Source organism: Nomascus leucogenys, chromosome 12, assembly GCF_006542625.1.
Source record: "Nomascus leucogenys isolate Asia chromosome 12, Asia_NLE_v1, whole genome shotgun sequence".
Lineage (NCBI taxonomy): Eukaryota > Metazoa > Chordata > Mammalia > Primates > Hylobatidae > Nomascus > Nomascus leucogenys.
Genome location: NC_044392.1, coordinates 45,635,221 through 45,903,639, shown reverse-complemented (window position 1 = coordinate 45,903,639; position 268,419 = coordinate 45,635,221). Strand labels below are relative to the sequence as shown.

Sequence of the window (268,419 nt, the reverse complement as noted above, 5' to 3'; positions counted from 1 at the left end):
TAGGGACTGGGTAAAATAAGGCTGAGACCTACTGGGCTGCATTTCCAGTTGGTTTAGGCATTCTAAGTCACACGATGAGATAGGAGATTGGCTCAAGATACAGGCCATAAAGACCTTGCTGATAAAACAGATTGCAGTAAAGAAACTGGCCAAAACCTACCAAAACCAAGACGGCAACTAGAGTGACCTCTGGTGGTCTTCAACGCTATACTCCTACCACATGCTGTGTCGACATCAGGAAGTTACTCTATGTGGTCTACAAAGCAGAGGCATGAATAATCCACCTCTTGTTTAGCTTATAATCAATAAATAACTGCCCGGGCCCGGTGGTTCACACTTGTAATCCCAGCACTTTCAGAGGTTGAGGTGGCTGGATCACCTGAGGTCAGGAGTTCGAGACCAGGCTGGCCAACCTGGAGAAACCCCCTCTCTACTAAAAATACAAAAATTAGCTGGGCGTGGTGGCAGGCACCTGTAATCCAAGAGAATCGCTTGAACCCAGGAAGCGGAGGTTGCAGCCTCCAAGGGGTTTGGCCATGTTGACCAGGCTGGTCTCAGATTCCTGACCTCAGGTGATCCGCCCAGCTCGGCCTCCCAAAGTGCTGGAATTACAGGTGTTGTAGCAGGACGAGTCGCAGACGAGACTCCTCAGACACCAGATTAAAGAAGGAAGAGGTTTTTTATTCGGCGGGGAGCGTCGGCAGACTCGCGTCTTAAGAGCCGAGCTCCCCGAAAAAGAAATTCCTAGCCCATTTAAGGGCTTAAAACTCTAAGGGGTCTTCGTGAATCATAATAGATCAAGTAAGCGTGAGGAACGTGACTGGGGGCTACATACATCAGCTAACAGAACAAAAAGTTTTACAGTGCTTTCTCATACAATGTCTGGAATTTACAGATAACACCAGTAGTTTTGGTCAGGGGTTAATATTATTATTATTTTAACCACGAGGGCCAGGTGGTGGCGCCAAGGTCGTCTAGCTGTTTATCTTACTTCTGTTTCTTTCCAACTTTTTGCTTTCTCCGTTTTCTCCTGTCTTATAAACTAGGGAAAAGGGGAGGTTGGGGAGAAATTGGGAAGGACAATAGGAGAAGTGGTGGTCTCATACCATAGTGTGAGACTCATCTTTTTTTTCTGTTTTTTTTGAGACGGAGTCTTGCTCTGTCTCCCCAGGTAGACTGCAGCCAGCTAGAGTGCAGTGGTGCGCTGGATCTCAGCTCACTGCAACCTCTGCCTTCCGGGTTCAAGCGATTCTCCTGCCTCAGCCTCCCGAGTAGTTGGGATTACAGGCGCCCGCCACGGCGCCTGGCTTTTTTTTTTTTTTTTTGAGACGGAGTCTTACTCTGTTGTCCAGGCTGGAGTGCAGTGGTGCGATCTCGGCTCCCTACAACCTCTGCCCTTGGCCTCCTGGGTTCGGGTTGAAGCGATTCTCCTGCCTCAGCCCTCCTGAGTAGCTGGGATTACAGGCGCGCGCCACCACTTCCGACTAATTTTTTTTTTTTTTTTGTATTTTTAGTAGAGACGGGGGTTTCACCACATTGGTCAGGCTGGTCTCGAACTTGTGACCTCATGATCCACCCGCCTCAGCCTCCCAAAGTGCTGGGATTACAGGCGTGAGCCACCGTGCCCGGCCCAAGGCTCATCTTTCTTAAGCCCTTAAAGCACTTTACACACATTACCTCATGGTATTACCACCCTCATTCAACAGAGGAGGAAAGCTAGTTTCAACCAAGTTCACTGAGGATCAGAGATGTTAAATGATTTGCTTGAAGTTAGAGAACTAATAAGTGAGAAAGCTAGTCCTACTGCGTTTTACTAACATGCAAATCAGCTGCCCAGGAAGATAATGAAAACTGAAGTTGAGTAAGAGAGGCAGCCAAAGCCACAGCGGGGACGTTCCCAGCCTGGCTCGCTTCCGGCACTGATGCCTCCAGCCGCGACCTCTAGACTTCAGCCCTTCCATTGGTCGTCCGTCACAGTGCCACAGTGCGCCATGCTCACGCGAGGGCCAGCAGCCAATCAGCGCGGCTCATCTCCGCCCAGCCAGGACACGCAGGATCGCGTTATCTGTCCCTTCCGTGGGCACGTTGGGAGTTGTAGTTTAATTATACATTGCCGCGCTTAGTGTGGGGAGAGCGGGAACTACTCGACCCAGAGAGCTTACCGCGGAGCGGATTCTGCTTTCAGGAGTACCCGCCAACAAGCGGGACGGAGCAGGAATCCCCATCTGGGAACAGGTGAGAGAGGATGTGTGCTGGGCCTTGGAGGAAGGGGGCCGAGACCGGGCCTTACTTCTGTTAACGATACTGTGAGGCATCGGAAGGCCAGCCTGTTGTGTCCGTTTTGAAGGTCGGTAGGCTAGACTGGCTGGCCTTCTGGGGGTGCGGAGACTTCCAAACTCTGCCCTTGTGCTTTCCTGGAACCCCCAATATGCCTGGACCGCGGTTTACTCATTTGCTGCGAGCGCTTCTCTCCCGTCCAGAGTTGCTCCGAGCCTATCTGCTCAGTCCTAGCGATTCCTGTGGGGCTTGGGACGCGCGGTTCCAGCACCCTGGACCATGTGGACGCAGCACCCATGGGTTTTCGCCCCAATGCTTCTCCCCTCCTTGGGGCATAACTCAGACCCTGGGCACCCCTCTCCACTGCCCAGGGGAGACCTGGGTTCCAAATTTGGCTCTGCCTCTACTATCTTCCTACCTCTTAGAGCCTCAGTTTGGCTTGCGTAAATTGGATGACTTAAGGGTCCTTTCAGCGCCTAATCCTGGGGTACTTTACTCTGTACCACCTCCTTACCCAGGCTTGTGCACGCCATCTTGAAGGCACTGAGTTCTAGCCTGTTTATTGTAAGTGGCAATTAGTTGGGTCTCAGTCACCCAGCCATACTTTTTGTTCCCTGCATATCCTTCCTGTAATTGTCCCCAAGCACATTCCACAAGAGGGAGGGGCACTCTGGGCTAAGGCTGGGGTGGGAGTTATCTGGGGAGCTGCCACCATGCCTCTGCCTTTGGTGCTTGCCCCTGCAGGGAGTGCTTGGTGCCCCCTCCCTATGCCACTCCCAGGATGCCCCTGTCCCGCTGGTTGAGATCTGTGGGGGTCTTCCTGCTGCCAGCCCCCTACTGGGCACCCCGGGAGAGGTGGCTGGGTTCCCTACGGCGGCCCTCCCTGGTGCACGGGTACCCAGTCCTGGCCTGGCACAGTGCCCGCTGCTGGTGCCAAGCGTGGACAGAGGAACCTCGGTGAGTGTGGTTGGGGTGAGGGGCCTTGGGGAGGGGAGCAGCTGATCAGGTTTCTGACTTGTTTTTCTTCTACTCAGAGCCCTTTGCTCCTCCCTCAGAATGAACGGAGACCAGAAATCAGATGTTTATGCCCAAGAAAAGCAGGATTTCGTTCAGCACTTCTCCCAGATCGTTAGGGTGCTGACTGAGGATGAGATGGGGCACCCAGAGACAGGAGATGCTATTGCCCGGCTCAAGGAGGTGAGGGATTCATGACTTGGGGGAGTAAGCCTTTGGTTCGGTTGCTCTGTATATGTGTGGGATTCACCTGTGGCTTATGGGGGACTTTTGACAGATGTGAGAGAAAGCTTTTTTTTTTTTTTTTGAGACAGAGCCTTGCTCTGTCGCCTGGGCTGGAGTGCAATGGTGCAATCTCGGCTCGCTACAACCTCCACCTCCTGGGTTCAAGTGATTCTCCTGCCTCAGCCTTCTGAGTAGCTGGGATTACAGGCGTGCGCCACCATGCCCAGCAAACTTTTGTATTTTTAGTAGAGACGGGGTTTCACTGTGTTGACCAGGCTGGTCTTGAACTCCTGACCTCAGGTGATCCACCCACCTCGGCCTCCCAAAATGCTGGGATTACAGGTGTGAGCCACCACGCCTGGCCGAGAAAGCTTTTACCTGAGGGACTCGAGTCCGCTCTGGAGAGGTTGGGGCCTGGGCAAGTATACTTACTCAGTCCATCAACCTGACTTTTGGCTCTGATGGAAGGTGGGTCATCCAAAATGCTTTGCTTGGGGGTGGAGGCCTTGAACCTCTTAGATTTTGTGTCCTGAAATCAGAAGCTGTTACCTTGGCAGAGACCCGGGAGGAAGGCAGTCTGATATTGTCCTATCTCCCTGGGGCCTGAGTGAAGTTATTGTATCATTAGAAACCCCTATTCTAGAGCATGAACTATTGTTGTGATACTTGCCAATTTTTTTCCTGTTGATTCTGGAGTATCTATTAAAATCCTTTTTATAAATGCTGTCTATCTCATATATCTCAGGGGAACGAAGGGAAAGGGGGGCTTTGCCTATACTGGAATGGGGATTAAAAGAGAGTCTTGGCCCGGCATGGTGGCTCACGCCTGTAATCCCAGGACTTTGGGAGGCTGAGGTGGGGGGGATCATGAGGTCAGGAGTTCGAGACCAGCCTGGTCAACATGGTGAAACCCTTGTCTCTACTAAAAATACAAAAATTAGCTGGGCGTGGTGGCACGCACGTGTAGTCCCAGCTACTCAGGAGGCTGAGGCAGGAGAATCACTTGAACCTGGGAGGCGGAGGTTGCAGTGAGCCGCGATTGTGCCACTGCACTCCAGCCTCAGTGACATAGCGAGATGAAGTCTTCCCTGTTAGTTAGGTCTGATTGAGAGCCGGGCAGCAGAAGGCAAAGTGAGATGCAAGAGGAGACACCACTGGAGGAGTGGGAGATGGATCCCACAGCTTGGGTCCCCTGTAAGCTGTCTTCTGGCTGACTTTGGAGAAGCTTTGTCTTAGTGTAGTGAAGGAGGCTTTTCATTTGCAGGAGGGTTGAACTCTGGGTAGGCAGAGGTGGTTGGAAAAGTAGGGATGGGTTGTGAAGGGGAAGTCTAGGAGAGGTGGGGATGGGGAAGGAAACTGTGGAGGGACCTGAACAAGTCAGTCATCCCTATAGCATGTACTGAGTTTTCCGTGGGTTCAAGCCCTGTTCTGGGCTTGGGAGCAGCATTTAATCTGCACTATGGAGGTTTTAAATTTATTGGGAGGCCAAGGCGGGTGGATGACTTGGGGTCAGTAGTTTGAAACCAGCCTAGCCAACATGGTGAAACTCTGTCTCTACTGAAAATAAAAAATTAGATGGGCATGGTGGTGGGCACCTGTAATCCCAGCTACTCGAGAGGCTGAGGCAGGAGAATTGCATGAACCTGGGAGACAGAGGTTGCAGTGAGCCAAGATTGTGCCACTGCACTCCAGCCTGGGTAACAGAGTGAGACTTCATCTCAAATAAATAAATAAATAAATAAAAACAAAAAATAAATTTACTAGGGTAGACCATGCAGAAAGAATGTGCCTGGGCACTGGGACCTCTTCTAGCTTTGCTCCAGAAATTTGGGGAAGGAGTAAAGACAGTAGCAATTCCAGAGGCTCCTTGAAGAGGAGTTGGGGTTGGGGAGGATGAAGTTAGGTGGTGGTTGGAAATGGGAGAGAGCAAGGAGAAAACTCACAGTAGCTGCTGTATGGACCCTGATACCCTGTCCCTCTTCCCTTGCCCTCTAGGTCCTGGAGTACAATGCCATTGGAGGCAAGTATCACCGGGGTTTGGCGGTGGTAGTAGCATTCCGGGAGCTGGTGGAGCCAAGGAAACAGGATGCTGATAGTCTCCAGCGGGCCTGGACTGTGGGCTGGTGTGTGGAACTGGTGAGAGGAGTAGGGGAAGGGAGAAGAAGTTTCCTACAATGGTGGTGACTTGGGTGGGAAGGGGAGGGATGGGCCTGAAACTTATTTCTGGGTTGTGTTTGTGTTTCTTTGTCTCTAGTGTGCTACGGCCAAATTTAGAGTGAATCACTCCAAGGGTTAACTAATGTGGGGAGCCTCTTTTGGCATTAGGTACGAAGATGGCTGTAGATAGTGTAGACAGTGTGGACTGGGGCCTCGAGACTGGACAGAGAGGTGTCAGCTCTTTCCTCTGAGCAAAGAAAGGATGGCTATAAAAGTGACAGAGGAGGCCGGACGTGGTGGCTCACGCCTGCAATCCCAGCACTTTGGGAGGCCGAGCGGGGCGGATCACCTGAGTTCCGGAGTTCGAGACCAGCCTGACCAACATGGAGAAACCCCATCTCTACTCTAATACAAAATTAGCTGGATGTGGTGGCGCATGCCTGTAATCCCAGCTACTTGGGAGGCTGAGGCAGGAGAATCGCTTGAACCTGGGAGGCAGAGGTTGCAGTGAGCTGAGATTGCACCGTTGCACTCCAGCCTGGGCAACAATAGCAAAACTCCATCTCAAAAAAAAAAAAGTGACAGAGGTCTTCCAAAGGCTATTCGGAAGCAGAGATTGAAAACTGGCAGCTCACTGATAGTTTTTTGAAAATGTTTTACAATTAAGTCTCCTAAATTTAACAAAGAGATTTCACACTAAAACCTAGATTTCTAGCACGGCTTAGGAAATTGTAAGATTTGGGTCCATGTTCCTGCAAAGCAACAATTGGCTGAAGCTGAGTGGATGCAACTTCTCCAAGATGGCATGTGTTCTCCTGTGTGCTTTCTCTGGTTTGCTCCAATCCCTGCATCCCCTCCTCTTCTATACCAGTTCATCTTGGTCTTGAAGGTGTCTAGTTTGCTGGCATGGCCTAAAGCTTTCATTAGTGCCAGGGGGACTGGGTTCTGGGAGGGGTGCCATGCCCGAGGAGGATGGCAGTGAGCCCAAAAGGGAAGAGCATTCAGAACTTGGTGAGTGACGATGATGCTGAGTTCCTGGCCTGAGAGGAGCAGCTGGCTCAAGGGAAGACGTGCTGAGCACAGTCAGCCTGGGTACGTTCTTGGTATGGGTGGAGCAGGTGGATCTGCCTGTCCTGTGGGCGGTGGAAATTCTAGTCTGGAACTTGTCAGGGAGATGGGTCTAGAGAACAGAGATTTGCTTCCAAGGAGGTAATAGGCCCATGGCATCCAGGGAGAGGGCCCTGGATGACAGGCATGCCGAGGGGCTGAGGGGTTCAAAATATGGAGATGACAGGCAAGGAGGGAAGGGAAGGAGGATGAGGGCAGAGCAGAGGAGCAAAGCTATGGGGGCCAAGGGAAGCAAGACCTCGAGGGGCCAGTGGTTGACTGGTAGAATCAGTTCGTTTTTTTTTTTTTTTTTTTTTTTTGAGACGGAGTCTCTCTCTGTTGCCCAGGCTGGAATGCAGTGGCACCATCTCGGCTCACTGCAACCTCCGCCTCCCAGGTTTAAGCAATTCTCCTGCCTCAGTCTCCTAAGTAGCTGAGATTATAGGCACATGCCACCATCCCTGGCTAATTTGTATTTTTAGTAGAGATGGAGTTTCACCATATTGGTCAGGCTGGTCTGGAACTCCTGACCTCATGATCCATCTGCCTCGCCCTCCTAAAGTGCTGGGATTACAGGCGTTACAGGTGTGAGCCACTGCACCTGGCCTAGAATCAGTTCTTAACCCTGGCAGCACCCTAGATTCACCTGTAAATTTTTAAAAATTTTTTAATTTTTTTTTTTTTTTTTTTTGATACAGGGTCTTACTCTGTTACCCAGGCTGGAGTGCAGTGGCATGATCTTGGCTCACTGCAATCTCTGCCTCTGGAGCAGAAGCCACCTTCCCACCACCTCAGCCTCCCAAGTAGCTGAGACTATAGGAGCGAGCCTCTACTTGGCTTTTTTATTTTTAGAGACTAGGTTTCGCCATGTTGCTGAGGCTGGTCTTGAACTTGTGGCATCAAGTGATCTGCCCATCTTGGTCTCCTAAAGTGTTGGGATTACAGGTGTGAGCCACTGGGCCTAGTCTAAATTTTTTTTTTAGAGACAAAGCCTCAAAATTCTGTTGCCCAGGCTAGAGTGTAGTGGTGCAATCATGGCGTACCGTAGCCTCGACCTCCTGGGCTCAAGCCATCCTTCCACCTCAGCCTCCCAAGTAGCTGAGACTACAGGTGCCTGCCACCATGCCCGTCTTTTTAAATAGTTTTTTTTGTAGAGATGGAGTGTCACTATGTTGCCCAGGCTGGTCTTGAACTCCTGGGCTCAAGTGATCTGCCTGCCTCGGCCTCCCAGAGTACTGGGATAACAGGTGTGAGCCACTGTGCCTGGCCTGAATTTTTTTTTTTTTTTTTAAATTTCCCTAATAAATAGAAAGTGCTGGTGGGGTTAAGAATCAGAGCTGGGAGGCAGAGCAAATTTCGGGAGGCCATGGAATTAATTATCTTGGAGACCATCATGGTTGAGTGGTGGTGGCTGAAACGAGATTGTCCTTGCAGTCACCCTTGGGAGAGGCAGTGAATGAGTGGCTTCAGGGAAACCATGCTACTCCAAATAAACAGAGTCAATTAAACATGTGCCTTCGATGTGGAAAGCCCAGGACCTCCACACTACTCTTCTGAGGTTAGGTCAGAGGTAAAGATGCAGATGGATGCCTCCTTCCCTGAGGACCCTGCCTATAACAGTAGCAGTGATTGCAATGGTCCTTTCCCCACGGCCCATGCTGGGCTCTGGCAGGTGGTGTTGCATGCTTCCTTTGCAATGTGGATCCACTGCAGCACACAGGATTAGCATGGGATAAAGTCTTAAAAACCATGTCTTCTAGGCCAAGTGTAGTGGCTCATGCCTGTAATCCCAGCACTTTGGGAGGCTGAGGCAGGTGGATCACCTGAGGTCGGGAGTTCGAGACCAGCCTGACCAACATGGAGAAACCCCATCTCTACTAAAAATACAATATTAGGCCGGGCGCAGTGGCTCACGCCTGTAATCCCAGCACTTTGGGAGGCTGAGGCGGGCGGATCATGAAGTCAGGAGATCGAGACCATCCTGGCTAACATGGTGAAACCCCGTCTCTACTAAGAATACAAAAAAAATTAGCCGGGCATGGTGGCGGGCACCTGTAGTCCCAGCTATTTGGGAGGCTGAGGTAGGAGAATGGCGTGAACCTGGGAGGCAGAGTTTGCAGTGAGCTGAAATTGTGCCACTGCACTCCAGCCTGGGCAACAAGAGCGAGACTCTGTCTCAAAAAAAAACAAAAACAAATAAAAAAACAAAATTAGCCAGGTGTGGTGGCACATGCCTGTAATCCCAGCTACTCGGGAGGCTGAGGCAGGAAAATCACTTGAACCCAGGAGGCGGAGGTTGCAGTGAGCCAAGATCGCGCCATTGCACTCCAGCCTGGGCAACAGGAGCGAAACTCCACCTCAAAAAAAAAAACAAAAACCACAAACCATGTCTTCTGCTCCAGCCTGGGTGACAGAGTAAGATCCTGTCTCAAAAGAAAATAATAATAAAAAATAAAACCTGGGTATAGGGCCGGGTGCATTGGCTCACACTTATAATCCCAGCACTTTGGGAGGCCAAGACGGATGGATCACCTGAGGTCAGGAGTTCGAGACCAGCCTGATCAACATGGTGAAACCCCATCTCTACTAAAAACACAAAAATTAGCCAGGTGATGGCACGTGCCTGTAATCCCAGCTACTTGGGAGGCTGAGGCAGGAGAATCACGTGAACCTGGGAGGCGGAGGTTGCAGTGAGCTGAGATTGCACCATTGCACTCCAGCCTGGACAACGAGAGCAAAACTCCATCTCAAAAACAAAAACCTGGGTATATATCTAGAAGTGGAAAAACAAAAAAAGGAAATAAGTTATGAAAATAACCATGTCTTGAGCTGGGTGCGCTGGTGTGTGCCTATAGCCCTAGATTCTCAAGAGGTTGAGACAGGAGGATCACTTGAGCCCAGGAGTTCAAGTCCAAGTTGGGCAACATGGCAAGACCCTTGTCTCTTTAAAAAAAACAACTCAAACCATGTCTTGAGAAGCTATTTAATGGCCAGACATGATGGCTCACGCCTGTAATCCCAGCACTCTGGGAGGCTGAGGCAGGCGGATCACTTGAGGTCAGGAGTTCAAGACCAGCCTGGCCAACATGGCAAAACCCTGTCTCTACTGAATGAAAATACAAAAATTAGCTGGGCTAGCAGTTGGTGGTGGCAGGTGCCTGTAGTCCCAGCTACTTGGGAGGCTGAGGCAGGAGAATCGCTTGAACTTGGAGGTGGAAGTTGCAGTGAGCCCACATGGCGCCACTGCACTTGGCGTGACAGAGTGAGACTCTATCTCAAAAAAAAAAAAAAAAAAAAAAAAAGAGAAGGAAAGCTATTTAAGGAACCAAAACATGTAGTTTGACTGACTGCAAGAAGTATCACAGGGAATGTTAGAGTGTTTTATTCTTTAATTTCTTTGTCAGAGTGCATTGGTGCAATCATAGCTCACTGCCATCCAAATTCATGGGCTCAAGTGATCCTCCTGCCTCAGCCTCCTGAGTAGCTGGGACCAGGTTCACGCAACTGCGCCCAACCAATTTTTTTTATTAGACAAGTGTTTAGGAAACTCTCCCTCCAGGCCTAGTGCTGTGCTAGGCTCTGCAAATGCTAAGAGGGAGAAGTTACTGTCCCTGCTTCCAAGGAGTTCATGGTCTAGTGGGAAACCTGACACGTTCAGGTACCTTCAGATGGGCACTCAGAAGAGTAAGCCCTTAGTTAATGTTTAAAAATGTTTAAAGATGTCTGAGACTCATAGGTCAAAGTGAGATTTCAGTTCCACCTGATTAGACCTGCACTGCTAAGGAGCTCCTTTAGGTAAGGCTGTGTTCCTAGTCACTGGGGTGTTCAAACACGGTGCTGGGGGCAATGTGGGAATAGCCTTCTTTTATTTAGGAAGTAATGTAAAGTCAACTGCATGAATAGATCTTACTTTAAGCATTCATTGAGGTTTTTGGCAAGAATAGAGTACGGTATATGAAGGTGTTTCCTAATCTCCCTGATACCAGGCATAATCTAGGGCTCATTAGAGATGTCAAAGATCTGTTCTAGTTTCTTACCTAAAACAAGAGTGTTTTAGTTCCGTTTTATAGGCGGGGAGTCTGAGCCAAACAGGTTATGTCACTTTCCAAGTCTCCATAGCACAGAAGTCTTCTGTCTCCCCATCCTGACTTTCCCAGCTCATAGGGACTGTCAAAGGCAACAGCTCTGGCCGGCTGTGATGCCTCATGCCTGTAATCCCAGTACTTTGGGAGGCTGAGGCAGGAGGATTATTTGAACCCAGGGGTTCAAAACCAGCCTGAGCAACATAGTGGGACCCTGTCTCTACAAAAAATAAATTAAGAAAAAAATAGCCAGGCATGGGGTATGTGCCTATGGTCTCAGGTACTCAGGAAGCTGAAGTGGGAGGATCACTTGAGCCTGGGAGGTAGAGGCTACAGTGAGCCGCGATTGCACCACTGCACTGGATAACAGTGAGACTCTGTCCCCCACCAAAAAAAAGCAAAGCTATATACAGATATAAAGTAGCAGCTCTGTTGCTGATAGAAGGAACAATAATGAGGAGCCCTGCAGGTCTTATTCCACTCTTTCCAGCTGCAAGCTTTCTTCCTGGTGGCAGATGACATCATGGATTCATCCCTCACCCGCCGGGGACAGATCTGCTGGTATCAGAAGGTAATGTGGGCAGGAAAATAGCAGTGGGTATGGGGACAGGCCACAGGGAGGTGGTTATATATGGCCTGATAGAGGTGTTGGTGTGATGGTTCTTAGTATGAACCGAGACTAGAGATTGATTGCTTGTTTTTCTCTCTGTCATGACAGCCGGGTGTGGGTTTGGATGCCATCAATGATGCTAACCTCCTGGAAGCATGTGTCTACCGCCTGCTGAAGCTCTATTGCCGGGAACAGCCCTATTACCTGAACCTGATCGAGCTCTTCCTGCAGGTGTGCTGCAGACAGGGCCCGATGCCCAGAGGGTGCCCATGGTAGCCTTGGCCTCTATAGGACATGCTCATCTAGCTGGTTTCAGGGTACAGGATTGCAGGGTGCCTGGAAGGGAAAGAAAGCGAGGAAGGGTGTTGGGAAGCGGGGTTGTGGTCGTGGCAAGAAAGGGCTTCTCTGTCCCTGTGTAATTGGAAGAAAGGTTGATAAAGGACTGTGTGTATGAATATGGGCCTTGAGTTTTGGGGCTTTCTCCCCTTCTGTTGCTTTTCTGATTCTGCCCAGTTGTCAGCTGGTATGGGATGTTGGGCTTGGGATACCAGGGTTTTGCATATCTGGAGAAAGCCTGGCTCATGGACCATCTTTGTCTTGCTTAGAGTTCCTATCAGACTGAGATTGGGCAGACCCTGGACCTCATCACAGCCCCCCAGGGCAATGTGGATCTTGTCAGATTCACTGAAAAGAGGTGAGGGGAGGTGAGGGACCATGCAAACCATGTCTGGACAGCGAGGGAGGGCTCAGGATGCGCACTGCCCTCCTGAGGAGTTTCTCTTCTCCCCCTACTCAGGTACAAATCTATTGTCAAGTACAAGACAGCTTTCTACTCCTTCTATCTTCCTATAGCTGCAGCCATGTACATGGTGAGTGAGCCTCCTCACCCCTCTCCGCTCTGCTGATGGGGGCTTTTGGACAGGAAGGCATAGAGCAGAAAATGTGAACACTGCTACCCCTGGTGAAAGGCTGTGTGACCTTGAGCAAGTCGGTCTCGCTCAGTCTCTTTCCTCAGCTGGGGATAAAATTCCTACTTCACAGGACTGTAAAGATTAAGCAAGGCAAGGGATATGAAAGTGCTTAGCATATAATAGGGGAACAATATATCCTGCATCTGAGTATGAATAGGAGTGTGGAGGAGATCATCCAGGTTGAGAGGGAGAAGAGTGGATTAAAGGCAGTCACTGGGATTAACTGTGTACCCTGACCTTGCTTCTCTACATTTCCTTTTCATCTTGAAAGAAGTTGGAGGTGGCAAAAATATTAGGAAGATGGATCAGAATGACTCGGGGACTGACATTTGTGAGGGAAGAGACAGGCTGTGCACCTCTAGAATGGATTCATCTCTTTTATGACTCCCAGGAAGGCCTAGCCAAAAATAAGTGAGATTGAGGTTGGACCATCAGTCAGCACTGTCTAGGTCAGGGAAGCCAAGATGTCTGAAGAGAGAGGAGAGATTTGGGGCTGCAGTAGGGCAAGACCCCATGGGAGGAAGCAGCCAGGAAGATGCCAGCCCCTCTGGGGTTTGGCTTATTAACCCCCCTTGCCCTGTAGGCAGGAATTGATGGTGAGAAGGAACACACCAATGCCAAGAAGATCCTGCTGGAGATGGGAGAGTTCTTCCAGATTCAGGTAGGAAGGCAGGAGGCAGTAGCAGAGAACAGGCACCAGCTTCACTCCTCTGCCTAGGAACCTCATCCTTCCTCCTTTGCTGCCCTCCCCCTCCCTGCCCAGGATGATTACCTTGACCTCTTTGGGGACCCCAGTGTGACCGGCAAAATTGGCACTGACATCCAGGACAACAAATGCAGCTGGCTGGTGGTTCAGTGTCTGCAACGGGCCACTCCAGAACAGTACCAGATCCTGAAGGTGCCTGAGAGAGGGTGGTGGGTCCCTGAGTTGGTGGAAGAGATAGAGCAGTGGTTCTCAACTGGAGGCAGTTTTCCTCCCGAGGGGACATTTGGCAATGTCAGCAGGCATTTTTTGCTATTGTCATTACAACTCTGTGTGTGTGCGTGTGGTACAGACATCTAGTTGGCAGGAGCCAAAGATGTTGCCAAACATGTAGCTCACAGAACAGCTCCCCCAGACAGGATTATCTGGTCCCAAATTTCAATAGTGCCAAGGTTGAGAAACCCTGGAGTAGAGGACGCCTGGTCTGAGGCAGTATGTGGGGAATATTTGGGATAGGGAAGGGAAGCTTGGGATCTTAGCTCCCTAGAGACACTTGAAAATTGGAGGGAGGAAAGGAGTGGGTGGCTTTGGAGATGTTCTGGAATATGAGAATGAGGGGAGTGGAGGGGTCCTGGAGGCTCTGGGGAAGGCCAAGCCCGTTTTCCTGTCTTCCAACCCCTTCCAGGAAAATTACGGGCAAAAGGAGGCTGAGAAAGTGGCCCGGGTGAAGGCGCTATATGAGGAGCTGGATCTGCCGGCTGTGTTCTTGCAATATGAGGAAGACAGTTACAGCCACATTATGGCTCTCATTGAACAGTACGCAGCACCCCTGCCCCCAGCCATCTTTCTGGGGCTTGCGCGCAAAATCTACAAGCGGAAAAAGTGACTTAGAGACTGCAAGGGCGGGGAGAGGAGGCTCTCAATAAATAATCGTGTAACCTTCTTGTGGTTCTGTACTTGCTCGGGCCAGCCAGAGTCTAGCTCTTTCCAGAATGTGCGGGGTGGGGTGCTGGGAGGACTCGCTGCACGGAAGCAGGACCCAGGGGCCAAAAGCTTAGGATATATCAAACCCGCTAGGTGGGTGACAAAAGACGCTAAACCCGCTGGGGGCGGGTCTGAGCTACGCCACGCCCATGCGCGAAGGGGTGCAGCTGCGCAGCGCAGGGTGGGTTGTGCTAGTGCCCCTCCCCTCCCGCTCTGTGCCCCGCCGGGCGGGGACCGTGGGAGCCGCGGACAAGCCCCAGGCCGGAGCGGTTCCAGGAGGACCCTGGTGAGGAGGGCTCGGCCCATGGGTGTAGACCGATGGACCAGGGCACGAGGGGCGGGGCAGGACAGGGGAGCAGGAGAAATGAATAGAGAAAGGGTGCGGTGGTGGCTGAACGATGGAGACGAATGCGGAGAGAATGGACATACCGCTGTTCCAAGGGCCGAGGGCGCAGGCTGGAGCCCGGCCGAGGCAGCCGGCAGATGCAGAGTTGACAAGCTGACGGCTGCTCCATCCTTTTCCTCTCCAGCCCCCACCCCTTTCCTGCATTCACCAGGCAAACTCTGCGTATTGCCCCACCCCCATCCTCCACCTCCTTTCAGGGCATCTGGGTGGGTCTCCCTGGGTCCCTTCCTCTGGGAGTAAGGGGTAGGCTGAAGGGCAGGGCCAGATTGCGGCAGCAGGGCCCTGGAGGTCCATTCTGGGCCCGGACCTCTTCCAGGCCCCCGCCCCCCTTCGGAGATCCAGAGCGCAGCCGCGTTCTCTGACCCTCCCGGCTCCATTCCCGGGGGGTTACATTCGACTCCACCTGCAAACACTGCAGTGGAAACTAATGGTCAGTCGATTGCGATTTGCATCTCATTGAAATATCTTCCAAAGCAGCCAGAGCCTTCAGGCCTGCTGCTGCCGTCAAGTCACCTCGGTGTCCTTCCCCGCAGCTCTTGTCCTCACTGGCTGGGCTTCACCACCCCTGTCTTCTAGGTCTGCACCTGTGGTTGCCAGGTAGGTGGATGTGAGAGATCCTACCCTTCTGGTTCTCTAGAAGCCATCCCATCGCCGCTAGCACCATGCTGTCCCCTCAGAGAGCTTTACTCTGCAACCTCAACCACATCCACCTCCAGCATGTCTCCCTGGGCCTGCACTTGTCCCGCCGTCCTGAGCTACAGGAGGGGCCTTTGAGCACACCCCCTCCTCCAGGAGACACTGGGGGCAAGGAGAGCAGGGGCCCCTGCAGTGGCACTCTGGTGGACGCCAATTCCAACAGCCCAGCTGTGCCCTGCCGGTGCTGCCAGGAGCACGCTCCGGGCCTAGAAAACCGGCAGGACCCGTCACAGGAGGAAGAGGGGGCTGCCTCTCCCTCAGACCCAGGCTGCTCTTCCTCGCTCAGCTCCTGCTCAGATCTTAGCCCCGATGAGTCCCCTGTCTCAGTCTACTTGCGGGACCTCCCTGGTGATGAGGATGCCCACCCTCAGCCCAGTATCATCCCCCTGGAGCAGGGCTCCCCACTGGCTTCAGCAGGCCCTGGCACCTGCTCACCGGACAGCTTCTGCTGCTCTCCTGATTCCTGCTCCGGAGCTTCTTCTTCACCCGATCCTGGCCTGGACTCGAACTGCAACGCCCTGACCACCTACCAGGACGTCCCTTCCCCAGGCTTGGAGGAAGAGGACGAGAGCGCGGAGCAGGATCTCCCTATCTCTGAGCTCTTAGAGGCGGATGATGGGAAAATCGAGGCTGGGAAAACGGAGCCCAGTTGGAAGATTAACCCAATTTGGAAAATTGACACGGAGAAAACTAAAGCTGAATGGAAAACCACTGAAAACAATAACACTGGTTGGAAAAACAACGGGAATGTTAACTCTAGCTGGAAAAGTGAACCTGAAAAATTCGACTCTGGTTGGAAAACCAACACAGGAATAACTGATTCTGGCTCGAAAACAGATGCAGGGAAAATTGATGGAGGATGGAGAAGTGACGTCAGCGAGGAGCCGGTGCCCCACCGGACAATCACGTCTTTCCACGAGCTGGCCCAGAAGCGCAAGCGGGGCCCAGGGCTGCCCCTCGTCCCGCAGGCCAAGAAAGATCGCAGTGACTGGCTCATAGTCTTCTCGCCCGACACCGAGCTGCCCCCCTCGGGGTCGCTGGGCGGCTCCTCGGCACCTCCTCGGGAAGTCACCACCTTCAAGGAACTCCGGTCCCGAAGCCGGGCCCCAGCCCCGCCAGTCCCGCCTCGAGACCCCCCAGTTGGCTGGGCTTTGGTCCCGCCCCGGCCCCCACCACCGCCTGTCCCTCCCCGAAGGAAGAAGAATCGACCTGGACTGCAGCCCATAGCGGAGGGGCAGTCCGAGGAGGGCCGGGCTGTCAGCCCAGCGGCTGGCGAGGAGGCCCCAGCCGCGAAGGAGCCGGGCGCGCAGGCCGGCCTGGAGGGTAAGAGGTCGCAAGAAGCGGGAGGAGGGCTGGGCTTCGGCCGCTCACGCCTCCTAGGCTTCCAACCCGGCCCCCTGTCTTCCCTCCATTCTGTGTCACCCATCCTCCCTGCCCCTTCTACCAGGGAGCGCTCCGGGAAAGGGAAACTGGGTGGGTCATTGGGTTACGGGACTAACTCTTTGCTCCCTCTTCTTCCCGCCCCTCCTTGCCTGGCTGCCCATCCCGCTGCCCTCCTTCCCTCTGCGCCTGGCCCCGCCAATCCTGCCTGCAGCCGGTCCCCTCCTGCTCCCTCGGCCCCTGGTTTTCCGGTTCTCGGCCGACGGGCGCCCCCTGTTGGAGGGTGGGGGCGCAGGCGCAGCTGGGTCTCTGCTCCTGGCTCCTCTGGCCGGGTGGCCAGGCGCCGGGCTGCGGCTGCTGGGGGCGCGGAGCCCCCCAGAGGAGCAGCTGCTGCCCGTCCGCCTGTCCCCAGTGGGAGCCTATTCGCCTCCGACTCGGGGAGCCTTGCCCTGCCTGGCCAGCCCCGAGCTGGCACTGCTGCTGTCCCCGCTCTTTCCCAGAAGTAGCACCTTCCCCGCCGCGGCTCCCCCACCCCGCCAGGTACCCGCCCCCCCGCTGCCACCGCAACCTCGTCCGCCGAAGGCCCCTCGCTGGACCAGGAGCCCATCGCCTCCGCCCAGGCTACGTAAGACGGACCCGGGCTAGCCCCGCGGGCCACGCCTCAGGCGGGCCGCCCCGCCCACTCTCGCCCGGCCCCGTTTTCGCTTTTTTTCCGGGGTTGCCCAGCTTAGTCCCGCCCTTCAGTTTAAGCCGACTCCAAGCAGGTTTGTCGGTCTTGGGGAGTCTGGCCCCGTTCCTAGTGCTGGAGGGGGGAAGTTGTTGCCTTTCCTGCACCGTGGGTCGGCCCCCTCTCCCTCCAGACCCGCCTGGGCATAGTGGACGCGGGCTTACCCAGCCTCCATGCCAAATCTAGGGGGTCTCAGCAAGTCTGTTGTTAGGGACTTTGGGTCATACCCTCCATGGAATTCCTTGGCCTATGCAGCTCGGGCCTGCTCACCGACCTTGCTCGGGAGGGGTGGAGGGTGAAGCTCCCGGGAGCTCATTGGCCCTAGAGGTTCTGGCCACGCCCTCTCCGCGAGTCCAGTCCCCGTGGGATGAAGAGGGCACCCTCCGCCGAGACGCTGCTGCGGGACCCGGGTTTCCCCTTTCCGGCGCCTTCCAGCCTCCCAATCCTCGGGTCTCGCCTCCCTCCGTCTCCTCCCTTTCCCCTCTGTCTGTCTTTCCATTGGTCCATGCAGCCCACGTGCTCCCCGGGGCTCAGCAGGCAGGACTGGGCCCCGGGGCGGTGCGCAGGGCTGCACCTCCCTTCCCGCGCCCTGTCCTCTCCCGCCCTACAGGCCCTAGCAGGGCAGGCGGGAGGTGAGCGCGGCCATCTCGCTCCCGGAGTTCCGGGATCCTGGAGGTGGGGGCTGTGCCCTGAAGGAGGGCACAGGGAACCGGGATGGGGCCGGGGGACAGCGAGTGCTGGGAAGTGTGCGGGATTTCACTCCGGGGCTCGAGTCGAGCTACCCCGTGCTCCAGGCGGTCCTGCGCCTCCTCTCCCCAAGACCCTTCGGGGACAGAGCACTGCAGACCCGCCGGAGACAACTTGTGCGGGAGGCCGGAGTCCTCGGAATAACCCTTGGTAAGTGTCACCGCGCCCTTCTTCCTTTACGCCAGTCCGTAGTTCGTGGTCCTTCGCCGGTGTCCCCGGAGCCCAGCGGCTGTGGATGGCAGAAGCCCAGAGTGGGACTGGTCAGTTGCAGGAGCAGAAGAAAGGTAGGGCACCCTGACTCCGGACCCCGCGGTTCCGAATGAACTGCCCTTCGCCCCCGGCCCTGCTCTCAGGCCGTCTGAAGGCAGTCTCTCCACGCCCCTCGGGCAAGCCTGGGTAGGGGCGCGGCCTTCTAGCGTCTTCCCTTTCCCGCTCCTCCCAGGTCTCCTGATAGCCGTCAGCGCCTCCGTGGATAAAATCATCTCGCATTTCGGGGCCGCCCGGAACTTGGTGCAGAAGGTGAAGGTGGCTGGGGGGAGGCTGTTGGGATGAGGAGAGTAATGGAGCTCCGCGGAGGGTGCGGGAACGGTTGGCGGGAGGTGGCTGGAGGGATCTCTGGACCCATCGGCATCGCGCCACCTCCAGGCCCAGTTGGGTGATAGCCGGCTGAGCCCGGATGTGGGGCACCTGGTGCTGACCACCCTCTGCCCGGCCCTCCACGCCCTGGTGGCGGACGGGCTGAAGCCTTTCCGGAAGGACCTCATCACCGGGCAGCGCAGGAGCAGCCCCTGGAGCGTGGTGGAGGCGTCGGTGAAGCCAGGTTAGCCAGGAGGGCGTGGGACCCGGCAGTGCGCAGGGCAGGGCCGGGCTTGGCTGACTGCACCCCACGTTCTCAGGCTCCAGCACCCGCTCCCTTGGAACCCTGTATAGCCAGGTCAGCCGTCTAGCCCCGCTGAGCAGCAGCCGTAGCCGCTTCCATGCCTTTATCCTGGGCCTCCTCAAGTGAGTTGCCTTCTTCCCAGTGCCCTTCCCACGACCTGGGACTGCAGGAGCGTCATGGGTGGGACACAGTAGTAGTGCCTCACGTCCTCAGAGAAGGCCCCCCCTCTTCCAATCTCATCTCCCATCCTCCACCCAGAGAGGACTGGAGTCCTCCACCTCCCTGAACTTCCATTCCCTCTTTTCTCCCCTAGCACCAAGCAGTTGGAGCTGTGGTTTTCCAGTCTCCAGGAAGATGCAGGTCAGAGGTTCAGATGGTAGAGGATGGGGCTGATGGGCTGGGAGGATGGGAAGGAAAGAGTTCTCTCCTGCTGGTTCCTGCTGGTTCCCACTGGTGCCAGAATGCCATTAATCCAGATCTCCGATGTTATTACTCTTCTAATTAAAACTTTCTAAGGAGGCCCATCGCCCATAGGATGAAAGACCCAAAGCCTTGGCTGTCTGGCCTCTGCCCTCTTCCCCTGCCTTGGAGGCCAGGGCTTTCCCTGGTCTTGCCAACAGTCTTCCCGCCTGGCCCTTCCTGCTCCAGGGCCCTGCTTATGCTATTCCTCTACCTTCTGCCCCTCCTGCTTCCTCATGAACTGTCATTCATCCTTGGAGTCCTTCCCCAGTGAGGCCCTACCTCTACCCTCAGACTAGGTCAACCCCCACGCCCCGTTTTGTATGTGCTTCTATGGCTCTCCTGTCCTCCTCTGTAGCCTTTGCACTGTCACTCAGTTACTTGTCACCACTTGCTGTGTGTGTCTTCCTATTTGGGCTAGGTCCCATGCAGGCAGGGATGTCAGTTCTATAGCCCACCACATCCTTCCTCCTCTCTGCCCCAGTGCCCAGCAGAGTGAGGCCTGGGAGGATGTGTGCTGACCGGTGGGCTGCTCTGGGGGGTCTTCTGGGACTAGGTCCAGGGCAGGAGCTGATGTTGGCCTGCTCTTTTCCAGGCCTGCTCTCCCTCCTGTACCTGCCAACAGGATTCTTCTCCCTGGCCCGCGGTGGCTGTCCCTCCCTGTCCACAGAGCTGCTGCTCCTGCTGCAGCCATTGTCGGTGCTCACTTTCCACCTGGACCTGCTCTTTGAGCACCACCACCACCTGCCCCTGGGCCCGCCTCAGGCCCCTGCCCCTCCAGGCCCGCCTCCGGCTCTGCAGCAGACTATGCAAGCCATGCTGCACTTCGGGGGCCGGCTGGCCCAGAGCCTTCGGGGGACTTCCAAGGAAGCTGCTTCAGACCCCTCCGACTCTCCAAACCTTCCCACACCAGGGAGCTGGTGGGAGCAGTTGACCCAGGCCTCCCGGGTCTATGCCTCTGGGGGCACTGAGGGCTTTCCTCTTTCCCGATGGGCACCGGGGTGTCATGGGACTGCAGCTGAAGAAGGTGCACAAGAGAGACCCCTGCCCACAGATGGAATGGCACCAGGCAGGGGCCTCTGGTTGGGAAGACTATTTGGAGTGTCTGGGGGCCCCGCAGAAAATGAGAATGGAGCCCTAAAGTCCAGGTAATGGGGTACCTTGTCCTTTCTATGACCTTCTGACTCACTCTCAGATCTCCCAGTGGCCTCATTTGAAACTCTCTAATGATGATCCTTTAGGGCAGAGGTTGGTGGTCTGTTTTTCTACAGCCATGAGCTAAAAATGGTTACATTTTAATGGTTATATTAAGTGCCTACATAATGATCTCAATTTTCTCTCTTGGCCCTAGGTCCTAAAATATAGTTATCCCCAGGTACATATGGGGAATTAGTTCTAGGACCCTCACATACACTACAATCTGACATACTCAAATCCTACACTTGATGTATAGGAAAAGACAGCCCTCAGTACATGTGGGTATTACATCCTGAGAATACAGTATTTTTTTGTTTGGTTGAAAAAAACCTGCATATAGGTGAACTTGTACATTTCAAACCTGCTTTGTTCAAAGGTCAACTGTATTTACTATCTGGTCCTTTAGAAAAATGAAAAAAAGCCTGGGCAACATGGTGAAACCCTGTCTCTACAGAAAAATAAAAAAATTAGCTGGGCATGGTGGCACGCACGTGGTGGCAGTCCCAGCTACTCTAGGAGGCTGAGGTGGGAGGACTGCTTGAGCCTAGGAGGTCAAGGCTGCAGTGAGCTGTAATCACACTGCTGCATTCCAGCCTGGGTGACAGAGCGAGACCCTGTCTCCTCTCCAAACAAACAAATTGCCAACCCCTGCTCCAGGCCTCAACAACTGGTGGCTCTTTAATGGCTTGAGATACTACTCTCTAGTGGCCCTTTCGTTCTGAGCCTGTCTAGACCCTGCTGGGTCCATAGGTTCCTTGTGATTTGAGGTGTTGTGGACTTTTGTTGTCATCTCCTTCATCAGCCTAAAAGTACCTGTGTCCAATAATTAACACTCTGCCCTCAGCAGTGACTAACCCCTGACCTCTTTTGAACCACAATTAGGCCCCTTAGCCTCTCCCTCCCTCCAAACCCCAGGGTTCTTGGGTTTTCTGGAGGTGGGTTGAGCTGTGACCCTATGTCCCTTCTTTTAGGAGACCATCTAGCTGGCTGCCCCCGACAGTGAGTGTGTTGGCTCTTGTGAAGCGGGGGGCACCTCCCGAGACGCCTTCTCAGGAGCTTGAGGCCTCAGCACCCAGCATGGTGCAAACCCATAGGTAAGGAGGATTGGGGAGAATGCACTAGTGTGTAACCATATATGCTATCACAGCATGGATGGGAGGTAGTGTAAAAAACCCTGGGCTTTAAAATAAGACCATGCTTAGTGTGCATTGCAGCTTTTCTATTTATTATCGATGTGTCACTCATTTGAGCCTTGGATTTTTTTGTTTTTTTTGAGACAGAGTTGCTCTGTCACTCAGGCTGGAGTGCAGGGGCACAATCTCGGCTCACTGCAACCTTCCCCTCCTGGGTTCTCCTGTCTCAGCCTACCGAGTAGCTGGGACTACAGGTGCCCATCACCACGCCCGTTTAAGTTTTGGAATTTTTTTTTTTTTTTTTGAGATGGAGTCTAGCTCTGTCACCAAGCTGGAGTGCAGTGGCGTGATCTCCACTCACTGCAATCTCCGCCTCCTAGGTTCAAGCGATTCTCCTGCTAAGCCACCTGAGTAGCTGGGATTACAGGCACATGCCGCCACACCCAGCTAATTTTTGTATTTTTAGTAGAGACCGGGGTTTCACCATGTTGACCAGGATGGTCTTGATCTCTTGACCTCGTGATCCGCCCACCTTGGCCTCCCAAAGTGCTGGGATTATAGGCGTGAGCCACTGTGCCCAGCCAATTTTTGTATTTTTAGTAGAGATGAGGTTTCACCGTGTTTCCCAGGCTGGTCTAGAACTCCTGACCTCAGGTGATCCACTTGCCTCAGCCTCCCAAAGTATTGGGATTACAGGCGTGAGCCACCGCGCCTGGCCAGGATTCTTTCTATAAAAAGGATATGATGCAATACATTTTTTATGGTTATAGAGACTAAACATAATTTTTTTTTTTGAGACAGAGTCTCACTCTCGCCCAGGCTGGAGTGTAGTGGCATGATTTCGGCTCACTGCAACCTCGCCTCCTGGGCTCAAGTGATTCTCCTGCCTCAGCCTCCAGAGTAGCTGGGATTACAGGCACCTGCCACCATGCCTGGCTAATTTTTGTAATTTTAGTAGAGTCAGGGTTTTGGCACGTTGGCCAGGCTGGTTTTAAACTCCTGGCCTCAAGGAATCTGCCTACTTTGGCCTCCCAAAGTGCTGGGATTACAGGTGGGAGCCACCACACCTGGTCACTAAACTTTTTTTTTTTTTTTTTTTTTTTTTTTGAGACAGTGTCTCGCTCTGTCGCCCAGACTGGAATGCAATGGCATGATCTCGGCTCACTGCAACTGCCTCCCGGGTTCAAGCAATTCTCCTGCCTCAGCCTCCCGAGTAGCTGGGACTACAGGCACCCGCCACCACGCCCAGCTGATTTTTTATATTTTTCATAGAGATGGGGTTTCACCATGTTGGCCAGGATGATCTCGATCTCTTGACCTTGTGATCCGCCCGCCTCAGCCTCCCAAAGTGCTGGGATTACAGGCATGAGCCACCGCGCCTGGCCTAAACATTTTATAAAAGCATATGGCGGCTGGGCGCAGTGGATCACCTGAAGTCAGGAATTCAGACCAGCCTGGTCAACATGGTGAAACCCCATCTCTACTAAAAATACAAAAATTAGCCAGGTGTCGTGGTGGTGGGCACTTGTAGTCCCAGCTACTCAGGAAGCTGAGGCAGGAGAATCGTTTGAACCCGGGAGGTGGAGGATGTCGAGATCACACCACTGTACTCCAGCCTGGACAACAGAGACTGACTCTGTCTCAAGAAAAAAAAAAAAAAAGTAGATGGAGTAGTAGGAGATCCAAGCACCAAACAGGTTTTGGTGATGGATTGGATGTATGGAGTGAGATGCCCAGGTTTTTACCAGGAGCAAGTGTGGGTAGAAAGTGGTGCTGTTTACCACTATAGGCGACATGAGGAGGGACTGGTTTTGAGGGTGAGTCATTTCATTTGCCTATGTTGAATTTGAAGCACCATTGAGAAGTGCAAATAGTGTCAAATAAGCAGCTGGAGTGGGTTTGCCACTCAGGAGAAGGCTGGGGCCCTAGATAGAATCACCATGTTGATGAATGGTTCTCAAGTCTCTTCCAGAGCCCAGTCAATGTCCACTGAGCCAAACCAACAAGAGCACTCTAGAGGTGACGCCTGGGGACAGCTGGGCACCCCCACCTCACCTCATCCCAGTATCTTCCTCTGGCTCCCCTCAGGGCAGTGCGGGCTCTCTGTGATCACACTGCTGCAAGACCTGACCAGTTGAGCTTCCGGCGTGGGGAAGTGCTGCGTGTCATCACCACAGTGGATGAGGACTGGCTCCGCTGTGGGCGGGATGGCATGGAGGGTCTGGTGCCTGTGGGGTATACCTCCCTTGTTATGTAGCCCTGGGACCCTTTCCTGTGTATGTGTCTCCTTCCTGTCACCTGGGAATGGAATGGCCAGTGAGCACCATCCCAGAAGCATTTTCCCTCTGCAAAATGAATTTCTTCCCACATCTGTTTCTGCTAATATTTAAAATAAACTTTCCTTCTTCCCTCCTATACCCACCTGTAAGGTGAAATCTGCTCTTCTTCCAAATATATAAAAAGGGAATTGCCATCCAGGTAATCCCTTTCCTTTTTCCCATCTATATAAGGGAATGTCTTCCTTCCTATCTGCAAAATGGAAATCTAGACCTCCTTTATCCATAAGTGGACTGTGCCAGTACAATACATGCCTCAGCCCCCAAGCCTAGAAGGACCTCTAGTCTCCTTCCTGTGTGGAATCTTCCCCACTCTACCCCTCCCAAGTTGCCTGTATTGATAATGTACTCATGCTGTACTAGGTGCTGAAGCCTGGACACCCCTGGTGGGTGGGCCTGTGGTGATGGTTTGCATCCTTCCTCCTTTGTCCCAATAAAGTATGGGAGTTGAATGTGTGTCTTTCACTGTGGGTTTCAGGACATAGGCTATGGGGGAGGGGAAAAAGGACCTCCTATGGGAGGCATAAGGCAGATGTTTCTTCCCAGCCCAGGTTTAGTTCTTAATGCTCCCTGAAGAATAGAGAAGTAGTTCCTCATTGGTTCCTGAATCTCACAAGTGTTTCTCTAGTCTATGACTTTCTCTGTTTAGTTAGTTAGACTAATAGGATAGGAGCCTGCATAAATATGGGGGAGGAGAGAAGACTTAGCCCTTGAAATTATACTTCATATCTGAGGTGAAGGGAAGGATTAAAGATTTGCACTGGGCACAGTGGCTCAGACCTGTAATCCCAGCATTTTGGGAGGCTGAGGCAAGCAGATCACTTGAGCTCAGGAGTTTGAAACCAGCCCTGCCAACATGGCAAAACCCTGTCTCTACAAACAATACAAAAAATTAGCCAGGTGTGGTGACACATGCCTGTGGTCCCAACTAGTTGGAGGGCTGAGGCAGGAGGATCCTTTGAGCCCAGGAGGTTGAAGCTGCAGTGAGTGGAGATTGTGCCTCTGCATTCCAGCCTGGGTGACAAAGGGAGAACCTGTTTCAAAACAAAGAGTTGTAAGAAATGTCACCATTTTTTCTACTGGCCGGGCGCGGTGGCTCACACCTGTAATCCCAGCATTTTGGGAGGCCAAGGTGGGTGGATCACGAGGTCAGGAGATACAGACTGTCCTAACACATTGAAACTCCGTCTGTACTAAAAATACAAAAAATTTAGCGGGGCATGGTGGTGGGCACCTGTAGTTCCAGCTACTCAGGAGGCAGAGGCAGGAGAATGGCGTGAACCCAGGAGGCGGAGCTTGCAGTGAGCTGAGATTGCGCCACTGCACTCCAGCCCGGGCGACAGGGTGAGACTCTGTCTCAAAAAAAAAAAAAAAAAAAGAAATGTCAACATTTTTTCTACTTAGTATCTATCACTCTGTGATGATATAATTCCAAGTAACCCAGGCACTTGACAACAACAAAAAGTTCCAAGTAAAAGAGAGGCCAGGTATGGTGGCTCATGTCTGTAATCCCAGCACTTTGGGAGGCTGATGTGGGAGGATTGATTGCGGTCAGGAGTTTGGGACCAGCCTGGGCAGTACAGCAAGATAGTCTATTAAAAAAAAAAAAAGCTGGGAGTGGTGGCATGCAACTGTAGTCCCAGCTACTTTGAGAAGTTGAGGTGGGAGGATCACTTGAGCCTAGGAGTTCAAGACTGCAGTGAGTTTTGATTGCACCATAGCACTCCACTCCACTCTAGCCTGTGAGACAAAGAAAGGGCCTCTCGGCTGGGCGCGGTGGCTCACGCCTGTAATCCCAGCACTTTGGGAGGCCAAGGCGGGCGGATCACGAGGTCAGGAGATTGAGACCATCCTGGCTAACACGGTGAAACCCCGTCTCTACTAAAAATACAAAAAATTAGCTGGGTGAGGTGGCAGGCGCCTGTAGTTCCAGCTACGCGGGAGGCTGAGGCAGGAGAATGGCGTGAACCCCCGGGGGGCGGAGCCTGCAGTGAGCCGAGATCGCACCACTGCACTCCAGCCTGGGTGAAAGAGCAAGACTCCTTCTCAAAAAAAAAAAAAAAAAAAAAAAAAAAAAGGGCCTCTCGCAAAAAAAAAAAAAAAAAAAAAAGTGTATATCTCTCTCTATATATATATGTGTGTATATATCTATATCTATGTATCTATTTATCTATCATCTATCTATCTATCTATTATCTATCTATCTATATGATCTAGAATAGAACAATTGCAGTAGATACCAAAGGTTAAAAATTAAAAAAAAAGCAGCTGGGTGCAATGCCTCATGCCTGTAATCCCGGCACTTTGGGAGGCCGAGGTGGATGGATCACCTGAGGTCGGGAGTTTGAGACGAGCCTGACCAACATGGAGAAACCCCATCTCTATGAAAAATACAAAATTAGCCGGGCATGGTGGCACATGCCTGTAATCCCAGCTATTTGAGGGGCTGAGGCAGGAGAATTGCTTGAACCTGGGAGGCAGAGGTTGCCGTGAGCTGAGATCGTGCCATTGCACTTCAGCCTGGGCAATAAAGAGCAAAACTCCGTCTCAAAAAAAAAAAAAAAAAATTAAAGATAATCTCAAAAAAATGTAACAGTAACATATCATTTCTGCAGTCACGAAGAAACCATTATGTAACAGTAGGGCACTCTGATCTAGTCTTGAACCTCAAGTCCTTATAGGAGTAGAGATTGAACTGTTGGAGTAAGCTGTCTTGCTACTTCTGAGCAACTGTATTCTAGCTGAACTCCCAGCCTAAATGTTTAACTCATGTCTGGGACAAAGTTTTGGTAGGCCTTTCAGTTATCTGCAGGAATGGGTTTATCTTCCTTAATTAGTAGGGTCACTTTGTCTATTTATGACACTTTTCTATTTGTGGAGGAGTACACAGACTTTGGAGTTCTGGCTCCAACACTAGTTACTGGGTGACCTTTGGCAAGTTACTTAACCTTCCTGAGCTTCAGTTTTCACTCTTACAAAATGGGAATAACTTCAGAGGGCTATTATGAAGATTAACTATGTGATCTTGGGCAAGTTACTTAAATTGTCTTTTGCTTCAATTTCCTCATTTATAAAATTGGGATTTGGTACCTACCACAAAGGGCTTTTGTGAGGATTAATAAGCAAATATACGGAAACTGTTTATGATAGAAATGGTCTAACAGAGTGGCCTAAAAAAACGTGGCCTGAAGTTATATATTGCTGGCCTCAGTGGTTGTTACTGAGAATTAATGAGATGATGATGCATGTGTGTGCAAAGGATGGAGATGTAGAATAACATGGCATGGTTTTTTGTTTTTGTTTTTTTTGAGACAGAGTTTCACTCTTGTTGCCCAGGTTGGAGTGCAGTGGTGTAATCTCGGCTCACTGCAACCTCCGCCTCTCGGGTTGAAGCGATTCTCCTGCCTCAGCCTCCAGAGTAGCTGGGATTACAGGCATCCACCACCACGCCCAGCTAATTTTTTGTATTTTTATTAGAGACAGGGTTTCACCATGTTGGCCAGGCTGGTCTCGAACTCCTGACCTTAGGTGATCCGCCCGCATGCCATGTTTAAGAAATAGCTGGGGCTGGGTGCGGTGGCTCAGGCCTGTAATCCAAGCACTCTGGGAGATGGGCGGATCATTTGCGGTCAGGAGTTTGAGACCAGCCTGGCCAACATGGTGAAACCCCTGACTCTACTAAAATACAAAAAAAATTAGCCAGGCATGGTGGCGGGCGCCTATAATCCCAGCTACTTAGGAGGCTGAGGCAGGAGAATCCCTTGAACCCGGGAGGCGGAGTTGCAGTGAGCCGAGGTTGCACCAATGCACTCCTGCCTGGGTGACAGCGAGACTCCATCTCAAAAAAAAAAAGAAGAAAGAAACAGCTGGGCCAGGCATGGTGGCTCATGCCTGTAGTCCCAGAACTTTGGGAGGCTGAGGTGAGTGGATTACTTGAGCCCAAGAGTTTGAGACTAGCCTGGGCAACACAGGGAGATCCCTGTCTCTACAAAAAATAAAAACATTAGCCAGGCGTGGTGGTGTGCCCCTGTAGTCCTAGCAACTCAGGAGGCTGAGTTGGGAGGATTGCTTGAGCCCCGGAGGTTGAGGTTGCAGTGAGCTGTAATGCGCCACTGCACTCTGGTCTGGGCAACACAGTGAGGCCTTGTCTCGAAAAAAAAAAAAAAAAAAAAAAAAAACCCCAACAAAACAGCTGGACTAGGTTGGGTAACATGGTGAAACTCTGCACAAAAAGTACAAGAATCAGCCAGGCATGGTGGTGCATGCCTGTAGTTCCAGCTACTTGGGAAGCTGAGGCAGAAGGATCATTTGAGTCCGGGATGTGGAGGTTGCAGTGAGCCGAGATTGTGCCACTGCACTCCAGTTTGGGTAACAGGGAGACTCTGTCTCAAAAACAAAAAACAACAAAGCAACTGGACATTTGGTGTGTGTTATTATTGCGCTGATTGATTAGGCTGGGTCCAGACTAGAAAGATCCTAGTACTGAAGAAATGACTTTATCCAGTAGTCAATGGCAGTGAGTGTGCTCATGTGCAGCCTAGCATGTTTATGATGTTGTTTCAGAAAGATCCCCTTGGAAACAGGATGAAGTTGTTCTTGGAAGGTAAGTGGGGATAAGAAGGAGAAAAAAATAGCAAGCTCATCAGTCCACAGTTAGGAAAAGTTTTTTCCATTTAATACTAGACTTTCAAGGATTGAGATGCAAGCTTTGTATGCAATTACATCCAATGTTAAAATTGGTAATACATAATTTACAAAGATTAACATCAAAACAATCATCTATTTAGATATGCTTTTGTAAAAAGGAAATATATTAGCAGCATTTATATTTTCCGCAATCACACAGCCTACAGACATGCAGACTAACTCTGTATCTATTTGCAGTGATGTAGTGCTTTGCCCCGCATTTCAAACACCAAAACCCGCCTGGCAGCTGGGGGGTTCTTTTTATTTCGTTATTATAAAATAACTGAAAAATAAAAAAAGGCATTAATTTCTACACCAGTAAGAAAAAACAAGTTTTTGCACTTACCTAACATTTGATTGTCTAAAAAACATTTCAGTTTTTTTTTTAGTCTTTCAACAAAAGAAAGATAAAATGACAGAGCGTAGTGTCTTTTGCTTCTGTTCTCGCATTTTACAAAGTTTTTTTTTCTTTTTCATCTTTTTTAAAATTTTAGTGTTTAACACTATAAAGGAAACATTGAATTTTAATCTCTTTCTTGTCATTTTCTCGCTTTTGACTAAAAGGAGACCCCCAAAGTGCCCCTAGTCCCACCTCCCTCCCACCCACTCCCTGCAATGAAAAACAAAAGAAACCACTCAAACGGGCTTGGACATGCGATTTTTCCAGCTCCACATGTGAGTATCTTATACCCAGGTCTCTTAGTAATGTACAGTGCTTCTCTACAGTAAGAAAATACTCCAAACTATTTTCTTAATTCTCTTTTTTCTTTAATAAAATATTTATTTTGCTTTTTTTCTCTGCTCAAGGGGATCATTGGCATCCCCTATCTCTTTTGTTTTTTCCTCAAGAATGACACAGAAAGGGGAAAAAGAAAAAAATATTCAATGGAATGGAAGGTGGTCAATGTGTCTACCTAAACGAGTCAGAGCATCGTCACCGTAAGGGGAAATGTACAATTAGGACAGCATTGGTCCAATATTAGAAAAAAGTAATGGGGACATGTTTACTATTGTATTGCTTACCAATCACACAGCAGATGTGTGTGTGTATATATATATATATATATACACACACACACATTATATATACACACACATACATATATATATATACACACACACACAACTTGGCACATTTAAAAACCATCTTTTCTCTTAGAACATCTAAAACATATATGCATATGTATGTCTGAAAAGACAACAAAGCTTTTTAAATTTTATTTTTAAAGAGACAGTATAGTCTGTTAACTTCTGGTCAAGAGAGTAGGAAGGAAGGAGACACCCTGGATATACCTCCTGATGTCATTCAGGAGGGTGAAGGAAGATGGGACTGCGGTGAAGAGAAATACACTGTCTCTTTAAGAAAGGGACATTGAAAACTGTACAATTAAGAAAACAAGAGTAGTGTTTTCAATTGATAATCTATACTCACAGCAAATACTCTGATAGGTGAATACTGCTGAACAGTTTATGTAGTGACTTTTGTTGCGGGGGTGGGTTTAGAGTTCTTTTTATGTAGGTTTTTAAATGATTTTATTTTGAACTGAATCTCCATTTGCACAGCACAGCAGACACACAAGAACTACAGCGCATTAAAAACAGCATGTGTGCTGGCGGGGGCCTGGCTTTCTCACTAGAAAAAAATATGTTTGACAGGTTATGAAGGGTAAAACAAAAATAATTGCAAGAACTACCGTGCCCTTCTGACCCCATGGGGGCCTTCCCTATCCTATGATTCCATTTTGGGGAGTAGAGGTAGGGAGGGGGCAGCAGTTACAAGTGCTTTGAGCTGTCAACTCACATTTTACTTTGACCTGGTTGGGCAAGAAAGGAGAGACAAACTTCCCTAGTCAGGTATCTAGGAAGAAGCCTCAGCTACTGTTTCTGTTTAAGGTCTCTGGGGTAGCTCTTGGAGCCAATAGAGAATAGATGGGGTAGGAATAGGGATCCTGGTCCTATCCTTTTGGATTTTGAGTTATACCTGGGTATAGGAAGTAGCTTCTTAGCAATGCCTGTGGGATCTGAGGATGACAGAAAAACCTAAGCTGTGGAGTGGGGCAAATGCTATAAAGTACCAGTAGGTTCTGGTCATCAATGTGGTCCTCCCTCCTCTCTACATTATTAACCCTTAAGGTGAAGCAATGGAGAGGAAAATTAATTAACCTGAACCGTCTTGGACAGAACCCTTTCCTCTCCCTCTCCACTAGCTCCAAGGCTTATTAAGTACCTAATGTCAACAACATGGCCCCATTCCCCGTGCCCGGACGGACCCTTCCCACCCCTGTCTATACCCAGAGAGCAGGAGGCAGGACTGATTAGCTCCACTGGATCCCAGATGCTTGAAGTTCTCATTCTTTGAGGGTCACTTTCGAAAGCTGTTTTCTGGGATAAACAAAGTACGCCTTCGCAGTTTCCTGCCTGATCCTTCCTCCAGCAAGTAGGTCACATCAATGGCTGAAAACAGAACCAAGGAGGCTCATCAAAATACCAATCTCCTATTTTTTTTTTTTTTTGAGACGGAGTCTTGCTCTGTCGCCCAGGCTGGAGTGCAGTGGTGCAATCTCGGCTCACTGCAAGCTCCGCCTCCCGGGTTCACGCCATTCTCCTGCCTCAGCCTCTCTGAGTAGCTGGGACTACAGGCGCCCGCCACCACGCCCGGCTAATTATTTTTTTGTATTTTTAGTAGAGACGGGGTTTCATCATGGTCTCGATCTCCTGTCCTCGTGATCCACCCGCCTCGGCCTCCCAAAATGCTGGGATTACAAGCGTGAGCCACCGCGCCCGGCCACCAATCTCCTACTCTTTATTCCAGATTTGAGCTCTAAGGAGAGCACACGAACTCAATGATTCCTTTTCTGACCTATAAGCAGTTTAGACCATCCTCCAACCGTCCATGAAAAAGGTGGTTGTTTAGAGGAGATCATCTCACCTTCCAGTTTCACTCCCAAGATGTAACTAAAAGCAAGCCTATGAAAGAACTACACCATTTTCTTAGAATACTTTGGTGCTGAACCAGTAATTACAATTTTTTTCCATTCCCTCTCATTTTGCATTTATCTAAACCCTAGATATGAACCTGATTATTCTTACCATTTTTTCCAGGGATTTTTTCAAGGAGATTGAGCAAGATCTGGTTGAGTCGTTCCCGTTGGTTATGCCGTCGTTCCTCAGGGGTACAGGTTGATTGGGGTTCTTGACTACTTTCCTCTGTTTTTTTTTCACCCTCATTGACTTTAGCAGTGGCCCCCTCCCGTTCTGGCTCCTCCAGGCTGGGTATCTCATTGGCTGCTTGCTCTTGACTGGCTAGAACCTCTTCAATCAAGGGTAGAGCGTCATCCTCCTGGCCCAAGTCTTTTAGGGGTGGCTTTGAGCGCTCAGACTTCCAGGATGATCTGCCAAAGGATATCTGAATTTAGAGTAAGAATTGAGGAGGAAAAGGGGATGAAGGGTAGGAGGCCTCAGGATGGCTTGAGATCCTGGAGTCCAGCAGTTAGAGCCTTAGCTTGAGGTAAGAAACTTGACTCTCGTTTTCACTTTATATTATTTGAACAAAACACTGCCTTTACCTGAAATTTATTTATAAAATTCAACTTTTATTATTTCTCTTAGGAATATGCACAAATGGTATAGGAATCCATAAAATACACAAGGGCTAATAAAATTGCTTAGCTGGTTCTACATGATTGCTTCATGACTAGAGAAGTATGGTACAACCCTATGATGCCAGTAATCCAACTATAATAATAAATATTTAAATGGAGTTTTAAATTTTCCTGCTTCCCTTTTTCACATCAATAGTCTAATATTTTCTCCCTTATGGTAAGCTATTGGTGTAGGTAAAGCAGTTGTTATGCCCCCATTCAACAGATGACGAGACTGGAGAAAAAGCCTTCTGTCATCTTTCTTCAGGAATAATCCTCATGCACAAAATAAGCAAAAATAAAAACTATGAACCCATAGTTCATAGCTCAGTGAAAACTGTACTGGCTACATCTGTTCCTTGATAGAGGTACCAAGAGCTGATATACCTTGAGGTAATGGGGAAAGCTTACAGACATCTAAAAGAAACTTTTCTAGTCTGGAGTTCTGTTCCAAATCTCTGTCTCTACTCCTTGCACATCTCTCTGTTGCTCCAACTAAGGCTCCATAATGGGACCACATCTACTGAAATTTAGTTCTTCCATAGTGCTAGCACTACACTGGGCTACTCTGCAGAGAAGACCCAGTCCTAGAAGTGGAGCTGAGTGGGTAGTTGTTTGTTTTCTTGATCCATTCAAGCTCTTAGTCAATCCCTTAGGATCCTCATATCCCCCCATAGGACTTACCGTCCTCCATTCCTCTTGTAGTTGTCTGGGACGTAATGAGGCTGCAGAGAAGAAAAGGAAGAGGTAAGCATATTGCAGAAGCTGGGAGAGCTAACTCTCTTCTGGGGCCAGTCAGGATAAGGAACACAGTAGGGCAGTAGACAAGTTGGGTGACTTTGTTTTAAGATGAGAAATTTAGTACTTCTATGAATATGCAGGCCACAATGATTATCAGCATTTTGTGCTCCCAGGATGACAATGGGAGGGGTAAGTGCACAATTTTCTCTACCCCATTTCACCTTTTAAATACAGTCATATGTCGCTTGGGGACATATGGGGATATGTTCTGAGAAACATGTCATCAGGTGATTTGATTGTTATGTAAACATCATAAAGTGTCCTTACACAAACCTAGATAGTATAGCCTACTATACACCTCGGCTACTTAGTATAGCCTACTATACACCTCGGCTATTTAGTATAGCCTATTGCTCCTAGGCTACAAGCCTATATATACAGCACAGTACTGTACTGAATACTGTAGGCAGTTGTAATACAATGGTAAGTATTGTGTATCTAAACATAGAAAAGGTATTACATTGCAATATGTTACAACAGCTATGACATCATTAGATGATAGGAAGGAATTCTTCAGCTCCATTATAATCTTATGGGATCACCGTTGTATATGCAGTCCAATGTTGACTGAAACATGTTGCACATGACTGTAGTTAAGGCTGGGGTTTCAAAGCTAGTCAGTAAGCTATTGATTGAGCAAGCAAAACCAAATAAGTCTAGATGTGAGGAAAGACCTGGTGGTGGGCAGAGAATACAAAAGACGGTCTGGAAAATTAAAAAAAAAAAATAGGGAAAATAGGAATGTATTGCTTTGTTTTCTGGTTAGATTATTTTTCTTTCTTTTTTTTTTTTTTTTTTTTAGAGTCTTGCCCTATTGCCAGGCTGGAGTGCAGTGGTGCGATCTTGGCTCACTGCAATCTCTGCCTCTGGGTTCAAGCGATTCTTCTGCCTCAGCCTCCTGAGTAACTGGGATTACAAGTGCACGCCACCACGCCTGGCTAATTTTTGTATTTTTAGTAGAGATGGGGTTTCACCATGTCGGCCAGGCTGGTCTCAATCTCCTGACTTTGTGATTCACCCGCCTCGGCATCCCAAAGTTCTGGGATTACAGGTGAGAGCCACCGCGCCTGGCCCTGGTTAGATTATTTCTAAGGATTCCAGGGTGACAGCTATGAATTTTTACAGGCCCACTAAAAGAAGACTCAAAGATGGGAAGCTCAGCCAGGGTTTTATAAGAGCAAACAGATGAATGGATGATCAAAATCTTTACGGAATGATGAATGACAAAACATATAATTGGCAAATGGTTCTCAACAATTTGAAAGAAAAAATACCAGGAAAAAGCCTGAAAATGAAAATGTTAATAATGGTTATTTTCTGGATAGTGGAGTATATATATAACTTTTTTCCTCTTAATGCTTCTATACTTCATTTTTTTTTTTTTTTTTTTTGAGAGAGGGCTCTGTCACTCAGGCTGGAGTGCAGTGGCACAATCAGCTCACTGTAACCTCAAACTCCTGGGCTCAAGTGATCCTCCTGTCTCAGCCTCCCAAAGTGCTATGATTACACATGTGAGCCACCATGATGTTTATACAATAAACACCACCACCACAAATTTTGTTTTGTTGTTGTTTGGTTTTGAGACGGAGTCTCGCTCTGTCATCCAGGCTGGAGTGCAGTGGCGTGATCTTGGCTCACTGCAAGCTCCGGCTCCTGGGTTCACGCCATTCTCTTGCCTCAGCCTCCCGAGTAGCTGGGACTACAGGCACCCGCCACCACGCCTGGCTAATTTTTTGTATTTTTAGTAGAGAGGGGGTTTCACTGTGTTAGCCAGGATGGTCTTGATCTCCTGACCTCGTGATCCGCCCGCCTAGGCCTCCCAAAGTGCTGGGATTACAGGCGTGAGCCACCGTGCCTAGCTCACAAATTTTATATAATGATCGTGTCTTCCATTTTTAATGCAGGCATAAAAAGAAAAAGCACTGAATTATTTTCTGTGAAGGTTCTTCTTTTACAGGTGTGTTCTCAATGTGAGAGAGGAAAAAAAGGAGTTTTTCAGGGTTCTTGCTTCTTAAAATTATGGGTGTGAAAGACAAAACAAAACAAAAATCTACAGAATGGGGCTCGCCGGCAAAGGTTAAACAGACGAAAGAGAAAAGAGGAAAGGTATAACACTATATCAACAATTTTCTGAGATACAGTCTATGTGAGGAAATGTACTTATGCTGTTCAAATGTCCCAAATAGAGACAGAGATTTCCATAGTTTGGGATGGAATTTGGATGAAGAAGCAGAGAACTACACGAAGATTTTCACTCAGTGAATTTCATGCATGAACCAGATTGTCCTAACATGTAGTGTTAAGAAAGGAAGGAGACTCACCGAGAAATCTTTTTTGGGAGTGAGCTTCTTGGGGAAGTGATCAAAAGCATAGGGTTTGGTGCAGACAGGATAGCGGTTCCGGTGGATCTTGTAAAACAGGTGTGCTGACTTGTCAAGCCGATAATCACAGATGTACACATCTTGCTCCTTCACTCCTTTGGGTCTCCCTATGGGTCCAACCAGTGTTAAGGAATCCTATTTCCCCATTTATCCCCCTGAGCTGCCCAAAGACCCCATACACACCAATGGGAGAGCAGCTAGACCCTTAAAACCCTACATGGTAGCTATTTAGAGAGGCAGGACAACTAAGCATTTGGTAGTTGCCTGACAAAGAGTTCTCAGACACTAGTGTCAACAAAGGATAAAGTAAATATACAGCAGAATGGATGGGAATAAACCAGAAATGTAAACTGAGTGCTACAGGGATGTGTGAGGGAGTATTTTGAGGGAAAAACAGAGCAGGTTACGGGGAGTTACAAGAAAAGAACAGAGGTATAGATTTGAGGGAAACACATTTGTAAATGAATACTTTTTAACTGAGACAAGGAGGACTCATCAGTATCACACAGAACTGCAAGAAGTCTGTCAGTTTTGGAATGGAATACATACTCTTTTAGACTATTTTGCTATGATTCTGACAGAACAGTCTAGGCAACTGAACTCTGTTAATAAAGACAAATAACATATATTGAGCTTTTACTCTAAGCCATAAACTAGGCTGAGTGCTTTTGCAGATTATTTTATATAATCTTTTAAGAACTCTTTAAAATAGATAATCCTTATTTTCAATGGGAAACTGATACTTAGATTAAGTAAATTCCACAAGGGAACATAGATAAAATGTGGTAGAGCTGGAATTTGAAATTAGTACACAGTATTAACAAAATTAACTAAATTTAATAAAAAAGAATAAACTTTTATTGAGTACTAAGCACTAGGTAAAAGAAAGGAAAAAATATAGTAGAGCTCTCTGAAGTTTCATAGCTAGCCTTGGAGAATCTTTCATCATACACAGGCAACAAGAATGGGTGGGCAATGAACAGGAGACATGAGGTCATTGAGGTCATTTTTTTTTTTTTGAGGCAGGGTTTCATTCTGTTGCACAGGTTGGAGTGCAGTGGTGCGATCTTGGCTCACTGCAACCTCTGCCTCCCAGGCTCAGCAATCCTCCCAGTAGTTGGGACTACAGGCCTACACTGCCACGCCTGGCTACAGAGGCAGAGTTTTGCCACGTTGGCCAGGCTGGTCTCACACTACTGGGCTTAAGCAATCTGCCTGCCTTGGCCTCCCACACTGCTGGGATTACCGGCGTGAGCCACTGCACTTGGCCGAGGTCATTTTTTAACTAGCCCAGATCACTTACCTTTACAATACGTATAAAGGTCCAACACACAGCAGGTCCCCACTACAGCCTCCAAGGGAATGATCTCATAGAGTGGCACCCGAAATAGTTCATTATGATAGAACCGACGGGATGGAGAGTGGTGTGTTTCGTGGGGACGGAAATAATGATGACCAAAGGCAAACCGTTCCTCTCTAAAAAAAGGAAAAGTGAGAAGGGAGAGGTTTAGTTGATTAGCAAGATCCTAGTGAACATTCAGCTCCACTGGTACAGCACGGCTGGAAGAAAAGGACAGGACCTCAGCACATACTTTTCATTCTTCCAAAGCTTCTCAATGCGAAAGATGTCAAGTTTATCTCGGTTAATGTGAGATAACAGTCGATAGGACTGACGGACCGGGTGGCCATCAGGGGTGCGCCGACTATCCCTCATCAGATACACACAGTCACCTAGGAAGACCCAGAACACAGAAGAAACATAAAACAATTCTTGTATGAATTCTGTTAGGCATCTGTTTATCTGACTCAGGGTCTACACAGAACTCATAATCTGAAACAGTATAAACAGAGAGAGTTAAAAGCAGCAGCGTTAGGTGATGATAATCAATTCTAAGCTATGACAATAATATAAGGGAGGCATTCCATTTCTTGAGCTTCCTTTTTTTTTTTTGAAACGGAGTCTCGCTCTGTCGCCCAGGCTGGAGTGCAGTGGCGCAATCTCGGCTCACTGCAAGCTCTGCCTCCCGGGTTCACGCCATTCTCCTGCCTCAGCCTCTCCGAGTAGCTGGGACTACAGGTGCCCGCCACCACGCCCGGCTAATTTTTTGTATTTTTAGTAGAGACGGGGTTTCACCGTGGTCTCGATCTCCTGACCTCGTGATCTGCCCGCCTCGGCCTCCCAAAGTGCTGGGATTACAAGTGTGAGCCACCGCGCCCGGCCTCCATTTCTTGAGCTTCCTATGTGTTTCTCCCAGTCTTAAAATTAGCTTTATAACATGTCTGTCATTTCAAATTAGTATTATTTGGTGGAGAGGTGATGCATGTAAGCACAAGGACTACAGATATAAAAACTTATATTCTATTGCTATTCGAGGCCGTATGGAGACAATGACTATGATGGAGACAGCAGAGACTTCCTACTATTCAGAAAGGTCACCTCTGACAAGTAGGGTTAGCTCCTATATACATACCCTGACGAAGCAGCAAGTCATCTCGGAGCAAACAGATGAAGTAGACACAGCCAGGTTGGGCATAGTGGGGCCGAGGGATCATGGGAACCTCCTGACAGGAGTAGAAAGCCAATGTATAAGGGCTGGAATTACTGCATTCAACCTACTTATTTCTCAACCTAGAATTCTCAATCAATCAAAACTTACTGTTTAGTCATTTCGATACACCACAGGTACACAAAAAAGATGAAAGCAACTAGAGTTGTTAAACCTGGAAAAGCGAAGGTAGAGGACAAAACTGACAGGCTAAGTATCTCAATCTATGTTTTATGAAGCACTAATTGTGTAGTTGCTCTATGTAATCTAGGGGCCATATGAAAATGTGTGAAGGGAGACTAATTATTACAATGATTGCGGTATGCTACTGGTATTTAATGCCCAAGGTCCAAGAAAGCCAAACATTCTGAAATGCATCCCTCACAACAAGAACTATTCACCTAAACATGACAACAGCAACATTGTTAAGAAATACTGCCTAAATCTCTTCTTTTTTTAAAAATGACTTGCCCAAAATCACACATATAAAGATAGCAGAGCCAAGCATAGAACCCACTTAATGACTTTGGCAAGCCACTTACCCTCTCTCCTATGAAGTGAGCCTAACACTAACCTTTGCTGATTCTGAGTCCAGTGCTCTTTTCACTTAAACCACCGTCTAACATAAAGACGTTAAGGGTACCAAGTTCTGGATTTTGTAAGCTATTCCTTTCATGAACATCTGATGTGTTTATAAAAACCTCAGTTTTGTTTTTGTTTTTTTTTTTTTGAAACGGAGTCTCGCTCTGTTGGCAGGCTGGGGTGCAGTGGTGCGATCTCGGCCCACTGCAACTTCCGCCTCCAGATTCAAGTGAATTCTCCTGCCTCAGCCTCCCGAGTAGCTGGGACTACAGGCGCGCAACACCACACCCAGCTAATTTTTGTATTTTTAGTAGAGATGGGGTTTCACCATGTTAGCCAGGATGGTCTTTTTTTTTTTTTTTTGAGACTGAGTCTCACTCAGTCACCCAGGCTAGAGTGCAGTGGCGTGATCTTGGCTCACTGCAACCTCTGCCGCCCAGGTTCAAGTGATTCCCCTGCCTCAGACTCCCAAGTAGCTGGGATTACAGGCGCCTGCCACTGCACCCGGCTAATTTTTTTTGTAGTTTTTAGTAGAGACGGGGTTTCACCATATTGGCCAGGCTGGTCTTGAACTCCTAACCCCATGATCCACCTGCCTCGGCCTCTCAAAATGTTGGGATTGCAGCCGTGAGCCACTGCGCCCGGCCGAGGATGGTCTTTATCTCTTGACCTTGTGATCTGCCTGCCTCGGCCTCCCAAAGTGCTGGGATTATAGGCGTTAGCCACCACGCCCAGCTTTTTAAAAATTTTTTTTTTTTGAGACAGAGTCTTGCTCTGTTGCCCAGGCTAGAGTGCAGTGGTGCGATCTTGGCTCACTGCAGCCTCTGCCTCCTGGGTTCAAGTGATTCACCTGCCTCAGACTCCTGAGTGGCTGGGATTACAGGCACCTGCCACCATGCCTGGCTAAGTTTTGAATTTTTAGTAGAGACAGGGTTTCACCATCTTGGCCAGGCTGGTCTTGAACTCTTGACCTCATGATCCACCGCGCCTGGCTTGTTTTTTTTTCTTTTTAAGAGATGGAGGCTTGCTCTGTCGCCCAGGCTGGAGTGCACTGGTGTGATCTTGGCTCACTGCAACATTTGCCTCCCAGCTTCTAGCAATTCTCTTGCCTCAGCTGCCCAAGTCTGAGACTACAGGTGCACGCCTCCATGCCCAGCTAATTTTTTTTGTATTTTAGTAGAGATGGGGTTTCACTGTGTTGCCCAGGCTGGTCTCGAACTCCTGAGCTCAGCCAATCCATCCGCCTTAGCCTCCCAATGTGCTAGGATTACAGGCATGAGCGACCGTGCCTGGCCAAAAACCTTAGTTTTATATAGTGCCATTCCTTCCACAGATTTCTAAGTATTTTATTTTCCCTTTGATCATACTCCTGAAGTAGGGAAAAACAGAATTATGACCCTTAATGTAAAGTTTAAGAAACCAAGGCCCAGAGAGGCTGAACAACAACCTATTAAAGGAAATTCTGCAAAGCAGGAGCAGGACAGGTAAGATACCATGCGCTACGTCTCCTACTTATAGATCAGAGTTTTATCAGAGGTGCAGCTTACCCTGTCCACAGGCCTTGGGTCACACTGCTCACAAAGGTAGTGCTCCACATCTGAGTTCACTCCCATACAATCACAGTGCTGCCATACCTGTAGAAAAACATACAGTTTGAGGGGACATGGAGGCTATGACTTATTGAGAGTGTCCTGGGAGCCCAGAATAAAAAATTAGCAATAGGTCAGGGTAAAGTAAAAGAGGAACTAAGGCTAAGTGGGTCAATGAGAAATTAGAGATAAATGGTAAAATAGGAGGAAAACAGAAAAATGACTTTTCTAAGCAAAAGTATACCCATTGACTCATAATCTATAGATCTGGGCACATAAAATGGGGAGATGGACACAGAATAGGAAAACAAATGAATAGACCACTAAACTAAGTAATTTAAGTAATTGCTATGACTATTCTGAAAGGCTTTACAGCTACAAAATGTTTTTTTTTACTCCTGTCTAACTTTAGCCTCCCAACAATCCTATGTGTTACTTACAGCCACTTTACACATAAAGTTATGCGTTCACATATATTAGTGGGGACACTAGGGCTCAAATCCAGGCTTTGACTTCTTCATCAGGAGCCCTACATGTATTAACATATTTCACTCTATCAGAGGATTCAACTAATAGAGTATACTATCACTAATGATTCAAAAGGCAAAGCATTATATGAAATACTGTCATTTTCCTTGATCCAGATTATGTAAGAAGTGTACAGTGGAAAGTGGGCAGAAAGAAGGAAAGAGCCAGGCGTGGTGGCTCACGCCTGTAATCCCAACACTTTGGGAGGCCGAGGTGGGCAGATCACTTGAGCTCAGGAGTTCGAGACCAGCCTGGGCAACATGGTGAAACCCCATCTCTACAAAAGTACAAAAAATTAGCCGGGCATGGTGGCACACGTCTGTAATCCCAGCTATTCGAGAGGCTGAGGTGGGAGGATTGCTTGAGCCTGGGAGGCAGAGGTTGCAGTGAGCTGAGATCGTGCCACTGCACTCCAGTGTGGGCGACAGAGCAAGATCCTATCTTATAAACAAAACAAAACAAAAAAAACAAGAAGAGAGGAGAGAAGGAAAGAAAAAGAAGGGAAGGATAAAGTGAAAGAGAGAGATAAAAGGAGAAAGGCAATATGGTAAACACAGAAACCTAACAGAAACCAAGGCTAAGTTACAGTTCATAAACAGTCTTTCAAGCCAATCCAAAAGAGGCATGGGCTTCTTCTTTGAATATAGTCACCGTGTTCATCAGGACCAAGCTTCTGCTTCATTTCCTGACCCTCACCATGCACTTGTCACACTGGATCATGAGACCTTCATCCTTGTAGAGGCCACAGATACAGCGAATAACATCGTCGTCCTTCTCATGCCCATTCTCCTTTTCAGAGACTGAGGTCTCACTGCTGTCTGCCTCACTTGCTGTCTCTCCCACAATCTCATCAATCTGGGCTGATGCCTCATGCCGGGCATTGTAATAGGCCTTTCGTAGACGGCAAACATCTCTCCCAACTGGGGATTTACGCCCATAGTACTTCTGAAGAAAGCAAATAAAGAAATCATGTTTGGTCCTCTCGATTTGGCTTAACAATTTACCTGAAGAGGTAGCATGACTTTCTTTACCCTCCCATTTTGGTTAACAGATTTTCAATAGTATCGAATATATGGCCAGACAGTTGGTAACAACTTAAACTGAACTAAAATGAATTCAAGTTAGAATCTGCATGTTATTTTTCCATTTGCTCAATTGATCTGTCATTCAATTCCTGTCACGGGCCTTCTTGTCCACAAGATCAAATACACAGAGATCATGAAATATGAATTAATATCACAAGCATAATGTACTGTAGAAGTTCAACATACACCTTTGTCTTGCAGATATCTGTGACAGATCTACAGGTGTTGAATCTATGTGGAAGCTGGGTTTCAGTAGGAAGAATGTTACAATTCAAGATTGCTCTAATTCTTCTCCCGCTTGTCTATTTTTCTTTCTCATTTTGTCTTTCAACTTCTATTATTCCTTTATCTAGTAGGCTCTTTTGTCTTCCAAACACCTCTCCAAGGTATGTCAAAATTACTGAATAATTTCCTCTCTTCTATGCACCATACAACAGTCCATCCTGTCCTTTAAATCAGTTCAAGGCCACTTTCTCTCCAATGAGCTTCAGCTATTCCATAGTCTTATCACTGTGATACTCCTCAATTCCATCCTCAAGATATATTACTGGCCAGGCGCCGTGGCTCACACCTGTAATCCCAACACTCTGGGAGGCCAAGGCAGGCAGATCACCTGAGGTCAGGAGTTCAAGACCAGCCTGGCCAACATGGTGAAACCCTGTCTCTACTAAAAATACAAAATTAGCCAGGCGTGGTGGCAGGCGCCTGTAATCCCAGCTACTCAGGAGGCTGAGGCAGGAGAATTGCTTGAACCTGGGAGGTGGAGGTTGCAGTGAGCTGAGATCACGCTATTGCGCTCCAGCCTGGGTGACAGAGCAAGACTCTGTCTCATAAAAAAAATATATATCTACATCTATATCTATCTATATATATACACACACACACACACACATATATAAACATTTACCTACGCATATTTCTGTATATTTCACATGTACTTATTTTCTTGAGGAAAGAAACTACAGATATTAGTTAAATGTATTAAAATATCTATATAATGCAGTCATAAAGGTTTAATACTAAATTAGTTTTTTACAAAAATTATTTTTTTTTGGGGGGGAATGATTTAACCTTCCATTCTAGTCGTATCAATGTCTTCATAGATAGCCTTCTATAATATTTAGTATACTGTAACACATACCCCAAGGATACTCAAAAATGACTGGCTTTTCCAACCAGAAATATGGCTGATAGAGGAGGGTAAAAATCTTAAACTTCTAGACTAATTCTGTTCAGAACAAACTTGTGAAATCCGTTTGAAGTCAGTGAAAAATACCTCAGCATTCCGAAAGACTTTGAGCATGTCAGCATCAAAAGCTTCCACTGTCTTATAGTAACCAGTGAGGATCTGCTTCTCTATGGTGATAAGATCTAGGGGATCAGAGATCTTCTCATAATAATCAGCATTCCTGGAACACAAAGCCAGGGTGTCAATCTGGCACACTTAGCACTTTTTAAAAACTCAGATGATTCCCACAAATGTGAACCTACTTTTTCTTTGGGGGAAGGTTCAAAAGTGGAGCTGCCAGTGCTTGCCGGGAAGAATCTGCAAAAGAATGTGAGGTTTAGTAGAAAGATTCCACCATACAAGTGAGGCAAGCATCTCTTAACTGGAAGAGTAGAATCCCTCAAATTAAAAGTGAGAGAAAAATCCAAGCTTTCTTTTTTTTTTTTTTTTTAAGACAGAGTCTCACTCTTGTCGCCCAGGCTGGTGTGCAATGGCACGATCTCGGCTCACTGCAACCTCCACCTCCTGGGTTCAAGCAATTCTCCTGCCTCAGCCTCCCGAGTAGCTGGGACTACAGGCGTGTACCACCACGCCCAACTAATTTTTTTTTTTTTTTTTTTTTTGAGACAAGAGTTTTGCTCTGTCACCCAGGCTGGAGTGCAGTGGCGTCATCTTGGCTCACTGCAAGCTCCGCCTCCCGGGTTCATGCCATTCTCCTGCCTCAGCCTCCCGAGTAGCTGGGACTAGAGGCACCTGCCACCGCGCCCGGCTCATTTTTTGTATTTTTAGTAGAGACGAGGTTTCACTGTGTTAGCCAGGCTGGTCTCGATTTCCTGACCTCATGATCCACCTGCCTCAGCCTCCCAAAGTGCTGGGATTACAGGCGTGAGCCACCGCGCCTGGCCAATTTTTGTATTTTTAATAGAGACAGGGTTTCACCACGTTGGCCAGGATAGTCTTGAACTCCTGACCCTCAGGTGATCCACCTGCCTCGGCCTCCCAAAGTGCTGGGATTACAAGCGTGAGCCACCGCACCCGGCCCAAATGATAGTTCTAAGATTGTCTAGGATATGAAAGATATAGTTGTATCTGCTTGAAAGGTAGCACAATGTTAGCTGGGTAATGAGAAGAACTTCCTATGAAGAATGAGAGATGGGAACTTATTGAGGGTAATCTGCTTAGGGCAAATTACTACTCAACAAATCTTATAATAGCAAAACGAATATCTTATCCAAAAAGTGCTTCCTAGTTCTCATTAACTGCCCTTAATTAATAGTAGTTTGTTTGGCTGGGAATGGGCGAGGTGGCTCACACCTGTAATCCCAGCACTTTGAGAAGTCAAGGCGGGCAGATCATGAGGTCAAGAGATCAAGACCATCCTGGCTAACATGGGGAAACTCCGTCTCTACTAAAAATAAAAAAAATAGCTGGGCGTGGTGGCATGCACCTGTAGTCCCAGCTACTCGAGAGGCTGAGGCAGGAGAGTCACTTGAACCCGGGAGGCGGAGGTTGCAGTGAACAGAGATTGCACCATTGCACTCCAGCCTGGGTGACAGAACAGGACTCCGTCCTAAAAAAAAAAAAAGAAAAAGAAAGAAAAAGAAAAAAAAAGGCCGGGCGCGATGGCACACGCCTATAATCCCAGCACTTTGGGAGGCTGAGGTGGGCAGATCACGAGGTCAAGAGATTGAGACCATCCTGGCCAACATGGTGAAACCCTGTCTCTACTAAAAACACACACACACACACACACAAATATTAGCTGGTTGTGGTGGCACACGTCTGCAATCCCAGATACTTGGGAGGCTGAGGCAGGAGAACTGCTTGAACCTGGGAGGCACAGGTTGCAGTGAGCCAAGATTGTGCCACTGCACTCCAGCCTGGGCAACAGAATGAGACTCTGTCTCAAAAAAAAAAAAAAAATTTGTTTGGCGGGGCTCAGTGGCTCACGCCTGTAATCCCAGCACTTTGGGAGGCTGAGGTGGGCAGAGAACTTGAGGTCAGGAGTTCGAAAACGGCTTGGCTAACATGTTGAAACCCCATCTCACTACCAAAAAATACAAAATTTAGCTGGGCATGGTGGTGCACACTTGGAGTCCCAGCTACTCAGGAGGCTGAGGTGGGAGAATCATCTGAACCCATGAGGCGGAGGATGTGGTGAGTCAAGATTGCACCACTGAACTCCAACCTGGGCAACAGACTGAGACCCTGTCTAAAACAATAAAAACAAAGGCCGGGCATGGTGGCTCACGCCTGTAATCCCAGCACTTTGGGAGGCTGAGGCGGGTGGATCACAAGGTCAGGAGTTCAAGACCAGCCTGGCCAATATGGTGAAACCCTGTCTCTACTAAAAAATACAAAACTTAGCCAGGTGTGGTGGTGTGTGCCTGTAGTCCCAGCTACTCAGAAGGCTGAGGCAGGAGAATCGCTGGAACCCGGAAGTGGAGGCTGCAGTGAGCTGAGATCATACCACTGCACTCCAGCCCGGGTGACAGAGTGAGACTTTGTCTCAAAAAAAAAAAAAAAAGTAAAATAAAATAAATAAATAAATTACTGTTATTCTGTTGGGTATGGATCCAATTAAATTCCAGATATTGAATAATTTAGTACTGTACTGTGAATATTTTCTGTAATTGATTTTTCCTGTAAAAGTTACTCTGTATTATGAAAATGGAATTTATGGTGAGGGGCCACTTCTCATTTGCTACCATACTTAATTTCTGGCAATTTCACTAGAGAGTAAAAGAGCCTGTGTTTCATGCTCAGAATGCAGTGACATGGTAGATATACTTACTGCAGTTGCATGTTCGGTGAGATAAGCCTACTTGAGAATGCAAGACAGACATGGTGGCTCATGCCTACAATCCCAGAACTTTGAGAGGTCGAGACAGAAGGATTGCTTGAGGCCAGGAGTTCAAGACCAGCCTAGGCAACATAGTGAGACCTCCATCTCAAAAAGGACAGAATGCAGCAGAGAGTGTGATTTATTTTGGGAATGTAAATGGAATAGGTGCCTCAAAATTCAAAACTTTACATCTTACATCTTAGGGCAGTTTGGTCCCCATTTTCCTCTTTATATCCTTAGGTTAACAAAACTGCAAAAAGCCACTATAATATCAAAGATAATCAGGAGACAGAAACAGAAATGAAAAAGAAAAGAAATGCCCACGAGCAGTAGCTCATACCCGTAATCCCAGCACTTTGGGAGGCCTAGACAGAAGGATCACTTGAGCCCAGGAGTCTGAGACTAGCCTGCGCAATACAGTAAGACCCTATCTCTATTTATTAAAAAAAAAAAAAAAAAAAAAAGACAAAAAGAACAAATTTGAAGGTGGTTATAGTCACCTTTATAAGAGATGATACCATCACAAATTTCTTTGAAGATCTGGGCTAGGCGGGCTGCCCGAGCCACTTCAATATTTTCCTCTGCAGCTGCCAACCGTCTTGTTCGAACAGATCGAGCTGTCTGCAGGGCAGAGAACTGGGTCATGAAGACATCTGGAAGAATAAAGTGAAAATTAAGTTTTAGGAAAGAAGGAGCTCTACATGTCTTTCTCTTTCCCAATGGATTCCTGCCATTTGCTCTATTTTCCCCTGAAGTGATTAGGTAGATTAGTGGGCACAGAGTTCTTTCTACCTTCTGTAATGAAAAATCAGGAAACACCAGAATTTACTGGAGACAAAATGCTGCAAGAGGGATCTTAGCTTAGTGCTCAAATGCAGTACAGTATAGCAGTTGTAAGTCTGGGTTTCAAAATGAATCTATCAGCATCTGAATTCTGGTGTCACTGCTTATTAGCTGTGTGATTTTGGCAAGTTATTTAACCCATGTCTCAGCTTCTCAAACATAAAATGGTAATAATGGTAGTACTTCCCTCATAAGGAAATAATGCAGGTTAAATGAGATAATGCTTTTAATGTGTTTAGCTCAGTGCCTGACATGTAAGCACTCTGTAAATGATATCTGTTATTATTAGAAAAAGTAAATAGTTAGGATATAAGTTCAAAGAATTTATGCCAATCAAGTCATTGATAGGATGTAAGATTCTGGGCAAATTTTTAAATCTATCTAGTTAGCATTCAGCATATCCCTCACACATCACACAGAATTGCTTCTACCTTTTTAGGGGAAGAAGGAAAGGATAAAAAAAGAGCATGATCTTTTGAACACTATTTTCAGTTAGAAAGGATGCTTGGACATGCTAGTTCCTCTGCTTTCAGTCTCTTCTGGATAATAAATATCTGAACTCAGGAGTGCTGTTATATTATTAATGCATGAAGGTTACAAAAAGGAAATCTGATGGTTTGTGAGTACAGTGCTAATCTGAATGTGAGAAAAAAAGGTCTTCAAACTGATAATGACCCGTCCCCCACTGAATCTGAATGTCAGAAATGACCCGTCCTCAGCTGAATCTGAATGTGAGATAAAAAGGTCTTCAAACTGATAATGACCCGTCCACCCACTGATAATTACCCGTCCCCCACCCCAATTTCCCCAGTGGATTTGGTATCACTATTTACTCTGTCTGCAAGTTATTTTCAAGGTAGGAAGTAACAAAGAGGGCCCACTATCTATCTGATACCTAATGACTATTTCAGACCATAGGTCATGTTTGAAAGGCTGTAGAAGGAGGTTTCTTTCTATTCCCTAAAAAGAGGAAAGCTGAAGAACTGGGATGGATAGGTTATTACTGACTGATGCGTACATATTTGGATCATAACTTTTTTGGTCAATACTAAAAGGAGTTGTTAAATAGATTATCTGCTGGAAAGCAACTAAAATAAATTAATAGAAATGTTTCAGCCGAGTGTGGTGGCTTACGCCTGTAATCCCAGAACTTTGGGAGGCCGAGGCAGGCGAATCACCTGAGGTCAGGAGTTCCAGACCAGCCTGGCCAACATGGCAAAACCCCCTCTCTACTAAAAATACAAAAATTAGCCGGGCATGGTGGCGGGGGCCTGTAATCCCAGCTACTCAGGAGGCTGAGGCAGGATAATTGCTTGAACCCAGGAGGCAGAGGTTGCAGTGAGCCTAGATCGTGCCATTGCACTCCAGTCTGGGCAACAAGAGTGAAACTCTGTCTCAAAAAAAAGAAAGAAATGTTTCAAATGCCTTACCAGACTTGATATTCCCATCATCTCGGCAGATCCCATTCCAACGGGTATATAATGATGCTGAGTGAATATTATCACTGGTGTGCTTTACTTCCTCCTGTTTTTGACGAATCTTTTCCCAGTTTCGGACCAAGAATACATGATGCTTTAATACAAAGTTCCTGCAAGGAAGGAAAAAAAATCTTCCTTTATTCATTAATTAAATAAGCATGTATTACATGTCTACTCTATGGAAGCCACTGTTAGATGATATATACGTGAACTGAGCTGTTGTAAGGAGAATTATATGGGCAAAAGCATCACTCAGTTTTGTATCTTGAATTTTTTTACATTACATAAAACATGTAATATTTACATACATCTGGCAAACAATTAAAGGCTGCAAAAATGCTGGCAAGTGAAACAGCCTGACCAGAAGGCAGAGATTTATTTGTACAAATTCTAAATACAGTTGTCAAGATGAAGTAGGGTCTTAGGATCACCTATAACAAGGAGAACTGGACTGGCAAATAAAGGTAAAGACACGTAAGATGGATACGCACTGGGCAAACTATGTTAGGTGCAGTGCTGCCATATGGTTCCCTAAACTTACTACTTTTTTTTTGAGTCGAAGTCTCCCTCCGTTGCCTAGGCTGGAGTACAGTGGCGTGATCTCAGCTCACTGCAACCTCCACTTCCTGGGTTCAAGCGATTCTCTCAGCCTCCTGAGTAGCTGGGGTTACAGGCGCCTGCCACCATGCCCAGCTAATTTTTGTATTTTTAATAGAGACGGGGTTTCCCCATGTTGGCCAGGCTGGTCTTGAACTCCTGACATCAGGTGATCCACCTGCCTCGGCCTCCCAAAGTGCTGGGATTACAGTGGTGGCGTGAGCCACCGTGCCTGGCCCTGGTTCCCTAAACTTAAATGAGTTATGTGTATCTTGACTGATCCTATACAATTTTGATGATTCCATTATTCAATTTCCATAACAAGACATATGTAAATAGATGTGATCTTGGATAAATCTCAAGCTATGTGTCTCACTTCTCACTTAAATGGAGATTAGACTAATTTTCTAGTTCCTGCACATTGGAATCCCCTGGGAGACTTTATAAACTACTGATACCTGGGTTCCACCTCTGCAAATTCTGATTTAAGTGGTCTAGGGTGTGGCCTGGGCCTTGGGGGTTTTTCAAAGTTCCCCATGCTAATAGACAGCCAAAGTAGAGAACCACTGGACTGGTTTTTCCGAAATATAAAATTTCTACGACTTAAAGGGAAATAGGGAAATAGAATGAAAGGGGCTAAAATTACACAATGGTTATAAATAAGGATAAACTTTCAACAAATAGGACATACTCACTTGTTTGCTTGTGAAAGGGACAATTCTTATCTGAATACAGGGAACAGCAGAAATTACCACTAAAGATCCTTTCTATTGCTCTGTTAACATGTCAGCAGAGCAGGTGTTCTGTTTTTTGTTGTTGTTTTGTTTTTGTTTTTTGAGACGGAGTTTTGCTCTTATTGCCCAGGCTAGAGTGCAATGGTGCGATCTCGGTTCACCGCAACCTCCACCTTCTGGGTACAAGCAATTTTCCTGCCTCAGCCTCCTGAGTAGCTGAGATTACAGGCATGCACCACCATGCCTGGCTAATTTTGTATTTTTAGTAGAGATGGGGTTTCTCCATGTTGGTCAGGCTGGCCTCAAACTCCCAACCTCAGGTGATCCGCCCGCCTTGGCCTCCCAAAGTGGTGGGATTACAGGCGTGAGCCACTGCACCCTGCCAAAGCAGGTATTCTTAATTTTTTCTCTACCACAGACTCCTTTGACAGTCTGATGAAGCCTATGGAACCATTCTCTGAACAATTATTTTATTTTTTTTTTTGAGACGGAGTCTCGCTCTGTCACCCAGGCTGGAGTGCAGTGGCGCGATCTCGGCTCACTGCAAGCTCCGCCTCCCAGGTTCACACAATTCTCCTGCCTCAGTATCTCCGAGTAGCTGGGACTACAGGCGCCCACCACCACGTCCAGCTAATTTTTTGTGTTTTTAGTAGAGACGGGGTTTCACCGTAGTCTCGATCTCCTGACCTCGTGATCCGCCCGCCTCGGCCTCCCAAAGTGCTGGGATTACAGGCGTGAGCCACCGCGCCCGGCCTGAACAATTATTTTTAAGTTACTTCAAAAAATTTAAATTATTGGCAGGGCGTGGTGGCTCACGCCTGTAATCCCAGCACTTTGGGAGGCCAAGGCGGGTGGATCACAAGGTCAGGAGATTGAGACCATCCTGGCTAACATGGTGAAACCCCGTCTCTACTAAAAAATACAAAAAATTAGCCAGGTGTGGTGGCACGCGCCTGTAGTCCCAGCTACTCGGGAGGCTGAGGCAGGAGAATGGTGTGAACCCAGGAGGCGGAGCTTGCAGTGAGCTGAGATCGTGCCACTGCACTCCAGCGTGAGCAACAGAATGAGACTCCATCTCAAAAAAAAAAAAAAAAAAATTAAGTTATTTAAAAATTTTGGGCCAGGTATGGTGGCTCACCCCTGTAATTCTAGTACTTTGGGAGGCCGAGGCAGGTGGATCACCTGAAGTCAGGAGTTCGAGGCCAGCCTGGCCAATATGGTGAAACTCCATCTCTACTAAAAGTACAAAAATTAGCTGGGTGTGGTGGAGTGCACCTGTAATCTCAGCTACTCAGGAGGCTGAGGCAGGAGAATTGCTTGAACCCGGGAGTTGGAGGGTGCAGTGAGCCGAGATTGTGCCATTGCACTGCAGCCTGGGTGACAGAGTGAGACTCCATCTCAAAAAAAAAAAGCAAGGTCTTTCCATGTTGCCCAAGATGGTCTTGAATTCCTGGGCTCAAGTAATTTTCCTACCTCAGCCTCATGAGTAGATGGGTCTACAGGGATATGTGGAAATGTTATTTCATTTAGAAATTAGGGAACATAAGATGGTCTGGTGTGCTGGCTCATATCTGTAATCCCAATGCCTTGGGAGGTGGGGGCGGGAGGATAGCTTGAGCCCAGGAGTTTAGGACCAACCTGGGCAACATAGTGAGACCTTGTCTCTACAAAAAATTAAAAAAAAAAAAAAAAATTAGCCAGGTGTGGTGGCACGCGCCTGCAGCCCCAGCTACTTGGGAGGATGATGCAGGGGGATCACTTGAGCCCAGGAGTTGGAGGCTGCGGTAAACCATGATTGCAGTGAGCCAGGCCTCTGTATTCCAGCCTGGGTGACAGAGTAAGATCCCAGCTCTACAAAAAAAAAAAAAAAAAAGAAAGATTAAAAAAAAAAAAAAAAGGAAATTAGGTAAGATAAAAATGTATTTCCTTGGCCAGGTGTGGTGGCTCATGCCTGAAATCCCAGCACTTTGGGAGGCAGAGGTGGGTGGATCACAAGGTCAGGAGATTGAGACCATCCTGGCTAACAGAGTGAAATCCCATCTTTACTAAAAAAATACAAAAAAAAATTAGCCAGGCATGGTGGCGGCTGCCTGTAGTCCCAGCTACTCTGGAGCCTGAGGCAGGAGAATGGCGTGAACCTGGGAGGTGGAGCTTGCAGTGAGCTGAGATTGCTCCACTGCACTCCAGCCTGGGCAACACAGTGAGACTCCATCTCAAAAAAAAAAAAAAAAAAAAAAGATTGTATTTCCTCCATCCAAGTTCACAGATCCCCTGAACTCTTTGGCTTAAGACAAAAGAAAGTGGATCAACAATACAGAAGTTTCATCATTTTTTACACAGATAAGCAATCATATAACTTAAAAAGAACATGGATAAGGATATTTCCTTTTTACCTTTCACGATTGGACATTGGCTTCATCTGTAATTGGGGGGTCAATCTAGTTGGGGTGTTGATATTTTCACTGGGTTCCTCAGAGAGATGGCCTCTCTGAAAAAGAGATGGATCAGATTAGAGATTTAAAAAAATATCAGTCAGAAATAATCTCCAAGAATATTAAAACCACTCTTAAGATGCCACCCTCTGGTAATTCCCTTATTCCAGCAATTGCCTCTAAGCATCTCATGAACAGCTTTTGGGGAAAGTCATTAGATAATTATTCACCCTTTTCTTCAGCTTGTGCTTAGACTTTCTCTTCTCTTTTGACCGTCCAGATTTTTTGTGTGTGGCCATGGGCTGGCTGTTTTTGCTGCTGGTGAGTCCATTCACACGCTGACTCTTGCCTCCGATGATTCCTCGACATTTCTCAAAGCCACACTTACAAAGTTGCTTTGAAGGGAGAGAATAATTTTTTTATTTTTATTTTTTTGAGGCAGGGTCTTTCCTGTCACTCAGGCTGAAGTACAGTAGTATGATCATGGCTCACTGCAATCTCAACCTCCTGGGCTCAACTGATCCTCCTACCTCAGCCTCCCCAGTAGCTGACATTACAGGTGCGTGCCACTATGCCAGGCTAATTTTTGTATTTTGTGTAAAGACAGGGTTTCGCCACGTTGACCAGGCTGGTCTCGAACTCCAGGGCTCAAGCAACTCTCCCACCTTGGCCTCCCAAAGTGCTGGGATTACAGGTGTGAGCCACTGTGACCAGCTGAGAATAATTTTTTTTTTAGCTTGCCGTCTCATTTACTAGCTTAAAGAGGATTCCTGAGCCATTTGGACACACATTAAGTATAAATCAAGAAATTTGCATATAGGGGAAAACAGCTGATTGAGAGTATAAATAGAAATGGGTTTCCACTGGAATAGAAATGATGGATTAAATTTTAGGAAAACTTCTTCCCCAGAAAAGTTAACTGATTGTAGACCAAAAATGACAGGGCAATCTCTTTCTTCAAAGTAATTGGGCACTATGTTTCTCAGACAGGTGGAGTACAGAGTGAAAAACTGTCCTCTCCTATATACTTCCTTAAAAAAAAAATTTAAAAAGGCCAGGTGTGGTGGCTCATGCCTGTAATCCCAGAAGTTTGGGAGGCCAAGGTGGGCGGATCACAAGGTCAGGAGATCGAGACCATCCTGGCTAACATGGTGAAACCCCGTCTCTACTAAAGAAAATACAAAAAATTAGCTGGGCGTGGTGACAGGCACTTGGTCCCAGCTACTCGGTAGGCTGAGGCAGGAGAATTGCGTGAACCTGGGAGGCAGAGCTTGCAGCAAGCCGAGCTCATGCCACTGCACTCTAGCCTGGGCGACAGAGCGAGACTCTGCCTCAAAAAAAAATTAATTAAAAAAACAAACAAACATGAAATGCTTCAGTAATCTGTTTGTCATCCTTGCATAGGGGCCATGCTAATCTTCTCTGTATCATTCCAATTTTAGTATATATGCTGTCAAAGCAAGCACTTAATTAAAAAATTTGGCTGGGCCTGGTGGCTCAGGTCTGTAATCCCAGCACTATGGGAGGCTGAGATGGGAGGATCGCTTGAGTCCAGGAGTCTGTGACCAGCACTGACAAAAGAGAGAGACCCCATCTCTACAAAAAATTAAAAAAAAAAAAAAAAATTAGCGAGGCACAGTGGCACATGCCTGTGGTCCCAGCTACTCAGAAGGGAATGGTGGGAAGACTGCTTAAGCCCAGGAGATTAAGGCTACAGTAAGCCATGATCACATCACTGCATTCTAGTGTGGGCCACAGAACGAGATCCTGTCTTAATAACAAAAAATTTTAAACATTTTAGAGAAGGGGTCCCGTTCTGTGGCCCAGGTTAGCCTTGAACTCCTGGGCTCAAGTGATCCTCCTGCCTCAGCCTCTTTAGTATCTGGGACTGTAGGTAGGTATGCACTACTGTGCCCAGGCTCCCATGTACTTCTTTTCTTCCTTTTTTCTTTTTCTGAGTTGGAGTCTCGCTCTGTCACCCAGGATGGAGTGCATTGGTGCAATCTCTGCAACCTCCGCCTCCTGGGTTCAAGCGATTCTCCTGCCTCAGCCTCATGAGTAGCTGGGACTACAAGCATGCACCACCATGCCCAGCTGACTTTTGTATTTTTAGTAGAGACAGAGTTTCACCATATTGGTCAGGCTAATCTCAAACTCCCGACCTTGTGATTTGCCTGCCTTGGCTCCCAAAGTGCCGGCATTACAGGCACGAGCCACCACACCCAGCCTCTTTTTTTGTGTTTGAGACAGGGTCTTGCTCTGTTCCACAGGCTGCAGTGCATTGGCGTGGTCCTGGCTCACTGCAACCTCCACCTCCCAGACTCAAGCAATCTTCCCACCTCAGCCTCCCAAGTAGCTGGGACTACAGGCACATGCGATCACACTTGGCTAGTTTTTGTATTTTTTTGGTAGAGACAGAGTTTCACCATGTTACCCAGGCTGGTCTTGAACTCCTAGACTACAAGCAATCCGCTTGCCTCAGCCTCGCAAAGTGCTGGGATTACAGGAATAAGCCATTGCGCCTGACCTCCCATATACTTTTTTTTTTTGAGACAGAGTCAGTCTTGCTTTGTCGCCCAGGCTGGATGGAGTGCAATGGTGCAATCTTGGCTCAACGTAATGCAACCTCCGCCTCCAGGGTTGAAGAAATTCTCCTGCCTCAGCCTCCCCAGAAACTGGGATTACAGGTGCGCACCACCACGTCCAGCTAATCTTTGTATTTTTGACACTTAGGGTTTTGTCATGTTGGCCAGGCTGGTCTTGAAATTCTGAGCTCAAGTGATCTGCCCACATCTGCCTCACAAAGTGCTGGGATTAAAGGTGTGAACCACTGTGTCCAGCCTCCCACATACTTCTTAATGGCTCCAAGTCAATCATGTTTACTAAAAGCTCATGTTATTACAGCATTGTAAGGGATAAAGTTCAATCTCCCTCTAGGATGTATTATTCTTACCTGTTTTTCCACATTGAAGGAATGAAAGTTATAATCATAAGTGAGTTCAGTCCCAGCTGGCATGTCTTTAAGAGCATAGAGTCCAATCCGGTATACTCCATTAACAGACCTGAAAAGAGAGAAAACAGAGTTATAAAGGCTGGAATTTTTTTTTTTTTTTTTGAGACGGAGTCTCCCTCTGATGCCAAGGCTGGAGTGCAGTGGTGCGATCTCGGCTCACTGCAACCTCCGCTTCCCGGATTCAAGCGATTCTCCTGCTTCAGCCTCCTGAGTAGCTGGGACTACAGGTGTAAGCCATCACACCTGGCTAATTTTTGTATTTTTAGTAGAGATGGGGTTTCCCCATGTTGGCCAGGCTGGTCTTGAACTCCCGACCTCAGGTGATCTGCCCGCCTCGGCCTCCCAAGTGCTAGGATTACAGGCATGAGCCACCACGCCCAGCCTCCACTTTTAATCTCTTTTCTATCCTTGGCAGCCTGTATAATGCTGCCAGAGTAAGAATCCTAAATAATTTTTCTTGAAAACATGGTCTATTTTGTCAATTGGGCTTTAACTTTTCCTGCTTGGTATTCAAAGTCCTAAAATATGGCTTGCCTGTATTCCCAGCACTTTGGGAGACTGAGGTGGGAGGATCACCTGAGGCCAAGAGTTCAAGACCAGACCAGGCACGGTAGCTCACGCCTGTAATCCCAGCACTTTGGGAGTCCGAAGCAGGTGGATCACCTCAGGTCAGGAGTTTGAGACCAGCACAGCCAACATGGCAAAACCGTCTCTACTAAAAATATAAAAATTAGCCAGGCAAGGCCACACGCAGTGACTCACACCTGTAATCCCAGCATTTTGGGAGGCCAAGGAGGGCAGATCATGAGGTCAGGGGTTCAAGACCAGCTTGGCCAACATAGTGAAACTCCGTCTCTACTAAAAATACAAAAATTAAGGCCAGGTGCGGTGGCTCACACCTGTAATACCAGCACTTTGGGAGGCTAAGGCAGGCAGATCACAAAGTCAGGAGTTCGAGACCAGCCTGACCAATATGGTGAAACCCCATCTCTACTAAAAACACAAAAATTAGCCGGGCATGGTGGTATGCACCTGTAATCCCAGCTACTCAGGAGGTTGAGGCAGGAGAATAGCTTGAACCTGGGAGGCGGAGGTTGCAGTGAGTCAAGATCGCACCACTGCACTCCAGCCTGGGTGACAGAGTGAGACTCCATCTCAAAAAAAAAAAAAAAAAAAAAAAAAGAAAAAAAGAAAAAAATTAGCCAGGCATGGTGGCATGTGCCTATATTCCCAGCTACTTGGGAGGCTGAGGCAGGAGAATCGCTTGAACCCGGGAGGCTGAGGTTGCGGTGAGCCGAGATCCCGCCACTGCACTCTAGCCTGGGCAACAGTGCGAGACTCCAACTCAAAAAAACAAACAAACAAAAACTAGATGGGTGTGGTGGCGCATGTCTCCAATCCCAGCTACTTGGGAGGCTGAGGCAGGAGAATGACTTGAACCCCTGAGGCAGAGGTTGCAGTGAGCTGAGATCATGCCACTGCATTCCAGCCTGGGCAACACAGGGAAACTCCGTCTCAAAAATAAAAAATAAAAAGGGTTTAGTTCACTTATTAAATGAGTTAAAATTACTTTTTATGGCTTACCTATACAAATCTTTCAGTTCTACCAATCTCTTATCACATGAGTGCCTCTCTTGTTCTATTATATGTAAGGTAATGATCATTTAGTATTTTAGGTGTTTTTTTGTTTATTGTTTTTGAGATGTAGTCTCGCTCTGTCGCCAGGCTGGAGTGCAGTGGCGCAATCTCGGCTCACTGCAACCTCCAACTCCTGGGTTCAAGAGATTCTCCTACCTCAGCTTCCTGAGTAGCTGGGATATAGGCACGTGCCACCACGCCCAGCTACTTTTTCGTATTTTTAGTAGACACAGGGTTTCACCATGTTGGCCAGTACGGTCTCAATCTCCTGAGCTCGTGATCCGCCCGCCTTGGCCTCCCAAAGTGCTGGGATTACAGGCATGAGACACCGCGCTTGACTGTATTTTAGGTGTTCAGGAGTTTGTGACTCGCCTGGGCAACATAGTGAGACCTTATCTCAACATATTAAAAAAAAAAAGAATATAGTCATTATCATTATAGCTAACATTTACTGAGTGCTTTTTATAATATTTTATATTAACTTATTTCATCCTCCTAACAATTATATAAAAATATGTACTATTATTATTATAACCCTCATACTACAAATGAGGAAACTGAGGCACACAGAGACACTTGCCCAAAGTTACACAGCTGATAACTTGAGGAATCAAGTTTCAAACTGACACTGTGGCTTCAAAATCTTAACTACCATGCCATACTGATAACAAGTTATACCATTAATTCTCAAAACAATCCTATAGAAAAAACCCCAATCCTACAAGATAGGCATTATGATATCTATTTTATATAAGAAGTATATATGCCTCAGAGTTTGTTTAGTTATATAGCAATTAAGTGGCATTCAAACCCAGGGGATTAAAACCCAGGCTGTTTGACTCCTTAGCCTTTTTCTTCTTGTCTCCTTACCAATGTGGAACACATTAAGGGTTAGCTTAGATACTGCCCTATTACATGTAACCTTGCCTAAAATTTTTAGTTTTTAGTATTTTTCTTTCCTGAATTCAGAAAGCATTTTAAAAAAAAATTTTATTTTATTTATTTTTTGAAATGGAGTTTTGCTCTTGTTGCCCAGGCTGGAGTGTAATGGCGTGAACTCGGCTCACTGCAACCTACACCTCCTGGGTTCAAGCGATTCTCCTGCCTCAGCCTCCCAAGTAGCTGGGATTACAGGCACATGCCACCACGCCTGGCTAATTTTGTATTTTTAGTAGAGATGGGTTTTCTCCATGTTGGTCAGGCTGGTCTCGAACTCCTGACCTCTCGTGATCCACCTGCCTTGGCCTCCCAAAATGCTGGGATTATAGGCGTGAGCCACCGTGCCTCGCTAATTTTTTATTTTTAAATAGAATCTCACTCTTGTACAGGCTGGAGTACAGTGGCGCAATCTCAGCCCCCTGCAACCTCTGCCTCCCGGGCTGAAGCGATCCTCCCACCTCGCCACCATGACCAGCTAATTTTTGTATTTTTAGTAAAGACAGGGTTTAGCCATGTTGCACAGGCTGGTCTCAAACTCCTGAGCTCAGGTGATCCACTCTCCTCAGCCTCCCAAAGTGCTGCCATTACAGGCATGACCCACCGAGCCCAGCTGCAGAAAGCATTTTAAATGTGTACCAGGAGTTGGCAAACTCTGGTCCACAGGTCACTGCTCCCATCTTTGTAAATAAAGTTTTATAGGTGCAAAGCCAACAAGTTTGCTGATATATACTGTAAGTTTTCTATTTTTTGAGACAGAGTCTTGATCTGTCACCTACCCTCACGCCTGTAATCCCAGCACTTTGGGAGGTCTAGGCGGGCAGATCACTTGAGGCCAGGAGTTCGAGACCAGCCTGGACAACATGGCGAAACACTGTCTCTACTAAAAATATAAAAATTAGCCAGGTGTAGGGACGCACGCCTTTAGTTACAGCTACTCAGGAGGCTGAGGCACGAGAATCGCTTGAACCCAGGAGGCGGAAGTTGTGGTGAGCCAAAATGGTGCCACTGCACTCTAGCCTGGGTGACAGAGCAAGACTGTCTCAAAAAAACGAAAACAAAAAACCAAAAAAAGGTTATCTTCTTGCCGGGTGTGGTGGCTCATACCTGTAATCCCAGCACTTTGGGAGCCTGAGGAATAAGGATCGCTTGAGCCCAGGAGTTTGAGACCAGCCTGGGCAACATGGCAAAACTCCATCCCTATAAAAAAATACAAAAATTAGCCAGGCATGGTGGCATGCGCCTGTGGTCCCAGCTACTTGGGAAGCCCAGGTTGCAGTGAGTCAAGATCGTCCCACTGTACTTCAACCCTGGTGACAGAGTGAGACCCTGTCTCCAAAAAAAGGGGAGAAAAAGATATCTTCTAGGTGACATTCTTGCTGCACAAGTCTAGCATAAACACTCATTTCTGCTAGGGACACGCTTAGGATTAGAGTTGCTGGTTTACCGGATATGTTTAGCTTTGGTAGGTTGTGCCATTTTTTGAAAGTGGTTATACCAATTTACACTTCTACCAGCAAATCTAAGGTATTTATGCTGCTCTACCCTTGCCAATACTGTCAGTCTTTAATTTTTGACATTTTGGAGGGTATGTAGTGGTTTTCCAATTTAGTTTAATATTTCCCCTAATAACCGTATCTAACATATTAAGCGCTTTTGTATATTTATTGACCACTTTTATACTCTTTTAAAAAGTACCTATTCTTTTACCTATTTTAAAAACTGGCTTGTCAGGCCCGGCATGGTGGCTCATACTTGCAATCCTAACATTTTGGAAGGCTGAAGCGGGCTGATTTATTGAGCCCAGGAGTTCAAGACCAGCCTGGACAACATGGCACAACCCTGTCTCTACAAAAAATACAAAAAATTTAACCAGGCATGGTGGCGTGTGCCTGTAGTCTCAGCTACTCAGGAGGCTGAGTCAGGTGAATGGCTTGAACCTGGGAGGAGGAGGCTGCAGTGAGCCAAGATCATACCACTGTACTCCAGCTCTGTCTTAAAAAAAAAAAAAAAAAAAAAAAAAGGCTGCTCCGTGCTTATGGAGTAGCCATTCTTTTATTCCCTTACTTTCTTAATAAACTTGCTTTCACTTTATTCTATGTACTCACCTTGAATTCTTTCTTGGAGATCCAAGAACCCTCCCTTGGAGTCTGGATCAGAACCCCTTTCCGGCATCTTTCTGGCAACCACGAAGGGATGATACTTAGGAGACCCACAACCCAAAGGAAATAGACTGCAACACTGATTGGCTGACTTTTGAGTCAAGGAAAACTTTTGAGTTATTGACAGCTTTTTTTTTTTTTTTTTGAGATGGAGTTTTGCTCTTGTCGCTCAGGCTGGAGTGCAGTGGCACGATCTCAGGTCACTGCAACCTCCACCTCCTGGGTTAAAGCGATTCTTCTGCCTCTGCCTCCTGAGTAGCTGGGACTATAGGTGTATGCCACTATGCCTGGCTGATTTTTTTTTTTTTTTTGTATTTTTAGTAGAGATGGTGTTTCACCATTTTGGCCAGGCTAGTCTCGAACTCCTGACCTCAGGTGATCAACCTGCCTCAGCCTCCCAAAGTGCTGGGATTACAGGCATGAGCCACCATGCCCGGCATATTGACAGCTCTTAACAATTGAGTAAAACTCCTGCGAACAAAATTTGAAGGATGTTTGTTTCTCTCTACCTCATTTCTCCAAAATCTGGAAACAAGTTGATACAATTGGAGAAACTGGTTATTTTACCAAGGCTTTGATTGGAATGGAGTGTTCTATTAAGGAACCAAACTTGGCTTAGAGAGCCAATAAAAGTCCCTTGGGAAAACTGGCCTCATACCTTTTCTACACAGTCCCTGTATAGGGTTCCTGACCCGTAATATCAACTTTTGTCAGAACTATGAATGGCCCTCACCATACTGATGCTGACTGATCTCTTCTCTACCTTGGATACAAGAGACCCTAATAGGCAGGAATATCATCACCCCTATTCAACCTGAAGAAATTACTAAAGATGGATCTTCACCCCTGTTTACCCCTAAGGATTAAGGGTTCTCTTATAAAAGGGAGGGGGAAAATGTCAGAAGCGTTTAAACCAGAGCGACTCCATCTTGTATGGAGGTTGGGTAAAATTAGGCTGAGATCTGCTGGGTTGCATTCCCAGTAGGTTAGACATTCTTAGTTACAGGGTAAGATAGGAGGTTGGCACAAAACACAGGTCATAAAGACCTTGCTGACAAAACAGGCTGCAGTAAAGAAGCTGGCCAAAACCCATCAAAATCAAGATGGCAATGAGAGTGACGTCTGGGTGTCCTCACTACTACACTCCCATCAGTGCCATGGCAGTTTACAAACACTATGGCAACGTCAGAAAGTTACCCTATATGGTCTAAAAAGTGGAGGAACCCTTAGGTCTGCGAATTGTCCACCACTTTCCCAGAAAACTCATGTATAATCCAACCCGTGTTTAGCATATAATCTATAAAGAATCATAAAGATGGGCAACCAGCAGCCCTCGGGGCTGCTCTGTTTATGGAATAGCCTTTCTTTTCTTTTATTCCTTTACTTTCTTAATAAACTTCCTTTCACTTAAAAAAAAATTGTCAACACTCAACCCTTGAACATTGCATATTTTTCCATTAATTTAGGTCATCTTTATTTTTTCCCAACTTTTGACAGCTTCTAGTATAGAGGTCCTACAAACTTTCATAAGATTTATTCTTAGGGACTAGTCTTTTATGAAGCTATTGTAAATTGTATTGGTTTTTATTTATTTATTTATTTATTTTGACACAGAGTCTTGGTGTGTCACACAGGCTGGAGTGCAGTGGCACGATCTCGGCTCACTGCAACCTCTGCCTCCTGGGTTGAAGCAATTCTCCTGCCTCAGCCTCCAATAGCTGGGACTACGGGCGTGTGCCACCACAACCGGCTAATTTTTGTATTTTTAGTAGAGACAGGGTTTCTTTCAGTCATTATGTTGGCTAGGGTGGTCTCGAACTCCTGACCTCAGGCAATCTGTGCATCTCGGCCTCTGAAAGTACTGGGATTACAGGCGTGAGCCATTGCAACTAGCCTGTAATGGGTTTGGTTTTTTTTTTGAGATCAAGTCTTGCTCTGTCGCACAGGCTGGAGTGCACTGGTGCGATCTCAGTTCACTAGAACCTCCACCTCCCAGGTTCAAGTGATTCTCTTGTCTCAGCCTCCCAAGTAGATAGGACTACAGGCGCATGCCACCGCACCCGGCTAATTTTTGTATTTTTAGTAGAGACAGGGTTTCACCATGTTGGTCAGACTGGTCTCAAACTCCTGACCTCATGATCCGCTCGCCTTGGCCTCCCAAAGTGCTGGGATTATAGGCGTAAGCCACTGCACCTGGCCTTGTAATGGTTTTTAAATTTCACTTTTTACTTGGTTGTTGCTAATATATTAAAATGTACTCAATACATTAATTTTTATATACTGACCATCTTTCCATTAATCTTGCTAAATTCACTTATGTCTGCAGAAATTTCCCATGTGTATAATAATGTCATCTGCGAATAATGGTAGTTAAATTTTTGTCATTTCTAATCTTTATACTTTTTTCCTTTTCTTATTGTATTGGTTAGAATCTTCAAATGTAGATATGACAGTGGATATCCTTATTTATGTATAATGGTAGCTAAAGATTTTTTAAAAATGGATTTCCTTTAGCAGATTTGTTAGTTCCTTTCTATTCCTAGTTTGCTGAGTTTTAATTATGAATGAGCGTTGAATACTGTTTAATGCTTTTTCTGCTTCTATTGAGACAATATATGATTTTTAGTCTTTAGTCTGTTAATGTGATAAAATTACATTGGTTTACACTGATTTTTGAATGTTAAACCAAACAATCTTTTATTCCTGGAATAAACCCCACATAGTCATGATGTATTAAGCTTTTTATTTGTTAAATTTTATTTGTTGATATTTTATTTAGGATTTTTGTGTCTATGTTCATGGAAGACACTGGCCTATATTTTTTACTGGTTAGATTTTAGAAGAAGGTAATGCTAGTTTTATAGAAGCAAAGAGTTCATAAGTGGTACTGCCATTATTTCTTCTTCGTCGTCTTCATTTTTTAAAATAGACACAGGGTCTCTGTCACCCAGGCTGGAGTGCAGTTGCATGATCACAGAAAACTACAGCCTGGAACTTCTGGGCTCAGGCGATCCTCCCACCTCAGTCTCCCAAGTAGCACCATCACACCCAGCTAATATTTAAATTTTATCTTTAAACTTTTGTTGAGACAGGTCTCACCATCTTGCCCAGACTGGTCTTGAACTCCTGGGCTCAAGCAATCCTCCCACCTCTACCTCTCAAAGTGCTGGGATTGCAGGTGTGAGCCACCGCATCCAGCCTATTTGTTCTTTAAGTACGTGGAAGAATTATCAGTGAAGACATCTGGTTCTCCAGGTTCTTTTGTTAGATATTTTTAGTTATATTTTCAATTTTGGGGGTACATGTGCAGATTTTCTATTTCGTCTTATGTCAGTTTTGGAAAGGTATGTTTTTCTCTTTTTTTTTTTTTTTTTTTTTTGAGACTGAGTCTCACTCTGTCTCCCAGGCTGGAGTGCAGTGGCATAATCTTGGCTCACTGCAACCTCCGCCTTGCGGGTTCAAGCAATTCTCTGCTACAGCCTTCTGAGCAGCTGGGATTACAAGTGCCCACCACCACGCCTGGCTAATTTTTGTATTTTTGGTAGAGACGGGGTTTCACCATCTTGGCCAGGCTGGTCTTGAACTCCTGACCTTGTGATCCACCCACCTCGGCCTCCCAAAGTGCTGGGATTATAGGCGTGAGCCACTGTGCCCAGGTGGAATGTTTTTCAAATAATTTGTTCATTTCATCTAACTTTTCAAATATAAAGTTGTTCACAGTAATTGATAAACAAACTGGTAAATTCACACAAAGGAGTATTATTCCACATTAAAAAGCAACAAACCACTAATGCATTCAACATGGATGAACTGCAAAAACATGTTTTTAACACGAAAGAGGCCAGACACAAAAGAATACATTCACATGAAGTTCTGGAATAGGTAAAACTCATCTGTGGCAATGGAAATCGGATCAGTGCTTGCTTTGGGGGATTGGGAGACTGACTTAAAAGGTAACTTTCTGAAATGACAAAGTATGTCATATTTTCATAGGGGTGTTGGTTATATGGGTATATACATTTGAAAAAACTAATGGAAATGTACGCTTAAGATCTATGTATTTCTTACAAAAATTAGCCGGGCATGGTGGTGGGTGCCTGTAGTCCCAGCTACTCCGGAGGCTGAGGCAGGAGAATGGCGTGAACCCAGGAAGCGCAGCTTGCAGTGAGCTGAGATTGCGCCACTGCACTCCAGCCTGGGCGACAGAGCGAGACTCTGTCTCAAAAAAAAAAAAAAAAGAAAGAAAAAAAAATTTATGTATTTCTGGATGGGCGTGGTGGCTCACGCCTGTAATCCTAGCACTTTGGGAGGCCGAGGCGGGCGGATCACAAGGTCAGGAGATCGAGACCATCCTGGCTAACAAAGTGAAACCCCGTCTCTACTAAAAATACAAAAAAGAAATTAGCCGGGCGTGGTGGCAGGCACCTGTAGTCCCAGCTACTGGGGAGGCTGAGGCAGGAGAATGACATGAACCCAGGAGGCAGAGCTTGCAGTGAGCTGAGATCACGCCACTGCACTCCAGCCTGGGCAACAGAGCGAGACTCCATCTCAAAAAAAAAAAAAAACAAAAAAAAAACTATGTATTTCTCTGTATATGAATTACACTTTAATTTTTAAAAACTTAACAAAAAACCCCAAAGTTGTTCATACTATTCTCATATAATCTTTTTAAAATTATTTTTTGGTGTGATATTTTTCCTTCTCAATTAGATGCTAATCTATTTGAGGGGAAGGGACCTCCAGATTCACTTATTTTTATTTCTCTTTGTGAGAAATGCACCAGGTATTTAATAAGCATGCAGTAGAGTGGCTGAATGAACTGATATGAGATGATCCATGTAACACAGTGCCTAGCACATAGTAAGAACTCAATAAATATTAGGTATTATTATTATTTTTTTGAGACGGAGTCTTGCTCTGTCACCCAGATTGGAGTACACTGGTGTGACCTCAGCTCACTGCAACCTCGGCCTCCTGGGTTCAAGTAATTCTCCTGCCTCAGCCTCCCAAGTAGCTGGGATTATAGGTACACGCTACGATGACTGGCTAATTTTTGTATTTTTAGTAGAGATGGGTTTCACTATGTTGGTCAGGCTGGTCTCAAACTCTTGGCCTCCCAAAGTGCTGGCATTATAGGCGTGAGCCAACGCACCCGGCCTATTATCATTATTTTTTGTTTCTGATTTTTTCTTGCTATGTTGCCCAGACTGGCCTCAAACTCCTGGGCTCAAGTGATCCTCTCACCTCAACCTCTCAAATAGCTGGGACTACAGGCATGTACCACCACCCTGGCTATCATCATCATCATTATTATATTTTTCTAGGACATAGATTCTGAAACTACTTGCATGCCAAACAAAAAAACAAACAAAAAAACCAAAAAAGCAAAACAAACAAAAAAAACAAAACACAAATAAAAACAAAAATATCTGTCTTGGGGTGAGAAGTTAGGGTGAAATGAAGCAGCTTACTCTGCCCGTGGGATCTGGGGTAATGGGGGAACAGCCTGAGCTGCTTTGTATAAGCTGACTGACACTGGAAAGATCAATCCCTTGCTGCACTCAATGCCTATTCTGCTGGATTCTTGGCTTCACCTTCTTCTGCTTCCTTACCATTTCTGCATTTCGCAATTTGGGTCACAGCTGTGGTTGATGAATCGGGCCTCATTTCCCATGCGGTAACTGTCAATCACCATCCCACTATCCAGGTTCAGGCAGTAGTGGTCACTGTGATTATGATACTGCTCAATCATCCTGTTCCTAAAGCGAAGATAAATGATTGAAAGGCAATTAAAGAGTAGCTGAAAGTAAATTTCAAATCTTCCATTCTCCATTCTAATCTTATACCTTGGCATTTTATTAGAGTACCATCATTTACCACTGTACCTGAACTCCTGTTCGCTGACAACCTCCCCTAGGTATTCAATGATGAACTGCCCAGCTTTTAGGGGCTCTTTGGTTCTGATTCCCCAACCTTTTTCCTCAGCTCGAAATCGTTCTAGACATTGCACCCATTCATGCCTCTGTATCCTCTGGTTACAGCATTGCTCGCCACATGGGCAAGTGTTGGGGGAACACTCAGCAAAGATCATTCTAGAAAAAAAAGGAATAACTGTACATCAATTTACATGATACATACCTTGATGCATCCATTTTTAAATTTTACAAACACTTAAAAATGAATACATGAAATTCATTTTTATTTAATAAAAGTACCCAAATCACTAAGATTAAAATAATAAATGTCAAAAATTAATAATATTCAGAATTTCCAAGTCAGGTTGCAAATCCTGAATGCTTCTTGTAAATGATTAACTGTCCACTCAGCATCCTGGGTAAACATTACCATATTTATCTGTTCCAAGAATAAGGCTGGGCACGGTGGCTCATGCCTGTAATCCCAGCACTTTGGGAGGCTGAGGTGGGTGGATTACCTGAGGTCAAGAGTTCAAGACTAGCCTGGCCAACATGGTCAAACCCTGTCTCTACTAAAAATACATAAATTAGCTGGGTGTGGTGGTGTGCGCCTGTAACCCCAGCTACTTGGGAGGCTGAGGCAGGAGAGTCCCTTGAACCTGTGAGGTGGAGGTCGCATTGAGCAGAGATCGCACCACTGCACTCCAGCCTGGGCGACAGAGTAAGATTCCGTCTCAAAATAAATAAATAAATAAATAAATAACTGTGATCCAAAGAAGAACCAGTAATTTGATGATGATTTCACTGTACTCTTATTTTGAAGCACTCATGCCCATTTACTGATTTAAAAAAAAATTGTGGTAGAATATCTAATTTACTTTTTTTTTTTTTGAGATAGAATCTAGCTCTGTTGCCCAGGCTGGAGTATATTGGCACAATCTCGACTCACTGCAAACTCCGCTTCCCAGGTTCAAGCGATTCTCCTGCCTCAGCCTCCCGAGTAGCTGGGATTACAGATGTGTGTCACCACACCCGACTATTTTTTGTATTTTCAGTAGAGACACGGTTTTTACCATGTTGGCCAGGCTGGTCTCAAACTCCCGACCTCGGGTGATCTGCCTGCCTCGGCCTCCCAAAGTGCTAGGATTACAAGCTTGTGAATCACTGCACCCGGCCGCTAATTTACTCTTATTTTTTTTGAGACAGAGTCTTACTCCATTGCCCAGGCTGGAGTGCAGTGGCATGATCTCGGCTCACTGCAACCTCTGTCTTCTAGGTTCAAGCAATTCTACTGCCTTATCTGGGATTACAGGCGCATACCACCACGCCTGGGTAATTTTTGTATTTTTAGTACAGATGGGGTTTCACCATGTTGGCCAGGCTGGTTTTGAACTCCTGACCTCAAATGATCCACCCACCTCAGCCTCCCAAAATACTGGGATTACTGGCATGAGCCACTGCGCCCAGCCGGGTTTTTTTTTTTTTTTTTTTAATTTTTTTTTTAATTTTTTTGGGGCAAAGTCACACTCTGTCACCCAGGCTGGAGTGCATGGCACAATCTCAGCTCACTGCAACCTCTGCCTCCTGGATTCAAGGGATTCTCCTGCCTCAGCCTCCCAAGTAACTGGGATTACAGACATGAACCACTACGCCTGGCTAATTTTTGTATTTTTAGTAGAGATGAGGTTTTGCCATGTTGGCCAGGCTGGTCTCGAACTCCTGGCATCAAGTGATCCGCCCGCCTCAGCCTCTCAAAGTTCTGGGATTATAGGCGTGAGCCATCATGCCCGGCCTTTTTTTTTTTAATTAAAGAGGGGAAGTCTCCCTCTGTCACCCAGACTGGGGTGCAGTGGCCTGATCACAGCCTACTATAGCCTCGAACTCCTTGGCTCAAGGGATCCATCCTGCCTCGGCCTCCTGAGTAGGTGAGATTACAGGCATGAACTACCACACCCGGCCTTAATCATTTAAAGTACAGTTCAGTGACATTAGGTATATTTGCTGCTGTTGTATTACAGGAATTTTATATTACATTAATTGAAATGACATTTCCAGGCTATCTGACTAGCTGAACCCATAATAGTTAGTGAATTAACAAGGTAAAAATTCTAGACGGGTGCAGTGGCTCATGCCTGTAATCCCAGCACTTTAGGGGCAGAGGCGGGAGGATCATGTGAGGTCAGGAGTTCAAGACCAGCCTGACCAACGTGGCGAAACCCCATCTCTACTAAAAATACAAAAATTAGCTGGGCGTGGTGATGTGTGACTATAGTCCCAGCTACTCGGGAGGCTGAGACAGGAGAATTGCTTGAACTTGTCCGGCGGACGTTGCAGTGAGCTGAGATCGCGCCACTGTACTCCAGCCTGGGCAACAGAGTGAGGCTACGTCTCAAAAAAAAAAAAAAAGAAAACTGAACATAGAAGACAAAAGAAGTCACACACATCTTGTCACTGCTTTCTTTACTTTTTTTTGGAGACAGGGTCTCGCTCCGTCACCCAGGTTGAAGTACAGTGGCACAATAATGGCTTGCTGCAGCCTTGACCACCTGGGCTCAAGCAATTCTCCCACCTCAGCTTCCTGGGTAGTTGGGAACACAGGCGCGCACCACCGCATCTGGCTACTCAAAAAAAAAAAAAAATTATTTGTACAGGTGAGGTCTTGCTATGTTGCTTAGGCTGGTCTCGAATTCCTGGGGGTCATGGGATACTCCCTCATCGGCCTCCCAAAATGCTAGGGATTATAGCATTTTGTGAGCCAATGCACCTGGCTCTTTTAATGGGAGCTGTTTAGTTTTGGTGTATGGCTTGAAATCTCATCTAGGCTGTTAAGCATAATTTTTTGGTTTGTTTTTTGGATACAGGGTCTCATTCTGGTTGCCCAGGCTGGAGTGCAGTGGCATGATCTTGGCTCACTGCAGCCTCGACTTCCTGGGCTCAGGTGATTTTCTCACCTCAGCCTCCAGAATAGCTGGGACTATAGGCACACGCCACCATGCCCAGCTAATGTTTTGTATTTTTAGTAAAGATGGGTTTTTTCCATGTTGCCCAGGCTGGTCACAAACTCCTGGACTCAAGTGATCCGCCCACCCTGGCCTTCCAAAATGCTGGATTACAGGCGTAAGCCAACATGCCTGGCCTTAAGCATGACTAAAACAAGGAATGATCAAGAAAATAATCGTTGAAATATCATGTTATATTTATAATCATAATTTTAAAGGCCGGGCACGGTGGCTCATGCCTGTAATCCCAGCACTTTGGGGAGCAGAGGCGGGAGGATCACGTGAGGTCAGGACTTCGAGACCAGCCTGGCCAACACGGCAAAACCTTGTCTCTACTAAAAATACAAAAATTAGCCAGGCGTGGTGGCAACTGTAATCCCAGCTACTTGGGAGGCGGAGGTAGGAGAATCGCTTGAACCTGGGAGGCGGAGGCTGCAGTGAGCCGAGATGGTGCCACTGCACTCTAGCCTGGGTGAGAGAGCGAGACTCTCTGTCTCAAAAAAAAAGAAAAAAAAAAAGGAAAAAGTTTTGTAAAGAAAATATATAACACTTTATACCTTAAAGTACTTTCAGAGTGATCTGACTTATTCTAAACAAAAATACCACCACGATTCTAAAGGGCAGACGGCACACAGTGTCAAATCATATAAATAGGAGCAGAGAAAGTATCGACTGGATTATTCTTCAATTTAAGATAATCAGCTTCAGTTGTAAAGAAGACAGTGACAACATCAAATTCAACCACCTTTACTCTACTCTTCCTTTTGCTGACTTCTTTGGTACATGAATATTATTGAATACCCCTCTTGAAATGCCTTCCTTTTTTGGCTTTCCTCATTTTTTATGACACTGGATTTCCCACCTTGCCAATAACAATTCCTGTCTTTTCTGGTAGAAATCCTTTTTTCCTCTACCATATTCCTTTTCTCTAGAGAGCTCATTTATAATCATGGCTTCAAATGTAACCTCTAGTTCATAATATTCCACACCTATATTTTCTTTTTTTCTTTTTTTGACACAGGGTCTCACTCTGTCACCCAGCCTGGAGTACAGTGGCGTGATCACAGCTTACTGTAGCCTCGACCTCCAGGCTCAAGCAATCCTCCTACCTCAGCCTCCCAAGTAGCTGGGACTGCAGGTGTGCACCACTATGCCTGCTAACTTTTGTATTTTTTGTAGAGATGGGGTTTTGCCATGTTGCCCAGGCTGGTCTCAAACTCCTGACCTCAAGTGATCTGCCCATCTCAGCCTCCCAAAGTGTTGGCATTATAGACGTGAGCCACTGTGCTTGGCTGGCACCAAGTATTTTCATAATACCTAATAACACATACTATAAACTGCATATGGATTAAAGAAAACCCTGAAGTACAAATAAAAGAGTGCTCAGATAAGAGAGATTTAAATTTTAAAAGATTTCTTCCAGGGAACAATCATTCAGAGGTTACTGAAAATTTGTAGTTTCTAGAGTTCAAGGCACTGAAATATATTCCCCATTTGTTTTGACAACCAGAATAAATCCTTAAATTATATACAACCAAAACATGTTTCTATTTGTTGTGTCTGGAAACCAAACTAAATTTACCAAAATCTGAAATTAGATGCTGTAAACTACAATGTGAGGTCTTTGATTTAGTACAATTTGCCATTATCTTTAGCCAGATAATGCCCTTGAAAAACGAGAGTTGGGCTGGAAGCAGTGGCTCACACCTGTAATCCCAGCACTTTGGGAGGCCGAGGCAAGAGGATCACCCGAGGTCAGGAGTTTGAGACCAGCGTGGCCAACATGGCCAAACCCTGTCTCTACTAAAAATACAAAAATTATTAGCCGGGTATGGTGGCAGGTGCCTGTAATCCCAGCTACTCGGAAGGATGAAGGATGAGGCAGGAGAATCGCTTGAACCTGGGAGGTGGAGGCTGCAGTGAGCTGAGATTGTGCCATTGCACTCCAGCCTGGGCAACAAGAATGAAACTTCGTCTCAAAAGAAAAAAAAAAAAGAAAAAGAAAAACGAGAGAGTTGCACCCCAGCCAGCTACTAAACGTAGATCCAGGTTGTCCTCACATAGTGAGATTTAAGGGTCCAGGACCAGCCTGGGCTAAGTATCGAGATCCCGTCTCTATGTTAAAAATAAATAAATTAGCCAGGCGTGGTGACATGCGCCTTTAGTCTCAGCTACTCAGGAGGCTAACATGGGAGGATTGCTTGAGTCCGGGAGGTCGTTGTAGTGAGCTGTGATGGCGACACTGCACTCCAGCCTGGGCAACACAGTGATATCCTGTGTCATAAATAAAAATAATGAGCTTGTGGACCACACTGTTTAATAAAAGTGTGCATTTAAAATATTTGTGAGTAAAGAAAATCAGTATGCAAAACACTACGTGAAACTGTATGTACATAAAATGATAAGGTGTGAATTTACAGTGATGGAGGTAAGGTAGAATTTCCCAACTGGCATGATGAAGCAGGAAGAACTAAAACATTGATTCCCTTCAGACCACATAGACAGTTGACTAGAGATGAAGGAAGCTACTTTTGGCCATGAGAACTATCCAGAACAGGAAATACTGATGTAAAATTCACTGTAAAATTTCAAAATAAAAAATTCTTTTTTATTTTGCTGCAAATGTGCATTGTTACTAAAACAACAAATTCTATATCTACTCCTTTGTCTATTAGACATTTCCACTTTGAAATTTCAGTGCCATTTAAAATTATATAGTCTCTTGGCCAGGTGTGGTGGCTCATGCCTGTAGTCCCAGCTACTCGGGAGGCTGAGGTAGGAGAATCACTTGAACCCGGGAGGTAGAGGTTGCAGTGAGCTGAGATCGCGCCACCGCACTCCAGCCTGGCGACAGAGCTAGCCTGGCGACAGAGCGTGACTCTGGCTCAAAAAAAAAAAATTAAAAAAATACAAAAACTAGCCAGGTGGCCGGGCGCGGTGGCTTACGCTTGTAATCCCAGCACTTTGGGAGGCCGAGGCGGGCGGATCACGAGGTCAGGAGATCGAGACCACGGTGAAACCCTGTCTCTACTAAAAATACAAAAAATTAGCCGGGCGTGGTGGTGGGCGCCTGTAGTCCCAGCTACTCGGAGAGGCTGAGGCAGGAGAATGGCGTGAACCCGGGAGGCGGAGCTTGCAGTGAGCTGAGATCGCGCCACTGCACTCCAGCCTGGGCGACAGAGCAAGACTCTGTCTCAAAAAAAAAACCAAAAAAACCAAAAAAAACAAAGTAAAAGGATTTAAACCAATGAAGGCACACACAAGACTCTAAATCTCATTCATTTTCTGTTTCTGTACTCCGCCCACCCATATGGTTTATATATCTTTATGCGACTTCTTGAAGAAAAATCAAAGAGCCTATTTAACTGTACCCTCCAAAGGAAGTGTTGTATGTACACCTTAAAGCCTATGCTTTAGAGAAATCAAAGCATGACAGTACCTATTGAGGCAGTCATCAACACAGCCCTTCCTGGTGTCATCATCTGGCTTCTTACAGTTACAGGTGGTAGCTTCGTAACCAGAAAGCGGTTTAACATCAACGTAGACATCTTGAAAACAAAGCAAAGAATAGTTTGTGAACCTACAGGATAATTTTTCAAGTGCTAGGCTCAGAAGAACATTAATGTATAGAGGCAGAAAAAATAGCTCCTAAGTTACTCACTTGAACGAATTTTCTTATATAGTGGGACATCTGGCTTTTTGTATAGCTAGAAGAAAAGAAGAAAAATCTTGATATAGCATTTAACTTCAAATGCCAGACGGCAGCATCAATCACTAAAAATACAGGAAATTTTCTATATGCTCTGCTCATCTGGAAATATTTACAAGACATTTTGGGTTGGATACATTTGAGGGAAACTCTTGGTGTGATCTCTTTTTACTCTGAAATAAAAGGTGAGAGAATAAGATTCAACAGAATAAGCACTAAATAGTTTATAGAAGTGGAATTATGTGTTTCTTCAGCATGTTGTTGGATAGACTTAAATGAAAATCACACTGGAGACCAAAGCTATTCATGTGGACAAATTAAGATTCTATTTCCTTCTATCAAAAGAAAGGAAAACAACATGCATAGGGCTTATTTAGATGTCTGGGTGGGTACATGAAATTAAAAAGATGAGTACCCTGGCTTTTCAGGTTGAGAATTGTAGGAAAACATTTCAAATTTTAATTAAGGCAATTAATTTAGTGAATAAAGGAGAGAGGGCAGGCAGGCAAAATGGAGCTCTCACATTATAATCATTATAATCAAGAAGACATTAGAAAGAAAAAAAAAAAGAATGCATTAGAAGAGAGGCAATCTTCCAGCATTTTGCCATAAGGGACTGTACAAAACAAACAGCAACTTGCACAAAGCTAGACTGTTTATTAATATATTGGAATAATCCCACCATCATTTTCCAGTCAGTATGTTCAAAGCATTCTCTCCTTCATTGTTAAAAACTCTGAGACAAATACCTAACATATTAATACTCTCAGAATTCAAGAGAGGCCATTGGAGAAGACAATGCAGAGGGGAATGTCAATTTTGGCTTTCCAGAATAAACCTTTGGTGGCATTTTGGCAGAACTCAGGAAATCTATTCACCTCAATTGCATGACTATTTCTATTTCCCAATGGTTGTTCTCAATCTGGGACCTGGCGGCTATAAGCTAATACAAAAATCACTAAGGGAAACTTTTCAATTTGGGAAGCAAGAGAAAAAAAACGGCATCTTCCTATTTTTAGTTACCAATATATTTAAAGATCTTTTAAAAGTGTAAGAGTGTTAAACATTTCCCTGTTTCCTTTGATAGAAGAATCTCTTTTGCATGTGGAAAATAAATTTAAAACTGATAAGAAGGAGCCAACAAAAATAAAGTCTGAAATTTCTTAGTGCTGCTGGCAGTACATCTAAATTCTCCTGAGACCTGCATCAAATAGAATTCTTACAGAACAAAATCTTTGCTACCAAAATAAAAGTCCAGAACAACAACAGAAGGTTGCCTAGGAAGGCAGGAACTTACTGCTATTTTGCAGTAAGAGTAAAGGCAAATAGGTCACATTAAAGATGGATGCAAATTCATTTTTCTTAGTTCTAACCTTCCCAGGGACACTCCTGAAAACCTCCTAAGATGAAAACATAACAAGGAGAAAGAAAAACACTTGCATTTCCACCCCTCCCCCTTTACAAGCACTTAAGAATTAAACCTGGTAAAACAGGCTCTCTGTACCTGATTGTGTTTCCACTGCCAAAGGATATCATAAGGAAGCTGGAAGTCAATTCTCTTTTGTCTTAGATACTTTCCTGAAACAAAAAACACTATCAATTTCAATACCTATTCTGATATTTGCTTATACAAAGGGGTCAAACAGCTACAAGAACTAATATGTACTAACTAAAAAAATATTTAATTATTTAAGGATTTTTCCGTCACCAATTTTTATTTTTAGCTATTCTTTCCCACCATACTCCACATGATATATGCCAAAGATATATTTTAAGTATAATAGTCTACATAAAACAACAAATACAGCAAAACTACAACCAAAAACACACAGGTCATTATGAAGCTTATTAAGTATTTTATTATTATTAAAAATTATTAAGGGTAGAGCATCTGGCACCTGCTCTCCTTCATTATTACACATAATCTAAGGTTGATTACAAAAAGGAGAAATTCTTGTGTTTAAATAACTTGAGAAGTTTTCCAGGCAAATTTATGATCTTTTAACATTTTTTCCTATCTATTGAAATAGTATTTTTGTTTGATTTTTTGTTTTTGTCTTATATAAAATTATTCAGCCTTAAAAAGAATGAAATTTTTTTTTTTTGACTCTGATAAAGCTCTTTATTGAAGGCTTATTCATGTCATCTAGTAATTTAATCATCATTTCCAGAACCAAGAAAACATGTAATAATAAAAAATAAAACAAAAAGCTATCATAAATTTCCAAACTTGGAATATAAATGACTCTGATCCATTAGCCTTAATTTACAGGCCTATGAATTAAACTTCACAGGAGTCTCTCTCCTCTGGCAATGTCCTGTGAAATCCTGTCTCTCGGAGACTTTCTGGTTGGGGCCCAGTGCTTTAGTCCTGGCTGCACTTCCCGGAGTTCGTGTCCTCTTCAGATTTTTAATTTATACTTATTTATGATGCTTCTAGGTTAAGTCTCTGATTTCTGTAAGAAATCCAGTTTCCTCTGATAATTCACTGTATTGTGTCTTTTTTTTTTTTTTTTTTTATTATTATACTTTAGGGTTTTAGGGTACATGTGCACAATGTGCAGGTTTGTTACATATGTATCCATGTGCCATGTTGATTTCCTGCACCCATTAACTCGTCATTTAGCATTAGGTGTATCTCCTAATGCTGTCCCTCCCCCCTCCCCCCACCCCACAACAGTCCCCGGAGTGTGATGTTCCCCTTCCTGTGTCCATGAGTTCTCATTGTTCAATTCCCACCTATGAGTGAGAACATGCGGTGTTTGGTTTTTTGTCCTTGCGATAGTTTACTGAGAATGATGTTTTCCAGTTTCATCCACATCCCTACAAAGGACATGAACTCATCATTTTTTATGGCTGCATAGTATTCCATGGTGTATATGTGCCACATTTTCTTAATCCAGTCTATCGTTGTTGGACATTTGGGTTGGTTCCAACTCTTTGCTATTGTGAATAGTGCCGCAATAAACATATGTGTGCATGTGTCTTTATAGCAGCATGATTTATAGTCCTTTGGGTATACACCCAGTAATGAGATGGCTGGGTCAAATGGTATTTCTAGTTCTAGATCCCTGAGGAATCGCCACACTGACTTCCACAATGGTTGAACTAGTTTACAGTCCTACCAACAGTGTAAAAGTGTTCCTATTTCTCCACATCCTCTCCAGCACCTGTTGTTTCCTGACTTTTTAATGATGGCCATTCTAACTGGTGTGAGATGGTATCTCACTGTGGTTTTGATTTGCATTTCTCTGATGGCCAGTGATGATGAGCATTTTTTCATGTGTTTTTTGGCTGCATAAATGTCTTCTTTTGAGAAGTGTCTGTTCGTGTCCTTTGCCCACTTTTTGATGGGGTTGTTTGTTTTTTTCTTATAAATTTGTTTGAGTTCATTGTAGATTCTGGATATTAGCCCTCTGTCAGATGAGTAGGTTTACTTACAAGGGATGTGAAGGACCTCTTCAAGGAGAACTACAAACCACTGCTCAATGAAATAAAAGAGGATACAAACAAATGGAAGAACATTCCATGCTCATGGGTTGGAAGAATCAATATCGTGAAAATGGCCATACTGCCCAAGGTAATTTATAGATTCAATGCCATCCCCATCAAGCTACCAATGACTTTCTTCACAGAATTGGAAAAAACTACTTTAAAGTTCATATGGAACCAAAAAAGAGCCCGCATCGCCAAGTCAATCCTAAGCCAAAAGAACAAAGATGGAGGCATCACGCTACCTGACTTCAAACTATACTACAAGGCTACAGTAACCAAAACAGCATGGTACTGGTACCACAACAGAGACATAGATCAATGGAACAGAACAGAGTCCTCAGAAGTGATGCTGCATATCTACAACTATCTGATCTTTGACAAACCTGACAAAAACAAGAAATGGGGAAAGGATTCCCTATTTAATAAATGGTGCTGGGAAAACTGGCTAGCCATATGTAGAAAGCTGAAACTGGATCCCTTCCTTACACCTTATACAAAAATTAATTCAAGATGGATTAAAGACTTAAATGTTAGACCTAAAACCATTAAAATCCTACAAGAAAACCTAGGCAATACCATTCAGGACATAGGCGTGTGCAAGGACTTCATGTCTAAAACACCAAAAGCAATGGCAATAAAAGCCAAAATTGACAAATGGGATCTAATTAAACTAAAGAGCTTCTGCACAGCAAAAGAAACTACCATCAGAGTGAACAGGCAACCTACAGAATGGGAGAAAATTTTTTTTTTTTTTTTTTAGTAGAGACAGGGTTTCTCCATGTTGGTCAGGCTGGTCTTGAACTCCCGACCTAAGGTAGTCTGCCTGCCTCAGCCTCCCAAAGTGCTGGGATTACAGGCATGAGCCACTGCACCTGGCCAAAAGAATGAAATTCTTATACATATAGTCATGTGCCAATGTTTTAGTCAACAATGAACTGCATATATGATGGTGGACCCAGAAGGTAATAAGGGAGCTGAAAAATTCCTCCTAGCTGTCAGAACTTTGCAGTACAAAGTGTTAATCATCTGTTTGTGGTGATGCTGGTGTAAATAAACCTATAGCGCTACGAGTTGAATACAAGCATAGCAGACATAATTAGGTATAATACATAATACTTGATGTCTTTGTTACTGGTCTATATAATAAATATACTATACTTTTCATCATTATTTTAGAGTATACTCCTGTTTATTAAAAAACATCCTTGGCTGGGTGCGGTGGCTCACGCCTGTGATCTCAGCACTTTGGGAGGCCGAGGTGGGTAGATCACAAGGTCAAGTGTTGGAGACAAGGCTGGCCAACAAAGTGAAACCCCGTCTGTATTAAAAATACAAAAAATTAGCCGGGTGTGGTGGTGGGCGCCTGTAATCCCAGCTACTCAGGAGGCTGAGGCAGGAGAATTGCTTGAACCTGGGAGGCAGAGGTTGCAGTGAGCCAAGACTGCACCACTGCACTCCAGCCCAGACAATAGTGTGAGACTCCGTCTCAAAAAAACCAAAAATCAAACAAACAAAAAAACCACCCTTGGCTGGGCACAATGGTTCATGCCTGTAATCCCGACAACACTTTGGGAGGCTGAGGCAGGCGGATCACTTGAGGTCAGGAGTTCAAGACCAGCCTGGCCAACATGGTGAAACCCCAACTCTACTAAAAATACAAAAATTAGCTGGGTGTGGTGGCACACACCTGTAATCCCAGCTACTTGGGAGGCTGAAATAGGAGAATCGCTTGAACCTGGGAGGCGGAGGTGGAGTTGGAGGTTGCAGTGTGCCAAGATCACGTACTGCACTCCAGCCTAGGCAACAGAGTGAGACACGGTCTCAAAAAAAAAGGAAAACAAAACAAAACAAAACAAAACACAGCCTTGCCAGGAGTGCTGACCCACACCTGTAATCCCAGCACTTTGGGAGGCCAAGGTGGGTGGATCACTTGAGGTCAGAAGTTTGAGAACAGCCTGGCCAACATGGTGAAAGCCTGTCTCTGCTAAAAATACAAAAATTAGCTGGGCGTGGTGGTGCACACTTGTAGTCCCAGCTACTCAGGAGGCTGAGGCAGGAGAATCGTTTGAACTGGGAGGTGGAGGCTGCAGTGAGTCCAGATTGTGCCATTACACTTCAGCAGGCAACGACACAGACTCTGTCTCAAAAAACCAAACCAGGCTGGGTGTGGTGGCTCACGCCTGTAATCCCAGCACTTTGGGAGGCCGAGGTGGGCAGATCATGAGGTCAGGAGATCAAGACCATCCTGGCTAACATGGTGAAACCCTGTCTCTACTAAAAATACAAAAAATTAGCTGGGCATGGTGGCGGGCACCTGTAGTCCCAGCTACTTGGGAGGCTGAGGCAGGAGAACGGTGTGAACCCAGGAGACGGAGCTTGCGGTGAGCTGAGATCGTGCCACTGCACTCCAGCCTGGGCGACAGAGCAAGACTCTGTCACAAAAAAAAACAAAAAACAAACCCAAACCAAACCAAAAAACAGTCTCAGGCAGATCCTTCAGGAGATATTCCAGAAGACATTATTACCATATCAGATGACAGCTCCATGAGTGTTACTGTCCCTGAAGACCTTTCAGTAGAACAAGACATAGAGCAAGAAAACAGTGATATTGATGATCTTGCCCCTGAGTAGGCCTAGGCTAATGTGGGTTTGTGTCTTAGCTCTTTTTTTTTTTTTTTTTTTTTTTTGAGACAGTGTCTTACTCTGTCACCCAGGCTAGAGTACAATAGCAGGATCATGACTCACTGCTGCCTCAACCTCCCAGACTGAAGTGATCCTCTCAATTCTACCTCAAGTTGCTGGCACTACAGGCACATGCCACCGTGCCTGGCTGATTTTTTTTGTAGACAGGGTCTTGCTATGTTGCCCAGGCTGGTCTCAAACTCCTGGGCTCAAGTGAGCTGCCTGCCCTGGCCTCCCAAAGTGTTGGGATTACAGGTGTAAGCTGCCATGCCTGGCCCTCTTTTCGCTTTTACCTAAAAAAGTTTAAAAAGAAGAAAAAATCTTAAAAATAAAGCTTATAAAATAAGGACATGAAGAAAATATTTTCTTGTGCAGCTGTACAATGTGTTTATGTTTAAAGCTAAGTTATTATGAGTCAAAATGTTAAAAAATTAAAAGTTTATAAAGTAAAAAAGCTATAGAAAGCGAAGATTAACTTAGTATTGAGGAACAAAAAATAAAAATTTAATGTAGCCTAAGTGTGCAGTGTTTATAAAATCTACAGTAGTTTAACAGTGATGTCCTAGGCCTTCACATTCACTCTCCACTCAATCACTGACCCACTGAGAGGAACTTACAGTCCTGTAAGCTCCATTCAGGTAAGTGCCCCATAGTGGGCTGCCATTTTTTATCCTTTATATTGTATTTTTACTGTACCTTTTCTACATTTAGATATGTAAATACTTACCACTGTGTCACAACTGACTACTGTATTCAGTATACTAACATGATATACAGGTTTGTAGCTTAGGAGCAAGAGGCTATACCATACAGCCTGGTTAGTACATTCTATGTTTGCATAATTATAAGATTGCCTAATAATGCATTTCTCAGAATGTATCCCCATCATTAAGCAACACATGATGGTACTACAACATGAATGAACCTTAAAGACATTATGCTAAGTGAATTAAGGCAGACACAAAAGAACAGGTATTACACAATCCCACTTTCAAAGAAATAGACAGTGATTACCAGAGGCTGAGGGGAACAGAGAATGGGGAGTTACAGTTTAATGGGTACAGAGTTATAGTAGGGGATAATGAAAAAGTTCCGGGGATGGATAGCAGTCATGGTCGTACAACGATGTGAATGTACTTAATGACACTGAATTGTCCACTTAAAAATGATCAAAATGCAAACTGTGTTATGTATATTTTACTGGAAGTTAAAAAATATATCAAAAACCATAGTCTATTTTAAAAGAGTAAATTGGATGGTCTGTGAATTGTATCTTAATAAAGTTGCTAAAACAATACAGCAGTGTTAAAACTTTTTGCTTCAATGATTAAACATAACTTAGAAAAAACTCAAGAGAAGGAAAGTCTATTGTATATATCCATGTTTTTGTTTACTGTATTCTTCCTTCCTAATGTTCCAAAGTGTCTTTTTTTAAAATTGTTTCCTTTCTGTTCACAGAACTTCCTTTACTCATAGGGTACATCTGCTGGCAACAAACTCTCTTAGTTTTCATTAATCTAAGAATGCCTTCATTTCTTCTTAATTCCTGACAGGTATTTTCATTGGTTAGAAGATTCAGAGTTGATGATTCTTTGCTTTCAGGATGTGAAAAATGTTGTATCACTTCCATTTGGCCTCCATAGATTCAGATGAGAAATCTACTGTCATTTGAATTGTTTTATCCTTATAGGTAAGGGTAATTTCTCTGTTATTGTTTTAAAATTGGTGTGGTTTTTTTTTTTTTTTTTTCTGAGATTCGTTCTCCTGAGTAGTTGGGATGACAGGCATGTGCCAATCATGCCTGGCTAATTTTTTTTGTATTTTTTGTAGAGACAGGGTTTCACCATGTTGCCCAAGGTGGTCTCAAACTTCTGAGCTCAAGCAATCAGCCTCCCAAAGTATTTGGTATTACAGGAGCAACCTATCTCGCCCAGCCTAAAATTGTTTTGTTAGTGTTCTGAAATGTGATTATGTGTCTCGGCATATATTTGTTTGGGTTTATCCTGTTTGGAGTCTGCTAATCTTCTTGAATACAGAGATTTCTGTCTCCTGCCAAATTTGGTAAGTTTCCAGTTGTTATTTACGAAGGTGCTTTTCATCTATGCCCTTTTTTTTCCTCCTTCCATGACTCCGATAGCTTTTTTTGTCATATTCTCACAAGCTCCTCGGTCTTTTTTTTTAATTCTATTTTCTATGTTGTTGTATACACTGAGTAATATGTATTATTCTATCTTCTAGTGCATAGATTATTTCCTCTGTCCCATTCATTCTGCTGTTAAGTCCATCTCTGAATGTATTTTTTTTTTCTGGTTCAATTTCTCTCATAAAATCTCTGAACTTTTTATTTTAATTACTGAGTCAGTTATAAAAATTCTAATTTAAAAAAATTATTGGCCAGGTGCAGTGGCTCACGCCTGTAATCCCAGCACTTTGGGAGGTGAGGCGGGTGGATCACTTGAGGTCAGGAGTTCGACACCAGTCTGGCCAATGTGGTAAAACCCCATCTTTACTAAAAATACAAAAATTAGCCGGGTGTGGTGGCACATGCCTGTAATCCCAGCTACTCGGGAGGCTGAGGCAGGAGAAATCACTTGAACCTGGGAGGCGGAGGCTACAGTGGGCAGCGATTGTGCCACTGCACTCCAGACTGGGCAACAGAGCAAGACCCTGTCTCAAAAAATTAAAATAAGTAAATAAATAAAATAAAAAATGAAAAATTATCTTCTTCTTGATTTGTTTCAAGCATGTTCACAATTGCTCACTAAGGCATTTTTATCAAGACTGCTTTAAAAATCTGCCAGATAATTTTTTTTTTTTTTTTGCGTATTTTAAATTTTATTTTAAAACAAATATATGTACAAATATCAATTTTATAGATTTTAAATCTTCCTTGTTTTATTTCCTATTTACAGTTGACCTTGAACAACACAAGCTTGAATTGCACGGGTCCACTTAACACGTGCATTTTCTTCTGCCTCTGCCATCCCACAGACAATAACACTTCCCCCTCCACTTAACAAAAAGACCATGAGAATAAAGACCTCTATGATAATCCACTTCCATTTAATAAACAGTAAATATATTTTCTCTTCCTTATGATTTTCTTAGTAGCACTTTTTCCTAGTTTATTTTAAGAATACAATATGTAAGACATATAAACATATAAAATATGTGTTAGGAAGCTATGTTGTTGATAAGGCTTCTGATCAACAGTAAGCCATAAGGCTATTAGCAGTTAAATTTTGGGAGAATCAAAAATTACATACAAATTTTCAACTGTGTAGGGGGTCAGCACCCTAACCCCATGAATTGTTCAAAGGCCAACTGTATTTATAGTGAAGATACACACTTTTAACTATTAGCCTCTTTTTGAGACAGAGTCTCACTGCACTCCAGCCTGGGCGACGGAGTGAGACTCCGTCTGAAAAAAAAAAGGAAAAGGCCGGGTGCGGTGGCTCACGCCTGTGGTCCCGGCGCTGTGGCAGGCCGAGGCGGGCGGATCGCGAGGTCGGGAGGTCGAGACCATCCTGGCTAACATGGTGAAAGCACATCTCTACTGGGGGTACAGGAATTAGCTGGGTGTGGTGGTTGGCGCCTGTGGTCCCAGCTACTCGGGAGGCTGGGGCGGGAGAATGGCATGAACCCGGGAGGCGAAGCTTGCAGTGAGCTGAGGTTTTGCGCCGCTGCACTCCAGCCTGGGCAGCAGGGCGAGACTCTGTCTCAAAAAAAAAAAAAAAATTGCTTAAAACATAATTGGGCAAAGGCTATGGGCAGATTTAAAAGAAGATAGAAAAGGCTAATAGGGCCGGGCAGAGTGGCTCTCGCCTGTGGTCCTAGCACTTTGGGAGGCTGAGGTGGGTGGATCACCTGGGGTCGGGGGTTCGGGACCGGCTTTGCCAATATGGTGAAACCCCGCCTATACTGGGTAAACAGAGATTGGCCGGGTGTGGTGATGGGCGCCCGTGGTCCCAGCTACTCGGGGGGCTGGGGCGGGGGAGTCGCTTGAGCCCGGGAGGCGGAGGTTGCGGTGAGCCGGGATCGCGCCATTGCACTCCAGCCTGGGCGATAGGGTGAGACTCTGTCTCAAAAATCTGCCAGATAATTCTAACGTCTTGGTGTGGACATATATCATCTTCCCAAAGTGCTGGGATTTCAGGCATGAGCCACCATGCTTGGCAAATAACATGTGATTTTAAATTCAAAGCTAAACACTTTTTGTAGTAGTATAAGGTTCTAGATTACATGAAATTTGTATTTTAGCTGGCTTTTTCTGAAACTGCTCCAGCAGAAAAGGGATAAAGCTGCCTCATTACTGCCAGCTGTAAGTAAAAGTCCAAGTTGCCTACTAGGCCTCCACTGAAACCTGAGTTGGGGGATGGGGAAGCTCCCCATTACTGCTAGGGAATGGTCAGAATTCCAATTCCCCAAGGGGTCTCCACTGACATTGTGGTGGGGTGGTTATGTTACTGCTAGGTGTTGGTAAAAGTCTGACTCAGCTAGACCTCCTCTGACACCATGGCAGTGGAGGGAGAGACATATGATTGTTGGCCACATATATGTCTTTCGAGAAGTGTCTGTTCATGTCCCTTGCCCACTTTTTTTTTTTTTTGGAGATGGAGTCCCACTCTGTCACCCAGGCTGGAGTGCAGTGGTGTAATCTCAGCTCACTGCAACCTGTGCCTCCTGAGTTCAAGCGATTCTCCTGCCTCAGCCTCCTGAGTAGCTGCGATTATAGGAGCCCACCACCATGCCCAGCTAATTTTTTTGTATTTTAAGTAGAGACAGGGTTTCACCATGTTGGCCAATGATCTCGAACTCCTTACCTCAGGTGATCTGCCTGCCTTGGCCTCCCAAGTGCTGGGTTTACAGATGTGAGCCACTGCACCTGGCCAAGAGTCTTTAAAAAATTTTTATTGTTATTATCGTTGTTTTGAGATGGAGTCTTACTTTTTTGCCCAGGCTGGAGTGCCATGATCTCGGCTCACTGCAACCTCTGCCACCTGGAGTTCAAGCAATTCTGTCTCAGCCTCCTGAATAGCTGGGATTACAGGCACACGCCACCATGCCCAGCTAATTTTTTCTATTTTTTTTTTTAGTAGAGACGGGGTTTTACCATGTTGGCCAGGCTGGTCTCAAACTCCTGACCTCAAGTGATCTGCCTGCCTTGGTCTCCCAAAGTGCTGGGGTTACAGGCGTGAGCCACCGCTCCAGGCCTTGCCCACTTCTTAATAGTTTTTTTCTTGTATATTTAAGTTCTTTATAGATGCTGGATATTAGATCTTTGTCAGATGCAGTTTGCAAAATTTTTCTCCCATTCTATAGGTTGTTTACTCTGTTCATAGTTTATTTTGCTGTACAGAAGTTCTTTGATACTATTTGTCCATTTTTGCTTTTGTTACAATTGCTTTTGGCATGTCATGAAGTCTTTGCCTGTGCCTATGTCCTGAATGGTACTGCCTAGATTGTCTTTCAGGGTTTTTATAGTTTTGGGTTTTACATTTAAGTCTTTTTTTTTTTTTTTTTTTGAGACAGAGTTTTGCTGTGTTGCCCAGGCTGGAGTGCAGTGATCTCAGCTCAATGCAACCTCCACCACCAGGGTTCAAGTGATTCTCACGCCTCAGCCTCTCAAGTAGCTGGGATTACAGGCATGTGCCACCACACCCAGCTAATTTTTGCATTTTTATTAGAGATGGGGTTTTGCCATGTTGGCCAGGCTGGTCTCGAACTGCTGGCCTCAAGTGATCCACATGCCTCAGCCTCCCAAAGTGCTGGCGTGAGCCACCACGCCTGGCCTACATTGAAGTTTTTAATCTATCTTGAGTTTGTTTTTGTATATGCTGTAAGAAGGGGTCCAGTTTCAACCTTCTGCATATGGCTAACCAGTTATCCCAGCACCATTTACTGAATAGGGAATCCTTTCCCAATTGCTTGTTTTTGTCAGGTTTGTCAAAGATCACGTAGTTATAGGTGTGCAGTCTTATTTCTGGGTTCTCTATTCTGTTTCACTGGTCTATGTGTCTGCTCTTTTATCAGTACCATGCTGTTTTGATTACTGTAGCCCTGTAGTATAGTTTGAAGTCAGGTAGCATGATGCCTTCAGCTTTGTTCTTTTTTTGTGTGTAGGATTGCCTTGGCTATTTAGGCTGTTTTTTGGTTCCATATGAATGTTAAAATAGTTTTTTTCTAGCTCTATGAAGAATTTCAATGGTAGTTTAATGGGAATAGCATTGAATCTATAAATTGCTTTGGGCAGTATGGCCATTCAATGGTATTTATTCTTCCAATCCATAAGCATGGAATATTTTTCTATTTGTGTCTTTGCTGATTTCTTTGAGCAGTGGTTTGTAGTTCTCCTTATAGAGATCCTTCGCTTCCCTAGTTAGCTGTATTCCTAGGTATTTTATTCTTTTTGTGGCAATTGTGAATGAGAGTTCAATGATGATTTGGCTCTTGGTTTAACTGTTATTGGTGTATAGGAATGCTAGTGATTTTTGTACATTGATTTTGTATCCTGAGACTTTGCTAAAGTTGTTTATCAGCTTAAGGAGCTTTTGCTTAAGCAAACACTCCCCAGTGGGTGTTTGCTGGTGTAAGTTTGAGAGAGGTGTGAAAGTTGATTAGACAAAATGGAATCATTCATACCATATCCAACTAAAATGGAGTCAGGAGGCCATGGGGGAAGGCACTAAGGTCCCTGATCCAGGAATTGATTTTGCACTTCAACAGAAAATTCACAAAGATCTAACTATAACTAAGACTATGTCTTATATAGTAACTGCTGCCACTCACCAATGACGACTGTACCAGTGACCTTTTTCTTTTCTTTCTTTGTTTTTGAGACAGGATCTCACTCTGTCATTCAGGCTGGAGTGCACTGGTGCAGTCTCAGCTCATTGCAGCCTCAACTTCCCAGGCTCAGGTGATCCTCCTGCCTCAGGCTCCTAAGTAGCTGGACCACAGGTGCATGTCACCATACCTGGCTAAATTTTTCTTTTCTTTTTAAATTTTTGTATACACGGGTTTTCATTATGTTGTCCAGGCTGCTCTCAAATTCCTGAGCTCAAGCAATCCAACAGCCTCAGCCTCCCAAAGTGCTGGGATTATAGGCTTGAGCCACTGTGCCTGGCTAACCTTCTTCCAACCTTCCTCTTTTGCTCAACACAACCCCAGCCTTTCTCTTTGTTTTTCAGACACACTTAGGGACTACTCTGGTCTATGTGTCCTGAATTGCGATTCTTTTTTTTTTTTCTTTGAAAACAGGGACTTGATCCGTCACCCAGGCTGGAGTGCGCTGGTGCAATCATAGCTCACTGCAGCCTCAATCTCCTGGGCTCAAGTGATCCTCCTGCCTCAGCCTCCTGAGTAGGCATGTACCACCACACCTAACAAATGTTGTTATTGCTTTATAGAGAGAGGTTCTCACTACATTGCCTAAGTTGGTCTCAAACTCCTGGCCTCAAGCAATCGTCTCTCCTCGGCCTCCCAAAGTGCTGGGATTACAGGCATGAGCCACCATGCCTCGACTAATTCTTTTTTTTTTTTTTTTGAGACGGAGTCTCGCTCTGTCGCCCAGGCTGGAGTGCAGTGGCACAATCTCGGCTCACTGCAAGCTCCGCCTCCCGGGTTCACGCCATTCTCCTGCCTCAGCCTCTCCGTGTAGCTGGGACTACAGGCGCCCGCCACCACGCCCGGCTAATTTTTTGTATTTTTAGTAGAGACGGGGTTTCACCGTGGTCTCGATCTCCTGACCTCGTGATCCGCCCGCCTCGGCCTCCCAAAGTGCTGGGATTACAGGCGTGAGCCACCGCGCCCGGCCTTTTTTTTGAGACAGAGTCTTGCTCTGTCACCCAGGCTGGAGTGCAATGGTGTGATCCTGGCTCATTGCAACCTCCACCTCCTGAGTTCAAGTGATCCTCCTGTCTCAGCCTCCTGAGTAACTGGGATTACAGGCATCCACCATCACTCCTGGCTATTTGTTTTCTATTTTTAGTAGAGACCATGTTGGCCAGGCTGGTCTTGAACTTCTGACCTCAGGTGATCTGCCTGCCTCGGCCTCCCAAAGTGTTGGGATTACAGGTGTGAGCCACCCGCCAAGCCTAATTACTGTATATTACTCCCAAATAAACCCTTTACTTGGAGATATATATTTATATTATCTGAATATATGTTTATTTAAGGCTTTAAAAAAGAGGCTGGGCATGGTGGCTCATGCCTGTAATCCCAGCACCTTGGAAGGATGAGGTGGGTGGATCACTTGAGCTTAGGAGTCTGAGACCAGCCTGGCCAACATGGTGAAACCCCATCTCTACTAAAAATACAAAAATTAGCTGGGCATGGTGGCACATGCCTGCAGTCCCAGATACTCAGGAGGCTGAGGTGCAAGAATTGCTTGAACCTGGGAGGAGGAGAATGCAGAGAGCCAAGATCACGCCACTGCACTCCAGCCTGGGCAACAGAGCGAGACTCCATCTCAAAAGAAAACAAAAACAAAAACAAAACACACATCTGTGTGCAGGTTTTTCTTTTCAATAGATATGTTTTCAAATTATTTGAGAAAATACCAAGGAGCATGACTGCCACATCAAATGTTCAGAGTATATTAAGTTTTATAAGAATACAATTGATTTTTTAATACTGATGATTTTCCAGTAACCTTGCTGCTACTACTACCAGTAGCTTTTTTTTTTTTTTTTTGGTGTGGATCTCTTTGGATTTTTTTTTATATAAACAATCATGTCACCTATAAACAGAAACAGTTTCATTTCTTCCTTCCTGATCATTATGATGACTCTTACTCATTTTCTTGACTTAATACACTGCCTAGAACATCCATATAATGCTGAGTCAGAGTGGACAACTCTATCTTCTTTCCAATCTTAGGAGGAAACATTCAACATTTCACCATTAAGAATGATATTAGGCCGGGTGTGGTGGCTTACCAGTATCCAAAACAAAAAAAGTTGATCTCACTATAGGTCCTAGACTCATTAAGAGACTAATAAGGGAATGTTATAAATAATATTATGCCAATATCTTTAATAATTTAGATAAAATGGACAAATTCCTTTAGAAATACAACATATCAAAACTGAGTCAAGATGAACATCTGAATAGTCTAGATCTTTTAAATAAATTGAGTACCTTACAAAATTTCAGTTCTAAATGGCTTCCCTAGTGAAGTCTGGTATATATTTGAGAAAGAAGTAATACCAGTCTTCCAGAAAACAGAGGAGGAAAATAATTTTCCAACTCATTTAATGAGGCTAGTGTATGCCTAATACAAAACTTGACAAAGACTTTAAAAGAAAGAACAACTATAGAACAAAATTAATTCTAAAGACTTCTGCAGAAAGCTCTCAGAACTAAAAAGGAATTTCCTTATCTTATTAAAGACATCTGTAATGAATATCACTCTTTTTTTGTTCCCCTTTTTTTCTTTCTTTTTTTGAGATGGAGTCTCACTCTGTCACCCAGGCTGGAGTGCAATGGTGTGATCTTGGCTCACTGCAAGCTCCACCTCCCGGGTTCACACCATTCTCCTGCCTCAGCCTCCCAAGTAGCTGGGACTACAAGCACCCGCCACCACGCCCAGCTAATTTTTTTTTTTGTATTTTTAGTAGAGACAGGATTTCACCATGTTAGCCAGGATGGTTTTGATCTCCTGACCTCGTGATCCACCTGCCTCGGCTTCCCAAAGTGCTGGGATTATAGGCGTGAGCCACCGCACCTGGCCGTGTTCTTTTTTTGAGATGGAGTCTTGCTCTGTTGCCCAGGCTGGAGTACAGTGGCACAATCTCTGCTCACTGTAACCTCTGCTTCCTGGGTTCACGCGATTATCCTGACTCAGCCTCCTGAGTAGCTGGGAATATAAACGCATGCCACCACACCCGGCTAATTTTTGTATTTTTGGCAGAGATGGGGTTTTGCCATGTTGGCCAGGCTGGTCTCGAACTCCTGACCTCAGGTGATCCACCTGCCTCAGTCTCCCAAAGTACTGGCATTACAGGTGTGAACCATCACACCTGGCTGACAATTTATATTCATATACTTTCAAGTTCAACTGACACTTCTGCTATCTTCAATCTATTAGTAAACCTACATTTTGTGTTTTAAAATCAGACATATATGTTTTAGTTCTGGGACTTTCATTTGGCTATTCATTTTTAAATTTTTATGTTTCCATTTTTAAGATTTATCTGCTTATTCATTATAAGCATATTTTCCTTTACATCCTTGAACACAGTTATAATAATGACTTTAAAATCCTTGTCTGCTATTTTCAGCATCTGGATGACCTTGGAAATTGTCAGTGTTGAGAGCCTTCTCTCTTAATATGAGTTATATTTTCATGTTTATTAATGTCCAGTAATTTTGGATTAAATTATGGACATTATAAGCAATACATTGCAGAGATTCTCAATTGTCTTATTATCCTATGAAAATAACTGGTTTCGACCGGGCGCAGTGGCTCATGCCTGTAATCCCAGCACTTTGGGAGGGTGAGGTGGGCAAACTGCTTGAACTCAAGAGTTTGAGACTAGCCTGAGCAACATGGTGAAACCCCATCTTTATCAAAAATACAAAAAATTAGCCAAGTGTGGTGGTGCATGCCTGTGGTCCCAGCTACTTGGGAGGCTGAAGCGGGAGAATCACTTGAGCCTAGGAGGCAGAGGCTGCAGTGAGCCAAGATTGCACTACTGCACTTGAGCCTCGACAACACAATGAGACCCCATCTCAAAAAAATAGAAATAAAAATAAAAAATAAGAAAGAAATAAAAGAAAATAAGTTTTTCTTTGCATTAGAGCAAGCAGTTACTGTGGGTGAACCAAAATCTGTAACACTCTCTTCCATGGGGTAGGCAGCAGCTGAAATCCCTACTTAGTATCTTTAGTCTCAACTAACTTTACTGGATTCTGGCTGTATATACATAGTTTAGGGGTCAGTTACCTAGATATGTGGCTTGAGTTTATATGCAAAATTTGCAGTTTCCTCTATTAGCATTTTATCCCTCACTTTCCTGCTGCCATAGCTGTCCTGAAACATGGCCCTTAAATAATCAGTAAGATTCAAGGTTTCTAAGTGCTTACTTGTACTGCTAACTGGGATCTGGCCACAGACAAAGAGCTATACAAGTGGGAAATGCAACCAGTGTGCTTCTCTTCTTCTAATTATTGATTTTTCTTCAGTTTGTGCCTGCTTTTGGTTGTTCTCCAGTGACTTAGGATTACTATGTTTTAAATCTGTCCAGTTGATGCATTTTTTTTTCTTATTTATTTTACTTTTTTTGAGAGTCTTGCTCTGTTGCCCAGGCTGGAGTACAGTAGCAAAATCTCGGCTCTCTGCAACCTCTGCCTCCCAGGTTCAAGTGATTCTCGTGCCTCAGCCTCTTGAGGAGCTGGGACTACAGGCATGCACCATTATGTCCAGCTAATTTTTGTATTTTTAGTGCAGATGGGGTTTCACCATGTTGGCCAGGCTGGTCTTGAACTCCTGACCTCAGGTGATCCACCTGCCTCAGCCTCCCAAAGTGCTGGGATTACAGGTGGATAATTGTTATTCCTGGGAGGGTTAGCCTGATATAATCTACTCTTTCAATACCAAAAGTAAAATTCCTAGTCTTTTTTTTTTCTTTTCTTCTTTTTTTTTTGAGATAGAGTCTCACTCTTGTCACCCATGCCGGAGTGCAATGGGGTGATCTTGAACTATTGGATTCAAGAGATCCTCCCACCACAGCCTCCCAAAGTGCTGGGATTACAAGTGTGAGCCACCTCGCCCAGCCTAGTTCTTATTTTCAAAGCCTATTTATCATTAGCAGATTTTAAATTTGCTGAGAGCCTGCTTCCACTGCTATGATCTCATTAGAAATACAAAAGACTCTTTCAAAAGAGCTTTGGCACTAATACTAGAGAATAAGGAACTTACTCTTACCTTCGTTAAGTAAGCACACGTAAAGTTTATGTAGCTGAGAATTAAACCTTGTAACTTCATGTTGTAGTTAAATCTGTCTCCAGCCACCCAACACAGAATAATTCAAGCAAACTAATCTTTACTGAAGAACTTATTAAATGTCTGCTGATTAAAAAACTCTGCTGGTACTGAACTCTCTCAGGGAGAAAAGGAGATTAGTTAATCAGAATATAAACAAGAGTCTGGTCAAGAGAATCATAGTTGAAGAAAACACTACAAGACATAGGATCAACATCAAGTATAAAATTAAGGTGTTCCTGGTTTCATACTACGTGTTTAATGAACCCCTTTAAAGCAATTTTGTTTAAACAAACTGAATACATGAAGAAAACCTGACATCTACATTCAATATTTTATCCTTATTTCTTCTTTTCTTTTCTTCTTTGAGACAGAGTCTCACTCTGTCGTCCAGACTGGAGTGCAGTGGCGCAATCTCGGCTCACTGCACACTCCGCCTCCTGGGTTCACGCCATTCTCCTGCTTCAGCCTCCCGAGTAGCTGGGACTACAGGTGCCTGCCACCAAGCCCAGCTAATTTTTTGTATTTTTAGTAGAGATGGGGTTTCACTGTGTTAGCCAGGATAGTCTCGATCTCGTGACCTCGTGATCCGCCTGCCTAGGCCTCCCAAACTGCTGGGGTTACAGGCGTGAGCCACTGCACCCAGCCTTCTCCTTTTCTTTCATTTGTATGGCAAATATTTGATAAACTTCTATTATCTAGTATCTTCCCAGGTACTGGGAAATCCAGGGAGAGTAAGAAAGACAATGATCCTGTACTGCCAGAGATTTGGAGAGAAGTAGGATATATTTCAGGGATAGAAACACAACAGAACTTGAGATGAACTGGATAAGGGACAGAAAAAAATGGGAGGAACTTAGAATGACTGCAGTGGCAGGATCATGACTACACCATAGCCTCAACCTCCTAGGCTTGAGTGGTCCTCTCACCTCAGCCTCCAGAGTGGCTGGGACTACAGACCTCTGCCACCACGTCGGCTAATTTTCATATTTTTTGTAGAGACAGGGTGTCACCAAGTTGCCCAGGCCATCAACTCCTGGGCTCAAGCAATCCACCTGCTTCGGCCTCCCAAAGTGCTAGGATTATAGGCATGAGCCACCACCATGCCTGGCCCAGTGTTATTTATTAAGGCTCCAATGAACAAGATTTATGCCACTGTGACCCCCTGACTATCAAACAGTGTATAAAATTCTTCAGAGTAAGTTTAAGTAAAATGGTACAGAAAGAGCTTGATCCCACCGGAGAAACAGAAATAATAACAAGATTAAAAAGACATTTCCCTCAAACCCAGGAAATACTGTTTCTTCTCAGCAATATATTGTGTGGACTCAGTACTTACCAACATGAATGGGCGCTGGAAATAATCCATATTCATGCTCTCCTGGAGTATACTCCAGCTTCTCTTTCTTTAATTGGATCAATCGACTCTTTGGGCTGTGATAAAAAAAGAATGGGAAACAGTCAGAGTCAAAGAAATTTCCTCCTATGGTCAATTACAGATAACAGATCATCCTATGAGGAGAGGGTACCAAGTACATTGATAAATTTAAAAAAAAAAATCTTTACTTCTGAAATTGTCTTTAAGAAAGAGGCTCCTGGCTGGGCATGCGGGTTCACGCCTGTAATCCCAATACTTTTGGAAGCTGAGGTGGGAGGACTGCCTGAGCCCAGGAATTTGAGACTGGCCTGGGTAACAAGTGAGACCCTGTCTCTATTTAAAAAAAAAAAAGAAAGAATAGAAAGAGGCTCTTTTATTTTCTCCAACAGTTCTGGAGAAGGAACACAAATTTTAGATCCGATTATAATGACTGCCTTATATTTGGTTACTTTATATCAATACTGTGAAGCAGGTAAGAGGAAAGATGCTCGATAAGACTGAGTGACTTGCCTTGATTTTAATAGTTGGGAAGGAGATTTAAGCTTCAAAACCTCAGTTTCTTGCTCAACATCTACTCACTATATTATTCTCTTGCTTTTATTCCACCATGTCTCTCTAGGCTTGTGTCTTCTATTCACATTATTGGTTTGTTTCCTAAAGTTTAAAATGAGATCTCAAGAGATTTCATAAATATATAAAAGGGGGAAAAAAAGGAAGGAAAATGAGAAAAAAGGGCCTTAGAAGAGCCTCATTTAAGATATTATGACTATATTTTAGCTTAAAGTTCCAATTAATTCTTTTTTTTTTTTTCAGATGGAGTTTTGCTCTTGTCACCCAGGCTGGAGTGCAATGGCGTGATCTCGGCTCACTGCAACCTCCGCCTCCCAGGTTTAAGCCGTTCTCCTGCCTTAGCTTCCCAAGTAGCTGGGATTACAGGCACGCATCACCACGCCTGGCTAATTTTTGTATTTTTAGTAGAGATGGGGTTTCACCATGTTGGTCAGGCCGGTCTTGAACTCCTGACCTCAGGTGATGCATCCGCCTCGGCCAAAGTGCTGGGATTACAGGCATGAGCCACTGTGCCTGGCCTAAAGTTCCAGTAAATAAGGCAAAGCTGATATATTTCTTTCCTCTAACGAAATTATAACATACTGACTTTTGGCCGGGCACAGTGGCTCACGCTTGTAATCCCAGCACTTTGGGAGGCCGAGGTGGGTGGATTATGAAGTCAGGAGTCCGAGACCGGCTTGGCCAACACAGTGAAACCCCATCTCTACTAAAAATACAAAAATTAGCTGGGCATGGTGGTGGGTGCCTGTAATCCCAGCTACTTGGGAGGCTGAGGCAGGAGAATCGCTTGAACCCAGGAGGCGGAGGTTGCAGTGAACTGAGATCGTGCCACTGTACTCCAGCCTGGGAGACACAGCTAGACACCATCTCAAAAAAAAAAAAAAAAAAAAATGCTGGGTGTGGTAGTGCATGCCTTTGGTCCCAGCTACTTGAGAGGCTAAAGTGAAAGGATCACTTGAACCCGGGGTCGGGCAGAGGCTGCAGTAAGCCCAGATAGCACACTGCACTCCAGCCTGAGTGAGAGAGCCAGACCCTGTCAAATTAAGAAAAAAAAAAAAAAAAAAGGGCATGGTAACAAAAGGCAATGCACGATCATGGATTATATCCTGAATCAGTGTAAGAAAGATTGGTGACCGGACAGGGTGGCTCATGCCTGTAATCCTAGCACTTTGGGAGGCCAAGGCGGGTGGATCACCTGAGGTCAGGAGTTCAAGACCAGCCTGGCCAACATGGCAAAACCCCACCTCTACTAAAAATAAAAAAATTATCTGGGCGTGGTGGTGTGTGCTGGTAATCCCAGCTACTCAAGAGGCTGAGGCTGGAGAATCGCCTGACCCCAGGAAGCGGAGGTTGCAGTGAGCCGAGATTGTGCCATTGTACTACAGCCTAGGCAACAAGAGCGAAACTCTGTCTCAGAAAAAAAAAAAGAAGGAAAGATTGCCATCATAAAAGACATTATGAAGACAACCTTTATTTATTTATTTTTTTCTTGAGACAGAGTCTCACTCTGTTGCCCAGGCTGGAATGCAATGGCATGATCTTGGTTCACTGCAACTCTGCCTCCCAGGTTCAAGTAATTCTTGTGCCTCAGCCTCCCGAGTAGCTGGGATTACAGATGCCAACTACTGGGATTACACTATGCCTGGCTATTTTTTGTATTTTTAGTAGAGGCACAGTTTTATCCATTGGCCAGGCTGGTCTCGAATGCTTGACCTCAGGTGATTTGCCTCCTCAGCTCCCAAAGTGTTGGGATTACAGGCGTGAGCCATGGCACCTGGCCAGGTTATCTTAATAATTCATAAAACAGGTAATAAGCATGATGTGCTTTAGGAAAATATTAAATGATTTTTAATTTATTTACTCTCATAATAATTTATTATGATTAATATTTAAACAAGTATAAAATTATTTAGTATCAAATAACCAGAGGAAAAATAGGATCAAAATCATACTGACAGGGAAAGAAAAACTGTCTTGGATTTAAAACAATGTTCCAGTAAAAACAATATATTTATAAAGACTGTTATGATCTGAGTCTATTAATATAAATCTAGGAGGCCGGGCGCGGTGGCTCACGCTTGTAATCCCACCACTTTGGGAGGCCGAGGAGGGCGGATCACGAGGTCAGGAGATTGAGACCACGGTGAAACTCCGTCTCTACTAAAAATACAAAAAAATTAGCTGGGCGTGGTGGCGGGCGCCTGTAATCCCAGCTACTCGGAGAGGCTGAGGCAGGAGAATGGCGTGAACCCGGGAGGCGGAGCTTGCAGTGAGCCGAGATTGTGCCACTGCGCTCCAGCCTGGGCGACAGAGCGAGACTCCGTCTCGAAAAAAAAAAAAAAAATCTATCTATCTATCTATCTATCTATCTATCTATCTATCTATCTAGGACTATAACATAGATGTACTTAAACACAACATAGCTCACTCAAATGCAGATATATGTAAAAGCACTTTATAAACAGCAAAGGAGAATACAAACATAACTTAATAGATGTAATAAATGTTGCTCATAGAAACTGTTTTGGATAGAAATATAAAGTCATTTGTCATTTGATAGTGATACATTCTGACAAATGCTGTGTGAACATCGATAGTGATACATTCTGACAAATGCTGTGTGAACATCATAGAATATACTCACACAAACCTAGGTGGTATAGCTTATAGGTCCTAGGCTACAAACCTGTTTAGCATGTAACTGTACTGAATACTGCAGGCACTTGTAACACAATGGTAAGTATTCGTGTATCTAAACATTTCTAAACATAAGAAAGATAGAGTAAAAATACGGTTGTAAAAGATAAAAAATGGTACACTTTATAGTATAAAGTACTTACCATGAATGGACCTTGCAGGACTGGAAGTTGCTCTGGGTGAGTCAGTGAGTGTGTGGTGAATGAATGTGAAAGCCTAGGAAATTACTGTACATAGTACAAAAAAGCCAAAATACTAGGAAAGCCATGACATCACTAGGTGATAGTAATTTTTCTTTTTTCATTTTTTTGAGACAGGGTCTCATTCTGTCTCCTACGGTAGAGTGCAGTGGTGGGATCTCAGCTCACTGCAGCTGCAGCCTCAACCTCCCAGAGTCAAGTGAACCTCTTGCCTCAGCCTCCTTGCCCTCCAAGTAGCTGGAACTACAGGTACATGCTACCACGAAGGGATAGGACATTTTTATTTATTTATTTATTTATTTATTTTTGTAGACATGGTGTTTCACTATGTTGCCCAGGCTGGTCTTCAACTCCTGGGCTCAAGCAACTTGCCTGCCTTGGCCTCCCAAAGTGCTAGGATTACAGGTGTGAGCCACTGTGCCTAGCCTACAAACTTTTCAGGACAAAATTTGGCACTTAATCCATTTTGAAATGTCTATCTTGGGTAGATATGAAATTGATGAACCAAAATAATTTCCTCGTATTTGTTACCACATGAGAGGGCAGATGCATTTAAATCTTTTTAAGGAGATTTTAAGTCATAGATATTTTAGTAATTATATGTAGAAAATGCTGCTGGGTTCTACAAGGCATCCAAGTTGAACAAAGGGTGGCCCTGGCCATAAGAAGCTTACAATTTGGTGGGAAAACAAGTATGTATACAGATATCTAGATTATCTATCAGAATGTGATAAAACTTTGAGGCCGGGAGCAGTGGCTCATGTATGTAATCCAAGCACTTTGGGAAGTAGAGGCAGGCAGATTACCTGAGGTTGGGAGTTTGAGACCAGACTGGCTAACATAGCTAAACCTTATCTCTACTAAAAATACAAAAATTAGCCAGGCGTGGTGGCTACCTGTAATTCCAGCTACTTGGGAGGCTGAGGCATGAGAACTGCTTGAACACAGGAGACAGAGGTTGCAGTGAGAGATCGCACCACTGCACTCCAGTCTGGGTGATAAAGTGAGGCTGTCCCCACCCCAATCCCCACCCCCCCAAAAAAACAGAATGTGATAAAACTCATAGCACTACTTACTAGGAGGAGATACTAAGTTCTACAAAAGGAGAAAGAAAAGTAATTGTAATTAGGAAATAATTAAGAAAACTTATTTGAAAAGATAAATGGGATTTTGACAACGAAAGTGAAGTAGGGAAGGTAGTTCATACTACACAGAGCACACATCTAGGATAAACCCCAGGAGGAAAGTGTATGGAGGAAGTAAGGAAAATGATCAGATGTGGCTAAAGGAACAAGTATTTGAGGACCACGACTGGACAAATAACTAGAAAAACAGGTTACACAAGATAAGGGTGGGACTTAAATATTATGCAACGGTTCTGCAGGAAGTAACAAGATTTCAAAGAAATCTGGGTAGGGAATAATGACCCCAATGAGGACATATGCTGGGTGTGGTGGCTCACGTCTGTAATCCCAACAGTTTGGGAGGCTGAGGCGGGCAAATCACGAGGTCAGGAGATCGAGACCATCCTGGCTAACATGGTGAAACCCCGTCTCTACTAAAATTATAAAAAATTAGCCAGGCATGGTGGCGGGCGCCTGTAGTCCCAGCTACTTGGGAGGCTGAGGCAGGGGAATCGCTTGAATCCAGGAGACAGAGGTTGTAGTGAGCCGAGATTGCACCACTGCAATCCAGCCTGGGCGATAGAGCGAGACTGTCTCAAAAAAAAAAAAAAAAAAAAAAAAGAGGACATATTACTTCTAAACAGGAAGAGTCTTAGAGGAGTGATTTGTCCAAGGTCACAATATAGTGATTGTGGAGTAAGACATTAAATAATATTTTGAATGCCTACTTCATGTATGGAAAGCATTTTAACATTGATAACTGAGTAACAGGTACTATTTATCATTGCCATTTTAAAGCTGAGGACACTGAGGATCAAGGGTTGCCCAAATCAATAACTTGCCCAAATTCATATAACTAGCAACTGATGAAGCTAGGATCTGATAAATTCTATAACCACAAATGACTATTCTATTCTATATTCCACTGGCAGTTAAACTTTTTTGAAAATACTATTTTCTTTTTTTTTTTTTTTTTTTTTTTTTTTTTTTTTGAGACGGAGTCTTGCTCTGTCACCCAGGCTGGAGTGCAGTGGCGCAATCTCGGCTCACTGCAAGCTCCGCCTCCCGGGTTCACGCCATTCTCCCGCCTCAGCCTCTCTGAGTAGCTGGGACTACAGGCACCCGCCACCACGCCCGGCTAATTTTTTTTTTTGTATTTTTAGTAGAGACGGGGTTTCACCGTGGTCTCGATCTCCTGACCTCGTGATCCGCCCGCCTCGGCCTCCCAAAGTGCTGGGATTACAAGCGTGAGCCACCGTGCCCGGCCAAAAATACTATTTTCATAAATTACCTTCCTAAAGATGTTAACATTTCTCTCAAAACAATCTATCAACCAAAGTACAGTCTACTTTCTGGAACAGATTTATTTTGCTAATTTTACTTAGATAAACATAAATTTACATATTTCAGCATAATCAACTATTTACAGGGAGAGACGGTCCAGACCCATACAAAAGATAAATTAAGATCACGCCAGTGATGTGGTGGCTCATGCCTGTAATCCCAGCACTTTGGGAGGCTGAGTCAGGCAGATCACTTGAGGCAAGGAGTTCGAGACCAGCCTTGGCCAAGAAGGTGAAATCCCATCTTTACTAAAAATACAAAAATTAGCGGGGCATAGTGGTGTATGCCTCTAATCCTAGCTGCTCATGAGGCTGAGGCACGAGAATCGTTTGAACCAGGGAGGTGGAGGTTGCAGTGAGCTGAGATTGTGCCACTGCACGCCAGCCTGGGTGACAGAGTGAGACTCTCTGTCTTAAAAAAAAAAAAAAAAAGTGTTAGAAAAGATCGCCAGTGGCCGGGCATGGTGGCTCACACCTGTAATCCTAGCACTTTGGGAGGCCAAGGCAGGCGGATCACTTGAGGTCAGGAGTTCAAAACCAGCCTGGCCAACACGGTGAAACCCCGTCTCTACTAAAAATACAAAAAATTTGCCAGGCATGGGGTGGTGGGCACCTGTAATCCCAGCTACTCAAGAGGCTGAGGCAGGAGAATTGCCTGAACCTGGGAGGCGGAGATTGCAGCAAGCCAAAGTCGTGCCACTGCACTCCAGCCTGGGTGACACAGAGAGACTCCATCTCAAAAAAAAAAAAGACTGGTGGGGCGCGGTGGCTCATGCCTGTAATCCCAGCACATTGGGAGGCCAAGGTGAGTGGATCACCTGAGGTCAGGAGTTGGAGACCAACCTGGCCAACATGGTGATATCTTGTCTCTACTAAAAATACAAAAAATTAGCTGGGCATGGTGGCGGGCACCTGTAATCTCACCTACTTGGGAGGCTGAGGCAGAAGAATTGCCTGAACCCCAGAGGTGGAGGTTACAGAAAGCCAAGATCGTGCTATTGCACACCAGCCTGGGTGACACAGTGAGACTCTAAGAAAAAAAAAAGAAAAAAAAAAAGAGCATATTGGCTGCCGGGAACAGTGGCTCATGCCTGTAATCCCAGCACTTTGGGAGGCCAAGGTGGGTGGATCACCTGAGGTCAGGAGTTCGAGACCAGCCTGGCCAACATGGTGAAACCCCGCCTCTACTAAAAATACAAAAAATTAGCTGGGCATGGTTGCAGGCGCCTGTAATCTCAGCTACTTGGGAGGCTGAAGCAGGAGAATTGCTTGAACCCGGGAGGTGGAGGTTGCAGTGAGCCAAGGTCGCACCACTGTACTCCAGCCTGGGTGACAGAGCAAGACTCTGTCTAAAAAAAAAATCATACTAGCTGGGCACAGTGAGCTGAGATTGCACCACTGCCAGACTCCGTCTCAAAAATAAATAAATAAATAAATAAAAATAAAAAACACCAAACATCATACCAGGGTTAAAATACTTCTGAACATCATCTACAGACAACAGGAAAACAGACTCCCTTAATGTTCTTTCATAAACAATATGGCAACTTTTGCCCTGGGGATATGAATTTGAAGAAGGGGGAAGCATCATTTTTCATAATGCCACCTTTCCCTAACCTTGCTCCAATCCAGACCATTTTACTGCACAACTTAAAATCCTCAAGGAATACGGCACTTTTAGATAAAAAGGTAAAATTATATTTTCGGATTACTATATAAACTTTATGCTAAAAAGTACAGAATGTGGCCGGGCGCGGTGGCTCACGCTTGTAATCCCAGCACTTTGGGAGGCCGAGGCGGGTGGATCACGAGGTCAGGAGATCGAGACCACGGTGAAACCCCGTCTCTACTAAAAATACAAAAAAATTAGCCGGGCGTGGTGGCGGGCGCCTGTAGTCCCAGCTACTCGGAGAGGCTGAGGCAGGAGAATGGCGTGAACCCGGGAGGCGGAGCTTGCAGTGAGCCGAGATTGCGCCACTACACTCCAGCCTGGGCGACAGAGCGAGACTCCGTCTCAAAAAAAAAAAAAAAAAAGTACAGAATGTAAAAAATGAACATGTTATTCTAGAGCTAACCTTTTAAATAAAAAAAGGAATTAATCAAATGGTCCAGACAAGTTATCCATGTTTTACTGCTTTGTTTTGTTTTTAAAGACAGGGCCTTGTTCTGCCACCCAGGTTGTACAGTGGTGCAATCATAATTCAATGCAGCCTTGAACTCCTAAGGCTCAAGCAATCCCACTATCCCAGTCTCCTGAGTAACTAGGACTACAGGTCTGTGTGCCACTATGCCTGGATAATTATTTAAAAACTTTTTGTAGAGATGGGGTCCTCACCATGATGTCTAGGCTGGTCTCAAACTCCTGGCCTCAAGCAATCCTCCTGCCTTGGCCTCCTGAAGTGCTGGGATTACAAGTATGAGCCACCACACCCAGCCAAGTTATACTTTTTTTTTTTTTTTTTTTTAGCATAAAAAGACATTGAAGGCCGGGTATGGTTGCCTGTAATCCCAGCACTTTGGGAAGCTGAGGTGGGTGGATCACCTGAGGTCAGGAGTTAAAGACCAGCCTGGCCAACATGGTGAAACCCGTCTCTACTAAAAAAAAAATACACAAATTAGCGGTGTAGTGGCACACACCTGCAATTCCAGCTACTTGGGAGGCTGAGCCAGGAGAATCGCTTGAACCTAGGAGGCAGAGGTTACAGTGAGCCAAGATCATGCCATTGCACTCCAGTCTGGGTGACAAGAGCGAAACTCCGTCTCAAAAAAAAAAAAGAGCTGGTGGTGGTACAAATGCCTCTAATCCCAGCCTTTTGGAGGTTGCAGCTGAAGGATCATTGTGGAAGGATCCCAGGAGTTTCAGACCAGTCTAGGCAATGGAGTGAAACTCCTGTTTCAAAAAAAACCAAAAAACCCCACAAAAGATATTTCAGTACTGTAAAAGCTAAGTAAGGCAGCGAAAAGTACTAACAACTCTGAAGCCAATTATTGCCGGAATTCAAATGTTAACTATGCCATTGACTAACTGTTAAACCCTAGACAAATTACTTAAGTTTCTCTAATTCTCTAAGCCTTAGCTTCTTCGATAATATTAATAATACCCATTCTCTCACAAGGTTCTTGAATAAATTTATAAGATAACATATAAACTCATTAGCACAGTAACTGGCACATAATAGGTATGCAAGAAGTATTAACTTTCTTTCTACTTCTTCAGTGTCAGCCCAGACTAATATACCTGAAAAAATTCCAAATATATTAGGGAACTAGATGCAAAAATTGAATCCGAGCAATTACCAGAAGAAAACAAAAGTAAATTTCTTACTTGCTTAAAATTTGGGTGTGGGAGAGCTTTTCTAATGACTTGAAATACAGAAGCTTTTTTTGGAGGGCAGCAATCTAGTCTGCAGAAGCTGTATCCCCTCTTTTACTTCCTGCTACAGCCAATAAAGGCCGTTCCTACCATTTAAAAAAAAAAAAAATAGCCAGGTGTGGTGATGCCATGCCTGTAATCCCAGCTACTCGGGAGGCTGAGGCAGGAGAATCGCTTGAACCTGGAAGGCAGAGGTTGCAGTGAGCCAAGAATGCACCATTGCACTCCAGCCTGGGCAACAAGAACGAAACTCCGTCTCAAAAAAAAAAAAAAAAAAAAAAGGAAGCAACCTGGGCACAGTGGCTCACACCTACAATCCCAGCACTTCGGGAGGCCAAAGAGGGACTTGACTCAAGAGTTCAAGACCAGCCTGGGCAACATAGGGAGACCCTGTCTCTGAAAAAATAAAAAAATTAGTCCAGTATGGTGGCATGTACCTGTAGTCCCAGCTACTGGAGGAGGCTGAGGTAAGATGAATGCTTGAGTCTAGGAGGTGGAGACTGTAGTGAGCTGGTATTATGCCACCGTACTCTAGTCTGGATGAGAGGCAGACTCTGTCTTTAAAAAAGAAAAAAATCCAGAAGCAATTAAAAAAAAAGGCCAGATATAGTGGCTAACCCCTGTAATCCCAACACTTTGGGAGGACAAGGCAGGAGGATCACTTGAGGCCAGGGGCTCAAGACCAGCTTAGGCAACATGGCAAGACCTCATTGTCTCTACAAAAAATAAAAAAATTAGCTAGATGTGGTGATGATGTGAATGATCTTAAGCAAAGCCAAGACACAAATGATGGAATCCACTAAAAGACTCTTAGGACTAACACCTAGGTTGCAAGATACAAACTCAATACATGAAACACATCTGTCAGGGTAAACTGGTGGGAAAAAAAATCAATTGTATTTCTATACATAGCAATAAACAATCCAAAAATTTAATTTAAAATATCCAATTGGAGGGCTGGGTGTGGTGGCATGCCTGTCATGCCAGCACTTTGGGAGGCCAAGGCAGGTGGATCACGAGGTCAAGAGATCGAGACCATCCTGGCCAACATGGTGAAACTCTTTCTCTACTAAAAACACAAAAATTAGCTGAGTGTGGTGGTGCGTGTCTGTGGTCCCAGCTACTCGAGAGGCTGAGGCAGCAGAATCGCTTGAACCTGGGAAGCAGAGGTTGCAGTAAGCTGAGATCGCACCACTGCACGCCAGCCTGATGACAGAGTAAGACTCCGTCTAAAAAATAATAATAATAATAAAATAAAAATAAAAATAAAAAATCCAATTCCAATTACAACAATTACAATAGCACTAAATTAAAAAAAAAATTCTTGGGAACAAGATAAAAAAAAGAATAGTACTTGTACACTAAAAACTATAAAACACTGTTAAAAGTTTTGAGGCCAGGTGCAGTGACTCGTGCCTGTAATCCCAGCACTTTAGGAGGCTGAGGGGGACAGATCACTTGAGGTCAGGAGTTCGAGACCAGCCTGGCCAACATGGTGAAACCCTGTCTCTACTAAAAATACAAAAATTAGCCAGGTGTGTTGGCATGCGCCCATAGTCCCAGCTAATCAGGAGGCTGAGGCACGAGAATCACTTGAACCCAAGAGGCGGAAGTTGCAGTGAGCCGAGATGAAGCCACTGCACTCTAGCCTAGGCGACAGAGTGAGACTCAGTCTCATTAAAACAAACAGACAAACAAAACAACAACAACAAACACTATTAAAAGTTTTGGTTAACGATCAAAATAGGTCGGGCATGGTGGCTCATCCCTGTAATCCCAGCAATTTGGGAGGCCTAGGTGAGTGAATCACCTGAGGTCAGGAGTTAAAGACCAGCTTGACCAATATGATGAAACCCTGTCTCTACAAAACTACAAAAAATTAGCCAGGCATGGTGGTGTGGGCCTGTAGCCCCATCTGTTTGGGAGGTTGAGGCAGGAGAATCACCTGAACCTGGGAGGTGGAGGTTGCAGTGAGCCGAGATCAGGCCACTGCACTCCAGACTGGATGAGAGAGCGATTCTCTGTGTCAAAAAAAAAAAAAAAAAAAAAATCAAAATAAATGGAAAGACATCCCATATTCACAGATATGGTGATGACTAAATACTGTTAAGACAGTAAAACCTGGCCAGGTGCTGTAGCTCACATCTGTAATCCCAGCACTTTGGGAGGCCGAGGCGGGCGGATCACTTGAGGTCCGGAGTTCGAGACCAGCCTGGCCAACATGGCAAAACCCTGGATCTACTAAAAATACAAAAAGTAGATGGGCATGGTAGCACATGCCTGTAATCCAAACTACTAGGGAGGCTAAGGGAAGAGGATTGCTTAAACCCAGGGGGCGAAGGTTGCAGTGAGCTGAGATGGTGCCACTGCACTCCAGCCTGGGCGATAGAGTGAGACTCTGTCTCAAAAAAAAAAAAAAGACAACAAAACTTCCCAAATTGATCTATAGAGTCTGTGAAAATTCCAGCTGCATTTTTTGCAGAAATAGATAAGCTGATCCTAAAAATCACAGAGCAATGGCAAGGAACCCAGGAATAGCCAAAACAATCTTGAAAAAGAACAAAGTTGAAGGAATCACACTTTCTGATTTCAGGCTTTCTTACAAAACTCCAGTATTTGGCCAGGAGCAGTGGCTCACGCCTATAATCCTAGCACTTTGGGAAGCCAAGAGGGGAGGATTGCTTGAGGCCAAGAGTTCGAGACAGCCTGGGCAACATAATGAGGCCTTGTCTTTACAAAAAATTTAAAAAATAGCTGGGTGTGGTGGTGAATGCCTATAGTCCAGCTACTCGGGAGGCTGAGGAAGGAGGATGGTTTGAGCCTGGGAGATAAAGGCTGAAGTGAGCTGTGTTTGTGCCACTATACTGTAGGCTGGGCCTTAGAGTGCAACCCTGTTTCTAAAAAATAAATAAATAAAAAAGCTATAGTGGCCGGGCGCGGTGGCTCACGCTTGTAATCCCAGCACTTTGGGAGGCCGAGGCGGGCGGATCACGAGGTCAGGAGATCGAGACCACGGTGAAACCCCGTCTCTACTAAAAATACAAAAAATTAGCCGGGCGTAGTGGCGGGCGCCTGTAGTCCCAGCTACTCGGAGAGGCTGAGGCAGGAGAATGGCGTGAACCCGGGAGGCGGAGCTTGCAGTGAGCCGAGATCGCGCCACTGCACTCCAGCCTGGGCGACAGAGCGAGACTCCGTCTCAAAAAAAAAAAAAAAAAAAAAAGCTATAGTAATCAACACAGTGTTTGAACAGTAACAACATATTATTACTGGCATAACAGTAGTCACAGTCAATAAGCACAAAAGTCAAATAACAAATTGACAAAATATATCTACAATTTATATCACTGACAAAGGCAAATCTAATAGATAAAGAACTCTTAAAAATCGAGGATAGAATTTCCCGATACAAAACGGGGAAACGAACACGAAAATACAGTTAAAAGAAAAAGATAATTAAATGGCCTTCAAAGATATAAAAAGATGCTTGACAGTATTACTTACAAAAAAATGTGAATTGAACCAGCCTGGCCAACATGGTGAAACCCCATCTCTACTAAGAATACAAAAATTAGCCAGGCGTGGTGGCGCACACCTGTGGTCCCAGGTACTCGGGAGGCTAAGGCAGGAGAATTGCTTGAACCCAGGAGGCAGAGGTTGCAGTGAGCCAAGATTGTGCCACTGTACTCCAGCCCGGGAGACAGAGCAAGACTCTGTCTCAAAAAAAAAAGTAAACTGAAATTCCTCACCTATTAGATTAAGAAACATATAATCGTTTGACAACATAGGATGGGCTGTGGAAAAGTAAGACACACTCATAAATTTCTAGGACTACAAAAGGATACAATTCCCATGGAAGCAGAATTTAGCAATATTTACAATATTATATATACAATTACTATTTAACCCAGTAATTCAATTTCTAGGAACTTACCCTGAAGATATACCTCCAAAATATCAAACAATGTGTGGATAAGTTTATTCACTGGGTATTATCTATAGGAGCAAATATTAGAACAACCCTTCCTTACTAGACTGGCTAGATAGACTATGAAGTATCTATATAATCTAATATCATACAGCTATAAAAAATAAAAACGTGGATGTAAATAAATGTTCATAGAAGCATTACTTGTGATAGCCAAAAGCAGAAAAAACCCAAATGTTCATTAACTGATGAATGGATAAATAAAATGTGGTATATATATGCACAATGGAATATTATTTGGCAAAAAAGACAGGAATTATATATACTACAACATGCATGAAACCTGAAAACAATATGCTAAGTGAAAAAACTCAGTCACAAAAAAACACATATTGTATGATACTAAATATCCAGGACTGGTAAAAAAACAAAAATGTATTTATATTATATATATTCCACACATTAAATATCTAAATGGACAGTTGCCTAATGGTGGGGAAATTAGGGAGTGATTGCCTAGGGATGTGGGTTTCTTTCTGGAATAATAACAATGTTTTAAAACTGATTACTGTACACTTAATATCTCAATAAAGGCTTACGATTGCTCTCAGTCCAGAGTCTAAAAGAAGCAGACTTGGCCGGGCGCGGTGGCTCACGCCTGTAATCCCAGCACTTTGGGAGGCCGAGGTGGGTGGATCACGAGGTCAGGAGATCGAGACCATCCTGGCTAACACGGTGAAACCCCGTCTCTACTAAAGATACAAAAAATTAGCCGGGCGCGATGGCAGGCGCCTGTAGTCCCAGCTACGCGGGAGGCTGAGGCAGGAGAATGGCGTGAACCCCAGGGGGCGGAGCCTGCAGTGAGCCGAAATCGCGCCACTGCACTCCAGCCTGGGTGAAAGAACGAGACTCCGTCTCAAAAAAAAAAAAAAAAAAAAAGAAGCAGACTTTGTTGAAGACTTGAAGAAGTGAGCCACCAACCATGAGTTACACAACTGCAAAGATATGAGTTTTACCTACATCCACGTGAGTCTGGAATACAGCCCCAGCCTCGGATGGTACCTTGATTCTAGCTTATGAAACTCAGAACAGAGGATCCAACTAAGCCTGGACTAAACTGGAATCTGTGAGATAATAAATGGATGATATTTAAGCTGCTAAATTTGTGATAATTTCTTCAACAGCAATATAAAATTAATACACATGTGTGTATGCACATTTTTTTCATTCCATGGTACTGAAAGGGGCTAGAAGCACGGCATCATAGCAATAACAAATACCCTAATAGAAAAAGCACATGAAAAATTCAGATTTTGACTTCTAAATAATAATCCTCACTAAAAGAAAACAAAGCTCCTTGAGGGAAATAGTTGATTCCAGATCCAGGCCAAAGAAAGAACAAGTCTGATAAACAACAGCAGAAAAGTAAACCAAAACAAAAAACGAAATCCTCACTACTCCAAACAGCAGAAAGCAGGGAAGTGCTCAAAGATAAGTAATCTGAAGACACGTATAAAGGAAACAGGGGCCAGTTTAAAGGGGCTCCTGTGGTAAAATCAGGGAATTTTGAGCAGTTTCCTATAAAATGCTAATAGATTATAATATATTCAATTTTATGCCAAGCATGATAGCTTATGCCTCCTAGCACTTTGTGAGGCTGAGGCAGAAGGACTTCTTGAGCCCAGGAGTTAGAGTCAAGCCTGGGCAACATAGGGAGACCCTGTCTCTGGAGAAAAACAAACAAACAAAACCACCCAAACAAAAAAAATTCATGAGTCTATATGGTATTCAAAAAAACAAAACAAAACAAACAGAGAGTTTATGGAGAAAAAAAAAAGAGAAGCTCATCTTCACCAGAAAATGTCAGCTAAAAAATCAAGAAATAATGGAATTAGAAATTTTTTTTTTTTTTTGAGACCGAGTCTTGCTCTGTCGCCCAGGCTGGAGTTCAGTGGCGCAATCTCAGCTCACTACAACCTCTGCTTCCTGGGTTCAAGCGATTCTCCTGCTTCAGCCTCCCAAATAGCTAGGACTACAGGTGCATGTCACCAGGCCTGGCTAATTTTTGCATTTTTGGTAGAGACAGGGTTTCACCATGTTGGCCAGGGTGTTCTTGAACTCCTGACCTCAGGTGATCTGCCTCCCACAGTTCTTGGATTACAGGGGTGAGCAACCACACCCAGCAAAAATTGTCATTTTTCAACCATCAATGTAATCATTAACTTAGGGAAAAAAAATTAATGGATGATTAAATGTTAGATTAAAAAACACTGATAGAGAACAAGCCATAGCCTTAAATATCAACCCATGGTTTATGTACCAATTACAATGGAAAAAAATGTATCTTTGCAATGAAAAGATTTGGTGGATACCACCTTAACTAAGTAATCAAACATGGCACCATCAACGCTGGGACAATAAGTGGGATGCAAAAAGAAGTATAAAGTATCACATATGCAACATTTCTGCCATAATTTTTAAATTTTAAGTTTTATTTATTTTTATTTTTGTAGAGATGGGATCTCACTATGTTGCCCAGGCTGGTCTTGAACTCCAGGCTTCAAGTGATCCTCCAGCCTCAGCCTCCCAAAATGTTGAGATTACAGGCATAAGCCATCTCTCCCAGGCCTCTGCCAAGATTTTTTAAACCTAAATCTAATCATGAAGATAGGATCAAAGAAATCCAAAATGAAGGGCATTCTAAAAGACAACAAAAGCCTGAGTTCTTAAAAAATGGTCGATGTAGGCCAGGCATGGTGGCTCAGACCTGTAATCCCAGCACTTTGGGAAGCTGGGGCGGGTGGATCACTTGAGGTCAGGAGTTTGAGACCAGCCTGGCCAATATGGTGAAACCCCGTCTCTGCTAAAAATACAAAAATTAGCCAGGCGTGGTGGTGGGCACCTGTAATCTCAGCTACTCGGGAGGCTGAGGTAGGAGAATTGCTTGAACTCCATCTAAAAAAAAAAAAAAAAAGTTTATATTATTTTCTCTTTCTTTTTTTGAGACAGGGTTTCAAAAAAAATGCTTTGTCACTTAGGCTGGAGTGTAGTGTCATGAACACAACTCACTGCAGCCTCGGACCCCTGGGCTCAAGTGATCTGCTCACTTCAGTCTCACAAGTAGCTGGGACTACAGGTGTGCGCCACCACACCTGGTGAATTTTTATTTTATTATTTATTTCTGAGACAGAGTTTTGCTCTGTCACCCAGGCTGGAGTGCAATGGCGCGATCTCGGCTCACTGCAACCTCTGCATCTGGAGTTCAAAGGATTCTTCTGCCTCAGCCTCCCAAGTAGCTGGGATTACAGGCGCCTGCCACCATGCCCAACTAATTTTTGTATTTTTAGCAGAGACAGGGTTGCGTCACGTTGGCCTGACTGGTCTTGAACTCCTGACCTCAAGTAGTCTGCCTGCCTTGGCCTTCCAAAGTGTTAGGATTACGGGCATGAGCCACTGCGTCTGGCCTGAATTCTTAAATTTTTAGTAGAGACAAGGTCTCGCTATGTTGCCCAGGTTGGTCTTGAACTCCTGGGCTCAAGCAATCCTCCAGCTCCAGCCTCCCAAAGTGCTGGGATTACAGGCATGAGCAATCGCACCTGGCCCACTTTATTTTTATTCTATTGTATGATATTACAATAGTAGATACATGTCAGTATACATTTGTCAAAACCCATAAAATGTATACCACCAAGAGTGAACCCTAAAGTAACTACGGACTTTGGGTAATAATGGTATGTCAATGTAGGTATATGGATCATAACACATGTATCACAATGGTGTGGTGCAACAGTGGGCAGGTTGTGTGTATGAAGAACAGGGTGTATATATGAAAACTCTGTACTTTCCACTCAATTTTGCTGTGAAACTGAAACTGCTCTAAACATAAGTTTATTAATAAAACTGCTAATGACAAAATAGCCAGCCCACAATAATATCCTGGCTTCACATCTTTCAAGAATGCATACATGTACTAAACTGATCAATGTTCTTAAAAATGCTTAAAGCATAAATCATTTTCTTCCTACTTATTTCTGTGAGAGGAAGAGCTAGTTCTAACATACATAAAGTGATATTTCAGTCCATTTTCAGGTCAAATCTTTTGTATGACCAGAGACACTTACAAATCACTGATATGGTTGTATAATTTGATGTGAAATCAAATTACATCAAAAGATCATAATCTTCCATTTTTAAATCTTTAATCAAGAAAAAGCACAAAAGTAAAAAACAGAGGTGTAGTGTCATGATATACATAAATACAAATGAATATAAATATATATATATATGTTTTCATCCATGGTTCCTGGCTCTTAACTCCCATTGTCCCTGTTATAATGTTGGGGCACTTTTTAAGTCTCAGGAGCGGGCCTCAGGAGATAGAATCTCTTTGACCTTCTCCTGTCTTCCTTTCACCTACCTAAGGCGGGACTCTAATCTGATTGTGGGCCAAGAAAACCCTCACTCCAGAGAGGGTCCTGCACCATACCCTAGAGAAAAGAATATGACACAGAGAGGCCAAGAAGTCTAGACAGGACATGCTGGGTTTACATCCTCTACATTTTGTTCAATCACATTTCTACATGGCTGTCAATGACGCCTATGAAGCTTCCATAAAAACTCAGAAAGAGGCTGGGTGCTGTGGCTCACATCTGTAATCCCAGCACTTTGGGAGGCTGAGGTGGGCGGATTGCCTGAGCGCAGGAGTTCACAACCAGACTGGGTAACACGGTGAAACCCCGTCTCTACTAAAATACAAAAAATTGGCCGGGCATGGCAGTGTGTGCCTGTAGTCCCAGCTACTCAGGAGGCCGAGGCAGGAGAATTGCTTGAACCCAGGAGGTAGAGGTTGCAGTGAGCCAAGATCTTGCCACTGCACTCCAGCTTGGGCGACAGAGCACGACTCCTTCTCAAAAAAAAAAAAAAAAAAAAAAAAAATTTAGCTGGGTGTGGTGACAGGTGCCTGTAATCCCAGCTACTCCGGAGGCTGAGGCAGGAGAATCATTTGAACCTAGGAGGCAGGGCCTGCAGTGAGCCAAGATCGTACCATTGTACTCCAGCCTGGTTGACAAGAGCAAAACTCCATCTCAAAAAAACAAACAAACAAAACCACAAAAAACAAAACTCAAAAAGAAAGGTTCAGAGAGTTTCTGGACAGCTGAACATGTGGAGGTTCCTGGAGGGTAGTGCGCCCAAGGAGGGAATGAAAGCTCTATGCTCCTTCCCCAGTATATGTCTTCATCTATAGCTTCTGTAATATCCTTTATAACAAACCAGTAAATGGAAGTACATGTTTTCCTGAGTTTTGTGAGCCATTCCAGCAAATTAATCAAACCCAAAGAGGGGGTTGTGGAAACCCCAACTTGAAGATGGTTGGTCAGAAGTTCTGGAGAGCCAGAGTTGTGACTGGTCTAAAGGGAGGGTGGCAGTCTTGGGAACTGAGCACCCAACCTATAGGAACTGACCCTATATCCAGGAAAACAGTGACAGAATTGAATTGGAGGACACCCAGCTGGTGCCTATTGCTTGGTGTATGAGAAAACCCTCATACCTTTGGTTACAGAAGTCTTCTGTGTTTTGTTTTGTTTTGTTTTTTAATTTTATTTAAAAAAATGTTTTTTTTTTAAACCAGCAGTTTGCTCTTACAGACTTCTTTGTTGAAAATTATTGTGATGTGGGCCGGGCGCGGTGGCTCACGCTTGTAATCCCAGCACTTTGGGAGGCCGAGGCGGGCGGATCACGAGGTCAGGAGATCGAGACCACGGTGAAACCCCGTCTCTACTAAAAATACAAAAAAAAAAATTAGCCGGGCGTGGTGGCGGGTGCCTGTAGTCCCAGCTACTCGGAGAGGCTGAGGCAGGAGAATGGCGTGCACCCGGGAGGCGGAGCTTGCAGTGAGCCGAGATTGCGCCACTGCATTCCAGCCTGGGTGACAGAGAGAGACTCCGTCTCAAAAAAAAACAAAAAACAAAAAACAAAACAAAACAAAAAAAAAAAAAAGAAAATTATTGTGATGTGACAGAAGAGCAAAAACACAGTCTGAGAGGTTTTCCCTAAGCAAGAAATAAAACTTGAATTTTATTTAGCAGAAAAGTTGGTAATTATACTTCTGCTCTATTTAGCAGACTCTGTTCCAAAATTATGACTGAATTAGATGTGTCCCAAAGTGTATTTCTACTTTCTCATCTCTACTGACAGAATGTTGATTTTTTTTTTTCCTTAACAGCTATTAACACCTAGAGTAATGACCATTATTTCCGCAACCTGTCTTATGGCTAAAGTGTGGCTACGCAATTTAAATTCTAGCCAATTTATATAAATGTGGGTTTGAAGTTTTCTTACAAAGAAGGAGCATGGGCCGGGCACCGTGGCTCATGCCTGTAATCCTTGCACTCTGGGAGGCAGAGGAGGGCGGATCACCTGAGGTCAGGAATTCAAGACCAGTCTGGCCAACATGGTGAAACCCCATCTCTACTAAAAATACAAACAATTAGCTGGGCATGATGGTGGGTGCCTGTAATCCCAGCTACTCGGGAGACTGAGGCAGGAGAATTGCTTGAACCCGGAAGGCAGAGGTTGCAGTGAGCCAAGATCATGCCATTGCACTCCAGCCTGGGCAACAAGAGTGAAATTCCATCGCAACAAACAAACCAGAAAACAAAAAACAAAGAAGGAGCATGCTTTTCCTCCTCTTTTCTGTCTGTAACAAACATCTCATGGCTGGACTCTAGTAACTATCTTGGAACATGAGGGAATCTTAGGAATGCATAATTAGTGCTGAGATAGAGGGAAAAAAAAGGAGCCTAGGTCCCTGAAGACACTGTGAAGGTACCATTATGAACTTTGAACTACATACTTCACAACTTTTCTTAAATTAAAAAAAATAGTTAAGTGCCTATCTTTTTAAAGTCTTAGTTATTTGAGATGATTTATTATTATTATAATTAGCTAAACTTAAGCTTCATTAGTAAAATGTTTTCACGACCTAAGAAGCACGTTCAGAGTATAAAAATTTTGTGATATCTACCTCAGTGACAAATCAATAAAAATCTCTTAAATGCAAAATAAAGTGGTATGGTTTACATGTCAATTACTTTAACAACACCAAATGAGATGTACCTCTAAAATCTAAGGTTTCCTCTTTCAATCTTATTCTTCTTTTTGTCTAAATTCAGATATTCATGACTTTTTGATAGAAACTGTGAGGTGAGAGTTTTTGCCACTAGTCATTCATTCCATTTATTTTCCACCCTGCTGCTGGAGCTATCTTAAACAAACCTATACCTTTCACATCCATCCCCCCAAACTCATTTTTTATTTTCTATAGCAAAATAGCATTAAAAAAAAATTTTTTTTTTTTTTGAGATGGAGTTTCGCTCTTGTTGCCCAGGCTGGAGTGCAATGGCACGATCTCGGCTCACTGCAACCTCTGCCTCCCAGGTTCAAGCAATTCTCCTGCCTCAGCCTCCCAAGTAGCTGGGATTACAGGCATGTGCCACCACACTCGGCTAATTTTGTATTTTTAGTAGAAACGGGGTTTCTCCATGTTGGTCAGGCTGGTCTCAAACTCCCAACCTCAGGTGATCCACCTGCCTCAGCCTCCCAAAGTGTTGGGATTATAGGTGTGAGCCACCACTCCCATCCAAAACAAAGTATCTTAAAGTTAACTAAATATCTCAAAGTCCATGATTATATGTTCCTTATCATATAATGCTTATTTACCACAGGGCCACTACATTTCAGAAGCCCTAAACTTTCAAGTTGTTTTGATATATGAAAAATCTTTGTATCCTAAGATGTGCCTTTTTACACGCTGTTCTGACTGGAATATCCTTCTCCATCTGGTAAACTACTACCAAACCTCTAAATCTTAACTCAACCAGAAAATATTTCTTAATTGATGATAATTTGCTATTCCTTTGATGCTTTAAAAATTCTCAATTAGAATGCTTATTAAGTTGTACTCTGCCAAGATAATACGAAGTTCTTAAAAGCAAGGCAAATATTTTATTCATCTGACAAAGTTCATGGAACACAGCGTCCAATCAATGAAAAATGAAGTCACCAATATCATTTTAGTTACACAGAGCCATTTGTTGCTTAAGTTAATAAGAAAAGCATCATTAGGGCCAGGTGGCTCACGCCTGTAATCCCAGCACTTTGGGAGGCCGAGGAAGGTGGATCACGAGGTCAGTAGACCAAGACCATCCTGGCTAACACGGTGAAACCCCGTCTCTACTAAAAATACACAAAATTAGCTGGGCGTGGTGGCGGGCCCTGTAGTCCCAGCTACTAGGGAGGCTGAGGCAGGAGAATGGCGTGAACCCGGGAGGCAGAGTTTGCAGTGAGCCAAGATCGTACCACTGCACTCCAGCCTGGGCGACAAAGCGAGACTCTGTCTCAAAAAAAAAAAAAGAAAAGCATCATTAGAATCTCAATCTAGAAAGGCAGAGAGAAGATAACGATCAGAAAGACAATTAGTCTCATGCAACATAAGACAGTACAGTGAACACTGATATTTGTGTATATTACTTTTGTACTGATTTCCCCCCACATCAGAAGGGGTAATGTATTGACCTTGACACAAAGTTTGAGGGAGGCGTACCTCATACATGAGCGCAAAAACACAATATCACGCTTGTGAAATACAAAAGAATCTATATTGTTTTTTGATAGTCAAAGTATTTTTCCAAATGTGGACGAAAAAGGGATGTTAGCTAATAGGTACTACTACTTACTCTGTAGTTTTGTAAACGTCAGAATACAGCCCTGCTTTCTGATACTTCTTCTTTGGGGGACGTGGGGGCTTCTTTTCCCTTGGGATGAGAGAAAGCACAGGCTGCAAGGTACTTTCAGGTTCAGAAGGTTTAGCTGGGGTTTCAGAAGGACTGGGAATCTCAACTGGTGCTTCATTAAAGCTAGAAAGAGAAGTTTAAAGATAATTTTATTGTGAAAAAAGTGTTTTCCTACAAATAATTGTCTACTTAAAAAAAAAAACCACGGCAATTAAAAAAAGAGATATGGGGACTTCCTTATCTGGCCATGTTTAAATAACTGGTACCAGACTTCTCCTGACAAGAAGTAATAGAAATATGGTAGTCTACTAGATACTTAGAGAAAATTTTATTTTATTTTATTTTTTGAGTCGGAATCTTTCTCTGTCACCCAGGCTGGAGTGCAGGGGCACAATCTTGGCTCAATGCAACCTCCGCTTTCTGGGTTCAAGCAATTCTTCTGCCTCAGCCTCCCGACTAGCTGATATTACAAGGGCACGCCGCCAGTTTTGTATTTTTAGTAGAGACAGGGTTTCGCCATGTTGGCCAGGCTGGTCTTCAACTCTTGACCTCAAGTGATCCACCCGCCTTGGCCTCCCAAGTGCTGGGATTATAGGCATGAGCCACCGAGCCTGATATGACAAAATTTTAAAAGAAAATTATTATCAGATACTGGACAACAGTTAATGCAGCACTGTGATCCCTGAGAAATCTGAAAAAAATGTGGTGAGTCACACAACCACCTTGCTTTTCTTTTCTTTTTTCTTTTTTCGTTTTTTGAGATGGAGTCTCACTCTGTTGCCCAGGCTGAAGTGCAGTGGCATGATCTTGTCTCACTACAACTTCTGCCTCCTGGGTTCAAGCGATTCTCCTGCCTCAGCCTCCTGAGTAGCTGGGATTACAGGCGCCTGTAACCACATCTGGATGATTTTTGTATTTTTAGGAGAGATAGTTTCACCATGTTGGCCAGGCTGGTCTCAAACTCCTAACATCAGGTAATCCACCCACCCAAAGTGCTGGGATTACAGGCATGAGCCACTGTGCCCAGCCCCACCTTGCCTTTCCTTACCTTCCTTTCCTTCCCTCCCTCCCTCCTTCCCTCCTTCCTTTTTTTCTTTCCTTTTCCTTTCTTTTTTTTTTTTTTTTTTTTTTGAGACGGAGTCTTGCTCTGTCTCCCAGGCCGGAGTGCAGTGGTGTGATCTTGGCTCACTGCAACCTCCGCCTCCTGGGTTCAAGATTCTCCTACATCAGCCTCCTGAGTAGCTGGGATTCCAGGCATGTGCCACCACACCCAGCTTATTTTTTTGTATTTTTAGTAGAGACAGGGTTTCACCATGAGGTCCAGGATGGTCTTCAACTCCTGATCTCAGGTGATCTGCCCACCTCAGCTTCCCAAAGTGTTGGGATTACAGGCGTGAGCCATCACACCCAGCCTCCACTTTGCCTTTCTTTCTTTTTTTTTTCTTTTTTTTTTTTTTTGAGACGGAGTCTTGCTCTGTGCCCCAGGCTGAAGTGCAGTGGCGCGATCTCGGCTCACTGCAAGCTCCGTCCACTTTGCCTTTCTAAGAATGACTGTGGTGCGGAAGTAGAAACCAAGCAGAGAATGGACAAAATGATGAGCTGAAAAGGGATATATCAGAGTACAGAGGGACTGAGATAGCTGGAATTTGTGGAAATGAGTATCAGAATGGAAAAAGCTATGGAGAATTATAACTCTAGAAATCTAACTATGGGTGTCTCTTTTAGTATACTACGTTGTGCATGTGAAGGGTAAAATTCCATATGGCTGAACAAAGAACTACCAGAAAACTGTAACCTGAGCAATTCACACAACTCACACATGATGGCAGATACTCATTCCATTAGGAAAAGTAGAAAGACATTGTTCAACAATAGGGGACATTAAACAGCAAGCCCAGAGGGCAATGTTATCCACTGTTAGAGGGCTTAATTATCCTGAAAGAAAGACTAGCCTTAGCTGGCAGAGCGCAGTGGCTCACGCCTGTAATCCCAGCACTTTGGGAGGCCCAGACAGGCGGATCACCTGAGGTCGGGAGTTCAAGACCAGCCTGGCCAACATGGAGAAACCCCGTCTCTACTAAAAATACAAAATTAGCCAGGTGTGGTGGCGCAAGCCTGTAATCCCAGCTACTCGGGAGGCTGAGGCAGGGGAAATCGCTTGAACCTGGGAGGTGGAGGTTGCGGTGAGCCCAGGTAGCGCCGTTGCACTCCAGCCTGGGTGACAAGAGCAAAATTCCGTCTCAAATAAAAAAAAAAGACTAGCCTTAACTAAGTTTAAAAACAATATGAGAATCCAAACTGAACCATAAGTAACTTAACTGCCTACCAAAATAAAATTGAATATTTGTAAAGGAAACCAACAAAAACCAGGCATACAATAATGCGACATCACAATGTCTTGCATCCAATAATAAATTCCTACATATGCCAAAATGCAGGAAAATGTGAACCAGGGGAAAAAATCATTCAGTAGAAACAGCAACATAAATAGAAATCACAAAGACAGAAAAGAAAATAACTTTAACATACTACTCTACAAGCATAAATCAGGAATTTAGAAGAAAATACAAAGATAATGAGGAGAAGAAGAAAAGACTTAACAACAACAACAAAAGGAATATTGAGAATTGATAAATACGAAATCTGAAATGAAAAATTGGAGAGTACTTAACAGCAAATAAGGCACTGGAGATAAGTCAACTTGAAGACAGCAACAGAAACAACACAAACTGATAGAGATTAAAGAAAAGAATAAATTATGTAGAGAATATAATGCTAACAGAATCTTAGAATCCCAGGAAAGGAGAAAACTTACTACTAAAACAACTGGACACATGTAAAGGAAAACAACAAAAACCAGATATACAATGATGTAACATTCACAAAATAAAAAATTCATAATGAAAAAAACTGAGAATTATGGCTAAAAAGTTTCCCAAAATGATAAAAAGCATAACCTCAGAGTTTGAAGAAAGTAAGCAAACCATAGGCAGGATAAATAAAACAAGGTCCAGCATATCATAATAAACTTGTTAAAAACTACTGATGAAAAAAACAAAAGAAGCTAAAGAGGCTGGGCGCAGTGGCTCACGCTTGTAATCCCAGTACTTTGGGAGGCCGAGGCGGGTGGATCACGAGGTCAGGAGATTGTGACCATCCTGGCTAACACGGTGAAACCCCGACTCTACTAAAAATTAAAAAATAATTAGCTGGGCATGGTGGCGGGCGCCTGTAGTCCCAGCTACTCGGGAGGCTGAGGCAGGAGAATGGTGTGAACCCGAGAGCTTGCAGTGAGCTGAGATTGCACCACTGCACTCCAGCCTGGGAGGGAAAAAAAATAAATAAATAAATAAATAAATAAAAAATAAAACAAATAAATAAATAAATAAATAAAATAAAAAAGCAGCAGCTAAAGAAAAAACACACGCTATAAAGCACAGTGGCTCACGCCTGTAATCCCAGCACTTTGTGTGGCCGACGCAGGAGGATTGCTTGAGCCCAGGAGTTCAAGACCAGCCTGGGCAACACAGCAAGACCCGTTTCTTAAAAAAAAAAAAAAAAAAAGTTTAGATCTCATATCGAAAACAGTGCAAACCAGAAGACAATGTAATGACATCAAAGAGTGCTAAAAGGAGAGGGAAAGGGGAAGCTTATTAAAATAGAAATCTAAATCAAACAAAAGCATTAAAAAAAAAAAAGATGTGCTTGATTCAGCAGCACATATACTAAAATTGGAACAATACAGAGATTAGCATGGCCCTGGTGCAAGAATGATATGCAAACTTGTGAAGTGTTCCATATTTTTAAACAAAGCATTTTACTTAAAAAATAATACAGGTGATTCTTGTTCCACACAAAAATCGAACAGATGCATATCTACCTCTCATTTTACTAAGTACAACTAAAAACTCTGGAAATTGTCTATAAAATAAACATAAGCAAATGTACTGGCAATGACCAGGCAGAAGTTTCCCAGATATTTGATTTGCCTCATATGTACAGGTTAAATTGTATAAAGCTTCCCTATTATTAAGGACAAGGCAAATATATGCTTTCATCATATATGCTCAGTATCATAATAGAGGTCCTAGCCAGTGCAAAAAGGCCAGAAAAAGAAAATAATATTGAAAAGGAAGAATTACAAACTATCTATATTCACACATTATGTGATTGTCTATATAAAAACACCCAAAGACTCTACAAAAGAGAAAGTACTACAATTAGTGAATGAAATACACAACAATGTTGCAGAATCCAAGGTCAAATTCAACTGTATATCTATGTTCTATCAACGAGAAAATTGAAATCAAAATTAAACAATGCTACTTACAACACTAGAAAAGTAGCCAGGCAGGGTGGCTCACTCCTATAATCCCAACACTGTGGAAGGACGAGGTGGGCGGATCACCTAAGGTCAGGAGTTTGAGACCAGCCTGGTGAACATGGTGAAACCCCGTCTCTACTTAAAATACAAAATACAAAAATTAGCTGGGTGTGGCGGCATGCACCTGTAGTCCCAGCTCCTCAGGAAGCTGAGGCAGGAGAATTGCTTGAACCCAGGAGGCAGAGGTTGAATTGAGCCAAGATGGCAGCACTGCACTACTGCCTGGGCAACAGAATGAGACTCCATCTCAAAACAAAAACAAAAACAAAAAAACAAGAAAAGCATTAAATGCTTAGCTATAAATCAAACAAAATAATACAGAAATAGAATTACTTTATAAATGTATAAATATAATAAAGTATAAATTTAAAAGAAAACCAAAATATAAATCTAACCAAATACACGCAGTACGTAAGAGTATAAACAAAACAATGAATTGAAAAAAAAAAAAGGCCAGGTGCAGTGGCTCACGCCTGTAATCTCAGCACTTTGGGAGGCCGAGGTAGGTGGGTCACTTGAGGTCAGCAGTTTGAGACCAGCCTGGCCAACATGGTGAAACCCCATCTGTACTAAAATATAAAAATTAGCGAGGCATGGTGCCGGGCACCTGTAACCTCAGCTACTCGGGAGGCTGAGGCAGGAGAATCACTTGAGCCCGGGAGGTGGAGGCTGCAGTGAGCCAAGATGGCGCTACTGCACTTTAGCCTAGGTGACAGAGCAAGGTTCCATTTCAAAAAAAAAAAAAAAATCAAAGATAACCTAAAATAAATGCAGTGATATACCATGTCCATGGATGTCCATGGAATTAAACACTGAATGTCATTAAGACGGCAATTTCTGTCCAGGCTTGGCAGCTTTCACCTGTAATCCCAGCACTTTGGGAGGCTGAGGCAGGAGGATCATTTGAGCCCGGAGGTTGGAGACCAACGTAGGCAACATAGTCAGACCCCATCTTTGCAAAAAATTTTAAAAAACTAGCCAGGTGTGGTGGCTTACACTTGTAGTCCCAGCTACCGAAGAGGCTAAAGTGGGAAGACTGCTTAAACCTAGGAGGTCAAGGCTGACAGTAAGCCATTGCACTCCAGCCTGGGCAACAGAGGAAGACTCTGTGTCTTAAAAAAAAAAAAAAAAAAGTTGGTGATTGCAATTTTCCCCCAAACTGATCTATAGATCTAACACAATCTCAAGTACCAACAGAGTTTTTTTTTCTTGTTGAGAAAATGCCAAGATAATTCACAAATTGCTATGGAAAGACAAAAACTAAGGCCAGGGCTGGTGGCTCACGCCTGTAATCCCAGCATTCTGGGAGGCCGAGGCATGTGGATCACCAGGTCAGAAGATTGAGACCATCCTGGCTAACACAGTGAAAACCCGTCTCTACTAAAAACAGAAAAAATAGCTGGGCATGGTGGCGGGGGCCTGTAGTCCCAGCTACTTGGGAGGCTGAGGCAGGAGAATGGTGTGAACCCGGGAGGCAGAGGTTGCAGTGAGCCGAGATCACGCCACTGCACTCCATCCTGGGCGACACAGCAAGACTCTGTCTCAAAAAAAAAAAAAAACCTAAAAAAAAAATTGGAGATTTATCTAATTTCAAGACTTAATGTAAATGTATGGTAATCAGGACAATGTGATACTAGCTACACAAAATAAATGTAGAACAACGTAATAGAGTATAGAAATAGATACACGTATGACTAATTTTTTTTTGAAAAACTGTGGTAAAATGCACATACCATAATATTTACCTTTTAAACCATTTTTAAGTGGTCTGGACAGTTCAGTGACATGAAAGTACATTCACATTGTTGTACAACCATCACCAGTATCCAACCATCTCCACATCTTTTTCATCCTCCCAGACAGAATAACTGACCCTATTAAAGAAAAACTCTATTCCATCCTCCCTCCAACCCCTAATAACCAATCTACTTTCTGCCTATATGAATTTGTCTATTCCAGGTTCCTCATACTAGTGGAATAATAAAATATATGTCCATTTGTGTATGGCTTACTTTTATTTTTTCTGAGTCAGAGTCTCATTCCGTCAACCAGGCTGGAGTGCAGTGGCACGATCTCAGCTCGCTGCAACCTCTACCTCCTGGGTTCAAGCGATTCTCCTGCCTCAGCCTCCCGAGTAGCTGAGATTACAGGATCACACCACCACGCCCAGCTAATTTTTTTTTTTTTTTTTTTGAGACGGCATCTTACTCGTCGCCCAGGCTGGAGCGCAATGGCATGATCTCGCCTCACTGCAACCTCCGGGCCACCAGGGTCTGCTAATTTTTGTATTTTTAGTAGAGATGGGGTTTCACCGTGTATGCCAGGCTGCTCTTGAACTCCTGACCTCAGATGATATACATGCCTCTGCCTCCCAAAGTGCTGGGATTACAGGCGTGAGCCACTGCGTCCGGCTGCTAATGATTTTCTTTTTTTGAGACAGAGTCTCGCTTTTTCACCCAGGCTGGAGTGCAGTGGCTCAATCTCGGCTCACTGCAAGCTCTGCCTCCCGGGTTCACGCCATTCTCCTGCCTCAGCCTCTCCAAGTAGCTGGGACTACAGGCGCCCGCCACCACGCCTGGCTAATTTTTTGTATTTTTAGTAGAGACGGGGTTTCACCGTGGTCTTGATCTCCTGACCTCGTGATCCACCCGCCTTGGCCTCCCAAAGTGCTGGGATTACAAGCGTGAGCCGCCGTGCCCAGCCTAATGATTTTCTTAATAGCATCTGGGAACTTGTCTACTGCCTCTTGGTTGACAGAAGCTTCTCCTTTTATCTTGATTTTTTCTTTTTTTTTTTTTATTTTTTTTTTTTTTGAGACTGAGTTTCACTCTGCCGCTGAGGCTGGAGTGCAGTGGTGTGATCTCGGCTCACTGCAGCCTCTGCCTCCTGGGTTCAAGCGATTTCTCCTGCCTCAGCCTCCTGAAGAGCTGAGACTAAAGGCACCCGCTACCACGCCTGGCTTTTTTGTGTTTTTAATAGAGACAGGTTTCACCATGTTGACCAGGCTGGTCTTGAACTCCTGACTTCAAGTGATCACCTGCCTCGGCCTCCCAAAGTGCTGGGATTACAGGAGTGAGCCATTGAGCTGGCTTTTTTTTTTTTTTTTGAGATGGAGTCTCACTCTGTTGCCCAGGCTGGAGTGCAGTGGTGCATTCTCTGCTCACTGTAAGCTCTGTCTCCCAGGCTCAAGCAATTCTCCCTGCCTCAGCCTTCCAAGTAGCTGGGATTACAGGTACCTACCACCACACCCAGCTAATTTTTGCATTTTTAGTAGAGACAGCATTTCGCCATGTTGGCCAGGCTGGTTATGATCTCCTGACCTCAGGTGATCTACCCACCTCGGCCTCCTAAAGTGTTGGGATTACAGGCGTGAGCCACCGCGCCTGGACAGGTATGCTTTTTTAAGGCAATCCTGCACCCACATAAAAACTGCATTTTCAGCCAGGCATGGTGGCTCACACCTGTAATCCCAGCACGTTGGGAGGCCGAGGCAGGCGGATCACGAATTCAGGAGATTGTGACCATCCTGGCCAACATGGTGAAACCCCGTCTCTACTAAAACGCAAAAAATTAGCTGGGTGCGGTGGTAGTCCCAGCTACTCGGGAGGCTGACGTAGAGGAATTGCTTAAACCCGGGAGGCAGTGGTTGCAGTGAGTCAAGATCGTGCCACCGCACTCCAGCCTGGCGACAGAGCAAGACTCTGTCTCAAAAACAAAACAAAACAAAAAACAAAAAACCCCTGTATTTTCAATGAGATAAAAAGATATCTTGGAAAAAGTACTAAGTTTTCGCACTTGCTGGCACAGCCACAGTGATGGCTTTGTGAAATTCCTTTTTTTTTTTTTTTTTTTTTTGAGACGGAGTCTTGCTCTGTCACCCAGGCTGGAGTGCAGTGGCGCGATCTCGGCTCACTGCAAGCTCCGCCTCCCGGGTTCACGCCATTCTCCTGCCTCAGCCTCTCCGAGTAGCTGGGACTACAGGCGCCCACCACCACGCCCGGCTAATTTTTTTGTATTTTTAGTAGAGACGGGGTTTCACCGTGGTCTTGATCTCCTGACTTCGTGATCCGCCCGCCTCGGCCTCCCAAAGTGCTGGGATTACAAGCGTGAGCCACTGTGCCCGGCCTTCCTTTTCTTTTTTCAAGTCCTTATGCTAGATTCATTTATCTTTCTTCTTTTGAGACAGAGTCTCGGTCTGTTGCTCAGGCTGCAATGCAATGGCGTGATTCAGCTCACTGCAACCTCCATCTCCCGGGTTCAAGCAATTCTCCTGCCTCAGCCTCCGGAGTAGCTAGGATTACAGGCGCCCGCCACCACACCTGACTAATTTTTTGTATTTTTAGTAGAGACAGGGTTTCACCATGTTGGCCAGGCTGGTCTCGAACTCCTGACCCCATGATCTGCCTGCCTCGGCCTCCCAAAGTGCTGGGATTATAGGTGAGCCACCGTGCCTGGCCCATTTATCTTGAAATGGTGGGCAACCACAGCTGCAGACCCCAATCTATGGTACGTATCAAGCAGTTCAACTTTTTGTTTTCTTTTAATGCCATGACTTTTCTCTTGTTCTTGGAAGCCCTTCTAACATCACTAATGGCACTTCACCCATTCTCATAGGGCCATTCACGGTTTATGGAATCGTAGTAAAAACGATGAGAAATAACGCAAGAACTTCAAGAGATCACTTTGTACCGTGATATGCAATTTACTGGAGAGAGTCCAGTAAACTGCTCACTTGGAGATGATTAATGTCATACGGCTTTTAAGTGGATTCTGGCAACACTTGAGTTCTTCATTGCAATAACAAGAGGTGGCTATGAAATTATTACAGTAGTACAGTATGTATTACAGTTTTTTTTTGGTTTTTTTTTTTTTTTTTGAGACGGAGTTTCACTCTTGTTGCCCAGGCTGGAGTGCAAGGGTGCGATCTCGGCTCACTGCAAACTCCACCTCCTGGATTCAAGCGATTCTCCTGCCTCAGCCTCCCGAGTACCTGGGATTACAGGCATGCGCCACCACACCCGGCTAATTTTGTACTTTTAGTAGAGACGGGGTTTCTCCATGTTGGTCAGGTTGGTCTCCAACTCCCAACCTCAGGTGATCTGCCTGCCTTGGCCTCCTAAAGTCCTGGGATTACAGGCATAAGCTACCATGCCTGGCCTGTTAGTTAATTTTATGATTAATGCTGTATGTCTTTGTTTACATTTCTCATAACTGAGAATGGCGTCATGTATGGTTTGTGTTTGTAAATTTTGATACATTTTAACTTTTTTTAATTTGAGATACAGTCTTGCTTTTTTGCCCAGGCTGGAGTGCAATGGCATGATGTTGGCTGACTGCAACCTTTGCCACCCGGGGTTCAAATGATTCTGCCTCAGCCTCACAAGTAGCTGGGAGTACAGACACCCACCACCTCTCCTGGCTAGTTTTTGTTTTTTTTGGGTTTTTTTTTTTTTGAGACAGAGCCTTACTCTGTGGCCAGGCTGGAGTGCAGTGAAGCAACATTGGCTGACTGCAATCTCCGTCTCCCGGGTTCAAGTTATTCTCCTGCCTCAGCCTCCTGAGTAGCTGTGATTAAAGGCGTGCACCACCATGCTCGGCTAATTTTTGTATTTTTAGTAGAGACAGGGTCACCATGTTGGCTAGGCTGGTCTCGAACTCCTGACCTCAAGTGATCCACCCACCTTGGCCTCCCAAAAGTGCTGGGATTACAGGCATTGGCCACCATGCCTGATCTAGTTTTTTTTTTTTGAGACAGAGTCTCGCTCTGTTGCCCAGGCTGGAGTGCAGTGGCACGATCTCGGATCAGTGCAGCTTCCGCCTCCTGGGTTCAAGTGATTTTCCTGCCTCAGCCTCCAGGTAGCTGGGATTACAGGCACTCACCATCATGCAGGGCTAATTTTTTTTTTTTGAGGTGGAGTCTTGCTCTGTTGCCCAGGCTGGAGTGCAATGGTGCGATCTCGGCTCACTGCAACCTCCGCCTCCTAGGTTCAAGCAATTCTCCTGCCTCAGACTCCTGAGTAGCTGGGATTACGGGCGTGTGCCACCATGCTTAACTTTTTGTATTTTTAGTAGAGACCAGGTTTCACCATGTTGGTTAGGCTGGTCTTGAACTCCTGACCTCATGATCTACCCGCCTTGGCCTCCCAAAGTGCTGGGATTACAGGCGTGAGCCACTGCAGCCGCCAAGCAGGGCTAATTTTTTTATTTTTAGTAGAGACGAGGTTTCACCATGTTGGCCGGGCTGGCTCGAACTCCTGACCTCAGGTTATCCACCCACCTCAGCCTCCCAAAGTACTAGGATTACAGGTGGGAGCCCCCATGCCTGGCCTAGTTTTATGTGTGTGTGTGTGTTTTGTTTTTTTGTTTTTGTTTTTGTTTTTTGAGACAGAGTCTTGCTCTGTCACCCAGGCTGCAGTGCAGTGGTGCTATCTCAGCTCACTGCAAGCTCTGCCTCCCGGTTCACGCCATTCTCCTGCTTCAGCCTCCCGATTAGCTGGGAATACAGGTGCCTGCCACCATGCCCGGCTAATTTTATTTATTTATTTATTTTTTGAGACGGGGTCTCGCTCTGTCACCCAGGCTGGAGTGCAATGGCACGATCTCGGCTCACTGCAACCTCCGCCTCCCAGGTTCAAGCGATTCTCCTGTCTCAGCCTCCCTAGTAGCTGGGATTACAGGAGTGTGCCTGCATGCCCGGCTTTTTTTTTTTTTTTTTTTTTTTTTTTTTTGTATTTTAGTAGAGACAGGGTTTCACCATGTTGCCCAGGCTGGTCTCGAACTCCTGAGCTCAAGCAATCTACCCGCCTTGGCCTCCCAAAGTCCTAGGATTACAGGCGTGAGCCACCACACCCGGCTTTTTGTATTTTTTAGCAGAGACGGGGTTTCACCGTGTTAGCCAGGATGGTCTCGATCTCCTGACCTCGTGATCCGACTGCCTCAGCCTCCCAAAGTGCTGGGATTACAGGTGTGAGCCACCGTGCCCGGCCCATTAATTTTTGTATTTTTAATAGAGATAGGGTTTCACCATGTTGGTCAGGCTAGTCTCGAACTCCTGACCTCAGTTGATCCGCCCACATCGGACTCCCAGTCAAATTTTAACTTTTTATAATAGATTTGTGTATATCTTACGTCTTTCTGCAACTGATAAAATGGGTTAACATCTACATATATTTTATGCGTTCATGACATACTTTTTTTTGAATATTTCTAGGCTATACCTACTATGTATCCACAAAAAATAAAAATTAAAAACTAAAAAATTTTTTTCTAGGCTACACGGTTCATCTGTGAGTTTCTTTTAAGTATCGCAAATCTCAAATCTGTGTTGTTCAAGGGTCAACTGTATTTAATCAATTTGGAGTTGATTTTTGTATAGAGGATAAGACAGAAACCAATTTTCTTCTGATCCCCAGGGAATTTCAACTTACTGGGCACAATTTATTGAACAGTTCTTTATTGATATGCCTCGGTTACCCAGCAAGCTTCCATATATGTGTAGGTCTGTTTCTTTTATCTATTCAATTCCACACCACCTTAATACTCCATAGCTTGAAATTAAGTCTTGGGACAAATCCTTTATTTTATTCAGTAATTACATTTCCAGGTATATACCCTGATACGATTTCTTTTTTTTTTTTTTTGAGACAGTCTTGCTCTGTCACCCAGGCTGGAGTGAAGTAGTCTGATCTCAGCTCACTGCAACCTCCACCGCCAAGGTTCAAGCAAGTCTGCTGTTCAAGCCTCATGAGTAGCTGGGATTACAGGCATGCAGCACCACACCTGGCTAATTTTTCTTTTTTCTTTTTCTTCTTTTTTTTTTTGAGATGGAGTCCCGCTCTTGTCGCCCAGGCTGGAGTGCAGTGGCCGGATCCCAGCTCACTGCAACCTTCGCCTCCCGGGTTCAAGCAATTGTCCTGCCTCAGGCTCCTGAGTAGTTGGGACTATAGGTGCCCGCCACCTGGCTAATTTTTGTACTTTTTAGTAGAGACAGGGTTTCGCCATGTTGGCCAAGCTGGTCTCAAATTCCTGACCTCAGGTGATCCGCCCACCTCGGCCTCCCAAAATGCTGGGATTACAGGCAAGAGTGACCGCACCCGGCTAATCTTTCTATTTTTAGTAGAGATGGGTTTTCACTATGTTGGCCAGGCTGGTCTTAAACTCCTGAGCTCAGGTGATCCACCCACCTCGGCCCCCCAAATTGCTGGGATTACAGGCACAAGCCACTGCACCCAGCCCGATATAGTTTGGATGTGCGTCCTGCCCACATCTCACGCTGGAATGTAATCACCAATATTGGTGTTGAGACCTAGTGGGAGGTGACTGGACCATGGCGGTGGTTTTCTCTTAAGCAGTTTAGCACCATCCCCTTGATGCTGTCATTGCCATAGTGAGTGAGTTCTGTTGAGATCTGGTGCTTTAAAAAGTGTATGGCACTTCGTCCTTCTCCTTCTTGCTCCTGCTCTGGCCCTGTAACCAGTATACTCCCCATGACTGTAAGTTTCCTGAAGCCTCCCCAGAAGCCTAGGAGATGCCAGCATCATGCTTACTATACAGCCTGCAGGACCATGAACGAATTAAACTTCTTTTCTTTATAAATTACCCAGTCTCAGATATTTATAGCAATGTGAGAACAAATTAGTATAATGCCTTACGTCTGGGCGCAGTGGCTCACGCCTGTAATCTCAGCACTTTTGGACGCCAAGGCAGGTGGACCACCCAAGGTCAGGAGTTCGAGGCCAGCCTGACCAACACGGTGAAACCCCGTCTCTACTAAAAGTACAAAAAAATTAGCTGGGCGTGGTGGTGGGCGCCTCTAATCCCAGCTACTCAGAAGACTGAGGCAGGAGAATTGCTTGAACCCAGGAGGTGGAGGTTGCAGTAAGCCAAGATCGTGCCACTGCACTCTAGCTTGGGTGACAAGAATGAAATTCCATCTCAAAAAAAAATATATATAAAATATATAATATATATAATATAATATGTATTATACATAATATATATAATATAATATGTATTATACATAATATATAATATAATATGTATTATACATAATATATAATATAATATGTATTATATATAATATATATTATATCTATAATATATAATATATATAAGTTGGGAACAGGCCCCCCAAAATCTGGCCATAAACTGGCCCCAAAACTGGCCATAGACAAAATCTCTTCAGCACTGTGACATGTTCATGATGGCCATGACACCCACGCTAGAAGGTTGTGGGTTTACCGGAATGAGGGCAAGGAACACCTGGCCCACCCAGGGTGGAAAACTGCTTAAAGGCGTTCTTAAATCACAAACAACAGCATGAGTGATCTGTGCCTTAAGGGCATGCTCCTGCTGCAGGTAACTAGCCAAACCCATCCCTTTATTTCGGCCCATCCCTTTGTTTCCCATAAGGGATACTTTTAGTTAATCCCATTTCCCATAAGGGATACTTATAGTTAATCTAATATCTATAGAAACAATGCTAATGACTGGCTTGCTATTAATAAATATGTGGGTAAATCTCTGTGCGGGGCTCTCAGCTCTGAAGGCTGTGAGACCCCTGATTTCCCACTTCACACCTCTATGTTTCTGTGTGTGTGTCTTTAATTCCTCTAGCGCCACTGGGTTAGGGTCTCCCCGACCGGCATATATATATATATATATATATATATATATATATATATATATATATTGCTTTAGAGAAATTAGTGTCCATATCCACCAGTGGACATTAGAGGAATATTAAAAGCAGTTTTTTGGGGCAATAACCTCAAGTTGAAAATAATCCAAGAGTAAAATTGAAGAACTGTATTGCACACAATGAAACAACACATTAAAACTACAGCAACATGTATTAACATATATAATTTAACATGAATTATGTTGAGCAAAAAAAGGTGAGACACAATAGCATATGTCCTCTATAATTAATTTTTTTTGTTTGTTTTTGCTTTTTTGAGACAGGGTCTCACTCTGTCACCCTGGGTGGAGTGCAGTGATGTGATCTTGGCTCACTGCAATCTCAACCTCCTGGGCTCAAGTGATTCTCCCACTTGGCTTCCTGAGTAGCTAGGACTACAGGCGTGTGCTACCACAACTGGCTAACCTTTTGTATTTTTAGTAGAGGTGATGTTGCCTAGGCTAGTCTCAAACTCCCGGGTTCAAGCGATCCACACGCCTCAGCTTTCAAAAGTGCTGAAATTACAGGCATGAGTTATGGCACCCAACCTGTATAATTAGATTTCCATGAAATTCAGGAAGAATAAACTGTATTGTTTAGAGCTGCACACATAAATAGTATTTTAAAAGGTAAATACGTGGTTACCTTAAAACTCAGAAGATTGGTTATAGCTTCTGGCAAGAAAAGGGGTCTACAAACAGGGAAAGTATGGTCACCTCCTGAATATTTATATGGGTATTACCTTTACAGAAAATTTACTTAGCTTATGTTATGTATTCTCTTGTTTGTCTCTTATTTGTTTGTTTTTTTGAGACAGGGTCTCACTTTGTCACCCAGGCTGGAATGTGGTGGCATGATTATGGCTCACTGCAGCCTTGACCTCCTGGACAAGCTCAAGCAATCCCTCACACCTCAGCCTCCCTAGTAGCTGGGACTACAGGCACACATCAGCACGTCCAGCTGATTTTTAATTTTTTTTTTTTTTTTTTTTTTTTTTGAGACGGAGTCTCACTTTGTCGCCCAGGCTGGAGCGCAGTGATGTGATCTCAGCTTGCTGCAACCTCTGCCTGCCAGGTTTAAGCAATTCTCCTGCCTCAGCCTCCCGAGTAGCTGGGATTACAGGCATGCGCCATCACACTGGGCTGATTTTTAAGTTTTTTGTAGAGATGGAGTTTCCCTGTGTTGCCCAGGGTGGTCTCGAACCCCTGGGCTCCAGCAATACTCCTGCCTCTGCCTCCCAAAGTGCTGGGACTACAGGTGTGAGCCACCTCATCTGGCCTGTTTATGTATTCTCTTTAGGTGTATCCTCTTCCGTTTGCAGCCCATATTCTCTTTAATGAGATGGGAATAATATTTTTCTTGAAAGTGTGGTAGAAGTTAAAATTGGGTCTGATGCTGTCCTTGGGGCAAGACTTTAAATAATAGATTCAATTTATGCAATAGGGGTGCTCAGGTAATTTCTTTTGAGTATGTTTTGTTAAAATTATATTTTTCTAGGAACATGTCCGTTTCAACAGTTTTCCCATTTGATGGGCTTAAAGTTCTTCCAGTAGTAAATTTTTAATCTCTTATACACATTTTATTTCCTTTTTAATCCCTAATTATTCCCTTTCTCATTCCTATTGATCGGCTTTACCAGAAGTTTGTCTATTCCATTAGTTTTCAAAGAACTTTGGTCTTAAAAGTGACTCTTATTGTTACACATTTACCTTATTTTATTAATTTAAGGTATATGTTTTATATTCTTCCAATACCATTTTCAGGCTCATTCACTTGTTCTTTTAATTTCTTATTTTCATAAAATTGTTTTTAGAAATAGGGTTTTGCCATTGCCCAAGCTGGTCTCAAACTCCTGGGTTCAACCAATCCTCCAGCCTCAGCCTCCAGAGTAGCTGAGACTATTGGTGTGGCCAGCAAGCTCTTAACAATTTTTTTCGGTCAGGTGCGGTAGCTCACGCCTGTAATCCCAGCACTTTGGGAGGCCAAGGCGGGTGGACTTGAGGGCACAAGTTCAAGACTAGCCTGGCCAATATGGTGAAACCCTGTCTCTACTAAAAATGCAAAAATTAGCCGGGCATGGTGGCAGGCACCTGTAATCCCAGCTACTCCAGAGGCTGAGGCAGGAAAATCGCTTGAACCCAGGAGGTGGAGGTTGCAGAAAGCCAAGCCATTGCACTCCAGCCTGGGCAACAGAGCAAGATGCCGTCTCAACAACAACAACGACAACAAATATAGATAGATAGATAGATAGATAGATAGATAGATAGATAGATAGATATGTATTTATTTATATATAATATACATTATAAGATACATATTTTTAGAGACAAAGTCTCGCTATAATATGTATGTATTTTTAGAGACAAGGTCTCTAAAATAATAATAATATATGTATTTTTAGAGGCAAGGTCACACTCTGTCACTGAGGCTGGAGGGCAGTGGAGGAACACAGCTCACTGCAGCCTCAACCTCCTGAGTGCAAGTGATCCTCCCACCTCAGGCTCCCAAGTAGCTAGAACCACAGACACGAGCCACCATGCTCATTTAATTTTTAAATGTTTTGTAGAGATGGGCCAGGTGCAGTGCTCACACCTGTAATCTTAGCACTTTGGGAGGTCAAGTCGAGAGGATCGCTTGAGTGCAGGAGTTCAAAACCAGCCTGGGTAACATAGTGAGACCCCATCTCCTCAAAAAACATAAAAATTAGCCAGGCCTCGTGGCCCCCGCCTGTAGTCCCAGCCACTGCGGGGGAGGGATGGGGGTGGAGACGCTTGAGCCCGGGAGGCAGAGGTTGCAGTGAACTGAGATTGTGCCACTATAGTACAGCCTGGGTAACAGAGCAAGACCCTGTCTAAAATAAAAAAATAAAAAAAAAATAGTTTTTTGTAGAGACAGGGTAGCTACAACCAGCCACACTGCTCAGGCTGTCTTGAACTCCTGGCCTCAAGTGATCCTCCTGCCTCAGCCTCCCAACCTGCTGGGATTACAGGTGTACAGGTGTGAGCCACCACACCTGGCCTGATTGTATTTTTTACAGGAATAATTTATAAGTGTTTTAAAAATATACCTTTTTCTTTTTAAAACCAGGATTTGAACCTAGGTTTTCTGAGCCTAGAAGCCCACCTCATAACCATTAAACTCTTCCTGTGCATTCTGGTTTTATATTAATCAACAAACAGTGACCAAAATCTTTAATATTCCATACAAGGTTCTTGGCACAATCTGATTCCTACAACCTCTGTCTCTATCCCATGCTACTCTACTCCATGTTTAGACCACAAAAGCTTTCTATCGCTTGCCTGAAACTGTCATGCCTTTTCAGACTTTTGTGTATGCTCTCTCCTCACTCCTTTAAATAACAGATGAAGCCTATTCTTCACATTTTTAGCATAGTCCTTACTTGTTCTGGGAAACTAAGTTAATTATTTCTATTATATACAGTACTCTTATAACTCTAAGTAACTCTTCATAATAGCACTTGGATGGTTAAAATCCATGAAGGTAGGAAAAGTTTCTAGATTTACTCACCACTGTATCAATTCTAAGTACATGAAACATAATAATCTTCCAACAAATACTAATTGAAAAAATAAATGAATACATATTATATAACAAGTACTAGTGTAAGCTTCCAGTTAGAACAAGTTGAAAAACTGTTGCTGTCTCTGGGAACTCAGTGTGTCATGTCCTTCCCTACACAATCTCTTGAGGGCAGAAATTTTATCTTTCTCTTTATAATCTCTTCAAATCTCAGAACACAATCTTGTGAAAAAGTATGTGTTTAATTTTGCTGACCATGATACTAGAATTTGCTGGAATAGAAAGGCTAACCTATTCAAAAGCCTTTTTTGTTGTTGTTGAGACAAAGTCTTACTCTGTCATCCAGATTGGTGTGCAGTGGTACAATCTAGGCTCACTGCAACCTCTGCTTCCCTGGCTCAAGTGATCCCCCCACCTCAGCCTCCCAAGTAGCTGGGACCACAGGCGTGCAACACCACCACGCCCAGCTAATTTATTGTATTTTTTGGTAAAGACGGGGTTTCACCATGTTGCCCAGGCTGACGAAAGCCTTTTCTTGAAGCACATTTTAAAGATGACCCTTCCTAACATAAATGGTCAAGATGTCTCAAACTACAGTAAAGGCAGAAATCATCCTCCTTGTCAGTGTTTTAAAGCTTCAATAATTAAATTGCTATGACAGAGATACCAAAATAGACTGATAGAAAAGAATATAAAAATATTTGAAAAGACCCTAAGATCTAACAATATATAAGAATTTAGGATGGCCGGGCGCCGTAGCTCACACCTGTAATCCCAGCACTTTGGGAGGCCGAGGCGGGAGGATCATCCGGTTAAGAGTTTGAGACCGGCCTGACCAATATGGTAAAACCCCGTCTCTACTAAAAATACAAAAAAATTAGCCCGGCGTGGTGGTGTGCGCCTGTAATCCCAGCTACTCAGGAGGAGAATCACTTGAACCTGGGAGGCAGAGGTTGCAGTGAACCGAGATTGTGCCACTATATTCCAGCCTGGGCAACAGAGCGAGACTCTGTCTCAAAAAAAAAAAAAAAAAAAAAAAAAAGAATTTAGTGCTGGGTGTGGTGAGTCATGCCTGTAATCTCAGCACTTTGGGAGGCCAAGGCAGGCGGATCACTTGAGGTCAGGAGTTCGAGAACTGCCTGGCCAACATGGGGAAACCCCGTCTCTACCAAAAATAACAAAAATTAGCTGGGCATGGTGGTGCATGCTTGTAATCCCAGCTACTTGGGTGGCTGAGGCATGAGAATCCCTTGAACCCAGGAGACAGAGGTTGCAGTGAGCCAAGATTGCGCCACTGCATTCCAGCCTGGATGACTCCGTCGCAAAAACAATAACAATAACAGCAACAACAACAAAAACTTACTATATGATAAATGTATCATTCCAAATAAGTTGGGAATGGCTAAACTAATCAACAGTACTGAAAGAAAATTAAACCTCTAACTCATAGCTAATATTCAGTATTACATAAGTGACATAAAGAGCTAAATATAAAAAAGCAAGATCTAGTCAATCACAACAGTGTAATTACATAAATTATGATATATTCCTACCACAGTATAAGCTAATTCTGTATGTTCTGATGACAAGCTCTCAGCATTAAAGAATACACAATGTACTGTTAATAGCGTTATCCATGGAGAGAAGAATGGGATAAGAGGAAGTGACAGCACATGAAAGAGACTTTTACTTTTAAATCAGTAAACTACTAGTTTCATTAAATTATTTATTACCAGCGTGTATTGCTTCTGAAATTAAAAAATATATTCTCTAGAAAAAAAGCAATGATTTTTATACAGGTGGATGGGGAAAAAAAAAAAAAAACCCTCTCTATACAGGATTCACCAGGAGAGATGATAGAGAATAGGAGTAAGAGTGAACATGCCACATTAAGAAAAGCCATTTATAAATGATGAACATTAAATTGGTTCATTAAAAAATATTAAATATGGGCCAGGCGTGGTGGCTCACGCCTGTAATCCCAGCACTTTGGGAGGCTGAGATGGGTGGATCACCCGAGGTCAGAAGTTCGAGGCTAGCCTGGCCAACATGGTGAAACCTCGTCTCTACTAAAAATACAAAAATTAGCCAGGCATGGTGGTGAATACCTGTAATCCCAGCTACTTGAGCGGCTGATGCAGGAGAATCACTTGAACCCAGGAGGTGGAGGTTGCAGGGAGTGGAGATCGTGCCATTGCACTCCAGGCTGGGTGACAGAGTGAAACTCCGTCTCAAAAAAATAAATAAATAAATAAAAATAAAAATGGTTTATTGCCTGTGCCTTTGTTATTACACCTAAGAAATCACGGCCAAATTCAGTGCTGTGAAGCTTCTGCCCTATATTTTCTCCTAAGAGTTTACAGTTTTATTTTTATTTCTTTATTTATTTATTTATTTTGAGACAAAATTTTGCTCTTGTTGCCCAGGCTGGAGTGTGATGGCACAATCTCGGCTCACTGCAACCTCCACCTCCCGTGTTCAAGGGATTCTCCTGCCTCAGCCTCCTGAGTAGCTGGGATTACAGGCATGTGCCACCATGCCTGGCTAATTTTGTATTTTTAGTAGAGACGGGGTTTCTCCATGTTGATCAGGCTGGTCTCGAACTCCTGACCCTCAGGTGATCCGCCTGCCTCAGGCTCCCAAAGTGCTGGGATTACAGGCGTGAGCCACCGTGCTTGCCTTTTTTTTTTTTTTTTTTTTGAGAAGGAGTCTTGCTCTGTTGCCCAGGCTGGAGTGCAGTGGCGCGATCTCAGCTCACCACAACCTCTGCCTCCTGGGTTCAAGCAATTCTCCTGCCTCAGCCTCCCAAGTAGCTGGGATTACAGGCGCACACCACCACGCCTGGCTAATTTTTCTATTTTTAGTAGAGATGGGGTTTCACTATTTTGGTTAGGCTGGTCTTGAACTCCTGACCTCGTGATCTGCCCACCTCTGCCTCCCAAAGTGCTAGAATTACAGGCATGAGCCACCGCGCCTGGCCAAGAGTTTATGGTTTTAGATTTTACATCTTTGATCCATTTTGAGTTAAATTTTGTATATGGTTTAAGGTAAGACTACAACTTCATTCTTTTGCATGCAGATACCCAGTTTTCCCAGCATGATTTGTTAAAAAAGACTGTCCTTTACCTCGCTAAATGGTTTTGGCACCTTTGTGAAAAATCATCTGATCATGCATGCAAGGTTCTATTTCTGGGCTCTCTATTCTACTCCATTGGTCTATATGTCTCTCTTTATGCTACTACCATACGGTTTTGATTACCATAGCTTTATAGATAAAACAGACAATTGGACTTCATAGATATCAGAAAATTTTGTACGTCAAAAGACAGCATAAACAAAGTAAAAACGCAATCCACAGAATGGGAGAAAAGATTTGCTTATATGCCGGATAAGAGACTAATATCCAGAATATATTGAGAACTGCTAAAACTCAACAACAAACCAAACAACCCAATCAAAAAATTGAAAAAGTGATTGAGTAGACATTTCTCTAAAGATACACAAATGGCCAAAAAGCGTATGAAAATATGTTTGTCACTAATCATTAGGGAACAGCAAATTAAAACTACAATGAGATACCCATCTCATACTCATTTGGATGGCTGCTATAAAAAAAAATTGAAAATAGCAAGTGTTGGTGAGGATGTAAAGTAACTGAAATCCTTGTGCATTGTAACTGAAATCTTTGTGCATGCAAAATGGTATAGCCCTTGTGGAAAACAGTATGGCAGTTCCTCAAAAAATTAAAAATAGAAATGTCATATGATCCAGCAATTCCACTTCTGAGAATATACCCAAGGTTAAAGCAGGGTCTGAAAGAGGTATTTGTATACCCACTGTCACAGCGGCGTTACAGCATGGAAACACCCCAGGTATCCATCAATGGATGAACGGATAAGCAAAATGTGGTATGCACATAAAATGATCACAGAGCTCATACATCTCTATATTGGATAAAATACATAATCTTTCTGGGCCTTGATTTCCTTTGTCTGTAAAGTGAGTGGGTTCAGAGTAGATTCTTACTTGCCCTTTGCTTCTTTTTTATTTGTTTTTGAGACAGGGTCTCGCTCTGTCGCCCAGGTTGGAGTGCAGCGGTACAATCTTGGCTCACTGCAGCCTCCTGGATTCAAGCGATTCTCCCTCCTCAGCCTCCTGAGTAGCTGGGATTACAGGAATGCACTGCCACATCTAGCTAATTTTTATATTTTTAGTAGAGACAGGGTTTACCATGTCGGCCAGGCCGGTCTTGAACTCCTCACCTCAAGTGATCCATCCACCTCAGCCTCCCAAAGTGCTGGGATTACAGGTGTGAGCCACTGCACCTAGCCTCTCTGGTTCTTAATTATAACTTGTAAAAGCAATACATAAGAACAGTTTTTGAAAAGAAATGGTCTCATATAGTAAAAAATGAAAGGTTATAAGATGAAATTAATAATTCAGCTATAGAGTTACATTATAGTTTTTCAAAGCTAGTTTCCTCTACTCAGATAATATGTTAAACGAGGATTACCTTTTATTATTCTCTTGCTCTTCTTCCTCTGGTAATGGTTTCTGCTTTTTTCTGGTCTGTTCTTCCAATAGCCAACCTTTTCTCTTCAACCCCTTTTTATGTTCTGGGTTCAGATTTACACTCTGAACAACAGCCTCGATTACATCTGTAACTGTATCAGGACTGAGGTGCAGTGCTGCTCCTTCCTCGCCTCTGTTCAATTCTGGGTTGACAAACTGAGCAGCCTGGAATGCTTGCATTGATACGACAGCCTGAAGGGGACATTTCCGAGGTCGACCTGGCCTACGCTTCACAAAGTTATTCCCTGTCCTGGCCTGCCTTTGAAGTTTTTTGGCTTTTAAAATTTTATTGACATGGTCTAGGTTTTTCTTTGTGGCCAATATTTTGTCGTAATTGCACATTTTCCGAGCTTGGCGTTGCATAGCTTCCACTACACTTCTCTTGATATGATGGGGGGAACAGCTGCTTGTCAACTTTTCAGATAGGAGTGAGATGCTATTATTGCAAGAGTCACTTGCGACTGCAGGCACTAAAAGGCTGTCTGGTTTTCCCAGGGTTCGGTCCTTGCTGTGGCTACGGCCTGGACTGGAAGAAGGTGGTGCAGAGGCAGTTGCAATCACAGCATCAATACTTTTCTCCATGGGCTCTTGGTCCTCATTTTGTACCATCCGCTGCAGCAGACTATCCACAGAGTCATCCCCAGAAGCAACTAATCTTGGACTTCGAGAGGGAACTCCATTTACTGAAAGAGACAACAAATCACACATAGACAAAATTGGACACAGCTAGTTATTTAAATAAGTTTTTCCACAGATAAAAGGGAGTACTACTCTATTTTCCATAGCAAGATTACACATCATAGGTAAATTGATGGTTTACTTTCCTGAAAAAGGTTATTACAACAAGATAAAACCAAAATTGGCCTATATTTCTCTAATAATATGTAAATTTAAAAAGAACAACTCTCACTTTGAGGTAAGGAGTGAAAGAAAAAAAATTTAATTCTTCAAAAATGAAGGTCAAAAACAAAAAATAAATAAATAAAAAATTAAGGTCCAGTTAAGCTAAGGGACTTAAATGTTAGATAAAGGGTGGGCACAGTGGCTTATGTCTGTAATCCCAGTATTCTGGGAGGCCAAGGCAGGAGGAATGCCTGAGCTAAGGAATTCGAGATCAGCCTAGGGAACATAGCAAAAAGCTGTCTTTACAAACAATATAAAAAAATTAGCCAGGCATGCTGGCTAACACCTATAGTCACAGCTATTTATGAGGCTAAGTTGGGAAGATTGCTTGAGCCTGGGAGGTCGAGGCTGCAGTGAGTCACTGCACTCTAATTAGGACGACAGAGCGAGACTCTGTCTCAAAAAATACTAATAATTTAAAAATCAGTTCAAAATAAGTCACTTCCCACGCTGCCTAGTTTACTACTATTATTCATGGGTCATACTTCTCCAAAGTTAATTAATGGATTTCTTATCTATATGACTTTTAAATGTGATAAATATACTAGATATTCCTTTATTAGCCTCAGGCATTCTAGATTCCCATATCATCAGACTGTGGAATTTTTCTCAAATTACCAATAACTTTCTTCAAATAATATCCAATAGCCTTGTCTAAATTTTTAAGACTTTTTTTTAAATTTTACTTTATCATCAACTCTGGCCTATAGACCCTTGTCTCAATTTGATATTTAAACATTTTCAGGCCAGGAATGGTGGCTCACACCGGTACTCTCAGCATTTTGGGAGGCTGAGGTGGAAGGATCGCTTGAGGCCAGGAGTTCGAGACTAGGCTGGGCAACGTACTGAGACCCTGTCTCAACAAAAAATAAAAATTAGCCCAGTGTGGTTTCCTGTACCCATAGTCCTATCTACTCAGGAGGCTGAGGCAGGTGGACTGCTTGAGCCATGGAGTTTGAGGCTGCAGTGAGCTATGATCACGCCACTGCATTCCAGCCTGGATGACAGAGCAAGACCCTGTGTCTAGAAAAATAATAAAATTTTAAAAAAGTAAAAAATTTCAAACTTAGCTATATTTGATATCACAATTCTTTAAAATCCTGCTTACACTATTTCTGTAATATACTTTAACTTTCAATTACTTGCAACTCCATTAAATTTAACTGTGGAGGTCCTCAATACAGAGTACTTGTTATTTACCTTTTATACTTACTTTCCCACTGGGAACATGTTTATTCTCATAGCCTCAATTATCATCAGTATGTAAGTGACTTCTAAATATTCATACCAATCTTCAGTTTTATCTGAAAATTACCAAAACGAAAAATGACCCCTTCCTTTTCTCCAACTTTTAAATGCTATAGTTTTTAAAAACTCTCTAGTCTAAGCTTTTTTCCTGTCTCACTCTCTATTCTCTCTTTAGCAATTCTTTTAACTATCATCTATATTCTGATGACTACTGAATTTCCATTTTCTGAATAGACCTTTCTTCTAATTGTCTACTTTTGCATGTTTCACAGGTTTCTCAAACTCATATTCACATCTCATTTCATTTTCGCTCCCTTCAACCTAGCTCCTCCATCCAGATTCCCTACATCAGTGAATGATACCATAAAGCTAACATTATGTATACTGACCATCAATCATGTGGCAGGACACTGGTTATCCAAGCTCAGGCCACATAATTTATTCTTGCTCCTTCACCCTCCCCACAAATCATAAAATTCTGTCTTCTGTTAGTTTAAACTCTTGAACCTGTCCACTTTCCTTTCTTCTACTACAGCCACCAAGACTAAGATAATGTTATCTCCCTGCCCTGAAGCAATAGTGTAATTCCTTGTGGGGCTATTAAAATATGTACATTAATCTCTTGATGCTTTCCCTACCAAGTTGTAGTCTAGTCCCTCTCTGCTGCCACTAAAGACTTGCCTTAGCAAAGAAATTCAATAGAAGAATGTGATGATTTCCAATGTTATGTTAGAAAAGGTCTCTCTCTCTATCTCCGCCCCCCACCCCCACCCCGGCCCTGCCACAAGCCCTTGGATTCAAGCTTCCAAGCTGTAAGGAAGCCCAAGCAATGAGGTGGCATACTGGCCAACAGAGCCTGCTGAGGTCATAGCCAACAACCAGTATCAACCACCAGATATTTGAATAAAGAATCCTTTTTTTTTTTTTTGAGACGGAGTCTTGCTCTGTCACCCAGGCTGGAGTGCAGTGGCACAAACTCGGCTCACTGCAAGCTCCACCTCCCGGGTTTACACCATTCTCGTGCCTCAGCCTCCTGAGTAGCTGGGACTACAGGTGCCCACCATCACACCTGGCTAATTTATTTTTGTATTTTTTAGTAGGTACGGGGTTTCACCATGTTAGCCAGGATGGTCTTGATCTCCTGACCTCATGATCTGCCTGCCTTGGCCTCCCAAAGTGCTGGGATTACAGGCATGAGCCACTGCGTCCGGCCTTTTTTTTTTTTTTTTTTTTTTTTTTTTTTTTGGAGACAGGGTCTCACTATGTTAACCAGGTTGGAGTGTAGTGGCACAATCTCAGCTCACTGCAACTGCCACCTCCCAGGCTCAAGCGACCCTTCCACCTCAGCCTCCTGAGTAGCTGGGACTACAGGCATGCACCACCATGCCCAGCTACTTTTTTGTATTTTTTGTAGAGACAGAGTTTTGCCATGTTGCCTAGACTGGTCTCAAACTCCTGAGCTCAAATGATCCGACCACCTCAGCTTCCCAAAGTGTTGGGATTATAGGTATGAGCCGCCTGCCTGGCCAAACAAGCAATATTTTGAGATGACTTTACCTCACCACCATGTGGTTACAACCAAAGGAAGGGAATCCTGAGAAACTGTGAGATGATAACTGATTATTATTGTTTCATGACAGTAGTTCAAGGTGCTTTGTTATGCAGCAATAGACAATTGAAACATTGTTCTTCCTGCTTCTACTTTAATCATCCTCCAACTCATTCTTTAGACAGCAGCTTGAGTGATCTTCAAAAAAAAACGCAAAGGCCCGGCAAAGTGGCTCATGCCTGTAATCCCAGCACTTTGGGAGGCTGAGGCGGGCAGATCAGGTCAGGAGTTTGAAACCAGCCTGGCCAACATGGTGAAGCCCCATCTCTACTAAAAATACAAAAATTAGCCGGGTGTGGTGGCAGGTGCCTGTAATCCCAGCTACTTGTGAGGCTGAGGCAGGAGAACTGCTTCAACCTGGGAGGCAGAGGTTGCAGTGAGCCGAGATCATGCTATTGCACTCCAGCCTGGGTGACAAGAGCAAGACTCCGTCTCAAAAAAAAAAAAGAAAAAAACAGAAATCAAAAAACAAAAAAAAACTCACAAAATTTATCAGGTTTCAGCTTCTGCTTACAACTCTTAAAAAGGCTCTTACCACATAAAACAACTTCAAAATTATTATTAGCTTTTCTTCCAGCCTCAATCTCATATTATCTTAGACCCTTAATTCTAGTAATAATAAACTTCAGTTCCTTAAACTCATCATGTTTTTTCTTGATTCAAGGCCTTTGAGTCTGCCTTTCTCTCTACCTGGAACAATCTTTCTCCACAAATTCATCTGCTTAATGACTATTCATTCTTTAGTTTACAGGGAGGACAAAATTTCCTGAAAGGTTATTTACCTGACCAGGAAGCACCCTCCTCATTCTTAATTTAGGTCCCCTATTAAGAATTATCATAATACTTTCTCCTTTCCTAACACTAATCACACTTCAAATTAGTGGTTTAATGTATGTAATTCTCAGACAATGTTTGGTCCATTAACATGGTGACTATATTCATCAAAATCACTTTTTATCTCCAATAACTAGGACATAATTCATCAACACGTAGTTGAAGAATGAATCCTGGGATCAAAATCTTGGAATTATTTTTATCTCCTCTATCCCTTCATCAACTACTCAGAGCTACCAATGCATTTAATCCATGAATATCAGTTTAAAAGAGAATCCTAAAATGGGTACACACTTTTGAAGCCTCCTTCCTGGGCCATTCACCTAGAGCTATTAATACCTCACACTTCATTTTTGAATGTGTTAGGTTAGCTGTAGGTTTTTCTGCAAACACCCTGTAATGGGTTGAGCAAATTCTATTCTATTCACAAATGCTGGCCTGCCAATTTATGTTTCTTGGTAGTCTAGAACATGATGCTGCACACTATATTTTAGATGTAACTTATTTTCAAAATTAAGTTCACTGTGGTAAAGTACCACATAAAATTCAATGCATGTTTTTTATATATACATTTTTGAGTTTTGAAAAATTTACCATGTAGCCATCATAACTAATATATAGAACATTTCTGTCACCCTAAAAAGTTATTGTGTGTCCTTTCCAAGAAAATAAATTGCCTGTCATCCACAGCCTCAGAGAAGAAACAACTGATCTGATTCCTATTATATATTAAGTTTGCTTTTCTAGAAGTTCATATACATGAAAAGATAGAATATGTATTTTATTGTACGGCTTCATTCACACAGCATAAATCTGAGAATCACTCACATTGCCACATTTCTTTTTACTGTTCCTTTTCACTATTCACATTTCTTTTTACAACTGAATTATATGAATATACCCTAATTTCTTTACACATTCACCTGGAAATCTGTGTTGTTTCCAGCTTTTAGCCATAAAGAAAAAATATCCTATGAACATGTGTGCACATGACATTTTGTTTAAACATATTTTCATTTCTCTTGGGTCAATACCTAAGACTGGAATTACTAAATCTTTTTTTTGTGATGGAGTCTCGCTCTGTCACTCAGGCTGGAGTGCAGTGGCATGATCTTGGCTCACTACAACCTCTGCCTCCCGGGTTCAAGTGATTCTCCTGCCTCAGCCTCCCGAGTAGCTGGGACTACAGGTGTGCGCCACCATGCCCGGCTAATTTTTGTAATTTTTGTAGAGATGGGGTTTCGCCATGTTGCCTAGACTGGTCTGGAACTTCTGGGCTCAAGCGATCCACACACTTCTGTCTCCCAAAGTGGTGGTATTACAGGTATGAGCCACCATGCCTGGCTACATTTCAGTTTCTAATTGTTCACTGTATATAGAAATACAATGATTTCTATATGTTGAGCTTAAACACACAGAAATTGTATTGTTAAACTCATTTATTAAGTTCCAGCAACTTTTTAACAAATTCCTTGGGAATTTTCTGCAAATTGTATTATCTCTGAATAAGACATTAAGACTTCACTATAATGCTGAATAGAAGTAGTGGACATCTATACCTTTTCCCCAATCTTAGGGAGGAAGTTTTCAGTCTTTCACCATTAAGTGTTAGGTTAGCTGTAGGTTTTTCTGCAAACACCCTGTAATGGGTTGAGCAAATTCTATTCTAGTCTTATTTTCTAAGAGCTTTTTTTAAAAAAAATCATGAATGGATGTCAAATTTTGTCAAATATGTTCCCTTAATCTACTTAGACAATTAGGTGATTTTTTCTCATGTATTGTTTTTCTCAAAAAATATTTATTAATTGATTTGAGACTGGGTTATGAGACTGGCTAATTTTTATATTTTTGGTAGAGATGGGGTTTCACCGTGTTGCCAAGGCTGGTCTCCAACTCCTGAACTCAGGCAATCTGCATGCCTCAGGCTCCCAAAGTGACAGGATTACAGGCGTGAACCACCACACTCAGCCTTGTTACTGCCTGTCTTTTGGGTATAAACCATTTTACCTGGGGTGAGATGATATCTCATTGTAGTTTTGATTTGCATTCCTCTGATAATCAATGATGTTGAGTACCTATGCCTGTTGCCATTTGTAACATCTTTTCAGAAATCTCTCTTCAGTCTTTTGCCCATTTTTAAACGGCTTATTAGACTTTTACCTATAGAGTGGTTTGAATTTATATATTCTGGTTATGAATACTTCATTAGATGTGTAGTTTGCAAATATTTTCTCCCATTCTGTGGGTTGTCTCTTCACTTTATTGACTGTATACTTTGCTGTGCAGAAGCTTTTTTACTTGATTTGATCACGTTTATCCATATTTGTTTGGCTGCCTGTGCCTCTGGGGTATTGCTCATAAATTTTCGTTCAGATCAATATCCGGGAGAGTTTTCCCAACGTTTTCTTATAGTAGTTTCACACTTTTGAGATCTTAGATTTAAGCCTTTCATCCATTTTGATTTCAGTTTTTGTATGTGCTGAGAGACAGGGGTCAAGTTTTTCTTTTGCATATGAATATCCAGTATTCCCAGCACTATTTATTGAAGAGACTTTACGCTCTTGGGACCTTTGTCAAAAATAAGTTCACTGTAGGTGTGTGGATTTGTTTCTGGGTTCTCTCTCCTGTTCCACTGGTCTATGTGTCTATTTTTATGCTAGTACCATGCTGTTTTGGTTATTATAGCTCTGCAGTATAACTGAAGTCAGGTAAAGTTATTTCTCCCATTCAGCTTAGAAATAGCTTTGGCGCCTGGGTGACAGAGCGAGACTCTGTCTCAAAAAAAAAAAAAAAAAGAAATAGCTTTGGCTATTCGGGGCTAATTTTTATTTCTCTTTTCGTTTTGTTGGTGTTGTTGCTGTTACTGTTTTGAGATGGGTCTTGCCAAGGTGCTCAGACTGGCCTCAAACTCCTTGGCTTAAGCAGTCTTTTCCCTGCCTCAGTCACCCAGGTAGCTAAGACTTCAGGCACAGGGGTGCCACACCACCCAACTTTCACTTTCTTCTTTTTTGAGATGGACTCACTCTGTCGCCCAGGCTGGAGTGCAGTGGTGCAATCTCAGCTCACTGCAACCTCTGCCTCCCAGTTCAAGCAATTCTCCTGCCTCAGACTCCTAAGTAGCTGGGATTACAGGTGCACGTGACCATGCCCAGCTATTTTTTGTATTTTTTTAGTAGAGACTGGGTTTCACCATGTTGGTCAGGCTGGTCTCAAACTCCTGACCTTGTGATCTGCCTGCCTAGGCCTCCCAAAGTGCTGGGATTACAGGCGTGAGCCACCACGCCGGCCCTATGTGTCTTCATTTTTATTCATTTCAAAGTATTTTCTGATTTCATTTTTGGGGATTCATCTTTTACTTATGAATTATTTAGAAGTGTGTCATTTAATTTCCACATATTTAGAGAATTTAGTAACTTGTATTACTGAATTCTAATTTAATTCTGTTGTGGTCTGAAAATATATTCTGCATGAGTTTAATCTTTTAAAACATATCAAGACATTTGATTACCCAGAATAGGATGGTATCTTGGTATAATTCCACATGCACCTCAAAAGAATATAAGAAAAATGTGGTGTTTTTTTTTTTTTTTCTTTGAGACGGAGTCTTGCTCTGTCACCCAGGCTGCAGTGCAGTGGCATGATCTCGGCTCACTGCCAGCTTCACCTCCCGGGTTCACGCCATTCTCCTGCCTCAGCCTCCCCAGTAGCTGGGACTACAGGCGCCTGCCACCATGCCCAGCTACTTTTTTGTATTTTTAGTAGAGACGGGGTTTCACCGTGTTAGCCAGGATTGTCTCGATCTCCTGACCTCGTGATCCGCCCCTCTCAGCCTCCCAAAGTGCTGGGATTACAGGCGTGAGCCACTGCGCCCGGCCGAGAAAAATGTGTTTTATATTTTCCCATTGGTTGACAATTTCTGGCACTCTTTACTCCTTTGGTAGATGCATGTTTCTATCTACTATGTTTTCATTGTATCTGAAGAATGTCCTTTAGTGTTTCTGCTACTGTAGGTCTACTGGCAACAAATTCTTTAAACTTTTCTTTTTCTGATAATGTTTATCTTGCCTCCATTTTTTTTTTTTTCTTTTTTCTTTTTTTTGTTTTTTGAGACGGAGTCTTGCTTTGTCACCCAGGCTGGAGTGCAGTGGCGCGATCTCGGCTCACTGCAAGCTCCGCCTCCCAGGTTCACGCCATTCTCCTGCCTCAGCCTCTCCGAGTAGCTGGGACTACAGGCGCCCGCCACCACGCCCGGCTAATTTTTTGTATTTTTAGTAGAGACGGGGTTTCACCATGGTCTCGATCTCCTGACCTCGTGATCCACCCACCTTGGCCTCCCAAAGTGCTGGGATTACAAGCGTGAGCCACCGCGCCCGGCCTCTTGCCTCCATTTTTGAAAGATATTTTTGCTGGTTAAAGAATTTTAAGTTGACAGATTTTTTTTTTTCCTTTCCACATTTAAAGACATCATTCCATTGTGTTTTGGCTTGCAAAATTTCTGACAATATGTCTGCTGATAGTTGTTACTGTGTTCCTCTGTATGTGTTTGTATGTATGTGTTTTTAATTTTGTTTCTGCTGGTTAATTTTAAGATTTTCTCTTTACAATCGTTTTCCAGAAATTTGGTAATAACGTCCTTTAATTTGTCTATGTATGCTGTCAAGTGTGTTTATCCTACATGGGATTCGTAGAGTTTCATGGATCTGTGGGATACAGTTTTAATGAAAGTGTGAAAGAAATATTAAACATTATTTCTTCAACTGCTATTCCCAATTTGTTCTTTATGAGACTCTATCCCATGTATATTAGCCCTCTTGATATTGTACCAGAGGTCACTAAAGTTTCATTCATTTTTTTGGTCAATCTTTTATTCCACTCTGTACTTCATTTTGGATAACTTTTATTTGTATTTCTCAAAGTTTAGTAATCTTTTCTTCTGTAGGACCTAATCTGCTGTTACATCATTTAGTGAAATTTTCATTTCAGATATTGTATTTTTCATCCATAGAAGTTGCATTTGATATTTTTTAAACAGATGAAGTCTCCATATGTTGTCCAGGCTGCAGAACAGTGGCTGTTCACAGGTGCAATTATAGTACACTACATCCTTGAATTCCTAGCCTCAAACTATCCTCTCTCCTCAGCTTCCAGAGTAACTGGGACTACAGGCACACGCCACCATGCCTGGCGGATTTTTTAATCTTTCGTTTCTATCCTATGTTCACATTTTCCCTTAAATTATCAAAAATAGCTCTTTTGGTATACTTCTCTATCAATTATACCCCATGTTATTTCTGTGGCAGTTTCCACTGATTTTTCTTCTGCTGAGTCATATTTTCTTGCCTCTTGGCAAGCCTACTAATTTTTTATAGGATGCTAGATAGTTTAATGTTACATGAAGTGTTTGGATTTTGTTGTCTTCCTTTAAAAAATGTTGAAGTTGAAAAAACTGGAACATTTGTACACTGTTGATGGGAATGTAAAATGGTACACCATTGTGGAAAACAGTAGGGCAACCCATCAAAAAATTAAAAATAGAATTACCCTATAATCGAGGAATTCCACTTCTGGGTATATACCCAAAAAAACTGAAAGCAGGGTCTGGAAGAGGTATTTGTTCACCATTGCTCATAGCAGTATTATTCACAAATGGCCAAGGTTGGTAGCAACCCAAGTAACCATTTATAAACAAATAACAATAAACAAAATGTGGCAAAACATACAAAGGAATATTATTCAGCCTTAAAAGGGAAGGCAATTCTGACATATGCTAAACAATGGATAAACCCTGTCTGGGCACAGTGGCTCACACCTGTAATCCCAGCACTTTGGGAGGCCGAGGCGGGCGAATCACCTGAGGTCAGGAGTCTGAGACCAGCCTGACCAGCATGAAGAAACCCTATCTCTACTAAAAATACAAAATTAGCTGGGCATGGTGGCGCATGCCTGTAATCCCAGCTACTCGGGAGGCTAAGGCGGGAGAATCACATGAACCCAGGAGGTAGAGGCTGCAGTGAGCTGAGATCTCTCCATTGCACTGCAGCCTGGGCACCAAGAGCGAAACTCCACCTCGAAAAAAAAAAATAGAAATAAAAATAAGTAAAAAATAAACCCTGAGGACCTTATGCTAAGTTAAGTAAGCCAGTCACAAAAAAACAAACACCGTATGGTTCCACTTTAGTGGGTGATTGCCAGGGACTGAAGGGACAGGGGAATATGAAGTTCTTATTTAATGGATATAGAGTTTCAGTTTTGCAAAATGAAGAAAGTTACGGAGATTGGTTGCACAAAAATGTAAATGTACTCAACACTAGTGAATTAACTGTACACTGAGAAATGGGGAGTCTAGGCAGGTGCGGTGGCCCATGCCCGTAATCACAGCACTTTGGGAGGCCAAGGCCGGCGGATCACCTGAGGTCAAGAGTTCAAGACCAGCCTGGCCAGCATGGCAAAACCCCGTCTCTACTAAAAATACAAAAATTAGCTGGCGTGGTGGTGGACACCTGTAATCCCAGTTACTTGGAGGCTGAGGCAGGAGAATCGCTTGAACTTGGGATCCAGCCTGGGCGACAGGAGCGAGACTCTGAAAAAAAAAGAAAAGAAAAGAAATGGGGAGTCTAGCTCTGTCTCCTAGGCTGGAGTGCACTGGCGTGATCTCAGCTCACAGCAGCCTCCGCCTCCCAAGTTCATATGATTCTCCTGCCTCAGCCTCCTGAGTAGCTGGGACTACAGGCATGCGTCACCATGGCCGGCTAATTTTTATATTTTTAGTAGAGATAGGGTTTCAGCATGTTGGTCAGACTAGTCTTGAACTCCTGACCTCAGGTGATCCACCTGCCTCGGCGTCCCAAAGTGCTGGGATTACAGACGTGAGCCATTGCACATGGCTTTAAAATGGTTAAGATGGTAAATTTTTTTTTTTTTTTTTTTTTTGAGATAGTCTCACTCTGTCACCCAGGCTAGAATGCAGTGGTGTGATCTTGGCTCACTGCAACCTCCACCTCCTGGGTTCAAGCAATTATCGTGCCTCAGCCTCCCGAGTAGCTGGGATTACAGGTGCCTGCCATCACGCCTGGCTAGTTTTTGTATTTTTAGTAGAGACGGAGTTTTGTCATGTTGGCCAGGCTGGTCTCCAACTCCTGACCTCAGGTGATCTGCCCGCCTCTGCCGCCCAAAGTGCTGGGATTACAGGCATGACCGACCGCGTCCTGCCAGTAAATTTTATATTGTCTGTATTTTGCCAAAATTTAAAAAAAATTGTGTATGTTTTTTCACAATTAAAATGTTTTTAAATGTTGAACTTTGTTTTAAAAATCAGTTATTTGTAGAACAGTTTGACAGTTTGATTCCTTGAATCCTGTTTTAAATCATTACTAGGGTCTAGTGTAATCTTCATTCCAGAGATACTTTAGCTCTGCTAAGGTGTAATCTTTTTTTTTTTTCTTTTCTTTTTGAGACAGGGTCTTGCTCTGTTGCCCAGGCTGGAGTGCAGTGGCGCAACCTTGGGTTTACAACCTCTGCCTCCTGGGTTCAAGCAATTATCCTGCCTCAGCCTCCCAAGTAGCTGGGACTACAGGTGTGCGTGACCATGTCTGGCTAATTTTTATGTGTTTTTAGTAGAGATGGGGTTTTGCCATGTTGGCCAGGCTGCCCTCGAACTCCTGGACTCAAGTGATCTACCTGCCTTGGTCTCCCAATGTGCTGTGAGCCACCATGTCTGACCAAGATGTAATCTTTATGGGGGCCTTCATAATTGTCCCTAAGGACTCTACAGTTGGTAGTCAGAGTTCAAATGTCTCATGCCACATGTAAACCTTGGGAATTTTTCATATACAACTCCCTAGTTTTTCTTAGGCCATTTTTTTGGAGTTTCACTCTATGCAGAGAGGACCTAGTAGTCAGCAAAGATTTAAGACTACTCATCACATGTGGCTAAACAGGCCAGGCACAGTGGCTCAGGCCTGAAATCCCAGCACTTTGGGGGGCCGAGGCAGGCAGATCATCTGTGGTTAGGAGTTCAAGATCAGCCTGGCTAACATGGCAAAACCCTGTCTCTACCAAATATACAAAACTTAGCCAGGCGTGGTAGCACACACCTATAGTCCCAGCTACTGCGGAGGTTGAGTCAGGAGAATCACTTGAACCCGGGAGGCGGAGGCTGCAGTGAGCCATGATCATGCAACTGCACTCCAGTCTGGGTGACAGAGCAAGACCCCGTCCCATAAAAAAGAAAAAAATGTGGCTAAACGCCTTTGCAATCTTTTTTTATGCTTTAGCACTATACCCTGTCTCCCTTGTATATGACCTAATTCTCATTCCATACTCTCATAATAATGGCAGGAGAGCCAACAGTAGCAACAGTAACAACAGAAGTTACCATTTATGGCTGGGTGCAGTGGCTCACGCCTCTAATCCCAGCACTTTGGGAAGCCAAGGCAGGTGGACCACCTGAGGTCAGGAGTTCATGACCAGCCTGGCCAACATAGTGAAACCCCACCTCTTCTAAAAATATAAAAATTAGCTGGCGTGGTGGTGCACGTCTGCAGTCCCAGCTACTCGGGAGGCTGAGGCAGGAGAATCACTTGAACCTGGGAGGCGGAGGCTGCAGTAAGCCGAGATTGCACCATTGCATTCTCGCCTGTAATCCCAGCACTTTGGGCGGCAGAGGCGGGCAGATCACCTGAGGTCAGGAGTTGGAGACCAGCCTGGCCAACATGACAAAACTCCGTCTCTACTAAAAATACAAAAACTAGCCAGGCGTGATGGCAGGCACCTGTAATCCCAGCTACTCGGGAGGCTGAGGCACGATAATTGCTTGAACCCAGGAGGTGGAGGTTGCAGTGAGCCAAGATCACACCACTGCATTCTAGCCTGGGTGACAGAGTGAGACTGTCTCAAAAAAAAAAACCAGAGGGAGACTGCGTGTCAAAAAAAATAATAAATAAATAAGGCTGGGCGCAGTGGCTCACACCTGTAATCCCAGCACTTTGGGAGGCTGAGGCAGGCAGATCACAAGGTCAGGAGATCCAGACCATCCTGGCTAACACGGTGAAACCCTGACTCTACTAAAAATACAAAAAGAAATTAGCAGGGCGTGGTGGCAGGTGCCCGTAGTCCCAGCTACTCGGGAGGCTAAGGCAGGAGAATGGCATGAACCTGGGAGGCGGAGCTTGCAGTGAGCCGAGATCGTGCCACTGCACTCCAGCCTGAGTGACGGAGCAAGACTCAGTCTCAAAAAAAAAAAAGAGAAGTTACCATTTACTCAAAAACTAATTCAGTGATAAGAATTTCCTATCCACTTACTCTAATTCCCACTAGTCTGCAAGATAAATAGAAGTAGCCTCATGTTACAGATTAGAAAGTCATGGGTTGAATGGTTTATGCAACTTCCACAAGGTTACACAATATTGCTAAATGTGAATCAACTAGACCTAAGTCAAAAGTACATAGTTTTCCTATTACATCAAAACGCCTTCTCCTCTTCTCCCACTTACCTCTTTAGTCATGGCATATGTATGATGTCTTTTAAACCTCAACACGAAGTTTATGGAAGCAATTTCTGATTAACTTTCCATCATTTCAGCATTCAGTTATGTGTAGAATACTACTACACAGGTCAGGAGTGGTGGCTCACGCCTGTAATCCCAGCACTTTCGGAGGCCGAGGTGGGCGGATTACTTGAGGTCAGGAGTTCGAGACCAGCCTGGCCAACACGGTGAAACCCCGTCTCTACTAAAAATAAAAAAGTAGCCGGGCATGGTGGCACATGCCTATAATCCCAGCTACAAGAGAGGCTGAGGCAGGAGAATCGCATGAACCCGGGAGGTGGAGGTTGCAGTGAGCCGAGATCGCGACACTGCACTCCAGCCTGGGTGACAAGAGCGAGACTCTGTCAAAAATAATAAATAAATAAATAAATTTATGTAAAATCACTAGCATATTTTATTGTTGCTCTCAAGATAAACTGATCTTAACATAAGTTCCTTGATATTATGGAATGTCTCTTACAGTCTTTTGGCTTAATACAGTAGTTGAATTTGGTAGCCTGAATATAGTAGTTGCTCAATAATAAAATTATAAAAGAACTACCTCTCTCATCAATGTAACAATGTTTGTAAACCAGCTATAAAAAGATGAAATGATTCTGTGAAACACTATTGAAGGGATTTATGTTCTCTAGAATGTGAAAATTACCATGGATTTGTGTCCTAATTATAAAAATCTTCAGTTATGTCAAATACCTGAGAAATGTGTAGACAGACATAAATATCTTAAAAGCTACAAATATTTAAAAAAGACCTCTAAGAGAGATGTAAACTTTAACAGAGTATTTGCAAATACTCATTTCAGAAATGAAAATAGTTATCCTCATATTACGTCCTAAAGACCTAGTAAGATATTAAAAACCTCCAGAAAAGGCTTAGATTTTACTCATCAATAATAATTTTGTTACTATGGGCTCCTGATATGCATAATAACGACTACAGATTTCAGTAAAATCATATACTGTTAGCATATTATCCCTTTGGATTTATCTCAAAAACAGGGAATTTGGTTCAATAAGATGCTTGAGGCATCTTACTGGATAGGACCTATCCTATTCTTACTGATAGAGCATATCAAATAATTTGTCTTCCTTGTTAGAAATTGTTCAGTAGCTCCCAATTGCATGTACAATGAAGTTTTTTTCACTCAACTCCTTTGAGTGAAAAAAACATACCATATATGATATAGTCCTCATTATTACTTTTACAACTTCCTTTTCCAACCACCATCATCACAACTTATGTACATTAGTCATAAGTCATAAGATGCTTGAGGCATCTTATCCAAAATGCAAATTGCTTTTCGTTTCTACAGTTGTTTACATACCTCAGTTTACTAAACAGATGGTTTCTAGAGGTATGGTATTCCTTTGACTAAACCTAGAAGGTTAGGACACGATTCTGGTTTACTTCTTTGCCTTTAAATTGCAAAATAAAGGCTGTCATTCCCTGTGTTGCTACAATATATGAGAAAGCTAGGTCAACCAAAATTGTGAATACAGTGATTTTGAAAGCTCAGGTTTATATTTAATGGCAGTTCTCTAGAGTATTTGCATTTGGCTCTGCAATGCAACTGGGAACACTACAAACCTATGACAAATTTTATTTCAACTTTTTTCTGGGTCTGACAAACTATAAATCTGTAGGAGAGGCAAAGAATTAGTAAGAGCTTGTGGTCAGGAACTCCTTTTTCTTCCTCCTTCCAAAGCCAAAACTAAAACAAGAAACTGTCCTTTTCTATGATAGGTTTATTTCTATTTTCTCGTACATTGTTAAGTGTCACCTTTTGGGGGTTCCAACTTTATGCATGGAAATCTGATGCGGTTTTCTGTTCTACCAGAGTCCTAGGCTCTGTCTTTTGTCTCTTGCAGCTGGATGTGTTCCAATTACCAGACTCCCAGCCACCAGGGATCAAGCAGATGTCAAGCAGCTCTAATGCTCTTTATCTCTGTTGAATTGAACTTTCTGAAGTTTCTGGTTTCCTATTTAGTTACTTCAAAGTTCAGTCATACTGTAAGAAATGTTGTCCATGTATTTTTAGGTTTTAGATAACAAGGTGTTTGTTTGCTCTGCACACCTAATCTACCACATTGCTGGAAATAAAGAGCTCTAATTTATTTCAATGGCACCTGAATTTTAAGTCTCCTTTCCCTCTTTCAGGCTCCAAACTTTCACATTCTCAGACTATTTTTTATTTTCTCAATCATTTGACACTTTCTGATCGAACTCTTCTTGATCTCTTTGTGACATCTAATGTTGACTAATCTGTTCCTTTCTGAAGTCTTGTTTAGGCTTCTGTGACATACACAGTTTGATGTTTCATATTTAAGTCTCCTTCACTAAACATCTTTTCTTCCACTTCCCTCCAAAATGCTCAAGTTTCTTAGGTCTCTGTCCCCGTCACCTCATTTAACACGTTCTCCCTGGGTGATCTCTTTCACTGCCAAATTCAAGTTCATATATATACTGGTAGATCTCTACTACAGATGTCTCTCAAAGTATAAACTACTGCTTCTAACAGTCTATTCAATATCTCTACCTAAATAGGCCAAAGACAGTCCAAATTTAAAATATCCAAATCTGAAGCCATTATCTCCTCTGTCTGCATGCATTTGTCACACTCCATTCTTCATATTGTAATGTTGTAGCATTTTTTTTTAACATACACATATGATAGACTATATTATTACTTATCAATATTTGCTATCCACCCCCTACCGCCAAAAAGATTATACTTTCTAGTCCCATTGACACAAGACTTAACCACATGACTTGCTTTGGCATTGAAACTGAGAAGTAACATTTAATGCAGAAATTTTAATAGCCAGTTAGTGCTTTACTATGGCCCTTTCCCCTCTGCCAGAAGACAAGCAACATTCAAGGTACAGCTTCTCTGTTAGCCAGGGTCCTAGAGGGAAGGCAACATGGAGTGGACTCTTGATGGTCACACGGCATGAACAAAAAATAAGCCTTTGTTGTTCTAAGCCACTAAGATTTGGGGATCACTTTTTAACACTGCAAGTCCTATCCTATTCTTACTGATAGAGCATATCAAATAATTTATCTTCCTTGTTAGAAATTATTCAGTAGCTCCCAAATGCATGTACAATGAAGTTCCAACTCCTTTGAATGAAAAAAACATACCATATATGATATGGTCCTCATTATTACTTTTACAACTTCCTTTTCCAACCATCATCATCACAACTTATGTACATTAGTCATATCCAACAATGGGTTATTCTTCAAAAACACTATGCTATTTCATGGTTTTGTGCCTTTCTTCGAAAGTGCTGTTGTTACTGTGCTAAATACATTATTATCCTTTATGTTGTCCCACTTGCCTACTTAAGTAAATTCAATATATAGTAGTGTGCGTGACTTATTCAGTGATATCTTCTTCAGTCATTTCAAGTGGTTAGTGCTTGAATTTCTCTGTGTCATAGCATTTTGTACACTGCTCTGTTACAGAATTTAATACATTGCTTTTCAGTGAATATGTCTGAATTATTGAGGGCAGTAACTTAATCTTACTTGTATTTGTATTCCCAGTGCTCACTACTCACAGCAACCCTCAACAGAAATCTAATTCAATGAAGAGAATAGTCTTATTGCAAAAGAAACATTATGAATTTAGATATTCTTTCTTTTGTTTACAAAAGTAAAATATTTCGGTGATTTTCAACATTGATATGTCCCTTATCAAAATCTCATTCATTTGTTCAGGGGTTGATGAACTTTTTCTGTAAAAGGCCAGAGAGTAAATATTCTAGGCTTTTGAGGACATATATAATGCTTACCTCATATTATTCTTCATCTTTTTCCACCAAGCCTTTAAAAGCCTAAAAATAATTCTTAGCTTGAGGGCTACACAAAAATAGGCCTTGGACTGATTTGGCCCATAGGCTGAGTTTCCTTACCCTGGTCTAGGTAAACATCAGAGAAATTAAGTCACTTCTTGTTAGAGTATAAAAGTCTCTCCATGGTAGTATAAAAACAAAGCACCAAGAGAGACACAACTATCACTTGCTGCCAAGCAGACAACTGGACTAACAAAGAGCTTCTAAAGATAATCATCAACTAAATTCAACAAATACCATATTGATACAATTTGAAAGGCCTTCTACTTCTTCAAAGACCTAGAAATAGAAAGGCAGGAGATAATGTCACTTCCTTGTTTAAGTTTCCACAACTTCCAACTGTGTTTAAGGCTCTACATCACTAGTTCTCTACTACGTTTCCAGCCTCATATTAAAAAACCATCTTTGGCTGGGCGCGGTGGCTCACGCCTGTAATCCCAGCACTTTCGGAGGCTGAGGCAGGCAGATCACCTGAAGTCAGGAGTTCGACACCAGCCTGGCCAACATGGCGAATTTTAGTCTGTACTAAAAATACAAAAATATTAGCTGGGTATCGTGGTGGGCACCTGTAATTCCAGCTACTCAGGAGGCTGAGGCAAGAGAATCACTTGAACCCAGGAGTCAGTGGTTGCAGTGAGCCGAGACTGCACCACTGTACTCCAGCCTGGGCGACAGAGTGGGACTCGTCTCAAAACCAACCAACCAACCAACCAACCAACCAACCAACCAACCAACCGACTGTCTTTAGTCTGACCACACTGGCTTTTTTATTTATTTTCCTGAACACTCCAAATTCTCTTTAATATATTCCTCACTATCTGGAATTAATCTATCACTCTCCATCTCTCTCAGTAAAATTAATACATTTTAAAAAATTATTTCTTACTCTTCAACCATCAGTAAAAGGCAGAAAACAGGTATAAATCATCCTCTCTTTTTTTTTTTTTTTTGGTAAACACACAAACTATCCATAAAAAGAAAATTGGAAGCATACCCTAAATTTCCGTATAAATTATACAAATATGTTATATGTATTAACAGGTTGTAAATATATAAACATTAACAATTAAGAAGTTTAAAAATAACTATTAATAGAGGTTCTCCTCATGAACTCTTAATTATTTTGCATATCCCTAGAGATTTCTGAATGCTACTTTGGAAATTACTAGTTTACTAAACAATTTTTTTTTTTTTTTTTTTTTTTTTTCCAGACAGAGTCTCACTCTGTCGCCCAGGCTGGAAAGCAGTGGAGTGATCTCCACTCACTGCAACCTCCGCCTCCCAGGTTCAAGAGATTCTCCTGCCTCAGCCTCCCAAGTAGCTGGGATTACAGGCGCACGCCACCATGCCTGGCTAGTTTTTGTATTTTTAGTACAGATGGGGTTTCACCATGTTGAACAGGGTGGTCTCAAACTCCTGATCTCAGGTGATCCACCCACCTCAGCCTCCCAAAGTGCTGGGATTACAGGCGTGAGCCACTGTGCCCGGCCTTAAGCAATTTTATATATATCTAAATCTTTATTAGATAGCTACAATCCACATTCCCCTATTATTCCCAACACATACTTTTACTTTAATTCAACTTTGTAAAGGGGAAGACTATTATATCGTTTTTTTTTTTTTTTTTTTTTTTTGTGAGACAGAGTCTCGCTGTCGCCCAGGCTAGAGTGCAGTGGCGCGATCTTGGCTCACTGCAGGCTCCGCCCCTGGGGGTTCACGCCATTCTCCTGCCTCAGCCTCCTGAGTAGCTGGGACTACAGGCGCCCGCCACCTTGCCCGGCTAATTTTTTGTATTTTTAGTAGAGAAGGGGTTTCACTGTGTTAGCCAGGATGGTCTCGATCTCCTGACCTCGTGATCCGCCCGCCTCAGCCTCCCAAAGTGCTGGGATTACAGGCATGAGCCACCGCGCCCGGCCTTATATCGTTTCAATGTACATTACTGATTCTCACATACCAAGTCTACTGTTTCAACTCCTTTGAATGGAAAAAAAAATACCATATATGATACAGTCCCCATTATTTTTTCTACAATATTGTAACTCCTATTCACAAATAACAAATGGGAAACTATCTTGAAAATCTGGTAAAACAAATAGCACTAGCCTGTTGAAGAAGTACTCTCAGATGAAGACCTTTTCCGGGTAGGGCTACAATTTGTGCTCTCTGATGGCCGCTGGGAGGGTTTATCAGAGGTTGGCTGGGGGCCTGGAGAAAAAGAAAAAGATAGAAATCATAGGAAAATTCAAGTTTAAAAATAATGTGAAACCGTCTTTTGTTAGAACTTGTTAGTTTAGTTGCTGCCACTGTCATCCCCTGTAATAATAAGACTTGTAACCTGATATTAGGAGGAAAATAAGCAGAAGACAAACCACACTATATGTCGTTGTGAAGAATTTCACAGATCTTATATACATAAGTTCTCCTGTTATATTACCAGAGGAAAAACTAATTTTAATGGAAGAATAAACAATATATGACTTAGTTTTCATGTGTTACTAGCCTAAACATTATTTAAAATATTGATACAAATTACTAACAATATTTTAACCAAATCTGTTCTGGATTATTGATTAAAATTCATCATATAAACTGACAAAATTTACAATGTAATTTATTAAAAAGTTGATGTGAGGGCCCAGCGCAGTGGCTCACACCTGCAATCCCAGTACTTTGGGAGGCCAAGGCGGGAGGATCACAAGGTCAAGAGTTTGAGACCAGCCTGGCCAACATGGTGAAACCCTGCCTCTACTAAGAATACAAAAATTAGCCAGGCATGGTGGCACATGCCTGTAATCCCAGCTACTCGAGAGGCTGAGGCAGGAGAATTGCTTGAACCTGGGAGGCAGAGGTTGCAGTGAGCCGAGATCGTGCCATTGCACTGCAGCCTGCACAACAGAGCAAGACTCCATCTCAAAAAAAAGAAAGTAAAGGCTCAAACCTTAAACCCACACATCCTATCCAATTCACAGAAATTATTTTCAGATTCTATGTTTTTCTTCCTTTTGCAAATTCTAGAAAAACTGGTAATTAATTTATCCATGAAATACACTAAGTTTCTTTTAAAGCTATACACTTAAGGATCCTTGGCTATATACATAAAAGCTTATGAAGACAAACTCAATTTCCTTTCAAAAACTTTCATGCGTTTAGCAAAACCCCAAATCTATACAGTATAATACATCTCCTGCTCAAAAGAAAAGTATGTTGTTGATGTAAGATTATTTTCCTGAATAAAATATACTTGATTCTTATATTGGATTCCTTATAATCTAAAATGCCAGCTATTAAGAGTTGGTAATGAATGTCTACCTCATGTTTGTCAAAAAACTAGTAATCTGAAATGCTTATTGATGGGAAAAAATTACAAATAAAAAAACTTACATGTGACTGGAGCCACAAAAGGTACAAGAAATCAAAAAGTTGAAGATTTTCAAGATCTGCCTCTAAATGACAGTTAACTCCTAAAAGAAGATGTGATTAATTCTCTAAGGACAACTTAGGGTCAGAAGAACTGAATGGAGCTAAGTTGCTGTTTCCTTTTCTCTAAGAGAAACAGACCATGAGCCTTGTTTTAATTAAGCAGTATCTTAAATCACATTGCTGTAAATAGTCTTTTAGCAGGCTATGGGAAGCACTGCTCAGGTGAGATGTTAAGACTATATGCTGTCATTCAAGAGTAACACGTTAAATTTTTTTTTTAGAAAATTGATGCGATAGTACATCCTACTTCTGAAACACAATGATGACTGATGTAGACCTATTCAAGAAGCAAGACTGGTTATTGTTGAATCTTAACAACAGATACAAGATGGATTTTTAAATCTGACAGTATAATAAATACCCCTTGAGTGTGGTTCAGATGAGAGATTTCCACTAAATAACTGAATATCACAATGAAACATCTAAGAAATAATAAAAAAAAAAAGCCCAGGCATCAGTGTAGACATATTAATACTGAAAACTTCATATACGGACAGATACATATTTCCTACCCAACACACAGTCAAGACAGAAGACAATAGTGGCCAAGAAGCCTGAGATAATAGTCAGCTCTATCACCATTCCTGATCGTGGATTAAGTACTAAGAAAAGAGGGGTTTGAGGGCATTTTTTTTTTTTTTTTGGGAGACGGACTCTGTCTCCCAGGCTGGAGAGCAGTGGTGCCATCTTGGCTCACTGAAACCTCTGCCTGCTGGGTTCAAGTGTTTCTCTTGCCTCAATCTCCTGAGTAGCTGGGATTACAGGCATGGGCCACCACGCCCAGCTAATTTTTTGTATTTTTAGTAGAGACGGGGTTCCATCATGTTGGCCAGGCTGGTGTCAAACTCCTTACCTCAAGTGATCCGCCCGCCTCAGCCTCCCCAAGTACTGGGATTATAGGCATGAGCCACTGCGCCCAGCCCTAAGAGCACTTTTTATATAAAGTCTTTTCTCTCAGTCATAAACTAACATTTATTGAGTATAATTTATATGCTTGGTACTCTGCTAGAAATTGGGAAGGTAGGGGGAAGAAGTCTACAAACGGTGTAATGGCCTCTGCCCTCAAGGAGCTTACTAATCATCGTGTATATCATCATGCATTACATTTTAGGTGGCACTTGTGCCATCCATTCTTGAGCTCCATCTTCAGTTCTTAGGCTATTTGGTAGTGTTTCCTGAATTTCTTGGTCATCTTCAAGAAAGTCTTGATGAAGGCTTCAACTGTACCTTTGATCATCAGGATATCCTGAGAATCACCCTGCCTGGCCTCACCCACCTCAGGGTAAAAAGAGGCTACAGGCACTTTCTTCAAAGCTCCTTCTTTTGGTGACATCTGGAGCTTCAGAGGCAGTGGGAGATGGAATGGGGGTCAGATCCATGGAGATCATTATTGGCAGCATTGTACAGCAATTCCTGAGAAACTGAAACAATTGAGAGAGAGATGGCTTACTTAGCTCACTTAGCTTCTGAGCCATTTTTCATTTCCTGAAAGTAATGGAAGCCAGCAGCCTATTCTTAGGATTTAATAGGAGATTTGAGTAAAATTTCATTCAGGAAGGTTCTCATTTTTCATTTTTAAAAGTTTGAATTCCCTGTTCATACGGAGCAGAGCTATTCTTAACAATATTACATATTTAAAAAGAATAAAGTTGTATCCTTGAGATACAGATCTCTATCGCTTGGTAATCATCAGCTCTAGCATCTTATTTCATTTAAAAGCAGTGCTCAGAGAGGCAGTAAGAAGATGAGGATAACTGAAAAAACATTACTTAAAGATACAAAGCAACCAAGTTTAAGACTGGAAAGTGATGCTATCACTTATGTATCCTGGCTCTGCTACAAATTAAACTAGAGAGAATCTACAGAAATAAATGTGCCTGGACTTTGGTTTAATAAAGCTAAGTTACAGCACTGTTGTGAGTCCCAAAATGAGATAATGTAATCCAAAAATAATTTTATAAAATTCAAAATGTTTTATAAATATTAGTGACTATCATATGTTAATTGAGTCCTTAGGTTTATCACGGAATTTTTACATAGGCAGGTGCGGGGGCTCATGCCTGTAATCCCAGCACTTTGCTAGGCCGAGGTAGCCAGGTTGCTTGAGTTCAGGAGTTCAAGACTAGCCTGGGCAACACGGCGAAACTCAGTCTTTACAAAAATAAAAATAAAAATTAGCTGGGCATGGTGGTGCATACCTGTAGTCCCAGTTACTTGGGAAGCTGAGGTGGGAAGATCGCTTGAGCCCAGGAGGTAGAGGCTTCAGTGAGCTGTGGTCGCACCACTGCACTCCATCCTGGGCGACAGTGAGACCCTTGCCTTAATAATAATAATAATAATAATAATAATAATAATAATAAAGAAGAGCATGAGTTATACCCAGTAGGGAGCTGGAACTAACCTATTAACATCAAGCATTTACCTTAAACATAGACTAAATCCAATTAAGAAGTAGTAGTCATACAGGCACCTCCAGGGCTGGTAGGTACTTGCAGGGTAGGAAAAAGTTACTCTGAGTGAATCTGCTAATTCACTGACTCTTTGCCATAGCTTTTGCAGAGTATGCCCAAGAGATGAGTCAGAACCAGAAGATGTCTGGCTTTCTGCTCAGTTTTTTCCCAAGGGAGAAAGTAGTTTCTGCTTCCCCTACTTAGCTCTTTTCCTCGCTGTCTCCATCATGTGACAAATGTTTGCTCATGTCTCAAGAGTGGCCATTTTAGATCTGCCTGGAAGGATGTGTGGAGGCTCCCCACTCCACAAAGGACAAGAGGTTTATACGAATTCTAGTTCAAGAAAATCTGACACTTCCTCAAACTATACACACAGAGAACACAATTGTAGGTATCAAAGAGTTCCTATCATTTTTCATTTCAAAATACTATAAAGCAGAATAAGTACTTCAGAGGTGAATAAAGACTACAAATAGGAGTTCCTTAGTTCACAATATTACTGGGTAGACCACCACTGTGTGTCTCATCACTCAGATGATGACAACTTCAGAATATGTTTAGAAATTCTAAACACATAAATGCAGGAAGTAGAAATTACAGGCAAGCTGCAAAAAAAAAAAAAAAAGTACCTAAATAAAATTGGATTTCAGAATAAATATAAGCAGATTATTAAGGGAAATACTTTTTCTTCAGCTGGAAATAAAGGCCCTCATGTAAATAAGGCAGACTACTAGTAAGGAGGAAGACAGAAAAAGAGAATATCATAAATTGGAATAATACAGAGAAAATTAAGAATTAAAACCAAACTTGCAAATGTCAAGGAACCTTCGAAGTGATTTTAATTATAGACTCTGGATTTTATTTGGCCAGTATTTGATGAACTTTTGAAGATAAAGACAGGATTTACAGAAACATTTTTGTCAATTTAAACAAGAGGGGAAAGGTAGTACTTTTACAGCAAAACTGTAAGATGAAATCAGGGATACAAACTGTCAGAAAGTTGAAAAACTAAAAAAAGAACATAACTGGATCATAAAGAAATAAGATTACGAAAATCTTTAAAATAAACACAAAATGAGCAGAAACCAAGAACCTGTTTTCAAATTGATTTGCCACAAAAAATCTTGATTGACATTTCCATTGGAGGAACTAAAACAAACCAAAGATATATAAGTAATGCTACTTTTACAGATGCCTGGGTGTGAAGACAGTAAAACAGGCAAAGATAGCAGAATAGATAAAATTCTCACTGATAATAATGTCTGCAGTGGCGGAGGCATCCCAAAGAAATCATGAGAATAAAGATTCAACTAACTACTCATTGAAGCCCTGAGCATCCTAGCCTAGAAAAACAAGGAATTTCCCTGGTGCCAAATACAAATTAGCAAAAAAAAATACAGTGAATTAAATCAATAGTTGGTTGGACAAAACATATGTTTCTTTAGCCTAAGTTCACTATTAAAGCTTTTATAACTTAATATAATATGAATTTTAGTCACACTCTGGAGATCAACACTAAAGACACAAATGATTAAGAAATCATTTATATGAGTGGAATGTTTGATGTTTGCAATGTTAGAAATATCTTTGGGTGAATTATGGAAAAATAAATTAAGTATGCTAATTTGGACGAATGCTATGCAGTAGTCAGTTCTAAGATATTATCAATTTTAAAATAATTTATTTTAAAAGTTTCTAACACTGAAATTGTTCCTTCCCACCAAAATTAAATTGTTACAAAAGTTTAGTTTTAAAAAAGATTCCTCTCTCTTCTTTCATTATTTATAAGTCAAAGCTATTTGGGAATGTGTGTTAAACAACGACTGAACCAAAATTGGTTGTAATAAAAAAAGGAATATGAACATAAAATTCCAAACTATTTGAGAACTTCTGATCAAGATTTTTTTTGTTCCCAGATTCAAGTTCTGAATCCTTTGGTATGGTTCACAGCTGATAGCCGCCTTGGAACCTTCTTGTGAATGAGCTGAATGCTAAGGTAAAAGCTGGGTCCATAATAAAAACAGCTGTTTTCAATTGTGGGAAATACAGAAAGCAATACATTTTATCCCATGCACCAACTAAATGCACTACAAGAGAGTACGACTCAGAGCCTGTTCTGGCGATTTTTAAGCTAAAAAGTCTGTTTTGGCTGGGCGCTGTGGCTCATGTCTATAATCCCAGCACTTTGGGAGGCTGAGGCAGGCGGATCACGAGGTCAGGAGATCGAGACCATCTTGGCTAACACGGTGAAACCCCGTCTCTACTAAAAATACAAAAAATTAGCCAGGCGTGGTGGCGGGCACCTGTAGTGTCAGCTACTTGGGAGGCTGAGGCAGGAGAATGGCATGAACCTGGGAGGCGGAACTTGCAGTGAGCCAAGATAGCACCACTGTACTCCAGCCTGGGCGACAGAGTGAGACCCCGTCTCAAAAAAAAAAAAAAAAAAAAAAAAAAAAACCTCTGTGTTTTTCTCTAACTAGGCTATTTTTCATAATGCCCAAATGACATCATTCACTGAAATGGAATTCTTCTGGAAATTCCCATAACTGCACTAACCACACCACAAACAATTTTCTGCTTTCATCTCTGTAGGTTCACACTGCCTTTATAGGCATATCTTTTTTCTACCATCTTTTTAAAATTGATACATAATAGTTGTACATATTTACAGGGTACATGTGATATTTTGTTACACACATAGAATGTGAAAGAATCAGGTCAGAGTATTTTGGGTATCCATCACCTTGCGTATTTATGACTTCTATGTGTCAGGAACATTTCAAGTCCTCTCTTCTAGTTATTTTTGAAAAACACAATATTGTGCTGTCACCTATAGTCACCCCACCCTGCTACTGAACATTTGAACTTATTCCTTCTAACTGTTGCATAGGTGTGTCTTATAAACAGCACTAGAGAAATCGTTTGAAATCAGTATATTCTGATCAAAGCTTATGCTCTTCGGTTAAAGAGAAAACAGAACTCAGTATTCTTTGCTTCCATCTATATGCTTGTACAGTGAATATACTTTTTCCAAAAAAAAGGTTTAATCCTCACTTATTCTTGGAGGACAAAATATTCATCATCACCGAATGCACTAAATAATGTATATAATTTATATGTAGTAAATCATTTACAATAATGTTCCATTGTCTGCTTGTTCTATGACTTGTAAGCTATAAATGCTAAATGAAAATACTCCATTCTACTGCTCTGCCAATTTTAGAATCCAGGTTTGTAAGTTCTGTCATGTGCAGCCGGCCATGAGTCACATATGCTGAAACACAGGGATGAAATAACCGACATTCCAGGTCAGAAACTCTTGCCCATGAGACCTATTTCATGTCTACCTAACATACATACATAAATTAAATGGAATCACTATCATGACTGGGAGAAACCAGGAAACCTGGCCTTACTTAAGTGTGTAATTTTACTGTAATTTCACTTGCATCAACCTGATTTTGTAGCTGTTAGTCTATACAGTACAGAACAGCATATAAGTTAGAAAAATAAGCTAACTACCACATGCACTTAATTTATAAAAGTGATTATAGCTGTTACTCCTTTTAAGGCTTCATATGATTTAATTTTACAGTGAATATACTTGTTTACTTTAAAAATGCTCAAAGTGATAAGTCAGTTTGATTCCCCATTTTTGAAACAAGGAGAGAAAGGTTAAATGCGTTGGTCCAAGCTACACATGCCAGTGTCCCTAATCCGGTTTCATTTATTTTTCCTGAAATTTATATTAACATGATTTATCAAATATGCCTGTTTTACCCCCAACCAACACTTATGATGAATCCACTCAATACAAATAGTAAATAACCTTTCTTTTTTCATCAATTATCAGTTTGAGATATGTTTTACTTAACAATTTGTATTCTGCTGTATTAAAAAAAACTTATTCTGGAATAAATTTAGATTTACATAAAAGTTACAAAGATTGTCCTTTACCCAACATCCCCCAGTGTTAACATCTTACATAACTACAGTATATTTGTCACCACCAAGAAATTAATATTGGAATAATACTATTAACAAAATTCCAGACTTTGTTTAGATTTCGCCAATTTTTTTCCACTCATGTCCTTTTTTCACTGTCAATCTGGGATATCACATTGCATTTAATTGTCATGTCTCCTTGGTCTTCTCTGTTCTGTAAAAGCTTCTCAGACTTTGTTTTTTTAGGTCCTTGATACTTTTTAGTACTAGTCAGGTATTTGTAGAATGCCCTTCATTATTATTATTATTTTTTTTTTTTTCTGCTTAGACTTAACACATTCTATCAGAGAGTACATGGTATCACCATGCCTTATCATTGGTGAAGTTAACCTTGAACTTGGTTAAGGTGCTGTCTGCCAGGCCTCTTCACTGTAAAGTCACTGCTTTTCTCTCTTCATACCCTGTTCTTTAAAAGTCAGCAGTCCAGCCCATATTCAAGAAGAGGGAAATTAAGTTCTACCTCCCGAAAGTGGTGATCTACATATATTATTTGGAATTTTTCTGTAAGGAAGATTTGCTTCTTTTCTGCCAAGTATTTATTTAGTCAATCATTTATTTATATCAACATGGATTTATAGATATTGACTTTATTTTTTAGGTTATAATCCAATACTCTCATATTTATTTTGTTGCTCAAACTGTCCCAGCTTGGACCACTGGGAGACATTTCAGGATAATAATGTCCTGAAGGTGATCAACAATATTGTAATACCTATTATACAGTAGGTAGTTTTTGGAGCATTTTAACGATACCAAATGTAAAATGAATCTACCTTAAATTTATATATGGAAAAAATCAACTGAAGACTGAGAAGATCAATTAAAAATCATATGTAACTATACATATCATATGTAACTAAACCTTTATACTTCAAAAAGCAACCTGACATCACAGATTAAGAAAATGTAATTACATCTTCAACAGAATGCTATAGAATAACAATGTCATTGTAAGGAAAAAGCAAATAATAAACCAGTCAGAAGTGCTACAAAACACTGAGGAAAAAATAGCAAAATGTAAAGGTGTAAGAATTTTAATTGTCTGCATTTCCTAACTTCCATTCCTCAGCCTCCAGAAATCTAACATTTGCCACTATACAAATGGCTCTCAGACACAAGACAAACTGCCAAAGCCAATCATCTACTTTCAGTACTTACCTAACCAACCTCCCATAACACTTGACACTCTTTTTTTTAATTATTATTATTATTATTTTTTGAGACAGAGTTTCTCTCTTGTTGCCCAGGCTGGAGTGCAATGGCGTGATCTCGGCTCACTGCAACCTCCACCTCCCAGGTTCAAGCAATTCTCCTGCCTCAGCCTCCTGAATAGCTGGGATTATAGGTGCGTGCCACCATGCCCGGCTATTATTTGTATTTTTAGTAGAGATGGGGTTTCTTCATGTTGGTAAGGCTGGCCTTGAACTCCCGCCCTCAGGTGATCTGCCCGCCTCAGCCTCCCAAAGTTCTGGGATTACAGGCTTGAGCCACCGCGTCCAGCCACTTGACACTCTTGACTATAAATTCACTTAAGAAACCCACTGAATTCACCATAAATATTGTTATTCCTTCTCATGGCCTTAATAGTCATGCGTCTAAAATTATCTTCAGGTTTGACCTCTCTTTAGAGAAACACACTGTATTCACCATAAATATTATTCACCATAAATATTGTCATTCCTTCTCATAGCCTTAATAATAAAGTATCTATAATTATCTTCAGGTTTTACCTCTCCTTTGAGCTACAGATCCATCTGTCCTACAAAACAGGCTTGAAATCCAAATCTATTACCTATGTCCAACCTTATCCTTTTGCATACCTCATTTCACTTAATCATATCATCTCTACCTTAGCTCAGAGCCTCATAATATTTTGTGGTAGCAGTTTCCAAACTGATCTACCTGATCTGCTTTCACTAATCCATCTATCACATTGCTATCAATGTAATCTCAACAAATTATTCCCTATCTTAAAACCCTTAACTTCTCATACCTTAAAAGTAAACTCTACACTCTTGGGAGTCTCATATAAACGAGGACTTTATGATCTGCCTATCTTTCCAGTACCATCTCTTGGGTCCCATATCAAACCATTAACACTTAACTAAGCACAGTAACACATCCCCATGCCCTTGCAAAGCTGATATCTAGTGTAAGAAACACCTGTCACACCTTATTCTTCGCTGCTAATTCAAAACTCCCTCCTTCCCAAGCCCTTTTAAGTCAGTCCCTCACTTCTCTGCTCCCCAAAATGCCTTGTGAATATCTCAATATTAAGAACTGTCAGGCTGTGTACAGTGGCTCACATCCGTAATCCCAGCACTTTGGGAAGCTGAGGTGGGTGGATCACCTTAGGTCAGGAGTTCGAGACCAGCCTGGCCAACATGGTGAAACCCCATCTCTACTAAAAATACAAAAATTAGCCGGGCATGGTGGCACACGCCTGTAATCCCAGCTACTCAGGAGGCTGAGGCAGGAGAATTGCTTGAGCCTGGGAGGCGGAGGTTGCAGTAAGCCGAGACTGTGCCACTGCACTCCAGCCTGGCCGACAAAGTGAGACTGTCTCAAAAAATAAAAAATAAATAAAAACAACAACAACAACAAAAAAACTGTCAATAACTATTCATATACATGTCTAAACTATAAATCAACTTTAAGGCAGAAATTATCTTTTTTTTTTGAGACAGAGTCTCGCTCTGTTGCCTAGGCCAGAGTGCAATGGTGCGATCTCGGCTCGCTACAACCTCCGCCTCCTGGGTTCAAGTTATTCTTGCACCTCAGCCTCCCGAGTAGGTGGGACTACAGGCATGTGCCACCATGCCTGGCTAATTTTTGTATTTTTAGTAGAGGCAGAGTTTTACCATGTTGGCCAGGCTGATCTCGAACTCCTGACCTCAAGTGGCCCACCCACCTCAGCCTCCCAAAGTGCTGGAATTAACAGCATGTTCCTTCTCCTGGCACACAATAGGCACAAAATAACTGTTTGCTGAAAGAACAGCTACCATCATAAGGGAATAGTTAAGAACAAAAATCAAATACATAAAATACTCCTAAACAAAACCAGTTCTGACTTTCAAAGGGATCAAAACAAAAGATATCTGAGCCTGAATTAATATTTTTATTTAGTATTTTGCTTAACTAAAAATTTTTCCTCGACCGGTTTTTGTTGACAGCTAAACCTATTTTCACATCTACCTGAAAAATGTATACTAAGTTTCTATTAGAAAATCAAGTCACATCTCCATGTAGTTATCAAGAGTAATTGTGAAGAAGATGGAGAGATTCCAAGATAGAAGCAATTAACAAAAGAATTTAGACTTATGATAAATAAAGAATACAGCTGGTCTTTGTCCCTGGTTCCTGGCACAGAGTTTCAAAAACCCTTGTAATTACCCAAGTGATAGGAATGTCTCTGTTATGCCAGTGAGATGAAAGCCTGAGGTAACTTCAAGATGAGGGCTGGTGACCAGAAAGACCAAATCACATAATTAAAGATCTGAAACTTTGGGTCACCCCAACCTCAAGGGAGTGGAGAACTGAAGATTGAGTTAAAAAACATGGCCAATGATCTAATCAATCCAGCCTACCTAACAGAGCCCCAATAAAAACTCTGGACACTGAGGTTCAGTGGAGCTTCCAGGTTGGTGAATACAGTGATGTGCTGGGAGGGCAATGTGCCCAGATTCCACAAGGGGAAGGGCATGGAGGTCTGTGGACCCTTCTTGCACCAAACACTGCTCTATGTATCTCTTCAACTAGTTGTTCTTGATCTGCATCCTTTGTAACAAAACTGTAATCATACTATAGTGCTTTCACAAGTTCTGTGAGTCCTCTTAACAAGTTACCAAAATTGAGGGGGTTGCAGGAAGTTGCAAATTTTTAGCAGGCCAGGCAGAAGTATGGATGTCTCAGGAACACCAAAATTTGTGACTGGCATCTGCAGTCTCATGATGAACTTTGCTCTTAACTTGAGGTCTTCACTAGCTTCAGGTAATTTGTATTCAGAATTGAACTAAATTGTACAACATCCAATTGGTGATAGAGAACTAGTGTCAGAGCAGTGACTTCAGAGAGGTCTTAGTGGTTTCTGTATGTTATTTTATAAAGAAGAAAAAAAGCCAAGTGCAGTGGCTCACACCTGTAATCCCAGTACTCTGGGAGGCTGAGACAGGTGGTTCTCTTGAGGTCAGGAGTTTGAGACTAGCCTGGCCAATATAGTGAAACCCCGACTCTACAAAAAATTCAAAAATTAGCCAAGTGTGGTGGTGCACTTCTGCAATCCCAGCTACTTGGAGGCTGAGGCAGGAGAATAGCTTGAACCCAGAAGGCGGGTTTTGCAGTGAGCCTAGATTACGCCACTGAACTCTAGCCTGGATGACAGAGAGAGACTCCATCTCAAATAATTAAATAAAGAAGGAAATTTTTAAAAAGACAAATTCGTACTTAACACAGATACTTTTGCGTAAACTTCCCTGCTATCTTTCTCATTCCCCAAGGACCCTGAAACCAGGTTCACATCCACCATTTTCACCCCAACTCCTGTAACTGTCCTCTTGGGTAATTTCAATGTCCACGTAGATGATACGTTCAACTTCTTAACCTGTCATCTCGTATCACCTTCACCTCGATTTACTCATCCTTTATAATCTCCTTCTCATGACTCTGAAATTAGGGATCTCAAATCCAAAAGTTCCCTCTTTAAATAGCTGAAGAGGGTCAGATACAACACACAACAGAAAACAGTGAGGACTGTGGCAAACAAAAGAATACAAGCAGCAATGAAAAGGGCCCTGCCAATACTGAGCCCCACTACTATCCACGAAATGTGGACTAATTGTTGCCAGATGTTCTGATTTTTCTGAGAAGCAGAATTCCACATTTTTATGTAAAATTTCTAGATTTTTTAATATGAGCAATTTTTTAAAAAGTGTAGAGATCATCACAAAGAATCACATGTGGGCCAAAAGCTGACAGTTTTTTAAGCACTACTTTAAATACTGCAGTTCCTCAGAGCTACCCAAGGCTGTTTGTTTTTCACTCCCTATTCTCTCCCAAGGAAAATATCATTACTCTCATGATTATACATATAAAAATTCATAAAGGTATACAGTATGTTTTGTTATTGTATGTGTTTCTGTATAGTTAAATAGCTCTTGTATCATTGCTAAATACAAGAATGATACCAGAATATGGAAGTTGTATTGGTTAATACACGACTTTTAAAGCACATAAATATTTTGCAGGACAAAACTAGCAGCTAAACGAAGAGTACACTAACACAAACTAAATGAAGAAAGCCATAAGCAATGTAGTTCTGTTCAAAATGTACATCCATTCACATTCTTCCTCTTGGCTCCTACTGGCAACAGACTTTTCTGCAAGTGTTTTTATTGTGTGGCTTCTCTCAATGTTTGTACAAAAGAAACAAACAGGTACAATACACTAGAATCAGCTATGTCTGGCATTGCTACATTTATCTACCAATGACATCCTTCTATGCCTACAGTTAAGCAGCTTCAACCCTTCTTTATATCCCTACAAGCTACCTTCATCTTTTCCTGGAAGGTTAATGCCTATATTTATTGTAGTATTTCTATTTTTTTTTTTTTTTTTTTTTTTTTTTTGAGACAGAGTATCACTCTGCCAGCCCAGGCTGGAGTGAAGTGGCACGATCACAGCTTACAGTAGCAGCCTTGAACTCCCGGGCTCAAGTGATCATCTTACCACAGCCTCCTGAGTAGCCAGGACTATAGGCGCATGCCATCAGGCCCAGCTAACTTAAAAAACATTTTTCTGTAGAGATGGGAGGCTCCTATGTTGCCCAGGCTGGTCTTGAACTCCTGGGCTCAAGTGATACTTCAACCTCACCTCTCAAAGTGTTGAGATTACAGGCATTAGCCACCATTCCCGGCCTCTTTATTTATTAAAACATTTAGTCTTAACAATATATATATATTTTTTTGAGACAGAGTCTCACACTGTCATCCAGGCTGGAGTGCAGTGGCACAATTTCGGCTCACTGCAACCTCTACCTTCCAGGTTCAAGGGATTCTCCTGCCTCAGCCTCCCGAGTAGCTGAGACTACAGGCGCATACCAACACTGCTGGCTAATTTTTTTATTTTCGTAGAGACAGGTTTCGCCATGTTGGCCAGGCTGGTTTCGAACTCCTGACCTCAGGTGATCTGCCTGCCTCGGTCTCCCAAAGTGCTGGGATTACAGGCATGAGCCATCGTGCCTGGTCTAGTATGTCTTTTTAACTGCTATTTTTGAAAATTATTATTTTTCTTGGTGCTCTGCTTATAAAGTTGCACAGATTTTTGAGAGTCTGTTCCTAACTTTTATTTCACCCAGAAGCCCTTTTTAGTGAATGATATTGCCAAACACAATTTTTCAAATACTCAGAGGAAATGCTCTTATCTCCAGGCCAAGCTTCTCTACTAAGCCTGAGAACTAGATATCCAACAACCTTCTCAAACCCTCCACTTCAATGTTCAGACACTTCAAACTATATGTATTAAAAAGTGGCTCAGAATGGTGACTCAGGCCTATAATCCCAGCACTTTGGGAGGGCAAGGTAGGAGGGTCCCTTTGAGCCCAGGAGTTTGAGATCAGCCTGGGCGACATGGAGAAACCTCCATCTCTACAAAAATACAAAGAAATTAGTCTGGCATTGGTGGCTTGTACCTGTAGTCCCAGCTATTCAGGAGGCTGAGGCTGGAAAATGGCTTGAGCCCAGGAAACAGAGGTTGCAGTGAGCCGAGATCGTGCCACTGCACTCCAGCCTGGGCAACAGAGTGAGAGCCTGTCTTGAAAAGAAAAGAAAAAAAAAAAACTTGTGTTCTCCTCTAAATCTGCTCCTCCTATAGTCTTCTCTCTCTTAGTGCATGTTATCTCCAATCTCCCATATGTTCAGACATAAGCCTGCCACTAACCTAATCTAAGCACCATCATGTTATCTAGACTACTGCAATTGCCTATTAACCAGTTTCCTTCAAATTACTTTTATCCTCTCCATCCAGTGTTCATGCAGGAGGCAAAATCATCATTTAAAAATGCAAACCTAAAATCAATACTCTTTTGTCTTTTGTTCTTAATATAAAATCCAAAATCCTTAACACATTGTTTGGCCTCTTCTTTTGCCACATTTCTCACTACTCTCTCTGTATTTCCTCTCTCACCACGATGAAGCTTTTTTCAGTTTATCCAATATCTAAACTCCTTCCCAACTGAGAATCTTAAAACATGTTCTTCACTGTGGCTTTTTTTTTTTTTTTTTTTTTTTTGAGATACAGTCTCACTCTGTTGCACTGGCATGATCTGGGCTCACTGCAACCTCCGCCTCCTGGGTTCAAGGATTCTCCTGCCTCAGCCTCCCAAGTAGCTGGGACTATAGGCACGTGCCACCACGCCCGGCTGATTTTTGTATTTTTAGTAGAGATGGGGTTTCACCGTGTTGGCCAGCTGGCCTCGAACTCCTGACCTCAAGTGACCTGGCCACCTCAGCCTCCCAAAGTTCTGAGATTACAGGCGTGAGCCACCGTGCCTGGACTTCACTGTGGCTTCACATCCTTTAAGTCTCAACTTTTTATCCTCACCCATAACTAGTAACTATCTAATTAGATCCCCCTCTGCCAGCCCTTTAATCTGTATCATAACACTATGGTATTAACTTTATAGCATTTTTCTCAATTAAGCCATTATTTATTTGCTTATCACTCTACGGTTTGTCTTCCTTCACTAAGCTGAAAATTATGAGGTCACATATCAGGCGTTTACTATTTTATATGCCAGTGACTAGAACAGTCCTGTATGTTTTAGGAATTCAATAAATGAACCAGTAAATGAATGAATAATGAATGAGTCTGTTTACCCAGTTAAATGCTGCACATCTGCCAGGTCTCAGTTTAGGATCACTTTCTCAGGAAAGACTTCTCTGGGTTAGGCTCCCCACTTCATGCTGTACTCTCTCCCTTTTACAGTCCTTATCACAATTTTAACAACACGTAATGTGATTTTTTGTTTATTATCTACCTCCTCTACTATAATCTCCATGACTCAATGAACCTGTGTGCCTCATTCTCTATTATATAACAAGGGCCCACAAAGTAGAATGCCTGGTAAATACCTGATATTCAATAACTATTATTGATTAAATAAACTATTTGTTGAATGGACCTAGGCATAAAACTTTTTCTCCCTTTACATTGTTAAAAGCTGGCCAGGTGCAGTGGCTCAAGCCTGTAATCCCAGCACTTTGGGAGGCCGAGGTAGGCGGATCACAAGGTCAGGAGTTTGAGACCATCCTGGCTAACACGGTGAAACCCTGTCTCTACTAGAAATACAAAAAATTAACCGGGTATGGTGGCATGCACGTGTAGTCCCAGCTACTCAGGAGGCTGAGGCAGGTGAATCGCTTGAACCTGGGAGGCGGAGGTTGCAGTGTGCCGAGATTGCACCACTGCACTCCAGCCTGGGCAACAGAGCAAGACTCCATCTCAAAATAAAAAAATAATTAATAAATAAACACTGTTAAAAGCTAAGGAACACTCAGATACCCCACCAAGTTTTAATTCTTCAAAAGTTCATGAATAATGAAAATCAGGAACAAAAACTCTTTGTATTTGAGGGGTTTATCTTTTCCCTAATGCACAAGATTTTTTTTGTTTTTTGTTTTTTTTAAGATGGAGTCTCGCTCTGTTGCCCAGGCTGAAGTGCAGTGGTGCTATCTCGGCTTACTGCAAGCTCCGCCTCTGGGGTTCACACCATTCTCCCGCCTCAGCCTCCTGAGTAGCTGGGACTACAGGCGCTCGCCACCATGCCTGGCTAATGTTTTTGTATTTTAAGTAGAGATCGGGTTTCATCGTGTTAACCAGGATGGTCTCGATCTCCTGACCTCATGATCCGCCCGCCTCGGCCTCCCAAAGCACTGGGATTACAGGTGTGAGCCACCGAGCCTGGCCTAATGCACAAGTTTTTAATCTTTTAGGGGAATAATAATAATAACTAACATTTGCATGCTTACTATGTGATTACTTTTCATAATACCCCTACAAATCCCATTATATAGGAGGTTTAGAGAATATACTGAGGTTTAGAGAATTTACTTGGAAAATCTGATGAAATTTTTCTAGATTATCACTGAAAAAGATACACAAACACATATACCCGTAATTTTACTTACAACATCAGAGGGTTTATGGACTTCCTAGAGTTATTTTACAAACTCTTAGGCTTAAGATCTCTCACAAAGAACTTCTTTTATTCGAGTGGCAAATGCTTACTCTTTGTTTTCTATCTTCTCAATTCTTAAAAGGTGTACAATTAAGAGAGAAAAAGATGTACAATTCTTTCTAAATGTACAAATGCATTTTCCAGATTTCTTTTTTTTCTATCTAATTGAAGCAGCTTTTATGAAGACATCAAAAGGTACTCTGCAAAATGAAGTCTGAATGAATATTCAGTTAAATTTTACAATGCTGAAAATGTCCACTGTTTGAATTTTTATTATGAGACATACAGTACTAATAACATATTCTTCCTGTAACAAAGATGCATTCACAACTACTGGATTAATATACATTAAAAATCCTTCCAGCATTACCTTTTACCTCTTGGGGTGGTGGGGGCAGGGAGTGGTGGGAAATCCTGCATACTACTAACAGATCTATGAGCCATTTGTCTTTATAAAAATTGTGTAATAGCCTGTCTACATAAAAAAGATGAATGATTTTTCCTGGTTTCCAAAAGTTATGTATATTTCTTTCTTTTTTTCTTTTTGACAATAATAGCTCTTCTCAAAACAAAAAAATAATACAGACATTCCTTACTTCTTCAATCTAAGGAAAAGGAGTACTGAGATTTCAAAATACACTTATAAAAAAAAGATATATATATTAAAAGTTCATCTACATTTATCAGGCACCTGTGGAAAATAACCTATTTCTTTAACAAACAACAGGTAACAAAATAACCCTCTTACCTGCCAAAGTCTGTACTGCCCTTTCATTAGAAGGCAGTGACTCCTTTCTGTGAAGCCGATTTAGTGAAGTGTCCTGTGCAGAAAAGAGTCCAGGGCTGTCAGTTAATTTCTTCCGGCCACTGGAGTTAGGGTTTGAAACTCTGCAGCTGCCTATTGCACTTGTGAAAAGGTTTGTATGTTCATCACTGCTGGCTGGCTCAGAGTTGGGAGTGAATCCTCCAAGGGATAAGCTTGGAGAACTTTCTGAACAGTCAATCTGTAAAGGTGTCTGCAATCCCAAGGCCAATGGATTAGATTCTGAAGGCTCTCGGTGGACCCACTGTTCCTCTCTGTTTATTAAGCTTTTTGAAGGAGAGAGATGAGGGCAGGACATGTGACAACGGTGCTTTTCCTTATGTTTATATCGCTCTCCAACAGCATCCTTTCCAAATCTATAGCGCTTCAAAGATTCCAGGACAGATCGGGAAGAGCCAGTGTCCATAGAAACCTGGGGTTGTTCAGAAGAACGGTGTTCTCTGTGTTTGTGACGGTGCCTGTGTTTGTGCTCAACCATCCAACCATAGGCCATCTCAGGAGGAACACTGGGGTAGGTACTCATGGAAAGGAGGGGAGTCCTGCTGGTTGTAAGAAAGGCCTCCTGTCGTAGTAGCTTATGCTTTTTCTTATGGTATTTGGCAGGATTGAGAAGTAAATGACCAGCGTGCATATAGGAAGGAGGTGGAAGTGGCGTGGTGAAAGAAGGAGATGGAGGAGGTGGATAAAGAGTGGGAGGATACCTTCCATAGTAACCTAGTCCTATGGGAGCAGCTGTAAGGGGTGAAGGAGAGTAAGGCATACCATAAGATGGATAGAATCCAGTACTAGAAAGAGGAAAACTAAGGCTGTGCATAAAAGGCATTTCAGCCATTGCCTCCCTCATCTTAGGGGGTCTCCCTCTTTTCTTTTTTAAGTCAGGTTTTCGAATGTAGTGCAAAGGGTCTAAGGGGAAAGAAGGATGTGTATAGAAACTATTAAAGTTGATTCGAAAGATAGTTGGCAGAAGATCTCGGGGGATAAAATGATGACTTCGATGGGTGATCCGAATTTCACTTAGGCGACTTATTAGTTCCTCCAGCTCTGCAATAAAGTCCGGATCCTGCCTATTTCGAAGCTGGGGATATTTCTTTTTCCGTTTTCGTTTCTGCCTTTTCATCTTGTCATAGCTGAGGTAATCATGATTCCTGCGCTTACATTTGTGTTTATGTTTTTCTTTAAGACTGCTTAGCACTGTAGAGGTTTCAGGGGGAATCAGAGAAACATGCTCAAAAGAATGCCTCCTCTTTTTTTGCCCACAAAATTTCTCTGCCCTGTCTGATGTGCTGTTATTATCTGTTCCAATTCCACTATCACTGGGAATGGTCTCATCACTATGAGACTCACTGATTGGGGAAGGAGTAGCTTCTTTTAGAGATGTGAGTTCACTCAAGTGTGAAGGAGAATTTGGCAACAAAGTAGGAGGAGATAACCGCCTCCTCCCCTTTGAGGCCTTCTTCATCGCAAGAGTCTGAATCATACTGCCCTGTCTGGAGTGTAAATGCAAATATGGCACTGAACTGGGTTCAACAAAACCTGCATCACTACTTACAGGGCTCTGACCTCCACTAGTCCCAGAAGACTGAGAGCAAATAGGTGATGGAAGAATCTCAGAACTACTAGCAGATGAAGGCAGTAATGGGGGAAGAATCTGTCCTAATGCTGACCCAGCTGCCTGCTGAGCTGTTTGCTCAAGAACGGCAAGGCTAGTAGGACTACCAGAAAGAATACCATTTAAGACAGTTTTTGGTTTGCGACCTCTTCTCTTTCCTATATAAATGGTTCCTTTCTTGCTGACATTTATCTGTTGGCCCAATTTAGAGCCAAATGTGGCAGCAAGACTTGATACCGTATTATGGAGTTTGGATTGCACTTTCCCTTTATTACTTGATTCTACAGAACTTGAAAGAATCTGATTCAACAGTTTCTTTCTCTTTAAAGTCTTCATTTTATTTATTTTGCGGATAATTGTTTTCATTAATTGTCCATTGTTTCTCCTGGTAATTTTTTTATCTGGTTCCATCTCAAGGTCACTCATACTACAGACACTTGGCCTATGACTGTCATCTAGGTCATCTGGATCCTGAAGTTGATCCTCGCTCTCAAAGAAATCACTGCTACTTCTATGGTTGTCACTTTCAGATTCTAGCTTGCTTGGACTTTCAGTGGCAACAAATGGAGCCACTGACAGTACCGGTGGCTTCATCTTGACTGGTGACCTCATTTGCCTCTTAGGCCTGCCTCTCTTTTTTGGAAAAGGAGACACAGACAGACCTTGTTTGAAGGAAGGGATTTCAATTTCTGGCTGTAAAATTGGGGGTTCTTGTTCTTCCTTAGACTGTAAAGAAAAAACTTTAGAAGCAGGGATTTTTAAAGTCCTTTTAGGTGGCCCTTCCAGTTGAGGCATCTCCTTAGATTTAGGCCTTCCTCTTTTGGGCTTATAAATATCAGACAAAAGGTCACTAGACACACACATACTGGAGGATAGTTTGTGAGTAGTAAAAGACTTATGAGATGGTTTTTCACTATCAGCTAAGAGAGCAAGAGATGGAGCTGTGGATTTGCTCAACTTTGGCAATCGGCGTTTAAGGAAGTCATGATCTACAAATGAAGGGGGTCCAATGTTTTTCATAAACTTGGCTGGCTCAGAATTACTATTTGATAGTGAGCTACATGAAACGTTTTTAAAAAGCTCTGATCTTTCTAATTCTAGCCCTTTTGGAGACCGGCATGTGCTTCTTGCCACCACTTTAGTCCACCGAGGTTTTCTTCCTTTTCTTTTTTTTAATGGTTTGGACTGCAAACTAGTACTTAGGCTTTCAGCAACTTGGCAGTGTTTGTCTGATGCAGATACCGCACCCAGTTTTAAAAAAGGCTTATTACTAAATAAACTAGTGAAGTTAACAACTGAAGGAGTAATAGTATGAATACTGGATTCAGAAGTCAAACTTGGCTTTTTTCCAAGGGAAGAACTTATTCTTGGAATATCTATATGGGTAGTTTTTGAATCATTTATCTCTTTATCAATCCCTTTACATTCAATACTTATGCTATGACCCGCTGACCTATGACCAACGTTCAAGTGGGTACTTTCAGAAGTAAACTGGTTCTTTCCAACAGATTCAGAAATTTCTTCGATCAGTTCTGTAGTAGAACTTAAAAGTAATGGATTAGGAACCAACTGTGAAGAAGTTTCAGGGGGACTTCTGGTTAAAGGATTAACAGATACAGTAGGTGATGGGGAAGGGAGATTGCTTTCTCCTACTGCACTGAAAGGGGATTTAGCCGTAGATACATCAGAAGCACCTCCCATTTGAAAGTCTGGAGAAGTGCAATATACAGGAGGCTGCTTTTCATGCTTTGAGGTTTCATAAGATCCCTTTTCACTGGATGAGAAACCGTCTTGCTGAATGCATGTTCCTTCATTAAACATTTCTTTCTCCAAATTAATGATTTCTTTTCGTACTGAGAACTTTTCCAATATGCTTTCTTTATTCTGCCGTACAACATTCTTTTCAAAAGTTTTGCTGGTGGCACTATCTTTCAGGGATTCAGAAAGTTCCTGACTTTCCTGATTATTGACGTTTGTACTACAAGAAGCCTTAAGTGGTTCCTGAGTGGGGAGCAGTGCTTCGGCTTTAAGGTTTATGGCATCTTTACTGATCAGACCTGCCAAAGGACAACTCACTAGTTTCTTTCCAATGTCCTTATTAACCAATCCCATTGCTGAACTTGCTACAATTTTCTTTGCACAGTCCTTGGCCACTAGGCCAACAGTAGAACCCAATTTCTTTCCCAAATCTTTATTAACCAGTCCAACCACAGTGCCAAGTCCTAACTTCTTGCCAGACTCTTTATTCACTAAACCTGGAACAATACCAATTCCTAGCTTCTTTCCTGAATCTTTGCTTAGCAGTCCTACTGTAGTGATAGTTCCTGGCTTTTTGCCTAAGTTTTTATTAATGAATACAGCTGTAGTGCCAGTTCCCAGTTTTTTCACAGAGTCCTTATTGACCAATCCTACTGCTGCATTAAACACTGGCTTTTTCCCAGGATCTTTAGTTACCAATCCAACTGCTGTGCTGATGGTTGGCTTTTTTATTAAGTCCTTATGTATTATTCCAGCTACAGAGCCAACACCTGCTTTCCTGATCAAATCCTTGCTAACCAATCCTGCTGTAGTGCCAGTTCCTAACTTCTTCGGTTTTGTCTTGGAAGACTTGGAAGGAGGACAGGTAGCAATCAGCTGTGCCAACTTTTCTGTTACACTAGTTCCTCCATTAAGTAATGCTCTGTCCTTTAAATCAGGATCCCGGCTACCAAGAAGAGTAGATGGTGTTGCGTTAATATAATCTGCCATTTCTGAGTGTACTGGAGATAGCTTCTTAGACAAAGGATTGTTTTCTCCCTGTGAATGAAGATGGATGACTTCTTCAGACTGGCATTCAATGGCTGCAACCTCATCTGCTTTCTTGTACAACTTTGAAGGGTCCTAAAATTTGAACAAGAAAAAAGTTAAAGAGGGAGTAAACCTTATACCACTTTAGCTTAGCTTAACAATCCAACAAACTAATGGATCACATATCAGATATACAATAGGCAACAGAGGTTTTTTAAAAACCTAATATTATACTAATGTCACAGTATGTTAGATCATCTGCTGCTATACTAGAGGCTATCACGGTATATTATCTTTGTTGACTTTCAACACAATAAAACTATATATTAGTGGGTCTTTAGAAATATCCCTGATATTTTTGACATTTTTTAAATGGCAAATCAATAGTCTACTTTCATCTTACTTTTGACTGGGTAAATATAAATGAAGCATATCAAGGTACCATTTTTGAAAAGAAAGTTATTTTTAGCTACAGTATCCTATGGTCTTCATCTAAAATAATAGTTTACTGCCTACCTCCTTCACTGACTTAAATGGTTCTAAACCTGTAGAAGACAATCCCTAACCTACTTCTACTCTTTTATAACTCATTCTCAATTACGGTCTTGAGTGAGCAGTGGAGCTCTCTCTTAATGTGGAATAGGAAAGACAATTTAAAAATTCATATTTTATTCAGAATGTGTTTTTATATAAAATCTTAGAGTGGGAAGTAACATTTAAGTCATTTACCGTAAACTGCTGTCTAATTCATGAATCCTCACTATATACTCTAGAAGTGAATTCACTACTTCACACAATAGTCTGTTTTACTTTTGGATAACCACTAAAGAGTTCTTCCTAACTATAAAATACTCATGAAAGAACTGAACAAATGTAAAGTTATACTGTGTTTGTAGATAGGAAGACATAAAGACGACAATTTTCCCTAAGCAAATTTATAAATTTAATGCAATCTCAATAAAAATACCAACAGATTTCTTTGGCATTTAGAAAAATTGATTATAATAGTCAATGGGGAAAACAGATATGCAAGAATAGCTAGAAAAACCTAAAATGTAGAAAAGCCAGGTAATAACCATACCAAATATCATTTTTCAAAGCCCCAATCATTGAAACAGTACAGAAGTGACAAACGAAAAGACAAACAAACCAATGAAACAGGATAGAAAACATAAAACCAAATTCAAGCATGTATGAAAATGTACTGCATGGAAAATGCTACAATCTAGTTATAAACTAGAAAAATTCCATATGCATTTAACTACATCCTTTGACCCAGAAATCCTACTTTGAGGGTCTACCCAAGATATACTCTTAAAAATATAATGTCTGCACAAGGGTCCAAAATGCACCACTATTTTAATATTTAAAAAAAAACCCTAAAAAAATCCAAACAATTATCTACAGGAAACTGGCTGAATAAGGTACATCTGTACAATGGAATACTGAGAAATTGTCAACAAAAACAAAAGTAGGAGGAGTAGGAAGAGATATCACTATAGTGCTATGGAGTGATTTCCAGGATATATTATTAAATGAAAAAAAGCAAGGTGGAGAACAATGGTTATAATATCCTATGCTATGCCTTATACATATAATATACCTTCTGTATAAGAAAATGGGGACAAAGAATATAAATATATATATGCCTATCGATTATATTTAAAAATGGAATGAACCAAAGATTAGCGAAAATGGTGACTTATGGGAAAGTAAACAGGGCTAGAAGCTAGACCTCTATGCATCTAACTTTATGGTTTTTAGTTTGGAAGTGTTTTACATAGTTATGAAACAAAGTTATATATAATAAAGGAAAGCATCCCAAACCTCCAAATATTAAAAGCAACAGGCTGGGCATGGTGGCTCACACCTGTAATCCCAGCACTTTGGGAGGCTGAGGTGGGCAGATCGCCTGAGGTCAGGAGTTCGAGACCAGCCTGGCTAACATGGTGAAACCCCACCTCTACTAAAAATACAAAAATTAGCTGGGGATGGTGGCACATGCCTGTTATCTCAGCTACTCGGGAGGCTGAGGCAGAAGAACCGCTTGAACCTGGGAGGCAGAGGTTGCAGTGAGCCGAGATTGCGCCACTGCACTCTAGCCTGGGCGAAAGAGCAAGACTCTGTCTCAAAAACAAACAAACAAAAAAGAAATTCATCTATTCAATATATAGAAAATTAGTTATATAAGTATATGAAAAATAATTATTTTGAATTACTATAAAACACAATATTGAGAATCTACATCCTAAATCTCAAAACATTACCCAAAAAACAAACAAGCAAGCCAGCCAGGCGCAGTGGCTCACGCCTGTAATCCCACCACTTTGGGAGGCCGAGGTGGGCAGATCACCTGAGGTCAGGAGTTTGAGACCAGCCTGGCCAACATGGTGAAACCCCATCTCTACTAAAACTACAAATATTAGCCGGACATGGTGGTGGGCGTCTGTAATCCCAGCTACTTGGGAGGCTAAGGTATGAGAATTGCTTGAACCTGCGAGGGGGAGGTTGCAGTGAGCGAAGATCATACCACTGCACTTTAGCCTAGGTGACAGAGTGATGCTGTGTCTCAAAAAAAAAAAAAAAAAAAACCAACCAACCAACCACCGGGTGCAGTGGCTCATGCCTGTAATCCCAGCACTTTGTGAGGCCAAGACGGGTGGATCACCTGAGGTCAGGAGTTTGAGAGCAGCCTAACATGGTGAAACCCCGTCTCTACTAAAAATACAAAAATTAGCTGGGCATGGTGGCGCATGCCTGTAGTCCCAGCTACTCAGCAGGCTGAGGCAGGAGAATCACTTCAACCTGGGACGGGGAGGTTGCAGTGAGCCAAGACAGCACCACTGTACTCCAGCCTGGGCGAAAGAGCGAGATTCCGTCTCAAAAAAAAAAAAAAAAAAAACCCAAAACCAAAAACCAAAGAACCTCTACCTCTCTATTTATTATTATTATTATTATTATTTAAAGAGATGGGGTCTTGCTCTGTCACCCAGGCTGGAGTGCAATGGCATAGTCATAGCTCACTGCAGCCTTCAACTCCTGGGCTTAAGCCATCCTCGCCCACCTCAGCCTTCTGAGTAGTTGGGCTAACAGGCACAAGCCATCTTGCCTAGCAAAAGAAAGTGGTAAATTGCCCTCAGTGAGCATATTACTGGTAATACATAGAGTATAGTAATTTTGAATTTAGACAGATAGATGACTAACAGATACATACATAAAATAAGTAACCATGTGAGTATCACTAGGAACCAAAATGCTAGAAGCAAAAAACATACAACTATAAAATCAAAGAAGTAAAAGGTTATACTTTAAGACAGAATTAAAAATATATGAAGTCTATCTACCTCTCTATCCATTAAAATGCCTACAAACATCGACATTAAAATGAATCAGCGCTCCTGCAGAAATGACTGTTTCCAAGTATTAGACAAGAAATACAAAAGATGATCCTAGTGACAGATATATAACTCTAGTACCTTCACTTCAAACTAGTCACTATGTTTTTGTATTAAATTTCCCATAATGAAATGTGTCTATTGAAAAAAAAAAGTTCTTCCTAAGAGTAAAGTGAAATATATTTTTTTGCAACTTTCACTTACTGGTCCAAGTCTCACTTTCTAAAAATCACAGAGTAAGTCTAATTCCTCTTCTTCCCAATGGCTGTCAGACATTTGAACTCAACCAAGATATTTAACTTCCTGACTCAACAGTTTCACTTCTTTCTGGTCATTTTCTGATGCAAGTGTTTTAAGTTTGTAAATATCCCTCTTTACATGTGGCACCTAAAAATGAACACAATACATCCGGTACTTGATTGACTCAGAATAAAGGGAACTATCTCTTCTTTTGGACTGGACCTTATAATTTTGCCCAAGGGCAAACTGGCTTTGACAGTCTCATATACTCAGACTTATGTTAACTTGAAAATTAAATAAACCCCACATACTTTCTTCACATTATATTAAAGGATCCCAGGGAGGTGGGGAAGGTTAATGGGTACAAAAAATAAAAAAATAAATAGAAAGAATGAATAAATAAGACCTACTGTTGATAGCACAACAGTGTGACTACAGTCAATAATCATTTAATTGTACATTTTGAAATAACTAAAAGAGTATAACTAGATGGTGTACAACACAAAGGATAAATGCTTGAGGGGATGAATACCTCATTCTCTATGATGTGATTATTACACACTGCATGCCTATATCAAAACATCTCATGTATCCCATAAATACACTATGTAGCCACAAAAATTAAAAATTAAACAAAAAACAATTCTCATTACTTTTATACTTTTAAAAACAAATATTAAGCAGTTTGTTTTAAATATTTTTAAACATATTTATGCCTGAAAATGACACTTCCAATTTTAAAACTGATCCTTAAAAATGTAAAATATGATTACACGCAATACCATGTATTACAGTTAAAAAAAAAAAAAAAAGCTCTGGCTGGGTGCAGTGGCTCACGCCTGTAATCCCAGCACTTTCAGAGGCTGATGCAAGCAGATCATCTGAAGTCAGGAGTTCGAGGCCAGCCTGACCAACAAGGAGAAACCCCGTCTGAACTGAAAATACAAAATTAGCCAGGTGTGGTAGCACATGCCTGTAATCCCAGCTACTCGGAAGGCTGAGGCAGGATAATCACTTGAACCCAGGAGACGGAGGATGCAGTAAGCTGAGATCATGCCATTGCACTCCAGCCAGGGCAACAAGGATGAAACTCCGCCTCAAAAGCAAACAAACAAACAAAAAGCCTCACGAACAACGCTGAATTAATGGAGCCAGAAAAACAGAGTACCTCCTCTGACTTCATTTATATTAAGACCACAAAGAGGAAACATTTATTATGACATTAAAAATCAAAAAAATTGTTACTCATGGTAAGGACAGTAATGAGAAAGAAGCCCAAGGGGTTCTTACTGGGTGCTAGCAATGTCATACTACTTTTTAATTTTTTTTAAGACAGGGTCTCACTCTGTGGCCCAGGCTGGAGTGCAGTGACCTGATTATAACTTTGAACTTCTAAGCTTAAGTGATCCTCCCACCTCAGCCTCCCAAGTCTGGAACTGCAGGCACAAGCCACCATGCCTGGCTAATTTTTTTTTTTTTTTTTTTTTTTTTTTGTAGAGATGAGGTCTTGCTTTGTTGCCCAGGCTAATCTCGAACTCCTGGGCTCAAGTGATTTTCCCTCAGCTTCCCAAAGTGCTGGGATTACAGGGGTGAGCCACCGCACCTGGCAAACACATTTCTTAATCTGAATGCTGGTTGTCCGATATGGCTGAGTTCATGAAAATTCGCTGAGCTGTTACATTTATGATAGGTATTTTTCTATATGTATGTTATACTTCAATAGGAAGTTATTTTTTAAATTCTGTCTAAAAGTAAAGTAGAAACATATTCAGCTTCCTTAATTGGCTAATGAATGTGTTCAACCCTGGTTTTTCACTTTTTTTTTTTTTTTTAAACGGAGTCTTGCCCTGTCGCCCAAGCAGGAGCACAGTGGCGCCATCTCAGCTCACTGCAACCCGCGCCTCCCAGGTTCAAGCAATTCTCTACCTCAGCCTCCCACGCAGCTGGGATTACAGGAGCCCGCCACCAGGCCCAGCTAATTTTTGTATTTTTAGTAAAGATGGGGTTTCACCATCTTGGCCAGGCTGGTCTTGAACTCCTGACCTCGTGATCCACCCGCCTCAGCCTCCCAAAGTGCTGGGATTACAGGCATGAGCCACTGTGCCTGGCCTGGTTTTTCACTTTTACCTGAAATAAATATCTGAGAGAAATTAAAAGCAGTTTAAAACAGAGTTCATATCCCACAGTAAATGGTCTATGACTAAATAAGGCACACAGATAATTTGATGTTGGTTTCAAAAATCTTTTCTTCCAAATCCTGATACTATATAAAATAAATGAATGAGACATTAAGATTTTGAAGCCGGGTGCGGTGGCTCATGCCTGTAATCCCGGCACTTGGGAGGCCGAAGTGGGCAGATCACGAGGTCAGGAGAGTGAGACCATGCTGGCCAACATGATGAAACTTGCCTCTACTAAAAATACAAAAAAAAAAAAATTAGCAGGGTGGCACATGCCTGTAGTCCTAGCTACTCAAGAGGCTGAGGCAGGAGAATCGCTTGAACCCAGGACGCGGAAGATGCAGTGAGCCGAGATCACACCACTGTACTACAGCCTGGGCAACAGAGCAAGACTCTGTCACACACACACACAAAAAAAAGATTTTGAAAACTGTATTTGGTACTGATGATATTATCCTCTTACATTTGTAAGAACCCTTTAAAATGACTGATAAGAGGTATCACTTTGAGAGCATATTATCAATTAGGCACTGAAAAAGATGCTGTATTAAAACATGACATTAAGCATGTGATTTTTCCAACAGAAAAATAGCTTTATTCCAAATATAAAATACCCTCATTTAAAAAAAAGAACCAAAGTATAAATAGTATCTTTCATGAATAAAGACTTTATATTTCAGATATTTTACCTATACATCAAAATAAACAAGTGTACATTCTTTTATACAAATGGAGCCAACAATGCTTGCTGTTTTGTAGCCCATTTGCTTTAAATGATATGACACCTTTATGTGTAAATAAAGGAAGAGTTAGATGTTAAATTCAGCGGTTTCACAATAGTTCATAATTCATAAAATCAACCACCTACTGACTGTACTTAAACAGTTTCTGGCTTTTTGTTACTATAAATAATATGGTAGGCTGAGCACGGTGGCTCACACCTGTAATCCCAGCACTTTGGGAGGCCGAGGCGGGCAGAACATCAGGTCAGGAGTTTGAGACCAGCCTGATCAATATGGTGAAACATCGTCTCTAGTAAACATACAAAAAAATTAGCTGGGTGTGGTGGCACGTGCCTGTAATCCTAGCTACTCAGGAGGCTGAGGCAGGACAATCACTAGAATTCGGGAGGCAGAGGTTGCAGTGAGCTGAGACTGTGCCACTGTACTCCAGCCTGGGAGACAGACCGAGGCTCTGTCTCAAAAAAAAAAAAAAAAAAATAGGCCTGGTGCGGTCGCTCACGCCTGTAATCCCAGCACTTTGTGAGGCCGAGGCAGGTGGATCATGAGGTCAGGAGATCGAGACCACAGTGAAACCCCGTCTCTACTAACAATACAAAAAATTAGCCGGGCGTGGTGGCGGGCACCGGTAGTCCCAGCTACTCGGGAGGCTGAGGCAGAAGAATAGTGTGAACCTGGGAGGCGGAGCTTGCAGTGAGCTGACACTGCGCCACTGCACTCCAGCCTGGGCGACACAGGGAGACTCCGTCTCAAAATAAATAAATAAATAAATAAATAAATAAAATAAAATAATAACAAGGTGGTAAACATCCAATTGCATTTTTCTTTGCATATTTGTTCAATTACTCCCTTCAGGTAAATTTTTAAAGGTGAAATTACAAAGCCAAAGGGTGTATGCATTAGTTACACACTAGACAATGACATGTAAGAAAGACTTTTTTTTTTTTTTTTTTTGAGACAGAGTCTCGCTCTGTTGCCCAGGGTGGAGTGCAGTGGCGCCATCTCGGCTCACTGCAAGCTCCGCCTCCCAGGTTCACACCACTCTGCTGCCTCAGCCTCCCGAGCAGCTGGGACTACGCCCGCCACCATGCCCGGCTGATTTTTTGTATTTTTAGTAGATATGGGGTTTCACCGTGTTAGCCAGGATGGCCTCGATCTCCTGACCTCGTGATCTGCCCACCTCAGCCTCCCAAAGTGCTGGGATTACAGGCGTGAGCCACCACGCCCGGCCAAGAAAGACTTTTTATTCCCATTGTCATTATTTAAGATGTCACAACCTTATATAAAGACATCCAGGGTTGGGCACGGTGGCTCGTGCCTGTAATCCTTGCACTTTGGAAGGCCAAGGCGGGTGGATCATTTGAGGTCAGGAATTCCAGACCAGCTTGGCCAACATGGTGAAACCCCATCTCTACGAAAAATACAAAAAAAACAAAACAAAACAAAAAAAAAACAGCTGGAAGTGGCAGCACATGCCCGTAATCCCAGCTTCTGGGGTAGGCTGAGGCAGAATTGCTTGAACCCAGGAGACGGAGGTTGCAGTGGGCAGAGATCACGCCACAGCACTCCAGTCTGGGCTACACAGCCAGACTACGACACACACACACACACACACACACACACACACACACTCTCTCTCTCTCTCTCTTTCTGGCCTACACAGCCAGACTACGACACACACACACACACACACACACACACACACACACACACACACACACTCTTTCTGGCCAGGCCTCGTGGCCCACACCTGTAATCCCAACACTTTGGGAGGCTGAGGCAGGAGGATTACTTGAACCCAAGAGTTTGAGACTACCCTGTGCAACATAGGGAGACCCCCTTCTCTACAAAAAATAAATCTCAAAAATTAGCTGGGCACAGTGGTGCATGCCTGTAGTTTCAGGTACATGGGAGGCTGAAGTGGAGAATGGCTTGAGCCAGGAGGTCAAGGCTGCAGTGAGCCATGATCACACCACTGCACTCTAACCTGGGAGACAGGGTGAGACCCTGATTCCAAAAAAAAAAAAAGACTTTATTGCATTTCTGTTTACATTTGACTTATCTATTGTTCTAAATGTCTTTTCACGTGATTTTGCTGGCCATCTGTATTTCTCCTGCAGTGAAAAGCTGTTCAAGATCCTGGTCCGTATTATTTTTCTAAATTGTGGAGGTCATTTCTAATTTAGATGGGCCCTTAATATAATACTCCTTTGTTTCTCACATGTTGCACATTTTTCCCAATTTACCAGCTGTCTTTCACCTACTATTCTTCTTGAAGTTAAAATCTTAAACAAAAGTTTTTTAAAAATTTTATTAAAAAGTGAAAGGCCCAGGCTGGTCTTGAACGCCTGGCCTCAAGCAATCTCCTGCCTCAGCCTCCCAAAGTGCTAGGATTACAGGTATGAGCCACTGTGCCTGGCCAAAATCTTTTATATATTCACATACTTATGAAAAACTGTACTAATTACCTCACATATTCCTTACAACCACCATATAGTGAAATTACTATAACTATCCTCATTTAAAAGATTAAAGAATGGTTTAGATATTGGCTAACTTGCTCAAGGTCACTTAACCTGTAAATGATTAAGAAATAATTTAAACATAGTCTGATTTCAAAACTAAAGTTCTTAATCACTGTATTAAATAAAATAGTCTCTTTAACTTTATAGGTTTGTTTTGGTTTCTTTTTTTCTCCTCTCTCTCTCATTTTTTTGAGACTGAGTTTAGCTCTATCACCCAGGCTGGAGTGCAGTGGCTCAACCTCGACTCACTGCAACGTCCGTCTCCTGGGTTCAAGCAATTCTTGCGCCTCAGCCTCCCGAGTAGCTGGTTTACAGGGACCCGTCACCGCGCCTGGCTAATTTTTATATTTTTAGTAGAGATGGGGTTTCACCATGTTGGCCAGGCTGGTCTCAAACTCTGGACCTCAAGCGATCCACTCGCCTCAGCCTCTCAATGCGCTGGGATTACAGGCGTGAGTCACCGCACCCAGCTCTCTTTTTTTCATTCACGAAAAAATATATTCCAGCCTAAGGTGGAATATCGTTTTGTTTACTTTTTTTTTTTTTGGATGGAGTTTCACTCTTGTTGCCCAGGCTGGAGTGCAATGGCACAATCTTGGCTCACCGCGACCTCTGCCTCCCAGGTTGAAGCGATTCTCCTGCCTCAGCCTCCCGAGTCGCTGGGATTACAGGCATGTGCTACCATGCCTGGCTAATTCTGTAATTTTGGTAGAGACAGGGTTTCTCAATATTGGTCAGGCTGGTCTCGAACTCCCAACCTCAGATGCCAGCCTCGGCCTCCCAAACTGCTGGGATTACAGGCACGAGCCACCATGCCCAGTCTTGTTTTCTTATACTTGGAAAAATCATGTCCTCCTAAAGATGACAATCTTCACTACACTTTCAATTAATTATTTTTTGGTTTCTTTTTGTTTTTACTGTATTTGCCATGTTAAATTCTAAAAATATAATCTGGGGGTAGGGAAGCAGCCTTTATTCCAAAAGGTTTGCTCATTGTTCTAAGAACATTACTCATTTCATGCCCATTGATTATTTATAATTAATGTAATGTAATAACATACTTATTACATATTCTTATTCGTATTTGGATCTTCCTCTAAGTTCTTAAGGTTTTGTTTCATTCATATTTATGCTTATTCTTGTGCCACTAATATATGGATATTATAACTTCATAATAACGTTTGAATACTTGAAAACAACTAGGTTTTTTTTTTTTTCTTGTATTCCTATAGAAATTCTCTATTTTATTTACAACATTACTGAGATTTAACTCACATGCCATAAAATTCACCTTGTTTTTGTTTGAGACAAGGCCTGGTTCTGTTGCCCAGGCTAGAGTGCAGTGTCAATCTCAGCTTACCACAACTTTTGCCCCGCCAGGCTCTAGCCAACATCCCACCTCAGCCTCTCAAGTAGCTGGGATCACAGGAATGCAACACCATGCCTGGCTAATTTTTTCTAGAGATTAGACTCTCACTTTGTTGCCCAGGCTGGTCTCAAACTCCTGAGCTCAAGCGATCTGGCTACCTCAGCCTCCCAAAGTGTTAGAATTACAGGCATGTGCCACTGCACCCAACCAAATTCACCCTTTTAAAGTGGACAACTCAGTGGGTTTTTTTTTTAACTATAGTTACAGAATTGTGCAAATATCACCACTACTTTAACAACCCTTTCATTGGACTATTTTTCCATATGTATACTTCCTCATAAACTTGAGATATGATTGAACTCTTTAAAAAACCTCACATGGCTTTAACTTTGTATCTTAATGTAGATAAACATATCTCAACATTAACTTTAGCTCTACAATAATAAAGTAAATGTATTTAGTCAAGCTTTTTCGTGTTTGTGGGTATTTATAATTTTATCTATACAAATCCTAAACATGTGCTGTTAAATGTATTTCTAAGTTTCACAGATTCTGCTGTTTCTTTTATTAATAAATTCTTTTTGCTGTTATAGAATACTTTCTAACTGTAACTGATAGTATTCAAGAACACTTGATTTTATTTTATAATATTAAATTCTTGCTTCATCAATAATTCATTTTTTCAGGGGGGGCATGGCGGCTCACATCTGTAATCCCAACACTTTGAGAGGCCGAGGCAGGAGGATCACCTGAGGTTGGGAGTTCAAGACCAGCCTGGCCAACATGGTGAAACCCCATCTCTACTAAAAATACAAAAAAAAAAAAAGGCTGGGTGTGGCAGTGTGTGCCTGTAATCCCGGCTACTTGGCAGGCTGAGGCAGAAGAATAGCTTGAACCAGGGAGGCAGAGGTTGCAGTGAGCTGAGATCATGCCACTGCACTCCAGCCTGGTGGATAGAGCAAGACTCCATCTCAAAAAAATAAAAAAATAAATAAAAATAAATTTCATTTTTTCAGCAAGTATTTAATAAGTAACTACTATTGAGCACTGAGGATAACAGCAGTTAAAAAAAAAAATCCAAAAACATCTTCCTCCATGGAGATGTCATTGTAATGCATGAGCAAAGTAGAGAAAATAAGTAAAATATCTGGTATATCAGATGATAAAATGCACTATGGAGAAAATCAGAGCATGGAGGAATTGAAAAGGCCAGGGATGGAAAGAATTTACGATGTTAAAACAGGCTGTCAGGAAAGTTCTGACTGAAAACTCAATTGTGCAGAAATGAAAAGGAGGTGAAAGACAAAGATGGATCCATGTAGGTATGTGGGGAAAAAACAGGAACCAAGAAAGCAAAGGCCCTGAGCCAGGAGCTTGCCTGTTTAAAGAACAATAAAGAATCCAGGTTTGCAGTACTAGAGTAAGCAAGAAAAGAGTAATGTGGCAGGTGGTAGGAAAATGGACACTTTTCAGTCCAAGAAAGAGGAAGCCATTGGAAGATTTTATGAAGAAGAGGTATATGACCTGACCATTCATTCAACAATATTTATTGGTACTTACTCGTTGTGGATATGTCAAGGAAAACACAGACAATTGCAGAGAGAAGGACAGTAAAGAAAAAACACAAAAAAACTTTTAAAGATTATTATTTGTTAGAAGGTGGCAAGTGTTATGGGATAAACAGCAACTGAATACTAGGAGAGGGCTTACAAAATTAATTAGGCAATTAGGTTATGCTGCGATCATCAGCTAACATTTTAGTAACGACTAAAGTGAGGAAATTACTAACAGGAGCATAAAGAATGCCAGAGTGGCAGGATTTGACCAACTGACTCGGGAAAATAATAAGTGCTCAGAGGCCGGGCGCAGTGGCTCACGTCTGTAATCCCAGCACTTTGGGAGGCTGAGGTGGGCAGATCACGAGGTCAGGAGTTCGAGACCAGCCTGACCAACATGGTGAAACCCCATCTCTACTAAAAATACAAAAATTAGCTGGGCGTGGTGGCGCGTGCCTGCAATCCCAGCTACTCAGGAGGCTGAGGCAGAAGAATCACCTGAACCCAGGAGGCAGAGGTTGCAGTGAGCCGAGATCGCACCACTGCACTCCAGCCTGGGCAACAGAGCGAGACCATGTCTCAAAAAAAAAAAAAGTACTCAGAGAGGGGTACATCATGGAGACCGTTGTAAACTGTTTTTAAAGGCTTGAGATTTTACTCTGAGTGAAATGGGGAAGCACGGTGGGGCGTTGAGCAGAGGAGTGATATGATCTCGAATCTCCAAATGGTCCCTCTAGCTACTCTCTTGGTAAAGTTTCAAGGGTAGAAGCTCAGAGCCTTGTTGGCAAGCTACATACTTATTGTGACAAGACTTAGACTTGAGGGTAGTGACTCAGATGAAGGTAGAAACAGTGGAAGTGATGACAGATAACAAAGACTGTGATATATTTTTACTGTATAAAAATACAGTAAAAGTAAGAGGAAGACTGAAAATGATGATCAGGAGTTTAGTTTGAGACATGTTAAAACTGAAATACTTACTAAACATCAAAGTAGAGAAGCCTAAGAAGAAAGATTCAAATTTAGAAGTCAACAGCATATTGACATTTAAAAGCTTGAGACTGGACATAACCAAGTGAGGGTGAATGTAAACCGAACAGTAAACTAAAGACTGATAACACCAAGGTATTGTAACATTAAAGATCAGGAAGATTGAGAAGCCAGAAAAGAAGAAGGAAAAAAAAGAGAGAGAGAGAGAGAGAGAGAATGAATCTGTGGTATCTTGGAACCCAAATGAAGCACATATTTACAGGAGCGACAAATGCTGCTGACAAGTCCAGTAGAAATGAGAACATACATTTATTTGTTGGATTGGAGTCATTGGTAATCATGCAACAGCAGTTCCTTCATTATGGAGCAAAAACTTGGTTGAAATGGGTTTGAAAGAGAACGGAAAGAGAAATCTAAAAAGTAAGTAAAGAATAGCAAGGGAAACAGTGAAGTGGGGTGACAGCTAGATGATGAAGTAGAATCAAAGTATGGTGTGTGTTACCTAACAATGGGGATAAATTCTAAGAAATGTCTCTAAGAAATGTGATTTTTGTCACTGTATGATCATAGTGTGTAATTACACAAATCTAGATGATATAGCCTGCCACACACCTAAGCTGTATGGAATAACCTATTGCTCCTAGGCTACTAACCCGTACAGCATGGTACTGTACTGAATACTATAGGCCACTGCAAAAAAATTGGATTTTTGTATATAAACATAGAAAAGGTATGGTAAAAATAAGGTATAAAAGATAATCTACCTATAGAAGATATAATTACACCTGTATAGGGTACTTATCATGAATGGAGCTTGCAAGACTGTACGACACTCAGGCAAGTCAGTGAATGCTCAGTGAATGTGAAGGGCTAGGACATTACTGTACACTACTGTTGACTTTGTAAACACTGAACACTTAAGCTACACTAAATTTTTAAAAATTTCCCTTCGTCAATAATAAATTCATCTGGCTGGGCACAGCAGCTCATGCCTGTAATCCCAGTACTTTGGGAGGCTGAGGCCAGCGGATCACTTGAGGTCAGGGGTTTGAGACCAGCCTGGACAACATGGCAAAACCGCGTTTCTACTAAAAATGCAAAAATTAGCTGGTCATGGTGGCGGGAGCCTGTAATCTCAGCTACTCTGGAGGCTGAGGCAGGAGAATTACTTGAACCCAGGAGGCAGAGGCTGCAGTGAGCCAAGATCGTGCTATTGCACTCCAGCCTGGGCGACAAGAGCAAGACTCTGTCTCAATAAAAAAATAAATAAATAAATAAAATAAAACAAATTAACCTTAGCTTACTTTTTTACTTTATTACCTTTTAAATTTTTTACTTTTTGACTCTTCTGTAGTAACAGCTTAAAATGCAAACATAACATACAGCTGTACAAAATCTTTTCTTTGTATCTTTACAATTATTTAAAAATTTTTAAATTTATTTTTACCTTTTCAACTTTCTTGTTAAAAACAAACACAAACGAACATTAGCTTAAGTCTACACAGGGTCAGGATCATCAAGACATCATTAGGTGACAAGAATTTTTCAGCTCCATTATACTCTTATGGGACCACCAAAATGTGATCTGTCATTGATTCAAACATGATTATGCAGCACAAGATTGTAGTTTCTTTTGAATGTGGAAAATGACATCTTTGTCTTCTCAAAGTAAATATAGCCATAAAAAGAAAAAAGGCATGCACTCGTGAAGTTTAATATATATGTATACGTGTGTATGTGTGTATGGTAATATAAAATCTACTACAGAACTACCCAGTTCTAATGGAATTGACTGAATAATTCCATTTTTCATCCTCTGACTTGAAATGCTACACTTCCCATGTACTAAATCCTCACATATACATGAGTCTACTACTAGTTTTTCTTTTCTTCTTCCTTTTTCTGAGACGGGGTCTTGCTCTGTCACATAGGCTGGAGTTCAGTGGCAAGAATGTGGCTCATTGTAGCCTTGACCTCCTGGGCTCAAGCAATCCTTCCACCTCAGCCTCCTGAGTAGCTGGGACCACAAGCATGTGCAATCATGCTTGGCTAATTTTTTTTTTTTAATTTTTGTGTGTGGGGGGTCTCACTACGTTGCCCAGGCTGGTCTCGAACTCCTGGGCTCGGGCAATTCTCCCGTCACAGCCTCCCAAAGTGCTGAGATTACAGGTGTGAGCCACCCCACCCAGCCAATTATTAGATTTTCTATTCGGCATCAGTGATTTTCCGTGTGCCCATGCACCACAACCACAATATTCTAACCCTTTTAATTTTTGTTTTATTATCTAATAAGCCTGATTTCTAGTTATTGTTCTTTTCAGAAAAGTTTTGGCTACTCTTGCTTATTTTTCCATATAAACCTTACAAGTAACCTATTTAGTGCCAATTTGATTTGTTTAAAATTTTGATTCTTAAATTTGCAGATACCCAGAAGAAGTGAAAGCAGGAACTGGAACAGGTATTTGTAAATCCATGTTCATGGAAGCATTAGTTAGTCACAACAGCCAAAAGCAGGCCGCTTCACAGTCCATCAATGGATGAATAAATGAAATATGGTATATACAACTGACTCTTGAACAACAAAAGTTTGAACTGTGCAGGCTTCATAGCATATAGAGATTTTCTTCCACCTCTGCTACCCCTTAGACAGCAAGACCAACCCCTACTCTTCCTCCTTGGCCTATTCAAAATGAAGACGATGAGGATGACAACCTTATCAACTTCCACTTAATGAACAATGTAAATATATAATTTTCTATTCTCGAACTTCCTTTACTATAAGAATATAGTACATAATACATATAACATATTAAATAGTGTTAACAGGCTATGTTATCGTTAAGGCTTCCGGTCAACAGTAGACTATTAGCAGTTAAGTTCTGGGGGAGTCAAAAGTTATACTTGGATTTTCAACTGTGTGTGGAGTTGGTGCCCATAACTTCAGCATTGTTAAAGGGTCAAATGTACACACAATGGAATATTATTCAGCCATAAAAGAAGAAAATTATTATTTTTTTTTGAGACGGAGTCTCACTCTGTCGCCCAGGCTGGAAGTGCCGTGGCACGATCTCGGCTCACTGCAAGTTCCACCTCCCGGGTTCATGCCATTCTCCTGCCTCAGCCTCCTGAGTAGCTGGGACTACAGGCGCCTGCCACCACGCATGGCTAATTTTTTTTTGTATTTTTAGTAGAGACGGGGTTTCACCGTGTTAGCCAGGATGGTCTCGATCTCCTGACCTTGGGATCCACCTGCCTCGGCCTCCCAAAGTGCTGGGGTTACGGGCATGAGCCACCACGCCCGGCCAAAAGAAGAAAATTCTAACGAATGCTAAAACATGGATAAACTTTAAAGATATTATGCTAAGTGAAACAAGCCAGTCACCAGCAAATATTGCATGATTCCACTTACGTATGAGGTAACCAGAACAGTCAAATTCATAAAGACAGAAAACAGAATAGTGGTTGCCAGGGGCTTCTGGGAGGGGTAACAGGAGAGTCACTGTTTAACAGATACACAATTTCAGTTGCAGAAGATTGAAAAAAAATTGTAGAGAAGAACGGATGGTGAGGGCTGCAAACAATGTAAATGTACTTAATGTTGCCTCAGCCTCCTGAGAAGATGGGACTACAGGCACACACCACCATGCATGGCTAGTTTTTTTGTTTTTTTGTTTTTTGAGACAGAGTTTCGCTTTTGTTGCCCATGCTGGAGTGCAATGGCGTGATCTCGGCTCACCGCAACCTCCGCCTCCTGGGTTTAAGAAATTCTCCTCCCTCAGCCTCCCAAGTAGCTGGGATTACAGGCGTGTGCCACCACGCCCGGCTAATTTTGTAGTTTTAGTAGAAATGGGGTTTCTCTATGTTGGTCAGGCTGGTCTTGAACTCCCGAACTCAGGTAATCCGCACACCTCAGCCTCCCAAAGTGCTGGGGATTATAGGCATGAGCCACTGTGCCCGGCCAGCCTGGCTAGTTTTTAAAAATGTTTTGTAGAGACAGGGTCTCTCTATGTTGCCCAGGCTAGTCTTGAACTCCTTGGCATCAGCCACTGCGCCTGGCCCAGAAAACACTTTCAAGAAAAGTACAATGCTTCAGTTTGTGGCATATAATCAAAAGAGAACCAAAACATCTGAGAACAGGAGTAAAAAAAAAAAAAAAAAAATGCTAAACAGAAATATTAAAGAAAATTAAACATATAGGTCAAGGATGCATTTTAATAGAAAGTCACCAAATATTTTCTTTTCAAAAGCAGACCACAATGGGCTTTTCTTAAATTACAAAACCATTAGATGCTGAACTTGAATTTTATATTCCACAATGAAGCCCAAATTCTATCCTCATTATATGGCCCTCATAGGATCAAGAGTAAGCCAAAACATGTTACTAGTATAATTTCTTAAATAAATTATGGTAAAATAATGGCAATACTAATATAGAAATCATCATGTGATGTAAACTTCCACCAGCCAAGAAGTTCTTCATGCTATATAATTTAAGGAATAGACATAAGGTGTCAATTTGTCCCAGTGGCAGAGGACAAAGTCTTCAGGGTCTTTTTAACACCTCTTTTATTCCGAACATGAAAAACCACTGCAATAGCACATATCTGACTTCATCTACAGTCTTTCCCACAGGATTTCTCCCTATCCCTATCTAACTAGTTATGAAAGAGGTACAATTTTGAACTACGTACTCAGTGATTTTGACTCACAAAGTGAGGTCAGAGAGGAAACTTTTCTTTCATCATTAAGTTTCATCTTGTCTTCCTATTAATGAATTTTCATAAAAGTTCCAGATTTTGTCATCTTATCATATAGGACCTTTAATTCTGATGTCTCTCAAAAAGCTTTCATTCATTTCCATACAGCTGTATCTCAGAATTAATTAGTAACGTGTAATTATTGAGCAGCCGTATGTGAGGATCTCTGGAGTGATTTACAATCATTAAAATGAAATCAAAGACATGAGCAGACAACCATAAAAAGCAGTATATTAATTAGTGAGTCAAAGTAATGATATTTAGGCTTAATTCTCTGGGAGTAAAGAAGATATACCTTCTAACAATTTGGTTCAATAATGATTTTTTTTCCATTAGCAAGATCAACAATGAAATGAGAAACATTCACATTCACCATTATGTACACCATTAAAACAAACCACAATACAGACTCCAGCAGATATCCTAGCTATGAAAGTGAACTCTTCAATCAGCCAAATGCAGTATTGATTAGAGAAGTTCCTACTACATAATGAAAGCAAGAATTGAGGATGAACCTGATTAAACTAATTATGGTAGTTTTAATCTTCCTGGCACATTTATAGCAGAGGCTGCAGAGCCCAACGGCAGGGATTTGCTTTGCCCTTCCATTTAAGGGAGCTCATGCTTCCATAATAGAAGTTATTTTGAGAAAACAGTGACACCCTGTTTTATCTCCAAGGCTTTAGGACAGATCACAGCCCCTTTGCTGTCTATTTTGTGTATGTAAAGGGGGAAAAAAGGTTTTACTGAAATGTAAAGATCCAGGATAATTTGCATAATTGCTGCTGCCATGGAGAAGCTGGGCTCTGTGCCAACTGTTCTCTTCTCTACCATAAAAATACCTCTAGCTCAAGCAGCTTTTAAAGTAAACAATCAAGATGAAGGTAAGACAACAGAATCCATCATAGCAAGACTTAGAGATACCTATATACAATCAGGTCTTCTTGCTTGAATACCATTTGTCAACAACAACATGGAAGTGAAAACATAGCAGTCAAATAATGTAGACATGCATTCTGGACCTCTTCATAAATAGACATAAGGGAAAAAAGAAAAAGCACTCTGAGATGGCACCCAGCCCATGGGGCACAGGTAAGATGACAGAATGTGCCTATCTTCTCCTATTAACAAGTCTCAAATTCTCTGGTAAGAGCTAAGGAGCCTAGACAGGGCGTGTTGTCTCAGACCTGTAATCCCAGCATTTTGGGAGGCCGAGGCGTGCAGATCACTTGAGGCCAGGAGTTTGATACCAACCTGGTCAACATGGCGAAACCCTGTCTCTACTAAAAATAAAAAATTAGCCGAACATGGTGGCACAGGCCTGTAATCTCAGCTACTCAGGAGACTGAGGCATGAGAATCGCTTGAACCTGGGAGGCAGAGGTTGCAATGAGCTGTTATTGCACCACTGCACTCCAGCCTGGGTGACAGAATGAGACTCTGTCTCTAAATAAAAAGAAACTATATTAAAAAAAAAAAAAAAAAAGAGCTAAGGAGCCTAAACACAAAGAATTGGTTTAAAAAATAAAAACAAAACAAAAGGCAATTGGAAAAACACAATACCCCATAGTACTAATAATAAAGTTGTTTGACTTGGGTTCATATGGTACCACCTATTCAGGGTAAGTCATTAAGATGTGGTAAACTCTTTCAAAAGGTGTTTGACATCTAAAAATGTTTTGTCTTTCTTCCTTATTTTTAAAATCAGAAATGGGGTCTCATTATGTTGCCAAGGCTGGATTTGAACTCCTGGCCTCAAGCAATCCTCCTGCCTCGGTCTTCTGAGTAACTGCGATTACAAGCCTAAGCCACCATGCCCAACTTCAAAGTGTTTTCTTAAACTAAGATTACTTTCAGATGTTCTTAATTATTTATTATATATTGTCTCACTCTATCACCCAGGCTAGAGTGCAGTGGCATGATCTCAGCTCACTGCAACCTCCACCTCTTGAGTTCAAGCGATTTTCCTGCTTCAGCCTTCTGAGCAGCTGGGACTACAGGTGCATGCCACCGTGCCCAGCTAATTTTTGTATTTTTAGTAGAGACAGGGTTTCGCCATGTTGGCCAGGCTGGTCTCAAACTAGTGGCCTCAACTCATCTACCATGCCCAGCTGACTTTCAGATGTTTTTAAATGGAGATACTATAGACAGCTTCACTTATCACTATGTGCCATAATAAAATACTTAAGGCCGGGCGTGGTGGCTCACGCCTGTAATCCCAGCACTTTGGAAAGCCGAGGCAGGTGATCACTCGAGGCCAGGAGTTCAAGACCAGCCTGGCTAACATGGCGAAACTCCATCTCTACTTAAAATACAAAAATTAGCTGGGCGTGGTGGCAGGTGCCTGTAATCCCAGCTACTTGGGAGGCTCAGGCAGAAGAATTGCTTTAACTTAGGAGGCAGAGGTTGCGGTGAGCCGAGATTGCGCCACTGCACTCCAGCTTGGATGACAGAGCAAGACTCTGTCTCAAAAACTAAATCAATAAATAAAAATAAAAAATAAAAATAAAATAAAATACTTAAAGGGAAGACTTTGTTTGACCTTTTATAAAATAAATGTTTTTGTTTTTTTTTTTTTTTTTGAGACAGAGTTTTGCTCTGTCACAAGGCTGGAGTGCAGTAGCATAATCTCAGCTCACTGCAATCTCCACCTCCCAGTTTCAAGTGATTGTTGTGCTTCATCCTCCCAAGTAGCTGGGACTACAGGTGGGTGTCACCATTCCTGGCTAATTTTTATATTTTTAGTAGAGACCGGGTTTTGCCATGTTGACTAGGCTGGTCTTGAACTCCTGACCGTGGGTGATCTGCCCACCTTGGCATCCGTAATTTCTTAAAAATAGCAATCTACAGATTGTTTTATTTATTCATTTTTTTGAGACAGAGTCTCGCTCTGCCACCAGGCTGGAGCGCAGTGGCACAATCTTGGCTCACTGCAACCTCTACCTCCCACGTTCAAGCGATTCTCCTGCCTCAGCCTCCCAAGTAGCTGGGACTACAGGCACATGCCACTATGCCCAGCTAACTTTTGTATTTTTAGTAGAAACGGGGTTTCACCATGTTGGCCAGGATGGTCTCGATCTATTGACCTCATGATCCGCCTGCCTCGACCTCCCGAAGTGCTGGGATTACAGGCATGAGCCACTGCACCAGGCCTAGAGATTGTTTTAAATAGGCATGAAAGTTTTACTATATATTTTTAGCAAATGAGAGAAGAGGAAATATTTGAGTAATACAGTTATGACAGTTTTTGGTGTTTTTTTTTTGGTTTTTTTTTTTGAGACGGAGTCTCACACTGTCATCCGGGCTGGAGTGCAATGGTGTGATCTTGGCTCACTGCAACCTCCGCCTCCCGGGTTCAAGCAATTCTCCTGCCTCAGCCTTCCGAGTAGCTGGGATTATAGGCACGCACCACCACGCCCAGCTAATTTTTTGTATTTTTAGTAGAAATGGGGTTTCACCATGTTGGCCAGGATAGTCTCGATCTCTTGATCTTGTGATTCACCCGCTCTGGCCTCCCAAAGTGCTGGGATTACAGGCATGAGCCATCGCGCCCAGCAGACAGTATATTTAAAAGCAAAATCTTAGGAATAAGGAAATAAACGTTCATATTCTCAAGCTATATTTTAAGCATTGTATTTTTGGTAATGATGATGGTATTTGTTTTATGCTTACAGATCTTGTCTTCAGTCTTACTGAACTGTTTTTAAAGCATTTTCTGGGTTGCTCATAAAAAGCACAAACTTAAAAGATCACCCTGACACTGAAGGAGCCAAAGAAATAGAGAAATCAATTAATAATTATTATACAATGTGCTATATGTTAAAAACAGAAATATATGCAATGGAAACACAGAGGATAGAGTAACCTCCTGGAAAGGTTCAGGGAACATTTCACAGAATTGGGGGATGTCTAAGCTGAGTCTTTCCATTCCCTCATCCTCCTTCCTTTCTCTATTGCACAGTGAAACTTTTTTATCCTTTTTGCTTTTTATTTAGAAATTTAGTGATTAAATTTGCTTTTTAAATTTTTCTCATTTATCTTAGGTAATTTTAGTTATCGAGGTTGAGACAAATAGAATTTTTAAGAGTTACCAAGTATGCTTAGGAGAATTTCCACATTTCATAATTCCTAACCTTCATAATTGCCCTAACCGTTATAATCAACAAACAGCTTAGAAAGAAAGGTTACCAAGCTCCCCTGCCTTGGCTTATAATTTTCAGCATCTGCTTTTGATCGCCTCAGCAATCTTTTGGAGCCCCCAGCCCGTAAAATCAAAGACTAGGCAAGGAACTACACAATAATCACACTCAGTAATTTTGCTAAGAAATGAAAAAGTGAGGCTGAGAAGCAGGTGCCATTTTGTTTCACTGTTTTTACTGTGAGAGTTACTATCAAATCCTACAGAAAGATGTTAGGATCATTTTCATGCCTTCATATATATCCTCAGATGTTAGTAATTCAATGTAGCTTCACACTCAATATAGCTAAAATATTCTAGTGTATGTATCTACCATCTGTGCATTTTTGTCAAAATGCCTTTGTGTACCTCCTAAACTCTGACTTCCTAATATAGTAGAACTTTTTATTGCAAGCTTGTATACTTGACTTTGGTATGTTTTCCAAAAATAAAAGTAAAATATACATAGTAAATTAGGACTTGGCTGTTAAAAAATAAACACTAGTTCAGTACCTGTTTTGTTTCAAAAGTGAGTTCTGGTTACAATTTCACCTGAATAATATGTATAATTTCTGACATCTTTGTTGACATTACCTTCTTTTGATAATCAGTATTCTCTCAATTTAGGTCATAGATTTTAGAGAAACTAAAGCATTAGTATGCCATAATCCAGATTACAGAAAGATCCGTATTTACATTAAGCAGTTCCAGGGAAGCCACAGTTAATACGTAAACTACCACCCTCTTCCCTGGTAAGTCCTTACCCAATCATATATTCCACTCCATCTCTCTGTCACCCAGGCTGGAGTGCAATGGCATGAACACAACTTACTGCAGCCTCGACCTCCTGTGCTCAAGTGATCCTCCTGCTTCAGCAACCTGAGTAGCTGGGACAACAGGTATAAGCCACCATGCCTGGCTAACATTTGTATTTTTTGTACAAGGGGGTTTCACCATGTTGCCAGACTAGTCTTGAACTCCTGAGCTCAAGTGACCCACCCACCCTGGCCTCTCTAAGTGCTAGGATTACAGGTGTGAGCCACCATGTCCAGCCCATAACTCTTGACATAATGCATTTGCTGGTGCAAAATGACATTCATTTGTAAAGAAAAGGTAAAGGTTATTAAGTAGGCCCTGGATGACACCCTCTTATTTTTCTACTGTTTAGTTTGGGATATGGAAAGGTAGGTATTAGACATAAAACATTATTTTCCCTTTCTTCTTGGAAGGTAATTCTTAATTGCTATATTTTTTAGTGGTTAGCTTAAAAAATATATACACATACAGAGAATCTTCTAACAGATCAGCAACACCCAAGGGTCAAGCTGAGCTTTGCCAGTTGCACCCTGAATCCCCAATATGTTACTTCCCTTCCTAATAGTGGCAACTATTAAAAATATGTTGCAACTCACCCTTAAACCTGATCTCTAATGCCACCTGCTGTTGCAGTTCTGTAAGATAAAGAAGCTCTACGAATCTGCCCCAATATTATATAGCTTGACTTTCAATCTCTCATGAAGACCAGGGTAGTTCACTATTAATTATGCACATATTTGTAAAATAAAAGTCAGGTACTTATCTGACTTTGTTAATATTTACTGGCTGGGCGCGGTGGCTCAGGCCTGTAATCCCAGCACTTTGGGAGGCCAAGGCAGGCAGATCATCTGAGGTCGGGAGTTCAAGACCAGCCTGACCAACATGGTGAAACCACGTCTCTACTAAAAATACAAAAATTAGCCAGGCATGGTGGCGCACAACTGTAATCCCAGCTACTCGGGAGGCTGAGGCAGGAGAACTGCTTGAACCCGGGAGGCAGAGGTTGCAGTGAGCTGAGATAACACCATTGTCGGGGCCGGGCGTGGTGGCTCACGCTTGTAATCCCAGCACTTTGGGAGGCCGAGGCGGGCGGATCACGAGGTCAGGAGATCGAGACCATAGTGAAACCCCGTCTCTACTAAAAATACAAAAAAATTAGCCGGGCGTGGTGGCGGGCGCCTGTAGTCCCAGCTACTCGGAGAGGCTGAGGCAGGAGAATGGCGTGAACCCGGGAGGCGGAGCTTGCAGTGAGCCGAGATCGGGCCACTGCACTCCAGCCTGGGCGACAGAGTGAGACTCCGTCTCAAAAAAAAAAAAAAAAAAAACACCATTGTCTCCAGCCTGGGCAACAAAACTGAAACTCCGTCTCAAAAAAAAAAAAAGATTCACCATTACAGCTATAAATGACAGGGCCCGTACTTACCACAAGCAAACCCAAATTTCTGAAACAGAAAAATAGTCCAAAAAAGCGGTTTTATCTTTTAATTTTTCCTCTAAGAGGAATACTACTACAAAGTAGGACCACAAACTTAAAAAACAAAAAACAACAACAACAACAACAACAAAAACAAAAATCCTAAGAAAAAATAAGTATGGTCACGCAATTCCTTTTGTTTTTTTCCACCGCACCCGGTCTCTTTATTTATATTTTCTTAGTATTTACCTACAATAAAGAACTGTCAAATTCTTGTTTTACAGCACAACTGAGAAAACCCTGTGAGACATCCTAAGTGTGCATTTTCCCTTTATTATTTACTTTGTCCTAAAAGCCTTTCTCTTTCCAGCAAATTCTAACAAGGTTGTCAACACCTAATTTTAAGCATGAGCCCTTCTTTGCATATTCTCTTGCTCACCACCTTCTCCAATGATTCTGCGATTCACATATACACTCTGTATGTATTTCTACCATGGCAGTTATCATGTCATAGCAAAATTATTTTTTTACAGCACATGGAAAAACAAATCAAAGAATGTTGTGACTCTACACTACAGACTATGGGCAAAGTTAAGTGATATAAAACTTTAACCTTCTTTGTGAAAGTATAAATCAAAATATTAGTCCTTTTGAACGGTTATTTTAAGTGTAAAAGGCACACTAAAGATACAAATTTAAGATGAAAATGTTTATTAAGATGACAATGTTTAAAATTATTAATAATGGTTTCATAACTCTGTATACACTTAATATACTGAATATACTAAAAACACTGAACTGGCCAGGCGCGGTGGCTCACGCTTGTAATCCCAGCACTTTGGGAAGCTGAGGCGGGCGGATCACGAGGTCAGGAGATCGAGACCACGGTGAAACCCCGTCTCTACTAAAAATACAAAAAAAAAAATTAGCCGGGCGTGGTGGCGGGCGCCTGTAGTCCCAGCTACTTGGAGAGGCTGAGGCAGGAGAATGGCGTGAACCCGGGAGGCAGAGCTTGCAGTGAGCCGAGATCGTGCCACTGAACTCCAGCCTGGGCGACGAGTGAGACTCCGTCTCAAAAAAAAAATAAAAAAATAAAATAAATAAAAATAAAAACACTGAACTGTACATTTTAAAAGGATAAATTTTATGGTATTTGAATTAAATCTCAATTTAAAATATATACATTTATAGAAAACTGGGCTAACTTAAAATAGGGTATAATTTAAAGGAACTATTATTATCTAGAAAACCTAACACACTATTATTATTATTATTTTTTATTATACTTTAAGTTCTAGGGTACATGTGCAAAACGTGCAGGTTTGTTACATATGTATCCATGTGCCATGTTAGTGTGCTGCATCCGTTAACTCGTCATTTATATTAGGTATATCTCCTAATGCTATCCCTCCCCCCTGCCCCCACCCCATGACAGGCCCCGATGTGTGATGTTTCCCACCCTGTGGCCAAGTGTTCTCATTGTTCAATTCCCACCTATGAGTGAGAACATGCGGTGTTTGGTTTTCTGCCCTTGCAATAGTTTGCTCAGAATGATGGTTTCCAGCTTCATCTATGTCCCTACAAATGACATGAACTCATCCTTTTTCATGGCTGCATAGTATTCCATGGTGTATATGTTAACACACTATTATTATCTAACAAATACAAAGGAAAAAAATCCAAAACCTAAGTAATGTCAAACCAATTTTTTCCAACAACTCTATTTCAAAATAATTGGAACTTGTTTGTAGCACTTTAAAAACTGCCAGGCAAATAACCTCTACTGAGCAAGAACTGAGGCACTATTACTATCCATTTTTCTTATTTAAGAAACATTAGGCTGGGCACAGTGGCTCACGCCTGTAACCCTAGCACTTTGGGAGGCTGAAGTGGGTGGATCACCTGAGGTTAGGAGTTCGAGATTAGCCTGGCCAACATAGCAAAACCCTGTCTCTACTAAAAATACAAAAATTAGCCAGGCATGGTGGTGTGTGCCTGTAGTACCAGCTACCTGGGAGGCTAAGGTGGGAGAACTGCTTGAAACTGGGAGGTAGAGGTTGCAGTGTGGCCAAGATTATGCCACTGAACTGCCTGGGCAATGGACTGAGACTCCATCTCAAAAAAAAAAAAAAAAAAAGAAAAGAAAAAGAAACGACATTAATCTACCAGTTATATAGCATTATAAAATTTTAAATTCCAGGACAGGCTTTAAGTCTAACACTTGGATTCATGTGGGTTTTAATAATTCTCAGCCGGGTATGGTGGCTCACACCTGTAATCCTAGCACTTTGAGAGGCTGAGGCAGGAGCATCGTTTGACCCCAGGAGTTCAAGACCAGTCTGGCCAACATAGCCAGACTGTTTCTATAAAAAAGAAAAATATTTATCAAATTTTATTTAAAAAGTAATAATAATTCTCCAAAAAAATCACTTAGGCCGGGCGCAGCGGCTCACGCCTGTAATCCCAGCACTTTGGGAGGCCAAGGCGGGCAGATCACCTGAGGTCAGGAGTTCGAAATGAGCCTGACCAACATGGAGAAACCCTGTCTATTAAAAATACAAAATTAGCCAGACGTGGTGGTGCGTGCCTGTAATGCCAGCTACACAGGAGGCTGAGGCAGGAGAATCGCTTGAACCCAAGAGGTGGAGGTTGTGGTGTGCCGAGATCACACCATGGCACTCCAGCCAGGCCAACAAGAGCGAAACTCCATCTCAAAAAACGCTTCACTGAAATTCAAAATTATTTCTTCAACGAACTGCTTCTCAAATCTATTAAAATAGCATAGAATTTTCTTTTCTAAACAGAAAACCATTTTTGGACTGGAAATTATAATTATGGCTATAAATTTTACTTGTAATTCATTGTGCTCATGAAATCCACTCATCTAGTCTAAAGTAACATCAAATAAACTATCCAATGACAAAAATGTTAGTCAACAAAGCACCAAATTTCAGTGCTATTTGACTAATATGTAATCTGGTCATCATAATAGTGAGACATGGTATAATGATATGACCAAATGCAGTGGCTCACGCCTGTAATCCCAGCATGTTGGGAGGGCAAGGCAGGAGGATCGATTCAGCACAGGAGTTCAAGAACAGCCTGGGCAACACAACAAGACACTATCTCTACAAAAAAAATAAAATAAAATTAGCCAAGTGCGGTGGCACACGCCTGTGGTCCTAGTGATTCCGGAAGCTGAGATGGGAGGATCACCTAAGCCCATGGGGGCCAAGACTGCTGTGAACCATGATCATGCCACTGCACAGCCTTGGGCAACAGACTGCCTCTTTGAAAGAAGACCCTGTCTCTTAAAAAAGGTTATGTATCCACCATTTGTGCATTTTGTCAAAATGCCTTTGTGTACCTCCTAAACTCTGACTTCCTAATATAGTAGAATTTTTTATTGCAAGCTTGTATACTTGACTTTTTTTTTTTTGGCTAAGTATACTAAATGAACTACAATCACATATTATATAACTCCAAAAATGGAATTTTCTTTAAATGCTGGAAAGAAATGTACCATTGCTCCATCTCCTTTTAAGTTACTGTGTGATAAATACAAGTAAATATTGTGACTTCCATCTCTACGTTCACTTTCTAAAATACTGCTGTAGAAAAATGAATTACCATTCTGACAGCTTATGAAATGGCAGACACCACATGTAACTGCATCAAAGCCAAACATAAATTTTTAGGGAAAAATTACAAGAAAGTTTTTCTTTCCACTTGGGAGGAAAAAAGAAAACAAGAAAATCTGCTATAAAATTAATGAGTCCAAGCATGGTGGCTCATGCCTATAATCCTAGCACTTTGGAGGTCAAAGCAGGCAGATCACTTGAGGCCAGGAGTTCGAGACCAGCCTAGCCAACATGGCAAAACCCCATCTCTACTAAAAATACAAAAATTAGCCAGACATGGTGGCATTCACCTGTAATTCCAGCTACTCAGGAGGCTGAGGCACAAGAATCACTTCAACGCCGAAGGCGGAGATTACAGTGAGCCAAGATTGCACCACTGCACTCCAGCCTGTATGACAGAGTGAGACTCTGTCTCAAAAGTAAAAATAAAATAATGAACATTATTTCTTATAAAACAATCAGGGGATATCTACTTCTAGCAATATGCTAGGCTAAATACTGTGAAGATCTTCTATTACAACAAAATAACTCAAACCAGCATAAAATATGTTTCTTACACTGCTGCCTCATAGGAGTAAGAAAAAGCTCCAACAGGACCAAAAGAAAAGAATAAAAAGCGCTGACCCAAATAGGCACAATAATACAGTGGGTAAGTGCATCAAGTCATGCACTAGGGGCAAAATAGAGACCCCAGGAAAGGTGTCAGTAACATACCCTAACTCCTGGAAAACTAAAGTCAAAGCCTCTCAAAGTAGTCATCATCAAATTAGGCTCCAAATTCAACCACAGATAAAGATGAACAATATACAAACTTTATAATCAGCCACATTCTAGAAAAAAAAATTTATTTTCACTGAAATTACACTGTTTATAAATTAATAGGCAAAAGTACAGGGAGCACACTAAAATACAAGTTAGGAGAATGGATTAGTCCTACCTATAAAACAAAATACTTAAAACTGTATCATGGTGGCCAGGTGCCATGGCTCACACCTGTAATCCTAACGATTTGCCAGGCTGGGACAGGAAGATAGCTTGATCCCCAGGAGTTCAAGGTTACAGTGAGCTATGATCACACCACTGCACCACAGCCTGGTTAAAAAAAGACAAGACTCACACTCTTAAAAATAAATAAACAAACAAAATGTAAATAAACAGAAACATCATTGATACTAAAAGGAAAACCAGACTAGAACCAAGTACATAAAGAAATTCAGTGTATGACAAAACAGCCTCTCAAATCAGAGAAGTAAAGAAGGACTCCTTAATAATAGTGTTGAGGCCGGGCTCGGTGGCTCACGCCTGTAATCCCCAGCACTTTGGGAGGCCAAAGCAGGCCGATCACCTGAGGTTAGGAGTTCGAGACCAGCCTGACCAACATGAGGAAAGCCTGTCTCTACTAAAAATACAAAAATTAGCTGGGCATGATGGTGTGTCTCTAATCCCAGCTACTCAGGAGGCTGAGGCAGGAGAACTGCTTGAACCCAGGAGGCATAGGTTGCAGTGAGCCGAGATTGCACCACTGCACTCCAGCCTGGGCGACAGAGTGAGACTCCGTCTCAAATGATAGTAATAATAGTAAGTGTTGGGACAACCATGTAGCCATTTGGAAAGAGATAAATTTGGAACCATAACTCATAAACCATAACAAACTCCAAATAGATCAAGGATTTATATGTTAAAAAATAAAACACTACAGGCCGGGCGTGGTGGCTCACGCCTGTAATCCCAGCACTTTGGGAGGCTGAGGCGGGCGGATCACGAGGTCAGGAGATCGAGACCATCCTGGCTAACATGGTGAAACCCCGTGTCTACTAAAAATACAAAAAATTAGCCGGGCGTGGTGGCGGGCGCCTGTAGTCCCAGCTACTCGGGAGGCTGAGGCAGGAGAATGGCATGAACCCAGGAGGCGGAGTTTGCAGTGAACCGAGATAGTGCCACTGCACTCCGGCCTCGGCAAAAGAGTGAGACTCTGTCTCAAAAAAATAAATAAATAAATAAATAAAACACTACAAAGATCTGCAAAACAACATAAGGAAATCTTTTATAAACTTCGAAGGAAGAAGATCTTTCTAATGATACGTCAAAAATCCAGAAGCCTTAAAAAGATTTATAAATTACATCAGGTAAAAAGCTAAATATTTCTGCATGGCAAAATAACATAACCAAAGTCAAAAGACAAATAACAAACTGGAAAAAGAAAATTATAGGCTGGGCTCAGCGGCTCGTGCCTATAATCCCAGCACTTTAAGAGGCTGAGGCAGGCGGATCACAACGTCAGGAGTTCCAGACCAGCCTGACCAATTTGCAGAAACCCAGTCTCTACTAAAAATACAAAAATTACCCAGGCATGGTGGTGCACACCTGTAATCCCAGCTACTCAAGAGGCTGAGGCAAGACAATCGCTTGAACCCGGGAGGCGGAGGTTGCAATGAGCCGAGATCACACCCCTGCACTCAAACCTGGACGACAGAGCAAGGCTGTCTCAAAAAAAAAAAAAAAAAAAATTATAGAAGCCACATTTCCGAGGGCTAAGGAAGTTCTCATAGTCTTGTTATGGAAAAATCTTTAGAATATACTATTTAATAGAAAAAAGATACAGAGCAGTATGTACAGTGTGCTACTGTTTACATTTTAAAATGGGGAAAGAACATGTATGTAGGGGACGCATACTGGTTTGTAAGTGCAAATATGCTTCTGGAAGATATCAAAGATAGCAATGTTGGAGTTACTCTTCTGGAAGTTTCTTTGTACCAACTTTGATTCCCAACAATTTATTCTTAATGTGATATGATTCCCCAAGCGAAGATGAACCTGAAAACACGTTTTTTTTTTGAGACAGGATCTCGCTCTGTCACCCAGACTATCCAGCTAAAATTGTCTTATTTTTTAACTAAAACAGGCTGATAGAAGCCACAGTAAACATATACAGAATAAAAATTTTCACTTCAAGTAAACTGATTAACTTTTATATAGCAAAATATTACCCAGAAAAATGACACCTGAACAAATCTAGAAATTGACAGTTGAAAATCATTTTATTAACCTAAAAATTCTCAACTTTTGAACCTCAAATATAAGAGTCTGACATTTTAAAATAAATTAAAAATTTCCAAGTAATGAAAGTATGAAATATGACATAACATACTATGCATTAACCATCCATGATATGTGATACATAAATCATCAAGCAGAATAACCTTTTCTTAAAGAAAATAAAGAACACTTGAATATACTGAAAATATCTTCAGGCTTCCCTTTGTTTGCAAAACACCACCACAGTTATGAACTCACTGGAACCAAAGTTTATGCAAAGAAACATTAGAAGAGTAATCTAAATGTGGCATTCTCTTTTTGAGTCTAATTCATTAGCCATCTTCACTACACTGAAACTACAGAATTCCCACAGGGATTATTGCAGTTTGATATACTTAACAATGTTTTTCTAGATTCTCTCAGGAGATTCTGAGGTTTTATTCCCTCTCTGGAGACTTTCCAAACTTCAATCCACTGTCAATTATTCCTTAACAAGGTATTAAAATTAAGAGTAGGACACAAACAAATCAAGATTCTTTCATGAACAAACCAAGATTGTTTCTTTCTTGTTTGTTTGTTTGTTTTTGAGACAGGGTGGAGTGCAGTGGCCCAATCTCGGCTCACTGCAACCTCTGCCTCCCAGGCTGAAGTGATTCTCCTGCCTCAGCCTCCCGAGTCACTGGGACTACAGGCGTGAGCCACCACACCCAGCTAATTTCTGTATTTTTAGTAGAGACAGGGTTTCACCATGTTGGCCAGGATAGTCTCGATCTCTTGACCTTGTGATCCACCCACCTTGGCCTCCCAAACTGCTGGGATTACAAGGGTGAGCCACCATGCCCAGCAAGATTGTTTCTTTTTTTTCTTTTTGAGATGGAGTTTCGCTCTTGTTGCCCAGGCTGGAGTGCAATGGCACGATCTCAGCTCACCGCAACCTCTTCCTCCTGGATTCAAGCGATTCTCTTGTCTCAGCCTCCCTAGTAGCTGGGATTACAGGCATGCACCACCACGTCCAGCTAACTTTTTGTATTTTTAGTAGAGACAGGGTTTCTCCATGTTGGTCAGGCTAGTCTTGAACTCCCGACCTCAGGTGATCCACCCGCCTGGGCCTCCCAAAGTGCTGGGATTACAGGTGTGAGCCACTGTGCCCAGCCAAGATTGTTTCTTATTCTCCTGGACTAAAGCAATCTGTCCGTCTCAGCCTCCCAAAGTGCTGGGATTACAGATGTGAGCCACCGTGCCTGGCTGGGACATTATAATTCTATGTTTAATTTTTTGAAAGAATTACCATACTGTTTTCCACAGGGGCTGTACAATTTTACATTCCCACCAGGAACTCACAAGTATTCTGGTTCTTCCACATCCTTGGTAACAGTTACTCTGTGTTTTTAAAAAATTATAGCCATCCTAATGTGTAGGAATTACTCATTATAATTTATAATTCTGTATCTATAGTTTTGTTTGAGACAGCATCTTGCTATTGCCTAGGTTGGAGTGCAGTGATGTGATTAGGCTCACTGTAGCCTTGACCTTGACCTCCTGGGCTCAAGCAATCCTACCGCCTCAGCCTCCCAAGAAGCCGTGGCTACAGGTGTGTGCCACCACACTTCTAATATTTTTATATTTTGTAGAAATGTTGCTCCTTATGTTGCCCAGGCTGGTCTTGAAATCTTGGGCTCAGGTGATCCTCCCATCTCAGCTTATTCTCTTATTTCCCTATTGTCAGTAAAGGAGAAAATACTATCCTTTATCACAATCTCAATAGGAGTTCCCCTTCAGGGCTGCTTCTTTTGGAGCACTGAAGATAAAGTAGAAAGGCAAAAGATCGGCCAGGTGCGGTGGCTCACGCCTGTAATCCCAGCACAGGGCATGGTGGCACGCACCTGTAATCCCAGCTACTCGGGAGGCTGAGGCAGGAGAATCGCTTGAACCTGGGCAGCAGAGGTTGCAGTGAGCCAAGATCACGCCACTGCACACAAGCCTGGGTGATAGAGACTCTGTCTTTAAAAAAAAAAAAGAAAGGCAAAGGATCTTAGACTCTTTTTTTTTTTTTTTTGGAGACGGAGCCTCACTCTGTCACTCAGGCTGGAGTGCAGTAGTGTGATCTTGGCTCCACTCTTGAACCTCCACTTCCTGGGTTCAAGAGTTTCTCTTGCTTCAGCCACCTGAGCAGCTGGGGGTATAGGCGCCCACCACCACACCCAGCTAATTTTTATATTTTTAGTAGAGATGGGGTTTCACCATGTTGGTCAGGCTGGTCTCGAATTCCTGACCTCAAGTGATCCACCCGCCTCAGCCTCCCAAAGTGCCGCGATTAGTCTTATGTTTAAAAAAAAAAAAACAACACATATCGAGCTGGGCACAGTGGCTCACTGGCATGGTGGCTGACACCTTGTAATCCCAGCACTTTGGGAGGCTGAGATGGGAGGATCACCTGAGCCCAGGATTTCAAGACCAGCCTGGGCAACATAAGGAGCAACATTTCTACAAAATATAAAAATATTAGAAGTGTGGTGGCACACACCTGTAGCTGCGGCTTCTTGGGATGCTGAGGCGGTAGGATTGCTTGAGCCCAGGAGGTCAAGGTCAAGGCTACAGTGAGCCTAATCACATCACTGCACTCTAACCTAGGCAATAGCAAGATGCTGTCTCAAACAAACAAAACTATAGATACAGAATTATAAATTATAAATATAATGAGTAATTCCTACACATTAGGATGGCTATAATTTTTTAAAAACACAGAATAACTGTTACCAAGGATGTGGAAGAACCAGAATACTTGTGAGTTCCTGGTGGGAATGTAAAATTGTACAGCCCCTGTGGAAAACAGTATGGTTAATTCTTTCAAAAAATTAAACATAGAATTATAATGTCCCAGCCAGGCACGGTGGCTCACATCTGTAATCCCAGCACTTTGGGAGGCTGAGACAGACAGACTGCTTTAGTCCAGGAGTTCAAGATCAGCCTGGGCAACACGGTGAAACCCCCATCTCTACTAAAAATACAAAAAATGAGCCAGGAGTGGTTGTGCATGCCTGTAGCCAGGCTACTCAAGAGGCTGAGATGGCAGAATCATCTGAGCCCAGGAGGTCAAGGCTGCAGTGAGCTGTGATTACGCCACTGCACTCCAGCCAGCGCAACAGGAGTGAGATCCTGTATCAAAAAACAAAAAACAAAAAACAAAAAACAAAAAACAAAAAAAAAAGAGGTGACAGAGCGACACCCAATCTCTTACCAAAAAAATCTGTAATACGACCAAAAATTCCACTTGAACATATATACCCAAAAGACGTGAAAGCAGGGACTCAGATATTTCTACACACATGTTCAGCATTAGTCACAACTGTTAAAAGCTGGAAGCAATACCAGTGTCCATCCATAGATGGACTAGATTAACTTATCTAGTAAAATACTACCCAGAAAAGTAACAGCTAAACAAATCTAGAAATTAATAGTTGACAATCATATTAACCTAAAAATTCACAAACAGCTTCTGAATGTGACATATCCATAGAATGAACAAAATTTGGTATATACATACACTGGAATATTATTCAGCCTTAAAAACGAAAGCAACTCTGACATACTCCAAGATGGACAACCTTGAGAACATTATGCTAAGGGAAATAAGGCAGTTACCTAAGGACAAATATTGTATGATTCTACTTATATGTGGTAATTACAGTAGTCAAATTCAGAGACAGAAAGTAGAATAGTGGTTTCACTAGGGGCTGCAGGAGGGAGAATGAAGAGTTAATAGAGTGTCAGCTGGAAAATGTCAAAAAAAGTTCCAGAGCTGATGGGTAGGGATGGTTGCACAAAAAGTGCATCTACCTACCTAATGCCACAAAATTATACACTTACAAATGGTTAAAATGGAAAAGTTCAGGTTATATGCAGCCTACCACAGTTTATATATATGCATATACATACATATACACACATTTATTTTTTAAAACTATATAATTGTTATAAATTATAAATACAACAGGTAATACTGGTGTAAAAGTAACTACAGTTTTTGCACTGTTGAAATTTGCCACTTGATATTGGAATATGTTCTTAAATGTGGTTATGTTATATATCATTTTAATGCGCATTTCTCACTTTATGTTTTTTTGCCAATGACTTATTACTTGCTGTTTATTTTATATTTATTTTAGACTATGGAAATGTTAGACTAAAAGCAAATTCAAGTGATTTTCTTATTTGGGTTTAAAATGGGTCATAAAGCAGCGGAGACAATTTGCAACATCAACAACGCATTTGGCCCAGGAACTGCTAATGAATGTACAGTACAGCGGTGGTTCAGGAAGTTTTGCAAAGGACATAAGAGCCTTGAAGATAAGAAGCACAGTGGCTGGCTGTCAGAAGTTCACAACGACTGAGAGCAATCATCGAAACTGATCCTCTTGTAACTACACGAGAAGTTGCCGAGGAACTCAATTTCAACCATTCTACAGTCATTTGGCATTTTACACACCACAAGGAAAAATTTCTCAGACTGTGATGTGTGACAAAAAGTGGATTTTATATGACAACCGGCAACAATCAGATCAGTGGTTGGACCCAGAAGAAGCTCCAAAGCACTTTTCAAAGCCAAACTTGCACCAAAAAAGGTCATGGTCACCGTTTGGTGGTCTGCTGCCGGTCTGATCCACTATACCTTTCCGAATGCCAGCGAAACCATTACATCTGAGACGTATGCTCAGCAAATTGGACTACTAAGTTTTGCCTCATCTGCCATATTCAACTGACCTCTCGTCAACCAACTACCACTTCTTCAAGCATCTCAACAACTTTTTGCAGGGCAACTGCTTCCACAACCAGCAGGATGCATAAAGTCCTTCCCAAGAGTTTGTCGAATCCAGAAGCATAGATTTTTATGCTACAGAATTAAACAAACTGATTTCTTTTTGGCACAAATTTTTATTGTAATGGTTCCTATTTTGATTAATAAAGATGTGTTTGAGCCTAGTTATAATGATTTAAAATTCATGGTCAATGGCCGGACACAAGGACCCACTCCTATAATCCCAGCACTTTGGAAGGCTGAGGCAGGCATATCACCTGAGGTCAGGAGTTCGAGACCATCCTGGCCAACATGGTGAAACCTCATCTCTACTAAAAATACAAAAATTAGCCAGGTATGGTGGCAAGCACCTGTAATCCCAGCTACTCAGGAGGCTGAGGCAGGAGAATTGCCTTAACCCAGGAGGCGGAGGCTGCAGTGAGCCGATATCAAGCCACTGCACTCCACTCCAGCCTGGGCAACAAAAGGAGACTCTGCCAAAAAAAAAAAAAAATTCATGGTCCAAAACTGCAATTATTTTTGCACCAACCTATATATACATATATATCAATATAACTTGGACATTAGCCTACATACTATACTAGCATGGATTATGGACAGAAAACTTTATCCTTTGAGGTAGCCTGATGGCAGTTTATCATCATCCTTTCCTCTTGTTTCTTACACTGCCTTCTATCGTTCTGTTTTCCTCTTCTTTTATTGTCTTCCTGCTATAGTACCAGCGACTACTACTTTCAGTTTACTAGTTGTTTAAGCTCTGCCGGTAAGGACCACTAAAGAGGTTGCTTGACCACATTCAAAACACTGTATGTAACCTATTCAGTAATGGCCATTGGGAGTTTATAATTTTAAAAATATGAAAAAAATTATATATAATATTTCAGTAGACAAACACTACTTTCAGTAGCTAACTCACTGAACAGAAAATAACTCACTCTCATTTCACAGTAAGTAAACCTAGCGTTTCCCAAATCTGCTGGAATGTAAGAAATACCTGAGGCATATATTAAAATACTGAATTATCTCTGTTGGCAGACGACACAGTTTTATTATGTAGAAAACCCTAAAACATCAACAAATTGTTCAAGCTAATAAATGAATTCAGCAAAGTTGCAGGATAAAAAACCTACATGCCAAAATCAGTTGTGGCCAACACAGTGGCTCACACGTGTAAGCCCATCACTTTGGGAGGCCAAGGAAGGAGGATCATTGAGGTCAGAAGTTTAAGACCAGCTTGGGCAAAATAGCAAGACTCCATCTCTACAAAAATAATTTTTTATTAAAATAAATAAAAGGAGGCTAAGGCAGGAAGATTGCTTGAGTCCAGGAGTTTGGGGCTACAATGAGCTATGCCACTGCCCCTCCAGCATGGGCAGCAGAGCAAGACCCTGTCTCTAAAAAAAAATTAAAAATAATAATTAAAAAAATTAGTTGTATTTCTATATATTTACAATAAGCAATCTGAAAAGTAAATTTAAAACAATTCTGGTTGCAATAGCATCAAAAAATAAAATACACAGGAATAAATTTAAGGAGGTGAAAGGCTTGAACACCACAAATTTTATAAAATATTGCTGAAAGAAATTAAGGAAATCTTAAATAGAGAAAAGACATCCCACATTCCTGGATTTCAAGACTTCATATTAAGATGACAACACTACCTAAAGTGATCTGCAGATTCAATGTAATTTCTATCAAAATCCCAACATTATTGTTTAAAGAAACAGAAAACCCCATCCTAAAATCTATATGGAATCTCAAGGAACCCCAAATAGCCAAAACAATTTTGAAAAAGAACAAAGTTGGAAGACTCACACTTTCTGACTTCAACTTACTACAGGCCAGCCATGATGGCTCATGCTTATAATCCCATCACTTTGGGAGACCAAGGCAGGAGGATCACTTGAGCCCAGGAGTTTGAGGCTGCATGAGTAGCCTAGCCTGGATGACGGAGCAAGACCCTCTCTCTTTAAAAACAAACAGGAAAGGCACAGTGGCTCACACCTGTAATCCCAGCATTATGGGAGGCCGAGGCAGGCAGATCATTTGAGCTCAGGAGTTTGAGACCAGCCTGGCCAACATGGTGAAACCCTGTCTCTACTAAAAGTACAAAAATTAGCTGGGCGTGGTAGTGGGCACCTGTAATCACAGCTACTTGGGAGGCTGAGGCAGGAGGCAGGAGAATCACTTGAACCCAGGAGGCAGAGGCTGCGGTCTCAAGCCGAGATCATGCCACTGTACTCCAGCCTGGGTGACAGAGTAAGACTCCATCTAAAACAAACAAACAAACAAACAAAGAACTTACTACAAAGCTACAGTAATGAAAACAGTGTGGTACTTGCAGAAAGACAGACATATGGACCAATGGAATGGAAAGGAAGAGTCCTAAAATAAACTCTCACATATATGGCCAATAATTTCTTTAACAAAGGTGACAAAACCATTCAATGAAGAAAAGATACTCTCTCTTCAAGAAATGATGCTGAGAAAACTGAGTATCATGTAAAGGAACGAAGCTAGACCCTTACTTTAAACCATATACAAAACTTAAACTCAAAATGGATCACAGATCTAAATGTAAGAGCTAAAACAATAAAACCCTTAGGAAAACACAGGGGGGAGACTTTCACAACATTGGATTTGGCAGTGATTTCTAGGATATGACACTAAAAATACAGGCGATAAAGGAAAAAATAAATTGGACCCGGTTTTCATCAAAATTGAAAACTTTTTTTTGCATCAGAGGACACAAAAGGAAATGAAAAGACTATCCACAGAATGAGAGAAAATATTTTTAAAATCCTATATACAGATTATATAAAGAACCTGGACAATTCAACAACAAAACACAATTCAAAAGTAGTCAAATAATTTGAACAAACATTTCTTCAAAGAAGATACACAAATGGCCAATAAGCACATGAAAAATTGTTCAACATCATTAGTCATTAAGAAAATGCAAATCAAAAACCACAATGTGCTACAGCTTGAGAACGGGGGTGGGGGGGGGGCCAGTGGGAGGAAGGAAAGAGAGAGAAGGGAAGGAAGAAAAGGAAAGGAAGGGGAGGGAAGAGGGGGGAGAGGCAGAGAGAGGGAGCGGGAGAGGTAGAGGGGAGACAGGAAGGGAGAGGAAGGAATGGAGGGAGGGAGGGAGAGAAGGAGGGAATAAAAATTAAGAAAACCTCATGAAGACTCACAGAAATCAAAAACTCATGCATTGCTGATGGGATATGAAACAGTATAGCCACTGTAAAAGTGTACAGTTCCTGAAAGAGCTAAATAAATAATTACCATATGACCCAGCAATTCTATTCCCAAGTAAATATCCAAAAATTCAAAGCAGGAACTTGAACAGATAACTGTATGGCAACATTCACTGTAGCATTATTCATAATAGCCAAATAGTGGATGTGAACCAAGATTCCATCAAGAGATGAATGGATAAAAAATAAAATGGTGGCCGGGTGTGGTGGCTCACGCCTGTCATCCCAGCACTTTGGAAAGCAGAGGTGGGCGGATCACCTGAGGACAGGAGTTTGAGACCAGCCTGAGCAACATGGAGAAACCCCACCTCTACTAAAAAATACAAAAATTAGCCGGGAATGGTGGCACATGCCTGTAATCCCAGCTACTCAAGAGGCTGAGGCAGGAGAATTGCTTGAACCCTGGAGGCGGAGACTGCCATGAGCCAAGATCGCGCCATTGCACTCCAGCCTGGGCAACAAGAGCGAAACTCCATCTCAAAAAATAAATAAATAAATAAAAACAAAGTGGTATATCCACACAATGGATTATTCAGCCATGAAAAGGAATGAAGTTTTGGCACATGCTACAACATGGTTGCACCTTGAGGACATTCTGGTAAATGAAATAAGCCAGACAAATATCATACAATCATACAATAACAAATATTGTATGATTACACCTATATGAGTTAGCTAGAATAGGCAACTTTACAGTTGCTAAAAGTATATTAGAATTTTTTGGGGGGTGAGATGGAGTTTCGCTTTTGTTGCCCAGGCTGGAGTGCAGTGACACAACCTGAGCTCACTGCAACCTCTGCCTCCTGGATTCAAGCGATTCTCCTGCCTCAGCCTCCCAAGGGCTGGGGTTACAGGCACCTGCCATCATGGCCAGTTAATTTTTTGTATTTTTAGTAGAGACGGGGTTTCATCATGTTGGCCAGGCTGCTCTCAAACTCCTGACCTCAGGTGATCCGCCTGCCTCAGCATGCCAAAGTGCTGGGATTACAGGCGTGAGCTACCACGCCCAGCAAGTACATTAGATATTACCAGTCGCTGGAGACAGAAGAAATGGAAGATATTATTTAATGGTTATGGAGTTTTAATTTGGGAAATGAAAAAGGTTTAGAAATAAATTATTTTGGCTGGACGCAGTGGCTCACACCTGTAATCCCAGTACTTTGGTAGGCTGAGGTGGGTGGATCACCTGAGGTCAGGAGTTTGAGACCAGCCTGGCCAACATGGTGAAACCTCATCTCTACTAAAAATACAAAAATTAGCTGGGTGTGGTGGTGGGCGCCTCTAATCCCAGCTACTCAGGAGGCTGAGGCAGGAGAACCGCTTGAACCCGGGAGGCGGGGGTTGCGGTGAGCCGAGATCACACCACTGCACTCCAGCCTGGGTGACAGAGTGAGACTCCGTCTCAAAAAAAAAAAAAAGGCCAGGCATGGTGGCTCACACCTGTAACCCCAGCACTTTGGGAGGCCGAGGCGGGCAGATCACGAGGTCAGGAGATTGAGACCATCCTGGCTAACACAGTGAAACCCCATCTCTACTAAAAATACAAAAAAATTAGCCGGGCGTTGTGGCAGGCGTCTGTCAAGTCCCAGCTACTCGGGAAGCTGACGCAGAATGGCGTAAACTCGGGAGGCGGAGCCTGCAGTCTTGCAGTGAGCCAAGATCGCGCCACTGCACTCCAGCCTGGGCCACAGAGCCAGACTCTGTCTCAAAAAAAAAAAAAAAAAAAAGAAAGAAAGAAATGATTTTACATAAATTTTTAAAGCTAATAATGAAATACCCTAAAAATCACTGAATTTAAATGGGTGAACTGTATGGTATGTGAATCATATCTCAATAAAGATTTATCTTTTTTCGGTCAGACACAGTAGCTTACACCTGTAATCCCAGCATTTTGGAGTTTTGCCTTTAAAAATTGCATAAATAGGTCAGGCGTGGTGGCTCACGCCTGTAATCCCAGCACTCTGGGAGGCCGAGGTGCAAAGATCACCCGGGGTCAGGAATTTGAGACCAGCCTGGCCAACATGGTGAAACCCCGTTTCTACTAAAAACACAAAATTAGCTAGGTGTGGTGGTGGGCGCCTGTAATCCCAAGTACTCGGGAGACTGAGGCAGGAGAACTGCTTGAACCCAGAAGGCAGAGGTTGCCATGAGCCGAGATCACGCCATTGCACTCCAGCCTGGACGACAAGAGCAAAACTTAATCTCAAAAAAAAAAAATAAATTTTTTAAATAATTTTACAAGTACAAATACGTACATGGTTATGCTATTAACTTACATCTTTGACAAGCCTCGGGGCTTACTTTAAGGCTCACAAAAACAAACTATCTGGAAATAACATAGAAAGATGACAATCAAACTCCCGGAAATACATACATAGGATAAAAATTAATAGGGAAATGAAAATATTGTCAATAACCACATATTGTTAGGAATTCTACTTACTCGTTTTGAAGGACAGTGTTCATTCTTTTCTTCCGTCATCTTTCCACTTTTAAGTGCTTTCCTTGGGTGCTTAATAGTTGTTTTTATGGCAGGTCGACATACATAGTTCTCCAAGTTCTTTGGAGGTTTTTTAGTTCTCTTAGCCTGGAGGCCAATTTTCAATTTTAAATTTCCCTCTGAAAAGTTTGTTTCTTTCACTGAAAACTGTTGCTGTGCATCAGTCAAACCATCATCTTTCCCAGCTTCGATGTTTCTTTCTCGATTCCGTTTGCGAAGGTCCTCTTCCTCCTTTGTGTTTTTTTCTAGCTCTACTTCTCTCTTACTGACCAATGTGCCAGTACTGATGGCAGAAGGACTCTTTCTTGAAAAACCTTCGGAATCAGAACCCAATCCTAACATAGCAGTATTTCTAGGGTCCATCACAAGCGTATGTTATTGCCAAGGAATCTTATGAAAATTTTACAGAACTGTGTTCCATAAAAAACAGGGATCTCCAAAACTTGAAACCAGCATCTTTCTCTGCAGAACAGATCATAACAAAAATTTATCAGAAAAGAGGCAACTATTGATTAACATAAGTAATGGGTATAAGGGAAGACAACAAGGAAGTCAACAACTACCCAAAAAAAATCAGATCAAAACGTTAATTCAAAATAGATTTAAATCCATTTAGTTATAAATACATTTAAAATTCAGAATAAGTTTATCATTCTACAGATATCATAAACAAGCCATAGTGGTATGGTGCAAATGCAAATTTAAGAATCACCAAGAAGCTTCTGAAACTTACAGTCAAGCAAACATTGCCTAAAATAAAAATAATTTCATCTTTTTTGATACTCCATTGACTATGATGGGATTATTACACATTGTATGCCTGCATCAACATATCTCATTCACCCCATAAATATTTAAACATGCTATGTACCTATAAAAATTCTTTTTAAATTATCTCAGGCTGGTTTCAGTATTCTAAACTTTTAGAAGAGATTATCAGGCTTTTTGAGGTTAGGGCTCTCTGATGCAGGAACTTATGCAGATATTATCTTTATTGCTAGGATACAATTCAACTCTGAATTCATTCACTTGTCCATTCAAAAAATATTTCCAAACACCTATCATACGCCAGGCATCATGCTACACTCTGAAAATACAGTATTCAACAAAATGAACCCAGTTCCTAAATTTTGAGGTTTATACTCTAGTGAGAAGGGCAAACATTAAGCAAATATTTATACAAATAATCACTGTTGTTATAAGAACTTTAAAAATCAGCAATTTATTTTTACAAGTTTTCCTAATAGCAAATACTCAGTAGGCATGTGTCAATTCCCCAAATACACAAAATGTTTTAAAACTAGCGTGCTAATTTATTATTTTACAATAGGTGATACACCTAATCTGAGAATCTCCACAAGGCACCCCCATTTTAAATATAAAGATCCTCAGGAAACCAGATTACCATATAATCATTAGGGAGACTAGTGAAATTTTTTTTTTTTTTTTTGAGATGGAGTCTTGCTCTGTCGCCCAGGCTGGAGTGCAGTGGCACGATCTCGGTTCACTGCAACCTGCGTCTCCTGGGTTCAAGAGATTCTCCTGCCTCAGCTTCCCGAGTATCGGGCATTACAGGCACAAGCCACCACACTCACCCGGCTAATTTTTGTATTTTTAGTAGAGACGGGGTTTCACCATATTGGCCAGGCTGGTCTTGAATGCCTGACCTCAGGTGATCTGCCTGCCTTGGCCTCCCAAAGTGCTAGGATTACGGGTGTGAGCCACTGTGCCCAGCCAGAGACTACTGAATGTATTAATAAAACCAAAACAAAACAAGTCAGTATTCTTGAAGACTGGCAGACTAGTCTTCATGTCAAACATAGGGTCTGACTCAAGATCTAGAACTAGTATCTGGAAAACGGAGAACATCTTACCCCTTAGAAAGTTCCATTTATGAAGTAGATTATTTTAAACTATGTGCCCTGAGACTTTTCATTCCAACAAGAGAGTAAGATTCTTGTCCAGGCATGGTGGCTCATACTTATAATCCCAGCACTTTCAGGCGCTGAGGTGGGTGGACTCTTTGAGCCCAGGAGTTTGAGACCAGACTGGGCAACATGGCAAAATCCTGTCTCTAAAAAAGTACGGCCGGGCGCGGTGGCTCACGCTTGTAATCCCAGCACTTTGGGAGGCCGAGGCGGGCAGATCACGAGGTCAGGAGATCGAGACCACGGTGAAACCCTGTCTCTACTAAAAAATACAAAAAAAAATTAGCCGGGCGTGGTGGCGGGCAGGCGCCTGTAGTCCCAGCTACTCGGAGAGGCTGAGGCAGGAGAATGGCGTGAACCCGGGAGGTGGAGCTTGCAGTGAGCTGAGATTGTGCCACTGCACTCCAGCCTGGGCGACAGAGCGAGACTCCGTCTCAAAAAAAAAAAAAGTACAGAAATTAGCAGGGTGTGGTGGCACACACCTGTAGTCCCAGCTCTCAAGGGACTGAGGTGGGAGATCACTTGAACCTTGAAGGTCGAGGCTGCAGTGAGCTGTGATCAAGCCACTGCACTCCAACCTGGGCAACAGGGCAAGACCCTGTCTCAAGTGAAAAAATAAATAAATAGTTGTCTTATGACTTCTACAAGGAATGTAAGTAAAATACCTCGCCCAATGACTGGCACATAGCGAGGGCTCAATAAAAGGTACTGGCTGCATGTGGTGTCTCATGCCTGTAATCTCAGCACTTTGGGGGGCCAAGGCAGGTGCATCACTTGAGGTCACGAGTTCGAAACTAGCCTGGTCAACATGTCGAAACCCATCTCTACTAAAAGTACAAAAATCAGCTGAGTGTGGTGGCAGGTGCCTGTAATTCCAACTACTCAGGAGGCTGAGGCATCAGAATCACTTGAACCTGGCAGGTGGAGGTTGCAGTGAGCCAAGATCATGCCACTGCACTCCAGGCCAGGGGACAGAGTAAGAAAAAAAAAAGGTACCAATAATTTAGTAGTAGTAGGAACAGCAGCAGTGTTTATAAGTACACAACAAATATTGGCCGACTGGGTAACTCCTTAGCTTGTTATTGCTCCATTCAATCATATAAACAGCTGGAAAACTAATCTTCCAATCATTTCACTCTGATGATTCTTGTCTACCATTTCATGTATTAACATTTCACAATGGTATTCAAGGCTTTTAATAATCTCACTCTCCTCTAACTATTCAAACTTGTTTATCTTTACTTCCCAACACACACCCACTATCATTTAGTCAATTCAGTTTTCTTTACTGTCCCTAACAAATCATGTTCATTTCTACTTATGTGTCATATAAACATACACACTCTTCCTTTAAATGTACAAAGTAGGCCGGGCGCGGTGGCTCATGCCTGTAATCCCAGCACTTTGGGAGGCTGAGGTGGGCGGATCAGGAGGTCAGGAGATCGAGACCATCCTAGCTAACACGGTGAAACCCCATCTTTAAAAATATATATATAAAAATTAGCCAGGCGTGGTGGCGGTCACCTGTAGTCCTAGCTACTCAGAAGGCTGAGGCAGGAGAATGGTGTGAACTCGGGAGGCAGAGCTTGCAGTGAGCCGAGATCGTGCCACTGCACTCCAGCCTGGTCAACAGAGCAAGACTCCATCTCAAAAAAAAAAAAAAAAAGTGCAAAGTTAGCTGTGCACAGTAGCTCACACCTACAATCCCAGCACTTTGGGAGACTAAAGTGGGAGGATGGCTTTAGCCCAGGAGTTCAAAGCCAGCATGGACAACATAGTGAGACCTCGTCTCTACAAAAAAAAATAAAAAATTAGCCAGATGTGTGGCGTCATGTGCCTATAATCCCAGCTACTCAAGAGGCTGAGGTGGGAAGATGGCTTGAGCCCAGGAAGTTGAGGTTACACTGAGCCATGATTATACCACTACACTCTAGCTTGGGCAACTGAGCAAGACCCTGTCTCAAAAAAATAAATACATAATTAGGGAAGGGAGAAAAAATAAATAATAAAATGCTGTGTATAAAAAGTAATTAAAATAACCCAAATGTTTTTTTAAAAACAAATAATAATTTTAAAAGTTCAAATCCTGCCTGGGCATGGTGGCTCACGCCTGTATTACTGGCACTTTGGAAGGTTAAGGCAGAAAGATCACTTGAGCTTAAGAGTTTGAGACCAGTCTAGCAAACACAGCAAGACCCTCTCTCTACAAAAAATAAAAAATTAGAGAAATGCAAATCAAAACCACAATGAGATACCATCTCACACCAGTTAGAATGGCCATCATTAAAAAGTCAGGAAACAACAGGTGCTGGAGAGGATGTGGAGAAATAGGAACACTTTTACACTGTTGGTGGGACTGTAAACTAGTTCAACCACTGTGGAAGTCAGTGTGGCGATTCCTCAGGGATCTAGAACTAGAAATACCACCTGACCCAGCCATCCCATTACTGGGTATATACCCAAAGGACCATAAATCATGCTGCTATAAAGACACACGCACACATATGTTTATTGCGGCACTATTCACAATAGCAAAGACTTGGAACCAACCCAAATGTCCAACAACGACAGATTGGATTAAGAAAATGTGGCACATACACACCATGGAATACTATGCAGCCATAAAAAATGATGAGTTCATGTCCTTTGCAGGGACATGATGAAGCTGGAAACCATCATTCTCAGTAAACTATCGCAAGGACAAAAAACCAAACACCGCATGTTCTCGCTCACAGGTGGGAATTGAACAATGAGAACACATGGACACAGGAAGGGGAACATCACACTCTGGGGACTGTTGTGGGGTGGGGGAAGTGGGGAGGGACAGCATTACATGATATACCTAATGCTAAATGACGAGTTAATGGGTGCAGCACACCAACATGGCACATGGATACATAGGTAACAAACCTGCACATTGTGCACATGTACTCTAAAACTTAAAGTATAATAATAATAATAATAAATTTAAAAAAAAGTTAGCCCAGCATGGTGGTGCACACCTATATTCCCAGCTACTCGGGAGGATGAGGCAAGAAGATGGCTGGAGCCTAGGAAATCGAGGCTGCAGTGAGCCATGTTCATGCGTCCGGACTCCAGCCCGGGCAACAGAGCGAGACCCTATCTGAGACCCTATCTCAAAAAGTAAATTAAAAAAATAAACTCTAATACAGAAAATAAAAAGTACAAAGTCCTATCTTCTCCATGATGGGCTCACAATCCTGAAGTCCAAAAAAACTCTGAAATCCAAGTTTTTTCAAAACCTAGTGATAAAACTTGACATGGACCCATTTTAGTCTTTTTTTTTTTTTTTTTTTTTTTTTTTTTTTGAGACGGAGTCTCGCTCTGCCGCCCAGGCGGGAGTGCAGTGGCGCAATCTCGGCTCACTGCAAGCTCCGCCTCCCGGGTTCACGCCATTCTCCTGCCTCAGCCTCTCCGAGTAGCTGGGACTACAGGCGCCCGCTACCACGCCCGGCTAATTTTTTTGTATATTTAGTAGAGACAGGGTTTCACCGTGGTCTCGATCTCCTGACCTCGTGATCCGCCCGCCTCGGCCTCCCAAAGTACTGGGATTACAAGCGTGAGCCACCGCGCCCGGCCCATTTTAGTCTTAATTACCCTAATTTCCATGAATAATGATAAATTACAACGCAGAATTATTAATGGGCTTTAGTAAGGGATGCTACTACTCCCAAACACCACAGTGCCACTTCACCCAATCTACATTTCTAAAAGCCAAAAAAAAAAAAAAGAAGAAAAATAAGAAAAAAGAAAAACATGTGTAACACTTGCAGGGAATTTTTTTAAAAAGAAATAAAAAAACTTACGGCACCAACATTTGGATAATGGATTCTAGACCTATGTTCTCAGACCTATATTTAAGCTTGCACTGACCTGATCCATCCCTGAATATTTATGATCCATATAAGATCACAATTAGGGCAATTAATTTTTTTTTCTTGTTCTGTATTTGTCAGCTATACCCCTCAACAGATTAAGTCCTCCCACCTCCCATCCCACCCCCTCAGATACCAAAATCTGAGTATGCTCAAGTCACTTATATAAAATGGTGTGGTATTTGCATAGAGCCTGTACACGTTCTCCTGTATACTTGAAATCATCTCTGGATTACTTATAATACCTAATATAATGTAAATGATATATAAATAGTTATTAAACTGTATTTTAAATTTTTGTATTTTTTTATTATTGTATTGTTATTTTTAATTTTTTTGTAATATTTTTCATCCGCAGTTGGTTGAATCCGCAGGTAAGGAATCACAGATAGGGAAGGCCAACTGTATAATTAAAACATAAGCTTCATGAGGATAGTAACCTCTTCTGGCTTGCTCACCATTGTATCCCCAGCACCTGAAATAATGAATAGCACAAATTTTAGTACCCAATAAATAGCTGAATAAATGAGTGAATTTTAAGGTTCCTGTAGCTTCTAATACAATGATTGGCATGTCGCAAATGTCTTTTTTCCTGTTTTACATAACTTTATCTTGTGTTACAATGAGAAAACTATACACAAGCTTTTTCTTAATATGTTGATTATATTTCATACAGGTGGTTTTCTGTAAATTTACTAAAATATCCTAATTTCAGCACTAACATACTTCCAAATCCTATTTTATACATCTTCTGTCTCTGTACCATCATAGCTAGTCTAAGAAAAACAATAACGTTCAATGATCTCATTTTACATTCCTGACCACTAACTTTGAGTAAGCCCTTGGTGCTGCCAATACGCTTCCCTAATCCGTTCCCTCTACCACTCTCCTAAAAAACTATTTCATCCCATCTCCCCTTTCTTCATTGTCACTAATTTTGCTTCCTATCTGATCACAGCAGTAGTCAGATAGGAAGCAGTAACAAACAGAAGAAAACTGCCACAAGTGCCCACCATATATCTACCTACCTTCCTACCTGTGTCTGTTCCTATAGATTCTGCCTGCCTTCCTATCACAATATATAAACGATCTCTCCTTTCAACCTCTTCATTTAGGCATCTATCTCCTTTCTCTCTCACATCATCCATTTCTCACATTTCCTCTGAATAATGTCAATAAGCCTGAAACCAAAAACATACTATAGTATCTCTCATGGAAGAAAATTCCTCTTAGCCGAGCACGATGGCTCACGCCTGTAATCCCAGCACTTGGGGGGCCAAGGTGGGCAGACCTCACTTGAGGTCAGATACTCAAGACCAGCTTGGCCAACATGGTGAAACCCCATCTCTACCAAAAATATAAGAAATTAGCCAGGTGTGGTGGCGCATGCCTGTAATCCCAGCTACTCAGGAGGCTGAGGCAGAATTGCTTGAACCCAGGAGGCAGAGGTTGCAGTGAGCCAAGATGGTGCCACTGCACTCCAGCCTGGGTGACAGAGCGAGACTCTGTCTCAAAAAAAAAAAAAGAAAACAAAAAAAGAAAATTCCTCTTGACTCCACATCCTCCACCATCTTCCCATTTCTCTGTTCCGCTTCACAACAAAATTGTTAGAATTCTCTATATTGTCTATTCTCCCTGACCTCCAATCCTTACTTTTCTTTTCTCTTGAACATACTGATTATACTTTCACTGCCACCCCTCCATAGAAACTGCTAGTCAAGGTCACCAACAACCTCCACATTGCTAAGAAGAATGATCAATTCTCAGTCCTCTCATCTTACCTGACCTATCAACAGAATTTGGCACAGCTAAAGAGCTCCCTCGCTACTTCACTTGACTTATGGGATACTTTTTTTTTTTTGAGTCAAGGCCTCTCTCTCCTGCCTCAGACCCCAAGTAGCTATTCCAAGTAGCTAGAAATACAGGCATGTGCCACCATGCCCAATTTTTTTTCACTGTTTTAGAGACAGGTTCTCACTAGGTTGCCCAGGCTAGTCTTCAAGTCCTGGCCTCAAGCGATCCACCGACCTCAGACTCCTGAGTAGCTGGGATGACAGGCACAAGTCACTGTGCCCAGCTCTGGGACTCCTCTCTTGATTGTTCTTCCTCACTGGCTAGTCACCCTCAGTCTCCTTTGCAGGTTCTTTCCTTCCTCCATGACCTTTAACTACTGGAGTGATGCAGGGTACCTGGACCTCTTCCTTTTTCTATCTACACTCAGTTCCCAAATGACCAGATCCAATCTTACGGCTTTAAATTTCATCTAACATTGATGATTCACAAATTTCTATCTTCAGATAGAGACTAGCTGAGACCTCTTTCTGGAACTTTAGATTCACGTATCTAAATGCTTACTTGACACACTGACTGGACTGTGTAATAGATAGGCACTTAATATGTTTAAAATCAATTCATCTTTGCCCACTGCCCCAAATCTATTCTTCCTACAGGTTTCATTTCAAAATATGGTAATTCCAACAAGAAATATTTAGGCCAAAAATCTCTACCCATCCTTGTTTTTTCTCTCAAACCCCTCATGTCCATTTGGTCAGCTAAGTTTGTCAGCTTTACCTTCAAAATGTATGCAGAATCTAACCAGTTCTCATTACTTTGACAGCTATCAGATCCAAGTGATAACAAATATGTGAATGGATTATTGCAATAGCTTTTTTTTTTTTTTTAAGAAAGAGGTTTGTTTAAAGGAATTGCTCACATGATTATGGAAGCTGGACAGTCCCAAAATCTGCAGGGTGGGTCAGCGGCAGGCTGGAGACCCAGGAAGACCCAATGTTTTCATTCTGCTGGCAGACTTGCCTCTTACTGAGGAGAGGTCAATCTTTTGTTCTATTAATGCCTTCAGTTGAGTAGATGAAGTTCCTCCCCAACATTATGGAGGGTGATCTGCTTAACTCGAAGTCCATCGATTTATTGATTTTTTTAATATATTTTTTATTCTAAGTTCAAGGGTACATGTGCAGGTTTGTTACATAGGTAAACTTGTGTCATGGGGGTTTATTTCATCACCCAGGTATTAAGCCTAGTACCCATTAGTTATTATTTCTGATTCTCTCCCTCTTCCCACCCTCCACCCTCCAATAAGCCCCAGTGTGTGTTGTTCCCCTCTATGTGTCCATGTGTTGTCATCATTTAGCTCCCATTTATATGTGAGAACATACAGTATTTGATTTTCTATTCCTGCATTAGTTTGTAAAAGATAATGGTCCTCCATCCATGATCCTGTAAAGTACATGATCTCATTTTTTTTGTGACTCCATGGCATTTCATGATGTATATGTACTACATTTTCTTTATCCAGTCTACCATTGGTTGGTATTTAGGTTAATCCCATGTCTTTGCTATTGTGAATAGTGCTGCAATGAAGATATGCGTGCATCTGTCTTTATGATTTATATTCCTTTGGGTATATACCCAGTAATGGGACTGCTGAGTCAAATGGTATTTCCATTTTTAGGTCTTTTGAGGGATGACCACAGTCTTCCACAATGGCTTAACTAATTTACACTCCCACCAACAGTGTATAAGCGCTCCTTTTTCTCTGCAACCTTGCCAGCATCTTTTTTTTTTTTTTGACTTTTTAATAGTAGCCATTCTGACTGAAGTGAGATGGTATCTCACTGTGATTTTGATTTGCATGTCTTGAATGACCAGTGATGTTGAGCTTTTTCTCATGATTGTTGGCTGCACGTATGTCTTCTTTTGAGAAGTGTCTGTTCATGTCCTTTACCCACTTTTTAATCTTTTTTTTTCTCATAGATTTGCTTAAGTTCCTTACAGATGCTGATATTAGACCTTTGTCAGATGCATGACTTGCAAAATGCAACATGCTACTAACTGGTTCCTTGCTTCAACCCTCATATCTCTTCCAGTCTTCTCAATTCAGTAGCAGGGTGATCCTTTCAAAGCCTGAGTCAGATCATGTCACTCCTCTGTTCAAAACCCTTTTGTAGGCTTCCTATCTCCCTCAAAGCAGAAGCCAAAATTTTTTAAATGGTCTGAAGATCCAATTTAATTTGTCCTAAAGTCCTCTCTACCTCTCTTCCATCTCCTACCAGTCTCCTCGCTTAGTTCCAAGAAGGATGTACAAAAGTTTCCCTTCTGGCGGAGGTTGCAGTGAGCCGAGATTGCGCCACTGCACTCCAGCCTAGGCAATAGAGCGAGACTCTGTCTCAAAAAAATAAAAAATAAAAAAAATAAAAAAGAAGTTTCCCTTCTGTTTCTCAAACACAACAAAAATACTCTTTACCTTGGGACCTTTGCATTTACCACTCCGCTTGATAGAACACCCTTTCCCCAGATAATTGCATATCTTGCTCTTTCACTTCCTTCATATCTTTGCCTAAATGTAATTTTATAGAAGAAGCATTTCCTAAAAAAAACACCTATCCCACCACTACCCTCTACTCACACTCAGTATCCTATTTTATTCTCATACTCTTCTTACCACCTGGTGTACTATATATTTGTTGTCTACATCTTTCCATTGGAATTTGAACTCTACCAGGAAATAGACTTATCAGTTTGGTTCACTGCTATATCCCAGCATGTAGAACAGTAGCTGGCATATAGTAGGTGTTCAATAAATATTTGTGGAATTAATACCCTGAATTATGTGGGTTATATTTTACCAGCTTCAAATTGTCCCCTGTCTAGGCCGGGCTCAGTGGCTCACACCTGTAATCCCAGCACTTTGGGAGGCCAAGGCAGGCAGATCACTTGAGGTCAGGAGTTTTAGAACAGCCTGGCCAACATGGTGAAACCCCGTCTCTACAAAAAAAAAAAAAAATACAAAAATTAGCTGGGCATGGTGGCACGCTCCTGTAATCTCAGATACTCAGGAGGCTGAGGCAGGAGAATCGTTTGAACACAGGAGGTGGAGGTTGCAGTGAGCCGAGACTGTACCACTGCACTCCAGCCTGGGTGACAGACCAAGACTTTGTCTCAGGAAGGAAAAAAAAAATCAAAAAATTAGCTGGGCATGGTGGCACATGCCTATTGTCCCAGCTACCCAGGAGGCTGAGGTGGGAGTATCACCTGAGTCTAGGAGGTCGAGGCTGCAGTGAGCCATGATCACAGCACTGTACTCTAGCCTGGGCAATCAAACAATAAGCTGTGTATGGTGGGACACACCTGTAGTCCTAGCTACCCCAGAGGCACTCCAGCCTGGCCAACAGAGTGACACTCTGTCTCAATCAATCAATCAATATTAAAAAATTAGCTGGGTGTGGTGGGACACACCTGTAGGCCTAGTTACTCTGGAGGCTGAGATGAGAAGATCACGTGAGCCCAAGTGTTTGAGACTGGAGTGAGCTAGAATTGTGCCACTGGGCTCCAGTCTGGGCAATAAAGAGAGACCCCATCTCAAAAAACAGATGTAACAAAAAACCCACAAAATTTTACAATTTTAAAAAAAAAAAAAAAAAAAGGATTGCTTTTATATTCATTACTCACAAATGCATACATTTTAAATTTTCCCATTACAATTTTTGTAATGAAAGAATTCCATGTCTTAATATGTATAACTGCAAAATTTATATGTATAAATGAAGAATTTCAGCATTTTTCCAAAGAATTCTTTTTCTTTTTTTTTTTTTTGAAACAGTCTCACTCTGTCACCCAGGCTGGAGTGCAGTGCCATGATCTCGGCTCACTGCAACCTCCGCCTCCCGAGTTCAAGCAAAGAATTCATTTTTTATCTGCACTTAATTCCCTTTCAAAACATTACAGAGAAAGGTTTCAGAGAAACAGGATTCTCATTTTAAAAATGAAAAAAAATTTTAAAACCTTAATCCAAGTGACACATATTATTACATAAATAGCAGAGTACCAATAAACTGAAAAGAGATTTGAAAACATTTATTTCCCCCCCTAAAAATGTATATGGGAAGAGAGAAATACTACATTTCACTAACATGATCAAGGAGAAAAACGAACAGTATGCTTACAGGCATATTTTGAGAATCCATTTAGGTAGTAAAACTGGAAAATCATGATTGGCAAACCCCACATACCAAATTTAAGAGTTTCTAGTCAAGATAAACCCAAATTCTGAAGATATTTCACAACAGAGTGCTTTTTATCTGCTAAGTGTAAACTGCTTGAAAAACAGTCCCTACAGCAGCTGCCAGAATGCTGTTTTTTGAACTTTCAAAGCAATGTTGTTTGAGAATATCGTTCTTTCAGCTTTTGGAAAAATATCTAAACAATCTAGGTTTTCCATCCAGGGGCAAGGATGCCATGTTGTAACACAACTTATTCTGGTTTCTACTACAATATATTCAACTTAAAATACATTTCCAAGGAAAAACAGACCTAAGACTGCTAGAATCTCTTCACTTAAACAGGCAAATTCAACATTCATCTTACATGCAATTTTGGGATTTATGTTTTCAAATCTCTGGAACAATGTGGAACAGTCTGGTCCAAATGCAAAGGAAAGTAACACTGTACCTACAGCATTAAATACTTTTGCACAAATCATTACAGCATTAAGTAAACTCTTTAGAAAATTACTAACTATATATTTTTAAAAAAGAAAATTACTAATTATATTAATAGGACATATACATTGTATAAAAATAAAGTATGATAATCTAACAATATGTTAAAAACTACCTTGTACACCAATCAGACAAACAGAGAGCCAAATCATGAGTGAACTCCCATTCACAATTGCTTCAAAGAGAATAAAATACCTAGGAATCCAACTTAGAAGGGATGTGAAGGACCTCTTCAAGGAGAACTACAAACCACTGCTCAATGAAATAAAAGAGGATACAAATGGAAGAACATTCCATGCTCATGGGTTGGAAGAATCAATATCGTGAAAATGGCCATACTGCCCAAGGTAATTTATAGATTCAATGCCATCCCCATCAAGCTACCAATGACTTTCTTCACAGAATTGGAAAAAACTACTTTAAAGTTCATATGGAACCAAAAAAGAGCCCGCATCGCCAAGTCAATCCTAAGCCAAAAGAACAAAGATGGAGGCATCACGCTACCTGACTTCAAACTACACTACAAGGCTACAGTAACCAAAACAGCATGGTACTGGTACCACAACAGAGACATAGATCAATGGAACAGAACAGAGTCCTCAGAAATGATGCTGCATATCTACAACTATCTGATCTTTGACAAACCTGACAAAAACAAGAAATGGGGAAAGGATTCCCTATTTAATAAATGGTGCTGGGAAAACTGGCTAGCCATATGTAGAAAGCTGAAACTGGATCCCTTCCTTACACCTTATACAAAAATTAATTCAAGATGGATTAAAGACTTAAATGTTAGACCTAAAACCATTAAAATCCTACAAGAAAACCTAGGCAATACCATTCAGGACATAGGCGTGGGCAAGGACTTCATGTCTAAAACACCAAAAGCAATGGCAACAAAAGCCAAAATTGACAAATGGGATCTAATTAAACTAAAGAGCTTCTGCACAGCAAAAGAAACTACCATCAGAGTGAACAGGCAACCTACAGAATGGGAGAAAATTTTTGCAACCTACTCATCTGACGAAGGGCTAATATTCAGAATCTACAATGAACTCAAACAAATTTACAAGAAAAAAACAAACAACCCCATCAAAAAGTGGGCGAAGGACATGAACAGACACTTCTCAAAAGAAGACATCTATGCAGCCAAAAAACACATGAAAAAATGCTCATCATCACTGGCCATCAGAGAAATGCAAATCGAAACCACAGTGAGATACCATCTCACACCAGTTAGAATGGCCATCATTAAAAAGTCAGGAAACAACAGGTGCTGGAGAGGATGTGGAGAAATAGGAACACTTTTACACTGTTGGTGGGACTGTAAACTAGTTCAACCATTGTGGAAGTCAGTGTGGCGATTCCTCAGGGATCTAGAACTAGAAATACCATTTGACCCAGCCATCCCATTACTGGGTATATACCCAAAGGACTATAAATCATGCTGCTATAAAGACACATGCACACATATGTTTATTGCGGCACTATTCACAATAGCAAAGAGTTGGAACCAACCCAAATGTCCAACAACGATAGACTGGATTAAGAAAATGTGGCACATATACACCATGGAATACTATGCAGCCATAAAAAATGATGAGTTCGTGTCCTTTGTAGGGACATGGATGAAACTGGAAAACATCATTCTCAGTAAACTATCGCAAGGACAAAAAACCAAACACCGCATGTTCTCACTCATAGGTGGGAATTGAACAATGAGAACTCATGGACACAGGAAGGGGAACATCACACTCCAGGGACTGTTGGCGGGGGGGGGGGGGGGGACAGCATTAGGAGATATACCTAATGCTAAATGACGAGTTAATGGGTGCAGCAAAACAACATGGCACATGGATACATATGTAACAAACTTGCACATTGTGCACATGTACCCTAAAACCTAAAGTATAATAATAAAAAAAAAAACTACCTACAAATTTACAAATACATATTCTCTACAAAATGAAGACCTCTATCCACCCCCACACCTGCCATTCTAATCCCACATCCAAGTAACAAACAGTGGATCTGATAAAAATTAACTAATACACTGCTATTAATATAGTGGTCTGGGCTGGGCGTGGTTGCTCACGCCTATAAATCCCAGCACTTTGGGAGGCTGAGGCGAGCAGATCACCTGAGGTCAGGAATTCAAGACCAGCCTGGCCAATGTGGTGAAACTCCATCTCTACTAAAAATACAAAAATTAGCCAGACATGGTGGCAGTTGCCTGTCATCCCAGCTACTCAGGAGGCTGAGGCAGAAGAATCACTTGAACCCAGGAGGCAGAGGTTGCAGTGAGCCGAGATTGTGCCACTGCACTCCAGCCTGGGCAACAGAGCGAGACTCTGTCTCCAAAAAAAAAAAAAAAAAAAAAAAAAAAAAAAAATATATATATATATATATATATATATGTGTGTGTGTGTGTATATATGTATGTATGTGTATGTGTATATATATGTATATATATGTGTGTATATATACGTGTGTGTATATATATATGGAGAGAGAGAGAGAAAGAGAGAGAGAGAGTGTGGTGTGTGTGTGTGTGTTGGTGGGGAAGGTCTGGTCTGAGATACAGAACTACTCTGGAAGACAACTATGTTTGGAAATCATTTTAGATGTAAATACCCCATCTATTTTCAGGGGTAGAAAGGGAATAGCCATGCTTTGATGGAACACTATTCAGCAAAACAATATAAAATCAACCAAATTTTTTTAAGTACTACAAATGAGTCCTCACAGTGAATTTAGCATCAGTAAAAGTAATAAAATACTTACTGAGTTCTTAATATGTACAAAGCTCTATGCCAAATGTTTTATATATATTATTTCATTTAAGGCTCACAATCAGCATGTGGTAGTTACTATTATTATTCCCTTTTTAGAGATGAAAAGATAGGCTAATGGCCAATAAAAGGCAGAATCAGGTCTGTTTCGCTCCTCTTAACCACTATGCTTTGCTGCCTCCCAAAGATCATCTTTAGGCTAGACATGGTGGCTCACGCCTGTAATCACAGCACTTTGGGAGGCCGAGGCGGGTAGATCACGAGGTCAGGAATTTGAGACCAGCCTGGCCAATATGGTGAAACCCCGTCTCCACTTAAAAAAAAAAAAAAAAAAAAAAATACAAAAATTAGCCAGGCATGGTGGTGCGCACCTGTAGTCCTAGCTACTCGGGAGGCTGAGGCAGAAGAATCACCTGAACCTGGCAGGCGAAGGTTGCAGTGAGCCGAGATCGCACCACTGCACTCCATTCAGCCTGGATGACAGAGCGAGACTCCATCTCAAAAAAAAAGATCATCTTTAGTCTTGATCTTATTATTTCTCTCTGCTACATTTGGCGTATTTGCTACGTTTGAAACTCTTTGGTTTCTATGATACATTCTACTGGTTCTCCCAACACCTCTCCAACCATTTCATCATTTCCTTTATGGATTCATCATTCTTAATCTATTCCTTCATTCATTCAACAAATGTTTTCTGAGAGCCTTGAAATATGTTTTGAGAATTGTGACACACACTGTAGATACAGTCATGAGTAATACAAACATGGTCCTTGGTCTCATGAACTTTAAGTGCTTTTTTTCTTTCCTTTAAAACTTTTTATTTTATTTATTTATTTATTTTATTTTTTTTTTTTTTTTGAGAGTTCCCAGCTGCTTGAGCCCAGAAGGTCAAGGCTATAGAAAGCCATGGTGGTGCCATTGCACTCCCGGCTGGAAACAGGCCGAGATCCAATCCCAAAAAAGAAAAAAAAAAAGAATTTGGAATTCAAAAAGAAGGTATTAAAGGGCTCTGAGAAGGACAATAACAAGATACAAGCTTACATTTTTAGAAACATCTCTGTTTGCTGAGGAAGGAAGATTATTACAAAGACAGCAAAAGTTGGTTCTGGAATACCAGTCATAATATCAGCATACTAGATTAGGATGGTAACACTAGAAATAGAGAAAAACAGGTGGATTTAAGAGACATGTTAGAGGTTTGTCAATATAATGTGAGAGGATGAGGGTGGAAAAAACTGAAGACTTGAGCAAATGGTAAATGGTATGGTGGTACCATTTGGAGACTCATTCAACAATTTTTTTTTTTTTTTTGAGACGGAGTCTCGCTCTGTCGCCCAGGCTGGAGTGCAGTGGCGCAATCTTGGCTCACTGCAAGCTCCGCCTCCCAGGTTCACACCATTCTCCTGCCTCAGCCTCCCGAGTAGCTGGGACTACAGGCGCCCGGCTAATTTTTTGTATTTTTAGTAGAGACGGGGTTTCACCGTGGTCTCGATCTCCTGACCTCGTGATCCGCCCGCCTCGGCCTCCCAAAGTGCTGGGATTACAAGCGTGAGCCACCGCGCCCGGCCTAACAAATATTTACTGAGTTATGTATCAAGAACTAGAGATACAATAGTAAAAAATATAGACAAAAACCCTTGCATTGTGGGGCCGATATTCTAGAAGTATGCCAGGATGAGACAGAAAGGGAATATCAAAGGGTTCAGTAATAAGTACATTAAATTTTAGGTACCTGTGAAACATTTAAGTGGAAAGTCAAAGAGAGAGCTGAAAATATATGTATATGCTATATACAGAGGGAGGCAGTGTAACAACACACAAATGAAAAAGTTAATGGAATTTTATAAGATTTTTAACCTGGAAGAACAATGAAGAACAATCTTTTTCTTTTTAGATAAGTAAACCTATTTAAAATTGCCATGTTATAGATTAAACAATGCAGGCAGATTGTTAGCTTAAAACAAGTAAAATCTGGCCGGGTGCGGTGGCTCACGCCCATAACCCCAGCACTTTGGGAGGCCCAGGAGGGTGGATCACCTGAGGTCAGGAGCAAGACCAGCCTAGCCAACACAGTGAAACTCTTGTCTCTACTAAAAATACAAAAATTAGCCAGACGTGGTGGCACATGCCTGTAATCCCAACTACTCGGGAGGCTGAGGCAGGAGAACCACTTCAACCCAGGAGGCAGAGGTTGTGGTGAGCCAAGATCGTGCCATTGCACTCCAGCCTGGGCAACAATAGTAAAACTCCATATCAAAAAAAAAAAAAAAAAAAGTAAAATCTAACTTGTCTTATCTGAGGAATTTTTTTTTTTTTTTTTTTTTTTAAAGACTGGGTTTTGCTCTGTTGCCAAGGCTGGAATGCAGTGGCATCTTCTTAGGTCATCGCAGCCTCGAACTCTGGAGCTCAAACGATTCTCTCACCTCAGCCTCCCGCGCAGCTAACAGGGGGCAAGCCACCATGCCTGCTCATCTGCAAGGAATTTTTGTTTTCCTTTGTGATCTTTATTAAACATGGCTACAGACTTTTTATTTCTAAACATTACAACATTATTTCTTAACATTAAAAACCAGTTATAGGCGGGTGTGGTGGTTCACGACTGTAATCCCAACACTTTGGGAGGCCAAGGCAAGACGACTGCTTGAACTCAGGAACTTGAGGCCACAGTGAGCTAAGAAAATATCACTGCATTTCAGCCTTGGCAACAGGGCAAGACCCCATCTCTAATTTTTTTTTTTTTTTTTTTTTTTTTTGACAAGGAGTCTCACTCTTTCACCCAGGCTGGAGTGCAGTGGCGCGATCTCGGCTCACTGCAGGCTCTGCCCGCTGGGGTTCACGCCATTCTCCTGCCTCAGCCTCCCGCGTAGCTGGGACTACAGGCGCCCGCCACCTCGCCCAGCTAATTTTTTGGATTTTTAGTAGAGACGGGGTTTCACCGTGTTAGCCAGGATGGTCTCGATCTCCTGACCTCGTGATCTGCCCACCTCGGCCTCCCAAAGTGCTGGGATTACAGGCGTGAGCCACCGTGCCCGGCCCCGACCCCATCTCTTAAAAAAAAAAAAAAAGGTATAAATTAACGACACAACATTTTATTTAAAAATTTATAGCACATTAGGCCAGGGATGGTGGCTCACCCCTGTAATCCCAGCACTTGGGAGGTGGAGGCAGGCAGATCACCTGAGGTTGGGTTGGGAGTTTGAGACCAGCCTGACTAACACGGAAAAACACTGTCTCTAATAAAAATACAAAATTAGCCAGGCATGGTGGCGCATGCCTGTAATCCCAGCTACTCAGGACGCTGAGGCAGGAGAATCTCTTGAACCTGGGAGGCGGAGGTTGCAGTGAGCCGAGATCGCGCCATTGCACTCCAGCCTGGGCAACAAGAGCAAAACTCCATCTCAAAAAAAAAAAAAATTTATAGCACATTATTCATTTAAATTTGTGCTGGGTTTCACACTCTTTAAAATTTCCACAGATAACCATCATATTTCTTAGGATATATCAAACTAGCTAAGTAATCACATACCCAGGAAATGGAAGTTCTAGTCAAGCCAAAAAGTAAGTGCGAAGGTCTTGAGGTGGAAGTATTTTTGTTGTGTTTCAGAAACAGAATGGACATCTTTGCCCAACCCCGCTTCCTGGAACTGAATGAGTACGCAGACTGAGAGGGCATGCAGGACTTATACAGAGGGCCTTGCAGACTTATAAAGACCTTAGCTTTTACTTTGAGATAGGAAGCCATCAAAATGGTTTTAAGAAATGACATGATCTGACTCAGGCCTTGAAAAGATCATCTGCTACTGAATTGAGATGACAAATTTTTGGCCTAATAACTTGTTATCATCCTTGACTCCTTCCTTTATCTCGAATCCTACACACGCAGTCTGTCAGCAAAATCTGTCAGCTTTACCTTCAAAACATATGCAGTCATCATTTTTCACTACTCAACAGCTCCCATATATGAATATGCTACGTCTGTCAAAAGTAGAACCCATGCTTTTAATACTTCCACATAATGAGGGAGGCTAATCCAGAAGGACTGCTCAAGCCCAGCAGTTCAAGGCTGCAGTGAGCTGTGATCATGCCACTGCATTCCAGCCTGGGTGACAGAGTGAGAACCAGTCTCCAAAAAAGTTAAAAGAAAAAAGAAAGAAATTCAACACAGAAAGGCAATTATTTATCAAATGTTATCAAACAAACCCAAAGAAGTCAAAACTCCCTAAAATATGCCTGCAGTGCATTTGCTGCCTAGAGTTTAAAGCTGATAGACTTCAAGATTAAGAGGTAATTTCAAGGGATTAAATATTACAATGATTATATCTGAAAACCAAAAGCTTGGGCATTATTCACTCACTGAAATGAATTTAAAGAAACAAACAAGAAGAGTATTTGGATATCTTGGGAGTGTTTTTCAAACTCCACTAACTTTTATCTACCTTAGTCCTACTAGGTGCCATACGCTATGCTTAAGTGGTTTCACTTATTGTCTCATTTGTTTCATTCTGACAATAATCTTATTAGATTTAACTAATCACATTTTATAGATGAGCAAACAGGCTTCGAAATGTGATTAACTCTAAGACTGTAAAATTAGTAAATAGAAGAACGTGGATTGAATGCAATCTTCTCACTCCAAATCTGCTACAGGATATCCATCTGCAAGAAAAGAACTCAGACCCTTACCTCACATCATGCACAAAAATTAACTCAAGTGGATCACAGATCTAAATTCGAAAACGAACTATAAAATTCCTAAAAGAAAATGTAGAAGGAAATCTTTGTGACCTTGGGTTAGGCAAAATTTCTTAGATATGACAGCATGATTTATTTTTTTAAAAAAAGCTAGTCGCCGGGCGCGGTGGCTCACGCCTGTAATCCCAGCACTTTGGGAGGCCGAGGTGGGCGGATCACAAGGTCAGGAGATCGAGACCATCCTGGCTAACACGGTGAAACCCCATCTCTACTAAAGATACAAAAAATTAGCCGGGCGCAGTGGCAGGCGCCTGTAGTCCCAGCTACGCGGGAGGCTGAGGCAGGAGAATGGCGTGAACCCCGGGGGGCGGAGCCTGCAGTGAGCCGAGATCGCGCCACTGCACTCCAGCCTGGGTGAAAGAGCGAGACTCCGTCTCAAAAAAAGAAAAAAAAAAAAGCTAGTAAACTGAACTTCACCAAAACTATAAACTTCTGTCCTTCAAAAAGGCAGTACTAAGAAAATGAACACAAGACACAAACTACTACAGGTTACTATGATAGTACACATTCCTGCCACCTCTCTGGAAGCCACTCCCTGAGTCTTATCTGCTGATCTGATTTGGCCTACCAGACTTCCAGATGTTGGAATTCCTTAGGTTCAGTCAGTCTTTTCCTTCTCTAAAATATTTTGGTATTTTTAAAAATTTTTAATTTTTATTTATTTTTAATTTTTATTTTTTGAGATGGAGTCTCACTCTGTCACCCAGGCTGGAGTGCAGTGACACCATCTTGGCTCACTGCAACCTCCGCCTCCTGGGTTCAAGTGAGTCTCCTGCCTCAGCCTCCCAAGTGGCTGGGACTACAGGTGCGCATCACCAGGCCAGGCTAATTTTTGTATCTTCAGTAATTTTATTCTGCATTTTAGAGATGGGGTTTCACCATTTTAGCCAGGTTGGTCTTGAACATCTGACCTCAAGTGATCTGCCCACCTCAGCCACCCAAAGTGCTGGGATTACAGGCATGAGCTATGGCACCTGGCCTTCTTTTTTTTTTTTTTTTTTTTTTTTTTTTTTGAGATGGAGTCTCACTCTGTCACCCAGCCTGGAGTGCAGTGGCGCAATCTCAGCTCATTGCAACCTCTGCCTTCTGGGTTCAAGCGAGTCTCCTGCCTCAGCCTCCCGAGTAGCTGGGACTAGAGGAACGCACCACCACACCCGGCTAATTTTTTATATCTTCAGTAGAGACAAGGTTTCGCTATATTGAACTCCTGACCTCGTGATCTGCCCGCCTTGGCCTTCCAAAGTGCTGGGATTACAGGTGTGAACCACTGTACCCAGCCTTTTTTTTTTTTTTTTTTAAATAAAGACGGCTCTGTCATCTGGCCTGGGGTACAGTGGCATAATAATAGCTTACTGCAGCCTCCAACTCCTGTGCTCAAGGGAATCCTCCCACCTCAGCTTCCCAAGTAATAGGGACCATAGGCATGTGCCACTGCACCTGGCTCCTACTCTAGATTCTTCCCCTGTGTAATTTATTATACTACTTAAGACTTTTAAGCTCCAGGCAGTATATCTGAAACCTGGTTCAATATCTTTACAAAGTTTAATCCTCCTCCAATCTTTCCAATTTCAGTACCACCAACTGCTCAAGTCAGAGCTACTACTAGTCAAACTACTACAGGTTACTATGATAGTACACATTACTGCCACCTCTCTGGAAGCCACTCCTCAGTCTTATCTGCTGATCTGATTTGGCCTACCAGACTCCCAGATGTTGGAATTCCTTAGGTTCAGTCTTTTCCTTCTCTAAAATCTTTTCTTTTTTAATTTTTTAATTTTTATTTATTTTTTATTTTTTGAGATTGAGTCTCACTCTGTCACCCAGGCTGGAGTGCAGTGGCACTCATCCTGACTATTCTCACTCCCTTATTGTCAACCTTCAACCTAACACCAAAACTTCTGAATGTCACATAAATCTGTGATTACATATAGTTCCTCTCCAATTCTCCCACTGACTTGTCCAAAAAAACCAACAATTCTCACCCAGAATATAGCAACAGCCCTGTAACTTCTTTGTACATCTACCTTGCTCTCCTCCAGCCCAAGCTACATCCAGAAAGGTGTTTTATTTTATATATATTTTTTGTTGTTGTTGTTTGAGAAAAAGTCTTGCTCTGTCACCCAAGCTGGAGAGCAGTGGCACAATCATAGTTCACTGCAGTCCCAACCTCCTGGGCCCAAGCAGCCTTAGCCTCCTGAGTAGCTGGGACTACAGGCACACACCAACCATGCCCAGCCAATTTTTTATTTTTGTAGAGACAGTGTCTTGCTATGTTGCCCAGGCTGGTCTCGAACTCCTGGGCTCAAACGATCTTCCAGCCTCGGCCTCCCAAAGTGCTGGGAATGCAGGCGTGAGCCACTAGAGATTGTTTTTCTCGAAGGCCCAGTGGCTCACGCCTGTAATCCCAGCACATTGAGGCCAAGGCAGGAAGACTGCTTGAGCCCAGGATTTTGAGACCAGCCTGGGCAACACAGCAAGACCTCATCTCTACTAAAAATAAAAAATATAAAAAATCAGCTAGGTATGGTGGCACACCCACCTGTAGTACCAGCTACTTAGGAGGCTCAGGTGGGAGGATTCCTTGAGCCCAGGAGGTCAAGGCTGCAGTGAGCTATGATCGCACCACTGCACTCCAGCCTAGGTGACAGAGCAAGACCTTGTCTCAAAAAAAAAAAAAAAAATCTGATTATGTAATTTCCCTGCTTAAAATCTTTGAATGTTTTCTCACTGCCCTTCATATATAAAAGTCCCTAATCACACTCATAACTTGTAGCTTACAATCTGCAGCATGGTTTGGTGGTTAAGAATATAGTCTCTGAAGCCAAAACAGTCTCAGAACCTAGTCCTGCTATATTAATTTTGTGCAAAGTACTCACTGCCTCAGTTCTCTCAAATGTGAATAGAAATTTTTATAAGGGTTCAATAAACTAATATATGAAAAGTACTTAGAACAGCACTTCACACATGTATCACTGTTTACTTTTTGTTGTTGTTAACTGTCTCTACATATCTCTGCCCTTCATATATAAAAGTCCCTAATCACACTCATTACTTGTAACTTACAATCTGCAGCATGGTTTGGTGGTTAAGAATATAGTCTCTGAAGCCAAAACACAGTCTCAGAACCTAGTCCTGCTATATTAATTTTGTGCAAAGTACTCACTGCCTCAGTTCTCTCAAATGTGAGTAGAAATTGTTGTAAGGGTTCAATAAACTAAGATATGAAAAGTACTTAGAACAGCACTTCACACATATATCACTGTTTACTTTTTGTTGTTGTTAACTGTCCCTACATATCTCTGGCCTCACCATTCCCCACACCGTTGTGAGCAGAGCAAGAGCAAGAGCAAATAACCACCACCAAAAAAAAGCAAGCACTCAGCTGGGTGCAGTTACTCACACCTGTGATCCCAGCACTTTGGGAGGCCAAGGCAGGCAGACTGCTTGAGTCTAAGAGTTTGAGATCAGCCTGGCAACACAGCAAAACCCCATCTCTACAAAAAATGCAAAAATTAGCTGGATATGGTGGCTCATGCCTGTAGTCCCAGCTACTTGGGAGGCTGAGGTGGAAGGATCGCTTGAGCCTGGGAAGTCAAGGCTGCAGCGAGCTAAGATCACACCACTGCACTCCAGCCTGAGTGACAACACGAGACCCTGTCTTAACAACAACAACAACAACAACAACAACAAAAAACAACAAAAAAAGCAAACACTTATACATCTGTGATATATGTGTTTGAAGCACTTTTCAGTTCCCAAATAACTGTTTTCCCTCCTTTAAAACATACGGTTAGTTCTCTCTGCCTGGAACTCTCTTCCAGCATCTTTCCATATGACTACTTCTCTTCCTTTCCATCTTAGTTTAAAGGTCATTCCCTCGGGGAGACATTTCCTATTCCCCTAGACTTGGGAGGCTGAGGCGGGAGGATGGCTTGAGTCTGGCAGATCACCCTGCTAAGTGCATATCCATACTATAAGTCTCTTAATATGCATTATACCAATTAAGTTACTTAATATCCATATCTTCCACTAGACCATGCACTCCATGAGAATAAAAATCCTGTTTGCTGTATTCACTGCTACATCCTTAGCAAAGCACCTAGACCATAAAGGACATTAAAAAAAGATCTATTGAATGAATAAGCAAACATTAATTCTACATTTTAAAACATGTATATAGATAAAAGAGAACAGGCAAAATGAAACTTAAAATACTAAAAATTGATATTTTTCTTTAAATATTATATAAATTTTCCAGTTTTTATAATTTAAAAAATAAGCAGTATATACACCATGTAATGTGCTTTCCAAAGGTAAAAGAGTAACCCATGCCCTAATTAGTTTGAAGATACTTTACATGAAACTACTAAGTCACTGATACTATATAAGTCACTAAAATCACAAAAAATTAGAATAGCTTCATGAAGATACCAACAAAATTGGAAGCAATTTCTACAATATAAACTATACTTACAAAGTTAGACTTTTTTACTCAACTATAGAACCCTTCACTGAAAAGATGACAATCAGTAACCATTTCTAACTCTCAAAGTACTGATATCCAATAAATCTAGTCAGTTTCATATTTATGTACTCTATATATTTCTTAAATCTCAAGAAGCTGCTGATTTTAAGAAGCTTCATGAATCAATAACCATATTTTTAGGGGTGAGGGAGCACTACAAGGTTAAATGTAAACATCAATTATGTTATTTCCTAATTTCAGAAACATTAAACTGGGAGGAAAGTATGTGTCTCATGACCAAGAAAATACTGTATTATACCAACAACTCCTTCTAGAAACTTAGAACAGGAAAGTGAAATAGACATAAATTTCCATTTAGCAAGTCACAAGGGGAAAAGTAAGCCCCAGAAAGCAGTCCCAAGGCTAAAAATCTTGAGGGAAAAATTATACTCAGGCTGCCATACAGATTATCTAATCAAACCTTACTTAGCTTGCCTGAACAGCAAAGTTAAAATAGATCAAAAATATAACTGCAATTCTGTTTTGTTAAAAAAGAAGGCGAGGGGGATAGGAATGTAGGAACGTGTTTCCAAGAAATATATAGGAACACTGATCTCAATCTTTAGGGAATTCTAAAATGACAACAGGAAGGAAGTTCAAGTTGTATCACAAAGATTTTCCCATTAATAAATTATTACATTTTGGGCCAGGCATGGTGGCTTACGCCTGTAATCCCAGCACTTTGGGAGTCTGAGGCAGGCGGATCACGAGGTCAGGAGATCCGGACCATCCTGGCTAACATGGTGAAACCCCGTCTCTATCAAAAACACAAAAAATTAGCCAGGCGTGGTGGCGGGCGCCTGTAATCCCAGCTACTCAGGAGGCTGAGGCAGGAGAATGGCATGAACCCGGGAGGCAGAGCTTGCAGTGAGCCCAGATTGTGCCACTGCACTCCAGCCTGGGCAACAGAGCGAGACTCTGTCTCAAATAAATAAATAAATAAATAAATAATTACATTTTGACGATGATTGCAGCCTGTCAACCAAAGGCCACTGAACATGCTTATATTTTAAACAAAAGAGCCACTTCTAAGAAGGCAAAATTCATGCTGTAATTAGATTTTTTTTTTTTTTTTGAGAAGGAGTCTCATTCTGTCACCCAGGCTGGAGTGCAGTGGTACAATCTTGGCTCACTGCAACCTCCACCTCCCGGGTTCAAGTGATTCTCCTGCCTCAGCCTCCTGAGTAGCTGGGATTACATGTGCCCGCCACCATGCCCAGCTAATTTTCTGTATTTTTAGTACAGACAGGGTTTCATCATGTTGGTCAGGCTGGAACTCCTGACCTCAGGTGATCCACCTGCCTAGGCCTCCCAAAGTGCTGGGATTACAGGCGTGAGCCACCATGCCTGGCCAAAACCATTAAATCTTACACCTTGTTATTACTTTTTTTAATATTTTAACGGCACTGTGTGGCTGCTGGGGCAAAAATTGTACACTTTAAATTACTATATATGAATTATATCTCAGTAAAGCCACCTAAAAATCCTGGAAGATCAAAATTAAGTATCTTGTAGAAGGAAATCCTTTCCTATTTTGCATAAAAACAGAACATGGATTAGTGGCAGTCCTGTGAAAATGAAAACCCTTTTCAATTAATAGATTTCAGTCAGCCGGGCGTGGTGGCTCATGCCTGTAATCACAGCACTCTGGGAGGCCAAGGCAGGCAGATCATTTGAGGTCAGGAGTTCGACACCAGCCTGGCTAACATGGTGAAACTCCATCTCCTCTAAAAATATAAAAATCAGCCAGGCATGGTGGCAGGTGCCTGTAGTCCCAGCTACTTAGAGGGTGCAGCAGGAAAATTGTTTGAACCCAGGAGGCGGAGGCTGCAGTGAGCCAAGATCACACCACTGCAAAAGATTTCAGTATGACAAGGAAATGATTTATTTGATATATGTGGCTATATGTTGACATAACTGGATATCCGTTGGCAGAAAACAAAGTTCCACCCATTCTTTACATCATAAACAAAAATAAGGCTGGCATGGTGGCTCACGTCTATAATCCCAGCACTTTGGGAGGCTGAGGTGGGAGGGTGACCTGAGGCCAGGAGTTCAAGACAAGCCTGGGCAACATAGTGAGACCCTATCTCTACAAAAAATTTAAAAATTAGCTAAGCCTGGTGATATGCACCTGTAATCCCAGCTACTTGGCAGGGGCTGAGGTAGGAGAATCAATCGAGCCTGGGAGGTTGAGGCTCAGCCTGCAGTAAGTCATGATGGTGTCACTGCACTCCAGCCTAGGCGACAGAACAAGACCTTATCTCAAAAAAAAAAAAACAAAACAAAAAAAAAAAAAAAAAAAAAAAAAAAGCAATTTCCTCATGGATTTATTTTTTATTTTTCTGAGACAGGGTCTTTCAATGTCACCCAGACTGGACTGCAGTTGTTTGAACATGGCTTACTGTAACCTCAAGCTACTGGGCTCAAGCAAGGGGTGTCTCACCATGTTGCCCAGGCTTGTCTGAAACTCCTGGCCTCAAGCAATCCTCCCACCTCGGCCTCCCAAAGTGCTGGGATTACAGGTGTGAGCCACTATGACTAGTCCTACTCGTGGATTTAAACACTACATACAAAAGTAAAAGTATCTGAATGTTCATGACTATTTCTATAACCTATGGTGGAGAAACCTTTCTTTTTTTTTTTTTTTTTTTTTTTTTGAGATATAGTCTCACTGTATCACCCAGGCTAGAGTACAGTGGCGCGATCTCGGCTCACTGCAAGCTCTGCCTCCCGGGTTCATGCCATTCTCCTGCCTCAGCCTCCGAGCAGCTGGAACTACAGGCGCCTGCAACCATGTCCAGCCAATTTTTTTGTATTTTTAGTAGAGATGAGGTTTCACCATGTTAGCCAGTATGGTCTCGATCTCCTGACCTCGTGATCCACCCACCTCAGCCTCCCAAAGTGCTGGGATTACAGGCGTGAGCCACTGCGCCCGGCCGAGAAACCCTTCTTACGCAAATCAGGAAACTAAAAACCATAAAGGAAAATGGTGACAAGTATGATTATGTTAAAGCAGTATATATCTGTAGACTAAGACACTGTAAACAAAATAAAAAGACAAATAAGATTGGGAGAAAATATAAACATGAAAGAGGATTAATATATCTTAATATAAAACTATCTTAAATAAGATATACAAAAAATATGCATAGGCAATTACAGGAGAGAGAAAAATAACAGAAATATAAAAAGATATACCACCTCATTAGTATAGTCAGGGAGGTGTGAATAAAAACAAGCTATTGGCCGGGCGCGGTGGCCCACGCCTGTAATTCTAGCACTTTAGGAGGCTGAGGAGGGCAGATCACCTGAGGTCGGGAGTTCGAGACCAGCCTAACCAACATGGAGAAACCGTGCATGCCTATAATCCCAGCTACTCGGGAGGCTGAGGCAGGAGAACTGCTTGAACCTGGGAGGCAGAGGTTGCGGTGAGCCGAGATCGCACCATTGCACTCCAGCCTGGGCAACAAGAGCAAAACTCCATCTCACAAAAAAAAAAAAGCAAGCTATGTTTTACTTATCAATTTGGTTGAAATTCAAAATAGCAAGTAATACTGATAATGTATGGTAAATGGGCACTAGTGGCCACCATCATTTTAGAAAGTAATATTTATACTATCCATTACAAACTTTTACATTTTACATACTCTTTGACTCCAAAAGTAATCCTACTCTTGAGACTCTTTTAGAAAAATGAAAGTACCAATAAAAAGATTATATGAAGATTTCCTTCATACTGACCAAAAAATATTTTTTATACACACACACACAAAATATATGTCTGCTATTTCTTAGTTAAAAGCAACCATGATCTCATATTTGGAAAGAGTAGGACAAAAACCCTACATAGAGAAAAAATTATGAATGATTACATACCAAATTGATAGTACTAGTCATTTAAGGGAGAAAGGTTTGGAAGGGAAAAAAAAAGGAGAAAAAAATTACATATACACATATATATTCCTATTACAGAATTTGCATTAGTTTTACAATAAAACAAAAATCCATTAAAAACTTATTTTAAAAAGATTTGAGGCCAGGTGCAGTGGCTCATGCCTGTAACCCCAGCACTTTGGGAGGCTGAGGCAGGTGGATCACTTAAGGTCAAGAGTTTGAGACCAGCCTGGCCAACGTAATGAAACCCCATCTCCATTAAAAATATAAAAATTAGGCTGGATGCAGTGGCTCACGACTGTAATCCCAGCATTTTGGGAGGCCAAGGCAAGCAGATCAATGGATGTCAGGAGTTCGAGACCAGCCTGGCCAATGTGGTGAAACCCCATCTCTACTTAAAATACAAAAGACTAGCTAGGCGTGGTGGCGTGTGCCTGTAATCCCAACTACTCAGGAGCTGAGGCAGGAGAATCGCTTGAGCCTGGGAAAGGCAGGCTGCAGTGAGCTTGAGATGGTGCCACTGCATGCCAGCTTGGGCGATAAAACGAGATTCCATCACCAAAAAAAAAAAAATTAGACAGGTGTGGTGGCGTGCACCTGTGGTCCCAGCTACTCAGTAGGCTGAGGCAGGAGAATCGCTTGAACCCAGGAGGCGGAGGTTGCAATGAGCTGATATCATGCCACTGCACTCCAGCCTGGGCAACAAAGCGAGACTCTGACTCAAAAAAAAAAAAAAAATTATTGCATTACCATAATGGTAAAGGGGAAAGGGAGGTGAACAGGTGACAGTGAGTAAAGATTTGCTTATATCATCATCTAACCAATAACATTCCTTATATGAGCTTATTTCCACTTTTAAGAGCACCCTGGGTCAGGCGCGGTGGCTCATGCCTATAATCCCAGCACTTTGGGAGGCCGAGGCGGGCAGATCACGAGGTCGAGAGATCTAAACCATCCTGGCCAACATGCTGAAACCCGTCTCTACTAAAAATACAAAAATTAGCTGGGCATGCTGGCACACACCTGTAGTCCCAGCTACTCGGGAGGCTGAGGCAGGAGAATCGCTTGAACTTGGGAGGCAGAAGTTGCAGTGAGCTGAGATCACGCCACTACACTCCACCCTGGCGACAGACGAGACTCCATCTCAAAAAAAAAAAAAAAAAAGCACTCTGATGAAGAACGGCTAAACAATGCAACTGTCATTCCATAATTTTCATAATTAAGACACATATGTAACAAAGAATATTGGCCTACAATCCAAAGTGCCAGTGAACCCCTTACGTTTACATTTTATGTGCATATATACACTTTCTGGGAAAGACTACAAAGGTTTCATCACATTCTTTTTTTTTTTTTTTTTTTTGAGATGGAGTCTCGCTCTGTCACCAGGCTGGAGTGTAGTGGCATGATCTCGGCTCACTGCAACCTCTGCCTCCCAAGTTCAAGCAATTCTCCTGCCTCAGCCTCCCGAGTAGCTGGGACTACAGGCGTGTGCTACCATGCCCAGCTAATTTTTGTATTTTTAGTAGAGACAGGGTTTTACCATGTTGGCCAGGATGGTTTAGATCTCTTGACCTCCTGATCCGCCTGCCTCGGCCTCCCAAAGTGCTGGGATTATGTTTCATCATATTCTTAATGAGGCCCATGACTACTCACCACAACTACCATTAAAAAAGTTAAAATCCTCTCAAGACACATGCACATGTGTTTCTGTTTACTGCAGCACTATTTACAATAGCGAAGACATGGAACCAACCCACATACCCATCAATGATAGACTGGATAAAGAAAATATGGCACATATACACCATAGAATACTATGTAGCCATAAAAAGGAATGAGATCGGCTGGGTGCGGTGCACTTTGGGAGGCTGAGGCAGGCGGATCACCTGAGGTCAGGAGTTTGAGACCAGCCTGGCCAACGTGTAGAAACCTTATCTCTACTAAAAATACAAAATTAGCCAGGTGTGGTAGCGCATGTCCGTAATCCCAGCTACTCGGGAAGCTGAGGCAGGAGAATCGCTTGAACCCGAGAGGCAGAGGTTGCGGTGAGCTGAGATCATGACATTGCACCTCCAGCCTGGGCAACAAGAGTGAAACTCAGCCGCAAAAAAAAAAAAAAAAAAAAGGCTGGGCACAGTGGCTCACGAAGTCAGGAGATCGAGACCATCCTGGCTAACATGGTGAAACCCCGCCTCTAATAAAAATACAAAAAAATTAGCCAGGCATGGTGGCAGGCGCCTGTAGTCCCAGCTACCCAGGAGGCTGAGGCAGGAGAATGGCGTGAACCTGGAAGGCGGAGCTTGCAGTAAGCCGAGATCGCACCACTGCACTCCAGCCTGGGCGATAGAGAGAGACTCCGTCTCAAAAAAAAAAAGCAAAAAAAGGAATGAGATCATGTCTTTTGCAGGGACATGGATGAAGCTGGAAGCCATCATCCTCAGCAAACTAACACAGGAACAGAAAACCAAACACCACATGTTCTCACTCATAAGTGGGAGGTGAACAGTGAGAACACATGAACACAGGGAGGGGAACAACATACCAGGGCCAGTCAGTGGGTTGGGGGGCAAGGGGAGGGAGAACATGAGGACAAGTAACTAACGCATGTGGAGCTTAAAACCTAGATGATGAGCCGGATGCAGTGGCTCACGCCTGTAATCCCAGCACTTTGGCAGGCCGAAGCGGGTGGATCACATGAGGTCAGGAGTTCAATATCAGCCTGACCAACATGGTGAAACCCTGTCTCTACTAAAAATACAAAATTAGCCAGGCCTGTTTGGCACATGCGTGTACTCCCAGCTACTCGGGAGGCTGAGTAAGGAGAATCGCTTGAACCTGGGAGGTGGGGGTTGCAGTGAACATAGATCGCACCATTGTACTCCAGCCTAGGCGACAGAGCCAGACTCCGTATCAAACAAAAAAGAGATAAAAAATAGACATTCATAGGCCGGGCGCGGTGGCTCACGCTTGTAATCCCAGCACTTTGGGAGGCCAAGGCAGGCGGATCACGAGGTCAGGAGATCAAGACCACAGTCAAACCCCGTCTCTACTAAAAATACAAAAAATTAGCCGGGCGTGGTGGCGGGCGCCTGTAGTCCCAGCTACTCAGAGAGGTTGAGGCAGAAGAATGGCATGAACCCAGGAGGCGGAGCTTGCAGTGAGCCGAGATCGCGCCACTGCACTCCAGCCTGGCCGACAAGAGTGAGACTCTGTCTCAAAAAAAAAGAAAAAGAAGTTTTGATACAAACTACAACAGGGTGGTGGCATGCACCAGTAGTCCCAGCTACTCAGGAGACTGAAACAGGAGAAAGGCGTGAACCCGGGAGGCGGAGCTTGCAGTGAGCCGAGATCGCACCACTGCACTCCAGCATGGACAACAGAGAGAGACCCTGACTCAAAAAGAAAAAGCCAAACACAAAAACCTAGGCTGAAATGAAGTGGGAAAATACGAAATTGGAATGCACATGTGAGAAAAGTAAGATAAATAGTATACTAAAAATTGAAAAGGGAAAAAATATGTATACAAATAAGGACATTGCTTATATACACTTCAAAAGTGTATTTTACATATTCTTACCTATGAGGGAAGTAATCCACTTTGCTACATTCTTTTTTGGAAATGAGAAAAATAAATAACTAAAATAATAACAAATACGCATTATTTGCTTGCTGCATGGCACACATTATGCTAAGCACATTATACGTATTATCTTGTAGAATCCTCCAACTCTATGCTATAAATATTATCATTACTATATCACCACATTTTACAGTCAAGAAAACCAAAGACTGTAAGTATTTTGCTCAAAATTACAGTCAATAAGTTAGCAAAACTCAGATCTGAGCCTAATCAATCTGATTTCAGAGTCCATGATCTTAATGACTATTTGGGATTTTCAACAAATTGAGAGGAAATATACCAATGTAGAGGCTGAGAGATTCATTCATTATTAAGACAACTAATTATACATTTTTAGATCTGGCTAGATACTTATTATAATCAAGGCCTGATTAACTAGAATGCTGAGTGGGTTACATTCTAGTAAAAATTTTCTGAGTAACTAAAATATAACCAAATATTTTATTGACATTAATCTTTGCTAGAAATTACCTTTATAACAATAGTTTTTTGTCTAAGAAAAGTATTTTGAACATATTTCCATCTTTATTTGATAGAAGATCTCTAATTACAAAGGCCAACCTTATATAGCACTGAAGATACAGGAAATCATAAGAGAATGGGTTGAAAATTACCAATCCAAATTACAGTGCACTCATCCTGCTGTGTCATACGTTCATACGTTTGCATGTGATCTCCCTCTACCTAGAACGCCCTCTCTAAGTCTGAACGTCTCACACTTATCCTTTAAAGCCTGGCTCTTCCCACTTGTGGGAAGCCACCCTAACCTTTCCTTTCTCACCACAGATTTAATAACTTCTCCACCTTGGACAAAAATATTACATAGTATGTATCGTAGTACGTTTGTTAACATAGGCAAATGTATTACATAATATTGCTGTAATATGTCTGTTAATATGCTCCTCCCATTAGAATTTTTTTTTTTTCTTTTGAGACAAAATCTCACTGTCACCCAGGCAGGAGTGCAGTAGCAAGATCTCGGCTCACTGCAACCTCCACCATCCAGGTTCAAGCAATTCTACTGCCACAGCCTCCCGAGTAGCTGGGACTACAGGCGTGTGCCACTGTGCCTGGCTAATTTTTGTATTTTTAGTGGAGATGGGGTTTCACCATGTTGGCCAGGCTGGTCTCGAACTCCTGACCTCGTGATCTGCCCACCTCAGCCACCCAAAGTGTAAGCCACTGCACACGACCCGAGTTTTTTTTTTTCTTTAGAGACAGGGTCTCACTCTGTCACGCAGGCTGGAGTAGAGTGGTGAGATTACAGTTTACTGCAGCCTCAATCTCCCAAGCTCAAGTAAGTCTCTCACCTCAGCCTCCCAAGTAGCTGGGACCACAGGTGGATGCCACCACACTTGGCGAATTTTTTTTTTAATTTATGTGTTTATTTTTTGTTTTGGAGATGGAGTTTCTCTCTTCTTGCCCAGGCTAGAGTGCAATGGCACAATCTCAGCTCACTGCAACCTCTGCCTCTTGGGTTCAAGCGATTCTCTTGCCTCACACTCCCAAGGAGCTGGGATTAAAGGCATGTGCCCCCACACAGGGCTAATTTTGTATTTTTAGTAGAGATGGGATTTCTCCATGTTGGTCAGGCTGGTCTCAAACTCTCAGTCTCAGGTGATCCACCCGCCTTGTCCTCCCAAAGTGCCAGGATTACAGGCGTGATCCACCATGCCCAGCCTGAATTTTTTATTTTTTTAGTAACCAGGTCTCCCTATGTTGCCCAGGCTGGTCTTAAACTCCTGGGCTCAAGCAATCCTCCTGCCTTGGCCTCCCACAGAGCTAGGATTACATCTGAGATTAAAAAAAAAAAAAACAAAAAAAAAACCACTGTATGTCTTTTCCCTACACCTAAGCACAGAAATGGGTATGGTGGAAGCACTGGAAAAATGTTAGTTGGTGGAATGAGGAATGAATGAATACAAAACAAACAAATGAATGGCTTGTTAAAGTAAATTAAACTCAGCCGGGTGTGATGGCTCACACCTGTAATCGCAGCACTTTGGGAGGCTGAAAAGGGCGGATCACCTGAAGGTCAGAAGTTAGAGATCAGCCTGGCCAACGTGGTGAAACCCCATCTCTACTAAAAATACAAAAATTAGCCGGGCATGGTGACATGCACCGGTAGTCCCAGCTACTCAGGAGGCTGAAACAGGAGAATCGCTTGAACCCAGGAGGCAGAGGTGTAGTGAGCCAAAATCGTGCCACTACACTTCAGCTTTGGGGACAGAGTGAGAAACCGTCTCAAAAAAAAAAAAAAAGAATTAAAGTCTGACCTACAGTTACTTGACTTTCTTCCTCTTAAAATTAAACACACAGGCCGGTGCAGTGGCTCACGCCTGTAATGCCAGCAGTTTGGGAGGCCAATGCGGGCTGATCATTTGAGGTCAAGAGTTCAAGATCAGCCTGGTCAACATGGTGAAACCCGGTCTCTACTAAAAACACAAAAATTCGTTGGGCATGGTGGCTTGCGCCTGTAGTCCCAGCTACTCAGGAGGCTGAGGCAGGAGAATCACTTGAACCCAGGAGGCAGAGGTTGCAGTGAGCCGAGATGGTGCCACTGCCTTCCAGTCTGGGTGACAGAGGGAGACTCCATCTCAAAAAAAAAAAAAATTAAACACACAAACACACAAATAAAATTAACTTAAATCTCTAACTCACTGTGGTTTAAAAAAATGACTGCTCTTTTTTCTTTGATCTTTTTCATCTAAACTTTAACTTCCAAACCTATGCTATCATTTATTTAGATGAAATCTCTACTTATGTGACATATGTATCCTCCAGTCTTTGAAAACCTTTATACTCTAATAATGTTTACCCAGTAATCATTAAACATGATTGATTCATGACCCCCAACTCCCACCATTTTCTCAAATGACTGAGTTATCGGTTTCTTCTTTCAAAGACAATCTTTTAAATTCTCTCCAACTCTCTTAAGCGTTTATCAGCAAATATTTAAACTCTGGAGTTTTCACTTTCAGAGTGCTGAATTTAAGAAACCTTGAGGAATGTGTCCTCCACATTTTAAAAAATGTCATTTATACCAAGAAACCATGATATAGCTACTTTATAATCTAATACACTGTCTTCCTACAGTCTTAGGGCAAATAAAACTGACTGAGAAGAGTCAGATATGTTATCAAGTGTGGAAAACAGATTGAACAAAATGTATAACCAGAAGATTAAGTCAAAGATTCATGACTTAGTTACTGTGGGACTGTAAAACAAAAGATAAGTGATGAAACTTTCACTATCGATGAAACTCACATGCATCTGAGTTATAACTATCAATCTTTTGTGGTAGGAAAGAATATATTTCTAAATTCTACTTTATTAGCAACCACTTAAAATCTCTATCTTCATAACTTAATTGTAAATTTACTTCCTTTTTCTACAATGTTTGTATTCATCATGATAACCACATTCTGTGACACGGTTCACATTTCAGTATGCAACATATGCAATGGTAAGGACTTTCAAATGTCCACAGAGAATGCCTACAATTAGAATTTCAAAGTTTAAAACAACGTGCATTTCATTCTCTTCAATAGCAAGTTGATTTTATACCAATTTCAGCTACCTGTTCAACATTACCAGGGCCATTTGATTTCTTTGTGATGACTGGATCCCACTAGAAAATCTAGGGACTAAGGCCGGGCACGATGGCTCATGCCTGTAATCCCAGCACTTTGGGAGGCCGAGGCGAGCGGGTCACGAGGTCAGGAGATCAAGACTAGCCTCGCCAACATAGTGAAACCCCGTTTCTGAGGCGCAGCTTGCAGAGCCGAGATCGCGCCACTGCACTCCAGCCTGGGGGACAGAGTGAGACTCCGTCTCAAAAAAAAAAACAAAAGAAAAAGAAAAAAAAAAAAAGAAACCCCGTTTCTACTAAAAATACAAAAATTAGCCAGGTGTGGTGGCACGCACCTGTAGAAGAGAGGCTGAGGCAGAAGAATCGCTTGAACCCAGGAGGCGGAGGTTGCAGTGAGCCGAGATCATGCCACTGCACTCCAGCTTGGGCAACAGAGTGAGACTTCATCTCAAAAAAAAAAAAAAAAAAGGGAAAAAAAAATGAAAATCTAGGGACTAAAAACTAGAAAACATTTTTTAGCATCTTGTAGCTATGACTAAAAAACTGTAAGAAACCCTTTGTTTCTCTCTTGTGCGTTTGAAAAAAGCTGGTAAGTTATTCTGAATAGCATAGGAACTGCTCTAAATGTTCAATGCAAACATCGAAAAGCAATGATGTGAACTATTCCTCATTTCTTCTTAGCTGGCACAAGGAATTCCCTATTGATAAGTAATATGGATTAGAAGTAGATGGTGTAAGTAGTTTAGTTCCAACTATGATCAGATACTTAAAAGTTATATAAACCTAACTATGAAGAAGTAATTCCTCACTTAACAGTGAAAAGAATGTAAACACTTAAGTATTTATGGATGAAATTATATAATAACTGGAAGATTTGCTTTAAAATAAGCAAGAGGGGAAGGAGGGACAGGGGCTAGTAGATATGGAAACAGTGTGTTAACTGTATTGATAACTGTTGAAGCTGGATGTTGGGTCCATGAAGGCTCATTATACTATTCTCTTTATTTCTATATATGTTTGCAATTTGCCACATTAAAGAAATAAAAAGCTGACTGGGCATTGTGGCTCACATTTCTCAGCATTTTGGGAGGCCAAGGTGGGAGGACCACGTGAGCCCAAGAGTACAAGACCATCCTGGGCAACATAGTAAGACTCCACCTGTACATCAAATTTAGAAATTAACCAGATGTGGTGGCACACACCTGTGGTCCCAAACACTTGAGTGCCTAAAGTGGGAGGATCAACTGAGCCTGGGAATTCAAGTTCAGTCTGGGCAACATAGCCAGACCCCAGCTCTAAAAAAGTAGAAATATAAATATGCATATATGTATGTGTGTGTGTATATATATATATGTGTGTGTGTGTGTGTGTGTATGTATGTATATATATATTTATTTGAGACGGAGTTTTACTCTGTCACCCAGGCTGGAGTGCAGTGGCGTGATCTCAGCTCACTGCAACCTCCACCTCCCAGGTTCAACTGATTCTTCTGCCTCAGCCTCCCGAGTAGCTGGGACTACAGGCACATGCCACCTGCGCCTAATTTTTTATATTTTTAGCAGAGACAGGGTTTCACCATGTTAGCCAGGATGGTCTCGAACTCCTGACCTCATGATCCACCCACCTCGGCCTCCCAAAGTGCTGGGATTACAGGTGTGAGCCACTGTACCCAGCCAAAAATATTTTTAAATGAACAAAATTGCCCAGGTGTGGTGGTTCATGCCTATAATTCCAGCAATTTGGGAGTCTGAAGAGGGAGGACTGCTGAAGTTCAAGATCAGTGGGGGCAATACGGTGAGACTCCATCTCTACAAAAAAACTAAAAATTAGCTAGGTGTGGTGGTATGTGCGTGTAATCCCAGTTACTTGGGACAATGGAAGGACTGCTTGAGCCCAAGAGGTAGAGCATGCAGTAAGTTATGCTTGTACCGCGGCACTCTAGCCTGGGTGACATAGTAAGACCCTGTCTCCAAAAAATTTTTTTTAATTAGATGGAAAAAAGTATACAACCTTGTCATCAACCTGTGTATGTCTGAGGGCAAATGACTAAAGACTATGAAAAGCAAATATAATACTACAATAAAAATTTCATAGATTTCCAAACATGAAAACTTAGATGTTCGATGAAAAAAATACAACTCTGAAATAGCAATAAGATTATTGGTTAAATTTCTGTCATCACTAGAAGTCATTATTTTATTTATTTATTTTTGAGACGGAGTCTCGCTCTGTCACCCAGGCTGGAGTGCAGTGGCGCAATCTTGGCTCACTGCAAGCTCCGCCTCCCGGGTTCACATCATTCTCCTGCCTCAGCCTCCTGAGAAGCTGGGACTACAGGCGCCCATCACCATGCCCGGCTAATTTTGTTTTTTGGGGTTTTTTTTTGTATTTTTAGTAGAGACGGGGTTTCACCATGTTAGCCAGGATGGTCTCGTTCTCCTGACCTTGTGATACACCCACCTCGGCCTCCCAAAGTGCTGGGATTACAGGTGTGAGCCACCATGCGTGGCCTAGAAGTCATTATTTTAAAATTAATTTTGATAAATATCACATTCTGCCAATTACAGGCCTGATGAGGCAGTCACTAAAAAAGCGATTTCTAAAACATGAAATATGACTGTTATTAACTATGATGACGAGTAATAAGAAAATCTAGCCTCTTCATATGAAAAAATATAAATGAAAAAACACTAAAATTAATTTTAAGGAAAATAACAGAAACTAGCAGCATACCTCAAAACAAAACAAAAATGAACTAGTTGCATTTCCACCTCTTGCGGCACCCAGTTTAAAATACTACATGCTGCTGAAAAGGCTGGCCTAAGCAGATCTCACAGTAGATTATAGTGAGGTTGTATACTACCTTTAAAAGACTCAGATCAATACACATTATTCAAATAGCAATACAAAGTTATTTTAAATGGAGACCACCACCACCACAATCTTACACACAGACTTCTCCACTGTGTGCTTCCACATCGTCTTGGGCAGAAATGAAGGTGGCCAATTCAATATTAATAAAGCATGGAGGAAGACTCAGAATAAAGACTCAAGTGGAATTGCTAAATAAAGGCACAGTACCTAGCAAGTTATTAAGAAGTGATGTGCAGGCACGGTGGCTCACACCTGTAATCCCAGCAGTTTGGGAGGCCGAGGCAGGTGGATCACCAGAGGTCAGGAGTTTGAGACCAGCCTGACCAACATGGCAAAACCCCGTCTCTACTAAAAAAAACAAAAAAAATAGCCGGGCGTGGTGGCACACGCCTATAATCCCAGCTATTGGGGAGGCTGAGGCAGGAGAATCCCTTGAACCCAGGAGGCAGAGGTTGCAGCGAGCTGAGATCGCGCTGTTGCACTCTAGCCTGGGCAACAAGAACGAAACTCTCTCTCAAAAAAAAAAAAAAATTTAAAAAGTGATGTGTTGTATTCTATTTCACAATACAACTCAAGAGTAGAACATGAAAATCCTTTTCCTTTTTTTAAAGAGACAGTGTTTCGCGCTATTGCCCAGGCTGGAGTGCAGTAGCACCACCATAGCTCACAGCAGCTTTCAACTCCTGGGTCACGTAATTCCCCTGTCTCAGCCTCCAGAGTAGCTAGGATTGCAGGCGTTCATGCTAATTTTTTAACTTTCTGTAGAAATGGGGTCTTCCTATGTTGCCCAGGCTGGTATCAAACTCCTGGGCACAAGTGATCCTCCTGGCTCAGCCTCCCAAAGCACTGGGATCATAGGGATGAGCCACTATGACAGGCCCCAGGCCCCTTTTTCTACTTTTTTTTTTTTTTTTTTGAGACAGAGTCACTCTGTCACCCAGGCTGGCATGCAGTGGTGGAAATCGGCTCACTGCAACTTCCACCTCAGGGATTCAAGAGATCCTCCTGCCTCAGCATCCCAACTAGCTGGGACTACCGGCACACGCACCATACCTGGCTAATTTTTGTACTTTTAGTAGAGACAGGGTTTTGCCACGTTGGCCAGGCTGGTCTCGAACTCCTAACCTCTGGTGAGCCACCCTCTTCAGCATCCCAAAGTGATTACAAGTGAGAGCCACCATGCCCAGCGACATCAAAACCTTTTTACATAAACGCACTGTAGAAATATATCCCAAAACAAGGTAAGGAATATAAATGTTTGCCTTCTTTTCAAATCAATAGTTCCTTTATACAAAAACACCAGATGAGGCCAGGCGTGGTGGCTCACCCCTGTAATCCCAGCACTTTGGGAGGCCGAGGCGGGTGGATCACCTGAGGTCAGGAGTTCCAGACCAGCCTGACCAACATGGAGAAACCCTGTCTCTACTAAAAATAAAAAATTAGCAGGGCATGGTGGCACATGCCTGTAATCCCAGCTACTCGGGAGGCTGAGGCAGGAGAGTCACTTGAACCAAGGAGGCAGAGGTTGCAGTGAATTGAGATAGCGCCATTGCACTCCAGCCTGTTAACAAGAGCGAAACTCCGTCTCAAAAAAAAAAAAAAAAAACACAAGATGATACAAAACCTATTTTTTTAAAGTACAAAGCTGCATACAGAGTATAAACACTTTATGCTTATTCAAAGAGTAAGTAGTGGCAAAAACTCTTTGCAATTGTGTAACAAAATTTCAACTTCTAGGAATGTTTCCCTCTTCCTTGTCCTTTTGAGAGCTGCCACCATCAAACAATTCAGACTCAACTGAATTAGCATCTCTTCAAGCACAGAGACCATATATTATTGATTTTTGTGTCTCCTGCATAGGATTAAATCAGTGTTTGTTATAACTAAGCTAAACTCCAAGACAGGAGTTTCAAATCACCTCAGGCCAAATCCAAAACTGAAAAAAGACAAACCCACTTCTCAGAGTTTAGGAACAAAAAGATACTGACAAAGAACAAAGCCATAGACACTTGTGCTATATTATATTCCCTTATCACCAAATTGCATTCTTCCCTCATATTCATAGAGAGGATTCTTACTATATGAAATCAGTCTTGGTCGGGCGCGGTGGCTCACGCCTGTAATCCCAGCACTTTGGGAGGCCGAGGTGGGCGGATCACGAGGTCAGGAGATCGAGACCATCCTGGTTAACACGGTGAAACCCCGTCTCTACTAAAAATACAAAAAATTAGCCGGGCGCAGTGGCGGGCGCCTGTAGTCCCAGCTACTGGGGGTCGGGGGCTGAGGCAGGAGAATGGCGTGAACCCGGGAGGCGGAGCTTGCAGTGAGCCGAGATTGCGCCACTGCACTCAGGGCTGGGCGAAATAGCGAGACCCCGTCTCAAAAAAAAAAAAAGAAATCAGTCTTTCAAAGGATTCCTTCAGCCCAGCCAAAAAGTTCCAACATCCACAGGCACATGTATTAACAATTACCAGAACCCAAAAACAGTTCTCTGGTTTTAATTCCACACCGCCTCCCTCAACTTAATACCTACCACTGTCAAAACAACTCCCCTCACGTTGTACTCGGGCTATTTACAGAGACACCTTGATTATCCTCACCCCAAGGCATGGACCATTTATTGAACAGGCAGTCGTCAAATATTTGTTAAATGAATGAAAAAGGATTCTTCCACAGATTTCAAGTTAAGCTGTCAACACCCATGCAGCCGCTCTGGTACAAGTTAAGCTGTGAAAGCCTTCTCTCCCTCACACATAGAACCTCAAGTGTCAGAAATGCTCTGCTTCCTCCATAAATCCAAAATAATATAGTCATGGATATGCATTTCATACAGGTCAGACTCGGCAAGGACAGCTACGTTCCACATACATATCTGACACAATCGGTCTCCTCCAAATACAATCCAACCAGTCTTATGTGCTTCTATCTTTCCAGCATACTCAGATTTGCCCACAAAGACTTCCTGAGGTACCATGGCATGCTGAATATACTGCTGCAGTAGTAGTGAAAATATGGGAGTTACAGTCCCAACTTTGTCACCAATTTAACATGTGGCCTTGGAGAAGTTCTCTCCTTATGCCTAAATTTCCTATTTTGTAAAATGGAAGAAAGCATCCTACCATTTTCACAGAGATTAAGTATCACAAAGAAACTGAAAGAGCTTTCTTATTGTATTGTAAACTATTACTATAAACCTGCAACAACAAATAAGGCCACCCGTTCTTTACAGCTTTGTAGCAATGGTTCTGTTAAAGATATTTTGGCCCTTCACATTTACACAACTCACTCTAACCAAAGGCACAAACTATTCTGAAGACCACAACTGGCTATGCCAAGTTTCTCCCCTCCCTGACCTCACAGACACACGCTGTGTAGAACACTACCATTGCCGCTCTTTCCCAACAAGTAACTAGGGGCTCCCAATCCCTAAAACACACACACATATCAACCTGCAAGGAACCTCCCAACATTTATTCGAGAAATAAGCTAACTTATAAGGGGAACTCCATTACACTTACACAAATAAAGGCAAACTCTTCCGGAAACACTTGCCATCCCCGCATACACACACCAACACAGCCGCTACACACCAACAGACCATCTGTCTTCTAAACCAAAAACATCTCTTTCCATGTACAAACTAACCAGTGACATTTATTAAACTTACAACACTGAGATCATCCTGTCGTTCCTACATACCGTTCAACGCGGCAGGGACACCACAGACCTTGTCACACAGGTAAACTCCCCTCTCAAGATCGTGTCCTCGACCACTCTTATCCCTTAAATAAACACACACGAACTGGACTATGGGGGAGACTCTGATCATGCCTACAAACACAAACTAACCTGTCAGGGGCACAGCCGACTCCGCCTCCACTAGCTTACTTTCCAGCCCCCTCCGGGAGTCCGCCTGTCAGGGACACCCCTTCACCACGCCTGGACGGACTTCCCGGTAGGCTCAGGATCCCCCTCCTTGCTCTCCCCTCCCCCATCTTCACCACTGCTCTCCCGGAGGTCCAGGTCCGGGAGATGACAGTGGCTCCCAGAAAGCCCAGGATTCAATCGCTGAGAGAGTGCTTAGGCCCGAATGCCGGCCCAAATCGTTCTACTCACCGTGTCGGAGGCCGAGGCCGAGGCCGAGAGCGATGAGAGTGCAGGGAAGTGGAGAAGAGGGGGTGGCCGCCAGGCTCCTCCGCTTCCCTTGGTCCACGGCGGATCCCTCCCGCTTGTCAGGAGGCGGCTAGCGGGTAAGCTGACTGGCGGAAATGTGAGAGAGGAGAAGGGAAAGGTGGAGGGCTAAAGGGGGCAAACTGAGGGGAGGCGGGTCCCGCAACCGAGACTGGGATCGTCTCCCCTCCGCAAAGCGAACCCAAAATGGCGGCGGGAGCGGCGGCGGCGGCGGCGGCGGCGGCAGCAGAGTGGCGGCGGTGGCGGTGGCAGCTCCTCCAGAGGGAGGGAGCGAAGGGCGCCTAGCGCCCCCCCAACCTCCCACTCCTCCCTCCTCGCGTTCTTCCCCACCGTCTCCCGCTCCGCCCGACTCCGGCCGCGTAGCGCGCACGCCCGCCCGCACGCGTACGAGTGTCTACGGGCTCGTCGCTGGCTGCTCCCACCAACCACCACCTTCGGCCGCCCCGCGCGCCAGCCAGCCCGTACGCGCTCACCCACGGGAACCCCCTCGCCCAGTCCCTCACTCCCCCTCAGGCCCTGTCAAGCCGGCTCCGGCGCAGGCCCTCACGCGTACCTTCAGCGGCGCAAGCCCAAGCCTCCTCCTCCTCCTCCACCTCCTCTTCTCTCCTCCCCCCCTTCCCCGCCCCCACGGCCACCAACCGCCGCCACGGCCACCGCCGCTGCCGCCAGCTCCCCCCCACCACCCTCCACCCTTCGCGCGTGCGCCTCCCACAATCCCCCCCGCGGGACTGTTCCATTCCTGTCGGCTGCAGGGGCAGCAGAGGAAGGGACGGGCAGAGCGGTTCGGGGCTTGCCGTTTGACTGGAATTGCCAGAGTGGCGGACCGAGCCCCACGACAACCTACCTCCCTGGGCTCCTCGCCGCGGTGCTGCGGCTCGCCTCCCCCTACTCCTCCTCCTCGGGATCGCGGCGAGCGGATCGAGGACTGCCTAGCGCCCCTCTGCTGACCGGTGGTTGGAGGCCGCGGCGGCTGCGCGTTGAGTCGTTTCCTGCCGGTTGACCCGAGCCTACTTCGCAGTAGCAGAACCGGTGCTTTGGAGCCGGTTGCAGGCGGTGTGTGCCGGTCGCCTAGTCAGGAGAACTAGCCCTCGACTCACGGTGAGGGAATGGACCAACAGGGGTGTTGTACCGCTGAGGGAAAGGAGCGGGACTCCGGACCTCCAGGAGGTAGGGAGTGAGGCCAGTAGGACCGGCGCACCTCCGGGGGGATTCCTCCCGGGCGTTGAGTTGCCAACCTGGGGCCCGAGGAAGATCGGCATGGTGGTGTGCTTTTTGTTATTGTTATCCCTCCTCGGATTTCTCAAATTTCACACCACTGTCCATATGCGATGATGTTTGTTTGCCCTTGACGCACTTACTCATGGATGGTACTTCTTCAGCCTCGTTAGACAGCCTGGTGATAGAGGATGAAGAAACCATGTGCTTTTCATTCAGTTCTGGACTTAGTCTCCCTTTTTTCCTTCAGCAAGTTATTTTTCTTAGTTCCTTATCAAAAAGTGTACATAAAAATTAGGCAACTCCAAACATGCCTCCAGGGTTGATGTGTGAAATAATAAGATAATATATGTAAAGTGGAATTAGCTCCTAGGCATAGGGAAAATGCAGAATATTGCCGTGTTGTCATTTACAGTTCTGTTGATGTCGATAAGGTTTGTGGGTGTAATTGGTAGTGTTCTGTGCCTCCAAGGCGTTAATAAAACAAAGCAAACATAGGCCTGTTAGGTTCTGTGGCTACTGAATATTTGTTTCTCAAAACACTTGACTGATATTTGATAACTGAATGCAGCAGAAATACGGACGATTAAAGTCCACAAATAATTCCAAAGTTTACTTGATCTAGTAGTTTTTACCTTTACCCAAAGGGTAAAGCAGAATAAATTACTGGAAGGATCTACTTGGGTTTCCCTTTCCTTCACATTTGTGGACTCCTGGGGATCCAGGAAATAATTCAAAAATGACTGTTCAAAAGCCCAAGCAAGGCCGGGTGCGGTGGCTAACGCTTATAATCCCAGCGCTTCGGGAGGCCGAGGCGGGCGGATGACCTGAGGTCAGGAGTTCGAGACCAGCTTGGCCAACATGGCAAAATCCCGTCTCTACTAAAAATGCAAAAATTAGCCAGGTGTGGTGGTGGACGCCTGTAATCCCAGCTACTCAGGAGACTGAGGCAGGAGAATCGCTTGAACCTGGGAGGCGGAGGTTGCAGTGAGCCGAGATGGTGCTATTGCACTCCAGCCTGGGCAACAAGAGCAAAACTCCATTTGAGGAAAAAAAAATAAAACTAAAAAGCCCTTGCAACCTCCAAAATTCAAGCAGACAGTCCCAAATTTCCCCGTTAGGATACGTGGATTAAGTGTTTTTTACTTGTTTTGATTCTTTAAGGTAAAGAGGAAAGCAGCCTTAATTACCTCATTGTATATTTTCCTAACCAAGTCCCACACTTTCATGGAGCCCACTTGTTTACCGATCTTTTGTTAGTTGCTTCATGCATGCAAGTGTATTATGCTACCAATAACTTGTTTTATTTGAGAACAGGGACTATGTCTACTACTTAATTTACATAAAGCATCACAGGCTAGCGCAAAGCAAGTCACAGAAATATTGAAATGAGGCTGGGCGTGGTGGCTCACGCCTGTAATCCCAGCACTTTGGGAGGCCAAGGTGCGTGGATCACGAGGTCACGAGTTCAAGACCAGCCTGGCCAACATTGTGAAACCCCGTCTCTACTAATAATACAAAAAATTAGCCGGGCGTGGTGGTGAGCACCTGTAATCCCAGCTACTCGGGAGGCTGAGGCAGGAGAATCCCTTGAACCCGGGAGACGAAGGTTGCAGTGAGTGAAGATCGCACCACTGCACTCCAGCCTGGGCAACAGTGCGAGACTCTGTCTTAAAAAGAAAAAAAAAAATCAGGTGGGCATGGTGGAGCGCCTGTAGTCCCAGCTACTTGGTAGGCTGAGGCAGGAGAGTCGCTTGAACCCAGGAGGGAGAGGTTGCAGTGAGTCGAGATCACGCCTTTGCATTCCAGCCTGGGAGACAAGAGCGAAACTCCGTCCCAAAAAAAAAAGAAATATTGAAATGAATGTTAGATACTTAAAATACCAGAAGAGAAAGACAATTAGCATTTGTGGACTACCGTGCCAGGGGAACACATATTCCTGTTTAATCCTTACAATAAACAACACTTTGAGGTAGATAATCTTACCCTCATTTTACAAAAGAGAAGCCTGAGGCCCGGAGAAGTCCAGTAACAATCTTTAGACTCTAGTTTGCCTGTCTTTTAAAAACCTTATACTTTTTTCACTACACCACATTTTCTTCAAAGTAAAATTTCTCATCAGCAGCATAATTGCTGTTCTTCAAAGAAAAAAAAAATGCCTTTACTGGAATTTCACTACACCAGTGTATAGGGAGAGTTACTTACATATGGTCTCTGTGTTAAAATAACTTTCAGTAACTACACTGATCAATGAATTATCAGCTACGGATAAGCAAATGAGATACGATTCTGTTTTTTCATGTATGCCCCAGAGCCAACTAGAGACTAAAATATATTAAGTGCTCAATAAAATGACCTCACTGAATGAACAAACCCTGAATTATTTGAACCAATGAAGATAGAATAATGGTTTCCCCAAGGATATCCACTTCTTAATCCTAAAACCTGTAAATATGATACGTTACATGACAAGGGAAAAATCAGGATGCAGAGGGAATTAAGGTTGCTAATCAGCTGATATTAAACTAGGGAGATTATCCAGGAGTGAGCACTCCGCAATGGCCCTCTTCAGTTTTACTTCTGTAGCTGCCCATGCTTGTGTTCCTTTTCAGAAAGACAGTAATGGAAAAGCATGTAAGCTGCCAGCACCACAGCACCACCGTGGAAGCTCCCTTTCTTCAAATTGGAGTATTTGTCGTAATACCTGTAGTAACCTCTTTGAACGCTCCAACAGTGCCTTCTTGTGTGAGATCACACATTAATATTTAGTTTGGCAGTTCTGCTAATTTGACATCCAGGAGTTTCTTCTTCACTGGTACAGCTGACTCCATCTTGGGGTCCTGGTCTGATAAAAATTTTTAAAATGAAGTTTCAGGCTGGACGCAGTGGCTCATGCCTATAATCACAACACTTTGGGCGACTGAGACAGGAGGATTACTTGAGGCCAGGAGTTCAAGACCAGCCCGGTCAACATAGCAAGACCCCCATCTCTACAAAAAATAAGAAAAATTAACCGGGCCATGGTGGCATGTCCAGGAGTTTGAGGTTACCGTGAGCCATGATCACACACCACTGCACTCCAGCCTGGGCGAGAGAGCGAAACTCTGTCTCTAAAATGTAAAACAAAATAAAGTTAATTTTTTTTTTTTTATTCTTGAGACAGAGTTTCGCTCTTGTTACCCAGGCTGGAGTGCAATGGCGTGATCTCGGCTCACTGCAACCTCCGCCTCCCGGGTTCAAGCGATTCTCCTGTCTCAGCCTCCCAAGCAGCTGGGATTATAGGCATGTGCCACCACGCCTGGCTAATTTTGTATTTTTAGTAGAGGTGGGGTTTCTCCATGTTGGTCAGGCTGCTCTCGAGCTCCCGACCTCAGGTGATCCGCCCGCCTCAGCCTCCCAAAGTGCTGGGATTACAGGCGTGAGTCACCACACCCAGCCAGGTTAAAATATTAAAAGAATTTTTTTTTGAGGCCTGCTCTTACTATGTTGCCTAGGCTGGAGACTAGCTCCCATGCTCAAGGGATCCTACCGCTGCCTCAGCCTCCTCGGTAGCTGGGACTACTGTTGGGCGAGAACTTGTTTTTTCTAAGATATAAAATTTACTGAAGTATGGTCAGAGTTGACTTTACATTTGACGAGTTATGGTAAATGCTATGTAATCATAAGAGTTGCTGTTTTTTTTTTTTCCCACAGAGTCTTGCTCTGTCACCCAGGTTGCAGGGAAGTGGAGCGATCTCAACTCACTGCAACCTCTGCTTCCCGGGTTCAAGTGATTCTCCCGCCTCAGCCTCCTGAGCAGCTAGGACTACAGGCATGTGTCACCACGCCTGTCTAATTTGGCTAATTTTTGTATTTTTAATAGAGACAGGGTTTCGCCATGTTGGCCAAGCTGGTCTCAAACTCCTGGCCTTAGGTGATCCACCCGTCTCGGCCTCCCAAATTTCTGGGATTTAGGCGTGAGCCACCATGCCTGGCCAAGAGCCTTTAAAAATATTGGCTGGGCGTGGTGGCTCATGCCTGTAACCCCACACTTTGGGAGGCCAAGGCAGGTGGATCACCTGATGCCAGGAGTTCGAGACCAGCCTGGCCAACATGATGAAACCCCGTCTCAACTAAAAATACAAAAAAATTAGCTGGGCGTGGTGGCGGGTGCGTGTAATCTCACCTACTTTGAGGCTGAGGCAGGAGCATCACTTGAACCCAGGAGGTAGAGGTTGCAGTGAGCCGAGATTACACCACTGCACTCCTGCCTGGGCAACAAGAGCAAAACCCTGTCTAAACAAACAAACAAAAAAAATTTATTTTATTTTGTTTTTTTTTTTCCTTTTTTTTTTGAGACAGAGTCTCACTCTATTGCCCAGGCTGGAGTGCAGTGCCACGATCTGGGCTCACTGCAACCTCCACCTCTTGGGTTCAAGTGATTCTCCTGCCTCATCCTCCCAAGTAGCTGGGATTACAGGTGCCCACCACTGCGCCCAGCTAATTTTTGTAGTTTTAGTAGAGATGGAGTTTCACCATCTTGGCCAGGCTGGTCTTGAACTCCTGACCTCGTGATCCACCCACCTCAGCTTCCCAGAGTGCTGAGATTACAGGCATGAGCC

The 268,419-nt window shown here is 42.8% G+C and overlaps 4 protein-coding genes, 3 non-coding genes and 1 pseudogene across 16 annotated transcripts; 4 read left to right on the top strand and 4 right to left on the bottom strand.

The window, feature by feature from the left end:
• Window positions 1–2,017: 2,017 nt before the first annotated feature.
• Window positions 2,018–14,088, top strand: FDPS (farnesyl diphosphate synthase). 5 transcript variants are annotated; one of them, XM_030824307.1, is made up of 11 exons: window positions 2,107–2,235; window positions 3,022–3,234; window positions 3,312–3,474; window positions 5,512–5,652; window positions 11,353–11,433; window positions 11,581–11,703; window positions 12,078–12,166; window positions 12,269–12,341; window positions 13,027–13,104; window positions 13,207–13,341; window positions 13,832–14,088. In XM_030824307.1, the coding sequence occupies exons 2-11, from the start codon at window positions 3,059–3,061 to the stop codon at window positions 14,030–14,032; spliced, it is 1,260 nt and encodes a 419-aa protein (XP_030680167.1). In that variant the 5' UTR covers window positions 2,107–2,235; window positions 3,022–3,058; the 3' UTR covers window positions 14,033–14,088. The 5 variants fall into 5 exon arrangements, with proteins under 5 accessions (XP_030680169.1, XP_030680170.1, XP_030680167.1 ...); XM_030824308.1 differs by having other exon boundaries at window positions 2,229–2,347; XM_030824309.1 differs by lacking the exon at window positions 3,022–3,234 and having other exon boundaries at window positions 2,018–2,235.
• A 112-nt stretch (window positions 14,089–14,200) lies between these two features.
• On the bottom strand, window positions 14,201–15,103 carry LOC105740594 (putative uncharacterized protein RUSC1-AS1). The gene is given in 2 exon segments (XM_030824313.1): window positions 14,201–14,245; window positions 14,248–15,103. Coding segments are annotated over 2 exon segments (711 nt in total). The 5' UTR covers window positions 14,914–15,103.
• Window positions 14,319–24,543, top strand: RUSC1 (RUN and SH3 domain containing 1). Of its 2 annotated transcripts, XM_030824305.1 has the most exons (11): window positions 14,330–14,416; window positions 15,113–16,555; window positions 16,827–17,237; window positions 18,272–18,370; window positions 18,529–18,605; window positions 18,732–18,906; window positions 18,983–19,088; window positions 19,280–19,326; window positions 20,021–20,573; window positions 21,594–21,716; window positions 23,844–24,543. In XM_030824305.1, the coding sequence occupies exons 2-11, from the start codon at window positions 15,199–15,201 to the stop codon at window positions 24,010–24,012; spliced, it is 3,117 nt and encodes a 1,038-aa protein (XP_030680165.1). In that variant the 5' UTR covers window positions 14,330–14,416; window positions 15,113–15,198; the 3' UTR covers window positions 24,013–24,543. The 2 variants fall into 2 exon arrangements, with proteins under 2 accessions (XP_030680166.1, XP_030680165.1); XM_030824306.1 differs by lacking the exon at window positions 16,827–17,237 and having other exon boundaries at window positions 14,319–14,416.
• A 4,201-nt stretch (window positions 24,544–28,744) lies between these two features.
• Window positions 28,745–263,498, bottom strand: ASH1L (ASH1 like histone lysine methyltransferase). Of its 5 annotated transcripts, XM_030824299.1 has the most exons (29): window positions 263,157–263,194; window positions 262,529–262,671; window positions 219,939–220,457; window positions 174,111–178,674; window positions 156,299–156,400; window positions 136,141–136,882; window positions 113,968–114,147; window positions 91,962–92,056; window positions 73,964–74,037; window positions 72,412–72,457; window positions 72,190–72,298; window positions 65,722–65,928; window positions 65,449–65,595; window positions 55,041–55,149; window positions 52,318–52,482; window positions 52,049–52,143; window positions 48,277–48,434; window positions 46,504–46,656; window positions 43,422–43,476; window positions 43,207–43,339; window positions 41,542–41,790; window positions 40,276–40,362; window positions 38,072–38,162; window positions 37,181–37,331; window positions 36,904–37,076; window positions 35,541–35,707; window positions 33,103–33,143; window positions 31,868–32,169; window positions 28,745–31,231 (listed from the first exon to the last, which is right to left on the bottom strand). In XM_030824299.1, exons 3-29 carry the CDS (start codon window positions 220,356–220,358, stop codon window positions 31,140–31,142), a joined length of 8,907 nt encoding a protein of 2,968 aa, XP_030680159.1. In that variant the 5' UTR covers window positions 220,359–220,457; window positions 262,529–262,671; window positions 263,157–263,194; the 3' UTR covers window positions 28,745–31,139. The 5 variants fall into 5 exon arrangements, with proteins under 5 accessions (XP_030680159.1, XP_030680161.1, XP_030680160.1 ...); XM_030824301.1 differs by lacking the exons at window positions 262,529–262,671; window positions 263,157–263,194 and adding an exon at window positions 263,448–263,498; XM_030824300.1 differs by lacking the exon at window positions 262,529–262,671 and having other exon boundaries at window positions 263,157–263,191.
• LOC115837702 lies at window positions 53,447–53,553 on the bottom strand. Its single transcript, XR_004032762.1, has one exon. It is a non-coding gene; the product is annotated as a U6 spliceosomal RNA (small nuclear RNA).
• On the bottom strand, window positions 113,783–113,886 carry LOC115837821. The gene has a single exon (XR_004032869.1). It is a non-coding gene; the product is annotated as a small nucleolar RNA U13 (small nucleolar RNA).
• Window positions 117,726–117,829, top strand: LOC115837719. Its single transcript, XR_004032778.1, has one exon. It is a non-coding gene; the product is annotated as a U6 spliceosomal RNA (small nuclear RNA).
• Window positions 262,681–263,618, top strand: LOC100580350 (annotated as a pseudogene).
• Window positions 263,619–268,419: the final 4,801 nt, after the last annotated feature.

Coding starts and splice junctions, on each gene's coding strand:
- FDPS (XM_030824307.1), top strand. CDS start 3,059: ATGCCCCTGTCCCGCTGGTTGAGATCTGTGGGGGTCTTCCTGCTGCCA. Junction 3,235..3,311: donor GCGTGGACAGAGGAACCTCG/GTGAGTGTGGTT, acceptor TCTTCTACTCAG/AGCCCTTTGCTCCTCCCTCA. Junction 13,105..13,206: donor GAGAGTTCTTCCAGATTCAG/GTAGGAAGGCAG, acceptor CTCCCTGCCCAG/GATGATTACCTTGACCTCTT.
- RUSC1 (XM_030824305.1), top strand. CDS start 15,199: ATGCTGTCCCCTCAGAGAGCTTTACTCTGCAACCTCAACCACATCCAC. Junction 17,238..18,271: donor ATCGCCTCCGCCCAGGCTAC/GTAAGACGGACC, acceptor CCTTTACGCCAG/TCCGTAGTTCGTGGTCCTTC. Junction 18,606..18,731: donor CCCGGAACTTGGTGCAGAAG/GTGAAGGTGGCT, acceptor CGCCACCTCCAG/GCCCAGTTGGGTGATAGCCG.
- ASH1L (XM_030824301.1), bottom strand. CDS start 220,358: ATGGACCCTAGAAATACTGCTATGTTAGGATTGGGTTCTGATTCCGAA. Junction 52,483..55,040: donor CCTTCAATGTGGAAAAACAG/GTAAGAATAATA, acceptor CTCCCTTCAAAG/CAACTTTGTAAGTGTGGCTT. Junction 48,435..52,048: donor CCAATGTCCAATCGTGAAAG/GTAAAAAGGAAA, acceptor CCTTCCTTGCAG/GAACTTTGTATTAAAGCATC.